The sequence below is a fragment of the Serinus canaria genome, chromosome 1 (genome assembly GCF_022539315.1).
Source record: "Serinus canaria isolate serCan28SL12 chromosome 1, serCan2020, whole genome shotgun sequence".
In the NCBI taxonomy this organism is placed as follows: domain Eukaryota; kingdom Metazoa; phylum Chordata; class Aves; order Passeriformes; family Fringillidae; genus Serinus; species Serinus canaria.
Window position 1 is genome coordinate 88,568,932 of NC_066313.1, and position 288,358 is coordinate 88,857,289.

The 288,358-nt window shown below is 39.9% G+C and overlaps 10 protein-coding genes across 33 annotated transcripts in view; 5 read left to right on the forward strand and 5 right to left on the reverse strand.

Annotated features, from left to right (window-relative positions):
• The first annotated feature begins 6,274 nt into the window (after positions 1-6,274).
• Positions 6,275-12,469, forward strand: ATP4B (ATPase H+/K+ transporting subunit beta). 2 transcript variants are annotated; one of them, XM_050977016.1, is made up of 7 exons: positions 6,275-6,386; positions 7,792-7,920; positions 9,091-9,204; positions 10,013-10,212; positions 11,491-11,547; positions 12,073-12,168; positions 12,311-12,469. In XM_050977016.1, the coding sequence occupies exons 1-7, from the start codon at positions 6,275-6,277 to the stop codon at positions 12,467-12,469; spliced, it is 867 nt and encodes a 288-aa protein (XP_050832973.1). The 2 variants fall into 2 exon arrangements, with proteins under 2 accessions (XP_050832973.1, XP_030090923.1); XM_030235063.1 differs by having other exon boundaries at positions 12,079-12,168.
• Positions 12,470-22,529: 10,060 nt separating this feature from the next.
• Positions 22,530-59,774, reverse strand: TFDP1 (transcription factor Dp-1). 7 transcript variants are annotated; one of them, XM_018908953.3, is made up of 12 exons: positions 59,647-59,774; positions 58,092-58,173; positions 45,392-45,458; positions 34,906-35,012; positions 32,088-32,209; positions 30,512-30,677; positions 30,173-30,319; positions 28,098-28,166; positions 26,664-26,815; positions 25,935-26,101; positions 25,288-25,369; positions 22,530-23,082 (listed from the first exon to the last, which is right to left on the reverse strand). In XM_018908953.3, exons 2-12 carry the CDS (start codon positions 58,101-58,103, stop codon positions 22,935-22,937), a joined length of 1,239 nt encoding a protein of 412 aa, XP_018764498.1. In that variant the 5' UTR covers positions 58,104-58,173; positions 59,647-59,774; the 3' UTR covers positions 22,530-22,934. The 7 variants fall into 7 exon arrangements, with proteins under 7 accessions (XP_018764498.1, XP_009083701.1, XP_030090708.1 ...); XM_009085453.4 differs by having other exon boundaries at positions 58,092-58,203; positions 59,647-59,769; XM_030234848.2 differs by lacking the exon at positions 59,647-59,774 and adding an exon at positions 58,978-59,125 and having other exon boundaries at positions 30,173-30,316.
• A 4,783-nt stretch (positions 59,775-64,557) lies between these two features.
• TMCO3 (transmembrane and coiled-coil domains 3) lies at positions 64,558-98,656 on the reverse strand. 2 transcript variants are annotated; one of them, XM_009085457.4, is made up of 13 exons: positions 98,508-98,656; positions 95,353-95,895; positions 90,282-90,461; positions 88,477-88,668; positions 87,560-87,688; positions 84,519-84,611; positions 83,170-83,356; positions 82,105-82,222; positions 81,317-81,512; positions 75,074-75,224; positions 68,756-68,835; positions 68,099-68,248; positions 64,558-66,413 (listed from the first exon to the last, which is right to left on the reverse strand). In XM_009085457.4, exons 2-13 carry the CDS (start codon positions 95,797-95,799, stop codon positions 66,300-66,302), a joined length of 2,037 nt encoding a protein of 678 aa, XP_009083705.1. In that variant the 5' UTR covers positions 95,800-95,895; positions 98,508-98,656; the 3' UTR covers positions 64,558-66,299. The 2 variants fall into 2 exon arrangements, 1 of the variants encoding a protein (XP_009083705.1); XR_003945533.2 differs by lacking the exons at positions 64,558-66,413; positions 75,074-75,224 and having other exon boundaries at positions 68,101-68,248.
• A 103-nt stretch (positions 98,657-98,759) lies between these two features.
• On the forward strand, positions 98,760-123,645 carry DCUN1D2 (defective in cullin neddylation 1 domain containing 2). Of its 9 annotated transcripts, none has more exons than XM_050981773.1 (8): positions 98,760-99,000; positions 99,429-99,452; positions 101,404-101,620; positions 104,666-104,834; positions 107,329-107,459; positions 118,415-118,497; positions 119,741-119,837; positions 120,492-123,645. In XM_050981773.1, the coding sequence occupies exons 1-8, from the start codon at positions 98,998-99,000 to the stop codon at positions 120,569-120,571; spliced, it is 804 nt and encodes a 267-aa protein (XP_050837730.1). In that variant the 5' UTR covers positions 98,760-98,997; the 3' UTR covers positions 120,572-123,645. The 9 variants fall into 9 exon arrangements, with proteins under 9 accessions (XP_050837730.1, XP_050837750.1, XP_030090262.1 ...); XM_050981793.1 differs by lacking the exon at positions 99,429-99,452 and adding an exon at positions 100,902-101,008 and having other exon boundaries at positions 98,763-99,000; XM_050981792.1 differs by lacking the exon at positions 99,429-99,452 and adding an exon at positions 100,902-101,008 and having other exon boundaries at positions 98,766-99,000; positions 101,113-101,620.
• A 3,857-nt stretch (positions 123,646-127,502) lies between these two features.
• On the forward strand, positions 127,503-158,544 carry ADPRHL1 (ADP-ribosylhydrolase like 1). Of its 3 annotated transcripts, XM_050979893.1 has the most exons (8): positions 127,503-127,956; positions 131,683-131,847; positions 136,909-137,034; positions 139,575-139,715; positions 142,789-142,916; positions 146,336-146,468; positions 147,542-147,695; positions 153,501-158,544. In XM_050979893.1, exons 1-8 carry the CDS (start codon positions 127,743-127,745, stop codon positions 158,143-158,145), a joined length of 5,706 nt encoding a protein of 1,901 aa, XP_050835850.1. In that variant the 5' UTR covers positions 127,503-127,742; the 3' UTR covers positions 158,146-158,544. The 3 variants fall into 3 exon arrangements, with proteins under 3 accessions (XP_050835850.1, XP_050835862.1, XP_050835854.1); XM_050979905.1 differs by lacking the exon at positions 153,501-158,544 and having other exon boundaries at positions 127,509-127,956; positions 147,542-148,459; XM_050979897.1 differs by lacking the exons at positions 127,503-127,956; positions 131,683-131,847 and adding an exon at positions 136,095-136,224.
• A 20,894-nt stretch (positions 158,545-179,438) lies between these two features.
• GRTP1 (growth hormone regulated TBC protein 1) lies at positions 179,439-214,082 on the forward strand. 3 transcript variants are annotated; one of them, XM_009085460.4, is made up of 8 exons: positions 179,439-179,598; positions 181,109-181,260; positions 187,199-187,357; positions 194,809-194,933; positions 196,649-196,745; positions 210,990-211,162; positions 211,279-211,464; positions 213,587-214,082. In XM_009085460.4, exons 1-8 carry the CDS (start codon positions 179,561-179,563, stop codon positions 213,674-213,676), a joined length of 1,020 nt encoding a protein of 339 aa, XP_009083708.1. In that variant the 5' UTR covers positions 179,439-179,560; the 3' UTR covers positions 213,677-214,082. The 3 variants fall into 3 exon arrangements, with proteins under 3 accessions (XP_009083708.1, XP_050830740.1, XP_050830748.1); XM_050974791.1 differs by lacking the exon at positions 179,439-179,598 and adding an exon at positions 180,262-180,419; XM_050974783.1 differs by lacking the exon at positions 211,279-211,464.
• Positions 214,083-215,019: 937 nt separating this feature from the next.
• On the reverse strand, positions 215,020-233,605 carry LAMP1 (lysosomal associated membrane protein 1). Its single transcript, XM_050974752.1, has 9 exons — positions 233,440-233,605; positions 224,549-224,664; positions 222,998-223,211; positions 222,731-222,892; positions 219,497-219,714; positions 217,973-218,095; positions 217,012-217,081; positions 216,642-216,812; positions 215,020-216,027 (listed from the first exon to the last, which is right to left on the reverse strand). The coding sequence occupies exons 1-9, from the start codon at positions 233,474-233,476 to the stop codon at positions 215,888-215,890; spliced, it is 1,251 nt and encodes a 416-aa protein (XP_050830709.1). The 5' UTR covers positions 233,477-233,605; the 3' UTR covers positions 215,020-215,887.
• Positions 233,606-238,076: 4,471 nt separating this feature from the next.
• Positions 238,077-272,498, reverse strand: CUL4A (cullin 4A). 2 transcript variants are annotated; one of them, XM_050974724.1, is made up of 20 exons: positions 272,231-272,498; positions 271,579-271,694; positions 268,184-268,288; positions 266,035-266,103; positions 264,191-264,264; positions 262,593-262,755; positions 260,782-260,871; positions 260,257-260,339; positions 257,176-257,243; positions 253,946-254,064; positions 251,340-251,532; positions 249,821-249,925; positions 248,013-248,123; positions 247,553-247,638; positions 246,467-246,574; positions 245,171-245,284; positions 244,125-244,230; positions 240,953-241,125; positions 239,946-240,098; positions 238,077-239,673 (listed from the first exon to the last, which is right to left on the reverse strand). In XM_050974724.1, exons 1-20 carry the CDS (start codon positions 272,394-272,396, stop codon positions 239,578-239,580), a joined length of 2,298 nt encoding a protein of 765 aa, XP_050830681.1. In that variant the 5' UTR covers positions 272,397-272,498; the 3' UTR covers positions 238,077-239,577. The 2 variants fall into 2 exon arrangements, with proteins under 2 accessions (XP_050830681.1, XP_030090510.1); XM_030234650.2 differs by lacking the exons at positions 266,035-266,103; positions 268,184-268,288; positions 271,579-271,694; positions 272,231-272,498 and adding an exon at positions 264,777-264,923.
• Positions 272,499-273,338: 840 nt separating this feature from the next.
• PCID2 (PCI domain containing 2) lies at positions 273,339-285,750 on the forward strand. 2 transcript variants are annotated; one of them, XM_009085463.4, is made up of 14 exons: positions 273,339-273,506; positions 274,986-275,075; positions 275,648-275,721; positions 276,408-276,473; positions 277,022-277,063; positions 277,544-277,598; positions 279,190-279,293; positions 279,942-280,017; positions 280,137-280,278; positions 281,276-281,376; positions 283,455-283,528; positions 283,691-283,816; positions 284,026-284,149; positions 285,138-285,750. In XM_009085463.4, the coding sequence occupies exons 1-14, from the start codon at positions 273,471-273,473 to the stop codon at positions 285,228-285,230; spliced, it is 1,203 nt and encodes a 400-aa protein (XP_009083711.1). In that variant the 5' UTR covers positions 273,339-273,470; the 3' UTR covers positions 285,231-285,750. The 2 variants fall into 2 exon arrangements, with proteins under 2 accessions (XP_009083711.1, XP_050830731.1); XM_050974774.1 differs by lacking the exon at positions 273,339-273,506 and adding an exon at positions 273,534-273,725.
• The window catches only part of PROZ (protein Z, vitamin K dependent plasma glycoprotein), a 13,257-nt gene continuing 8,731 nt past the window's right edge, over positions 283,833-288,358 (reverse strand). The window contains exons 6-9 of one of the 2 annotated variants that reach the window (XM_030234592.2): positions 287,848-287,933; positions 287,638-287,761; positions 286,634-287,111; positions 283,833-283,962 (exon numbers count right to left, since the gene is read on the reverse strand). In XM_030234592.2, coding sequence (XP_030090452.1) covers positions 283,941-283,962; positions 286,634-287,111; positions 287,638-287,761; positions 287,848-287,933 — 710 coding nt within the window. In that variant the 3' untranslated portion in view covers positions 283,833-283,940. Of the gene's footprint in view, positions 283,963-285,862; positions 287,112-287,637; positions 287,762-287,847; positions 287,934-288,358 lie in introns of those variants that run through there. The other variant, XM_009085464.3, reaches the window with a different exon arrangement.

Sequence of the window (288,358 nt, forward strand, 5' to 3'; positions counted from 1 at the left end):
TTGAAGCCATTGGGGCAGATTGAAGGCTGAATCAGTTGTTTTCTCTCTTCAGCTGAGGGTTTCAGGTACAAGTTTGGCTTTCTGGCAATGCTGTAGGTGTCAGATCAGAAGCAGGTACACTCTTTTGTGAGGTGATTGGTGATCTTTGCCATGCACCCTGCCAAATCCACCAATCTTAATACTTATTTCTAGGAGGTAATAAGTCTAGCTACACATTCACAGCAACTTATAAATGCAATGAATACACCTTTGAGCCAGTATTATAGCTTAGGAACAAAACAAGTTCTTTATAACAACTGGAATATATTTTGAGACCCAGGCCTGGCCTTCACATGTATCTCCACAATTTCTGCTTATAGCAGTAGTAAATTCTAAATAGTGGTGTTTCATAGGGGTGCCTTGGGTTCATAAGCATCATCATCCATTATGGAAGCTGATCCCAGGCATTCAGATCAATATAAAGATGCACTGATACTGAAATTCTAATGCATAATCATATTCTGAAATGTTCCAATCCCAGCAGGATGACAGCTAAACATAAAAGTGCTGCAAATGCTCCTAACCTGTTTTAGTGAAACACTCAGTTTTATAGTAATTTTTCTATAATTTCTATAGAATTGTTCTAATTTCTGGCCTTCCTTTGAAATGTTAATTCAGACAACATTTGAATTAATAGTATCTCCATTAAAACTGTTCACCTTGTCTCTCTGAAGACCCATTTTTTAAAGTCCTGTAGCTAAGTAGCCTAAACTAGAACTATTTCATCTTTAACCGTGTACCTTTTTAATGCCAGCTTGCTGTAGATAAGATTTTCCCAGAAGAAAGGGTAGCTTAGGCTGGTGGTTCAATGCCTGTACAAACAGGTACAACACAGAGATAAACTGATACTAAAATCTGCTTGTTCTCAGCCCTTGTCCTCAAATTTCTCTCACTTCCTTTTCCTTGAGGATCTTAGCACTTATACTATCAGGAAAAGTCTCCATCATCTTTTCCCACTTACCAGCATTTACTGAAACCACAGAAATATTTCTGTGCCTGGATGTAGACTGAATGGATTATTTTTGCTGTTTCCTGAATGATTTAGACACCATTTTAAAATGGCCCTCAGCATTAAAAACACCCCTGTTCTGGAGAAGTGCAAAGTGAGATTGGCCAAGGTCTCTGGAGCTGGGCAGCGATGTGCAGCTCACCATGGATGGCCCTGGGGCTGATCCCCTGCACTCCATCCTCATGGGCACCCCCAAGGGATGCTGGGGTGGCAGCACCCACTGCTGCTTGTAGGGTGCAGGACACCACCACAGAGCCCCAGTGTCACCCCTGCTGTAGTCAGAGGCAGTGAGAGTTGAGTCTCTGGGGGGAAAAAGGAATTTGGGGTCCTTTATAGCATAGCACCATTCCATATGCTTTTTGATAGCTCAGAATGCTTTGTCCAGCCAAGTATCTTTTTACACAGGGACAGGAGCCACATCAATAAAAAGAGCATTGGTTTGTTGTAAAAAAGCCAGAAGGACAACTGAGCACCTCCAGAGGGACAAGGACTGTAAAAGGATGTGTGCATGCTAAAGTGAGCTCATTAACAGCTGAACAGCCACTGTGATGGTACTGGAAGATAATTCTACACTTTCTAGCCCTTGCTTCCTGATATCAGCCTGGAAAAAACAAAAGAATATATATATGTATTTAAAAAAAATCTGTTAAATATTTATGTACTTGATAACTTGTTATCTGTAGTGGAAATAAAGCCTGTGAGGATTTATCTCTTTACAAATATGGTATTAATCAGACTGACATCAATGGAGGAATCAGCCATGCATATTTGAGGAAAATTTTCAGTGAAGAGGGACATCTGTAAAAGGAGATTTTCCCAGTGGCATTTTAACACCCACAGCTTGAGACAATGCTTTCCACTGGTATTGATTTCCCACAGGTTGGAGCTGACATTTCCCTGCACAGTCTGATGCAGAGTTAGGGTGCACACCAACCCAGCCAAACCTGCTGTGTGCAGGCAAACCCTGATGGCTCCAGGCTTCCTCACCCAAGCTGGGCTCCCTGTGGAGCTGGGCAGGGCAGGACCTGGCAGTGCCTGCTGGGGACCAGGCTCTCAATATGTGACCAAAAGCCAGTTATCTTCTCACCAGGATCTGGCAAGGCTCCACCATGGTCAGGGAGTGTCCACTTTGGCTGACACCAGGTTACATCCTCTAAATAAAACTTAATAGGTCTGTGTCAAAAAAAATCCATACATAATTTTGAGTGGCTCATGCTGAGACATGATGCTACCAAGCTGGCAAAGCAGTATTTTTCTCTTTAGGCTAGATCCCAAAGTAAACTTAAGCCAGCGGGCACATTGCCATGGATTTTAGAGGATTTGAGGTTGGTGAGGACACATCTTGAGCACCATTCAATTTTGGACACCTTCTTACCCTCAAGCCACAGACAAGCTGAGAGGAGTTCAAAAGAAAATGTCAGTAACAGAGTTTAAGGTAACTGGCTTAGGAAGTAAGACTGAAGAGTTATTAAATGATTAGTAGCTTGGCTAAGCAGTATCTCAACAGTCTTTGAAGTAGGGAGGCATAAAGGAAGGAGCAAAAGAGGGGAGGGGAGCCATATCTCACCAGGTGACAGTGCCACAACAGCCATGGTGAGGTCAGGCTGGGAGAAGTCCAGGTTTGAAGGCTGAGCCAGTTGATGGATGTCTCTGGATGTCCCTGCTGCCCACAACACCCCTGGACCCTAAGGAGCAGTGGATGGGAGAATGCACAGCACTATTGCAAATACCCCTCCTTGCTATTACTGCTTTCTCTGAGGCTGAAAACAGTGGGAGCATCAGTTCAGATCAGCTCCAAGATGTTTTCCCAGTTTTGCTTCCCTGAATTGCTCAGGCTGCAGATCAATGTCTTTATTTCAGACACAAACTAGCTGTGTTCCCTAGCTTGAAAAAATGCCAGTGTGTTTTCTTCTGTCAAACTGCAAAATACAGGAGGGAGGCAAATGAGAGGGATTAGTAGTGAGACACAGTGCAGCAAAGGAAAAAACATACACACAAAAAAAACCACACCTCAAACTCTGAAACTAGACAGAAAACCGAATGCAAAGAATGTTCCTTCACTGTGCCACACTGTCTGAGGGACTGGGATTCTCTTACATGCTAAATTTTTTTTTTTTTCAGAAAACTTTCAGGGGAAATTTTTGCCCTCTCCATGAGAAAGGCAGAGAAAGCCTGACTGGTCCAGTCACCCTCTGACTTTTTAATACAGAAGACAGACCTGGGCCAAAGGTAAAGGCATAAACCTCATTTCTGCCATGGAAGGAAGATGAACTTCCAATGCCAGCCTAGTGTACAACCCCCAGGTACATGAGGGAGGGAGCCCATGGATCCTGCCCCACAGCTTGCTGTACCAGGATGGATTCTCCTCCCAGCTGAGGCAGTCTGTGCTGCACTGGGGAGTCACCAAGGCATCAGGGGATGAACAGCTCCTTCAGGAGACAGGCTGAACTCATGGTGCTTGGAGAGGCAGTGCCATGGCACCACTCTGCAGGCTGAGCCCATCCCAGTGCTGGCAGGGAGGCTCCAGGCAGTGACCTGTCTCTCCTGGTGCTCCCCACCACCAGCACCTCCTGCACAGCCTCCTCAAGAGGGAGGAACCTGTAAGTGCCTTATCACAAGTAAACAAAGTCAATGTTTTGTTAACATTGACACCGAGTTCCCAGTCAGCGCTGGGTGAACTTAGAGCAGTTCAAGCTGGGGTGGCATTTAAGGAGCCTGGGCTAAAGCCAGCCCTGGGGTGCCAGGGAGTGCTGGCACACAGGTCTGCTCAGGACAACATCTCCAAGGGATAACATCTCAGCCTGGGTCTAACCTTTTAGGCACAGTGCTGCAAAAGTGGCCTTGAAGCTTATTACTCATGTTGCTAATTGTGTGAACAACAGAAAGAGGAAGGGGCTTCTCCTCCCTGCTTGTACAGATCATCCAGCTACCTCTGGTCACAGCAGTGTGACCCTTGCAAACACATTCTCCAGTGGTTTCCTTTGAACCCCTTGGTCTCCCTGAGCCCAGGCTTTGTCTTGCTGGTGCCTTGGTCAGCAAGAGAGAAAAAGTGCAATGGATCCTGCCTAGCCCTGCCCACCACCATGCCTGGGCTGTGCAGGAGGGGGGGCCAGGCCAAGTCTCACCTGCAGCCTTGTGCCACCCCAGGCTCCTGAGCGACCTTCCCTCTCTCCTGTGTGACCTTCCCTCTCTGCTGTCCTTCCCTTTGGTGGCCAGCCCAAGGTCAGTGGTGCAGGCATTAAAAACCAGCCAAGGAATGCAAACATTGAGCAGTTCAGGGTACATTAAACACAACAAAAGGCTCTGGGTCAAGGGACTGGCACTGCAAGGGGACCAGGGCTGGCTGCCATGGCCACAAGGCCAAGCCAGGGCATTGTGGCAGGGATGGACACTGATGGACAGCCCTGCAGGGCCAGGTGAGGAAAGGGGGCACTGGATGAATCCTAATGGGCTATAAAGCAAGAATGAGCCCTCCTGTGGGGCCATGAAGAGTTGCCCACTGGTCAGTAACAAGTGTCCTGACAAATTACTGCAGTGTCCTGGAGACCTTCAACAGGGCCCATGGAATAGCAGCTGCTCCATCCTACCGTGATGAACCACTTCAGGCAGGCAGAGTTCATCTTCACTCATGCACAAAGTTTCCAGGAGAATCCCAGATTTGTCACAGCTGCACATGGATGCTGCCCATGGCTCAGCCATGCCAAGCATCTGGCAAATCACCAAGTTCCAAGTCAGCTTGTTTGTAAGGTGGTGGAAAATCCCCAGGTTCCCAATGGGAAACTTCTACACTCAGAACTCTTGCACTTACAAAGGCTCTGCTCTTGATGGCCCTTTTCTCTTCGTGGTCTTTGTTGCTGCAAAGCAGAGGAGGGACAGGGGACAAGTCCGTGAAGGAGACATGGCTTGGGAGCAGGCTGTCAACACACACAGCATGCAGCACACAGCCCAGAGTCCCCTCTGAGCCCCTCATGCTGCCACTTGGATCTCACTAAAGACATAATGAATATTTTTTCATGCATTCCCTGGGCTGTCCAGGACTTGGAAGAGGGGAGGACAGCCCATCGGGGGTTTTGTGATGTGAAACAGGGGAAACCTATTTCATGCTCAGGGACAAGGGGTAATGGCCTTAAGCTGAAGGAGAGCAGGTGCAGATCAGATGATGGGAAGAAATTATTTGCTGTGAAGGTGATGAGACAATGAAACTGATTGCCCAGAGAAGCTGTGGGTGCCCCATCCCTGGAAGCGTTCAAGGCCAGGTTGGATGGATGTCTGAGCAAACTGGCCTAGTGGAAAGTGTCCCTGTCGTTGGCAGGGGGGTTGGAAGTAGGTAATCTTTATGGTCCCTTCCCACCCAAACCATTCTGTGGTTCTGTGACACTGGCTTGACTGAGTTGGGCAGTGTCCCAGTGTCAGTACTGGTCCCTCAGGGATGCCACTCCATACTGGCTGCAGCTGGATGTCCATGTGCTGAGTGCTGCACTGTGGTTCCAGCTGTTGTCCAGTTGCCATCTATCCCCTAGCCCTTCCCAAGCCAAAGCACAGCTCCCCACCTGGCTGCTGTGTCACCAGCTCTGCTGATGTCAAACTGGGTGATGTGGAACTGGAAAGCCTCCGTGTTTGCCGACCACTCCACTTGTCTCACAGACTGGTGGATGTGGTGCACCCTTAGTAAATCCCAACCACCTCCTTGCAAAGAGCTTCTTTGCAAAGATCTCCCAAAAGGAATTTGCATACTTAACAAGTAATTCCCTATTTTCTAACCATCCCCCCTGCAATATCCTATGTCCCAACAAATGGCTACACTTTGTATAGGAGAACTGTATCTAGTACTTGCAAGTTACTCAGGAAAAAAGGAAAAAAACAAACCAAGAGAGAAACAAGTTCTCCATTGCTTTATCTGTTCTGATAACAGCTATCACACGGGGTCTATCGCAAACCCTACGGGCACTTGGCAAAATGCGTAACTCTGCTGACCTGCTAAGGCACTCAAGAGAAAGGAGAAGGGCATTTGATAGGAACAAACTTTCCCTTGCCAGCGCTATCAACACCCTTTATAAAGGCTGATAGTGGTGAGCAGGGGCTTTCATTGGTACTGGAAGCAATCTCGGTCACCTTCAGTGGAAAAGAAGGTATAAAACCTAAAGTCTTTCTTGGTCGACTGTCTGGGCACTGCTTGAATTTCTTAGTTTCCACAAAGTACCCATTTTTGGGAACTTTTCAGAGAAAATGGCAACTTTAAATGAGAAGAAGACCTGCAGCGAACGTATGGCAGATTTCCGTCGTTTTGTCTGGAATCCAGAAACAAAGCTCTTCATGGGAAGGACCTTAATTAACTGGGGTAGGTTTTCACGTGCAAGATTCTTCTCTTCCTTCTGGTATGCCTAAAAACTGTGGTGGGAGGATGTCATCCTAATGGGTGGGACACAATGTAAATGTGTTAAAGCCAGCAGTTCTCATATGTGCTTCTAAGCCCCTTTGTGGGCAGCTCTGTGAGCTGGATCAAGTAGATCAAAACATTGATCCATGCAGTTCCTGAAAATATATGACTTCAAAGTGGTTTTGAACCAAATACTTCAAAAGGAGAAAAATTAACACATTAATAGGAAACTTATTAGTAGGTAGGGGGGATGGTTACAGGGTGGTTTTGACATTGTTAATGAAAAGGGGGCTCAAGTACATGGAGAAATTTGCTTAATTGTTGAGTTTGTCCAATTCTTTGGAAACAAGTTCTGTTTTGCTGAAATTCCTTTCTGAATTATTGTCTGCTCAGTAGGTCTTGTTTCTTATCACTGCATGCTAGCATGTATTTCATACCAGCAGGTATTTCATACCAGCATGTATTTTATCCTAGGAAATGTTTCAGCTGAGCCTCCCTTCCCACAGCCAAACTTGTGCCTACAATGCTGATCTGTATTATGATCTACACTCTGGGAAGGGTGGCCAGGACCATTGTAAGGAAGATCCACACTCTTCCCACAGACTGTAGGAGTAGCTGCAAGTTTCCAGATGATTTTTTCCTGCCTGTGCATGTAGTTTATTGGCTATTCCTAAAACCAGATGATGCAACTGGAATGTGAGCCTTTCCAGCTGGTAGAGAGGGTGCTACAAGGCACCTATGATTAAAAGTAGCAGTTTCTAATAGCACCCCTCCAAAACAACCACTGGCTGCTTGTACAGCACCAGCCATGTGTAAGACATTTTATGCACGTACAGACAGAAACACAACATTAAGCTTATATTATCTCACAGCAGAATAAAGTAGCAAGAAGGCACATTTTGCTGCTGGTGATTTCAGCTGTATAAGTCAGTGAAATGATATGGGTCTAAAACCAACATGCCTGAAATATTGTCATCTGTCATCCAAATGACACAAGGAGCAACTTGGGTTTGTCAAAGAAACACCTCATCATCTGTGTTGCTTAGTCCACATGTAACAAGCAGATAAATGGTCTTGATATGTGAAATTACTTCAAGATGCCACATAACCTTTAAGCTTTAAATAATCCGAGCTCAGCACCAACTCCTTCAAAAATCCTTGTAGAACTATACAATTTTTTTCTAGAAGAATATTTTTTGAGTGTAGAGAAAATACTCCAAAGCACCTATCCCTTTACAGGGAGAACTTCCCTGGAGACAAGGGTGGAAAGGAGACAGCAGCTGCTGCCAGGATCATCCTGGCTGCAGAGAGAGCACTGCATGGCCTTACTCAAAATTTGAAATTCTGCTCTTATTCTCTTCCACAGTGTGGATCAGCCTCTACTACCTGGCTTTCTACGTGGTGATGTCGGGGCTGTTTGCACTCTCCATTTACTGCTTAATGAGGACCATTAATCCCTACGAGCCGGATTACCAAGACCAGCTGAAATCCCCAGGTACTGCCAGGGTCCCGTGGCAGCTGTGCAGGGCTGGGCTGGGCTCAGAGGCACTGGCAGAGCCCAGGGCTGAGGGGAGACCAACGTGGAATACATCAGGTCAATTCTGCCCAGACAATCCCTGCAAAGTTTAACCTCTGCCTGAAAACAGTTTCAGGCTTTAAAAGAAAATCTGGCACATTTATTTCCATATTGATACATGGATATACTTCTATATCCATATACTTATGAATATATAATATGAAAAATGAATATATATACATATATTCATTTATTTCATCTTGCTATTGGGATGATCAGTGCCTGCCTGTAGCAGGTCACCTTCTTTCCCCTAGGGCAGGGGTCAGTCCCTGGGGAAGTCCTAGGTTCTACTCCAAACCCCCAAGCATCACAGAGGGCTTTGGGATGCCCAGCAATATGTAGAGGTGATGGGGTGGGCAGCCTGGGGTGGGTATTTCCACACTTGCCACCACCATGGAAAGTCCCTGGGAGAGCAGGAATATTTTGCCAGTAGGATGTGCCGTGCCAGTAGTCAAGAAAGTAAAAATAAAATGAAGATGTGGGATTAGGAATTCAGATTTGTGGGACATGAAAAGAGATATGGGAGATGATCAGAGACTATCAGTGCACACTGCTAAAACTTCACACCCCAATGGCTTGTTTCCACAATGGGAGGGAAAAAAACCAGCCCTAAGAATTATTCTGTCAGATGCTTTTGTGTTTTAAAGTTTCCACTCCCGTATTTAGCAAGTTTGGTGTTTGCTGGGAAAATAATTCCTGTGACATATAATGTGTGGCTTTTTCAAAAGCTGTTTCTCATGCTGCTGTATGACCTGTTTCTTTAGCCTAAGGTGACTGTTATTGCTAACAAGTCCTGGGGAAATCCAGTGCAATTGCTGGAATGATTTTACAAGCTGTTCTTGTAACAGCATGGATATATGTGAAAAGAAAATAATTCAGCAGCAGCAGCACAGGCTTTAGGGTTTTGCTTGAACAACTCATGGCTGAGGTGGTTTCTGAACATGGTTAAAACATCCCCAAAAAGGCTGGAGGATCTTATACACTTAAAATGAGTCTTGATGCAGCATAATTGCTACTGTCAATTAAAATGAACAAATCTGTGCCTGGCACCTCTCCTCTGCTTTGTCTTCCCCTTTCCTCCTCGTGAAGGTGTCACCTTACGGCCGGATGTTTATGGGGACAGAGGACTAAAAATCTATTACAACGTGTCGGACAACAAAACCTGGGAAGGTTTAGTGACAACTCTTCACAATTTTCTGGCAGGTAAAAATGAAGTTTCTTGCATAACACTGAAGAAAGGTGCTGCCTTATCTCCAGTACTGGGTCAGAGGACCTTAAGTCAGTACTTCCATTTTACATTTGTCCTTCTCAAATCACAGATTTTGAGTGGAAAGTGCATCTTCTGAAAGGGATGAGCAAATCACCCCATGAATCTATAAATCAGATGTATGTACACATCTATAAAAATCCAGGCTCTGCTTTAGGGCTTTTACTTTGTTTAATCCTAAACAGCCTTAATAAAATAGACCAATAGAAAGTCTGAAAGAAGAGGGAGAACAAAAGGTCTTCAAAATTAGTCTCATCTAAATTAATCTAATTAATTTGTCTATGACTATAAACGTCAAAGTGCCATAATATATCTCATAAAGCATGGTGTCTTCAGGGAATACACTCAAAGTAGGTTATGTGCTCCATTTGCCTGTTCATGCCTTAGCATGTCTATATTCCTATTGAGCCTTAATATTGTAATTCTTCATGTTTCTCAGACACATTTTGAGAAAAATTATATTTGAAATTACTTTATATGGCGCTATCAACACAAGCTGCCAGACTTAACTCAATTTGATTTCTTTTATTTTGCTTTGCTTGGATATTCAAAAACAAAAAAAGAACACAACCAAACTGAACCATACTCCTAAACAGTTTAAACTTTCCTTGTTCCACCTACTCCCAGCTTCACTTGAAGTACAATCTCCCATGATAGAATCTCCAGCCTGATGCTGTGATGTATAATTTGCATATGAAAAGCTTCAGAGGGGATTTTTTTTTCATTCTTCCTTCACACATCCAGCATATACACCAGCTGCTCAGCATCTGAACATCAACTGCACCAATAATACCTACTTCATCCAGGACACCTTTGATGGCCCAAATAAAACAAAACTATCCTGCAAATTCACCGCAGACATGCTTCAAAACTGCTCCGGCATCACAGATCCAACTTTTGGATATCCAGAAGGAAAGCCCTGCTTTATTTTAAAAATGAACAGGGTAAGTACAAGGTCAAGGTGCTGAGCAGAAAAAAATTAAGAGTAGCTTGAGCCCCAGCTGGGGAGCTGCTGTGTCTCTGCTGCCATGGGTTCTAAACTCTGCTTTCTACTGGGAGCCAAAAATCACACGCTGTTCCCTGCCAGACCACTGGAGTTACCAGGGAAATCCTCAGACTTTTTCACCATTCCTACAAAAGTAAAATAGGACTGTGGTCTCTGAACTGAGCTTAGATTAGGTAAAGTTTAGTTTAGTTGGTGCCTCTGCAGGGCTCTCATCCCACAAACTAGCACCAGAAGAGTTTCCTCCTGCAATACCTCAGCCCTGCGCCTTCCGCTGAGGCACCAGGATGTGACAGTAACTGATGTGGTTTCAGAGAGGTGATATCTTATTTCTCCAGGCGGCAAAGAAAATCTTCAGAAGAACCTATAAAACCAAAATTCAGACCTGATGGATATTTTTCTCAGGGAAAACCACCAACACGTTTTTTGGAGAGGAATAAAGGGAATTTTCAATGCTTTAATTTTTTTCAGGATGTAGACAAAGGCATAAGCACTTTATATTTCTTTTTGTATAGAATTCTGAGCCTTCTGATTCAGTTTTGGTAGAAACTGAAGAGTTCAAGTGCCCCTCCAGTTTCTGATAGACCACTGTATTTTTTGTTTGGCTTGCACCTTAGGTATTTCCAAAAATCTGTGCAAGCCCTAACCAGAGGGGAGCTGTGCCCCTGACTCTGGCTGGTGAAACAAGTCCTTCCAGAAGTGCCTTCTTTAGCAAGACTGGGAAAAGATGGGGATAGCAACCAGGGAGCTTCACCTCCTTTCACTTTTGCCTCCACAGGATGCAACCCCACTAGTTTTGTAGCATGAACCCAGCCCAAGGGTTTTTCTGCCAGAGCGAAGGTTTTCTAAGACAGATGAGACCCAAAGCGTGGATATTCAGCTTGTCCTTAACTGCCACACAATTTCTGCTTTAAGAGACCCCTGGCTGCAAGGGCAGCTGCTGTGGGTGGGTAAGGGCTGGACTCAGAGGAGCTGCAGTGCTACTTGCTCTGGCCAGGCCAGATTGTATCAGCAGGGCTCATCCCAGGTAATGCCGAGTCCTGCTGCCTAAATATTCAGCCACAACAGCTTCTCACCTACATAAATGAGATTATTTGTTGGAGAGAGTCTTACACAGGAACATATTAAACATCAATTGCAGCTCAGCTCTCAAATAATTGATTGCCCAGTTTTATCTCAAAACAATTCCCAAAATGACCAAATGTGTTTTCTTTTTCAGATTATCAAGTTTTTCCCCGGGAATGGCACTGCACCAAGGGTGAACTGCTCCTATGTGGTAAGGCTATGAGGGCTGGGTCCCACACATTTCAAGCACTGCAGCTTTGAGAGCAAGCAAGTGCAGTGGTGACCAGAAAAAAACCCTTGCAGCTCTGAAAATCCCATCCCAAATACTTGGAATATTCTCAGTTCTGCGCCAGTTCTTGCACCAGCTGGCATGCTAAGGAAAAAACCTCCATGTTAGCTTTATTTTAAATCACCTGAAAACTTGCATTTTCGGGCTGCAGAGAACATTTGCTGCTTGCTCTCAGCTCCCCTAGTGACGGTCACAGCTCAGCGCAGCTCCCTCAGGCTCCCAGCAGCTCCAGCTCACTGAATTCCCACCTGCTATCAGGGGACATTTGCCTGCTTTTCTTGGCAATAGTAACAGCGGGAGATTCCCACTTTTATTAGAAAAATAAGACTGGTGCTAAGAGCCTGCTGAACTTGAGCTTTAAGGCACACTTAGCAGCCCTGACACACTTGCCTGGGGCTGGCCGATGATTTCCTGAGCACAGAGCGTCCTCCTCTCTCGTTCACACAGGGTGAGGAGGAGTCTCGCCCGCTGGACGTGGACTACTACCCTGTGAATGGCACCTTCAACCTGCACTACTTCCCCTACTACGGGAAAAAGGCCCAGGTGGGTGCTTCTGCACTTTCCTTTATGTCAGGGGAAATCTGGAGCATCTTTGCAATCCTATGAGAACTGGAGAGGCTATTTTCAAACTGGTAGTGTAAAATTGAAGTATTTTCTTTTAAATTTTTTTTATTTCTCCTCCTAGCCCAGCTACAGCAATCCCTTGGTAGCTGTGAAATTTCTCAACATTACGAGGAATGTAGAATTTAAAATAGTGTGCAAAATCATTGGAGCTGGAATTACCTACAATGTTCATGATCCGTATGAAGGCAAAGTGGAATTTAAACTGAAAATAGAAGACTGAGCAGCAACAGAGACACTGCTGGAAAATGTATGAACAGTAAACTTAACTATTATCACATTCATCGATATTTATTTTCTCACTATGGTTCCCATATAAATTACAGTGCAAGGAGACATTTTATACTGCAAGATGGCCAGCAGAGCTAAAAATCAAGATCCTCCTCTCAGTGTATAAAGACAAAGATTATCTCAATGTATATAGTCTAATATTTCATGGCTCCAGGATGCTGCTGCCTTCATGCAAATAATTGTACAAAATAAGTTTCCCCCACAGGGTGCAGCTGTGCCTTCAAAGAACATAAGTATAGATTCAACCAACCATTTTCAATCACTTTTCAAACCATAATAAATAATTGATGTACGATACTAAATCTTGGTTATTGAGAAATTAGATAACTTGAAAAGGAAATCAATACTTGGAAATACTAGGAAGTAATTAAATTTTCAATCTCTCCTGTATAGGATGTATAAAACAGTATTAAATTCATCTGTATCCCAATGCATTGGCTTTTTTCACTAGTCAGCTGAGCCGGATTTTTTTGGTTGACAAATCAAAGACTGCAAAAGAAGTGAACTTGAAATCTGTCCTCCAGCTCACAGATTTCACTGTACCACTGACCTCTCTGTATATAACCTAATAAAAATGACTGGTAAAACTGTAACACCCAGTTCCACCCAGGAAACTGTTCATTTAACTAGAGGCTGTCATTTGTGGGTTGTTTGTTTGGTGTTTTGTTGTTTAGTGTTTATTGTTTTTGTGATGGTTTTATTTGTTTTATCTAGTAGAATAGCCCCGTATTGTAATGATAAATTTTGGGTTACTTGGAGTAATCTGGAAGATGCTGAAATAACACTAAATCTTTAACTGAATCTAAACTTTGAGAAGCCTGACTGTATCACACCTAATACAGAGAGACAGCATTGTTGTGTCTCTATAGTAGGTTTATGTTACCTGAGGTCCAGGATGCTCCAGCCAGAAAATAAATACTGTACACACACAAAAAAAAGAAAAACAAAAAAAACCCCAACCAAAACCTTCAAGAGCAGAAATCATTTTACACTTTCACTGCCTGAACATTTCAGAAAGCAAGAAGATGTAACAGATCATCTCCTGTACCACAGCACCATTCAGCCAGCCAGCTTGTAGACAGAATCCAGTTGGAGGGGAATATTTCATCTCCAAAGCCACAAATTATATTTGAGCCTTTCTTAGAAAAATTCTGTATTTCATAAACAGTAAGAAAATGCTTTCTCATATAAAAACTGTTTTTTCCCCTGGCCTTTCCTGTTTCAATTTTTACAGTGCAGCTTTGCCTTTCTTCGGAGAGACAATGAAAATCAATTTTGTATCCTTTCTGGAACACAGGTCTCCCCCTGTGCATCTTTCCAAAATGACATGGAAAACAATAAAATACTTTTGATAACAAAATAGTAAGTCATGTTGTCTACAAACAGAACATTTAAATATTTCCAAGAAAACCAAGAACTCTTCCCTTGATGCTCTAACAAGGGCAGACTCTCTGCTTGGCTGTTTTTAGTACCTACAGCTTGCACTGAGCTGGTGAATGAAGTGGCACAAGCTCACAGTCCAGTCAGCCCTACAGGCACAGCACAGGAATATGCTGAACAAATTCCCTATGGATTGTGTGCCTGCAAAGCTACAGCTTCAGAACAACAGTCTAGACCAGCTTCACAGGAAGTCCTGTGATGGGATAAATAGAGAAAGGAAAGTGTCCCTGTGTTGACCAAATGATGATGCATTCTGACATCAAAAAAGGATCCACCAAATCTAGTTCTCTAAGTATAAAGATTGCCATCCTGAAGTTAAACACTTCTTGAACTTCCAGCCATCTGAGATTATTCCCTTTCTTTATTGAAACTGGAAATGAAACAACAAAGAGCAAGGCTTGTGGCTAGTGTAGCTGAAGTAGGAAAGTGTAGTTAATATTAGCCTGCCCAAACCCCAAATGCAAGCACACTTAAATAGCAGAATGCCCATCATGCAAATACTTTGTAATACTAATTACTGCAGGCACAGCCCAATACTAGGTACAAGCATGTCATCTAGTGAGCACAGCTGCACTTTGGAGGCACACAAATGACAGAAGGTACGAGATACAGACCAAAATAAGCACATGGGAAGGAAAACAGGCAGGGCATCCTGCCCAAGGCACAAGAAGCATGACTGGCAAAAGCTAAACAAGTTAAAAAGCAGCTGAATCAAGGGAAGGAGGCCAAGAAGCAGGAAACACCAGCAATGAGAGGGATGAAATTAAGAGAGGAAATTAATTTCCTCTCTCTAAGAGCCCTCGAGCCTCATCACCTTCATCCAGAGACAGAGAGAACCTCGGCCACCAGTGCCAGCTGTAGAGCAGCAGCTCCAAGTTACAGTGCAGTCACAGTTAATTCAGTGTTAGAGACTGAGAAGTGTTACAGACTAACGGTTGTATATACACAGCAATAATTATTGCTACGCAGGAGCTAACATTAGCACAAAGTGTGTTCAGGAATTAATTTAAAAGCTTTGTTTTCAAATTTGAAACTGGCCACTTTTATCAGTCTTTTGAGCACTTTCACTGCAAGAGTCCAATTCCCTGAGAGAGAGTTACACATGCATTCAAAAAACATATATAAATAGATACATATGGAAATCTAGGTATATGCAGATATACACACACAGATCATACATAAATTCAGCTGCAATAGTAGCAGTATTTGATTAGACCAAATATAAACAGGGAAAAAACCTAATCAGGCTACATGGGAAACTGAAGCAGCAAATTTAAGAATGAATTGCAAGCAAATGCAAATTCCTGAGTTTAGTTAGATGCAGATCAGCTAGGATGGGGATGGGTGGTTAGTCCATGCCTCTGGAGCAGTGGAGGGGCCAGGAAGGCAGAGACCACAAAGTGGCTCTCAGTGCTGTTTTTTTCCTACCAGCAGTGCAACAGCAGGGTTAGCCAGGAGAAAAGTCATGAGGAAGGCAAAATAGGCCATGAAACCAATACATTAACACCATGAATTTTTATATCCAGTAAGTTTTAGTTTCCAGACTTATCTGGTAAAGGTGTTAAATAAAACTCTCAAAAATCAGGGTGAACAGAAACACAGCAGTTGCTTTGAGATGCTCTTTCCACACCTCCTTCTTATAAATATTCATGGCAGTAGTAAATTTTTGAAGTGTAAAATCCTAATGTCTGTTATTAAAATAATGAGTGGAGAAAAACATTGAATACAAGCACCTTGATTCTTAAAGGACTTTGTGCTATGGCTATGAAACTACAGCAAGTTCAAAGCTTCCTCTACCTTTCAGAACTAGATATTAATAACTGAGTCTTTGCTTAATGGTCTCATATGATGTCATTGCTATTGCACTTGGGAATTCCTCCCACCATTTCACAGAGCTGTTTTTAATCTCTTACCTGTAATAAAAGTCAAGCAGAAATTGATTCTGCAACAAATAAAGCTGTCTAACCATGTGCTACTTTCAGTAATTGGATGTAAAGTAACAGCTACATCAATAATGCTTGCAGGAAATATTTTCTGCTGTGCACCTAACTCCCCTCACAAGCTGCATTTCTTTCAGGCACAAAAGCTCAAGCTCCAACAAGATTATTTTGTTTAAAGTAAAATACATATGTGCAAGAAGGAAAAGGTGCCCTTTTCTTCAATTTGATTAGAAAGACTTTTCTCAAGGGGGAGGAAGACTTTTCTCTGTTCTTCCAATGTATTTTTACCAGAGCGATAACAATGGATGCACCAAACTTCTCATTATTTTAAGAGTATAAATTGGGCTGAAAAATTCCTTTTTTAGGATCCTGCTACACCTCTGAGAAAGAACTGAATTTTGGAGAAACACCTGGTATAACACCATTTGTTAATGGATAGTGTGGGAATGTGATCATTACAATAAAAATATGTTCCAGCAGTTTATTACTATCATCAACTAGGCAGCTCATTTTAATTACTCTGATTAAAAATCCCAGGTTTTAAGTATTTTGTCACTTTTCCCCAGATATTTATGAGCCTGTTGAAATGGTATCTTTTGTGTGACCTGACACAAATCCACTAATTTCTGCATTTTCCCCCTTTTTATTAAACAAGCCAAAATAAAGACTTCCTTTAATCTCATAGTAATAAATCTTTACCTTAGGAATCAAATAACTGGAGGAAGGGCTTTTTTCCTGAGCATTTCCTGATTTTTCCAACATCCTTTTGAAATGATGATGCTAACAAGTATGCAGCTGCTCAGTGCTGGTCTCACTGAATGCATCTGGATGTAACACCATTTTCCAATCCATTATTAGTTTTACCTACACATCCAAATTAGATTAGCTTGTTCATTACCAAAGAGTGTAGGACACATATGGAGTTATAACCTACCTTGACGCCCTGGATCATTTTTAGGATCATACATTTCCAGCATAGTCTTTCCTCCTGTAAGTGTACCTTGAATTCTTTCTTCACAAAATGTGGAGTTTAACCACAACACTTTTGGACATGACCTGCTTGCCAAACAATTCACATCTCTCCACTTCATTGTTGATTTCTTTTATAACTAAAAATACTTAAGAGTCTTTTTAAATTTTCTTCTGGGTTATTGAAGAAATTGTTAACCGGGAGTAAATTTTACTTGCTGCAGCTGTTCAGTCAGTTATAATGCACAAAAATGATTCAGCAGTAAATAGTTCATAACCCCTTAACATACAATCTGGAGATATTGTAAAATGTATTTAAAATCAGAATGCAATGAAATTAAAAAGGTTTAAATATGCTGAAACATAGCCATTGTTTCCTTAATCAGCTAAATATTCACAGTCTCCTCCCATATTCATTTGATATGACCTATTCTGTACTTTGTAATTAACAATCTTCCATGCTTCTAATTTTCTTCTAGCTGTTTCTTTCAACAGTTTTTCTAATACAAGATTCAGGGCTGATCTCAAGCTGTCTGGACCACACACATTTGGACAGGACTTGCTCACATCTTTGACACTTTTTACTTTTTCACATTTCAAAAATTGGCACTCTAGCATTATTTTAGTTTTTAAGAACTATTCCAAGGTTCATTAAAAATCAGCATCAGAAGTTGCCCAACTTTAATTACTGGAGCCGCCTGTTTTAAGAGTATGTGCTTAATGTTCTGCTTTATTTTTAAGAAATTCTCTCAAGTTTACATGAATAACAAACAGGAATCTGCCTGAAGTCTGCAACCTTGCTGTCTTTTTCACATGCTACAACGCAGATGCACTGAGCAGGTAGGGCTGATGAAACTGCACTATTTATAGCAATGTACCATGATGTGTACACAGCAACCTGATAAAAGGAAATCAAAATTTTCAGCCTAAGTTTGGCTTTCAACATGCTGAAAACGTCCAAAAATTTCACAAAAAGTCATGTCAGAACAAAGAAAAGCATTTGTAATGGTATTACACTGGTGACTTTCAGTTAACACCAGCCTCTCTTTATTCTCTTCCACATCAGAACATTCTGCCTTGACCACAGCTGAGCTGTGCATCAATAATCACCATGATTTTCTCCAGTTGCTGTTTCACAAAGTGCTGACATTCTCTGAATGTGAGGACAGCAGGTCCCAACTGAGTGAGGCAGATGGTGTCAGGTGAGAATCATCACCACACCAGACAGGAATTTCCAGTGTAACCAAATGCTTGAAGTCAGAAACACCCTTGCATTGCTGCTTGTTGCCCTTCCTCATTCTTCTCTCAGCTTCAGTCTTAGAAACCTCATCTTGAAGCAGTCTTCACTTCTACCTGCACATTTAACCACCTTTTCCATCAGTTTGGTACCTTTTGACAGCTTCTGAAGATGAGCTGAGCTTCCATTCATTTTCTGACAAGTCTGGCAAGATGACCCATTTGCTAGTCTGTTCCCAACACTGACATTTTCTAACAAGTTTTTTCTTTTCTTTCCCTCTCTGTCATGGGATCCACTAGGTAATTTAAGCTGGAAGGCATCTCAGGTTGTCCCCTGTCCAATCTCTGTTCAAAGCATGCTCAGCCATGAGGTCAGATTCTACATTGCTTAGGGCTTTTCTCCTGTCTGGTCTTGAAAACCCTAAGGATGGAGTCAGCACAACCTCTCTGGGCAGCCTGCTCCACAGCTTGACCATCCCAAGTTGTTCCTGATATTCAGCTGGAAACTGTCCCATTTCAGCTCGTGTGTGTTGCCTGTCCATGCTGTCCTCACACACTCCTGTGCACTGGCTCCACCTTTGCAAAAACCTTCCTGCAGCACTGCAAGGCTGCCATTTAGGTCTCCCGAGGCTGCCTCTTCTCCAGGCTGAACAAGCTGCTCTCCCTCACCCTCTCCTCATACAGAAGCTGCCCCAGCCCACCGAACATTTTGGTAACCCACCAGAATCCATGGAAGCTCAAGGGCAAACCAAAGGTCAGGAGAAACCCTGGAAAAACCTTAAATCCTAAATTTAGATAAGTAACGACAGGAAAAGGCTGTTCTCAATGTGCTGGCTCATCTTTGCTTTTCTTGGTAAATGAATGACAATTAAGGCTTCAACAATAAAGTGTGTGTGACAGTAACCTCATGGGTCTGGAAGCAGACAGGGCTGAGAAGTGGTGACAAGCTGTTAACTCAATGTAGTCAAAGACAAATGGCCTACTACGCTTCTCATAAGCAGACAAGAGAAAGGAAATCCCTACAGTAAACAATTATCTATCTGGGAAAAACTGGATATGCTGTCCTTTGTACTGGTGATCATTCCAGTAGTGTTACATGACGTTGGTTGGTTTTGGTTTTTTGGGTTTTTTTTTTAACTTTTGCCCTTTCTACATTAAAGCAGCATCCAATTTTCAGATTTCTCATTCATATGAAGATTTTGCAACCTATGTATTCACTGATTAAGCAAGGAGGAGATTTGTGACAGTACATCCTTTCATTAAATATTCATCCTTTACTTCAAATAAATAAATGGACCTCTGTCAAGGGTCAGTACTCTATCAGCTACATTTACGGGTTTTTTTCTCTGCAACAGCTGCCACCTTTCATGGAAGGAAGGTTCAAGTAAAAAAACAAAACCCATCAGTTTTTGAAGTCATAACTGCTTCTCTTTGTTTAAGACAAATTCCTATGGGAAAAGCAAAGCAGATTATTTGTGAAACAGTTCAAGAAATCCTTAACTTGTTACACATGCCAAAACAGACAGTCTGTCGCAGCTCAGGAACACTTCAGAAAGCGCAAAAGATGCACACTCCTCCCAGGATTTATCTGCAGGACCATTTCAGAGGCATAAAAACACACTATGCAACTCTTCCTCTTTTCCTCTTCACATCACAAAAAAGTGCTGGCTAAGTAAAGGAATTAAAAGCACATTCCTTTCCTGCCACGTTTTACCCCAAACTGAGCCCTTATAACAATTCTCATTCCCTTTACCATCAGTTAATCTTTCTTAAACCAAACTCTAGTTTTTATCTCCTTACAGTATTTTCCCCCAGAGATTTCCTCAACAATTTCCTGTTATGTTCTGTTCCTGCTCTTAATCTTAATTTCCCATCTGTACATGTACACTTTTTTCAGAGATTAGAACCATAACAGTTTAAAGTTATCTTTCACTTTGCAGTTCCTTTCATGCTATGCCTGACATTATTAAATACTTACACTCTCTACCTCTCTTTTTCTAAAATAAGGTTCTACTACTACTCCTTTTTGTAGTCATTGACTAGACTTCTTTTGTTTTCTCATTCTTTCCAACTTACACCTTCTTCTCTTATTATGTTCCTCTGCAAAGACCCTGCTATAATCTGTTCTTTCTTTACTCTTCCCTGCACGTACTTCTTCACATTTCCTTTGCTCATCTCAACCTGGCCCCTCACCATTGGTCTCTTTTGTCTTTCTTTTTTTCTCCTCTTTCACCTGAACACTGTAACCAAGTGACTGCTCCAAATCAAGCAACTATTTTAAAAGTCTATAGACTTTTTCTCATTATTGATTGCTGCCTTTACTAGAAAGCTCTCCCAAAACAAAGGTTCTACAGAATTGTAGAACTGTTTAGAAGAAAATCTATAAGATCATCAAGTTCAACCAGAAATATAATGAAAAATAATTTTCCCAAATGCAGTCCAACTTTTAAATTATCAAATTCCATTTCAGATTCATCACCAAGCAAAAGAACTAAAAGAGAAAAGTAACACCTTAAAAACGTATGTTTTGTCACATTTTCACTCCCAGCATGACCTTATCTTATCTGAGGACTATTCCACCAATAAGAACTAAAAGAAAACTGTCAGAATTCTTTCAGCCTTCTTTCCCTAACATCCCCCTACTCACCCTTTGCAGGTAAATCTTGCATCATACACTAGAGAATGCAAGGGAAAACTGGAATATTTGAAATTCCTCTGCAAACTGAACTGCCTTTCAACATCGAAGACAATTTGAATCAACTGTATCACCCACAACAAGAACCCTGTGTTTAGCATTAGCACTGCTGAAAATTGCCTGTTCACTGAGAAGCAAAACATCCAATTAGCCTCCTCTCTCCCAGATTTTTCCCCAGTCCCACAAAGTAATTTGTTTCATTCACTCATGTTACTAGGCCTGATACAATTTGAAAATCTCCAGTGTGTATCAGCTGTTCTGTTAATAACACATATCCCCACACAGATGTGTCTATGCATAATCCCTTCACGACAAAAAAAAAACCCCATGTAACGCACTCCACATTTACCACAGGCTCTAAGTGCATCCAGGAGCCCCTACCACAGTCAGCACAGTAATTAATACTTTTCAGGGACTCTCTGGACTTTGTGGAAGTATCAAATCCTGACTGTGACAGCAGCCTGCAGTGACTGAGCCAGCTCAGTACGCTCTTGCAGGTGAGAGCAGAAGATGTGATCTGACAAAACGGTTTAAAAAGGAAGTAAATGAAAAGTAGATTAAAACCTTTTTGGGAGAACATAGGAATATATGACAGAAAGTTAGGACTGTGGAATATGGGATGAAAAGTTAGGACGTTAGGCATGGGATTTTAAACAGAAGCTAAATGAGAGTACTAAGATCAACCTGTCATGCTGAGGAGCAACATGGATGAAATAAGGAGGTGTGAAAGAAGAGAATATACCAGGTAAGTTATTGCCTTTTGCATCATAAGTTATCATGAGCTCTAAGGACAAATTACTAAATCAAAGCAAAAACTCTGGGCCCTCTGTAGCACAGATGCAGCATCCCAAGACAGCTAATTCTAGGTCTTGTGACGAGAAGTGAAATGTTCTAAAGTAATCCTAGAATTAGAAAAACCACAGAGCTTGTTAAAAATGCCCATGCGCGTTTTATTAATAAAAACTAACAGTGCCAAGGTTAAACAAGTCAAACAATTATAGTCTCTTTATATTTCATAAAATATTACAGAAAAGTTTATTTGTGTTTCAATAAAAAGACTACTGTCTTAGAATAGGCAGCTGACAGTATTTGTGCAGTTAATTGTTTGTGAATAAATTTAAAAAGACTACCACCTGCCCTGAAATTCCTTTTATAAAAATGAACTATTAAAAATGATTGACAAATTTTGAGTTAAAAAACTTAAAACATTCTCTATATTTAATTTCAACTTTATAATAGATTACAGGAAGATGCTTATGAAACAAATACAAACATTTGTTTCAGTACATGTCTTTATATGATAGACTTATAAGTATGTAAACAACTATATAATAAAAAGTTTCCAAAGACTGCCTGTAAGAAATCAGGCAAATTTTACCATAAGCAATAAATCATTCCAAACCTTCAAGACATTTTATATAGCTGCACCAACTGGCAGTAAACATTTGCCAAAAACTTTGTAATTCTTATGTCCCAACATACAGTGAAAAGTATATAAACTTGATGGAATCATAATGTTAGATATAATTTAAGGGAAAATAAGTTCACAACAACATTCCTGGAATTTAACATGTAAAAAAGTAGGACGTATCTTTCTTGTTTGGTTCTTTGGACACTGCATGATTAACAAAAAAACACTACTACATTAGCTCACTATCCCTCAAAAAGTGGCATAATCAAAATACACTCCAAATAAATTGCCATTCAGTGTATTCATTTTCCACAGAAGGATAGTATTTTATTTCTCAATGATGTGTCTACATTTTCTTTAGCAAACTTTGAAAGAACATTTGGGGCAAAATTCTTTTTCCTTCAAGTAAAAAAGAAATCCCAAACAAAAAACAACCAACAAACCAAAAACCCCTAAAACAAGAGTAAATAAAGGCTCTGCATTAACACACTGGTATCAAAAACACACATCCACACCACATTTAAAAATATCCTACATAAAACAATCCTTGTTTGCTTATCAGAGGTGCAATTTCTAAACTCAGAACTGCTTACCAATATTCTCCTTGGGGGATGGGGCAAAGTAATTTGAGACACTTCTCCCTAGAACAATTTATTCCTGAAGCCTGCTGAATTTTAACAAAAAAATAGTCTACAAGCAAAGGGCATCAGTCGTCATCATCATTTTCATTAAAATCATCGTCATCATCATCGTCATCCCCAACATAAGAAACTGGTGTTTCAACTCTGGAGCCACTATACTGAGATCCATTGGAACTTGTAGCCAACATTCCATCTCCACCATTGGAAAAGTCACTGGGAAGAAAAAAAAAAAAAAAAATCCAGTTGCCACTGCTTCATGATTTCTCCCATATCTAGTCCATTCCTTTAATGAATCTGCCACTGTATGACCAAGCCCTCTCCAAAAAGATGAAACAGTCTCAAGTAATTTTGAAGTGGTTCTTATTAGGTTTCTTCCTCTAGTTTTTAATATAAAGATTAAACTTTCTCACAGGCACTTAATCAATATGTTTTTCAGGTTTCTTCTAAAGTACATTTAGTGTTAAGGCTACAAAGCTAAGCTCTTTAGTATTTCTGTGTATCACCGAATGCTTGCAAGTGAATCATGTCTTTCAGAGTCTAATCTAGATTCAAAGACCTGGAAAACTGAGGAATTAATAGCTTTTCCTTAACTCCTTGATACTTCATAGCATACTGTCATTTACTCTATTTTTAATTCGAAACTGTTTTCTTCTCATTGTGCAGTATTTTGTTTTAATGGAGCCAGAAAATTCCTGCCTCCATTATTAATTGCTCCTCTGCCAATCTATTTAATTGCTGTCTTTCTAAATAGTTTAGCAAACCATTAAACTTAGCCATAAATTCACAACAAAATGGAGTTTTTTTAAATTTGCAGAAAATATCTCCCTTGTAAGTATCAAAGGTACAAAAGTATCTCCCTTGAAAGACATTCATCATTTAAAAATTGCTTTCAAAAATATGTTTGCTAGTCATTTTTTTAAATACTGATTTTTTGCTGCTAATTTTTTTCATTAGCTGATCCAGCTAATGCACACATACAATCATGCATGCTTGCTGCTGTGTGGAGCCAATTCAATGGTCTATCATCACAGAGAATGAAACTGCCAGGGTACACCCTATAAGCTCACAGGAAAAACATATCCAGTAAGACACTTTCACACATTTCTGCTGCTCTGCACACTTATTCAGCAGCAAGATACTAAGATATCTGTCTAGCTGTAGTCAGATGACCTACAACAGGTCTGCCATAATAATCTGCAAAAGCAGTTTCAAAAGCAAAGAAAACAAAACAAGACAAAGAGATTATTCTTGTGCTTTTGCCAGCTTTGAAAGTACAAACCCAAAATCCTCTCTTTTTGATAAAAACAACTGGATTTCATAACCTGAGTATCCTAGTAAGTAAGGTAAAGAAACTGGGATGAAGGTATTGGTAGCAGCACTTTCAGACTTCTGCACACTTTCTTTAGAGACCTTGTTAAATAATGTACAGCCTTTATTCGCCTTGGCAGCATAACTTGTCTTGCCATGAATGTTTATTGCTATTGCCATGAATATTCATATATATCCTATAATTAAATATAATTTGTCACTGCCCTTTTCCAAACTCCTAAGAAATGGAAATGCTAGAAGTTCTTGTACTCTCACCAAGATAATGAACCCCAGTCAGCCTCTGGTTCTCTATTGGTCTCTGGCTAACAGTGGCCTATTCAAATTTCAAAGACTTAAAAACACATGGTGCTCTTTTTCACTACCCTATGCTCATTATCACAGAAGGAAACTTACTGAAAACAGAGATTTTAGGTACTGTTCAGCATCTCTAAAGATATTTTGGCAGAATTCTCACTCAAGCTTCAGTTCCCTTGCACAAAACATGCAGAACTTAATTCAAGCATTTGTTAGGAATGTCAAGCGTTTCAATGATCATAGAATCAATTAGGTTAGAAAAGACCTCAGAGATCACAGAATCCAACTGCTGAATATTTGACTAATTTTACAACCTTGTGGAGCTCACAGAAGGACATGTTTTTGATTAATACAGTAATAAGAAACTAGTGAGTAACAAAGTTGAATACTAGTTATGATTTATCAGGCTACCAACTTCTGTGATTGCTGTTTAAAACCCAAAGGTCAAAATCTTTTTTAAAGTTAGGACACTAAATGATCAAGGAGTAATCTTTCCAATACTTATAATAAGGAAGTATCTCTTTTCCTGTCACAAACTCTAAACTAGAAAAACCCAAACAAACAAACGAACAACACATTCAAGAATAACACCACTCAAACACCTTTCCACTATACAGGAAAGGATTTCCTTAGTGACACTGCTAAAAACCACCACAGAAGTGATGTCTGAGAATAAACTTAGAACACATATCCACAGCACATTTAATCAAAACAGAACTTGTTTCGTGAAGCATTTAATATCCAATTTCTTTGATGACCACAGATTTTGAAAACCAACTGAAAACTTCATCTCACCTGGCTGAAAATCTTGTGCCGTTTGACGCAGAACCTGATGAAGATGTGACATATACACTGCTGATTGATCCCTGAGCCATTTCTGTAAAACAAACAACAGTCTTTTCAGGAATCCTTCCAAACACACCCATCTAATTCAGTGGAAATGCTTCATCCTTTAAAGTCCAGAAAAGGAGTCTTGCAGCCCAAACAACAAAACATATTTACATACTGTATCCAAAACAGCATAATTGAAAAAAAGTCTAGTGCAAGAAACAATAAAATTTCAAAATACATTTTAAAAATCCATTTGTTTTGAGGTGAGCAAGACAGATGATTTCAGTATTCATCATATGCTTGCACTTTACTACCTTTTGCCTTTGCAAGTAAATCAAGCATAAATACTGTTCTCTTAAAATAATTACACACTGCAAAGATCTACTTGTGTGGCTTGATGCAAAATGTTTTGCAAAGAGCAACACTCCACTCTTTATGAATCACTATGTTATCTGCTTCCTAAGATACACTAAAAAGCAGACAAATTTCAGAACTTGACAGAAATCTTTACCACAAATCAGTGGAAATTATCTGATCTAAGGTATTTTCAGGTGTTTTCTTAGATCCTATATTAAGGAGGAAAAAAATCAACTCTTTTTGGAGTAACTAACCTGTCACATATGGTTCCAGAGCTTTAGGAACCAAACTCCTTGCAATTTTTAGGTCCTCTGCTGAACAGCTTCCAGATTCTAGCCCACAAGCCATTCCCATTCGTTTTAGTACTTCTATATCATCATGAATTTCAAAAGTATTGTCAAAATTAAATAGATATTCAAACCTGGAGAGGAAAAAATGTCTCAATTAACTTCAACAACTTTAACTACCGTTCCATTTTCAGATATTGCAGCATTTCAAAAGCTTTACACACAGTGTTAAGGGTGCTAGTGACACATCACATTAAGCAATCGAATTTTTCAAGATTTATGTATTTGCTCATGACTGCTTACATTCAGTTTTTATTTAGCTGATGAAAAATACAGCTTTTCAAAGCAAAAGTGGAGAACAGCAGTCCTGAAAGCAAAATCCATTTTCAATTCCGCTGGCTGCATTCCATGGTGTTAAAGACAAAGGAAAACACTGCTTGGTTAAGTATAAACCATAAAATTTCAAGAGAGATGCCTAGTATCTCTAGATAGCAAGTCTTAAACAAGTTATTAAATGTGAATCAATTAGTGTACTTATTAAAAGAGTATATAAAACAGCTGTCTGAAGTGCATGTTCTCAATATACAAAAGGCACAACTAAAGGAAGTTTGTATTTAATCTTTAACAAATCTACATGAACATTTACACAAACTCAGAGCTCTACCAAAGGCCAAATGGCAAACTTTGTTAGCTTACTTGTCATTTGAAATACTGCAGTCGATCACTGTCTTCTTGCTGGTGTTCACAATGATGAAAGGCAAATGGATGACAGAATTGGAAGGGGGAGGTCGGTTTGCCTGCTGCTCTGCGTGACGGTTTCGCTGGACCAGGTTCTTAAAGGCAATTTGCTAGAAAAAGCAACAGTGATATCAAAGCATGAATGAAACTTTTAGGATCAGGTTAACAAAACTCCTAAGGATTCCAGCAATGGCTGCAGCAAGTAAATGCAGAAAAAGCGTTTAGCATATTTCTGCATGTTAAGATGCAAGAAGAGTCACAGATCACAGTATGAAAAAAGGCAATGCAGTAAAACTCTTACTGAGGAAAAAAAAAAGCATATTCTACTAACTACACCAGCACAGCTCCTTGGACAGATCCCTGGCAGAATGGAGAGAGAAGAATGATTGGAAAAATAAATTTTCCCATAGCATCCTATCTCCTCTCCATTTACACCTCCCTACTAGCTGCTGCACTCCAAAATATGTTAATACTGAAATTAATTATATGCAAAAAAAGTTAATGTTTGGGATTTTAGTATCTGGCATTAGGTTTCTGAATTACCCATTTAAGATTAGTGACTTTTAACATCTTACCAAAATTGCTTTTTACAATGGAATGTTCCTATTTTAAAAACTACCAATTTGAATAATTAAAAACCATAGAAACTCAAGTTATAAATCATACAGTAAGCCACTGAACAAAGAAAAATATTTTTCTGGTCACAAAATCAAATTAAATAAACAATAATTAAGACCAAAATCCAAGGCCAACACAGAGACTGATAACAATCAGGCAGCTGTCCCACATCTGTCTGTACTTTCATTCTGCAGATTCTCATTCCTACTGTGCAGGCAACACAGCTACCCAGGAATACATTTCTGTGGACCAGCAGCACAGTGACTTGGGAAATAGACTACAGCTTCTCCAAATGCAGTAAGGGAAATCTGGGAAGGAGTTCAGCCACTGTTTCACAGTGGTCCAGCCACTTCCACACCAGTGGCAGCAAGGCATAATGAAGAGCACTATGACAGACAACTTCTACAATCACATTATTTTATCTATGGATGCTAACACAGAACAAAAATTCCAGATGCCTGTATCTAGTTCAGTTCCTGAACTGAATTGGAAAATTCAGAGAGTATGGTATGAAATACTTCTCCTATCAACACAAACCCTGCTTGAAACTCCAAATAAATTCATTATAACTGATGGAAGGTTGATGGCATCCCAATAGCAATGGCCAGCAGCATGGTCCCAGCTAAACTACAATGTTAAATAAAGCTGCATACACCTTATCCTGAAATTCACCTCTAGTCTTCCTAGAAGTTCCCATCCCTCAGACTGGGATAAAACAAGAGGAATACAGATATAAGTTACCTTGCCCTATAGACAAGAGTACCTTGACTGTACCTGTAGAATGAGTTCTTGTAGCTGAGACTGTTTTTGCTTTATTCTTTCAATTCTTCTCTGTTTCTCCACCTTAGAGAGATAAAAAGAACTGGTCAGTTTGTTGGTTTTAAGTAGCATTTTATGCCAACATTTTCTCCCTTTAAAATCATTTCAATACCAGAGCAGTGGAGGTAGGAAATATAGCAATCAATCATTAAGGTTCTACACATAATCTAGAGACTTAAGTATCAAGACACATCAGCACTACCTATGGAAAGTAACAAAAAGCAGAATTAGAACCCTGAGGAATAAAATACAACAACCTGTGAAGAAGATAAAAACATCTTTGCAAACAGAAGTTATGCCTCAAAAGGTTACTGGAATTCTCTCAAAGAGGCAAAGATAGACAAGAATAATCTATTTGACATAGAGCTTATTGATACTGGAGGTATTGGAGAAGATCATCAAAGATGGTTAAAGACATGAAGTTGCTATGGAGCCCAAGGTAAAGACCTCACAGTACTTAATATGTACTAAATAATAACAAAAGAGGTAAGAGACTAAAAGCTAGGAAATACACAGCTTTCTTAGTGGAAGAAGCTCCCCAGCAGACTCCCATGGGGATTAAACTGACAGACTGTTCCTCTAACAACAGACCATCAGATTAAGGTGACAAGGTGACAGAATCTGCTGGCAATGCTGGGTTACCTGGCATAGTGTAGAGAGAGTTTGTCATAAAGCAAACTCAAAGTGTCCTACATAATTTTGTGATTACATCACTTAAATTATTTCTGGTAAATATAGTGTGGTATGTGTGAGAAAACAATCTAATCCATGCATACTTTAGAAATTAAATGGCATGCAGTAAAGATTTAAAATTGCAGTATCTGCAAAATCCATCAGCTCACTATACCGTGACAGCCAAAAATTCGAATTATTAGGAAAGAAACAGAGTACCAAACAGGAATTATCACTACATTACTCTATGAAGCAGAATGTTTACATCTTGAATTCTGGTGTTCTGATGGTTCTATTTCAAGACAAGCATACGAAAGAGCAATCAGGATTACCAGTGATACGAAACATACTTTACACAAGAGAATAATGAATAAGGACTTCACTGAAAGGAGAATGAAATAATGGGGGAGAAAATGAGAGATCCCTATAAAACAATGAACAGGAGAGAGAAAGTGAATAAGGAATGAATAGGTCATCATCGCTTCCAATTAAAAAAAATATTCAGCAGATATCAACACATCCAGATGTTCAAAACCAAACAAAAGGTACTTCATAAGAAGCTTCTCATGCACCTGAAACTCACTGCCACAAAATTAATTTTAAAAATAAAATGAAAAATCAATTATCGGTATTAAACAAAAATTAGAATTATCCCTTTGTAGATAAGGTTCCCAAACACTTCTGTTCCACTTCCTCCCGAACTTTGGCACCTTCTTGCTGATTTTTTTGTGTCCTGCTGAAGGAGTTTAGACTTATTAAGAATAAATACAATGTCTCATTCCATTCCAATGAAGTGAATTTACTTCAGTAAACCTCAGTAACTTTATTATTCTGCAAATCTCAGGACAGTAAAAAATCCAATCAGAACTTATGAATCTCTTTCAGTATAAAGCATTTCACTTCCTCCCCATGACATGCAATAAGAAAGTCTGACATACTCACTTAAGAGAATTGTCACAAAAAGCTAAGACCTGCAGCAATGGAGATGCCTATAAGTACTGACATACATGCAACATCTATCATCACAGATCTACTGTCTGTTTGGCATCTGGACAAAACTAATCTTCCCAGCTCCTGAGTACCACTGTTGCAATGTTGGAAACACACATTAACTTTTTACTACCTTCCACTCAGAACCACTTCACATGTACTTTCAAAAGCTGTATTTTTGACATAGAAGAATTAAACAAAGACACATTTGAACATCTGGAAGCTGAAGAGTTCAGTATATAAAAAATAAAATAAAAAGAGTCCAAAGAGGACAATGTTGCTACCTCAGAAGATTATAGGCACACATTGTGTCAGAACACATTAAAGCTGTAAACACAAAGCCATCATGAAGTTCCAAAAGCATATACCTCCAAATTCTGACATTCCTGAGCCGAGTTCGTAGGTAGACCAATCCATTTGATTTCCTTTTTCTCTTTAGAGATAATGTTCATGGCCATAAGGACATTTAAGGCATCATAGACACGTCGTCTAATATTCTTCTGGTCATAAGCCTGCTGTAGACATAGTGCATTAATCAAAAATATACCTGTGTCAAAAATATTTGAAAATAAACATATTACAGCAAATGGGTAAACTCAGTTAATATCTGAACTGTTTCATTTAGCAGTAGGAAAAACAGAAAAATCTCAAGAGAAATTTCTCTTCCCCCATTCAGTTCACATGTAATTGACTTCCCATATACTTACTGATTCATTTGGTGAAATGTGATTATCAGTGGTAGTGAATTCTGCAACCAACTCGTCTGCCACCTCATTGTATGAGGTGGTTCCTTTTCTCTGTACCTTCTCACAAACCTTCATAGAGAAATGACGTAAACCCTTGCCATTCTTCTCGCCTTTTTTGTTCCGCTTCCTAAATATACGTATAATATATATTTTAAGAAGATTTTAAACTTTGGAATATTTGATGTCTCTTTTTCAAATACAGGCACACTGCTGTCAAAAACCCAAGCCTTCCCTTTTCTTCCGCTTCTTATCCCTTACCAACCGTACTCTCCTACATTTTTTCCCCTACATTTTACAGTATTTATAAACAATTCTAGTATCTTCATGCTGAAACACAAAATAAATTTATTCTTTTGCCAACTTTTCTAGCTTCAGTAGAATCACAAAATCATAGAATAGTTTGGGTCGGAAGCAATCTTTAAAGGTCATCTAGTCCAACCCCCCTGCACTGAGCCAGGGTATCTTCAACTCAGTGAGGTTGCCCAAAGCTCTACCCAACCTGGCCTGAATTCTTTCCAGTAGCAGATAATAAATTAACAACAGGGATATTACTTGAAGAAGTCAATAAAGAAAACTGTCCAAACTTCAAGACAAGAAGAGATAAGGGGATAAATACTAAAACATGAAAACTGAATCAGAGGAGAGAATTTTTTTGTCCTTTTTTAAAATTTTTATTTTTAAGTAGCACATAGATTGAGCATTTTCTACGCAATGTGATACTGATACTGACTGAGCAGACAAAGTCTGGTATTGGTTAAACTCACTAAACATTACACTATTACTGTAACACAGATTTGAAGTTATACAGTATATGAAACTGCTATTGGAACTTCAAAGTTACAAGATACAAGCAGTATAACAAAGTTTTCTGCTTTGCGAAGTTTTTAAATAAAAATTTCCTTGTAACCAGAGGAAAAATACAAGTACCAACAAAATTAGTTTCAGCAAGGGGAAGTCTTAATTCTTACATCTCATTTCACTGTATAATTCCAAAGTAGAAATTGACTTATGTGTAACAGGCCACCAGTAATAAATTTAGTCTTAAAGCAACTATATTTAACAAGATGCCCTTAAAAACAAGATTGCATAAAAAAAACACACCAAAAGAATGCATCCCTTGTATTTAATACCTTTTCTCAAAAAGGACTACATTCTTATTTCAAATTACACTCTGGGATATCCTTCAATCAGAAATACACTGTATTTTTCTGAAAATACACCAGCAGCATAAGAGAAATCATAGAATCAAGTCAGACAAATTCCTGTGTCCTTTTAGGAGCTAAATTCTCTAAATGTTAGTAATGTCAGAATATCTACCAGAGCTTACAGAAAATATTCTGCATTCTTTTACAAGAAATGAAGAGGCACTCATGGTGTGACTACTCCTTATTTTAGTACAACAGACTTCAGTGGTGAAGTGCTCCTGATGAAAAGGACAAGACTTTGGCACACTGCTAGCCTGAGGAGTACATACACTATCACAACACTTAAAAGTTCCAGCACTTTATTAATCCTTTCTAGCTTTCATTTTGCTCACCCAGCAGACCAAGGTGAAGAATCTCCAGTCTGGTTCTGTGATGCAAAATGTGTGTTAGGTGTGTGTGGACTTCCTACCAGGATGGTATTTTGTGCTGAAGGTCTCTGAGGTGTACCGATAACCTACAGTGAAGATAAAATCATTTGGAAAATGGTAAGAATCCCAAGACATTTGTAAGTGACACTATTAAAATCATCCAAACACTAGTAACTTTACACACTTCTCTTAGATGCATCTAATTTATACACACTAGTATAAAAAACTTCAGACTACAGTTAATATAGTTAGAGCACACCCTAAGTTATGAGCATTTGTATTTTAACCTCCTTTAATCAGGTTTCCATGCTTGCTGGATCTCTTAACACTGTTCAACACTAACTTAGATGAGATCAAAACACACACACACACAAAACACACACATTCCCTCCCTTCAAGGAAAATAGAGTGGAAAAAATGAGAGGAAAAAAAAAAACCCCTACCCTACCAAATTATGTGTAAGGATGCTGCAGTAAATTACAGTTAAAATATGAATGTAAAAAAAATCTGAAAATCAGTAAAACCAGAGAGAAAATGCAGAGCTTTTGCAAGAACCCTCTCTCCTGGTGTCAGCCTCTATCACCAGAGTCAAAACTACTACATTAGAGGTGAGAAAGAATAAGGGTGAACCTTCCTCCTCACTGCAGTGAGTGACATCAAATTAGGCAAACCCATTCCACTGCAAACATGTTGAAAGCACACACTTGGCTAAGCACAGTCTCCCAGCCTCCATGTGAACTCTCCTGAAGATGTGGTAATTTGACCATAAGTAGTAATATTTACATTAGCATATAGAACTGTGCCCTCCTACCTCTGAAACTAGACAAACAAAACACCTACTTTTGCAGGTGATGATTTTATCTCTGAATTGTTTAAAATGTAACTTTCTAGAAAATATGGATTTAGGGGGAAAATGATATCCTGTAGATTACTCTTTTGTAGAAAGATATGCTACTTTTTTGGGGTACATTTACCTCCCAGTGGAAACAACTGGTTGCATCCCTGACATCAGGTAAATGAAAAAAAACATCAAACAAACCTAAACCCATAACCACCCACAAGCTTGACATACATTCCTGCAGCTACATTCTGTCTGAGCAGCAAAACTTAATTTTTCTTCCTCTGGCCAGCTTCAGCAGTTTGGTCTCAACCAGAGTAAAAAGCAAAAACTGAAAATGAAACATTTCATGTGTGAAAGTTACATAGACCGTGCCAAAGACTAGTGACTGCAGGATGTCCGTGATTGCAGCTGTCTGGAAAGACAAACAGCTGTATTTTTTCCCCAAATATTCTCTTTGTATTATGCCACCTCTCTGAGCAGTTAAGGTATAAATTTGTTACATCCACTTCTTACAGCTAGAATATCTTAGGTACTCCTTTCCAGGAGCATTGTACCATACTTGAAATGTTTCTGTCTCTTATGAAAAGCCAAATAATCTCCTCTGCTGCTTTTTATAAACAAAACTCAGGATTGTAGGAAATGGCACGAGAGTGGGGAACGCTGGCACAGGACAGATGTGGACCTGCTCAATTTATCCCCATGAAAAAAGAGTACTATCAGTTCTGATACCAACATGTCAGGCTCACCAAATGTCCCCAAAGAGTGTGAAAACCATCCATGTGCTATTCAAGTAAAAACATTATATGGGGACCTGAAGAAAGCTGTGTGCTGGTTTCTGCCCCATAGGATGCACTGGCAGAAGACTGCAAGAGATGATTTAACACCTGGCTTGCAGAGTCCTACTCTCCAATTTCCTACCTTACTAATTCCACAAGCAGCCCCACCACTCTACCTCTAGAATTTGTATCACTCTGCAATAAGATGAAAGCCAAACCAGAACAGGGGCAGGGTTGAGGAGGAGAAGATTTACAGCTGGACAAAAAACAAACTGGCAGCAGCAAACCCTGAACCTCTACTGCACTCAGGAGAGTCCCAAAATACTCAGCTCTACAAAGGAAGAAATGAAGTGTGCACAAATTCACAGGTTCATTTCTAGAGTGGGACCGAGAAGTCTGATTAACACCTACTCTACATTCAAAATCCACTCCACTGCTTTCATATGAAGAAGAACCCCAAATATAAGACACGTTAGTTCAGATGTTTACATGTTACAGTTGCTTTCCAGAAGATTGAGAACAATTCTACTCAGATCACCGAATTCTAATTTTGATTACTGAAAGAATTACTATAACCTATGTATTATCTATTGCATTATAAGATTCCTTAGATCATCTCATTTCATATATCTCACACAAAGCTCAAAATAAGTATTTCAGCAAAAGAATATTTAAATTAACACTAAAATATAGCTATGCTTTCAATTTTATTCTACCTAGCTCAAATCTCCGTAAAAATGTGTTTATGGAGACTTTATTTACATTTCCCTATGCCAGATTTCAGAGAAGTATCTGAAAGAGACACTGATTTTAAATGGCAAGACTAACAAAATATAAAGCCACCTGAACAGTGAGGTAACTTCATGTTGATTTGAGAGTCACCTTTGAACTTCTCTACAGGATACATAAATTTTTTTTAACTTAAGTCTACTACAATTAGAAACAAACTTAGACTATCTGCTCACAACCAGTGATACAGACTACCAGGCTACTTCAGATTTGTTGTATGTGAAACAATAGGACAAGCAATAAAAACAAATAAATAACCAAACAACAAAATACACAAACAAACCCCCCAAAACAAACAAAAAACCCCCAACAACCCAAAAAACCCCACATCCCACAAACAAAGAAACAATCCAAAAACACCTCACAGTCTCCTTACCACTTGTTGTGCAATGTTGACATTAGACTGTCCAAATGTTTTTGGCAGGAGCTGTTTTCCAATCGTATTTACTGTAGAAGGATGAACAGCCAATAGAGAAACAACCCCTAAAACAAATACAAGCAGAGAGCTGCAGGTCAGCACATTGTATTGTTTTAGCAAATAGTCTCATCCATACTACCAATGCATATTAATGGAAACTAACCCTGAAACACATTGTCTCAATATAAATGTAGCATTTACATATTTGAAGCATAAAAAGAAATTAAAATTCACAGAATGTTCAAACTTTCTTCTATGAAACCTTACAGGTCACTGCTTTAATATGAGTATGTTTTAATTCCTTGTATTCCAATTTTTCTCTTAAAGCAGAGTAATAGAGGCAACCAACATTTAACAAAAAGCATAATCCTCTCTTCTTCTACCCTTACACTTTGTGGCTACTGAAATAATTTCCAGTACCACCTGACAAACATGCCCAGTGCTATAGCATATGGCATAGCCTTCTGAGATATGCTGATTTATGCATATTTACAGCATATATTCCAGCAAATTTGGCTGGAACAGGCCTTTCCAAGAGAATATTTCTCAACTTTCCTCTAAGTGTCCCCTCCCAGCTGAAAGCAGGGAATTAAGAATCCATTATTTCAGAAAAATAGATGCAATATCCATTATTTCCACCCCAAGAATCCATTATTCCAGAAAAACACATGCAACTCAGCAGACCAGCCCTGGGGGAAAGGTTGTTCTCTCTCTCCCTGTTCATAACCTATACACAATCAACACTGGTAGGTAGAGCAAGTCTTAAGCCATGTAAAAGATAAATCAACTGAAAAAAAAAAAAAAACAACCCAGGTACCTGCTAGCAGTTTTATGTTCCAAGATAAAACTGAGAGGAAAGAACCCCAAACCCACCTCTTTAAAACAAAAAAACTCCATAACCAACAAAACAGAGCAAAGAGAAGCAACAAAGACTGACTATACAGTAAGAAAATGATGAACAAGCAGTCTTAAAATACTAGAGACTATTTTGTGCCAAATCAATTGTCAAGTGGTTGTCAGGTTTAGCAGCTGTTTCTCTCAGATGACTTTCAAAGAGGCCAGTGGGGTCAGAAGGACTTAGTACAATTCTCATTCCTCTCTCTTCTTCCCACTGTCTAACACAGAAGCAATAAATACAAGGGTTGTATCAGGAGGGCCATAACTGGTCCTTGATGCCTACCATCCCTCTTTACACATTCAGGAAGTCTACAGGAAGTTGAGGACAATTCAAATCTTCTTTAAGCCCTTGCTTTCCAGAAGGCTTATATTTCTCAGCTGCTATTACTACACCATGTCAAAGTGACAGCTTCACGTAAGAATTTACTCTCAGTGATCAATCTATTCCCAAAGAGGATGCAGCAGCATGTCCTTCTTCCACTACTAACCAGCTTCCCAGTGCTCTTTCAGAAGGTCAGCAGCTACCACTTTGTAATGTAAGTCTGTTACACCTTCCTCTCCCTCCAGGTACACTCATCACTATCATGACCGGAATTGTGTTTGCTCTTCCTCTCTGTGGAATTCAATAAATCAATATAAACTATCCTGGCTAGTAGTGCCTGAGTAGCTTCTTCTCAGCTTCCTGGAGGTTTTTTTTAAACTTCTCCTCACTGCTTTAAAAAATTCAGTGCAATCTGAAGACTGTATTTCCAATATAAAAGACTGCTTTCCAAGGTTAAGAAACCTCATCTATTTGATCATCTTAGAATCACAGAACATTCTGAGTTGGAAGGGACTCACAAAGATCATCAATTCCAACTCTTGAGTGAATGGCCTGTACAGGAATCAAACCCCCAACCCTGGCATTATGAGCACCATGCTTTAACCAACCCTCCCTTACCTCTCATGGTCATTGCTGCCCATGCTTTCTAGTTCTCCTGCCCTTTCTTTTGCAGATGACAGGCAAAAGGAACCAAGGAACGCAGTATGTTATTTATAGCTCATTTACTATTTTATTCCCTGCTCCTTTCCAAGTAATTCTCAAAATTCACCCCCAAACACTGATACCACTGATATTATTTTCATTAATATAACCTATGATAACTTCAAGACCTTTCTTCAGTGCTAATAGTTCACTTGAGATACTCATTATACCAAGTTTTCACCAATTATTAACTAATGGGAGGACCATCCCATTCTATCATACCTTAGCTTAACAGGCTGATTAAGGACCTTGATAATAAATTTTTTAAAATTATTTTTAATAAATCCAAGGACATAATTCTGATTAGATAACCCTTATCCACATGGTTGTTGACTCTTTCAAAGCGTGACTTTGAAAAGAAGTAACTGCAGACCCTGACTTTTCCCCTCCCTCTAGAAAAGGCCTGTTGAAGGCCACTATCACATCTGTCCACACATGTATTGCTTCTCTGTTAGGTGCTCAACCAGGCTGCCACAGAAGTCTGACTTACTCACCTGAGCCCTTCACAAATGAGGGTACGCTGCTCTCTTTCCTTCTGGCACTATATCAGTTATACACATACTGAGTTACAGGGACAGAAGTACCATTGCTAGCTCCTTCCAGAATTCAAAGATAGACAGCTTTCTACAATGAGTGCTACCCGTTCATATTATCAGTTTTTTCTACAACAACTTCCAAATATTACTTCAGCAGGACAACTTCATAAAGAGCCTCTAACCTTCAGATTCACTCAAGAGACTTAATTATTCTGGCATGTTTAAAAATAAAATAATTCTTTATGTTATCATGTTGTTCATTTAAAAAATTTTACACAGTCAATGAAGACAAAACTCAATGTAAGTTAACACAAGAGCAGAGGCTGGGGGTCACTGGTTAGGAAGCAGGTGCTCAGGAAAGCATCAGGGGCCTGGGCAGACAATAAGCTGTGTGTGACCCAGAGGTGCTCCCCTATGCTAATAAAGACTTAAACACATCCTGGGCTGCATTTGGAAGCATACAACAATAAGTGATTATTCCTTTTCTTTCAGCACTCCTTACACTGTCCCTGGGTGACTCTGCTCAGTTTTGGGGCCCAAGCTGCAAGAGAGGCACTGGCAAACAGGAGAGACTGCAGCAGGAAAACATCAGTGTGCCTTGGGTACTGGACTATGTCCTGCACAAGGAGAAGCCCAGGGAGCTTCTTCTTCTGGAAGACGGTAAAGTGGAGCAAGGGGTATTATATGCAGAAATCACTGCCTTCAGCTGTTGAAGGGAAGTTTAGAGATGACAGAGGACACAACAAAAGGAAAAGAGGGAATAGTCACAAGCTGTCGTATGGCAAATTCCAGCCAGGGAAATTGCCAAAGGCAATGCACAGCAACAGGCTGCATAGGAGATTCCTTGGTAACACACAGCAAAATTCAATAACTGAGGGCTCTGTGCATCAAAGCTAATCCTGCTTTGAAGGTAAGTTTTATTGGATGGCTGCCAGCCTCCTGTTATTTATTAATAATTTTATTTTCTGAACAGAAATAGCTACCTTGCAGCTAAAACATCCATGGAAAGGAAAGAGCACACACCATGTTTCTTTAAATTTTTAAATTACACTAACATTTCCTGTTGTGCTGTGCCAGAGTTAATTCATGCAACTGAGCCAACCTAGCTCTAAACAGAAACTACAAGATTCATCTTTCTGTACAGCACAAACTGACTGGCAAGGAAATATAAATGTAAGTGAAAGAATAGTAACACAAGCATCACTGTTCAAAGCAAAGTCAAAGTCAACTTGTAAAAGCTATCAAGAGTACAACTGCTCAATTATACAGAAAACAAAACTTTTAAGAGGATATTTTCAATGTCTCTGTGCAAGTGCATTCTATTCTCTCATTTGCCTCACATGCAAACATTTTACTCATATTCATCTGCATTTTCAAAGGCTCATAATATGTGGGAGGTTTTTGTTTGTTAAATACAAGCAGATGTAATTTTGTCAACTTAGATTTGCAAGTGACTGACAGCTCAGTTTCTCAAACAAATCTTACTACTAATTTCTTAATTACTGTTACTCAGCACTCACTGCAATCCCTATAATCCTGTATTTTGTAGACAATATACAGTGTACATGTAAAAATTAAAACCACAAGTTTGCGAACAGTTTTACTGGCATCAACTCTTCTTCCTTTTCAAAACAAATTATTAATACTGCTAGTACTGACACATCTTTTTTTCCTCCTTCCAGACTTTGAGAACCACAGGAAAATGCCATTTAGAGCAGAAAAAAAGCCATTTATACAGAAAGGATATAACTACTACTACTACTACTACTTACATTCTCACCATCACAAATGTTCGGAAAAATACTTTTAGTAACTTATAAGCAATCATTAAACCTAAAGGGAAGTAGAACTTCATCAGTATGATGTTCCAGAATACCTCCAAACACAAGACAATGATGCAGGTGGAATCAAAGAGTAAAGGCATAAAAAATTTGCAGATAAAAAGAAGCAGCACTAACAAAACCTGTTATTTATCTGTCAACAAACAAGTAAGTGCTCTCTTTGGTTACTGGTTAACTGGACCTTTGCTTGCATATAAAAACAAACCAAAGAGTTTTACCAAAAGAAGGCATCCCTTGCAGAATTTTGACAGTTTAAAGGATAGGTGATGCAGTTCATTAAGAACATTTTTAAAATCTTAAGATGACACAGAAAAAAGACACAGTATCAAAGAAACGAGAGCCCTCTGCAGACAGCAAGGTAGATCTCCTGAAAAGCTGACTGCTCCACTTCTTGAAATGGTAGTGACTTTGAATTTGGTGTTCAGGATAGAAAGGATGGGCTGAAGTACTTCTTGCCTCAGGAGCAGAAATGTCATTCATTCTAGATACTCTACCATTTTCTGAAGTAATTTGCCTTTATGTTTTCTTTACTTGAGAAAAAGAGAGCAGTCAACAGAAAAGCAACTCAGTTCCCTCGCAATGCAGTCTCTAACAAACTAAGTTCTGTCATACAATAGAGGTGACAATTATATCCTGGGAGCTGATTCCTCACATCACTCCTGTGACACTGCAGTAAGTTAATGTCTCTGCCAGGAACATCATAGATATTTCATGTTATTTTATTGGTTAGTTATATGGTAATTTTCAGAAAACACAGAATTCTTTTTAAGGGTCTCTGCGTGACAACACACGACTGTCTCCAGTTGTGTGCCAAGTCAAGTAAAAGCACCTCTACTTACTGAACAAACCACACCATCATGTTATGACAACAAACACAATTATACAGCAATTCTGAGCTTTTGTACAGGCATCCATGTCTCCCAGTGTGTAGTACTCACTCACAACTCAGACTTCTATATGATTCTTACCATCTTTATATAGTGACTAGTAATAATTCAGCTATTACAAACCAGTTTTTCCAAGTCTGTGTTGCAATAAACTGGGGTCTACTTTTAGACTTTGCAAAATTCCATTTCTATTTCCAGAAATAGTTTTATTTCCTTAGCTTGACTTTAGACAGTATTAACTGAATTTACCTCAGCTGCAGTAATACAGATTTTATAACCAATTTCAAGCATCTGTTTGCTGAAGCATAATTCACAGGGTTCTAAGACTAATCTCTTGTTCTATTCCAGAGGAACAATTCCAGTCACTGTTAAAAATCAAGAAGTATGAATTTTCAAGTAAAAGTAACAATAGCATTACTCTGCAAGTTTCTTGTCATATAAATAAAAAGAACAAAACAATCTTATAGTTAGGCAGTGTTGAAATACGAGTCTAAACACACCTTAAAATGTTACATGTTTGACTTTGACTTTTTCAAATCTGAAATGTAAATATAATTAGCCTATAAAATGTGAAACCTTTTTTTGAAGTAAGCAGTGAAAGGAGCTAGAGACATACCTTACAAGCATTTTCTGGTTACATACCAATAATGCCACCTACTGGCATAAAAGAAGATCCAACTTTTCTTTCTGAGTGACTTTTAAACTAAGAGTTTTAATTTCAATACAATATTAAACCCACTGGTTACCTTTTCCCTCGCACTCATCTGAAGCAAATAATTTCTTTCATCCAAATTTCTCCACAAGTGAGGGGCATGATCAGACTTGAATAGTGTTCTATTTAATACCTAAATATCAACACTCATCTAAATATGGCAAGGACCAGAATGTAAAAATTTTCCTCAAAATGTAACCTCCAGAAATGGCTAAATTTCTCAGTTTCTAAAATTCATTGCCAAATAACCAATAGAAAACACAAACTCATAAGGAAGTTTTACTAGTTTAGTCCCTATTAAAAATTCTTTCTATCCTTCCAAACCATATGTATTTGCTAACTCTCAAAATTAATTAGCCAGCTGGAAACCACCTTCCTGGTTACCAAGAAAAACAAACCTTTCTCAGTAATACTGTTTTTTCAGGGCTATATGGAGCGTTACACTCCAGTAAGAGAAATATGCAGGGGTATCAGAAAACACGGGCAAATTTACAGGCAACTTCTAGAGTTTGCACAAGCACTGGAGGAAACACAAGCTGCCATCTCATTTCTACCACAAATACTTTGATACCTCTTACTTCACACTAGAGACGGTTTTGAAGCAATAAATTTTTAGAGCATTTTCTAGAAAGGTATTTTATGCGCATGACTAATTTATTCAAAATTGCATGCATTACTCATTATAAACAAACGCTTGTGGGGTTGTTGTTTTGGATTTTGGGGCTTGTTGTGTTTTTGTTTTGGGTTTTTTACATACTGTTTCCTCCTCTTAAAACAAATAAAGTCTGTCTCTGCTTTAAAACACAAATCCTAATCTGAAGTTCACGGCTGAGACCAGTCTTTCTGAGATCAGTCTCTCCATGAGATACTGGAAGCACGTCCCCATTTGCTAAAGCAAAAAGGTTGTCTACACTGGTAGCCTGTTTCTGTCAGCAGACATTACTGAACAGTCAGGGAATGAGTGTATGGATAAGACTTGCATGCAGAGATTATTCTGTAACATACCCTCTCTAGCTGATTCCAAATCTTTAGGACTTTTTGAGCAAGAGGTCGTTCAGCATAACTGTTCAGCAAGATGGTGATGTCCCCTCTTTATTATTCATTTAAGAAACAACAGCAACATAACCCTACCACCAAAACTCAAGTCTGAAAAGAACTTATCCAGTTACCATATTTCTGCCAGTACAGATTAAAAATAATTTACAGAAGCTCATTCACAGCCCAGTTTGAAAGCATTGCAACAAATCTGTTCAATTTGTGAGAATTTTTGCATCATAACTGGTTTTGGCCAGAAGAGCCAATCTTTGCTTACCTCTCATACTTGAGTCATATACCTACCACTTAGTCACAAACCTTACAGACTGCTGACAACCATGTTATAGAACTGTTTCAGCAACAATATTCTGCTCTTTCTCTTTAATCCTGTTTTTGCAAGCATGTCCTTATGACCCAGCAGACAAGTAATTTGTTGTCCTCTACCATCCCCGAAAACCTTTATTCCTCTGACAGCTGAACTCCTCCTCCTTTCACATCTGGCTAGCAACAAGTAGAAACTGAAGGAAGTAACAGATTTCTTGTTGGATTTTCTTCTCAATTTGCTGAGTTTCAAAGTTGGACTTTTCCAAAACTATGATGGAATGCACCCTCTGGTATTACTAATCCAATGACTTTGAGTGCTGTAGGAGAAATAAGAAGAATGAACTCCAAAAAGTAGCCAGACTCCTGCATTCTCCCTCAAGAGCCTGCCCCATTACTGTTGTCAAGGGCAGCAGATTGGGATAAACAAACCACTCATCTGACACAGTAGGGAGATTTGATCCCACAACCAATATCAATCATGCAATGTACTCTCAATCTCTTCTTGTGATTGACTGCAACTTCCAGTCAAAAGAAAAAGAAAAATACAAAATTTCTTTCCTTAGAAGAAATACAAATTCAAAGGGGAAGATGAAGAAAAAAACAAAACAAAAAACCCCCAAACAAACAAACAAACAAAACAAAAAAAAAACTTTTAATGATGACCACTAGATAAGAACATAGAAGATTTTTTCCTTAACCACCTTCAACTCCCCCAAAAAAGTATGCCAGATACACTTCTGCTAGCCTATGGAAAGCTTACTCCATGATTGCTCTAGACTGAATCCTCTCCATCATAAAATTAAGAGAAATTTTGCACAGATTTTAAGAAATAACAGAGGACAGCACTTTGTTGCTATAATGGCATGCAATGCAGACAGCTACTTTTAGAGAGAGCGTAGTAGTTTTCTTTGTAGTTTAAATACTGCACAAGACCCCCTAAAAATTATAAAAAGCGACAAAGGAAAAAGGTACTACTTTAGTGAATAAATTCTGATACATATCTGAGTATTTTAGTGACAAATATTTGCAAATTTAAGCTTTGATTAAGACTACAGAGCCTGCACATGAAACACAGAGAAGCAAGAGACAAAATCCACGAACTGATGAAGCTAAGAGAAATAGTTGTTTCTTCTCAATATTAAGAATTAGTTACTGTCTATTAACTTCACAGAACCCCAATAAAAGCAATGAGCTGCAGAAACGGGCTGAGGATAGTTCCGTTTGCTGTGTTATACATTGAGAGCAGAGAGCTCAACTCTCAAACTGGACAAAGTGCAGAGATATAATAAACTATTTAATAATGTGAATTTATTTACAAAATTCTATAAACAATAAAATGCCCTCCAATTTGAGGAGTTCTGCTTAAAGAGCTATGTAATAATGGAAGTGCTGTCTAGACTGCACTGTTTTGACTAAATCTCCACGGACTGCAACAGGGTCTAGACGCCTATGTGGGTGTGAAATGTACCCTCCTAAAGTATCTGCCTTGCAAAAAAAAAAATCACTTTTACTGCCCACAGGGTTAGGACATACAGTACAGCTGTTAAGGATCAGGTACCTACTTGCACACTTGTCTAGCTCAGGGGGGTGTGACTGTGTTTACAGAAATACACCTCTGCCAGTTAATGCATGTCTTAACTCAACCCTTAGTGCCCCTCCACCAAATGCAGAACAAGACAAATTCGTGGGATACCCCCCCTTCTGTAAAGCAATGTATATTTTAGACAAGGAAATGTCCAAGACAGAGTCTAGGGAGATGCTTATAAAACACTTGCTGTACTTAGTGGTGGTGACAGAAGCTAAATGGTTTCCTGAAATGGTATACAAAATACTAGAGCAGTAATACTAAAGGAGTTCACCTGAAATGGACTACAGGTTAATCTGGGAGTACTGGAGTATTCCAACAATACTTAAAGCCAGTAGATTAGTCAACAGTAAGGTTTACAGACAGTAAGCAGATGACTGTGCTAATATAAATTTCACCTTACTTCATACAGCCTATCAAAGGACACCATCTGTCACACACAAGAATAAAGAATACTGTCATTATCTGGAAGCAACAACAAAGGAAAATGACCATTTCACCAAAATATATTGTGAGGTGCCTATGAACCAAACATGATGTTGCACAGAAAAATTACTGGTCTCTCCATACAAAAATGACTGACACTTCACTTGAGAGTCACACATACTGTTTTAGTCACTTGCATTCAAGAAAGTTGATAAAAGCAATCAAACAGGCTCAAAGGATACAATAAGGAAAGCACGGGGGACAAAGAGCACATCTGATGAGCAATCTAGGAAACAGTGGCTAGTTGGCTGTCAAACTACTAGACTGTCAAGATACTCAGTCGTTATTTGCAGAGATTAAGTAAACACACTGAAGAAAATTATTAACCTGATAAATAATTGTCACCAGCAGAATGCATAAACTGGCAAGAATATACTTTACTGGAATTAGAGAAGAGTTCTACAGCCTGGCTATGGAACCAGCCCTCCTGTAAGAATACATGAAATGTAGTCTTCAAATGTAGCATAATCAGTTTACAGAAAAGGTTACATGACAGAGCTGTCCAGAACTTCAGGTGGCTGGAACTCAGTGTGGCTTCTGGTTCTTCCCCCAACTATGCTAACTGGGAAAGTGCACCTCCTACCTCCCCAAATGCTTAGGTACTCTCAGTTCTTTAGCTCACATATCAAATTCAAGTTCAAATTTATATCTTGCGTTTTATTAAGCTGCTTAATGACATTACATTATCATACATGCACAGGCATTATCTGCAAGACCAAAACAGTTCTGTTCACAATATATTTTGAGATAAGCTTGCAGGAGAATGGATGCACTATCATAAAAACTGTCATAACCCATTTCAAACTTCTACCCACCTGCATTTTTTTCCCCATTTGTTAAAACACAGTGCCCCAGAGATGCTTCAGAACATCCTGGTCTTTATACTTCAACACAAGCTACACTAAGGAGATCACATGCAGGACAAACCACCACTGAACTGCACCTGTAGTTTTAGAACAATTTTAAACGACAGCAAGTCTACAGTTTGCTTACTGATCACATAACTTAAGAAAAACTTTACAAAAACTATGCTAAGAAAGCAGTTTGAGAAGCCAGTAAAATGCGCAACAACTAAAAATCAAGAAATTGAGAGTCTTACTAAGAATTGTGTTCTTACCTTTTCCAGGACTTAGGTTTTGGTCTATAAACACCTTAAGCTCTCCATTGGCTTCAATTAGTCCAGCCTGTTAAAGAAAGCAACTTTTATTAATTTTACAAACACAAACAGCCTTTTATTGGTGAAGATGAGAGTTATCTTACCACTCTCATTTTGTCACAAACTTGCCATTTCGAACTGTTTGGGGTATAGTACTTGTAAAATTTTAGGATCTTGATTTTATAAATGCCATATTCTTTAAGAGCAAGCAAAAAATAAGTTTACACTAACTTTGCTATTTGTGTCCGAAGCTCTTACAGTATGTATGCACTGTTTTAACAGACAACTGCAACTACACCTTTCTCTCTGTAGATACTACTCACCTAACACACAAGGTAAAAACAACAAAAACAGCACAGGCAGTGGAGAATGCCTGGGCCATTTTAATCAGGAAAAATATCATTAATAAGAAATATTGAGCCTTTCAATTATTATTTTTTTAAAGATCAGAATACAAACCTCTAAAATGGAAAAAGCTATAGGGTGACAAAGTTTACAAAGTCATCACTATCCCTTGGGAAGCCTCACAGTAGCGATTACTTTCAAAATACTATTAACTGAACGGAGGACAGGATGCAGGAATTTCTTTGTACCTGCAGACAGAACAGTTCTGAAAAAAAAATTTAATGAACACAGGACACACTGTTTCCATTTAGAAACGGCAGCAAGAAAGTCAATACCTGTACTTAACCACAGTGTAGCATTTGGAGTTCCAGAGGCTGAAAAGTCTGGAGCTGCATTTTGCGCACTGCGGGTACACGCAGGCTTAGTGACATCCCTGAGCAAGGATCAAGGGCTTTGCTGTCAGCCAAAGCAGCAAAACCTTACCCATTACAAACAAGTCTACCTGAAGAGCCCACTTGAGATCTGCCAGAAGTTTGGGAAAACAAGGAAGCCACTAGGTGATGCTGTGGAGCCACTATTATCTAGGTATATCAGACCAAGGATTTCTTACCAAAGACAGGGAACTTTAAGAAGCAGGAAACTTTCTCTCCTCGGTGAATGGGGAGAGAAGATGATGGAACATAGTAGACAAGCTGGAATAAAGGCATAAAGAGCAGTGCTGCTGCCTGTAACGGCATGGCAGCAATGAGGACCTGGATACATAGAGAAACGGTGAGTGGGCAGAGAGTAGAAGTGATGGATAGAATGAAAAGTCTGTGGCAGTTCTGTCCTCCATTCCCCCCTCCTAAAAAGTAACACAATAGCATAGTTTTAGAGAGGCTGCAACAACTTTTCAGTTGTTTCAGAACACTGCCTGTCCTCCTTGCCCACAGCAGGGATTTCTAAGACCCACTCGAACAAAGGACAGTTTTACCACCCTGTTCCCAGGCACCAGAACTCTTTATAAGCCTCACTCTTTATCACACTTAACCACATAATTCAAAAAGGCAACAGACTACATCAGACACCTCCAAAGTAAAAGGTATACTCATCAATATGAGACCAGCATTGTGTACAAAGATGTTATTAGGGCTACAGTACAGCAGCATGACATTCCAGAAGACTGGAACTCCATGGGAAAACATGAAGGAAAATTTTTGGCTAAGTGTTACCTTTACTACCATTCTATCTAAATTTCAAAACAGAAGTGCTAAACCACACAGGAAGTGCAGTCTCATTGTCATAATTTCTTTCAATACAGTACTTAAATTTGTACTCCACAGCAGAAAGAAGCTTGTACTCAGGACACCTGCAAATTCTTTTCTCCATGAAAATAAATAACAATTATAAATGGGACTGGAAAAGCATGTAATATATTGTGGTTTTGATCAGAAAGCCACCAAGAAAATTGCTATTTTAATCTGTAATATCATTCTTTTAAACATATGAATTTAATAATTTTGAATTATTAAATCCATTCATTGGTTTAATATGCAACAGCAAACCTGCACCAAGTGCATGTCAGTTACAGTGATATTCCAAAACCAAATATTTAAGCTGCGATATTCAACAAGTTCAAGTATTAATGCAAATCACTATTTCAGTAATTGAAAAACCAGGCAATTCAGTAATCAACTACTTATTGGTTCCTTTCATTTTCTATTTTTTTCAAATTAGGATGTCTCCAGTAGAAACTTTTTGATTAATTTTAAGTAAATGAACCAACATCATAGTATCAAATAATCTCATAAGCTTCAAGTCTTTTTCTGCATAATTAAAATAGGCAGCGAAACAATACTACCCAAAACAATATGCAACTCCAAAAACCATAATTTAATCTAGCTTTATGAAGGTTCAGGTTAATGATACATGCCCTATACCATGCTTTTGGGAGACTGAAAGTACAAAAGTCACTGAAAAACTGGAGAACATTTAGGAAAAAGCACCACACTTAATCAATGAAAGAAAACAATCTGGGAAAATTCAGAGAAAAGCAATCACTGGATTATAAGCAGGATCTCCTCAGGGACCACAATTCTAATGAGCAATATAGAAGTTACAGCTTCACCACCCTTCTACCAGTGTCTTAGTAAAGGTTCACCTCTGGCACTTAAAATGGCACACATTCAACTCATTTGTAAGCATATACCCAGAAAGATCCCACAAAGCAATTTGGAAAGAAAACCATGAATCCCACAGCAAAACAGAACCCCCAGCTGCTATTATTCATAGTAAAAAACTCATTTCTAGTGAAAATTCTGTTATTCCACCCCCAATATGCTCTTCACACTTCTGAATACACTTTTAATTCTAAGGTGAGCAAAACTTATCCCTGGTTGAAGGGACAAGCTTTGATCAAAGAAAACTGATAAGCAAAACTTCCATCTCATACACAGTTCTGGGGTCTCTGTTCTGAAATGGAAACACTACACAAAACATCTCTCAGTATGCATTTTGAGGACATTCTCCCTGTTTTTCAAGCCAGGTTATTTTGGAAGAAGCACCAGGACTATTCCTCTGGGACCTATGTAGTATAGCCCCCAAAAGAAAGAAAATAGAGGAAAATGTGACTATGGCTCCCATTCCATATGTTATAGCTGCACACTCAAAATGAACCAAAAAACAAAGTAAAAGCCAAAACACCACCAAAACCAACACCCTCCCTTCCCCCCCAAAAACACCCACCCAGGAAAAAGTATAGGATTCTCCCCAAAGGAAAGGTAACTTTCTCTCAGGAAGGGTTTAGACATCAAGGAAATTCTACTTACTGATGAGAAAATACACTTAGTTTTTAGGCCTTATCAAGCTACTTGTAACAAGGTATTTGGATTATTACTATTTTCCTATGTATTCTTTTTGTATTCCACAGTTTTTTCTTATCTTTTCATGATTCTCAATCTCAAGATGCATTACATCCTTTGATGGTGATCCTGGGGCTGCTTGAAATAATAATGCTCTTTATATCTGATTTTGAAAGCTTATTAAGTGTGCTCAACTTCACAATTCAGCAAAGTTTTCCTCTTTGAAGATACATGTTGGCTATGTCTACTTCTCTACAGCTACAAAAAGAAAGCCCCAAAACCCTAAACTGGCAGCAGACACAGATACAGCCTTCATCTCTCACACACTACAACAAAGCCAACAATGATTTTAAAAATAGCTTTTGACATCCAACACAGCATCTAAGCTGTAATAAGTTAGTATCTTCCCAGAGAGCACCAGAAAGGAGGGTAAAGCCCACTGGACAAATCAGCAGATCTGGTAATTTAAACTGTAGAAGCTGTGGTGGAGTGGAGATCCCAACCATCACTAAGGTTTGGTCTCAGCTCATTGTTCAGAGCACCTAAAGAAATTAACTGAAGGGCTAAACATATAAAAAAATCAACTAAAGTTAGCTTTAGCCTGCTATGAGATCATCAGCAGTCCTAAGGACTGGGAAGTCTATTTCTGTTTTGTTTACAAGTGAAAACTGAAAAGTACTACAAGTGCCCTCACAGCCTGAAAATCAGTAAACTGGGAAGTATCTTTTTGTTGGGATTGAAGCTAAACTGAAACAAAATTTTCTGAAGATGCAGAGAATTTCAGTTGTTAAAAAATCCCTAAAGATTGTGAGAGAATAATTTAGTATCTTACTAACAAGCTACTATTTGCAGTCTCTGAAGTTATGCACTAGAAAATCAACATCCTTACAACAAAAATATAAGTTCTTCCACAGCTTTCCAGCCTTGCAATTCAATTTGTTAATAAAAACTGGCATCAAATTATTCACTGAACCTTTTAAAGTAAACAAGAAAATATGCAAGGTGAATTTGGACTGAAGGACAAAGAACCTATAAAAGCAAGAAGTTTATCTGACAAAACCAAGACTGAACGTGTACATGTGCTATGTGTATCAGATTTAACCTGAGAGGCACATTGCCCCACACTACTTCAAATAAGTAAGAGAAGGGTGCTCTTCTGCCACAGAAATAACCCTTCTACTTTCCTTCTAAGTAATGAGCCCATTTTAAGAACACTACCTGAAAAAGGGCTGAAAGAAGAGCAAAAAGAGTAGAGATATATGGAAACAGAGGTACCTGCTACAAGGTTGATCCTCAGAACAGAAATTTTCAGTTGTTAACAGCAGATCAAGCCCATAGAGCACAGAGGCACAGGACTGGGTTTCACAAGGAGATAGAGAATGGTTAAAGAACAGGATTCAGAATGGGACAGTCTGAAATTGAGACAATTTTGGGACTGTCTGGAAAAGACACAGAAAATGAGCTAGAAAATCACATGGAAGATGGCAGAATTAGGAGCTGAGGTAGAGAAACTGTGAGTCACTGAAAAAGTACAGGCAATACAACTGATGAGAACCTAAGAGAGCTTTAATGGAACAATGAGATCAAATCTTGTGAGAAGAAGGGAAGAACACAGGAAGTGGGAAAACAAACACAACCTAAACTACAACTGAAAGGGGAAATAAGCTGGAACTTGGACAGAGAAGTTCAAAATAAATTAGGAAAGAAGTAGCGACAACAGAATCAGAAAATGGAGGAATTGTGAAAGAAAGCATTTCCACCCAGAGCTTGTCAGGGCATTTGGTGCTGTTGGGCTGATGGCTGGAGTTCTTGATCTTGGAGGTCTTTTCCAACCATAACAGTTCCACAGTTCCATGACCAGGACGATATCTCTGCTGCCTACAGGCATTTGCAAAGCCAACTAGCCAACAACCACCCATCTTGTGCAAAACTGCAACTAACTCCATCATCCATGATGATCCCCAGTCACTTTAAAGGCAACACATCCAAAGGCTCCATGCCATGCCATTTTACTATGGGCCACTTTATTGACAATGCAGGGTTCCTTTTTTTGTTTGCCTTATTTCAATATCAGGAAACAACAGAAAATAAGCAAAGTTACAAGGGAGAACTGGAATAAAGCTTATAATCAGAAATAAATAACCTTATTTTAAGACTGCTTAAACAACCTTTATTCTTCTTTCATCCCTATCCATATGCAAACGTCATTTATAAGACTATGATAATGAACTACTTTCCCCATTGGTTTATCATCCCATGCAGGGACCAGAGCAAACATGCTCTGGGAATGAATTATTAAGCAACTGCAAAAGATTATTATGAGACATCCATTTCATTTTTTTGCAAAAATTAAAGGGCAATCAAGATATTGAGTAGAGAAATATTGTAGAAAAGGGCAAAAAGTTCTTAAATTTAAAACATTTGGATTTCATTTTGAAAATGAAGCCAGTGAGAGCTATTCTTTACTGTATAAATTGCATAAAAACTTTTGAAGTTGGGCTACAGGAGTCTGACTGTTCAAAATTCTCAGATGTGTTGTTTTACTGTGTTTTAGTAGCCTTTTTCTGGAACAGAGATAATCATATCACAGCCTCAGATCATGGCAGTATCTTCAAGATTAATGTGTCTGCCAACCACTCAGCAATGGGCTACACCATAGAAATGAGCTTTCCAAAGACTATTTTGGCATTTTTAGCACCTTAACTAACAAGGCATAGCCAAAGCACTAAAACAAAAGTCTGGATACCACAGAATTGTGAAGGCAAAAAGCTAAATACAGGTGAGAAGTTCAGCCAAGCATTGTCGATACAGGCTCTGCTGATACTGTGGGAAAGCTGGACACTGAGCAATACACAAAATGACACCCAAGATCTCCTTTAATGCAGAATATGTCAAGACCATTAGCTTCTTGGCTTTTCTTTCTGACAAAAGCAACACATCGAGAATGCAGCAAAAATTAAATTAAGAACTCACTTTGAAGACAAGTCAAATGGTGGTCCTGTCTAAGCAGCCAAAAGATCAAAAACACCTCAAGAGTGAAAAGTCACTCCATGGTGCTGCTTCTTACAGTTATTCAATTGCTCAAGTGATACAACCTTTGCAAAATTTAAAGCTGATGTCTCCAGCACTAACCATGAAGCTGTAAGAACAAAGCAGAATTGAATGTGAATCTCCTAGTGGTATGATATCAAAGCACTGTTTTTCCACTTTTACCACATAAATTAACCAGAAAATAAAATCATCATTAGTATCCTCCTGGACTAAATAACCAGACGTAGAGGTACTAGCAGCAGCCACTTCCACAACATCCTGCAACCATTCTAGGTTTGACCATAAGAGACTGTTGTTTTCACAGCCAAACCAAGACTTTAGAGCAGCTTCTTCATCAGCACCTGAACCACAGCCAAAATCAACACATAACATTACACAGGACCCTTCCAGAACCATTTGCCTCACCAACCTCCTTATCAGTGTATTACAAGGCTAGAGTCGCCCACAGTGCAACATTTAACCAAGTCTGTGTAACCAACAATGCAATACTGGAACCCTTAGCAAACATAATGTAACACAAGACAAGTAGCCAGAAGCATTTTTGGGTAACATGGACCACTGTCCATCCTTAAAGTCAAGTTGTCTGCTACCTGAGAACTGTTTCCATACAGACAACATTTAGCAAAGATTGATCCTTTATTCCTCTTCCCACTCCTGATTAGCCATAATAAATCTCCTTTAATAGATAATCACACAATCAAATGCAAAACAATTAAAAACAATTGATCCCCAGCTAACTTAACTTCTAAAATCTGCATTTTTGTTGAGCCTGTTGCCATCATAGTGTAGTTATTCAGTAAAATACTGCAACATACCTATATAAAGCCACTACATTAACTGGCACATACAATTAATAAAGTTTAACACTTACAGGCTACAAGAAAATGCTTCATTTAGACAAATAAATTGGCAAGGTGACAGGCAACTTCTGAGCTGCTATTTCCTGATTTTATAATACAAACCAACATAGGAAAAAAGCAGCTCTGACTGCATGCCTGGAATGTATAAAAGAGAGCTTAAAGATCACTTTCCTTTTGCCTTCTTTGAAAAGGCAAATTTAAAAAATTAGCAACGTTCAAAATCCCAAACAGAGATGCCTTTTTGGATGACCTAATTTCGTAATATTATTTGATCACTAGTTTGCAAACTTCTGGACATGTTAGAACTCACTAAAGGCAAACAGAAGTAGATCAAGCTACTGAACTAAAATGGTATCAAAGAAGGTGCATGACCACTTGAGATTCCTCAAAGACTTAACTTCTCTAGTCTGCCCCAATGAAATTTCCAGTACATAACCCAAAAATAAACACAAAAGGATTTTATGGTATATTAAGAAAAGTCTGAAAAATGTTTTGAAGACTTCTCAATACTTTCTAGGGATTCAAAGTGCATCATGTAAAAAAGGTCCAAAATAAAGTGGTCTTCCTACTTCCATTGGGTTCTTATTTTCAATCCATCCCAAACTTAACTTTTTTTGACTTGCTCAAGATTGATGTAGAAACATCACATGGAAGTTATTAAAAAGCACAGCTTCTGTGGCAAAAAATTATTACAAAAGCACAGATTTTGACTTTCCACAAAAACAGCAGCCCTATTAACCTATCCAGTAAAACTGTGTGAAGAAACCAGCTCACTGAGAGTTTTTAAAGATATTCTTTGAGGAAAATATTTAATAATACTGTGAAATAAATCCACTAGATTAAACTACGTACCAGAATGCATTCTGAGTACTCAACTAAAATAAACCACCAGCATTAATTCCCACATCTGTATATCTCTTAAACAGATGTTAGATCAGGTGATGAACTTTTTTGCACTTTTTATGGTGTCTCCTCTTATTTCCACATGTTCGTGGAGCTTCCTTTGTAAAACTGGATATATGTGCCATATCTACTACTCAGTAAGATTCATGAAAATACCATAAAAAACTAAAGAGACAAAGTAATTTTATGCAAACTAGGGATCAAGAAAAAGATCCCTCATAAAATAATTCAAGCAGAAGATGACAGTAGAACATAATTTTTAAGAATAAATTAAAAAAATCTAATTTTAGAACAAGCAGTTTAAAGCCAACTCCACTGTCAGTTACCTATGAAACAGTAACTCAAGAACAATTCTCAAGAAAGGTATTTTAGTCCGTGAGAAGTTCTGAAGACCAACAGTGGTATGTCGGTTTCAAAAGTTGTTCTAAGTTTTTTCCCAACTTCAAGTTCTCTGGGCACAATTCACTTTTTACATGGCTTGAAGCAGTCCATCCACTAATGGTGAACAACAGAAACAATCACCAACAGCAGGATTAGATAAGAATATCTCATTTATATGACTCATCTATTCTGATAAGTGTAATTTTGGAGATCAGAAGGAACCGTACTCATTCCATTTGTCTAGTCCCTTTCTCTTCAATATTCACTCTAACACCATGCATTAGACTATCCTCAACAACAGATCCAGCTCCTGCAAGTGGTTGCATTAAGAGTACAGAAATTCAGCAGAAAATAAACTCCACTGTTCTTGCTTTTTTTCTCCTATGTAACACTGGGTCTTGGAGAAAAGTTCCACAAGCTCCTCTTTCCTTATGGATCCTTGAGAGGCCTCAACAGTTTAGCAGTGACAGAAGCAACTGAGGGGAGAAACATGGTCACAAGTTGGATCTTCAGCCATGCTACAGAACCTGGTACTTTAATGGTGGAAGGTACGTTAATCATTGCTACTAAAAAAGGTATTTATCATCTTAATTTACAGGTTAATCTTAGCATACAACTGAATATAAAAGTGGCCAGCAAGCAGTGTGGAAGCTGGAAAAAAAATTAATGTATCAAATTTGTTTTCTTGCTACAGTAATTCCTTTTACTTCATTCAATGCAGCATCCTGACTAGTTTTAGGCATGCCAAGGGTGGACAGGTGACCACTGCACACAAGGAATTGCTTTCCCCCCCACACTATTACCCCCATGAATCCAGTAAGGAGAACAAGTACAGCCAAGGTCCTCAGTCTACATTTGGCTCCTTCAGCTCCTGCCTGGAAGGTGACACATTTGTAAGTAGTGGAAGAGTTCACAGGAGATGAGGCAAACTCTGAGCAACACTGATTAACCAGGAAGAGGAGTTCTGGCTAAGATGAAGTTTCTGGAGACTGCCCATATGCAATGACCAAGAAATTTCTCACACAGTGCAAATGTAGGTGTAAAACTGTACCAAAAACTACTGACCTCAACCTGTCATCCAGACTCTGAAAAGTAATGCAATGATCCCACTCCCAAGATATCCAGCCCTTGAGATACGGCAATTGCTGTTCTCCTGTCCACACCTGTTTTTTCATTGTTTTTTTTAAATTGCACAAACAGTAAAGTCTTTCTAGGAACTAAAAAGTCCTGAATTGAACTGAATTTTAACAGAATCTGCCTGATTCTGTTAGAATTGCTTCTCAGCTTCACCAGTGCTCATAAACTCAAAAACGGCTGCGCTTATTGTTATTACAAGATCACACTGGAAAATGAGAGCTTCTTTTTTTCGCCCTTTATCTTCAGGGCACTTCAGACCCCCTACCCAACACATAAACTGATATACCCATGGATACTTTAACCTTCACAAGCTAGTATTTCTTTTTACATTACCATTTTTCAAGTTATCCAGCTATAACATTGTGATTATGCACTTAAACTCCACCTGCAGGTTCTTAATTAAGGTGCTATGTATGAATGAACCCTTCTCCCCCCACCTCATAGCTTCCTGACTACTGCTGAGGAAATCAAAGTATTTTGCATAAAACCCCAAAATATAAATGAAAAAAAAATTAAAATCAATGTTTTGCTGCTTATTTTCTCTTGATTGTATACTCTGAAAAGCATTAGAGAGATATATTTTAAACCAATACCGCACAGAATTTAGACCTGGACAACATAGTTCATAAACATTATTTTGCTAGCTTACCTGACCACTACTTTTGCAATTCTTTAATACTTTATAAAAACATTTCACTGGGTTTGCTAGCACTTTCCATCACATTCCCCAGTTTGTTCAATTATCAAGTAAAGTCTCGGTCTGCAAACTCTCACAAGTATTCAACTTTCCTCACAGGTCTTTTCAAATTATAGTTTTTAAAAAGAGGTATCAGACAGAAACAATAAAAGGAAAATGCTCTCCTGCAGCAGGCAGGAAGAAGCATAAAGTAGGAGTGTGCTGTGTGGTGGAACACTGTCTCCACACCTTCCCCTTGTGCAGGGCTCCCTGCTCCACTGTCACCACAGCACACTGGCCCATAGCACAGGACACCAGTGGGATGCACACCTCAGCTGCACTCCCAGGCTGGAGCACTCTGAACGTGCCTGGCCATGGAAATGCCACCTTAGGAAGCCCAGACTTAAGATTGTAGCAGCACAGCCCTTCCCACAGTTTAGCCATCTCAGCTCTGTTGAGAAAAAGGGAAGGAAGGGGCAGGAGCAATCATCAACTATGCCATCTTCTTCACCACTACATCTCACAGACAGTTAGAGCACTTGATGGGTGACATGGCAGAACCACAAGCCATTAATCACAGCAATATTTTCACATCAGAACATCTAAATTTACAGCAACACAAGTTTTCAGAGCCTCAGTGCCCAGAAATCTAGTGATACTGTCTGTATCATACTTAATTCCATTATTCTGCTTGAAAAAGAACTTGGACTTTGAACAAAAATATGGAAATAAATCTCTTTCCTTCTGAAAATTAAAGTAAGTGTTATACCAAGTAACATCTCTATGTCATAGCATTAAACCACAATGCATGGGGCCCATATTCAGACCTAGAAATTTAAAACTTCCCAACACTCATTACACATTTTAGGTGTCATGTAATGGTGGGTACAGTCTGCAAAAAGGTAAGCAGTTCATATTTCTTCCCTGAGGCAGGTTTGAAGTATATGTAGATGTTTTTAAGAACAGGTTAGACAATATTCAGTTAAGATTTCATATCCTTTCTAGCTACCCTGCTCCAGTGTTCAAGTACACTTAAAATTTTACCTAAAACCTGACCTAGATTTTTGTTTTTCCAAATTCAGTTTATTATCTCTTTAATAAAGATACCGAAAGCAATTTCTTTTCAGATCCATAGCACCTTCTCCCCTTTCTTAAGTTTACTATGAGGTAGGTTATTCCTTCCTTTCTTCCTTAATTACTCTTTCCTAGAATAAACTAGATCTTTCAAAAATAAGGTTTCTTCTTAAAAGTCTCATTCTCACTTAGAACTAGCAGGACATTGATCTGTATTTCCAGGTGCTAGGAACTCTTCACTTAGTTGATCTCTCTCCCAAAAGCTAATATTAAACAAATGTACGTTGGTATCTCATTTACTTTGAACTGGTTCAATTTCATCTCCTAGTGTAACTCTCCACTTTCGTTTTCTTCCCGCTTATTTGGCCTATCATTCCCTGAACTCTGCTATCTGTAATGTACTTGGCCATCCTTATCTCTTCCAGGCAAGCTTTGAGTGACTACGTATGTCTGGTTGCTTCTCCACACATTAAGATGTTTTTCAGCTGAACTACTAAAATTCCCTACAATATTATTTTTTAAGCCAATCACTCTTTCATGGAAATCCCCGCTATTTGAAGGCTGCAATATTTCACATTAGGCTGCAACCTGCTGTAACAACTAACCAGTGAGTTGTATCACTTTTCTTTAGCTTGCATACCGTTGTTTTTAGGGGTTTTGGGTTTTTTTGAAGGGGGAGATATGGTCTAATTTGAATACAGACTACTATATTGTCTTTTTTCAATAAGACAATGTGAAAGCCCAATTATATTAGGTATGAACATTGACTGACATCTTAAAGGCAGAATAAACTGAAATTTTTTTAATGAGTACTGGAAGGGGTGAAGAGCAAACGTGCTCCATGAGGCAGGTCACAGAATCGAAGCTGCAAACCTTAACAATAGCAGTAATTGAAATCTATGGTGAAAGTTCCCAAAGCCAGTTTTTACAGACACTAACGATCATCTTTTGGTAGACAGAGATAAACAATGAATGCATATGGAGAATGAACCATCTTCCCTCCAACGTCTGATGCCTTCTTGAACTCAAGAAAGGCAACGTTAGTTGACAATGGTAGTCAACGACAGCCCTGCCATCTGAACAACACGTGCTGGGTTTTTTTCAATGCATCCAAACCCAAGCTCTTTTAGTGTTCAATATGAATGCACATAATGACAACGGCCCAAGTGCTGTTATTAGCATAGGGAATTCTCAAGATTAATCACTCTGGAAAAATGGTAGCAGATCTGAAGCTGGTTTATGCTGTCTACAGGAAAACAGCCTAGGCTTGATGCACAGTGTAGATAAAGTTCCACGTATTCATTAATGCCAGCTATTATAAAGCATGACCCCATTTGCTTTTGTTAATAAAAACATTCTATGTTCCACATTGTATGAGCTACAAATATACTTACATCTTTTGCCATGTTACCAAAGACTAAAAACCAGTCGTCTTAAAATCTTGATGGCTGCAGGACACAGGGACAATGCTATTTTCTGGAAAGCAGAAAGCAAAGACAGCACCAGCTATAAAAAAATGAAATGAGAGAAAGCTTTTACAATTGAAATTACTGAATACTACCAAGTATAATACAGGTTTCTTTTTGAAAAAAATCCACGTTTTTAAAAAGGGAAAAGTTTCCCATCATCACCTTTTCGTCCCTTGAGCCCCACGCTCACGTGTGGGGGGCACTCCTTTCCCGACGGCGGGGGAGAGCCGTGCCCTGGCAGGGAGAGCCCTTCCCCCAGCCCGTGCCCGATCCCACGCGAGGCCGGTCCCTGTCCAGCTGCGCCCCTTCCAACACCGAGCGCTGGGCGCGGGCAGCGATCACGGCCTCCTCCTCCTCCCCACCCCCATTTCCAGCAGCAGGCACAAGTAGGCCCCAGGGGCAGCTCCCCCCGGGGCCTTCCAGCCCCGCTTTTCTCCTCCTCCTCGCAGGCGGACGGGCCGCGGCCGCACCGGGCGGCACAGACCGGCGGCCGCCCCTGCGCCTCGGGCACCCCGCGCCCGCCCGCGCCCCCCGACCGGGGCCTCACCGCCCGGGCAGAGCCCTGAGCCCCGCGCCGCCTCCCCCCGGCAGCGAGGGGCCGCGCTAATCGCCTCGGCGGCGGCGGGGGCGCGGGCAAGGGGGGACGCGCCCGGCGGCACCGCCGGCGGCCGCGGGGGGAAGGGGCGGCGGGCGGAGTGTGGGTCCGCGCCGTCCCCATCCCCATCGTGCCCGACCCGCCGCCGGCGGCGCCCCCCGCCGCCGTCCCACGCAAGCCCCGGTGCTCCCATCCTCGGGCGCGGGCTGCCCGCACCTGAGCGGCCGAAGGCAGAGAGAGCCGGCTCCATCCCCCGCCGCCGCCCCGAGACAGGGACCCGGAGCGCGGAGCGGGAGCACCCCCCGCCCGCCGCCGCCGCGCTGCTGCCGCCGCTTCTGCCGCTGCCGCTGCGGAGGCGCCCGACTGCACATGTGCGGCGGCTGCGCGGGCCTGGCGGGAGGGGGCAGGGGCGGGGGGAGGCGGCGGGACACCGACATCGGCAGCCCGGGAACAGGGGAGGGAAGCAAGGAGGGTGGAGAGGGCACCGGCAGGGACCGCCTTTCCCCCCTGCGCTCCGGGGGAGGGGGTACGGGGAGAAGAGGCAGCGGGGCAATAGGGTCTCCCCCGGCGGGCTGTCACTTCCCAGCGCGCCTCTGCCCCCGCCGGCCACCAGTCCGCCGGACTCTCGGCCGGCCGCCCCCGCAAGCCGCCCCCCGCACGCCGCAGCCCCGCACACCTGCCCAGCGCCGCTGCCGCCGAGGGGCTGCCGGCGGGAATGGGGGCGATGCGGATAAACGAGAGGGGACGAGCGAGCGCAGCGATCCCCCCCCCCACCCTGCCACGGACCCTGCGCGCGCGACCCCTCCACTCTTCCCCCGTCTCTTCTTTTTTTTTTTTTTTTCTTTTTTAAAAATAAAATTAAAAAAAAAAAAAATTGAAACTTACACTTTTGTGCGTCCCCCTGACGCTGCGCGCTGACGTCACGGGCGCGGCGCGCCTCGCACGGGCACACGCGGAGCGGCCAAGCCAACCCGCCCGCCCGCCGCTCCAAGGCGCGGAGGGAGCCGGGCATGGAGCATGCGCGGGATTTTCGCGCCTTCTTCCGACTCCCGCCCGCCCCGCGGTGCCGAGCGGTGCCCGCGGGCGCGGCCGCGCTGCCGCGCGGAGCGGGACCCGGCGGGGCAGGGCCGTGCGGTTTCGTTGCCACAACATCCTGCTGCCAGCGCTTCCTCATCGCGTTCTGTCCGGCCGTTACTCGAGCAAAGTTTCGCTTGCAGCTATCGTTGCTAAAATTAGGGATTTTGTGGTAATCCAAGCGAAAGTTTTCCTTCGGGCGGTTGCAGCTCTTAACCTCGCGCCCAAAACTAAAGCACCTCGGGGCGCTGCAGCCTCTGCGTGCAATGACGACCGCAGGAACAGAGCATGTTAGCGAGGGTTATGTGATGTAATTACATCGTTTGTCCTGTAATCGTTTGTCCTGTAAATTTTGGGAAAAAAAAACAACCCCAAAACCTGCAGCGTTTCTGGGCGGCTACAAAGGCAGAGCCGTTATAGTGGAAATTGCAGGACAGCAAGGAAAGCTCCGAGTCGTGTTGCTCATAGGGGTGGATGCAAGGCTGTTCGATGGGGAGGAAGCTATACACAGTTCGGCACGCAAAACCAAGCCTGCACGGTACAAGGTTGCTCATAGCGCAACGAAGAGGGGAGCAGGAAGTAAAAGGCTCGTTCTTTCGCTAAATTCATGCTGCTTCCTGGGAACGAAGACTAGCCGGGAATAAAACACACGACCACAGAGCCGCTACATTGCAGCAGCAGACTTACCCAGCAGAGGGAATGCTGGAGAAGATGCATTTCACGAGTCCACGAGATTCGCATTCATTTTTACACCTCTGTTGTTGGGGTTTTTTTTTTTTAAGATGTTGAATTGTTGTGCTTTACAATAGTAATGAAACACTACGTTCATTTATTTTCCTGATAAATAGCAATCTTGGGAGTTTTTTATGAACAATTCCTCCCACCCTCTCGCCACCTCCCCCTCCCCACACACACACCCCCTCTTTCTGCTCTGGGATTATAACCCCATTTCTTCATTCCTCTTGACGGCAATGGCTATCGAAGAAAGAAGGTGATAATGAAATTCTGTTTGTAACATTACAACTTTTCAGAAAGTAGCCAAAATTTTCACACACAAAACCCATAAACCAACTGCAGAAAAAAATTATTTCCTGAAAGATATCTCCAGTTGATAGTGCTGCTCTCCACTCTCCAGGTCATATATACTGTGCCTGAGGGTTCAAACCGTCTGTGTATCTCATGTCCCTACCCACCCACCTCCGGCTCTTTTGTTTTACATTAATTCCTGTAGGAAAAACACTTGCCAGTCAACAGAACAAGCACAAACAAGGAGTGTCCTAGTTTGCTAGAATTTATTTTGATGCATACTAACTGCCCAAACACGCCCAACTCTTGGGTAGTGGTGTTTTTTTCCTTCAGCCGAGGGTTCACAACTAATTTGAAGTGTTTGTACCGGTGAAAAAACTTTTCAACACTTCTCTAATCTCTGAGCACACCTTTTGAAAGAATTTTGGAGCTTTAGGAGTTCGTTTGTGATAGTAGTAGTGGCAGGCTATTCCACTTTACAGTTTTCTGGGGAGTGCCTCTCCCTTTTAAGGGGGCACAAAAAGCAGAACAGATCATAACTTTAAACAACATCAGTGGGGCAGGAGCCCATGACAGACGTGAGGAAATTGTCTCAAGAGGTCATCGAGTCTAGAGGCAGAAAGCTTCAACAGATGCCAGAGGAAATGCCCGGGAACAGGGAGCCATGGGATCTGAACACTCATCTGTGCAAACGCATGACTTAATTAAAGACCTAATGTCACCTGACCACCTTGTCAGCATCTGGCCTCATCGGGAGGTACCCTCTCCCAACTCTCAAATTTCCACTCTCTTTAAGGAAATAAAAAATACAGCTTGGTACCGTAACTGAAAATTTTACTACTCTCTGATCTAGGTTTTTCCCACAAGGCAGGATCACTTATCCCTAAGTCACTCTTGTCATGTTGTCCAGTTTGTTGTCTCCAGCCAGCAGAAGGTTTTCCTTGTCCCACTGTCTTCAAAGTGTCAGTAAGTCCAACCTGGCAGTGGTAAACACTCAGCAGAGGCGGTGGGAGAACCCAAGCAGCAAATCTCCTGGGCTACTGAGTGAAGTTGGTAGATGCATGCCTTTCCCTTCTGCCTTTAGGGGTTGAGTGGGCTACACACCTCCGAGCTCCAAAGACATCTCATTGTTCTTCCTTCTCCCTGCAGTAGTTGTGTCAGCTCCTTCCTTTTCAGGTCATCAACACAGGATGTCTGATACTTTGCTGCTCCTTACAAGCTATAGCATTTCTCACAAAATAGCAATGCTGTTAGTGTGGCTTGCCTCTTGTCATTCAGGGATCCCATTTCCTCCACCTTTGGCATTGCCCACATGCTGGAACACTGCCAGGACTGGTTACTGAGCAGAACTATGGATTCCTTCCCTAGACAAACCCCAGGAGTGCTTTTGTGGTTAGATTGTTCCTGGGTTTGTTCCAACAGGCAAGACCACACTGGATTTCTCACCCTCTCCATCAAGCATCATCGTACAGCAATATTCTGTCACACAAGGCACCCCCACATCTTTTTGCCTGCAAAGCTGAGGATGTCCAATCATAAAACAAGTGAAGTACAAGGCTTTGTGAGAATGCTTTTCCTCATATTTGAGAATGATAGGAAGTATAAATTCTTACAGTCTTTAAAAGGCTATGTAGTGCCATGGACTTAGTCCACCATCACCACATTCTTGAGCCGTCCTAGACCTACATCAATCACAATTTTAGGAAACCACCTCACAGCTCCCACAAATACCTTCCTACTGACAAACTGAAGCCACCTGCTCTGTATGGGATAAGCCACAAGTAGGGTGGTTGTGGGTCCATACATACCAATTTGACTCCAGGGCCAGGGAAATGGCTCACAAAGCACAGCCCACACTACCAGCTTTTAAACTACTTTGGTTCCTTTATCTTCACAGAATTATCAAGGATAGCAATTAAGGGGTAACACACAAGAAATCAAATAAGCACAGCTAAATCCACCTACAAAATAAATAAAACAACCCCTCCCCTCAAAAAGACCCCTGAATCTCAACCCCAAAATAGGTTAGCTGACTGAGTTGCAAGTCAAGCATAGAGCAAACCTCCTTTTTCACTCCCTTAAGTTCAGCTTGACCATAGGAATATCTTCTCATCACTTAATGAGGCTTCTGCTCTGTATCAGCTTTTCTGTATTAAAATGATACTGCTCAATGAATGAGTTAATGAATGAGATAGAACCACTGTCCAACGAGCTGGAACAAGAATTTCCAGAAAAAGACCTTTGTTTTTCAAGAAATCTTCAACAAATCAGTAGATTTTCCTTGCAGGGCTTCTGGAACTCTGCTTTAATTTTATCTGCTTGACACAGAAAGAGAATATTCCACAGTACAAGCATAAGGTTTCTGAAAAGCTGCAATTATATCTAAGTGGGCTGGTTATGCAATATTCTCCCCATTTTTCATACAGGAATGAGTGATCATTCAGGAATAAGGTCTGTTGTTTCTGTCCTAAGATCATATCATGAAGACTACCCCATTTGGACATGGAATTATGAATGGAGCCATTATTTGCATTTCAAGAAATATTTAGAGTATCTCAATATACCTCCAGATTTCTGTGAGGCAACCTCAAATGTCTGATTGCAAACAAACTTACCATATGTCTGTTAAGATTACTACTTTGCACTTATATCTAATATTGAACCAGGCAATCCAAATCTGTGTCAACAAAGAGGCCCAGAACACTGGTACTCACACAAGCCTATTTCAATTCCCCCAGTTCTCCTAAAGCCTAGCCAAGTTATCCTGGTTTTTGCCAGGACAGAGCTTTTTTCACAGTAGGCATGAGGAAGTGGAACCTGGAATGGTGTGGGCATGTGCACCTTGTTATTCTATACTAGTGGGGAACTGTTGTTGTCCTCTTTGTACAATTTTGTTATTAATATTGTTGTTGTTACTGTTTGTTTTATTTCATTGCTGTTTCCAGTAAATGGTGCTTATCTCAACCCACAATCTTTGCCTTTTGTGCTTCCATCTGGGGGGAGAGGGGAAACAACTGACAGTGTGGTGGTGGTGGTGGTGGTGGTGAGAGCACTAAATTGGGGAATACCATTCCTAAACCATGACAAAGCTTAGTTGGGAGAGGATTGAGAGAGATGAGGGAACCAGTAAGGTATCTAGATGCATGCTTTCCTTTTTTGAACGTGGTACCAAATGAGCTTTTCACCCAAATCTTTTAGAAGATATTCAGGAAAATATTTTCTTTCTTTTAAGAGACACAAGCCATTAGTATTTCGTAGTCTCCTTCCTGACTTTTAAAGGGTTTCTAGAAAACTACAATTACCCACAGCAATTTATTTAGATAAGACTTTGACTCATCACAAGTGCAATATGTCATATAATTGCTTCAAGAGCTGAGTGACATAATGGAAACCATACAGAGGTCTCTACCATGACCTGTCGTACATTTTCCCCCTGAAACAGGTGGCAAACTACATGTGAAATAACAATCTTTCAAAGCCAAAATGAAGCATTTAGGAGAGATGCTTGTATTTCACGCAGAAACAATGAGCCAGGTGAGTGGACAAAGTGGATAGGACAGTTGAGAAACAAATTATTTCAGTGAGGTACCTGGAAAAGGGTAAAAGGTCTGAACTAGAAGACTGTTAAATGGAACCATGAAACCTGAACTGTTCCTCTATTTTGAATAAAAATATTGAAATATTGCAAAAAATCAGTTTTGAGTTTCTTTTCTGTTATAGATTAATTTTATTTAAAAATATTTTATTTATAGAGCAGCTTTTTGTTCTGCATTTGTCTGTTTTGTGACAACTTTTGAAACCATTTAAGGGGAGGGGGACTTGCCATATATTCCATCAATCTTTATGAAGCATTAGTGCCTAGAGGAAAAGCCCCGAATCTAGTGAGCAAGAACTCAAATATGATGATGTCTACCCTGTCCCAGCAGTACATAAACACTCCAGAGTAATTCAAGTTTCATCTGGACAAGCTCAGCAGATGTCAGAGAAAACAGAAGAAACTGAGGCTGCTACAGGGGAAAGAGGTTCAGAGCACAAAGATCCATCCAAAGCTTTGTGTTGCTACTTGGAGGACAATTTTCATTTTAATTGACAATTTAAACCTCTTAACATGCATTTTTCTAACTATTTTGTGGGTATCAGTGTTATTTCAGATAACACTGCAATACTGACCTGAAGTGTTTATGTATCTTAAATAGTATTGGTTTTAGCAGATGAACCTCAAGATGATTCTTAAATGCTTTGTCACAGAGTGGACTATAGCCTATGAGTAAGCTTTCTCTATGACACCTAAATAATGGGCTTTTACAAGACCTATCTCACTACATACAACATTTTAAAGAAAAACCACATTTAAGATCACATTCAAAACACCGTTTTCTAAAATATCATGGTACTTTTAAAAGACTAACAATTTATTCAATGTAAATGTAACTTAAAAGGTCATGGGGTTGCAAATACACATCCAGTCTGCCATTTCCAGTTTTCTGCAAGTTAATTTACTTTAAATAATTTCAAATCTAGAATAGTCAACTAAGATCCGATCTCCAAGGTTACAGAAGTACTATTTTTCACATCTAATTGAAATTACACTTCCCAGTTTTACTACATTTAGTTTTTATTTAAAAGAAAACACCCCTGTAAACCATTACTGTAGCAGCAGTTAGCAACAAGAATGGGTAACAACTGTCAGTCTGCAAACATAAATTATGCCCTTTCTTACTGTCAATTTTTAGTCAAATATGTAAATAAATACAAGAGCTAACACAAAATATAACAATATAAGAAAATACATTGTATGCTGCAATTTGGCATAAAATATCATGCAGTATTGGCTGCATGAACTGGAATATGTAATTAACTGCTTGGAACTGATTGGTAAACAGTTAAACCTTTTCTTTGTGCAGAGGATCACTCTTTTATTCACCATTAGAAATTTGGTTTGAGTTAATTTTATGCTGCTATATTAAAATCATAAATGTGAAAATGACTTAAGTCATTTAGTGAAAGAAGATACCATAGGCACCATAATATATATATCTTTTTTTCCTTTTTGAACAAAATCTGGTGATGAACCAGCATTAACAGGATGAAAATTAAAAGGCACATTCAGGCAAAAAAAAAAACAAACCATAGTTTGCATGACACTATATTTAAAAAAAATAATTTATGCTCTGAATAACAGATTGGATCAGAAACAAATGTTCTAGTAGATTCCAATCAGTCAAAGTAAATTTTGTAAAAGGTGCGCAATTCATATGACACAATTATTTTTTAGTATTGAATTTTGTTTTAAGGTCACTATAAGGCTTATAACCAAGTGCTTATTAAGAGGACTGACTACTCAACAGGTCTTGCTTTCTGAGTGCATAGAAATACAATGAGCAATGAAGATGTTTTCCTTGCAAGAGGACATATCCTTCAATTTGTGCAAATCTTGATCAAGTACTTGAGCGTCTTTCAGGTCTCGGAACACATTTCATAATTGCAGCTCTCCACAGGGCAGGGGCAAGTAAAAGGCTTAGAGTAGTCACACTCAGAATAAGAAGATAGACCTGCAAAAGGCAAATAAAAGCCATTACTTCTCTTGGTTACATGGCAGTACAAAGAAGTATCTAGAAGTTTGAGGAGATTAGGCTCTTCTAGACCATGTTTTCAAGAGACTTCACCTGTCTTCCTAAGCAACTCTGCACATTGCTACAAAAGCAAACCATACATGCTCAAGTAATCTAATTACCTGTTTACCTGGTGTGAAGATACAATTGCAAAAACATAATTATGAGCTTATAGAAAAAAAATTGGTTTTATGTGATCAATTTTGTAAATTCAGTATTTGTTAAAAAGTCAAAGGCCAATTATCACTTCATTTAAAAACCAAAACAAAATTCCCCAAACAAACAAACCAAACCAAAAAGACCCCCAGTCAATCAAACAAATAAAAAACCCCACCACCACCACTCTAAACTATTCTGGTTTAACAATATAATGGCAAAGTTCACTGCTAGTTCACTTATCAACAGAAAAAAGCAAACATAAATCCCTTTAAGTCATACTTTGCATCTTCTGGAAAAAAAAAAAAAAAGAAAGATCCTAACACATAGTTTTGATAAGTCTTGGAAAACAGTGGCAGGAAGTAGTTTTGAGGTCTCAAGTAAAGAATGAGTTTAGGAAATATCAGAGGTATACAAACCTATATATTAGGTAATTATGTGAGAGCAGAAAAAAATGAAAGTCTAAAAGCCTCCCAAGCTCAGTGGGTGGCCCCCTAAACTGGTTCTGTGATCACATAGAGATATCTTGAAACTCTATGCAAACATGCAATATTTGTAACTCTTAATTATATGAAGGAGTGAACATGAAAGTGAATCATCTTTACCTACAAGTGAACAGCACTGTGTAAGTTTTTCACATGTGCTTTATTTGGAATTGGTCCCAACACTATGGAGTTCACTTGCTCAATGAAAATGAAAACCTCGGAGCACAAGGAAAGCATTTTTTGTGAGCAGAAGCACAGAGGATAAAGCAGCTACTAGAAAGCAGTAGTAGAAAGTGAGGTCAGTTCCTGTATCTCTATAGCCATCATTTACCTAATTTAATGAATCAGACTTAAAAAAAAAAAAAAGTAACATTCCATTCTCACAGGTTAAGTATAAAACTAAGTTTAAGGCTTCTTTCCCGGGGGACTTTTTTCATGACTACCAAAAACATTGGTTGTTTTTTCTGTGGAGGATTTAAAATGAACAAGATTTACAGGTTAAAGTGATTACAAGTGTATTTGCTTGTTTAAATGTTAAGGCAATTTTCACAATATCTGCTCTCCAGTTCTTATTTACTGGTATTTCCTTCTTCAAATGCTGTAGTGTCTCTGTACTGTACACTCCTATACCTCTTTCAATAGCTGTATCAAGATTTTAAAGCAAAGACTTCTCAGTCTTTATGACTTGGGTGCTATCTGCAACCCACTGTTCACATAATTAAGTCGTAAGTGAAAGATGTTAAAGCATTTATAACTAACTTATTTAAAATACTAAAGTACAATATGAAACAAGTGAGAACCAGCACTAAGAACCCTGTCAGGGACATACAAGTATCCATTTCTATGGGTTGATTCTACTTTTTTTTACAATTGAGTGGTGCCACAAAATTGGAGTGTATTGGTATTTCAAATACTGGGATTTTGTCTTACAGTGTAAGTTATTCAGGTGCAGAAAATGAAGTTAATAACCACAGCACAGCTTACCTCCCGAGATATGATCCCTGCTCTGCGTGCTCTACTTCCCAGAACAAAAGAGAATTCACTGACTTGTGCCAGTCCTGCTGAGACAATCCACTTGATATATTGGCTGGTCTTTGGAAGAATCAAAGAAAGGACAAGCACTGCCAAGACAAACTTTAAAAACAGGTTTTTTGAGTTATTTGGGGTTTGTTTTGTTTGTTAGCTTAAATAAAGAAGTGCAATAAATAAAACAGTATAATCTCTGTAAGATACATAGCATCAAATAGAATAATTTTGAACATAACATAAAATAATGGCCTTCCAAGCGTGTCTTCTGTATTAATATCAAGAGACAAATTTACATTGCACAGTAAAAAGTAGCATCTTCTTTACTATAACAAAACACTTGATAGCTGTCACAAATCCCAAGGTGGAGAAATAGCTGCTTTGCCATGTGCAATTTACTTTTAACATTAAATAATTTTGTTTTAAAATACCTGGAGAATATTGTTTCAAACTGTATTCTAATCAGTAAGTTTCTTCCAAATATATATTTACAGTAATATTCTCTGTTATATCAAATGTTCAGTTCTTGCATAAATTGTCTTTAGGGCATGCAACACAAAGATTTCTTAGATTAATGAAGATTAAAATATTTTTTAAAAGCATAAAAGAAAATACCTTCATTATGACGACAGACAATGTAAGGAATAGCAGGACTGTGAGTTCATATATTACAAAAGTGGGAAAAACATGAAGTCCTAGAAGGAAAGAAAACATTGCACAGTTTGAGGCCAATATCTTACTATGGTAATTTTCTGGGTTAATAATATATTTAATTGGAAGACTGTATTCTCAAAACAAATCAAACAAAAAACCTTAACTCACCTACCCACTTGATCACTAAAGCCCTAACTATATACTTGATCAGAAGAGCATTTCCCACAATATCCAGCCCTTTTTTTACTTTGGGGAGGTTTAGCACAGGCAATATTTCCAACTGAATTAAGCATATGACTGATGCACAAGCACTTTAATTTCTAAACCAGTCAGCAATACAAAATCTGAACTGAAAAACAAATCTAATGAAAGCTATAAAAATCATGCAAGAAAATAATTCTGTTGTTATGCACAGTCATTCTAACATTTTACTGGTCATTTAAGTTTTTTTTATGGTATGGTCATAGACTATCACAGTGGGAGGAACATGATACTCAGTATGCGCACAGACTATAGCTACAACAGAAATCCAAAGTGTTTTCATTCTATGACCTTCACTTCCAAATTCTGAAAGTCACCTAAACTTGAAAAGTCACTTGGACTGGAATCAGGTAAGGCCATAAACCCTTGAGCACAGTCTAACACTTAAGGAATTATAGAAAAACCCATTGCTGTGATGTTGATGGGGTTTCTTTTGTTGGAGTGGATTGACTTTGGGTTTTTTGCAATATTTGGTCATTTTAACTTGGTAATTATATAAAGAAAGGTAACAAGAACCACAAAGAACTTAGAAACATGAAACTAAATCCTGCAAGTATTAAACATAAGAAAAAGAACTATTTGTTGGAGAAGTCCTAGAGTCACCGAGGAATAATCTTACAACTAAGTCCATTGTTATCTCCTGAAGCATGCAGAACTTCTCCAGGCAAACACAACTGCGTATCTTTGGAAGCTCGTTCCTTTTTCATAAAAGCTTCTGAAAAGTGAAATCAAAATAATGGCAATGTTCCTGACAAATTCTTAATAGCTGGCATTTCTCCAACCCAGTTATTTCTGATGAAGGCCAAAATTTGGCTTTCTAAAGTGTAAGGCAAGTAAATCAATGCTCTAGATAACTTCTTATTTTAATGTAGGACAAGGTTCCACTAATTTTCCATCTCTGTCAGATGAGCTGTAGACAGAGGACCAAGAGTTGTCATCTCCTCCAGAATTACAGTAACTTCACAGGGTTTTGTCTGTATGCACATTCAATTGCCAATGGAAACCTTCTTCAATTACATCAGAGATCTTTACACAAGTGCCACCCAGTTGGCACGCACACACCCTGTTTTATTTCTTAATTTCCTTCCAACTACTGAAATGCAAATGCAAAAGATTATCAAAGCAAGAGGAGAGACAGCAGAATAAGAGATGAAAACCACACCAAAAAAAGAAATCCACATATATGCACAGATGCATGTGGAAGTAGCTTCACTGTAATATCACGTGCACAGTGCTCCTTCACCTTTAGGCAGACCTCAGAAAACACATGAAAAGCAATTAGAGAAATACAGCCCATAGCAGTGGCATGTTTGATAAGAGGGACAATTCTGCCAGATCTAGAACTGAAGGTTTCCAAGAAAGGCTATAAATAAAGCCTAGTGCTCCCATCACTAATATGTGTTCAGTTCTGGAGCACACAGGCAGTCTGAAGTCCATTTGAACAGCTGCCCAGTGTGGAGATTATTGCCATATTCCAAAGAGCTGAAGCACAAACTACAGCAGATTTCTATACCAGTTCTTTGGAGAACAGTGTCTGCAAGGAGAAAACAAGCCTAAACCTGTCACATATGCTATTCTGAGCAGACAAATCAACATGCCAGAAACCAGACATTTTTAAGGAAATAAATCCCATCATAAGGTATTTTTATGGTCAGTACAGACCTTTGCCCCATTCCTAGATGAAAACCCAGGATAAGGCCAGAAGCGCTATCAGACTCCTAAACAAGCACCTGGCGCCTTTCTGACAACACAAACACCATCAGAAAGATTTATTTCATAGACAGAAGGTGCATAAATACAGCCAATTATTGCAATGGTTTGGATGAGACTGTGACTAAGCTCAGCAGTAATTCTGAAACCATTCTCTAACATGGAAGAAACACTTCAAATAACTCAAAAACTTCAGCAGTGTCATCAGCACATGTCAGATTGGCTAGCAGTCAACAGCTAGGATAACACTTAGGTACACTTTTATAGAATTGGCCACAAGCTACCTGACCTTCAGCTTCAAGCAGTGTTGGCAAAGAGCTGAAACAGAGGCCTTGGGGTACATCACTGTCAAGCCAAAAAGCACAGTTCACTCACAGAAGCTGGTATGTATTCTGTGGACAATTACAGGCAAGACTTTGCACAATCTTTTAAAAAATATTTTTTCTTAATAAGTAAACTCCCTTGTTCCTCAATTAGGCAGATTCTACCAATCTGATGGATAGCCTCTAAACAGCATGTGAAGATGCAGACGTCATGACCACATCCTGGTTAGATCCAACACCAAAGAAAGCAATCTTGGAGATCCTTGATGGCAAACAAGAGTACAAAAATCAGAACTCTGAGGGTCAAACTGGAGCCAGTAGAATGAATTCTGACATATCCTCAAGACAGGACATCACTCAGAAAAATCACGTTAGCTATGCATTGAGATGCTGTGTCTACTAAGAGTCTGAAGATCATAGCCTGCAAATGCAATAAATACTACAGCCCTGGCTAAATCATTAAGCAGCAGAGGGGAAAACCAATCTTCTTAATAGTTCTCCAAAGGGGAAATTCTTTTTGACTCTATTGTCAGTTCTGAGAGCATGAAACCTCCAAGTTTCATTGTGCTCCATGCTTTGTTTTGAAAAACAAAGCAGTAGAGCTGGATGAATTAGGAGAAGGCAATGCATGCCACCTAACAAATTCCAGGTGGGATCTTCCTTTGATTATCTCAGATTCAATGGAAGAGTAAAGAGGCTCATTGGACAATCCTTGTGTGCATGTTTGTTCTGGACAGTGGTGGTACAGGCAGTGTCAGCATCACCCATCTTCTGAAGAAAAAGGCTGAGCTGTTAAAGGGTTTTCAGCACTTTGCATTCAAGGTCCAACACGGACCACAGGAGTTACCCGGAAGGGAAATGTGGAACCTGACAGGTGGCTACATCTCTACAGCACATTGAGAACACACAACTTGTCAGTCAGTGGAAGTATTCTGTTACCTCAGCAGTAGCAGAGAGGGTCTTTATGCACAGTTTCAAACTCTATACTCCACATGCAGAAACTGAGCTTTTTTTAAAACAGTCAAACAGTCTAAGAAAGACGCCTTCCATCTTTCCAAAATGTAATCAAAACAAAATCAAATGAGGTATGGGTAAAGATCTGTGCACTAGGTACAAAAACTGAAATAAGAAGGAAAGTGGCCAAAATGTGTCTCTAAGGGATTGGTCACGATGTTCTCTCAAAACTACCAGTAAGGACAGAGACTAATAGAAACTCTCTAAACTCAGGAGGTGGCATAAGGAGTGCCAGGAACCTTGAAGAGCACCCAGAGGCCTAAGTGAATGTACAGATAGAGAGCAACTCAAAGTGCAGCTGTTAATGCCTAACTGCAAAGGTGCATTATTCCCACAAATGCACCCAAGCGCAAATTTGAAAGCAGTACCATTGCACAGGTCAAGCTAAGGGCAGGCCCACTGGATATTACATGAACAAGTAATATTCAGCTCAGCTTTAAGGCACCAGAAGGATTTCTGTAGTAAGAACAGAAAAGCAGGCATTTAAGACAAGCAAAACAGGAATGAACTTTTCCAAATGACATACTTACAGCCACTTTTCACTTAAACTAATTTTTTCCATTTGTGCCTTTATTCTAAAGGGACCAGAAATTATAATACTGCAGTGGTGTTCCTCAGGAGCTCAAGTGTTTCTGCTCTCTATAAGGTGCTTGCTGTATATAGTAACAAACAAACTTCTCTTTAGGCAGAGGGGAAGAATTTTTCTTTGTAGCTTTTACATAATCTCACAGAGTAAATCTCTATATACATATAATTTGCATGTGTACATATGTAAGTAATGAGCAAGCAAGAAGTCTTTAAAAAGAAATCTAGTAAGAAGAAAAATTAAAGGAGTACTTTTTCTCCTACTCAGGTTTGCTTTAAAACATCACATCACTCCTTTTAAAACCTACCTCCCTGCCACAGAATTTCCTGTTAAACACAAAATTTAAAAGTAACTGAAAGTAAAGGGGGGAGTGGCAGCTGATTTTTATTTGGGGAGGAAGGGGATTTTGTTTGAGGGTGGCAAGTTTTTAGAGTTTGGGTCTTCTTTTTTTGTCAGTTTTGGAGGGCTTTTTGTTGTTGCTTGGTTGTTTTTTTTAAACAAGCAAGCATTATGACATTTTGTCAGATGCCTGTAACATAGTTCTGATTTTTTTAGCTAATTTTCTTCTGAGGCAGCAATAATACCCATTTTCTGTAAAATCACACCAATTTGTTAAGCAATTTTCTTTCCTGCCCTTTTTGCAATTATAATGGCAAAATTTGTTAAAAAGATTTTTTTAAAAATTCTGTAGCAGAATGACTAAAATAATTTCCTTAAAGTACAGTATTATACACTCAATATAGGCTGTATGGAGTGCTGCTAGCAGACCAACTGAGGTCTTGCTATTTTTTTTTACTCTAGTAAAGTCTTATCTCTAGTCTTAATTTATGCAGCCACAAGAGTGTAGGACAGTATTTTTGTTCAGTCCCTTGTAAAATTAACTTTGGGCTTAAAATCACTTGTCATGCTTTGTATTCCTGATAACACTATCCATTCCATCACTATCTTTACTGAAACACATAAACAACTTACATCTGTAAGCATTTAGCAATTACTCATGCAAACTTGTCAGTTATATGGGCCCACATTTCATCAGAGCTCATCACTTTCCTTCCATTATTAAAAAACAAGTTATTCAAATAAACATATTTATTGCTAATTTGACTTATCACAAGAAACTATTATCATGGGCTGGATTTAAAAAAATTGAAAATAAAATTAAGACTGGCAAGCATAGCTATTTTATTTTTGTTGTGACAGCCACCAGTTTTAGTTTCTGTTATGAAGCAATGAGTATCAAACAGGTACATAAGGAAAAAACATTAAAACTATGCTGATGATGGGACTTCACTGTTCTCTGAATAAATATGTGGAGATAAAAAGAACAATTAAAAACTTAAAATAACAGCAGAAGAAAAACTAAGGGTAGTGTTGAAAAATCCAAGTCCAAACCCTAGGACTTTCTGGGTAAAACATGGGTTGAAGGAGGTTGGATTGGTGCACCAGGCCACATCCAAACCCCCTCTTAGACACTGCAATGTCCCCAGCATAGGGACATACATCTCCTGCACAATCACAGGGAGAGGCAAGGGCTTTCCCAGGGTTTGTCTCCTCGCCCACTGTAGCCAAGCACCTCAGTACTGTGTTCCAGTTTCCTTCAGACAGAGCACATTGGGGCATGCACAGACAGCTAGAGAATGCAGCAGTTCAAAAGGAGGTTACTGATTTACTGTAAGTATTCTAACTCCTTTTGGATATCAAGCATAATGAGTTACTCCCTCATCTTATACCTCAATGCTGCATTTTAGCCGGCATTCAAGTAGTGTCTGAGATACATCTTTCAATTTTTTTCCCTGCATTGAGAACATGCATATCACACCCTCCCAACTAAATTTCTAGAGAAACAAGCTATACAAAATTATGATATTATGACATTCTGCTTCTATAGAAAACCAAGTCAAAAAATCTGAAATCTACTCTATCAATTGACTCAAACAGTACTACAATTTTCGTATAAATTACATATACAGCTGCTGGAAAGACAAAAGAACATTCAAAAAACCCCAACGAATCAACAACCAAACCAAGGCCTTTTTAGCTTAATATATTTAGTTACATGTTTTAAATAGGGTGATTTCAGAATTAACATTGAAAAACTGACACTAGACCAAGACTTGGAAGTACAATATTGAAATGGCTTCTGAAACTGAATGTTACATTTAAAAGTAGCAGCAAAGGCAAACCAATGTTGTGGTCAATTAACAGTATTGTAACAAAATAAAATCTATCTCCTCCCCTCACATTACAGACACCATTTTTTTCTCCTCACCCACACTGTAAGCAATGTTTTTATACATTATATATATTGTATATACTTTATGTAGTATAGATTTAATATTACATATAAATATGAAATATTTTAAAGTAAGGTTTCTTGGAAGTTACCTATAGATGCAAAGAAAATGATGGCAAGAAAGTCACGTATTGGTTCAATACAGCACATAATCTCCTCAGTAACCATGTGACCCTGAGAAGAGATCAGAGCTCCAGCTAAGAAGCATCCCAGCTCCATTGAAACATCCAACAGCTCTGTGATCTGTTAAGGAATAACAGAGAATCTACTGCTGAGTGACTTTATATACCATTTCACAGCGAAACTATAAAACTTTACATTATACCAAATGCAGGAAATTACGATGTCTTTATGCAAGTTTAACAACAAACAGAATTCAGTGTATGTATTTCAATGTTCTGCGGTATTGTATTTATACTGAAGACTCACAATTCTAGTTTCTCCCTTTATGTTACCTCCTTTCCCACTAAAACAAAAATAAATTTCTTCATCTACATTGCAATGCTTTGTGTGACCCTTATGGACAGCATCTGATTTCACAAGTCAGAGAGAGACTATGACAGCTTTGGAGTCAGGATTACATAATACATTGAGGCTGTGAAATAAAGCAGTAAGAACAAGGTATTTTCCAGCTGTCAAACAAGAGGAAAAAAATGAAAATCTAAGTTTATGGGAGAAGAGTCTCAATCTCGCAGAAGTCCCTGGCATAAATTACATTTTATTATTGTAAATTTGATTCAAATGTGCCTGTGTGCTTTACTGAATAAGGATTCATTTCAGTGTGAAAAGTAAACTGCTGAAATGAAGCACAAAGACTACTTGAAAGAATTCAGACTGCTTCATTCTTTTTTATTATTTTAATGCAATACTAGAAGAAGAGATAAAACATGTAAAGAGACTAAACAAAACACAAAGCAACTGCTTAAGGCAATGCCTGGAGCACAAAAAAAGCAAACTGCACCTCTAATGTATGGTGTGGTATAAAGTATATTTTAAAATAATTACTTCAAAATCACGCAGCTGCAGATGGTCATCTTGCTGAGAAAGGACAATGTTATTAATATTAATAGAACATTTAAAACCAATGACTTATTTTTATTCTAATTTAGATTAAGCAAGAATACACTATAGTACATTTATGGATACCATTCATCGTATCTTGAATGGTGTCCACTCTTCCAATGGAGGAGTGCAAAATACACAATAGATAAGTCTCCACACTATGCATAAGATGGCACCTAAAAATAACCCCAGGACCCTTGTGTATTGAAGTAATAATGTCTGAATGCTCATCACAGAAGTGCATTTGTGATAACACTCTGTAATTTATTTCAAGATATTTGAGGTGATAAATTGGTTCTGTCAAGAAATATAATTAGTTGCTGATCATGCAAAGCAAACAAGGTAATGTAATTCTCATTTTAAAACAAAAGGAATTTCAGGGCTTTTTGGAACAATTTGAAATTGTAAGAGGGAAGAAGGCAATATATACATGAAGGACTTTACAGTCACCAAGAGATGAACAAAATTAAGGAAACAGTTATGAATAGGAAACATTTAAGTTCATCTCAATCATACATTAGTTGTTTTAAAAGTCACATCCTCTTTTGCATGATTAAGATCCAATACAGCCTGTTCAAATAAAGTTGGAATTATTTTTACTGCCCATACTTAAGTGCTATCAACTGCAACAGAGCTCTACATCAAAACTTTTATAGCTAGTATTTTAAACGTTCCCTTGGACAGGATCAGGTTCTTGCAGCATATCTTGTACCAGAATTGCACAATACTGCACTGTTTTAAGAATCACTTTTCAGGCAAGGAGCAATTTGAGTGTGAAAGGAACATGTTAATTCAGAAAGCATCAGACATAACTGGAGCAAACTGCATGTTTAACTGGGAATTTGTTCCCACAGCATAAAAACTGAATTACATTCCTTCAGTTTATGGCAAGTCAAGTATAAGCTCAAGGGCCTGGTAAAAAAATAGGCAAGTTTTACTGTTTCTTGTCTAGTCTCTGGGTACTACCCAACTTCAGCTCTATAAAATCCACAGGTCACTCTACATACAGAAAAGTGTAAAGTGTATCAGAGAGTAAGCAAAGAAGCAAAAATTACATAATCAAGTTCTTAAAACTCTCTCCTCTCCTCCGATTTGTTCTTCAGATTTACAGAATCAACTAGGTTGGAAAACACCTTTGAGATCATCAAGTCCAACCTTTTCTATGTAGCTTTGTACAGAAATTCCTTTTACAATTCCCATCTTGGTTGCCAGTTGTCCCATAGTATTACCTACAAGTGGACACATTTCCTCAGCTAAACTGTACCATCAGGGTTTATTATATATAATGTATGGGCACATGTGCACACACATACTGGAGAGGACTTGTTTTACTGGCAGGAAGGCATTCACAGTAGAGTTTTTTACATAGGCAAAACCTGGAGAGTATTGAGCATTTAGTATTTATTCCCTGTCTGTTTGCATCATTTCTAATGTTCAGCCTTTACTAAACAGGGCTTTAGCCATTACTAACCCCTGGGCTTTGCACTGTGCTCTTCTCAACTCTTATGTTACAGGAAGCTTTTTCAGACAAAATTACATTAAAAACTTGGTCACATGTTTTTCTCAGCACAACTAACTTTTCAGTTGTATTCAAGGGTCCTAATTTACTCCAATTCAGAAAGGATTGGTTTGCTTTCACTAGAATAATGGATTTTTATGTTCAAATTTTCCACCACAACAATAAATAAAGAAATAAACATTACTGCTATAACATTTTCTGGGTGAATCTCAACCATCTGTTCAGCAGTTGTTTTGCTTATACTCTCCAATGATGTCTATCTTATAGCTACTCTTTAATCATCACAGAAGCTTAATGAATATGGTAAGCCAGTAAAATTAAATAAAATTTTGGTGGAAATAAAGAATTTCAAGCTTTAGTAACTTAGATCTGCTCAAGAGTAAAGAGGAGAATTTTAAGATTGCATTTCAAGAAAGTGAAACTGTAATAGAAATTGAACCAATTTCAAGTGAACCTTGTAAAAACTATCTCAACTGTGTTTATGAAATAATTAACTACAATATTTGAGATTACAGTTCTTCCTTAATCTTCTTTTAATTGATAGAAAGAATTTCATTAGTAGTTTATAAGCCATTGAGAAGTGCTTCAGGCAAGCAAAGAACAATATTCCAAAAACTAGTAATGATATCTATAAGACTGCAGAAAAACCTCATACATTTTCATATGTAAAGTATTGCAATGACATCACTCTACTTTCTTTTTGGTAAATAAAGCAAACCGTCAATTTGCCTCCACTTGCTGCCAGCGTCCCAGGTCAACCATCAGACAGTGAAACCAGAAGTCACTTTTCCCCCACATGTATGCACAGTCCTATAAATATGTAAATCTAACTGTTGTCTTGTCAGGTCAGGTTCTATATTTTTCCATTTCCCTTATAACATTCCACAATTTCAGTTTTAAAAAACAATAAAACTGACTACTATTGTTCCACAGGTTTCCAATACAGCACTTCGTTATCAGGACAGTGTTTAAAACAACTTTCCTTGTAATGTTTCTGTACATATAGAACATGAAAAAGCAACACTACACCACTGAATGCTTAGACTGACATATTCTTCAGCTCATCCTGGTAAATACCTTGACTTACAACTACCAGTTTGGCCAGTGATCCTGAATGGTCATGTTTAAAACTGTAAGTTAGATTGTTCCTTATGCTGCAATTCAGGAGAACAGTTCACCAATTCAAACAAGCAAACAAACACACAATCAATCAATCAAACCTCTATCTGCATAACTCAATGCTTGAAAAGGAGTTGCTGAGAAGTACAACAATGATCTATTGCACCTTTGTTACTGAAGACAAGGTACATGATTAAAAGATGCACAACTTTGTCTCAGTGTCATCTACACTATTACAGGATTGGCACTTGACACAATCCCCACCTCCCAGCCCTGATCTGCCTAACTAGTTGAAGGATAAAAGGGAGGGGAAGTTCAATTATTTCTGAGAATACTGGGAACAGAATGGGTATATTAAGCTCCAAGTCTTATTAAAATATCTGCAGTTGTAACAAGTTGCAGTGTTATCTAAGTGACTCAATCTCAGAAATGCTCAAAAGTCACAACCATACTCAAAGCTCCTCAACTGACAAGATAATCCGTATATGAAAATTGCTTACTCACACTGCAGCATAGGAACCTCTTCTGTCTCACCTCCCCTCTTTCCTCCCATACACAATTTGCCCTTATCAGCAGGGAAATGGCAATTTTTGTTTAATAATCATCTGAGATTTTTCAAACACATGAATCAAGCAAAATAAATCAACTTTATATATAAGGAGCATTACATGTGCTGGTGTTACACATTAATCCAAACACTGAATAAGCTTAGCTGGACCCCAGAAACCCAGCCAACACTGAAGCATGTAATAAGTAACTATATGCATGGGTCAGGAACACCTTATCATTCCTAGTCTCTTTTGTGTGTATTGGAAAGAATGTGTCCTGCAAAGTAACACAGAATGCTAAACAGAGAGTTAAATTTTTTTATTTAAAAATGTAATCAAATTTTCTAAATGGAGCCATAGAGTTGTCTTTGGTTAAGGATAGGCACTCTCTTATTGCTCCTCTACATAATCAAAAGCTTTTTTAGAATTATACCAGTACAGAAAATTCTGCATTTGCAGATTAATTACACAAACTTCTTCAATATTTAGGCTTGGCTTTCCAAGGAGAATGATCTTTGCAGAATCCATGAGAGTTTAATTGTTTTCCTACCTGGCACCCAAAAACTTTAATTTAACCTTTCCAAAGATATGCAACACTTTTAGCTTAGATTGCAATCACTCACCCTATGTTTGTACTCCTGACAAAGCACAGCATCTATACCAATTAAGTTTGTTTTTTCAGAAGATTTGTTTGTTCACCTATTCAACTCAACAAGCAAACATTTTTTTCACTTCTTAATTTTTTTTTAAGTTTATGTGTTCAAACTATAACTTGTACCATTATTATAATGAATTTATAAATGTCAGTAAATATTAAGCATCTCAACTGGTTCACTGAAGTTACCTGCAGTATCCTTTGTAGCATTCCCTTTGATAAATTATTCATCAACTTTAAAAGGAAAGAGTTTTGAAAATGCTGAAGAAGCCTTCTGGGTTTGCAGTATAAATACAACAAACTCAAACGTATTCCCCCCCACCACGTTTGTGTATGCACATGTATTGTGTAAAGTCACACAGACAAACTCCTTGTGTTTTTGAATGCAATTTGGATATAATAAGCCAAATTTTATGAAGGCCACTGTTTTAATTAAAGTAAAATTGCTTCTAGATACCATAATATTTTACACAACTTCAGCGGTTTCTTTGCTGTTTTTTATTAAGGTTGTTCTACAAATGTAATGTTTTCTTGTTAAAAAGTAGAAAGGTGAAACTAGTTTTGTTTCTTCTCTTATTAGAGGACACATTTGAAATAAGAATAGCTGTTTAGATCAATGGAATTTTTAACTTACACAGTAGAAGTCACTAACTAAAGCAATGGTTTCACTAACTTCTTTTTAACCTTCTTCCGGAAGAAGGTCAGGTTTTCCTGTTGGACTGTAGTAACTAAGCTAACACCTCTAGAAAACGGGCACGGGAACTTTTTGGCTTAATTATTCTCAGGGGATGTAACAATCTGCACATTCAGGATAATGGAGTGTCAAACCAACATTATCAAGACACTGTCACATTCTGCTTTCCAGCAGTATAGTTTTTCAGAAGGCTGAAACATAAGATAGAAACAAAAAAGGAGAATTCGGGAGAAAATTAACTACACCCAAGAGGGTTAATCAAACTCTATAAACTTTAAGGCATTTCTCTACTTTCTTAACTTCATCCCAAAATGTGTCTCTCACACAGAAAGAAAATTATTTTATAGTAACAAGCACGTTGAGAATTAGCTATTGAGAAGAAATTTGTGAGGAAATGTCACAAATGTCATTATCAGTACCTCAAAACCCATCCTGAAAGATTATCAAATGCATGAAGTAGCCTACAATTTAAACTCAGATCATGATTCCTAAACTGGCTGAATTAAAAGCTAACAGCAGAATTTCAGCTGATTCACATCCAAATTGTATCTCTTCTTATTCAGCTGTGCTATAATGCAGGAATCATCTGCACATTTGGGGGTTGTTTTAAAACAATTTAAAACCAGACAATTACAGAGGCACATGTATATGCAATAACTCTAAGTGTGATGGCTTTTGTGATACTGGTGAAGTAAACTACCACATGTATAAAAATGTTTTATCAATGTAAAAGATTACCGTTAACATAAGGAAGGTGAATGCAGTTATTCCTAGAATGAGGATTTCTTTATTCCCTTTGCTTTCTGTGTGCAACTTGCGGTAATACGGTCCTATGAGATAAGTCTTTATAACAAGACATAGAAGGAAAACAGCAGCCAGAGAAAACAGAATTTGGCCAATCAGGATCAGTATTCTCAGAATTTCCTTGAAAATGCTGGAAGAGAAAAACAAACAAAGTTTCTTTCAAGTGTTCTCATACTTCCCAACCAGTTCCCAGTAAATGAAAATACCTAATTACATAAATGCTCAAATCAGGAAGCTATTTAGATACATTAGTAAACAAATTTAAGACTAAATCTGGAGAGTGCCCAGAAACTTCTTTTACAGTCTAGAATTTACTTCCATGTTGACTCAGAAAGATTTTCATTGACTAATCTCCAAGGTAAGCCATTAGGCACAATAATACTATCGCTTAGTCCTTAACAAAAACATGCCCTGCAGGAATAAAGTAAGTGAAGAAATTAACTTATTTTTTTACAGTAACAAACTTTTTACTCAAAATTTTAATTACTACACAGGATTAAAGCAGCTATAGAAAAGAGATTATTTTCATACAACTACTTTCATATGATTACTACAGGTTTCTACTTCACAACAAGCAGGAATAGTAAAGGAAATCTCACTGAACAGAGTGCTTATATTCCATGGAACTGACATTAACTGCAGTGCTTTCACATTCATATTGGCAATCTACATACTAATTGCAAGGGGTAGAGGTAAGATCCATACAATGATTTTTTTTTTACCTGGAATATGTGCTCACTCCTGCTTGAATAAGTGTAGGCATGACAGCTATAAACAAACCAAGCTGCACATCCTGCATCACCAACATGCCAAGCAGTACGCTGCTGTAGTCAATATCCCCTGTACACCAGCAAAGTGGTCATGGAAACAGTCATCAGAAACTATGAATGCTTGCAAACACTCAAATCTAGAAAAGGCTTAATCAAATGGAAGCCCAATATAGCTCTTAATGGGCTAAAGGTCATTCAAAGCAGTTTACAGCCTGTTTTTCCCAATTAGTAGGTAAATTAAATGTATCTATAAAGACATATTAAAATACAAACAAAATATTAATATGAAATTTCTGTTACACAATAAAAACATAGGCTCTGCTTAGCAGTTAAGCACTAGTTACACATTGAATGAAATTCCTCTACTGAGAGTATACAGGCTTTATTCTGAAGACACGCATTCGAGCCAGCATGTGTAAAATATATACCTTGAATTCTGGCATTAGAATGAAAATTCTAGAGAGTGAGGAGTACTTCAACACAATTTGTATGAGGGAGATTTAAGTGGAAGAAAGCACAATGCCAAAACTTTCAAAAGGAAACATTTAGAAGTATTTGAGAAGCTAGAAATATGGCCCTTGAAAGTCCTTATTTGAAGAGCTGTTAGCTGTGAAACACCATCAGAACTGGTTTCTGTTTCCTGAAGAAGGATGTGAATTTTTTTAAATTAACGTTTCTGCCCTGATGACAGGTAGCAGTGGGCTAATCTGGTAAACTCTTAGAAAGTTCAAGGATTCCAGCCACTCAGTAAAGTCAGTTCTCAATGGAGAGTACTACAATGGTTGTACTATGCTGTCTTTGCCCAAAGAGGACTGGCTACATACAAATCAAGTACACTTCCTAGCAAGAATACACAAAAAACTGGCCAGTGTTAAATAAGGATGGTTGTTTGTAAACCAGGCTTAAGAGTGGGTTTTGTTTTCATTTTTTAACTAGCTTATCATGTAATATTACAAAGTCAACTTCTTTCAAATTTTATTAGATACTACAGTAGTCCATATTTAAAGTCATATTTACCTTCTTTATCTCCTCGAACACTACCTGCAAGAAATCTGGACACCAGTGGTGTGCTTGACAAAGACAAACAAGTGGAAATGAAGACGCTCTGTGTTGGTCTAATTTGGAGCAAGTGCCCCCATAGTAAACCAAAGGCAATCATCAGAACTGTCATGTAGCATGGTCCTTGCAAAGATATTTTCCATACCTTGGGAAGAAAACAAGTTCTTATGACACTTTTCTCACTGCTAAGTTACAGTGTTTTTTATTGCAAATAAGCAGTTTAAGATGTGTGATTTGGGGCTGTAGTACTGGGGCACAGAGTAATGGACTGTCACACTAATCACCTAAAACACCCAACTTACTACACTGAGTAGATATTCTCCCCCAGAAGACTCCCTGCCAGAAACCAGATGAATTTCTCAAAGCTCACAGACAAATTACAGGCCAAATGGTCCAGTATGGGTTGACATACATAAAAATTATCAAATGAAAGATCAGTTATGTGATGTGATTCTAAGACAAGGAAAAAATCAGTGTGGCAAAATCAGTCATCAATACCAGTAACCCACCCCAAACTAGTGCAGAAGCAAATCTGAAGCAGCAATTTACCTACTACACTTTAGGAACCCTTGAATTACTGATTGTTATCTTGGACTTTAGATGGACTAGAACAGAAGATTAGGCTAAATGGTCACTAATTGTAACATATCTCAATTAAAGCTTTTCTAGTATCATAAACTCACAGCCATCAGTTTAGGAATAGATCACAGTGTAATTCTTTGCATAAATACAGTCTTCACATATTTGTAGCCATACTTTCCACTATTAAAACTCTAGCTGGCTTATAACTTTTTCTTTTTAAATTAAGACCAAGAGAAGCTTGTCGTTTTTGCTGAATTCTGATGGCCATGTAATTTAATTCTCTGGATTGTGTTAACATACTTGCTTAATCAGTTTATTAGGCAGTAGACTATGTATTATCAATTCAGTATGGAGTACTTAAAGTTTTGGATTTTTTTAAACCAGGAATGGCAAACATCACTGACACTCCATAACAACAACTGCACATTACTGCATGCTAAAATAAAGCAGAAATGGACTGTCAAACTGTGGGAGATTTTTCTAGTAATCAAACTGTTTTACTAATATAGAGAGTAAATGCAAGTTTTTTTGAGACACTTGAATAAATAATGCATTCTGTTCTTTCCAAAGTGCAGAAGCAAATGTCACATTTGTCTTTTCAAAAATGTACAAAGCTACACCACTGTATTGTAGGGAGTGTGTAAAAATCTAAAACATAACTGAAATCTGTAGTTTCAGTAATTAGCAATTAAATCCCTTAACACAGAGCTATTATAAAAAGATACCTTTCTTAATCTTTCAGGAGAAAATTCCAGACCAACTAGAAAGAGAGTGAAGAATACACCAAACTCTCCTAACGTCTCCACCTGTACAATAGACTTGGGAAAAAAAAAAGAAAAAAAAATCAGTGCACAGCAGTCGACTTATAATGCAAAATTATAAATACACTACAAAACAAATTGATTCTTATTACATTTCCACAGGTAGCTCACTTGCTGTTCATATGACATCAGAAGTTCCCAGAGCACCTTTGCAATTATTTTTCATATCACCTGGCTGAAACCAGGCAGTAATTTGGTGGGTGAGTGCTGGTCACCCAATGTGCACACGTGCGTTGATCTTGGTAAGTGTTGAGGAATACATCTGATCCAGGTAGCTTGGCTGGCAAGCTGCAGATTGAGATGGAGACTGAACTCTCAGTGGGAGCCTGCAACAAGGGTCAGTGAACTACCAACCTTTGGGATAACCAAGGGGACGAAGATGAAGAAGGCAGAGAGACTTGAGAATAGTCAGACTGGGAAGTTTCCTCAACAGTAAGCTTGCTGATTAAAAAAAAAATAGGCTATGTTTTATGCATGTACTATTAAATCTCCAAGGCTTGCATTCCACAAGCCACTTCTTGCTAGTTATTTTATTGGTCTGTTGGTATAATCTTTCTGCTAGACTGTGGCTCTCCATCCTACAGGCTCCACACATCCATCTCAGACCAGCAGCACTATTACCAGCCTTTGTGCTACAGAGAGAAGGATCCAATAGCAAGAAAAATGGTGGTCTTCCTCATCACAACAGAAAAATGGGGATATTTTTTCTGGCAACTGGTGTACCCTCAGGGTTCTCAGTCCAGTTCTGTTCAATAGATACATACATGATCAATGACCAGAATGAAGGAGGCGAACACACCACTCACAAGTTTGCTGCTGATAACAGACTGGGAGGTGCTGTTGACTCTTCTTGAGGAACAAGATGCCTTGCACAGGGATGTAGATACACTGGAGCATTAGGCAATGATTAATGGGAGGAAATTATTTAACAATTCAAAATGCTGGATTTTGATCCCCCTGGGATGGGGTAATGCCAGGCACAAGTATGGATTAGGAGAGGAGTGGCTGAAGAGCAGCCCTGCAGAGAGGGATCTGGGGGTGCTGGTGGACAGTAGGCTCAGTGTGAGTCAGCAGAGAGCAAACCCCATCCTGGGGTGCATCAAACAGAGCATCACCAGTCACTCAAAATTATCCTGCTGAATTCCATGTTGGTGTGGCCTCACCTGGAGCACTCTGTGCAGTTCTGGGCCCCATCATGGAAGGAGGATGTGAAGGCCCTTGAACACATCCAGAAGAGGACAATGCTGGTGGAAGGCTGGAAGGAATGTCCTGTGAGGAACAGCTAAGGACTCTGGGTTTGCCCAGCTTGGAGAAAAGCAGGATGAGGGGCAACCTCACCATTCTCTATAGCTTCCTGAGGAGAAGAAGTGGACAGGGAGGTGCTGAGCTCTTATTGTTACTGGTATGCACTGACAGGATGAGTGGAAGTGGTTCAAAGCTGCCCAAGGAGAGGTTCAGACTGGACATTAGGAGGCATTTCTTTTCTGAGAGGGTGGTAAAACCCTGGAACACACTTCCTAAAGAGCTGATTGATGCCCCAACCTTGTTAGTGTTTAAGAGGCATTTAGACAATGCCCTTAACAATATGCTTTAACTTTTGGTGAGCCCTGAAGTGTTCAGGCAGTTGACTGGAATAGTCGATTCTATTCTAAAATCCTAGTATTTCTTTTCTATGTATTGACAGGCCAGAGTAGAAGAAAACAAGATTTATCACCAATTACAGAAGTGGTGGTGGAAACCATCTTTTCTGCCAGGTTAGAATCTGCCTGCCTTCTCAGCTCTTCAGACATTTGACTTTTAAGGAAATGGAGAAGAGACCAAACACAAAAGACCCAGTCAACAAGAGTATTATCCAGGTGAATTGTTTAATCACAGCTTCACAAGAAAAAGGCAAGTCACATTAACTGTCCTTAAGAAACTTCTTTCATTTCTGCTCTGACCACATCGTCTTCTTCAATGTAAGTGTCCTGAAAATTTGTTGTTGGGTCTCTTTCTCATGCCAAGCTTATAATCTTGTTTCTCAGTCTAAGTGATCAAACTTTCCAGATATTCTCAACCCAGAAATTGCAAACAAAACAGAGGCTGAGAATATTTAATCTCTTCCAATACAAGATGAACAAAATGCCACAATTTCTACTAATCCCTGCTTCTGAGCTCAACAATCATTTCCAATAGAAGCCCACGTAGGGCAGAGCAGATGTTTCATAGACAGTAAGTTCCAAGTGGTTTCATGGATATCAGTGCAACAGACACATGCAACTTAAGCAGACATTACTGTGCAGCCCTAGCATGTGTTCTGTTTTGCCTGCTGGCTAAACAATTTGTTAATGCACACCAGAGCACTTAATCAAAACATGTCCAGCCAACCACAGCCCCCGGTTCCACAGGAGCCACTAATCAGGGTACACGTGATGGAGCTAAAAAGGTTCAAAAGACCTGAGGAATGTGGGCAGGGTACTGGGAAAGGAATAGGGGGACTAGGATGGATGAAAGCACTACAGAGGTGCAAAATAACTCTACAAAGCCAAGCTATGTTCCTTGGGGAACTATTTGTTTTAAATACTTCCTTCACTGTCAACACTGACTTTTTGCAAGTTTCTGTATATTTTATGTCATTTAAATTATTTGGCTCCCAATTGTGATGCTTTATGATTAAAATCAAAAAGAAAGAAAGAAAAAAAAAAAAACACCTGACATAAAACTTCCACAACACACAACCTTCAGTTTTCACTTTCAACAACTGTCATAATTTTGTAGGAGAAAAAGAGATTGAAAACAAAATTATTCAAAGACATAAAATTTGAAGCTCTCCTCTTGTAAAGGTTCAGGTTTGGGGATATCTTTTTTTTTTAATACATTTGAGGCTGGCAATATCATATCCTTTTAAAACTACTTTTAAAGATTTCAATGAATTAAATCAGTCAAGAACTAACTTGCACACTTACCTTGATACTATTTAGTCCTGAGGGTCCTAAGAGTACTCCACAGATGATATATCCAAACATGGTTGGCAATCCTATTGTTGTGCACAGCCAGCCACACGGCAAAGACAACATTCCTATTGTCACAATATCCTAAATATGTAAGATTTACAAAGGTATTAATATAAAGGACACACAAATTTGGGATGAAAAAGAAGACTATTATCTTTCAGAAGATAAACAGCACTGTAAAATTAAATATAGACTACTTTGCATGAAAAGAAAACAAAACTGTAAATTAACCTCAGTGCTGTTGCAGGTGTAAGCACAGAAGTTTTTCAGATGAAGCAAATGAGGTACTGACCTTAAGTAACTGGGGGACTTTAAATCAATTTATAAATATTTTAAATATATTATAGAAAGTAGGCATTATCCTGGGTGGAATGACACCTTGCATAAAAACATGGTGAAACAGAACTGTTTTGGGTTTTATAATTAAAACAAAAATCGCAATCCAGTTACTCTTTATAAAGCACAAATACAATCAAACCTCTCCCATGTCTATGTAATTTTCAGTATTCTTTTTTTCATCACAAGGCACAACCAGATAAATTCTCTCTACTGACAACATGCAAGTGGCTTATTAAGCACAGCAGTAGCTTTAACACTTTCTAGTCTGGGAGAAGGGATAGTGCCCCAAAGGTGCAACAAGAAAAGCCAAACAAAAACAGAGAGTGGCATCATGATCAGTCTTGTGAAGACAAACCAAAGAGTAGGGAAGACATGGCTGAATCACCACAGATGGGGGATTCATGAATGCTGGGGTAACTTCAGACAGACAAATGCTGAAACTATACTCACTCCAACCAAGTAGTACTGACATGCAAACTCGTGGGACTAAATCCAAAAGTGAATGACAAGAATGTCTCTAAAATTATTACCTTTATGAAATGATGATCAGCACGAGGAATGGTTGAGTCTCTGGGTTTAGTAAGGATATACTGATTATTCTGAGAATCAATAAGCATACTAAGTCCTAAGTCATCTTCTACTTCTCTTTTTGAAGCATTTCTTTTGGAGTTGGCTTCATCTTCTTCCACTCTTAAAACAGCTTCAAAGTTTACACCTCTTACCTTTTTAAAAAAGAAAACAAATAATCAAACAAAAAAAGGGGAGTCCATTAAGCATATCATAATGACAGAAGGACTATTAGCTGTGCTTGAAGTTTCTAGAGAACTTGTTGACACCAACTAAAAATACTACAGGTTTCTTCTCTAAAAATCTTTCCATCTCTTTATCAAAACTTGATGTCTTAAAAAGTAATATTTTCTTACCTTGAACAAAACCAATTGGAGATTACAAAATGATATTCACAAAAATCTGAACTAAAGACTATATTCCAAGTTAAGAAAAGGTCACTATCCTGTAAATTTGAAGGGGATATTGTAAGAACTGTTTCTACCGTGTTATTTTCAAGATTTTATTTCTCAGAACAGCAATTCTTGAAAACAAGTTGTAGTGCAGATTTTTTTTTTTTACCTGCTACACTTCACTATTTGGCTATATTTTAATAGAAGCTTGTGTCTTTATCAGAATATAGATTACTGTATTAAAGCTTCTCTAGTCTAAAATTATACTGTTTTAGTTTCAAAAATTGATCCTTGCAATGATGGAGAAGCACACAGACCTCAAGGCTGCACTTCATGATTCTTTCAGGGATGGAGCCAGAAGCAGAAGAGCAGGGAGACGCCGGGAGGAGGCGGCGCTGGCGCCCTGCCAGCTTCAGGTGCCGCAGGAGAGCGCCCGCTCCGGCCCCGACGGGGCCGTTCTACCCGGGCCGGACAGGAGAGGGCGCTCCCGCCGGCCCGGCCCCGCCGCCGCCAGGTGCACATCTGCTGCACGCCAAAGAAAAAAGCTGCTTCCACTTCCTCTCGGTTCGAGTTCAACTACAAAAAACCCAAACAAAACCACACACGGCTTGGCTCTCTGCTACGGAGAAACTGGTTTTGCCTCCTCAGCAGACCTCAAGAGCTATGCTTACCTCGGGAGTCAACTTGGAAATCAACAAAAACCTCCCAAGAGCAGAAGCCAAATAAACTGTAACCCGTATTTATGCAAACAGGGCCAATTTAGGGAGTCTTCCTGAGGATGGAAAAATGGGACACTAGAATAAACTGACGTATTCCTGGCTCTAGAGACATATAACCTTACCCGACGGATATTGTCCCATCATGCAACATAAAAACAAGGATCAGGGCAGGTAGGCCGAAGTACAAAATGCAGAGGAAGTCAGACATGGAAGAATGTAACATCACAAACACATTTCAGGTCTTTTCTTTGAAAAATATATCTTTTCCCAGACTTTGAAAACCAACTGCAAGGATTCTTGCTCTCCTGTAACTTTCTCAAGAAAATTAAAAAGTGAAGACAATGCTGAATGTGGTAACTCCATATCCTGCCAAGTCCAACCATCACAGTCCCCACCACCACAGAGATTCCATATCTCTCACGAGCTGTATCACTCAGATGTACTACACTTGGGCCCATCAGTGGCAGCTGCAGGGAGGACTTTCAAATCAAAACTACAGAAATCACTAGCAATAAGGAGCAAATACTCTTGTTTGCTCACTCTTTAACAATCACTAAAATCCTAACCACTATATAGCACAAGAGAAATACACAGGGCAAACATCAGCTATAAGTAAACACACTCCAGTGAAATGACTGAGTCTAAAGCATCACTTACAGATTTGTTGTCATCAAAGGCATGCTCTTCTATTTCCTCTTCCAATCTATCAGCTGCCTTCCTGACATCTTCCAGAATTTCATCAAGCATCGACAGGCTTTTGTTTTGGTGCTGCATGTTCTTAAGGGCTTCAACCTGGTGTTTCTCTGCTGCTAGGAGTTCAACATATTCCATTTCTTCCTGTTGAATTTTACAATACACAGATAAAGTGTTGGCAGGCCTTTGAGTAGAAAAAACATTTAAGACAAATGTGTGCTTCCTTTGACACAAAACATTTTATCAGTGGAATTGCAAAAGCAATATAAACATCATGAAGATATTTAAAGATTGCTTTTAAGAAAATTCATTGGGTAAGCGGGCAAGAAAACAAAACAACCAAACAAAATATCCACCAATAGCCTTTTCTATTACATTAAACAGCAAACCTGCTTCAAGGTTATGATCCAGAAAATACAAAAAAGGATTTACTTTGAGAAACTCTAGGAAACATTTCAGAGCCAAACAAAGTTTAAAACTTTGTGCTTTTGAAGGGAAGCATAATACCTTGAAAGCATTGCTATACTATCTACAACAAACAAACAAATTAGATGTAAAGCACAATGAATCTTAATTTTATAAACCCTTTTATAAACATAAGAAGAGGTCTGTTTACAGTTTTTAAAAATTACGGTAACTGTGGAAACGGGAAGAAAAAAAGAGCTGGGGTAGAGATGAGCAGCCAATTACTATAGCCAAGCTTCCTGTACATGTTTCCCAAAAAGCACTTTTCCTATCAGAATTAAAACATGTGACTTTTCACCCTATTTCAGTTTGGGCCTCTTATCAACTTGCACTGACAACTTCTGAAATTACTAGGTTTCTGAAGTAAAAATATAAAATATCTTGATATGGTTTCATATAGTGTGAAAATATTTCAGTACTTTCCCTGATAAAGTCATGATGTTTCAGGTTCAAAAAGATAACTAAAAAGCTTAATTTACTAACAACTGGGCCTAACACCTTTTACATAGTTACCATGATGGTAACCAAACAGAATACTTTGTGTATTGACAGAGAACAACTTGAGGGTTTTGGGGAAAAAAGTTTTTTTCCTTTACATGTCTCTATTCTTTTAAAGATTGTTGAAAGAACAGCTATAAGGAAACACACACAAGGGCAGCACTCCTTCCTTTCAGTTAGATTCAGGATGCTGAGAATACCTGGATGCGAGAGACCCTTCTTCTGCTCTTTTAAAGAGCCAATATTATTAAAAAGAAAAAAAAAAAACAGGGAAAAAATGCAAGCAATCTATAGGTCTGACTCAATTCTCAGGAAACACAAGTTGCTGTCTCCACATGCCTTGCCCCTGCCACAACCAGTCAGAAGTCAGAGAACATAGCTCTCCCATAGGTTGTGTGTTTTATCTGCCTACCCTCTACAGATATCTTCAATAACCTGAGCTTATTAAATGGTCCTAAACACCTATGCTAAAATAACTGGAGTGTCTCCTCCACCATACATTTGCAGATGGATTTTTCCCCTTGGAACCTGCAAGAACATGCACAAAATTCAGTCAATTCCTTGATGCCAAAAGAAGAATATGTTCAGTACAACCAGCAACTGTAGCCAAACCCTTTTAAAATCCTGACAGTCGGATGAAGGCCTCTGATTGTGAGGAAACCACAGTACTGGTGTCTGCTGGTGTTTAGAACTATCATAGTTACACCCTCATGGTGAAAGCTACCCAGAGCCCAAAATAACTGGAGCTGGGAAGAATGTAACTATTAATGCGTTTGGCCCAATGTCAACAATTAGTTCTTATGCAACACATAAGTAGGAGACACAGTCATTCTCATACAGCCTCAAGGAAAAACATTTCCTATCTGTTGCTCTCTGCTAGCAGACATAGCTCAAAAGATGTAAGAAACAGCCCCCATATGAGCTGCAGATTCTCTGCTAATTCAGCAACAACTTAGAACACAAGGTGAAATTGGTAACACTTAGATTCTTTCCCCATAAAAATGGTAGAGGTTTTGGGTGCAAGGAGCCCATCTCCGTCCTTTCCATCGGCCAAGACAAACAGGCTGAACAGAGCTAAAGGCAAACTACATAAAAAATGTCTCATTTCAAAGAAGTTATTCCCTAATAGCAAGGTAGAAAAACTTTGAAAAAATAAGAGTTTAGCTGCAAGCTCCTTCAATTAATGAAGATTAAGGTTTCTGTAGTCTACTAAAGTGGCATCTATTTCCACCAAGAGACAAATGTGACAGCAGTAGGTTGGGACAATCACAGGCAATTGTGACTATGTTCGCAGGGGTCTTAGGATGAGGGAAGAGATGAAAAAGTTGACTACATGTTTCAGAAGGCTTGATTTATTATTTTATGATATATATTATGTTAAAACTATACTAAAAGAATAGAAGAAAAGATTTCATCAGAAGGCTAAGCTAACAATAGAAGAGGAATGAATAACAAAGGCTTGTCTCTGACCGACACAGTCTGGACAGCTGGACTGTGATTGGCCATTAATTAGAAACAACCAGATGAGACCAATCACAGATCCACCTGTTGCATTCCACGACAGCAGATAATCATTGTTTACACTTTGTTCCTGAGGCCTCTCAGCTTCTCAGGAGGAAAAATCCTAAGGAAAGGATTTTTTTATAAAACATGCTGGTGACAGGCAATGGTGTCCATAAAAAGCATGAGTTAAATCAACCAACCTGCTACATGCTAAGTGGAAGTGCATCACAGTACAAACACTGTTCTGCAACACAGGCTGGGATTGGAGATACTTGATCACGAGGATAACAAGCAACCTCTTAAGCAAAGAAATACAGATAAGAATTGTGTACTTAATAGGAACACCTGAAAACATATGAGCAAAATGAAGATTAAGACTTTGGGGCAATGCAGAGTTGCTGTTGTTCTCTACTATGTATTCAGAGACAAAAGCACATGCAGAAGAGGCTGCATCTTTGCAATACTTGCAAGTAATTTTTTGCCACCCATGTCTGATTAGAAGGCATCCAAGAAATTAGTAGCTAATTAAAAAGCAGGTAAGATTTTGTTGCTTTTTCCTGAACTTCCAAACAGGATCCTGGAACAAAAGAAGGCAGAAACCATCTTCAGTGCTTCTTTCTTACTTCCCCCTGCCTCACAGTGTGAATGATCCCACTACATCTTCTCACAGCAGCAGAACCAGCAAGAAATGCATCAGACATACAAACATATCCCAGCTCTGACGACTTCCAAGCATTTCTACTCAACAGAATAAAATAAAGGGAAGAGTCCAGCACCCCCTACAGTCATTTGTATTTTCCATTCACTCACTGTTTAAAAAATAGATGTTCCATGAGTATTCCAACAAAATAATCATTACAGTAAAATGAAACTGGGACAAAGTTGGGCCTAATGTGTGTCTTATGAACTAAGAAAAAGTCCAAAACAAATGTATCCCATGCAATTTTCATCTTTTTGGCATGCATTTTTCCATATCTTCTGCTTCCCTTTATACAACAATTCTAAGGTTAGGACCACAAATACTCTGTTTAAATAATCACATGCATGGCATAAGAAGGAAAGTGCAAAAGATTGCTCACCCAAGTAAATATTTTGAAAATAGCAAAAAAGCCTGCATGATCTACTTCAGCAAAAGTAAACTTTTGACAGGAACACACCTCTAAAACACATCATTGTACACAAAGGCCTCCTTCTAGAAGAAGCACCATTCTCAAGTTCAAGGATAAATTACTTCATTATTTTACAGTAACATTACTAAGAATTAGGTAAATGGGAAAGAAGGTTCAGGAATGTCTCACTGTTGCTATTTTACAAGCTCTGAGAAAGAAAAAAGGTGGAAAACCAAGAATAACTTATGACAATTTCTATGACATGTCTATGCAGCAGAGGCTGCCACTACCATAAAGTATCACTATACAAGTCATATTAAAAAGTTCATTGGAATACATCTAGATCCAAATTATTCCCTATTCAAATTTGTTGTAATTCCATCTTCATTTCCACTGCACAGAATCACTTCAGTCTGCAAGTTTACATTCTAATTTCTACTTCCACCAGCCTATTTTGGCACGATTCACTGGACAACTTTACTGCACATAATTTCTTTTCAACCTCACCTGTCAAGGTCTGCACATTTCTTAGCACAAATGCCCTTCAGAGACTCTCACAACTCAAATGCTAAATGCCAATCACATTTTTATTCCTTCTCTTGCTCCCTTGTGCAAGGGCAGCCTCCTCTTTTGGAAGACAGAAAACAAAGAAAATTCTTAATATACTCCTCCAGTGGTTGAGGAGTAGAGAAACGAAAAGAGCAATTGAAATACCAAATACATTAAATTGCATTTTCTCTCAATGGGAGACTTTCAGTACACAGTCTGAGCACTACCAAGTCCAGAAGACAGTGGCATATTGTGCTCAACCTAACAGGACACAGGAACTCAAACTTTCCATGAAGTATCTGTGTTCAACTGTTACTCATCTGTAGTTTTTCTTGGCAAAGTTATTTCAGCTGACTTTCTTGGATGCACTGCATTTCAAACCTGCACTTCTTAGGCTAGGAGTGCAATACTGAGTTTAAAAATCTAGTCACCTACTGTTTTGCACATCCATTTCACTCGTATCTTTACAAACATGGAAATGAAAGGCAGCAAGTCATTCTGTTTTAACTGTGGACTTTGAGCAATTCTCATTCAAAATGCTAAAAAACCTTAGTATTTCACCATTTGATGGTATTATTTCCACTCAGCTAGTGCCACTGGCTTGTCTAGTGCAACTGTGCTATGTGCACTGATTCACTCTTTTATTCCTCTCCCTTTAACATTATATTTGCCATAGGTCTTATGACTATGCTTAGCTTTGAGATAATTATTGACTGCTAATAAGTTTTAAGCTCTACACCAGAAATTACTTGTAAATTTACCAATGAAATAAAATACTTCATTAAACAGTAAACACTGCAAGTTTTATGCAGATATCTTTTTTTATTAAAACAGACTGAAACTGTGCCATAAAAAAGTTAAAATCACAAGCTGAATATGAACACTCTAGTAACAAACATGGGGAAACCAACCTTAATTGCAGCTTCTCTCAAGGCCTCCAGTCTCTGCCTACTGCTTTCTTTCATATTTACAACATCCTTGTAGTCACCCTGTAGAGCTCTCTGGAGGCCATGGATTGCCTGAAAGACTGAGTTTTCACTTTCATTTAGCTCCTTTTGGAAAATTTCAAAGGTGTGGACCTGAAAAAGTTTCTCTTCAGCAGACAGTCCAGCATCCTTCTCAACTGCTCTTATGGCATTTTTTAGTTTGTTGAGAACAACGTTCTTTTGGCGAAGAAGACCAGACAGTTTTCTGCAGCTCTCCAACACCCACTGCTTCCTCTGAGTGATACCAGCCCCTTTCCCACGGTGCAGCTTTATTGCATGCTTCACTACATCTTCACGTTCTGCAGGGTTTGCTAACGGGCCACAAGGCAGCGAAACCAACGTCCACAGGGAAATAAATCCAGTCGCCTTCATCCTTCACTTTTTATTCCTCTTGGGAGAAACTGATAATCCACAGCTGCTCAAAGCTTTCTGCTACATGGTTTCTGCATCTCCAGTATGCACAGCAGGCTGCAAGATAGTACCAATCAGTTGTCAAACATGGAAGTGTTGGGCCGTTAGATCACACAAACATAGAAAATAAATCCAAGACTGCCCCTTGCACCACAAGCTTTAACTGAACACATATAGTCTTCTTCACTCAACGTTTATGAAAACCAAGTCCAAGGTTACTGACAGATTTTTGTTTTCCCCTGGACTATTACCTAGATAACATCTTGTTTTAAAAGCAGTGACTGGAAAGCTTAGTCACTTCACATGGTACTCATCTGCACTTCTTACATGAAAGAAAAGCCTTTAAAAATATCAGGCCATGATGTCATAGGCTGCATTTCAACCCAGCACTAGAACTCATTATTCTTAGCTGTCAGTAAATCTCCTGTCTCTTCTAAAACCTATCCTAAATCATTGTATCATAATCATTTGTTATTTATAAAGTCTCAGAAGCATTAACAAATTCAATTACGCACATTCAACAAAAAATAAAAATAAAAAACCTAACTGAATCAGATTACATTATAAATCATAATTGTGGAAGAAAAAACAGCAAAATTTCCTGAACTTCTGAGTACTACTAGTTTGGATCAAAGAACCTCCTTCACCTGAAAGGCTGCAGGGCCCTGAGGTACTTTACTTCTAAACCTATTAGGGATCTTCAAAATTTTAAAATAAATTACAAAAACACTAACTCCATTCATTCATAAGTTCATTTCCCAGCAACTACTTGAAAATCTATACTTAAACTGCTGTATTTAATTTTGACACCAAGCAGGACAGAATTTAAAAACTCATTTCCTTCCCTCAGAAAGAGGGAAGGAACTAGAAGGAACTAGAAGGAACTACTGACATTATCGCACAAAATAACAGTTATAGTTTCTTTTAAAAAAATCCAAACAAACATAAGAACCCTCAAGAAAACCCTCACACCACAAAGTTACACATGCCAATATATAAAATTCTATATTTGGCATTCTAAACACTCACATCACACACAACATGTGTTAACAGATCACTAACACAGCAAGTATCTCCCTAAAAATTTAGTCTTGATCATTAGGCCAGCAGCCTTAATCAGGAACCAACACATGGACACAGGCATATGGAAGCAGTCTGACTAAGAGAGAATCTTCTTTTCCTACAAGGCAGTAGCAGTCACAGTCCCAGATATCCAAGCCAGCCATCATCAATACATGGAATGAGCTCTGAGCAACCTGGTTCAGAAGATGTCCCTGCCCCCAGCAGAGGGCTTGGAGCCATTGGTCTTTACAGTCCCTTCCAAGCCAGGCCATTCTGTGATTCCATGGGAAGGGAACATGGCAAGCACAGTCATGCACTACCTTCGTTTGTTCAAAGCCCTCCCATCTCTGTTTCAGAGAGAAACAAGAAAATCTGTTTGTGGGTTGGTTTATTTCTTTTTTCAATGCATGAAATGAAAGCCAAAATATTTAGTTACTATTAGTTGACTGTGAGCTAGGGCTTAATAACACAAAGAGCTAAAACATTTAAAATTAAGAGCTGAAAATGCAATCAAAGTAGCAAGAGCATATCACATCACTATAATGTCAATAAAATAATAAAATACAAACACTTCAGAACTTCAATAAAGCTGTGGGGCTTACTAATTTTAAGGAATCAGGAAAGTAACAATCCTCACAGTCTGGCAAAGTTATAGGGTGAAATTTAAGGAAATATTTCTTCATATATACAAACTAATGCTCTTTCTGTTTAGTAGGGACAGATTTTGCTAAATATATATTACAAACTATTTCTGCAAGAAAGGAGAAAACACCCAGTGTATATCCAAGGTGAGTAAAAGACTCTATTGCATGTTTTATGTGGTACATCAAACCACATAACTAAATTTTGAGCAGAGATTTACACCAGCAAAGTTCACTCCCTGTTGCGCTGTGCAAACTTAGCACTGCGGTTTACACACGGGGACAGTTTTGATTGTGCTTTTTACTTGGCTGGCAAAAAATGTTTAGAGGAGCGACATCTGGGGCAGTGCTCAAAAGCTCGTAAGGGAATAAAGATCGCACGCTCGAAAATAAATTATGTGATGCTGAGCACAAAAAAAAAAAAAAAAAAAAAAAAAAAAAGAAAAAAACCAAAAACAAACCCCAAACCAAGCCAAAAAACTAACACTCCTCTCCATTCAGCACCAGTATCAAATCAGAGGGAGAGTCTTATTTAAACAGCGTTTGCTTCCTGCTGGATTGCAGCTCATCTTCCTCCTTTTTCCTTCCTGAACACGACACTGTAGCACCAGATTTCATCGAGCTGGTAATACCGGACCCTGCCTCCAGACCGCTCTTGCGGGAACGTCTGTGGGTTCGCCTCCACTCGCCCCCTTTCCCAGTGCCAGCTCCTGCCCGGGAGCCGCAGGCCGGCCGGGGCCGTGCCCGCCAGGCACCTCTGCCCCGGTGCGCTCGCACCTGAGCGCGACGGCAGCTCCAGGGCCGCTCCCTGCGGCAGGCCGGGCAGACGCCGGGGTATAAGGGGAGAACAGAGGGAAATAAGCGGAGAGCGGGTGCGACCGCCCCGGCTCCCTCTCCCTCATGGCGGCGGAGGGACAGGGGAAGAGAGGCGGCCGCCCCGCCCGGTGCTTCGGCAGCAACGCTCACCTGAGGGACGGAGGGAGGCCCGCAGCGGCGGGGCGGGAAGGGCGGGATCGCAGGGCGGCGAGCAAGGGTGTCAGTGGGCGGCGAGCAAGGGTGTCAGTAGGCGGCGGCTGCTGGCGGAGGGCAACGAGGAGCCCCGTCCTTGCGGCCGCCCCTCGCCCCGCGCCGGTGCTCGAGCGCCGGGGCGGCGCCTCGGAGCGCAGCTGGGCGGGACCTGCGCTCCGAGCGCCGCCTCGCGGCGGGAAACGTCACCGCGGCTTCTCGCCGCACGCCGGGAGTTGTAGTCGGAGCCGCGGCCCCGCAGCCGCCCCAGCACCGCGGCCGCCGCCGCTCCCCCCGGCAGCGCTGCGGGCTCCGCACCGCGACCCCGCGCTCCGCCTCTGCGGCCCGTGCCCGGAGCGCTCCCCGGCGGGAGGCGGCGCGGGCGGGCTGGTGCGCGCCTGCGCGGGAGGAGGCGCCGGGCGGTGAAGTTGGTGGGAGCGCCGGTGATAAAATGGTAGGTTGTGCGAGCCCAGGGGGGAGGGGAGGCGGCGAAACCGTGGAGGGGGAGCTTCGAACAAGCCCTAGGCACCCCCTGGGCTGGCGAGCCGAGCGCCCCCGCACCTCCCGCCGCGCCGAGTCCCGTTGCCCTGCCCGGGGAAGCGCCAGGCGGGGGGGGGACGAGCGGCGCGGGGAGACGGAGACGCGCACCCCCCGTGCGGAGTCGCTCTCCCGCCGCCTCCTCTGCCGGGCCAGGAGCGGGGAAGGTCACCGGGGGCGGCGGGGGAAGGGAGGGGGCCGGGCCCCGCCGCGGGTATTTCGAGCGCAGGCAGCCGGCGCAGCGCGTACCTTTCCCTTTTTTGGGATTGGGGCTGGCGGGGCAGGTCACCAGAGCTGCGAGTCCCTCGCTCCCACCGGCCCCTTCCCCGCCGCGGGACGCGGCAGGTGCACCCGGAGGCAGTGGGAAAGGTGCGGTACAAATCCCCTTGCTGGGTTGCGGTGGCGGCGTCGGCCGGGGCTGTTTTTTGAAGGAAGGGCTCTCCTGGTGCCTCTGCAGCAGCTTCAGCGCTTCCCTGGGGTGTGCGGTACGGTGTTACTAGCGCTGGGAGAGGGCTCCAGAAACGTGGCTGGGCTGTGCCTGGATGCGAGTGCGCATCATTGTTCGGGTGCCATCAGCGAGGGGTCGTGCTGGGGACGGGAGCTCCGGAGCCGCCTCGGCCCCGGGAAGGTGCGCGGGTGCCGCTCCCGCTGCAGGGCACCGGCCGCGGATGAGCGGTACGAACCGTGCTACGTGGCAGGGTAGGGGGCTGGAGAGCCGTGTGTGTATGTTTCTTATCGCCTCAAATAATTCAGTGTTTCATTTCGCTGGAAAATATCCGTAAATGCCTGGCGTTAGCAGGGCTTGAGGGATGACATGGGGATTGCTTTGGCGTTGTTGGCAGAGCCCTCTGTTTTGAAGTGATTATCGCTAAGTTTGTTGCCCAGACGAAGTTTATGTAACTGAGGAAGACCTAGGTGCCGAGACTCCCATAGCTAGACCTTCGTGAAAATTTGGAGGCAGGCTGGAGCTTGTAGCCAAAGGATTATTAGTTATTCACTTACCAAAGTATGTAGTAGTAATATTTTGCACGTTTTTCTTCCCACTGTACACATTTCTTGTGTAAAAAGAAACCTGGCACGTTTCTTCTTATATTAGATTGAAAAATCCTGTAGGAAAGACCAAAATCCTTATCTTGTTTACATGATGTGTTTCTTGTCTCAGGACCATCTATAGTCGAGATGTCCATATGGGGACAAGAGATAAAAAGTAAGCTGAAAGATGGTCCTATGTTTACTCCTCACTGGTCAGAATTCAGTTCTCTTTTAAGAGACATGTAAATTTTCCATTATTCCTGACTATTCAAGCTGTAGTGGGGAATTTATACAGATTTCTCAGCTTAACTGTTGGCCCAGAACATGTGTTAAGTATGGTTTAACCAAATTGGAAAGTACAGAATATAATAAAAACCAGAGTTTGACTTAAGCTATCTCCTTCTGCTTCCAATTTCGTGTAAAGAATAATGTTGAAATATCTTACTAGCAAATCTTCTCCCTATAAAATGCCCATTCCTACCTCTTGGGTGTTCCAGAAGTTTAGGGATATTGTCTCCATGTGGTTGCTTAATTGAGAGAAACATCATATTAATTCCTGTAGACCACTGCAACAGGCTTTTTTGTTGTTTAATTAAACTTTGAAAAATATGTTTATACTACTAACACAATTAAGTTTTAGATCACATTTACAGCAATCTTATAGTTTCATTGTAACATTCAGCAGTCTCCAATATGTCCATTTCATCTATTTTATTTTTGCCTTATGTCTTCTGTTGGCCGTGTTTTGTAACATAATTATATGATAAATGCTTCTGCCTTTTTCAGCTGATGACTGATTAAACTTTGCATTGTTAATTGTTGCTAAGAAAATATTAGGAAAACCCTTGGGTATTTTTTCTCCATGTATGGACTTATACAGAATTTGAGAATCTGTAAGTTGCACCTTTTAATTTCTCTTTTTTATAACCACTAGGCATATCTTTCAGAAGATAACCATATTGTAATATGACGAAACTTGTGTTTACTGCTGTTACAGAACAGAAAAAACGTCAGCATATGTGAGCAATAAAGCAGAAATACAAGTTTCTACTGACAGAATATGTGCTGCTAAAAATGTATATATAGATGCTGTCATTTCAATTTTCAGAAGAAAATGCTGTCTATTTAACTGCAGAAGAACAAGGCTTTGTCTTCCTGTAATTCTGAAGTGAAAGTTGTCATCAACAAGAAAACTAAAACCTTTAAAAGATAGGCATTAGTAGTAGAATGCTGAAACAAACTTCTGGATTAGCTTCATTGGCTTTCCTGCTTCTTTTGCATCCCAAAGCATAAACTTAAATCGTCCCAGAAGGACAAGGTCCGCCAGTTTATGGCATTTACCCAGGCTGGTGAAAGGACTGCTATATACTGCTTAACACAGAATGAATGGAAACTAGACGTGGCAACAGACAACTACTTCCAAAATCCAGACTTGTACTACAAAGAATCCATGAAAAATTCAGTAGACAAGAAAAAATTAGAACAACTATATAATCGATACAAAGGTAAGGTTTCGTTTTCTGGGGAGTCTTTGGTTGGTCAGCTTGGGGTTTTGTTGTTGTTGTGGATTTTGTTTTGGTTTTTTCTAAATTGTGTTGTGTGAGAACTTTTTTTGCTTTGTCCTCTACCATTTTTGAGGACTTTTAAGTAAAGCTTGCTTGCTTTTGCTTCTCACTGTATGTTTATAGTAATAGGATAAGAATGAAAAAAGGTTTTAAATGCTCTTAATGATCTGTACGCAACTTCTGTGGAGATTTCTGTAGACTTTAAAAGTAGGAAATTAAACTTTCAGTGAGGAAAAAGTGCCAGCTGTCAATATTGTAGCAAAGTTTATTATGCAATTTACATGATTTTTTTGCCAGTAGCTGCTCTTAAATGTGTATGATGGTCTTTCCATGGTAAAATAATACATATTGTTCTTATGCTAATATTTGGGGGAATTAATTTTGTTCAGAGACAGTAATATTTCTATACCTTAAAAGGAAAAATGTTTCAGATAATATTACAGCTAGGAGTGTGATGAAACAGTCAAATAAAAAAAACTCAAAAACTAGATTCTACAGCCTTGATTAATTCCTTCATGCTGGCATATTACAGCAGAAGTGTTGTGCCTTTTCAGTGAGGTTTGGAGGGGAAACCACAGGAAAGTGGATTAAAGGCAGAATTGTTTCTTTTCCAAGTTTCATTTTATGTCCTTGTTAAAAAGAACAACAACAAAAAATAGGCATTTAAATATATTAGTATGTGATCCAGGTGACAGTGCTTGCTGAGCTGTGGCACCTGACATGAGTGCATTGTTCGTGTTGGAGCAGTGCAGGCTGGAATCATTGCTAGCTCTTGTTGAAATCCATACATCTCATATTTGAAAACATGAGCTCTTAACCACTACGCAACTGTGATTGTATGTACTTTTCTAATTGAAATATATGACATGTTTTGTGTATACTTCATCTTTTTTATGTTACTGTTTCCACCATTTTTGTTCTTCTTTGCATAATCTGTTCTATTTTAAGTGTAGGCATTCTTTAATACTTCATTATTGTGTGGTAATGAATTATGTAGGGACCAAGAGGCTAAAATGGTATAGCATTTCTTTGTGAAAACAAAAACTCAGAGACAAAACTCAGAGAACCATGTTTTGGTTTATATATGCCTATGTGGATGTTTTTATATATATAGCATATGCATGCATCTGAATCTTTTGTTTGCTCCTTGAATGTCACGTCTTGTAGATTGCTGGGTCAAAAATATGTATTCAAATTCATAAATGCTGTTAATACTATGGAAGAAGATTGTCACAAATGTTATTTGTTATTTATAAAGTACTAGCAGTGGCAGATTGCGCCATCTGACTTTGGTGAAAGCAAGTCCAGCCAGGTTATGTCAACGTTTTAGTCAGCAGCACATCTTTGCAGTTCTGGCACTTAAAAACTGAGGGTATAAATGCTAAAAACTTTCACAAGATTTGACAGAAGGCTATAAAAGTTTTAGTTAAGCACCTTACCTTGATTGATATCAGGCTTAAACCTGACTCACTGGCCCCTGAACAGTAAGTTGGGATTCCTTTGTTCTACAAAGCCGATAGAATAGTGCACTGTACTTGAAATCTGAAATGTGTTTTTCTGTTGTTTTTTCTTTGTTTTCCTACTTGTTTATTGACCAACTCTGTCAAAACAACCATTGCATTTTTGTTACTAGTTGCCTGGATGATGTGAAATATGATAAGGATGAAAAGTCCTTGTTGAAATCCACCAGAATTTTTCCACTGATTTCAAGGCAGTGCACATCTTGCCTTCAGTTCTTCAATTACTCCCCAAATACACAAGAAATATATTTTACATGTCTTAGAAGTAGTTGAATAGATATATTTACTTGTTATTTGGGATCAAAGGCCCCTGAATTATACCATGGGTGTAATTCTTGTTTTAGTAGATGTGAGTTTGTTTGCCAAATTAACTTCCTTTCTGGAATTTACAATTTCTTTCACTGTAGTATTGGGTGGAAAAGTAAAAGAGATCTTAGCTTAAGAATTAAAATAAAATTCAAAAGGGTTTATCTAGGCTTGATTTTTTTTAAAGCAACTTCTTGGATCAAAATGGTTGGAATGGCTTGGTTGAAAACGGTAGCAGTTTAAGAAGTTAGTATTAAATCTACTCAAGAGATGCTTCTTTTCCATGGCCCAACTTATGGTATTGAAATGTCTTCCTCTCAAAGGTGGGAAAGACAGTTTTGTGGTTTGTAAAGTCTCAAGCCTTGCAAACTAGAGGTTTGGGGTTATTTTCTCTTGTTTTCAATTGTTTTTTCTTCTCCAGTTATCTAAGTTTATGTGCAGGGGGTTGTTTGTTTGGGGGCTTTTTCAAGAGAGAATTTTATTACAGAATTTTAAGGCATGTACCAACATTCAGAAAGGTACTACTGGGAAAAAATTATGTTTCACTTGTACTAAATTGTATTAATTAGCTTAAGACTCTGTTATGCTAAGGCATTGCTTGAACAGTGTTTTGGTGATTTCCCTGACTTTTAATTAAACCCCCAAAATGTTTGAATGTGCTCTTTAGGTAGATATAGTGGATACCCATATGTCACTATCAGGAAAAAAAAAAAATCAAGGGCCTAATGTGGTAGGTGTGTTTTTGTTGGACTTGATTTTGGGTTGATTTGGGGTTTTTTTTAAGCTTATTGCACACTGACCAATATAAATGCGTTGTACATTTTGATGTGTTTATCACCCTTACTGTTTGTAAATGTAGGGAGCATCTCCTGAGTTAACTCAAGTCTTTTATAGATTTGTGGAGGGAAAACAAAATTATTTAGTTGATGTCAGCAGGTAAGTTCAGGAAAAGTTACAAACCAATTTCTCTGTAAGTTTACAGAATACTTAATCTGTTTACTGATTCTCTTTTAAAAATATCTTGACTTCAAGTGAGAATATTTGTGACAGTTATGAAAAAATGAACACCTGTATTATGCAGCACATCACTGTCAGATTATTATTTGTTAATATGTTTTACAAATAATTATAATTCTCCTATTTGTATTTTGAACTGCAGACCCACAAGATGAAAATAAAATTGGCATTGATGGGATTCAGCAGTTCTGTGATGATTTAAGCCTGGACCCAGCCAGTATCAGTGTTCTGGTTGTGGCATGGAAATTCAGGGCAGCCACACAATGTGAATTCAGTAAAAAGGAATTTATTGATGGCATGACAGAGTTGGGGTAAGTATCCATTTTTGCATCGTTTATAATGTAGGGCCCGAACTGTGTTTCTGTTCAAAACATTTTCACTTAAATTGTGTGAAGCTCTAAGAAGCTGTTGGGGCTAGTGCCAAGCTTAACAGGTGCAAAATGCCTGTAGTGTCTTGTCTTCCTTGAATTGGTGCTTTACTGCAAAGCCTTAATGACCACAGCAGGGGGAAAGCAAAACAATTTCTACCTGTACAGCAAGGGAGTCAGATGATTCGTGTATCTTTTTATGTAGTTCATAGTAAGCATATGCATATTTGTGTTAAGGACTTGAGTTGGACCTCCTGCTGTTAAAAACTGAAAGTCCCTGGAGGTGTATGAAAGGTAAAAAATGTCAGTGTTGAAGCAAAAAATAAATAGGAAAACAGAAAAGAGTCTTCAGTTCTTTCCCTTTACCTTGTCACCAACAAATGGACCCATGTTTCTTTTTGTCTATTTTACCACCTATACTTTCCTCTCTTTCATATTAGATACTTCATTTGTACAAAATATCTATGAGGAATTGAAATGAAAATGAGGATACTGGTAGTAGAAACCATTGGTCCAACTGTAATGTAACTGATAAAAAACTTCCTTTCTGGGTTATGGAGCTGTTCTGGATAATCAGCTTTGAACATTGTCTCTGCTTACCAATAAAGTCAAGCATATATCACCATAAAATAATCTGTGGTATATAACTTTTCCTTGCAAGAGGAGCAGCATTTCTAATATTTAGAGATGTCAAATTACTCTTTTTAAAAGATTGCACTAGATGGGTGGATAAGTACAGTTTTTTATTTGTTCCTCTTTTTGTAGCTAAACAATTTCATTTGATCTTAGAATGGCACCTTAATCAATACATTTCAGCTTTTAGGAAATGTGGTGGTTGTTTCTTGAGCAGAGATTGTAGGAGTCTGATGTTAATGACCTCATCAGTTATTGATTTCTTTTTAAGCTTTCCGTTTTAGGAAATTGTGATGAAATAACTTCTGATTCTGTCTGAAGTTCACTGCTTTATTTTGTCCCGCTGGGTAGCTTTGGGTAGAAATTACAAGAATAATTATGATTTTCTAACCATGGGCAGAAATTAAGTGCTCATCCTATTATATTAAAGGCTGCCAGCATTTTTTTTTTTTTTTCATAGAAGTGATTAAAAAGCTTTTGCTAAACCACCTGTTCTTTGAGCAACAGCTGTTCTTAGGAGCATAATATGGCTGTGCCTGCTTGCCACAGCACTCATTGAGAATTAGGAATGATTTTGTTACATACTTGGAGGCACAGTGTCTGTGGTTTTTAGCAATGAAGACAAGTGAGCAGTCAAATGGAAAGACATTCCCTGAGGCTCAGATCACATAGCATCTGTAGGATGCATATGAGTAGGTATATTTATTGTCTAGATCAAGTCCCTAGAAGAAGCTCCCAAACTGAGCTTCTCAGTTGAAGGCTGTTGGCAGAATTCTTTCTTTTCTCTGCCAGGTACTGCTGGAGACCAGAAAGCTACTTATTTTTATCTGTACCATGCAAGACATTTAAAAATGCATTTGTGTTTTATGGATGTTGTTATAGTTACCCATCCTTTAATATAAGTATTCTTGAATCTTTAGAATAAATACAAACATTTAACCATGGGGAACTTACAGATACACAGTGTTAGTTGTGGTACTGCTGCTTTTGAAACCCTTTTGCTTCACTTTGAGTTTCTAGGTACAATTCAAGATATTGGTTATGTCCTTGTAAACCTTCAGTATACATTTGATGCATTGTTGTGGCAGAAACATTTTCCTTTTTAAAAGTGTGACTTCTCAGCTCAGGTGTTTTCACTGAAAATGCTTTGGTGGTGTTATTCAGGGGTATGTTTCTGTTAGAATTTCAGTAACTTGATTCTGTCTCAGCTTACCTGTGCCAGGCTGTTCAATAGTTTGCCAGCCTTCAGGCTATCATTCAAGGCTTATTTTGTTCCTCAGTTTTATTCTCAATTGTTCTATGATGGGGAGAGAATGACTGCAAATAATACTTCCTTTAGTTGGAAAGTACTCAAATGTTGAGATGAACTGTAAAAAATGTAGTGTGAAGCTCTTTATCCAGGAGAGTAGGGAATAAGCATTGTCTATTGAGATTAAAGCAAAACCTCACACTTGTGTTACAGCATCTGTCTCAGGGGAAGGAATAACAGAGTTCAGTGAGGGTTGGGTGTTCTATAAGAACAAAATATCATCTGTTCAGAAATCCATCAAGAGATAGAAAAGTAGTTAAACCACTGAATCCTGTTTGCAGTGTGTAGCTAATGGATGCCTGTATACAATGTTCCACTTAAAATTCTTTAGTAAAGGCACATGAGCATTTATATTTTTCAGAATGCTATCCACAAAGATAATAACTTTTGTCTTAACCACTGTTTTGTTTTTCTCTTAAACTAAACCATAAAAAGGTGGGGGAAAGTAGGAAGAAATTTTAAATATATGCAAATAATGTAATCTCTTTTGAACAGGTGTGACACCACAGAAAAGCTAAAAGCTCTATTGCCAAGGCTGGAACAAGAGCTAAAGGATCCAGCAAAGTTCAAAGATTTTTATCAGTTTACTTTTAACTTTGCTAAAAATCCTGGACAAAAAGGTCTAGGTAAGTAGAAAAAAAAAAGAGAAAATGTCTGCAGTCAGTGAAGTCTTCCAAATGTTTCCAGTACTACAATATTCTCATTGACAGTTGTGTAGTAAACTCTTTATTGATTTCTTTCACTGACTTCTCTTTCCCATCTTCTTTCATTTAATCTCTTATTCACATCCCCTTGGTACAGGTAATTTAATGGGGTTCTCTGCTAGTATTGACATTCTCTGACCACTTGTCAAATGAAGTTCCTGCAGTTCTTTGAGACCTGTAAATTTTTTTTTTTTTTTTTAATACTGAGCTAGTGAGCTCTGTGTGTTAAGAACTACTGGAACAAGATGTCCATATCAGCTCAGGAAGAGGGAGAAAATTGGGCAAAATTTACTGTTCTCCTTAAAATCTTTGGTTTTAGCTCAGCTTTTATGTAAAGTTTAGAGAAAGGGTATTATGGACTTGGTTTAAAACTAGTGAGTACAAATAGGCATAGTTTATATTGCATTAAACTATTATTCTTCATAAAGTTTGAGCTTTATCCCAATCAATGCCTTGTATTGCTGAAGTAAAACTGATACGTTATTTAAATTCAGGTTTTTTTCTTCAAATTAAAAATATCTAGTTTGTGAACAGATGAAAAAAGCAGTAAGATGAAGTCCACTCTTTTCAAATTTATGTTCACTTTCAGAAGATCCTGTGTAGGAAGGAAGTAATGATTTGTATATAGAATAGCACTGTACCATTATCCCTGTTCTTTGTGCTGTGTGTGAGAGGAAGTGGTTTGTTGGTTTTTTTAGGGCTTTGGGTTTTTTGCTTTTTTTAGTATAGCCACTTTAAATCTGTGTCTAAGTTACTTGGAAAGCTGATAAATGTTTTTCTCAAGAACTGTTAGGAGAGCAGAATATCAATTTAGACTTCAACCAGGTGTGTCTGTTCCACATTCTTGACTTTGAATAATCTCTCTTGTCTTTCCTGGTGTCTCCTTTTTTCTTTTTCTTTTTTTTAACTATGGACCACTTTTAGCCAGTTTATGTTTTTCTTCATTATTTTTCACCAGTTCTATTTTTCATTCCATCTGTCACTCTCTCATGGCTCACGTGCCACTTTTGCTGACATGAAAATGAAGTCTTGTTAGCGGCTCTGTGAGGTTGGTTAGGATTCTATCCCTTAGCTAGTCTTCATTAACAAAGCTTAGTACTTCCAAATTGCAGGAAACTTAAGTCAATGACAGCTGAAATTGGAATTTATGGGATACCTAAAGAAATATTACAGATAGCTTCCTGTTTTAATTGGGTCATTCCACCATGACACTCATGAACTTATATTTCAAAAGCTTTTCACCTAAGCCTCTGTGAGTAGTGGATGAGGGGAAGCAGCACAATCCAGATTTGGAACTGAATGTACTGTTTATTTGACATGAGGAGGAAACTGACTTGTTTTCCAGTACTTCTTTTTATTCAGTATTGGGGGTCCTTTCATTTGTAAGTCTGTCTTCTCTGTTGTGTAAGAAAGATGTTTTATTGCCAGAAAGTTCCAAAGTTCCATCCTGCACTATAAGTTGATCTTTTAGCAGGAGAAAGTAAAAAGTGCAGAAACTGAAGTAAAACTTAAGCTGTGGAATGAGTTGGTGGATACTTTTGCTGATTTCAGTTATTTTAGTAATTTCAATAATATGTAGAGTCTCTTAATTTCCACTAAGTTCTTACATGGCAGTATATTGTTGGCATCTTTCATTAGACTTTTTCTGGCTTTGCTAAGATCATTCTAGATAGTAAAGAAATATAAGCAGATGCCACTTTTCTTACTACAGTGGAGACACACCACATTTCTTGGATCACCGTAGGTTGAGTAGAGAGAAACCATTGAGTAAACATATGGACTGATGTGACATTTTTGAGTGATTGAGGCCAGTGGTAGCTTACCCAAATAAAAATTAGCACTGTATAGGTTTGGAGTTGGATCTTTATGGGAATTATCCATCATAGCGGAGCAAAGAGGTGAAGGAAGAAAGTAAATTTACAGGTAGGTGTTTGTAATAGCCCCAGAAGGAAGCAGTATGTTGTAACCAAGGAAGAAAATCCCACCAGTTATTTTACTGGGGTGCTTGTATGAGCTGAGAATTGTAGTTGCTTCAGCTACATTTAATACAGGTTTAGGTTGGTTTGTTTTTTTTTTTTAATTTCACATGTATACTCTTCTCTGTGTACTTTTACATATTCTCTCCTGGAATGAGAAACTGTCCATCTCTGCTCCCTGTCTCCAGGGTTGTTTGGTATTTGTGTCCAATGACTGTGTGCCCTGTTGTCAAGGAGGTGTGGGAACTTACATCAGCCTTGTACAAAGTCTGTTTCTGTCCTACTCAGTTTGGAGCCTTTACTTTGATGAAGTCCAGATAGTTAAACAGAATCAATAATTAGATTTGTTACCATCTGAGCTGGTTGAAATCTGTGCCCAGCTCTGTCTAGGTCATCTTACAGTGATGACCTCTCCTTCTTCCCCACATGCATGTTAGATGGCATTCAGTCCATGCAGGATGCTGCTTAGCTCCTGCCCAAGCTGCTTGTCTTAAAGTCTTTCTGGTGAATTGTAACTTGGAGGAGACTAGAAGGTCTGTAAGTTTGTCAAGTAAAGGATAAACAGAATGGTTTGCATTAATGGAGTAGAAATAATCTAGGAATTCTTTTCTAAATTTCAGTTGCAGACTATTTTAATGTGATTTTTCTAGGGCCTGAAGTATTCAGTGCTTTTTCCTATTAGGCTGGTAATTGGTTAGAGGACTGATCTGTAGGCTAAAAGAATATTATTTAATTCTTGGATATACACATAAACTATAAATGTGCCTATTTGAAAACTAACCAAGTTTGACATAGTGCCAGTGACAAATGAGAAATTCATATTCTTAGCAGATTGTTAATGGAAACCTTTTATAAAAGAAAATGTGATTAACCTCCTTCTGTTGGGTCCTTCAGGCTAAGTGCTAGGGCATCTTTTTTTTTTTTTTTTTAAGAAATAACTCTTGAGACTAGAGCTTACGAGAAAATTGTGATAGGCAGACTGACTTACGCTATTACTTTAAATGTTTTTTTCTTGTTATCTTAGTATATTGAAACCATAAGAAATGAGTGAGCATTAAGCACAAATGTTTTGGTTATGAGTCATGTTCACTGCTCCATCATTTCAGATTACTTTTCTTTAAATCTGTATCTGCCCTTTTAAGAATTGATATGCAGTAGTTATTACTTTATTTATTGTCCCCTCTCCTCTGAAAAACACCAGGAAATAGTGATTTATGGGTTCCTTTTTAATATGCCAGGTGGTCTTTAAATTTAAAAGGTAGAGAAATATTTACATAGTGTATTCCCTTATGTTAGACAGGGTCAGCATCTACCAAAACCAATTCTTGCACACACTTTTCTAAACAAATAATGCTCTAAGGTATGCTACAATATATACTAAATTGCCTCTTCAGTTTCAATAGGTATTAATAAGATTTGAGGTTTGATTTGTAGTGGTCTTCTGGCTGAACAAGTTTGAGAGCCATTGCCTTCACAAAATAGAATCCTGAATTTTTGATGGTAGGTTTCATACATCTTTGTCCATGTCTGCTTAAATCTATTGTTAGATTTTTTTTTCTTTTTCTAGCATATAAGTTAAATTTCTGTTTCTGAATTTTCCAGTTTAATACTTTAACCAGCCAAAGTAAATATGCAGAATACATTTTGTTAGAGTGAGTAACAACTTCTTACATAGTTGGTATTATGTATGTGTCTTTATTTAGTTTCTGGACTGAGTAAAACCAACTACCCTGATAAATTTCATTGCCTAGCTCTCTGATACTGGAATTTTATCTTCCAAACTCTCATCTCCTTTGCAATCAAATTGACCTAATTTTCTCTTGTCATGTACTATCCGAACAAGCCAGATAACCATCCATGTGTCTGAAGTATTTTACTTCTTGTTTTGCATCCCTTTGAGTTTGCTGAAGTTTGACACTGTCTGCAGTTTGCAGTCTGTTTTACTATTGGGTTTCTGCAGCACTGCAATGTACCCAGTTGAGTCTGATCTTTCTGATCTGATATTTCTGCAGTCGATCACTCCCACTAGCACTATGACTTGGCACTTCTCTTTAACAAAATCTTTCTTACTTTCTTCCACAGGTTTTTCCAATTTGTCCAAATAATTTTGAATCCTAATCCTGTCTTCTGTCATGTTAGACTTTTTTCAGGTTTTGTCTAAGTTTCAAATTTAACAGAAGTTTTCTTTGTTATTATCCGAGTTACTGAAGTATTGGGCAGTGTTAGATTCAGGACTGACCTGCTTGGGTGAGTTATTTTCTCCCAGTTTGGCAGGGAATGCCTGAGGTTCTTCCAGAACTTCTTTGACCACTGTGAAGTTTCAAACATGGTCAGAGTTTGAGATTGCTTCAGCATACTGAGGTGAATTTCACTGTACCTGGCTTCACTCTGGGCAGCACTGCTTGAAGATGGAATTTCTAAAAGTTATTTTTCTGAAATCACTGTCAGTTTTCATTGGATCTTTTTTGCTTGGAGCATAGCTTGGGAAAAAAATCTCCTGAGTGTCCCATACTTTCTGGAGTTATTATCAGCAGGACACAGTATCTTTTACCACACCAGCTGCCATTTGTAAGATGGGGAGTGGGAAGGCACAGAAGCCCTTCTTAGAAGTTTTTTTGGCGATAGAAGAATTTAGATGATACCTGACACAGCTGTCTTCATAATTCAGAGGGGATTTTGCTCCAGGAAAGTGGTCTTGGAGAGTAGGAGTGTGCATGTAGTTCTCTGTTTTATCTATTTTTGCACTAGCCTGTCTTCCCTTGCTTTTTAATTTCTTCTTCTCCACTTCCCCTCAAAACCAATGCAAGAAATTCTGCCATTATATAATTAGATGGGAAGAAATCCTCTCCAATAAACTAAGTTACATCTGTTCTGTCATGCCCTAAAATAGACACAGAATTCAGTACACCGATACTCATTCCTAGAAATAGGACTGCCTTTTATAGGAGTCTCTTTTCCACAGTTCATGTGGTGACAGTAGGGAATTTTTATTTCTCCTTGTATCTGCAGGACTTCTGTCGCTGTGGTCTCATCCAACTCCAATGTTTGCATTTACTTTTGTTAGCTCAGTATTGCCAGGTGGAATGCTCCAGCCTGGGCATGTGCTGTTTGAAGAAGTGACAGTAGTAGCAGTGCCCCAGGGTGATATCTTGTGTAAGGAGTGAGATGCAGGAGGCAAAAGCTCAGTGTCTAGGATCTGCCATGATGATCTTGAAGCAGAAAATGATGTTCTGATGAATGTTACTAAGCACCCAATGAGTGTCTTTCAAATACATCTGGATAGATTTGATCATTATCCAAGAAGACAATGGATGCTTATGACTGTTAAAACTGTGACTCTGAAAGTGGCGGACAGAATTAAGGAAAAAAACCAGCCAACTTTCAGCACAGCAGTGCCATCTCAATGGCTGTGTGTTGGGCCTGGAGTACATAATATTTAGACATATTAAACTTGATTTGCATTTTGTCTTTATATTCTGAAGGTGCAGTTTATCAAGTTATCAGGTTTGCCAGGAGACTTTAAAAATAATTGTTATGGATAAGTATGATTCTGTCTTTAATCTGCTTTCTCATGTTCTTACTACTGTATAAAATGCAATAAGTCTTAAATTTTTGCATAGTGTAGATTCGGAGAGGTTTATCTTGCATTCTACTCCCAAGGTTCAGCTTTTCTATTGCAGTCTTAGTGAAATTTTGTATCCTAGCTCGTTGGTGAGTGTATTAAAGAATAGGATTATAGGTCTTTTGTCATGTCTACAGAGCAGTTCAGATTTCTAAGGGCACTTTCTGAACAAGGCCTTAGCTTTTTAGCTTTTTTTTTTTTTTTTTTTTTTTTTTTTTGGTTGTTTGCTTTTTGAACCTGATACTTGCTTTGATTCTCTTCCTGGGTCTCCCTTTGAGCCCCAAAAAGACATGCTCAGGAGTTTGTTACAGTTTGTTTTAGCCCCAGGGAGGAGCTTAATGCATTCTTTCATGGTCTTCACCTTCCAACATGGAAACAAAAAGCTGATTGGGTCCTTCATCACTTCTTTGTGATCCCTTCATCTGCCTGCTGGCTCAAAAGGTTGTGCTTCCTTCTCTCTGCCAGTTTCCTGGGATCAAGCAAGAGATGAAAGATGAGGAGGGCATTCAGACTTGAATCAGATATTACCTCAAGACCAGAAGAATGACTATCTTTGCATCCGGTATGTGGACTTCAAGGAGGTTTCCTCTCCTATAAGCAGATGAGTATAATGTACTCTTTTTAATTGAAGCAACATCAGCTTGGCTTTTATCATAGCAGTATCTCAAGATTCTTTGAAGAGATTTTTGGACATTAGGGAAGGATATTTTTTCTTTCTGTTCTGTTTTCTTTTTTTTTCCTGCTCTCCCCCCAAGCTAGTTATCGAGATGTCCTCTCCTTTCAATGAAGAATTGGATTCATAGGCAGTTTGTAGGAGTGAGTGCATGGAAGAAGTTGAGTGAAGTCTATACATGAATTTTATATTTATTTTGTAAGAGGTCTGTAAATGCTGTATCTTAGGTGTTCCAGTGACCTTGCTTTGTGTGTATGGTTCTTGCTTTTTTTTTTTTTGGTTCACATTTTCCATGTTGAAAATGCCAGCAGGTTACGGGAAACTTAGTATAGAAGAGGTGTTTTGATCAGTAAAGGTGTGGCATAACTGCCAGTTCTACTAATGCCTCATTGATTCTTTTACTCATATTTGGGAAATGAATATCCAGTCAACTTTAGGTCTTCTGTTGTCATTTATCTACATGGTACATGGAGAGATTTGCAGAGAGGCAAAAGGATTTTTGAACAGGCTACACTCAGGTTCATTAGGCTGCACTCAAACTGGTGTTCTGACAGTCATATCCTAAGTCTAACTTGCATTCCAAAGCAGTTCATCTGTTTTTGTGCTTACGGTGATAAACAGATAAACATGAAAGGTTCTACATGGAATCAGGCTGCTTCAGTGTGGCAGATGCTGAGACAGAGCCAACGAGCAGACAGACCCTGCTGGGCTCCTGCAGTGCTCCTCTGAAATCCCTGTGCTGTGCTTTACCATTCCTCCTGCCCACCACAGGCACTTAAGCCTGACACTGTCCCCTAACACAGGGCACTGGGAAGCTCCTTGCTGATGTCTTTGCAGGGATGAGTGGATCTAGCTCAGCTAGATCCTGAGTTTAGCCATGATCTGTATTTATATCACCCCCCCTTAACTTGTTCTTTCCCCTTCTGCCTATCTTCTGGGGGGGAGCTTCTGGTTGCAACTACAGCCTATTTTGTTCTAAGCTTTTGGCAATTCAATGAAGTGTTTTTAGGTTTAATCCTCATTCCTGTTATTTTGCTGATTAGGAAAGAAGAAACTAATTCTTGTGTCTGTGTTCTTAGCAATTTGGAGGCCAAAGAAGACTCTTAAAAATCATTCAGAAAGGAAGAAACAAGGAATTTATTAAATCACTGAATCTTGCAAGTTTTCACTTGATGCTTATTGGTCAGGCAGGTATAATAGTCCTGTTGTTGAGACAGATTGACACCAGCTTCCGTTGTTCTTACCTGTGCTTCAGTTCCAGCACAGTGTTGAAAAGCTATACTAGTAATTCAGGTGAAATAGTGATAATATTCTCTCCATTTCAAACATGAGTGCACAAACAGGTCTTGGTGGTAGGGCAGACTGAGAGCTAGAAAGCTGTTTGGCAGAGGATGCCAAATGAGTGTTGCAGTCCCAGAGGGTGGTTTTTGGCACAGCAGGTGTAAATCAGCTGCATTTCATGTTCCTCAGAAATCCTGCTCTCCAGCCAATTCCTTGCTGTCTGTTGATTTCTCTTTTTGTTTTCACACTTCCTTAATTTCTAGTGTGCAATGACCTCCTTGCCCTGGTCCAAAATCATTGCACGAGGAACTTAATTTGATTCTTATTTTTTTCATACAGCAATCTAATATTTTTTTTCTTTCTTAACAAGATTTGGTCAAATCTTAAAAGTAGACACAGGCTGTATTTTTTCTTCTGCATTAATTGTGCTGTTTGTTATCACTGTTCTGTTCAATCAGGATAGAAGAGGCTAAGTTTTTTTTAAAAGCCAGTTTAGAATGAGGTTTTCATGTGGGAGGATAGATCATGCTGCATGCAAAATACTGTTTCTGCTTGTCATGCAGACCCTTAAACTATCAGCTTTTCTCATACAGCTCTCACTAGATATCGATACTAAAAGTATTTCTGGGTTGAAAGCTCAACCTATATAATGTACAGTATATTATGTATTTCTATGATGTTCTTCAACCTTTTAGCAATTTCATGTTTTGGATATGAAAATGGATGTTAGCAATGAAGTCTGTTTTAAACTGATTCTTGTCTAGGTGTTTTCAGAGATCCATGCATTTGTTTATTAAGGTTACATTATTGGTCTGTAATGTGGGTAGAATATATTTTGGTATAAAAAACCCAGCATACTTTATAGTAGTAGTTTGATTCTTATTGTAATGATGCCTTTGTATCTATACAGCATTGAAAGAGGTATTCCTAATTCTGCCTGAGGAATTTTTGCCTTACAAAAGCATCTTCCTGTGGGGATGCAGAGCCCTAATGGCATAAGGGCTTTTCTCTTTTTTCAGTATCTATCAGTGCAGCACTAATTGTAGCAGATCCACAGCAGTACTGTGGATCTGCTACAATTATACTGTCAGCATGCTAATGTAGACTTTGAACTCTCTAACTAGGTCTTCCCTTTAAAGCAGAAAAATCCACTTTTTCTGTTCTCCAACACCAGATTTTTCCACCTCGGTAGGGAATTGTCTTCAGACAGAAGTGTAGGCATATCCCCTGAGATTGTGGCAGACCTGAAGGCTTGGTTTGCTCATGTACTTTTAGGCTGCATAAACTGGCACTTTCACTGCCAAAAGTGATAGTCCCATCTATCTCTACCCTTGTGTTCAGATAAAACTTGAGTTAGTTGATGAACCAGATGAGAAAGAAGGACTTTTTTTTTTCCCTCTTTAGCAAATTTTACTGAAATGAGAACTTTCCTCCTTGTGCCTGCTGGGAAGAGCACCACCAGTGTGGACCAGTTTGATCCACTACAGAGCAGCATCATCAGTGGGATATGCATTTTTCATACATTATAGCAAATAATTTCTGTATTTTTGTGCAGGAGAATTCATTGGCATGCACATGTATATAGTGTCCCTCGAGTCTCAGCTCAAGACAGAATTTCACATGCATTGTGTTAAACACAATTTTGCAGTAATCACCTTAACATAATACTGACTTTGACAAAAACCAAGGAAGTGGTCTCTCTTCTTTCCCTTTTACCTCTTCTTTTGTGGTACCTTTAATCATCTTTGTTTCCCTATCTGTACTTTTTTCCTTTTTCCAAGGAATATTTCCATCAGAAGTACAAACTTTTCAACTATTAAGGTGTTATTTCTCCAAAGTGGATTTTGCTTAAAGTTGTCGCGTGAAAGATTTGCAAGGTCTGCTTGGAGAGCTTGAGTCTTCATAAAGAAGCCTGAGTGAGTGGGATCAAAGCCAGTTACTTCACAGTGAAATTTAGAAACTATTAGATTTCTCCTTTTTCATTCTTTTTTACTTTAATTTGGGACAACAAATAATAATTAATCTGGATATCTAAGCAGCAAGAAATGCTATTAACTACCCTCTTCCTCATATTTTTTGTCAAAAATGAATGTGGTGGCATAGACAGGAAGAGCTGAAGGAAGTTTATTAGAGCATAATTCAAGTTCTGTACTCAATAGCACTGATCATAGTAGGACAAACACTGGCAACACTGTCCCTGTGTAGATAGGTAGAGGCATATTGCATTTCTCTGCATCTTAACTGCTGCACTTCATCCAGGGCCCAGCCCTGTCTGAAACAGGGACTCTAGGGACAAGGCTGTGTTAAAATCTGGAACATCTCTCTCAGATGTGAAGCTTGATTTCAGGTGACATTGTCCTTTGGTTTGTAGTGTGATATGTATAATTTCAAAAACCATTCTTCTTGTAGGTGCAGGTTGAGCTTCTGTTTTATGTGCTATCACAGTATTTTCTCTTAAGCTTCATCTTCTGTTTACACTTTGTTTATACTGAAAGCACAAGCTGAAATATTTCTGTGGTTTCAGAAAGACTGTGCCTTATTTTATGGTTGCCCAGTAGTTTTCATGTACTTAGTGCAAGCACCAAAGCCATTAGGTATTGTGAGCTGCTGAGGATGAAAACAGGCCTTCAAGGAAACATCCTTTCTACCCTAAAGCTGCATCTAATGTTGCTTCTGCCTTTCTGCTGGAATATGTGCTGCATCTTCCTTGAACCCTGCTCTCAGATCACTGGTCACGATGCAAAATAAGGCTGATTTCTTGGACTTGTATTTTCAGTACTGGGAGTAGCTGTTTGTCCATTGAATGATGCCAGCATTATTGCTGTAAGGGAGAATGCCACAGATAAATGGCTTTTTTAATCCCCTCATGCCCTAAATTCCCTTCAAAGTCAAGTGTGTCCAAAATGTGATAAATTAAGAGGTGTTGAGATCTGTGGATTTAAATGTTTTTTTAATCAATATTTGCTATGTTTGTGCATGTGTGTATACATCTTTCTCTTTTAATTTGCAGAGAGATTTATCATTAAGTGTTCTGTTTCTGTAGATTGAAAGTAGCTTTAATCTGGCATTGGTGGAGGGTGACAAAAAATATTTTAGTTTTATTGACTTTGATGTTCAGTACAAAATCTATTCTGTTACTGTTTGTCTTCTACCTTGTGGGTCAGGGAGAGTAGAAAACAATTCCTTATAGGTTTTTTTAGAGATTTTGAAGGAGTGTTATTTAGTTGTTTTATAATATACTAGATGTAGTATTAATAGTTTAACCAGAAGGGGTTTATTGCTTATAATGTACTGCAATATTTATGCGTTGCTTTATCTCTTGCAGATCTCGAAATGGCGATTGCATACTGGAATTTAGTCTTGTCAGGAAGGTTTAAATTTTTAGATCTCTGGAATAAATTTTTGTTGGTAAGTATCTACTTTATTCCTTCCTGCGTATCTTATTCCACAGTAGTCTGGCTTTTGTTGGCTGTGTGCTTCCAATAACAGAAAGATGGGATATCTCTATACTTCCTTCCGACTTTTTCCTTTTTGAAAACTGATATAAAATACTCTCAAATCAAGCCAAATTAAATCTTCTCTTTATGGCTTTCTAATTTAGAATAATGCAAAAAGATGCAGCAAAGTGAGGGAGTGTTCTGCTTGCTTATTCCTGTATCCTCCTACTTAGGAAAGTTTCTGCATGAAAGGAAGCCATGATTGTAGATGGAACTGGTGCTGCTGATTCTCAAGACAGCTGTGATTATTGTCAACCATGTACTTTACCATGCTCTGCCTTTGGTTGTACTAATACATAAACTCAGTCTTTTTAAATCAGTCATACCAGAATTTAACATTAAGAGACTTTGCATTTTCCACAAAATTTTTTGCCTGAGTAATTAGGTTGATTAATTTTTTTAGCTAATAGTAGTGAACTGATCTTGACAGTTTCCTTATTACTAATGCAGTTCTGTGGGCAGTGAAGTAAAGATGCATAAGTTAAACCTTGGAAATTCAAAAATATTCTTGTAAAAGACCCGATTCATGTTTCTCATCCATCTTTCTATATTTGCATGTCTATATAATTATAAAAAATGAAGTTACATAGTATATAATTTATCTTGATTTTCTTCATTTTATCTTTTTATCTGTAGTTAAGAAGAAATAAAAAAATCTTTGTGCATTTTTGTCCCCCAGTGCTTAGTAGGGAAGGTGTACACTTTCTAAAATATTTTTCTGTATTTTTTTCTAAGTTTTTTGGTATATTTATTTGAATTATTGAAAAATGTACTAATCTCATCAAGAGGGCTTTTGAAACCATTTCATGTTTTAACTGCCTCAGTACACTGTAAGACATCCAAATTCAGATCTATAGATGCAACTGAAGAAAAATCTGCAAAGTCCATCCTGGTATTAAAGTCTGTTACTTCAGAAAAAATATTTAATCTGAATGTTTAGTTGAGAAGAAATACTTAAAATATTTCAACCTAAGAAAGAAGCAAGCAGGAAGTCTTTCAGATGGATTTATTTTTGTTATTGGTTGTTTTTTTTGTAAGATAAAGAAGGTGAAGAAATGTTTGAAATAGGTGTATTTCTGTACGTGTCAATATAAAATACTGATATGGAATTTGAAAGTAGTTTGGACTGAACATACTGTTATTCCTCTGTACAGGAACATCATAAGAGATCAATTCCAAAAGATACTTGGAATCTTTTGTTAGATTTTGGAAATATGATTGCAGATGATATGTCCAACTATGATGAAGAAGGTAAGCAGTACCTGAATATCTTCGAAAATTGGTACAGCAGAATTAAAATACTGCTATAAATGAACAAGAGAACATGTTGTTACCTCGTGTCCTCATTTGTTTACCCTTATAGTTTCAGCTGCCAATACAGTGTCATACTTACTGCCAAAATAGTAATAGTGATAAGAAGGTTGACTGCTTTGCTGTAATTTGAAAACAGGGGTAAAGATACAGTCACACCATGACAGAGCACATTATTTGAATGTGTTGTGCTACAGACCTCTGAGTGAAACAACGTTTTGTACAAAATTTTTGTTACCCTATATGCAGTTTACTCTGTTTTGGAATGTGTGCAGAAATAAGTCCTAAGATATGAATGGCTATAATAAGAATGCCATGGTTTTGCTATCAGCTAATGTTTCTAGCTGTAGTGTGGAGTCCTGTGTTTTAAGTACATTTTGGTTGTCTTAAGAACTATTTCTGAAAGAAGATATTCCAATGTGGAATTCATTAGTTAGGTGGTTTTTTTTCAAGTATTTTATCATGTTGTGCCTGTTAAAGCTAGACAAGGCCAGAAATGTCAAGATGAGCTTCTAATCCTTTGTGTTTGTAGACTACACCAGTTTACTGCTGGTAATGGTTGGCTAATTTCTCAATTGCTTGATTTCTCTGTAGGAGCATGGCCTGTTCTAATAGATGATTTTGTGGAATATGCACGACCAGTAGTCACAGGAGGAAAACATAAAACTTCCTAACCCCAGATTGGTTGATCTGGACTAAATGAACTGCAGTGGGTAATGAAGATTTGTTAGCTGATAACTGCACTTTGGTGCTGGTTTCAGTGGTCATGATGACATTCTGCAGACAAAACTGCAATTCCTCCTTTCTGCCTGAAGAAAATGGTGACGGATGTGTGGACACTTCAAGAACAAAGTCAGAAGATCCAAGCTGTTTGTAGGCTATTGGCTTCAATTATTGTACTGGTTGTATCATATAGGATGTAGATTTTGCATGATTTTATACTTTGGAGAAGTTTAACTAGAGGCCATTTTATTAAAGTTTTGACAGCACAGCATGCCATTCAGTTCATAATCCAAAGTGAACACCAGCAGTTACATAAATAAAAATGTATTATATTGTACTTATATTAAAAGCAGTATTTGTGGTATATAAATTAAATCCATAAATAAAACTTATGTAGTATGTTGTATTTTTATAAAAGTTAGTTCTGTAGATCTGTCTTAATACAGAATTGTAAAAAACCCCAAACAAATGAACATATGCTTTTTCTGTTTTTAACTTATTGCCAAAATGTTAAATTTGTATTTTCACATCCTAGATGTATACAGTGATTACATCCAGCCTTTTGCTCTCTCCCAGTGAATTTGACTTCCTCATTTTTCTTCCTGAAGTGCTTGGACATGGAACAATAGCATTGCTGAGGACAGGCTGCTGCTCTATGCTGTGTTGCAACTCCAGCTTTTTTTAGTTAGCATTTAAAGCAGACGTTAAACAACCAAAGATGCTTTTATAATTCATGTTTAGTTATCATAATTTAGTCTTCAATTATGTGTTTTATTTATTTTTCATAATGAACTGGTGGAACATGGATTTTATTTGTAGCTTGAAACTTATCATAAATTCTAGCTAAATGCAACATAGTTGTAAATTCATTTCCTGGCAATTCTCACAGAAAATAGGTGTGAGTAAGCCCAAAGACTTAACTACTTGGCTTCCATGGTGGAGAAAGAGTTAGGGGTACGGAGACTTTATATTAATGATTACAAGTATTCATGCCTGTGAATGTGTTGTGCATTCAGTTATATTTAAGGGGATTAAAAAGCAGATTAATGCAGTTTCAGTGATCTCAAGGCTGGTGAAATTGGACCAGTTTTTACCAAATCTAAATTTGTTCAGTCACTTGTTTCTCCCCTTTTGCCTGCCACTGATTATGAAGTGCACAGTGGTGTCAGTCTTCTGTTTCTCATCAGTGTCTTCTGATGTCTAAGCACAAAAGTTTTACCAGAAACTATTCAGCGTGTCTTCTCACAGGGCTCTTGCAAATGCTACCTCATCAAAATGAGTTTGTCATAGCCACTGTAAAAGTCTGTTAAAATGAAGAGTTGCTAGAGAGTATGTACAGTTATGATCAATATATTTTCTGTATTTAAGGCTGAATAGATGCAAGAATTTTAGAGAAAATAGTGCATTAAGTTATATAATTTATATCTGTTTGGATCGTTGAAGTGTTGCATGACAGCAGACTCTTTTATTTTATAGCTGCCAGGGTATAAAAGCTTACAATATTCTCTTAAACTCTAATATTTAGAGTTTCAGACAAGCATTATGTCAACACAACGTGCAAGGACAAGTGTACATGCTGCATACAGAGACTGCCTTCGTTCTTCCACTTGCTAGAATTTCAGTTGTGCATGGCATTTAAAAACCAAGAGGAGGGAAAATTGGAACAAATTAGTGATTTTTCACTTAGTACGAGCCTTGCAGGCGAGTTACAAATGCCCTGTGAGTGATTTGTTATGAATATTTGTCTCTTTTTGTGAGTGTCAGCCCTGGCCAAACAGCCACCAGGTGTCAGCGTCTGAGCCCGCTGCTGCCTGGCACTCCTGTGCAGTTACCCACTAAGGATCTGCCAAATTGCTGCTTTCTGACTGCATCCTTTTAGAAGGGCATTTGTGTAACTCCAAGTATTCTACAGAAGTCAGCAGAGAGCTAGAAGCAGTTATACACTTTTTACTGCTTTTGATTTATCTACACCTCCTCCCCAAAAGAAGCCATTTTTATATCTGTTCCACAGGCTTTGTAGAATGTCTAACATCTTACAACATCTAGTGCATTTATCTAGCCAGAAGCAATGGAATGCTTGTTACTCACACAACTGCCATTTAAAATATATAGATAAAATATAACTGACCAGAAGTAGCTTAATCTGTTGGTATGTGATGTAAGTGAAGTTTCATAGCACTAGAGCTTGGGAAACATTTGCTCGTGATGAGAGCTCCATCAAATCATTCTGATGAACCTTCTACCTTTTAGAATAAATAGAGCATAAAAAATGCATGTGGGTTGAAGGTTTTTTTCCTTGTTAATCAGAGCAAGAAGGAAGGGATGCTAAGCCCAGGATTCAGTGTGTGTATATATACACACACACACTCTTAAATCTCATTCCTGGGGGAATCCTTCATGGGTGACAGTGGAAGACTGGGCAAAATACTCCAGTGATAGTAGTTGATCCTTGTGAGCCAGGCTTTGAGGTTTGCAATGCTTTTTCTTTTCTTCTTCCTGGTCCTCTACCCATTTTAAACCACATGTGATTTTTACATTCCTGTATGAAGTAACACCTTCACACTTGAACAGTCATAAAAAATGCAAATAAAGTGCTTTCACCTTACAAGTTTCTTACACATTTTGATCATTTGCTGTTGTCCGCAGTTTCACTTTACAGGGTACTCTACTTCCATTTTAAGTAAGCTGATACAGTGGTAACACCTAGGCTGCTCAATTTATAATCCTAAATGGTACAGATGTCTTCAAGTTGTTCAGTGCATACAGTATTACTTCACAGATATGCTGTATGTATTTTTAAACTTGGTGCCAAGTTGTTTGGTTTGAAACAGAGCCATAGGATTTGTACTTGCCAATTCTAAATTTAAATGTAATTTATCATGTGTGTCATGCCAAGGAGAGCAAACCTGCAGGCATCTGCTCATTCAATGCACCTGGGAGATTTGCTGCTGAGTAAGCTGTACATGTGTGTATATTTTTTGGCACTGGAAAAAGGAATAAATGGACTGTTAAAGGATTGAAGTCAGTCATGTGAGATGTCTGTATGGTTCTTGTCAGTTTTCTGCTTTGGAAGTCTTGGTCTAGTGGGAGTTTCTTGTTGTTTTCTGGTTCATTTATTAGGTTCTTGTGTTACTACCCCACCAGCCAGAAGGAGTAAGGATGTAACTCATTAATTTTTAAATGGCCTTAATAAATATTTGGTTTGGTCATCTGTGTCACCTCACTGTTAAGCTTTTAAGAGGCTTGACATGTTTAGCTGCTGTACTGTATTCACTGCATGTATCTGCTGGTCACCAGACTCTCCACAATTGGTGTCATTTGTTTGTGCTGGCAGTGGGAGCTGTAATTGCAGGAAAGAATTGCTCAGTCCTAGCTCTGAGCTCTGTTGGAGAGGCAGCATACTCAGAAATCTGTGCAAAGACCTTCAGAGTTATGCATTCACCTATTGTTAATTCTCTTCTGAAAGTTCAAGTCAAAATAAATAAGTTGTCCTCCATCTTCACCCAGCTGCCATCCTTCTCCAGTGCTTTCACCAACCATGGGCTGCTTTGGTGTTGCACAAGTTTTGTCTTTTCCTGTGACAGTGAAGCTGCAGATGTTGATAGTTGAACCATGGCAAGCCTGTTTTCTTTAGTGTCAGCACCAGTAACTTCCCTCAGCTGATGCCAGCCAGCATCTCACTCACCAAAAGGCACAGCCCTTCTGAAAAAAGTGTCATGTTTTACAACCACAAACCTATTCAGCAAAACATGTTTCCTGAACTTTGTATTTTCTGCTGTGTGCTGGGTAGAACTAGGTGACAGACCTCTAAAATTAACTTTTTTGTTCTAAACTGTTGACAGAGGGATCTGCAACTGCAGCTGCCACTACAGAACATACTCCATTTCAGACAAGTGGGTGCAATGTTCACCTCTTCATGAGAAGTGCTGGGGAAATTCAGGGGCATTTACATTTTGATTGAGTATTGGGATACTTCCTCTTGTTGGTGCACATATTTGACCAATTCCCATGGGGGGGTTTTTGTGTCTCCTTTTCCCAGCAGTTAACTACTCTATTGTTTGGCAAACCATATAGGTTTCATGTCATGGTCTCAGCCTTCTGTCAAGACAGTAAAGAAGAACTCCATCCTGTGCTGTTAAAGGATCTTTTTCCTTCAAGGCAGTGGTGTAAAGCTGTATGGAAATAATTCATCTTAATTGTTTAAGAATTGAGTAAAACCAGTTTTTTTTTTCCCGGATCTCAATGAATTTGTTTTAAAGAAATGATCCTGATGCTCAAGTAAAATCCTTCACTTCAAGAGCTGTAAAAAGGCAGCTCTGACAGAAGTCTGGCACCCACCTGGCATCAACCTTACTTTACCAGGATATGGCTCTGCATCCTTTGGATGGGTGAACTTGGAAACAAGAGCATTTCTCTGCCAAGTGTCTTTTAATGGCAAAGGATCACTGACTCAGTCATGGTGGAATCATTTGGGGTGCAGTCCTCTTTTAACCTAAACATGGTTTGTGTGGAGCCAGCGTCAGTCCAGCTCCGTTTGCCAGTTCCTTGGTTCAGAGCAGAGTTCGGTGCCTGCAGCGTGCACGGGCTCTGCCGGGGCCTGGAGCCCATCCATGCACTTCCCTCTGCTGGAGGAGGCACAGGAGCCACATTTGCCAAAGGCTGCTTTCATGTTCTCACCTCGGCTTCCAAATGCAGTTGAGCTGAAACAACAGTGTATTGCCACCAACACAGACAAGCCTTTTCTCTGTCCTGCCTTCCCATTCCCTTTCTTATGGATTCTCCCCATCTGAAAGCTGTCATATGTATACTAATGAAAAGACACAAAAGATGCATTTTAATATAGTTTTGCTAGCTCTGCTCAGGTCTTCTTTTTTTTTTTTTCCTCTATTGTGAATAGTTACTCAACCTCATGGAAGTACTGTATTTTATCTCTGTTTAAGACATGTAGGTATATTTTACTAGCAATTGTCTCCTTTATGGGGAGTAGGGGTAGTTTAGTGTATCTAGCCTACCTCTGCTCAGAAAGCTCCCAGTAGCTGGAGGTACCACATGAAAAGGAGATCATGTGTAATTAAAAAACAAAATAAAAATGTCTTCGCTGCATGTTCTATTTTACAGAGTTGAAAAACAGAACTTCTCTGAAATTTTCTCCGGGTTTTTATAATAGCCTTATGCCTAATTTGGGCTGTGTTCTGAGCAGCTGAGTGTGTTGTGTTGCTACAGAATGAAGTCTATGGGAGGCAAAAGGACAGTGCAACTGCCAGCCACATTCAGAAGAAAAAGATAAATGGAAAACTAAGAATAGCTTTGCCCATTTTCAGGGAGGAACCTTCCATCTGATGAGGCCCTTGCTAGCTCACCACAGTGCCTCAGCAGGTGATTCCTCCTGTCCTTGCTTTGCAAGTTCAAATGCCCACATGCCTCCAAACCGTGATGCTATGCAGGAATAGAGAACAGGTGTGTGCCACAGAGGGGTGGATGGACCTGTAACAGAGATGTCAACGTCAGTGCTTCTGCCTGGTATGTTCTGTAAGCGGCCCTGGCCTTGGTTTTCCATTTTTAGTGTTTGTTTTCAGACACGTGGAACGTGAGGCAACCTGCAGAGCAGGGGTGACTCTAAGATTACCTCTGTGTTGCGTAAATGCCCTGGCCGTGGGACGTGAGGCTTGTTCCCCCTGCCCCACACGGGCGGGCATCCACCACTGTGGCAAGCCAGCCCTAGAGCAGGCTGGCCATGCCCCACTGAGACTTGTCCCTGCATATCCTCTGGTCCCTAAAGCATAGTTGTCCTCTTTTTCTCCTTTTTTTTTTTTTTTTTTTTGGCTTTTTCAACATGGCTCCGTTGCTTTCTAGCAATGAAAACACACTCTCAGGGTCCTTTTCAGCACTTCTGTTAACCAATCCCCATCTTTAGAACCAAGAATGAACTAAAAGAAGCTACTTTCACCATTTGGGCGAATTTTCTTATTATTTCTTCTAATGTAGAGCAGGCATGGCAATGCTTCTGTGTGTCCTGAAAATCCATTAAGTACAGAGATATTTCTACACAGGTCAGTAACTCAGACTGTGATTAACTTATTGCTTATTAACTTGTTGGTTTGGGTGCTAGGATGATGCATCCCTTACACTGCTGGTCTTTTCCATCTGAATAGCAATCAGTACTGCCCCCTGAAAAAGATCAAAGAAAACAAAAAACTTTGCCCTGTTATCAGTTATCAAAATTACAGTCAAGTCAATCAATGCTTTCTGTTTACCTATGTTTATATTTACATTTCTGTTTCTGTCTGTAAAGAAGTATCAATTTGTGAGTCTTAAGGATTTTATTAGACACAGGATGCCATTTCAATACATCTTTCAAAATAGCTTCCTTCCAGAGTCGCAGTGTGGACTGACCTCAGCTTTAGGAAAAAGTCACTCTTTGCCAGGGAGTAAGAGGCATGGAACTGAAGTTGGTGTTTTGTTCAGTGTTTATCCAGGGGTGCAGTGAATTAGCAGAACATTCTTGTACTAGGTGGGACAGAACAAGAAAGCTGTTAACAAAATATCTCCATAGGATGTAATTAGAAATAGGAGAGGTTATCTGCATTTCATTGATTTCTTACTGCTTAATCCCTCCTTCTAGAGTGTGCAGAGCCTGGAAAACTGCTTTTATAATAGCTTTTACTTCTGACTGGTCTCTGAGAGGGAGGCTGACAGCATATCAGAAACGGGCAGAAGAAAAAATATTAATTTACATGTTGTTGGATAAATAAGCACCCCTGTGGAGGCATCTGTTTTTCTGGGTGTAGAGTTACTTTGGCTGGGTAGGGCTAAGGATCTCCTGGCTTGCTTTAAGCTGGGTTGCAGAAACGAGGCTTTTGCAGGTCTGCTCTTATAGTTTCATTGAACAAAGCCCCTGCAAAATCCCTGGGTTATGAAATATTTCCTCTCTGTCGGGTCCCAGACAAGAGATGGCATCTGCAGAGCCAGAAAAGGAAGTCCTTGCCTTATAGAGAGGGCTCTTGGTGTGACACAATGGCTGATATAAAGTGTCAGGGGAGCTGAGTTGAAGGCAAAGGAACAAAGGAAGATCAAGATTCGGTGGCTGTCTCGGGCAAAAGGAAAGTGGAAAGTGTCTTGGGCATGGATAAATTTAAGGCTGCACTTGTTCTGGCTGGGGTAGGGGATGCTCTCGGTTATCGCAATTTCTCCCGCGAAAACAATGCCTTAGGAGCAAAAATCCAGCAGGAGCTGAAGGAAATCGGAGGGCTTGAGAACCTGGTGCTCTCTCCTGACAAGTGGCCAGTAAGTGACAACACGCTCATGCACATGGCTACAGCTGAGGCTGTCATCACAGGTAGGTACGGCGGGAACAGCGACCACGGTCTGCAGAGGAGCTGTGGAGCTGCTGCATTTCTTAGAATAAGCCTGATTGCTGGGGAGATCGTGAGAAAGCGTGTCAGAAATGCTGCTTATGGGAATGAGAATGTGCATTAGCTTGGCTGCTCCTGTGACCATCTCACAAACTGGGGGTCTTGATTTCTGGAGTGTGGACAGGCTCTTCCTATATTTCCCCTAGAGATATACAGTTGGTTAAAGACTAAAATATCACATGTACAGCATAACAAAATAATTGCCAAGTAGATTATCTGTATGCTGGAGTACATCAGGGAATATTACAGCCACTAGAGAGTCTTCCGTAACAGATAAGAATTCTTCTGAGTGCATTTTCCAAATGTTTGTGTCCAGGCTGGAGTAGAGTTACCTTAGTACCTCTTTCAGGCTAAAAGCACTAGTGCTGTATCCTCTTTGCTGCCCCTCAAACAAAGGGTTGCCTCTGCAAAAACCTATTTGTTTTATAAGGAGAGCTCTGTGTCTTTAGTCCAAAAAGTATCCTAACACACTGTATTTATAATGAAATCTGTGAGAATAGTGGAAGTTATTAAGATGTCTTCTAAAATCACAATGGTCTGAGAGAGAACATTTGTTTTTTCTTAAGGTGGGGTTAATCTTTTTAAGATGAGAAGTGTTTGTATCAACACCTTACCCATGAAACTAGAGCTTTCTGAGACTGGCAAGATCATAGAAAGTACACCAGAAGACAGTGACCTCTCAACAGTATTTTGCCTCTTCAGAATGATTCAATTTTTCTTAAATCTCTGTAAAAGCATTCCTGATTTTTCTCAAAACTCATAATACTGGATAACTACCAGTAGCAGAAGCTCCCAGTGTAGCAGAGTATCTTTGACAGAGTATCAGTGAGGTTTCCTTTGTGCTAGTGTTTCACTCCTTTATCTGCCTGCTTCCAATCTGCTCTAAATTTAGTAGGTAGAGATCAGTTGAAGAGTGTGTAGGACACTTCATACTTGGCTATTAGCTAACCAATGGTTTAAGGGGTAGCTAATACACTAAAGATAAGGGTAAGATGTCAGCCTATCAAGAAAAAAGATGACTAGCATATTTCTGAATATAGGCTATGATTAAATACATATCATATGTTCCTTCCTAACTTCTGGGTAATCAAGTCAGTTAGAACAACAGTAAAACAATAGTTCTTAAGTATAGCAGCCTGTAAATTGCTCGAAAGAAAAAAAATTTAAACTACTTTTTCCATTGACTGTGTTTATCCTACACTCTCATTTCTTTCACCTGGTCAGACAAACATTTTAAAAAGGTGCTTTCATGGGCTGGAGAGGAAACAGCAAGATGGAGTAGGGAATTTTAGAAAAAATCTTCATTTCAGAGTAACACTGGTGAGTGGAATAGAACAAGTCCTTCTCCTGCTTCCCACAAGGGAAACAAGAACTGCTCCAGCCCACAGCAGTTTGACATGGAGAATGCAAAAAAGCCCCATGGCTTGCTCATGGCCCAGCCTAGGTGCCAAATCAGCCTCATCAACAGAGTGAAGCTGAAGAAGGTGAATGTTTGTGAGGCTGAAAGCATCTGCCACCAGCCCTGGGGACCTGCCCCTACTACTGTGGAAACAGATTCAAAAAGAAGGAAAAAAAAAAAAAAGCTGGGGAACTAAGCAATACAAAAATCTCTGTTGTTCCCTGCCCTGCTCCCTGCACATCCTGTTTGCCTGGCTGGCTGCCTGCTGGCCACAGCATTCCCCAGACACTCACCTGCAGTTGCAGGATATTCGTAGGCTGGGACATACTTGCCCACAGCTCAAAGCCATGAAGTCCTGCTGTCATAGTCAGGGCACTGCCCTCGGGGAGCTCCCAGCCTGAGGCTGAGGCAGCAGCCAAGGGGCAGGCTTGTGTTGAAGACAGAGGTAGTTTGGCCAGCGCTTTGGCAGCTGCACGGAGAACAGCCCAGGAGGGGCATGGCCACAAGCAGCCTGGGCTGTGGGCACTGCTGCAGACTGAGCTGCTGCTCCCCAAATCCACCTTGAGCCCTGACTGAAAGGCTGATCTGACAATGAAGGACAGACAAAACATCTGCTTCCAGGAGGAGTCTGTCCTATAAGTGAGGAACAAGGACAGCATCATCAAATGCAGGGAAAGTATCTCAGTAACAACAAAAGTGTTGTTGTCTTCCTCTCTTGCTTACACAGGGGCTCAAAAAAAAAAATAAAAATAGTTGATTTCTAAAGAAAGAACCTGTCCAATTGATGGCTGAGACAACAATCTGGCTCCAGGCATGGGAACCACAGTGGGCCTGAACAGCCTGGCGGTGCTGGACCACAGGGATTCTGTGCTCTGGGGACAAGGTTTCTGCAGGAGCTCCCAGCCAGTAAACCCTCCTCCTGGCTCCCATCTGGATAAACTGTGATACCTGACTCCTAAATCTGTAAAGAGCTGGCAGCTTGAAAGTGTCTTGTTTCTTCAAGGATCTTATGTGGGATGGCCAGTATAAATGGTAGTGTATTATTTTATGTGAAAGCAGAGGAATCTTTGTTCTACCCTTCATCTTCTTTTTTGTCTGCCTCCAGAAGTGGTACTTCAAAACGTCTCTTCCTTCTAGGACTCCAAATTTTCTCCTAAGTTAAATTGTGGGTTTCCAGAATTCACCCTCTTTAACAAAATGAAGATATTTTTAGAAGAACTTGCCCTGCTGTGTCATTCAACCTGTGCAACTAACCAAGCATTAAGCGGGGTTTCTCTAAGTATGTAGAAAATATATGAGTGGATAAATCCCTTTGGCCTCTGTTCCTACTGATTACACAGCTGTAATAGATGCCAGGGGAAGGTTTTCCTTGACACGAGTCAAGGGCAGGATTCTTCAAGAGCAACAACAAACAACATCAGTTGAGAGAAGCAGCAATACTGAAGGAACAGTCTATGTTGAACAGAGGGAAGGTTCCTCCTTAGGCAAGACTGTAGGACTTTGAAAAAATAATCTATAAACAGATGTTGTCAGTGAATTTATTACAGATAGAAAATTATGTGCTGGAAACTGCCTTCAGGCAGTAGGGATTTACTACTCTTACTGATTTTTATAGTATTTTTTTTCAACTTCACTGTTCATGATATTATAAGATATTTGGAGCCCTGCATGAAAGACTTACAAATTTTAGACAAAATACATATAACATACAGATTAAAAAAAGGAAGTCACAATTTGCTTTTGTATCTAGTCATGCATATCTCTTAAAGTGATTCTGTAATGTAGTAATTTCAAAATAAAAAAAAAGTCTTTCATTTTTAAATTGGATTCATGTCTCTAAAGGCAGGGGCTGAGCCAGGCACAATTGGCTTTACCCAGACCCCATGGCAGCCACGCTGTCACCTGACAGTTGATCACCTCTGTAATGACTTCACACCACAGAGCTTAAATAAAGCCCTCAGCAGCTACTGTTGATTAACAGAGTGCTTCATCATCATGCCAGTGAAGGAATTAAACATGGGAAGAAAAGGAGAGAAAGATGAGAACTGAGAGTCAAGACCATTCTCCCTCCCGCCTGCTGTCATGTTGTGTAAAAATGTGACGGTGGCATCAGAAACGTATCTTGGAATCTTGGACTCGGTATCTTGGAAGTGGAAACAGGAATATTTCTCAAATACACAGTGAGCTTGCTTGCATGTTTTTTTGTTCTTCTGCCTTCACACAACAACCTTCTCTCCCCTCCTCTGGGCAGATTACTGGTGTTTGGAAGACCTGTACCGGGAGCTGGTGAAGCGCTACGTGGATGCTGTGGAGAAGCTCTCGGGCAGGCGGCCGGACCCCGCCACCATCGAAGGCTGCAGGGAGTTAAAGCCAGACAACCACCTCCTGGCCTGGCACACACCCTTCAATGAAAAGGGTACGGTACCACTTTCCTTGTAGAGGGCCTGGCTGGAATAATGCATGCTATCTGTGTTTGTGGCTATATGGAAATTGTTTCCTTTCCCCCCTGACATCAAAGGCCACTATCCCTGAAACATTTCCATGCTCGCCTGAGGATGACAAGAGATCTGCCAAGAATTCCTTCTGTAGGGCACTGTGTCCTCTTGTAAGCAAACCCCTCCCTCTTCACCATCTATTTAAAGAGACTTTGTCCTTGGCTCTGTGCCTCAGGGTCCAGATTTTTGTCCTTGAGTTTAATGGTTATTTTAAGAAATATTTTCTGCCATTTTTCCTTTAAGCATTTGTAGACTTGGATCTTTTCAGTGAAACCAGATCTGAAACCAAATGCCAAGCCTGTAAATTGCTCTAAGCACCAACACGTTCACTGGAGGGAAAGCAGAGACTTTTCTCCATTTGGATGCCCTGCTAACAACTATGACTGTTTTATTGATAGTCCCTAATATTCCTACCCTGGTTTACCTATGACTGTTCCTCTCTTTCTTACCCTTTATGATAATTTACTTCTACAATTAATAAAGTTTCTACTTAAAGTTAAATAACATTCATGCAGCCATGTGCACACCCATACACACACAGTGCAATTCATCCTGAAAGCCTGTAGAGACACCCCATTATCAGAGGATGGGGACCCAGACGGCCAAAAACGGTGTCAGCTCACACCCATGGTGGCTGTGTCAGTGTGACACTCAGCCACTGCAGAACACACTGCCTCAACAGAACTGCCTATTGATGCAACACCATGGCAAAGACCTGGTGGCACAATGCCATGGCTATTTCTGGGTGTCTGCAACCAGCTTTCTCTGACAAAAAAAGGATCTCTCACTTGTCTCCCACTCCTCACAACAGCTGCTGGGAGTGAAAAGGGTGTATTCTTCCCACCCTGCTCTCAGCCATCCAGATCTGAAAAAGTGCCCCTTTGGCAGCTGTGTTTTGTGACTGACAGTGGATAAAATTTGGGGAAAATAATTGTGGGAGCTGCTGTTGGCCCCAAGTAGCTCTTAACATTGTTTGACAAGCAGTTAAGTATGGCTGTTGCCTGGTCCACTGCAGTGTTGGAGCTACCACTCTTCTTTCAGCCTTCCTCCTTCCCAGCTTTCCATGGACTATCTGCTTTGGGGATACTCTGGGCTAGAAGAATCTAAAATTAATTCCTTCCCTGAGATCTGACAGCTAAAAGCCACCTTCTCCATCTGGTCTGACAAATAATTATTCGGAACATCTCAGGAAGCCTTTTTTTCACCTGAGAGCAGAAGAATCTGAAGTGGAGATGTTCTGTCTTTTATGGGACCCAACAGCGCTAGGGACATAATTAACTTTTAATAGAATTTGCACAAAATTCTTGAGGCAAAAACATGCCACAGGCATTGAATGCCTGGGACTGAATGCCTAGCAGTCAGACTATATTTTGGATGGGCTGGAACCAAAAGGCTGATTTGCTGTGGGCATTCTCTCTTATCTTGCTTCCAGCAATAATTCATGTGTCAGCATTCATGGACTTATCTTGGGTAATTTTGCATTGCTTATGGAAATGCTCTCTAGACTGCTCAAATTCTTGTGGGTTTAGTCAGCACACTGAACCCCTAAGTCAAATTGCCCTATGTGTCTCTGCCACCTCATGTCATGCTCGTTGCCACACTCATTGCAGAGATACCTGGGTTATGTTAGAAGCTGATGAGATTCCTGTGACCACCAGAAAACCTGCCCAAGATTGTCTAACACCTTCCATTTTAAGAGCTTGTTTACAATTTACAACATGATAAGCACGAGGCTAAAATTCTCTCCATTAAGTGTTTGCCACTGTTTGTAAGTACTTGTTTAAAGTTTTGATGCAGGTGAGTCTGCTGTTTTTGAGCCACGGTAAAAATGTTTTGACCCAGTGCCAAAATTTCAAATTGTTCAGAAGAAAATCATTGATATTCTAAACTGGAACCAAAATTTAAATAAGGTAGTATCCCCTGAGCCAGATATTTGCTTTTGGAGTGACTGCAAAAGGCCAATCAAATGGTGGGTCAAATAGCTGGGCTCTACCTGTATCGTGTATTTCAGGCCGAGACTGCTTGCATCCAAGCAGGTCTTTATTTGCAGCTGTGGAAGCAACTTCTGGGCCTCCTGGAAGCATATGACAATTTTTTGCAGGTGTTATTGGCAGAGGTGCATGAGGGAAAGGTGTGAGGAAAAATGAGGAAAGTGAGGGGAATGTTGAAGAGAAGGTTAAGCTGCAGATGCACAGGCGATAAAGGTGCTAGGCTTTAAGTTTGCATGCAGAATGATCTGTAGTCACAAAAGGCACATCCTCTTGAGGGCTTAGCATCCATTACCCAATTCTTTGTTATTCTACAGGTGTAGAGTGAAGAAAATCACACTGAGGTATGACATACTAAAAAAGAATAATGTAGCACACGAATTAAAAGGAAAATTGATAGGTACAGCAAAAATTCACTGTTTCCTGCAGGACAGCAACAAGGCATTTCTAATGAAACTTGGAGGTCATGAGCTCCAAGCAAGACAAAAGAAAAGGACTTCACACAACATCTACATAAGCTGCATTACTATTTTCCACTGCCAATTTGCAGATGCTACAGTTCATGTGAGTTTGAAAATGAGCTGGGCAAATTCACTCAGGGGAAATCCTTCAAGGGTTTTTAAGCAGAAAGATGAATAGCCAGCTGCCTCCTGGATCAGGGAGACAAACTGTCAGCAGCTTTGTTAGTACAAAGGGATAATGTCACTTTACTTCTCTTTTACACTTTCTTGAGTATCCTCTTCATTGTCAGACAGGATGAGTTGGCTTGACCTTTGATCTGGTCGCAGAGGACAGTCCTTATGTTGTCACTCCTGTTGCTTGGACTAGTCTTACTCTCCCTTGTGTCCTTAGTTCAAATGGCAGATGTGAGACATGGGAGTTTGCTCCCTGAAGCCCTGTCTGGGTTTAGTGCTACTCCATGTGATGGAATCTTTTGTTACCGAGTTTACTTATCTAATTCTGCAGAAGGTTTTAATGGAACTTCCCAGACTGTAAGAAAGCAATGAACTGAGAAATACAAGCTCCTCCAGAGCAGCAGTCAGATTACTGTAGTACATCTTCCACTTGAGATGTACTGAGAGATATTATTTAATTAGCAGCTTTGTGTAGTGCAAGAGCCTCCCCTCTTGGATAACCACCATGGACTGTGTCCTTTGGAAAAAACAGGTCTGCACAGTGAAGACTTTCATCTGCTACTCTATGGCAGCAATTTAAATACTCTATTTAATGAAGAGTTTGGTCTTGCAAGCAGGAGATATTTCTCCCAGTTGAGTGGTGCCCTGGAAGACTGGATTTCCTTCCTGATTCTTCCTTGTGGTTTCTGTGTGATCTGTGGGCTAGGCAGACAGTTTTATCTGTTCCTGGATAGCTGCTCTAGGGAAGAAGAAGAACTCTTTTCCTAAGAGGGAAATTCAGATATTGCACCTAGAAATGCCAGCAGGTGGTTTATGTTAGTTTGGCTCAGGTTTCAGTTTGGTTTGAAGTAGATCTCACTGCCACTCCCACTACTCCACTTGGATCACACTCATAATCTTAGGACGTTGGAGTTGGAGCCACTTGCTCAAGCTGGCATGAGAGTTGATGGTAAGAGGTGTTCCAAAAGAGCCCCTGGTGCTTTGCTGTCACAGCAGACAAAGCCCAGTGGAGCAGCTGAGGACCCTTCTCCAGATAAGGGACTGAAAGCTGTGACCTGGCTCCTTGGCATCTGCTGCTTCAATTCACTCTGGCCCCCGAGTTGCTCCTACTATGCCATCATACATACAAATGGACATCCTGCCTTCCTCCATGCGGCCTGCCTGGGAAAGACAAGGAGATTGGGCTCCTAATGCAGGTTTACATAAGCTAAAATTAGGTGGCATAAATATGCCCCTTATCTTCCAGGAACCTAGAAGAGAAATGCTGATTGCTCTCAGCTATTCCCAAGGTCACTGGGAAGTGTGACTGAGCAAAGACAGCACTGAAAAATGCCAAGTACTTTGAAAAATAGAAACCTAACCTTCTCAGGGTGGTTGTCTGCAATGAGTTAATGCTTTTTTGGGCATTGGCTCACCAGCTGCAAAGAGGAGATAATCACCTCACTGGTGCCTGGTAGAAGATAAGCTCATTAAAACTTCTCAGGGATCCTAAAATTACTGTGATAAGTACTGCAGAGAAACTCATTAGTAAGTTTAACTCCATTCAATGAAGTGTATAAAAGTTGAACACCTGGGATCACACATTCAGTGCTAAGGATTAAAAGAAATTCTGAATTAGCTTCAATAAACAAATTCTGTGCTACACAAGGGGTGGAGATTCCCAAGACTAAGCTTGGTAAGTGTAGGCTGTAGCACAACAAGCACTAATTTCAGGTTACATGGGAAATTTCAGTTCTGACATTGGCTAACTTTGTAGGATTTGGCTCAGTAGCCTTTAGTTTCTTTTGCACACATTATTTTCATATGTAGCAGAAACTGGTGAGGCTCTCTAGGATGAAATATGCATTAAAATTGAAAGGCAAACTGTGAAGCTCTTATAAAGTTTTTTAATTGTGTGTTTACAACTATAACGTAAGGGTGTGTGGAAATGAATCTGTTTCTCAAAGTTCTGTTTCTGGTGTGGATACCCAGAGCAAGCAAAACAGCAGAGTCAGCCAAAAATGAGTGAAGATGGGATGAGAGTTTGGATCAAACAAGTCCTGTGAACAAGAGATCACATGGCTTTCTGAGCCCACTGTGGTCTTCACAACACTTGATTATACTGGAATATACCTGTAAAACCAGGTATATTCCAGTATATACCAGTATATACCTGGAATTTTTTGGTAAATTCTTCACAAAAAACTTTCAAAACTTGTACCTCATTTTGCATGGTAATTTCCCATTCCCTGAGGAGTACCCTTCCCACACATGAGCTGAATTAATGAAGTGTGCTTGTCTCACATTTTATCAATTTTATAATTTTATTTGTGTGAGATCAGTCTCCTTTTAAAGGCATGGTGTAATCCTTTTGCTTAAGGTTCTGGATTTGGAGCCTCCACAAAAGCCATGTGTTTAGGGATGCGATACTGGAAGCCAGAGAGGCTGGAGTCACTCATTGAAGTGAGCATTGAGTGTGGACGAATGACTCACAACCATCCCACAGGTAATGCTTGCACTCTGACATCCCCTAAGGCAGCTTTGCTCTTCTGCAGGTACTAACACGGCCCCTGTGAACTCCCCTGGTTAACCCACTTCTGCTTTGCAGGCTTCAAGGCCTGAGTGTGAACTTTGCTTGGTGACATATACATGTATGTATATTATTTATGTAGGCTTATATATTTGCTTGTATACTATACTCAGCATCCTCAAGCACAGTTGTTTTCTCTCCTAAAATCCCAATATGTAAATATAACCTGCCTTGTCCAAAGCATATTCATGTTAGTTGCCCTGATCAACTTTTAAGATTCATGTCTCTCTAGATGACTCACTGTTATCACTCAAATTTATGGTTCAGGGGATAACAACATTTTTCTCTTGGCAGGTTTCGTCATATCCAATCACTGTAGGTAAAGGTAGGGAAAAAATCTAACTCCACATATTTTAGGATACAATCTGAAACATTTTCTAAACAAAACCTAAATAAGCAGATTTAATGTTGTTTTCAATATTCAGATCTGTCATTTTGATAATTTTATGCTATGTAAACATGTATTCATTCTGTCTGTTTTAAACAGCAATAAATAAAACCATAATGAATGATGACATGTTCAACACAGTGCTATAAAGCAGTCAGAAAAGTCATTAGGATGCCATAAAATTAGGGAAAAGCATTCAAAACAAAGCAGAAAATTAGGCTGGCATGTAAAGTCCATGGCACATTAGCAGCCATAAGACCGCTTGTATTCTGTGTCCATTATGTCAGAAAGGGCTTTATGAGACCAAGAAAATGGCAGCAAGGAGGATCCAAGTTGCCTGACACCTTTCACACAATGAGAAACTACATCCAGAAAGAGTTTTCAGCTGGGAAAAGAAACAAGTAGTACTGCAGGAAGGCAGGAAGGAGAGGGGTGGAAGGGCCATATGCACCTCACTGCCATCCTGAAATGTGTCAGGGAAATGCCAGTTATGATCCTCATAACTCAGCTTCAGAAAAACCAACCAGTGTGTCAGCTGGGACTGAAACATGAAGACAAAGGAAATAGTTGCCCATGTTATGCACAGTGAAGCCTCAGACCTTGCTTGTTCAGGCAGCTGCAAAGTCCACAGGTATTCCTGGGTTGAAAGGGGACCAGACAAAGAGGCTGTCTTGTCAAAATCAAACAAGCTGTGTAATTAGAATGGCCCCTAAAACTAGCTTGGTTGCTTTGGGGAATGGAGAAGCCAAATCACTTCACTCTGTAGCTCCCTCTGTCCTACACAGGCAAACACCTTGGCTGGGTGTGCCTTCTTCCCCAGTGAGGAGCAGCAGTGAGCAGGGGCAGCAGGGCGACAGCAGCAGGGGGTGGGCAGCCTGGGGAGTGGGCAGGAGGAGACTGCCAGCACCTGGAAACTTTCAGGGCACACCCCACCCTCTGCCACCCTCTGAGTGAGCTGTCCCACTGCCCCCTGCTTGCCCTTTGATTCACACTCTAAACCCTCTGCTGCCACCTTCACAGTATGTGCGGCCCTCAAGGATCTTTGTGGCATCTGGACTAGATGCTGTCTATCAGAGTGAGATCCTTTGGGCTGGGTCTACCCGGGCTGTTATTCTTTATGAGAACACCTCTGGAACTCCAGCTGGATGTGCCTCGGGCCTGACTCAGTATTGCAGGTCTTGTGGCAGAGGGAATTAGTAATCACCTCATCTGGGCTTGTCACCTCCTAAGATAATTTGTTTTACCTTTAGCAAAACACACAAAATTCATGACTACCTTTATGCATGAGTGAACGCTTTTGGACCCATGCACTGAGAGAAGCATCTGCATCAATACTTTGCTCAGCTAGGATTTATTTAGGTGACTGACTGGTTTTCTTAAGCTTCTTTTGCACACTGCACCAGGTTGGTTTTTTGCCCTTGCCAGAATGCCAAGAGGACAAGCAAATACAAGAAATGAGCCAACTGTTTCTGGTGTCATGGAAGTGTTGAGTGCCCATCAACAGTTACAATATTTGTAATATTTAAAATGTTGAAATATTTGTAACCAAAGAAGACCAGCATGTCTTTTTTGGAAAATTTCTTCTTTCTTCTAAGGAAACATGGGTTTGCTCCCTTAGAGTCAAATGAGCCAAAAATAGGGTTAGATCTAGCAACAACCACTCTTGGGTTGGATGATGCTGTAAACAAGCTGATATAGCCTGTAATGGAATCACTTTGTACAAGTCAATTATTTCATGTGACTTCAATTAGAAGATTTTCAGTATCCCATTGGTAGATGATGTTTATTTTTGACCCCTACCTCAATTTCTATCACATTACACCACTGAGAACAGAAGCTCCCTTCCATGTAAGATAAGTCGCAAACCAACAGGCAGCACTCATTAGCCAATAATCTCAACATGCCACAAGTCAGGCTGCAAACAGGAAGAGATGGGCTGTGTACATTTGTTAATCTACCTGACAGCCACAAGGCATTCCCCTGGTGATTTTATGAGGAAAAACAAGGACAAAAAGGATGGTACCAGCACAGATGCACACTGGTAATCCTCATTATTTGTGAATTTCAGGTTTCCTAGGGTCCCTTTGCACAGCTCTCTTTGTGGCATACGCAATACAAGGGAAACCCCTTGCTCAGTGGGGCAGAGAGATGATGAAGGTTGTGCCCATGGCTGAAGAATACTGTAAGAAGACCATTCGTCACATGGCAGGTACTGAGTCTGGATCAAATGTTTATTTTCTTAAAGCTATCTTTAGCTGGAAAGGCACTGAAGAAATGTCACTCCCTAATCTTTACATCTTGCTGCTTTCCCCTCTCTCCTCCCTCCAGAGGTTGTCCTCCCGCTTTCTCTGCTCAGAGAAGTAAGCTCTTCACAGGTAGTGCCACCTTCCTCTTCCACCAGTTAGTTGCCTGGTGTATTGGTGGCAAAAATACAAAGTAGATAGCAATGACCGTGCCCTACTGCACAGTTTTATTTTTAGGGAATCTTCAGAGATTTCTGGTCAGGGGGGAGGAAGGAAATTATATTTAGCAGGTCATTAGACAAACTGACTGTTGAGATTAATTATTCAGCTGCCTTCCATCAATTAGCACAGTTCAACATCTTCCTTAAAGAAAACCACTGACACTCCTCATCCTGCCAGGAAAATTTCACCTGCAGATGCCTCCTGACCAAGAGTTAGCTTTTGACAGCAATTCAGATTTGTCTTGTTGTTTTTCTGAAAAAATATTTAAGATACAACCTGTTGTATCCTTGTTTTAAACAACTAAGTGTCACTCAACTCCTGAACTTGATACTACCACTTTATTATTGCTATGCATGCGGTTTTTGGGGCAAAGGTACTTTAGCCCCCCTTGCCAGGAAGCGATGCTTGTAATGGTGAGACCTGCCGTGGCCAGATGATTATCATTACATGGGAACATCAAGGTAAGAGATTAAGGGACAGCTGTTGAGAAAGACTGAATTCTATAGAAATCTTTACTCAAGAGCACTCAGAAATTAAAATTTACCCCTGAAGAAAAGCTGCTGCTTTGAAATCTGAAAGGAGCCCCAGGAAGGCTTTCTGAAAGACCCTGAGTTTTCATCTGTGCCTCATTGCACACCAGGATTTTTTTAGCAGAGACCCAAGAGGAGCAGGTGCAGGATTAATGTGATCAAGCTTCTCTCTGAGTGGCTTTGCAGCAGGTCCCTGTCACTCCACTGGAGCAGGACCCCTTGTGTGGAGGTATGTGTGCTGGGCTCCTGAGGCATGCCCTCCAGCCAGTGCCCGTATTGTTGAGCTTCATCCTATTTTGGTAATGGGAAAAGTGTCCTGCATTAAAGTTAAGCTCCTTGGCTGCTGAGATGTTCTGCAAAGAAATCCTGCCAAACAGAGTCCTCCAGTTTTAGAAAATCCTATTTTAGCTATATTATCCCCCATGGATAACAAACAGAGAGTTTGTTATCCATGTCACAGAGAGTTCGACTCTACACCCCTCTCTGATATCCAGTTGCAACTACTGGCCAGATGGTTCCATGGACCTGAATGTGACCATCACCTCAGCTGGGCTCAAGGGATGGTGCAGAGCCTTGCGAGGGTTAGTGCCATGGGATTCTGACCATGCTACAGATCCACACAACAAAAATCTCCTTCACCTGCTTGATCCCTCTATTTCTGAAACTGTGAACAAGCCCCTTGCTTGTTAAGGTGCTACATAGAAAACACTCAGTTCTGAGTCATTTATGTTTATTTTCATGAGGGAATTAGGGGAAAAACCCCCACAAACAAACAAACAAAGAAAAAGCCAACAAAAAAGAAAGAGACAGGTCAGGTTACTCACATTTCGAAAAACTGTCCTAACCAGCTGCTGTAGTGGGTGTTGATAGTTTACATTTGTTTTGCTTACATTTGTTTTCCTCTAGGTGCTATATATGCATCTAGATGCTCTCCTTGGCCTGATGGCTGTAAATGCCCTTTCACTCTGTTTCTGTAAACACCTCCCCTTTTTAGGGTTCTGGTGAATGGAATGAGGCCAAGCTGGGTCACAGACTCAGAAAAAGGGAAGCTGGACATTTCCAGGTGTCTTGAGCACATGATCAAAAGCTCATCACTATCTGGGGCTGGAGAACTGGCAGCTGACAACTCTGTGAAAGTATCAGGTCCTACAAAGCAGCTTGGATTTGTACAAAAAAGCCCTTTAAAGATCTTAATTGCCAAAGAGAGTCACCACTGTGGCGTTTTAGGAAAAGAAGCAAAATCAGATTGCATCCTTCAGGTGAATGGTTTGGTTGTGCTTTGCGTGTGCTTCTCAGCCCTTGCAGCACACACCACTGAGCAGCCAAGCAGGAGAGAGACAGGGAAAAAGCAGGAATGTTAAATTTTATTTTACACAGTCTCATCCCAAACTACTAGTTTACCTTGGCATACTTAGCCATCCAGGCCACCTCACTGTTCTCTAACTCCTGACCCCTCTCAGCTTGCCAGGCAGGGTTTCCCTCCAGTCTCAGTTCTGCAGGCAGGTGCATGTGTATGTGCTTAACAGTCCAGTGTGGCTGACTTAGGTGCCTTTTCAAGCCTTTATAAAAAGGGTGAACCAGAGCATTGGCTTGAAAAGAAACTAAATTTAATAAGTTTATTTACATGGGGAACATTACGCATGATGAGAGATCACTTCCCAAAGTGACAGAAAAAAAGGAGACAGACGTTGTTAGTAAAAAAGGCTTACTTCTATGGGCACAGGTAGCAGATGTGTGTGTTATTTATCCCTTTGCTACATTCGATATGGATTATAATATATGCAAATGAAAATTTTGGACTTTCCTATCTGTTTTTTCCTGAATGATCACAAAATAAATGCTATAAAAATAGAACAGAAATACTGAAGAATTTATGCAATTAAAAGTTGATAGCTGAGGTAGGTGGCCAATTGTATTTAGGATGTGGAAGCATTTTTAGATATTTTTTAATCATAGTAAAGGAATAAAAACTGGCAAATAATTGATTATTTTCTTTTTGTGGACTCTTACCTTTTCCTTGGAGTGCTCTTCCATAAATTCTTGTAAAATTTCATCTTGATATATATTAAATGACATTAAAATAGCACAAAATTCTGAAAGTATTTTCTTTATTGCATCCTCTGTTTTCAATTAGAAATCCTGCTCCATACATACTTAGTATATATGCAGTATATTACTGTAAAATACCTGGGGTTTCATGTCAGTCATTATTCTGAAAATATGTTAAAGCAAAATTGAAAATGTTCTTGAAATTAAATACTACATCATTAATTTCTTTTGCCTTCAGAATATCAGGAGCACTGGTTTTACTTTGAAGCGAAGTGGCAGTTTTATTTGGAGGAGAGAGAAATCAATGAGGAAAATCAGAATCAACCTGTCTTTCCAGCTAACTATGATGCAGAGGAGAGAGAAAAGGTAACTGCAATTTCCAAAAGTTCTTGGGATGGCTCTGAACCAGCAGAGGTATTTTCAAAGAGACCACTATTTTTCAACTGATGACAGTGCCACTGTAGTCAGGATTTTTTTTTTTCTTTAATTTTAAGAAAGAAAAAAACAACTCTCAACCTTGACCCAGTTTTATGTTAGCTTAAAAAAAAAACAAACAGTTACCACCAGTCCTGGGTTTGCTGCCCTGGGAGAAAACAGGTGCAGAGAGGCAGGCTTAATGGTCTGTTACCCTGAGCAGGTACAAAATATGGGCCAATACTGTCTGAGGGTGGAAAAGGCAAATGTCCTGCCTAGGGCTCTCATTAAAGCCTAATGGAGCTGTGGCCAGAGTCTGACAAAAATACCCCCAGGTATCAGAGTCTGGATTTAGTCATGTTTTGTGGAGGGTGTCCCTGATCATGGCAGGGAATTAGAACTCAGTGGTCTTTAAAGGTCTCTTCCAATCCAAACCAGTCTATGATTTTTTGGTCCTTTGAGCAGAAGACAGGCATCCCAAGTGATTGATTTGCTGCCAACCTGGGCTGTGCCAAGCTAGTTTTAAATGTCTTGAGATGGTGTTTCACCACATTCCATGAGATACTATTTTATAATGTACATGATCTTTTCTTTGCTGGTCATATCTTCTTAGCTCGAGAGAAATAATGTGTCTTCTTCCCTGCTGTTTACAGCTATCTGATATGGGCTGGCACCCCCCAAAGCTCTCCACTTAGCAGTTAAGCAATAAGTATGTGGTTCTTGGCACCTTTTGCCATAAATCAATCCCTTTTTTCCAGGTTATGTAAGTATAGTTCTATGCTTACAAGTCACTTCGTGTATTTTTAGGTGATTATCTGTGCAGTGAAAGGTGCCTATGGAAGTCCAATTGACTGTGGATAAAAAGAAATTGCTCGCTCTAAATATAAGGAATATTCCTTTCCAGGTTTATTTTACTAATTCAGTGCCATGAATTTGCTACTAGTTTTATATTCCTTCCAGTACTACTGAAGTCTCTGCAAAGCTTTAGGAGAGATTAAACCAAACAGTAATTTCCGATTATTATTTCAAGAGGGAACTGTATGAATTTCTAATGCAGAAGCAAAATTTACCTTCATTACCCTACTGTTGGCCTACTGAGCTATGTATTTTGATGAACAAGAAAGGAAAAATGGGCTTGACCCTCCAACTCCCCCATCAGGCAGAGATCATAGCCTGGCAGAAGTCAAGACACTATTAGGGTGCTAATAGGTATGGAAAGGAGAGATGAGGAGAAGGTAACTGTTCTGCCTGGCTTTTCCCCAGGAATGCCCTCCCTTTGCCTTCCCTCCAGACTATCTGTCCCCTTGTGTTTGGGAATACAGCCAGTTGCCTTTCCACATGCAGTTAATAGAGCACCAGTATCTGGCACAGCCCTTGCCCACGGGTCACCGCATGCAGGTTCCTGCTTGGCCAGGTGCACCTTTCTGCCAGCTGTAGGTGAAAGTGAAGCCCTCAAATGTGGCTTGGATTGAACCAAGCATGTTTCAAAGGCAATTTCCCTCCCAAAAAGAAGTCATACTCTGAAATGCTTAGCAGCAAAAGCCACATTCTCTATAAATGGCATCTATAATTTTTCAGCGATGTACCTTTGGAAGATGTTAGATACACAGAGAATGGGCAGACATTGCTCAGCATATGGGATCAACCTTGGTTCTGCAAACAAAATACTTGCCTGACTTACCTTCCTGTGATGGACACAATATGCTACAAAATGAGGGAGGAACAAAAGCAAAGTCATCCAGGACAATTAGACTATAAGGACCTTGCTTCCTTAGGATGGAGTTGCTTAAACCAGCAGTGAGAACCCAGAAAAGGGGGGAAAAAAAACACTGGAAAAGGAGCGCTAGCCAGCAGAGGGTCAGCTCCTGAAGGGTGGGGAAGTCAGAGGCAGCTGTAATTACTGGTGGCAGGGGTTGACAGCAAGGAGAGGAGATGTGAATTACCTCCTGGGCTTGGCAGCAGCTCAGTGCCTTCAGCAGGAGAGTGCATGCTAACACCCCATCCAAGTCCTAGGTCCTTGCTGGCCCACCCAAGGCAAGCTGGGCTGGTGCCACAGCACAGCACAAGGGCACTGGAGCTGAAAGGAGAAGGAAGCAGTTTGGGAAATGCTGCCTTGGGGCAGTTAAGTCCTGCCAGGTTCAGTTCCAGGACAGCTATCTGCAATGTAAAGCTGTTTCAGCAAGGCGAGATGACATCGGACGTGTGCAGAGCATCAGGGATGAGGAGGAATAACTGGGGTGACACTTGAGCAGCCTGGCTGCACACCCAGAATAGCCCCTTCGTGCTGAGCCCTCCTGCCTTTGAAAATCTGTCTGTGCTGCTCCACCAGCATCCAAACTGCAGCAATAGGGCTGGAAATTTGCGTGAGGCAGAGAATGGCATTAAGGCATAAATAATCTCTCTAAATTGTAAAAAAACAAAAGAAACAAAGCATAGAGTGAAGCTGCAGTCCAACTCTGCCATGTCTGATGTATGTGTAGATAAATCTCAACCAAGTATGAAATAGCTCAGGTGAAAGTGAATAGAGAGAAATGCCAACCCTTCATACATAATGCAGAAGCCAAGAGCCAGGCAACCAGCAACATCCAACTTGACATGATGTAAGTTAAACATCAGGAAATAAAGCTGCCCACTTCTTAATAGGATGATAATTTTTAACTATTAATTTATTCATGTTGAGATAATTTGGGGATTTGGAGCTGGAGGTACCTGCTCTAGAGAGAATCAAATTTTCCTTTGCAAATCTCCAAACTAGGTTTGGAGCTCTTTCTCCTGCCTTCTTCTCCTGGGAAAGGACTGTTTCTTACATTCGCAGATTATTTTCCCTTTTGTTCAACAACTGCTTTTAGAAGAGGAGAGAAAAGGCTTGGTGAGAAAAAGGCAGAGAAATGGGCTTGAATTACATAGTCTAAAGAAATTACTGGATCAGAACATTTGCTAATTGAAAACATCTGCAAACGTGTGACAAGAGGACTTGAGAATATTCCTTGAGGCAGTAAGAGGTCTGACGAAGTATGTCCTTACCAACCGTAATTTTTTATAAGGAAAAATTAAGGAATTTCTAGGATGTGAACTTGAAATCTGTCTTGATCTACTTTTTGGCATTTCTGGCTTGCTTAAACCAGCCTCTTGGCCTGGTGCATTAAGCTGGAGTGCAGGCTTATACCGGCACCTCAGGCACCACCAGGACTGCTGGAGCTGCTGCTGAGGCTCGTCCCAGGCCGCAGCAGAGGAGCCACAGCACAGCCCCTGCCGCCCTTTCCCAGCCCGAGGAGCCATTCCCGCTCAGCAGGGGAGACCCCAGCCCGGCGTGGCCGAGCCCCAGGCCTGCAGCTCCAGTGCCCCGCCCTGACAGAACTGTGTCTCCACAGACTTACCGGCGCTGGAGCTCCGAAGGCCGGGGGGGACGACGCGGCCACGACGCCCCCATGATCGCGTACGATGCCCTCATGGGCTGTGGGGGGGACTGGACGGAGCTCTGCAACCGCTCCATGTTCCACGGAGGTGAGGGTCCCTGTGCCTCCCCCCCTGCTCCCTCACCAGGGCCGGGATAGAGCCCCCCTGGCTGTCAGCCCCCCAATCTGCCATGTTGTCTGTAACATTGTCACCTCTGCTTTTAGCCTCTTAACCCTATTGTTCTGGCAGCAGCTGCCACACAAGCCATTTACAGCACTTTTCAAATGCTGTTCCATGCTTTCTCATGGCTCCACCAGAGGTACATGAGGTCTAAGTCCAGTACAGCTTTCTAAAGGGCTGACAGATCCTGACAGAACACAAGCACGTTTGGCAAAGCAACCTTTTTGCTGCATGTAATGAAACCAAGTTAGGGAGAAAAATACTACAGCGCCCAAACAAGTACTAGCCAAATAAAATCCAGCACTTGGAGGCACGCAGTTAAGGACTTCCACAGCTTTGTGAGAGGGAACTTTCTCATTAGCAGAAGCATCGTGCCGGGCTTTTGGGAGGGCCAGCATAGCTAGGGGTAGGACCAGCCCTGAATCACCCACTCCCTCCCTGTGTGGGGTGGGCCCTTTGCAGAGGTTCTGGGCCTCTCACCTGCCCCAACACCGTGGTGAGAGCTCACAGTTCCCACTGCAGACTCTGGCAGGCACAAACCCACAGGCACTGCATGCACAGAGACCCAGTGCTCCTCTGCAGAGCTGGTTGTTTTAGAGCCAGCACTGTGCTGTGCAGCAGGATGTGACACTCTCCAGTCCCGAACCTTTGTTGTATAGTAGACAGCCCTGGAACTATTATTCCCTCCGTTGTTCTTAGCAATGGCTAGCTGCCTGCAAGAGCTGCTGTGCTGGGGTAGATTTTCCCAAAACCAAGGGAGCTCCCAGCCCAGGAGTGCGCACCACAGTGGCCCCTCCATGTGCTTGCCTTGGCACCACTCTCTTGCTTTAGATTGCCTTTAGGACTGACCCAACACGCCCCCACTTCGCTCCATATGCTGGAATACATGTTGGAACGCTCCCTCCATCAGTGTGGCATGCTCCCTCCTCCAGGCAGGGCAGTTTTTGGCTGTGTGTGGAGGTGACACTAAGAGAGCACTGCAACTGTGTTTTAACCTGCAGGGGAGAGCGCGGCCACGGGCTCCATCGCGGGCTGCCTGTTTGGCCTGGTCTACGGCCTGAGCAAGGTACCCAAGGGCTTGTACCAGGACCTGGAACAAAGGGAGAGGCTCGAGTTCCTGGGCGAGAACCTTTACCGACTATCCATGGAGGAAAAGTAAAGCAGTTTCTGCCATTTTCTCTTTCTCTAAAGATTATATCAAACCCTGTAGATATCTGACTGACATTCATGGTGAAGGAAGTAGCCCAGAGTTAGTCTGAAGAGCTCTGTGTACATTGCGTGCAAGTGAAGATAGCTGAGTTATTTGACTGATTAGAATCATTAGACTGATTAGATATATGTGATATTTGTGGGTTTTTTACAGATGTAGGGATTTCTAAATATAAGGAGTGCTGCTTAAACCTCAAATGGCAAAAAAGAAATAAAACATCTTTCGACTGATTTCAGTCTAACTTGCTATAATACCACTTCTTAAACAGCTGTTTCCAGTAATTACACATTTGAAATTAATTTTCAGAACTAATGCTTTCTTGCAAAACTAATGGTAGTATCCACTCATGGGGGCATTCTCTGTATATTTGACAATCCTTTCACCACCGTGTCCCTCCTTGTTCTCAAATCTAATGTGTCTGTGACACTTGTAAACCTAATGTCTCATGGATTAGCTTTTAATGACTCACTGATCCCTGTATCAGCACTGTGGTGTAAGGTATTGTTACATTAGAAGCTTCCAGAAAAGGAAAAGCCAACACTAAAAATACCTCCAAGGAACAAGCAAAGCGTCAGTGTGTCTAAAATTTCTTATCAATGTGTCTAAAATTTCCGAATTATGTTTTTATTCTTATTCAGTCTTCAGAAGAAAACTTTCTCTAAAATATAACTGGCTGAAATATTTGTAAATAAATTAATCTTGCAATATTTTCTAAGTATCAGTCTTTATTTTTAGATTGTACAGATTATATGTTGCTGTATCAGTATCAGAATTTTTGGCTGAGGTCTTCAACCAGTTGTAATAGGTCAACAGTTAGTCTGTGATACATTTCACAAGTCTGAGCACCATGAAAACCCCAAGAAGAAAAGTTACAACTGCTTTACCTTTTTAATTTTTCCCCCCTTCATTTCATTATCTTTTGTTCTTTTTTCCTTTCCTTGCCTAGCTTCATCTCACATTTCCTCTCCAAGTTATTTTTAAACATTTTTTTCTTCTTTTTTCTTTTTTCTTTTTAATTTTTTTTTTCTTGTCCTTTTTTTCATCCTTCTTTCTTTTCCTTTCCCTTTCCCTTTTTTCACCTTTCTTTTCATTTTTCCTTTTTCTTTTATTTTCTCATTTTTCAAGAAAACCAGGAAACTACGATTGGGTTAGAAGTTGCATATCATAAACAAAGCAAACAGTAGGCTTGATGAAGGATATCCTAATGCCCCCAAAGAGCAGCACAGGCACAAATATGGAATCCTCAATGAAATAACACAGAAGTGAGCTCAAAATTTGTTCCCACATTTAACCTCTTGTTTTACTTTAGAAGTTCAGAAAGTGAGGTCAACATAATACTTTCTCATTTCCACCATGCGTGATTGCCTACGTGGTGTTGGTTTCTCCTGTCTTTCTCCAGCTGCTGAACTGTGTTTTAAAAAGATAGCTAAAAATACATGAGTACTTTCCTACGCCTTTTTCCATGTAAGCCCTTGCTGGAATCATCCCTGGGATGTTGTGTGGCAGACCCAGGAGCAGGTGATGCCTGTCAGTAGGAATAGCAGCCTGCATGACAATGTCCATATGGGAAGGTTTCCGTACTGCGCCTTACCTCTCGCTCTGTTGTTGTAGCATGTTTTCTCTTGGCAGCTTCGCAAGGTGCTTCCTTGTTTGCTTTGGAGATGTGTTAAACCAAAGGCAGCAATTGTGTCAGTAGCTTTTGGTGCCAGAGAATACCAAGACTTTCTGAAAATATTGCTGCTAGTTTAGGATGCCTCTAGCATTCCTGTAATAAATTCAGCAGTAGAGAAGAGAGAAGAACATATTCTGCATAAGGTAGGACTTTTTCTAGTACTTTGGCTTTTCTTCTTCCTTTAGAAAAAAAAATAATCACTGACAAATATTAAGGGGATTTATAATTTTTTCCACTTTACCTTCTATCCAACCTGAGCAGGACCAAGTTGTGTTTCAGAGATCAGTAGGAAAATCTCATTGAAAAATAAGGACTGATCCTCTAAAGCACCATTTCTGCAGCTGTTGGGGTGAGCAGTGCCTTGGCCATCATTTCACTGAACACACTCAAAAGGCCTGTGCATCATTTTGAGTGGGCAGAGCTGCTCCTGGTTGTTTTCCTTATCTAGGGGCAGGTCTTTTGACCAAACACCACACAGAGACAGGTAGGGATGCCCAGGGATGAGGGAGGCCATGAGATGCAGTGCTTTGCACACTCCAGCTCATGGCCATTTCCCCAGAGCCTACCAACAGTAAGGCAGACCAATCTCATTGATCTCTGACAGCTTTTGCAGGACAGTGTTTATCAATTTGTTTCTTGTTATTTGATGAGGCCTCCATAGTGCTGTTTCCTGCTGCCCATGCCACTGTCCCTGCAACAGCCAGTCCTTTGGGCTGCCAGAGTGTCTGAAACAGTGATCAGATATTTAACATGAAATTCAGGATCAGGAGACAGGGCCTTCTCTTTTCCAAGCCAGAGACACTAAACCAGAAAATCCTACAACTGTATGCTTTTAGCAAATGCCATGGGATTCCACCACGCCCTGCTACTCAGCAGCATCTGTACCCCTAACTGAATAGAAAGGCTGGAGGGCACTGGTGCAGGAGGCAGTAGGCAGGTCTGGGAGAGAGTGCCAGCTCCTGTCCCTTGGCCTTGGCACCTCAGCTCTCCTCTCTGCCTGTGACACAGGAGTATCCACTACAGAGTTTTCTCTGGGACAGGCCCGCCAGCGGGATAGGGTTGCACTGCTGCCCATTAGCATATTAGGCTGTTACCACTCTGATGCTGCCTGTGATAAGTGTCCCCAAAGAACCTATAAATAAGTAACTAAGCAGCCTGTCTTATGCATCTTAATTATTTGTAGGCCAAGAGGACAGGAAACCTTTGAAGGTGGCCTTGCCTCCTCTACAGGTCCAAGCAGTCTGTTCTCCAGACACTGAAAACCATGCAGCAGCATAAACCAGCTTCCATAACCAGCAGCACATTGAGGCACATCACAGTCATTACTGTGGAATGAGTGGAAACCAGCGTCTCCAGGGGAAGAGAGGAGTGAGGAAGATAAAGCACATGTTAGGGGTGAGGGAGATAAAACACATCCTGCATTTTGCAGGATCAGGGAGGAGCCCAGATATCTGCCTTGTCCTGTGGCATAGCTCACAGTGCTGGGAAGTGAATTCTGCTGGCATGGGGTTCCCTCGAGCATGGGGACTACCTGTCTGGATACTCCCAATGGGATTAGAATTGACTGTAGTTGATATAGAGATGACTATATTTAATTGATAGTTAACATAGTTTAGGAGCAGCAGGATGCAACTTGGGAAAAGACTGTAAGGAAAAATTAGGGATGATGACTTAGCCTTTTGAGAATGGTGGTCATGCTCCCAAACATGAGAAGTCTCTTACTGAGGCCTCCTTCTTTGAGGGGAAACCATGGTGTTTCCCAAACACTAGGTTAAAGCAGCACCTCATCACCACCTCCATTTTTTCTGGTGGTCTCAGAATTCAGTGTCATTGTACCACTGCCCTGGCACAGAATGCATTTCAGATTTATGTGGTCACGATGGTCATTTGCAGGTGACGTCTTCTTGGAAGAAGTGCAGATGCCCTAAATAGGTGCCATAGCTGTTTGTTCATTTTCTGCTGCTGGCTGGTGAATATGGACCACTCAACCCATGCAACATGTCTTGGTACTTAAGGCAATGCAGTATTCCCACAAATGCTACATTTCAGATGGCATCCTATAATAACACTCTAACATGGAAAAGGAAATCCCTGAATAGAGCTGAATATTTTAACAAAGTTGTTTGAATTTAATAGCTCATATGTGATTAATTACAGTGAATATTCCTAGCAGAGAGGGTCTGATCTCCTTTCCTTCACAATCAATAGTAGTTTGGCTATCCTGAAAACAAGACTAGTCTGTTTTTTGCTGTGGCCATTTATAGCAATCAAAGCAGTCGAGAACGGAGGGGCAAGCAGGGCATCTGGTTCCCCTGCTGTTCTGAGAGATGAGATGACCCTGAAGCACATTGGTTGATGGCCCCACGTGTTTTTCTGAATATACCAGACATTGGTTAGGGAGGAGAGGGATGGTAAGCTTGCAGTTAAAATATCAGCAGACTTGCAACAGAGGGAGTGAACTTGGATATTTTTAGCCATTTATACTCTGAATTTTGGTTCCTTCTTAATTCTGAAAATTCCCACAGTTGGGACAAATGGGCTTCTTGGTGTAACACAGAAGCTTTGCCTCTTTGGCTGTGGTCAATTTGGTAAGGGAAAGGGTGGATGATACCACCTGTGCTATGCTGAAATGTGCTTATTCCCTATCAAAACCGACGAGGTATTGTTTGCCACATTAGACATGGGCCAATTGTCAGGCTTTTTTCTTTTATTGGCCTTTAAAAATACCTACAAAGTCATTATAAATAGACCTTCTTCCATTCAAGATGGCAAATGCAGCTGAGGGATGTAATTTTCAATATGTGCACTTGAAATGCAGCCAAATGGAATCCAAATATCACAACCCAACTGGACAAGGACCAGCCCTTCACTTTGCAAACAGCCTCCATAATATTGCAGTGGGGGGCCGGGTCCAGTTTCCTTCAGAGGCCATGGTGTGCCAGTTGCTGGGGCACAGCTGGGCCTTCCCCAACTTTCCAAGCTTGACACTCCCTAAAGGATGATCCTCTTTGCAGCCTTTCTTCATTTTCTACATGTGGACTTAATTTAAAGAAATTTTTATTCCACTTCTGGTCATAAAAATTAATCCCCTGTGGGTATGCAGGCTGCATTCTGTGCACAAAGCTATTTCACTTCATGGTGAAGTAACCTTCCCGATTTTCATGGTGTCAGAAAGCTGACACCTCTTGATTTTTCCCTCCTAGACCTATCTATTGTTATTGACTTCAAGCTCCAGCTTTTGTGCTGAGTTCAGTATTTTATTTAGTAACTGATCCACACCAATTAAAGTATTGCCTAAATCCCCAGCTGTCCAAGGGCCTGATTCTTCAAACAAGCAAAGGTCCAACATACCTTCCTTCTTCCTCCAGATTAAAAGAGGTTGTAGTGAAGGGACATTTCCAGGGTTGTTGTTGTGGTGATAGCCTTAACAAAGAAGATTTAAGAGCATAGTCCTGATGTGGGATTTGAATGCTATCAAAAAGCAAATAACAGCAACCCTGTTGTGGTTTTTTTAAATTTTGGGGAGGTATGTACTGACTTCTCAGATATACCAGTAGTAGAAATCATCAGTGGTGCATTTGGGCCCCTCAGCCTTGATATTTTATTTAAATGGTTATAAACCAGAGACAGAACCATGGTTTCATGCTAACTGCAATCTCATCGTATTTGTCTTTACCTACACTTTACCTAGCAGGAAAGGAACATACCTTCAGCGTTACCCTCACTTTAGGACATGGTAATTCTAAATGAAGGACTAGTGGCACAGAGGAGATGCAGTGAGCCCGACTAGCATTGCTTGCTTTCCTAAGTGCTTCTACTGCCCACAAAACACAGAAGAAAGAGCTGACAGTGCTGTGTGGGACGATGTGAAGTCCTGACATTCCTGCTACACCATGCCTCATGAAGCTTGTTGAGCACTTTGCATGCTTTTTAACAGGCCACTAACATCTGTTGAGAAGTTCTACTTTTAAGTGGGTTTTTTTCCATTTCATGCGTAGCAGCATGCCATTAAAGCAAAGTAAGAAGGTAGCGACAATGCTGACAACTTGAAAAGATATTTATGTTTTCTCTTGCACAGCACCAAAAGCGCACAGTTCTGTGGAGATAATAAGATGCTTATAGACCCTCTGGTGCTGAAGAAGAAGCTCAACAGGATGGCAACAGAGCAAGGAGCCTTTGCTGTTCTCAGCAGCCTGCTGCAATATATCACCGAGCTTGCAGCCGGCGATCCGCAGATCAGCAACAAGAGGACAAAATGGGCAGAAGGTAAAGAAAACCAGGTGAGCTCTAACCAACCATGTCAAGATCCAGTCAGGGTTCAGTATCCAACCAGATTTCAGCTCTTGCGGTCCAGGTTTCTAAACAACAATCGCGAGCCGTACACCAAGAAGAGAAGAGAAGTTGGCAAACTGGTCATTAAAGAGAAGATGTGGCTGAGCAGGGCTGGTAACAAGCTGGACAGAAGTAGAGACAGGAAGGGAGATGGAAAAGCAGTGGATGAGGATGCAGACACAGCACCCAGCGAGAGGGCAAGGTGTGTGACTGGGAAAAACACAGTGAAGAACATCCTGAAGAAATTTTTAGCTGCTGAAGAAAAAGAAGCCAAGGAGAATTCTCCCAGCTGGAAAAAGAAGGGAGCAAACAGCAGTTTGCCAAAAATAGTCAACAAGAATTCAGTCTTGTCCAAACTGAAGGAGAAGTTTGAACAAAGCACTCTCTGCTCAGCTGCAGAGGTGAAAGCATCACTCTTGCGCAAAGGTGAGAGAAAGACTAAAAACTTCCCCAGCAGAAAAGCTATTCATAAGCCTGAGGTCAGAGTGCTGCGCATGGCAGCAATGACAGCCACAGGTATAAAGAGTCCAGAGTCCCAAAATTTAGTGTGCTCCATGGTTCCAGTGCCCAGATTCAGCATGGCTACCAAAATTAACCATCCTTGGAGCTGGTCGAAAAATAATGCCACAATGCAGCCTTTCGGTCATGGCACACTGCTGAAGGAAAAGGAGGGATCCAACAGAGACCACAGAGAGAACAAAACCCTGGGAAATGCAGCACAGGTCAGGGAGGACAAAGAAGAGTTACTGGTGGCACCAGAGGCCATGTCAGATGCAAAGAACTGTGCTGAGGATAAAATAGATTCCACAAAACAGGGACCCAACTTTCATCCTATTCTGAATAACTCTTCAACTACTCATAAAAACAAAGCTCTTGAAGACTGCATCCTCCCCTTACCTGAATGTGGTCTAGATTGTGACAGGACTGACATACCAGCTGGGCCTGACACATCAGTACTATTGGGAATTACCAACACTCTGCAACGTGTGAAGGAAGACAGCCCACCTTCTGACTCACCTGACTCTAGTGCAGCTGAAGGATCCCATGAACAAAGTCCTCAGGACACTAAACCAGGAGAGATTTCTGAAATATCTCTATATGTATATTGTTCAGATGAAGATGACACAGAGCTCACAGAGCCAGAAAAAGATGCTTTCTTTACAGGCCAAAAATGTGTTCCAGAGCAGAAGGCACTGGAAAACATACTGCCATTTTATTCTCCAAAATTTTCAGCATCTTGTGAAGTTGAGCCTTCAATGAATGATCGACAGGTAATGGTCCTAATGCCAGCTTCTGGCACAAAGCCACCAGCACTGGAAGCACTGGATTTAAGAGGCAAATGTTCTAAGGAAGCCAAAAAAGAAGGAACATTTCACAGTGAAGACAAAATGTCTTCTACTTCCAGCAAAAATGACAGTGATATCCCAAATATAGAGGAGGAGGAATATAAGACACCTAACAGCCAAATGCAAAATGAATTAAAAACCATGCAGCCTCAGCCTCCTCAAATGAGTTTTAGCTCACAAAATAACGTTATTGTTTCCAGTGGGGACGTGCAAGTTCCAGACACAAATCAGAACAAACCTACACTCTCCTCAAATGAGAGCCTGGAGCCAACGCCTGGTGCTGCAGCAGAAGAGGACACCTCTTCTTTGGAAAAGACACAAAGCCCTTTGCCAGGTGACCTTGTGAAGCACAGTTCCTTTATTTCAGAAGAAGATTTTGGGAAGGACAAATTATCTTCATCAAATGAAGGGATGAATCATGCAAACAATCAAGCCCTGCAAAGGAGTTCCTTAACTGACCTGGAGACCTGCTACAAGCCATCTGAATCTGTCATTGAGCATGAAGAGGACACTGCAGATGAGATGCCCTGGCCTGACTCTGAGGCATGGCAGTTACCCTTGTCAACCCCTTTACCAATATTGATGAGTGGGATTGCAGGACAAGGTATCCATCACACTCTTAGAAATCCTCCTGCACTTCCACCTCTTGATCTGGTGGGACAGGGAGCCGGTGCTGTGGAACATGAGCATGACAGCCATGGCTGTGAGAAGCATCCACACCCCCCTTCAGATGAAATGACAAATGGTGGGAATGACACAATGCAGGAGAAGAAAACCGTGTGTGGTTTTAAGAACCAAGCATTCTTCCCAGATGATGCAACAGAAGATGAAAACTCTACAGACAAAGAGACAAATACATGTCAGAGACATGAGAACTGTCTTTCACATTCAACCACAAAGCCAGGAAAACATGAAAATAAAACCACAGTAGCAGGAAATCCCCTATTACCCTTGGAGAAGAGCCAAACACCAATATTAGATGATACCAAAAAGCAAGGATGTGGTATGCTAGAAGAGAACCCGATTCCTTCATCAACAGAATTGGTCTCAGACCAAAAGAAGGATGCAAAAAGTAAAAATAAAATATCTGAACATGCAAGGGATAAGCTCTTCTCCTCAGATGATGACATGAAGCATGACATTGAGAGCATGGAGACAGAGGAGAAAGAAGAGAGAAATGTCTTGCATGAATTTGAGCAGGAAAAAGTATTCACACCAAATGATACTATGGACCATGATAATAACTCTCCAAAAGAGAATGATGCTCATAGTCTTCAAACATCCCGGTTACTTTCATTAGAGCATGATACCGAGATTCAAGGAGTGAAAAATACTGGAGAGAGTTTGGAGAATCTAGCATCTCCAGAAGGTTTTATGAAACACAAACAGGATGTGACAGGAGATGAAAACATCTATTACAATAATAGGAAAAAAAACCTAGACCCATCAGATGAGCCAATGAAACATACAAATGACAGTGAAGGGCTACAAAATGTCAAGTCAGACTTCAGCAATTATTCAATGCCCCCAAGACATTCAACAAGTCAGGACAATAAGATGGCTGATGAGGACAATACCTCTCTAGAGACACAGAAACAGATGTCACCAGGTGACCTTGTAAAGCCTGAAACTAAGCCAGACAAAAAAGAGACTAAACATATCTCTGAGAAGTTCCAGTCACCTTCTTCAGACAAAGTGCCAAATTGTCAAGACAGAAGCTTTGCAGGAGAGAGGAAGCAAAAGACACCAGCAGCAGAAGACACTGGATCACCTGAAACAGAGGCAGTAAAAGAGGATATTGAGCAGCAATTTTCTGGGAAACACCAGCTACCTCCACCAAGAAAATCAGAAATGCACGAGGAAAATAATCCAGGAAACAAACAGCAAATGAGATTTGAAGATTTTCTGACACCTGATACAAATATTGCAAAAGAGAAAGATGAACTTCCAAGTTCCAGGAAGTGTCCATCAGTACCACCAAAAACATTGGTTAATCCTCAAGAAAAAATTACTGCAGAACAAAAGCAAAAAACATCAGAATCTTCAGATTTTAGGAAGCCTGGTACTAGTTCTGTAAAAGAAAAGGATGAAGATCCAAATTCTGAGAAGCTGCCTTCTTCAAATGAAGTGCTGAAGCCTCAAGAAAAAAGTGCTTCAGGAGAGAGGAAGCAAAAGACACCAGCAGGAGAGGACAGCAGGTCACCTGAAGAAAAGGCTGTAAAAAAGAAAGAGAAAGAAAAATACCAAGCTTCTGGGAACCATCCGTTACCTCCTTCAAGTAAACTATTGAAACCTGAGAAAAATATTCCAGGAGGAGGAAAACCAGAGACTGAATCCGAAAGTTTTACAAAGCCTGATGCAAATGCTGTAAAAGATAAAAGCAAAGATCCAGCTTCTGGGATGTGGCAGTCCCCACACTCAAATTTGCCTGTGAAGTCTCAAGAAAATAATGCCACAGTCAAAAAGGAGTGTTTGCCACCACCACATGATGAAAAACCAGTGTATAAAACTGGTAGTCCAGAAAAGAAGAGTGAACCTGAGAGAAGAGAGAAATATCAGCTAGGCTCTTCAGCTCAGTCAGAGAGGCACAGCAATGTTGGCTCAGGAGAGGAGGGCCCTGTGGGTGATTTCAGAAGCTATCAAGCTCCATCGCTAAGCAATGGCATAAACTGTAAAAGCAGTGCTGTCCCAAAAGAGACCAGTTTGTCTGATACAGAGAAATCCCCCAAATCATTCTCATCATCACATGTTGCATCAAAAGATGAGGTAAATCCTGCTGGAAACAGGGGAAAGCAGCCTGGATTTAAGAAATACAAAGCACTCTCGTCAAAGACTTTGGTGAGGCATGAGAAAGATGCTGCTGAAAGGGAGGGGAGTGGGCAGGCAGCTGGCAAAACAAGTGAGAAAAAGGCAGAACTGGAGGACTGCTCTAAAGCAACGCCATTCTCAAAATACACAGTGGAAAGCTACAGTGAAGGATCCTTAGATTCAGCTTTCAAACCGTTGATCATTAGAGTAACTGACACATTTAAACATCACAGCTAAAAACTACAGCTACAGCTTAGGCAAGAACTTACAACAGATCATGCTACCGATTCACTTGATCTTTCTTTTCTCCTTTTTTCTCCAGGGCATTATATTATCATTTTTTAATCACAAGGACATTGATGTGCATCTATCAGAGCTAGGGTTTTTTTCTTTCTTAAACATTAGCCTGAAGACATGAATTAAATTAATCACTGCAAGTGAATTAGCTAATCACTGAATTAATCATCAGTTTATAAATTAAATATGAGAAGGGCTTTGAGATCAGCGTGAATTCAGCCCTGCTTCAAGTTCTCCTTGCTAACTAATGGGCTTTGTTTGTAACAAAGACAACTGTTCAGACTGAACTCTATTTGTATTTACTTGTTCTAATGAAACTCTGCTAGTACTTCTTCCAGGAATAGTGGTAGGCAGTGTAGCTTTAATTATGTCAAAAAGCACTTGTTCTAAGCTCTGCCTTTTCACAGATTAGCAGGAACTGTTGATCTATTGCTGCACTGAGTGACACTGTTAGCAGATGTAGTGAGGGAGGGAGGGGAATGCTTCATTTATCTGCAGAAAAATCCTCAAAGGACATTGATGCTACAAGGGGATTTACTGCAAATGCAAATGGTCAGCCTCATTAATATTAATATTGGAAAAATTGTGATTTAACCTCCTCTGAAGCTATTTGCACTTTGGCCATACATACTGTATGCATTATTGTTGTAAAGGTACACCATTTCAAGGGTTTCTTAATTACTGCAAATGAATATGCAACAAGTGTAGGAGCTCAAAAAAGCTCAACGCTGAAAGGCCATGAAGACAAGGTAAGCCAGAGGGGCTCAACACTTTGACATAGCAATTCAGCTTTTCCTGGGACATCTGTCCCACTCTAAATGCTGGGGCACGCAGACATGAGGCAGGTGCCTCAGCTCACACTTAAAGTCTAAGGAAGTTTTTATTTTACAATGCAATGTGAAACAGAGCAGTAAAAAGCAGCCAGTGTCACTGAATCGTAAAAACGGGGTAAATTTTTGTGTTTACAATAATAGCATCTTCTGCAAAAGGTTTGTGTGTGATGAATGGTGTTTTGGGAGAAGTGAGGGCAGGGTTGCTGCCTGGTGTGTCTCAGTAAAGCTGTGACAGACAGAACGTCTCATAGCTCCAGCTCTCCCATACAGGAGTTTAGCTTAGCATTATAACTGAACATTGTAACTGCATTCATATTAAAACTTACTGTGGAGGAACCCTAAAGGCATATCCTAAGGACTGAACTTCAGCAGGACAGAGGGTTCATACAAACAGGGCCCTGCAGTGAATTCCCTTCCTTTTATGATGCTCTCCATGACCACACTCTGCAGCTGAGGGCTGGCTGTTCCTGAAGCACAGGTTGGCAGAATGTCCCCACCCACTGCCATCGAGAGACTGAAGGCAAGAACAGGCTGGCAGCAAGCTGACATCAAACCCATTTGCCAGCACAATATACTTGAGTCACATACATGACAACTGGGCTGGCCCAGTTGGGGACATTGCTGGGAGGAAGTGGGAACGTGAACATTGTGTCTCCTGACCACTAAAGGGGCTTAACTTTGACTTCTTTTTCCTTCCCAACCTGCCAAGAATTAGGCTTTCTGGCATGTTGAGGGTCACAAAATAAAAATTTTATTTATGCATCACACCAGTCCTCAAAAACTAAAATAGATTTTATTGGAAATACAACACTGCCCTTACACACAAGGAAGTACTTTGCCCACCAAACTTTTATAAGCTGGCAACCATAAAGGTCACTTTGTACTAAACCAAAAGCATAATTTACCTTTTATTGTCCATGATTTCATTTCACATTTGAGAAAAGTCCTTAAAGCATAGAGCATTTGCACCAGACTTGAAGAGTAAATTCTCTATTAGCTGGCTTCTTCTGCCTGTACAGGAAAATCACAGAATCATAGAATTGTTGTGGTTGGGAAAGATTTCTAAGACTGTTGTGTCCACCCATTACCCAGCACTGCCAAGTCCACCACTAAACTATGTCCCTAAGCATCACATCCACATATTTTTTGAACACTTCCAGGGTTCTATGGCTCCACCATTTCCCTGGGCAGCCTGTGCCAATGCCTGACACTCATTTTGGTGAAGAAAGTTTTCCTAATATCCAATCTAAACCTTCCCCAGCACAACTTGAGACCACTAAAGTTTTGAGTGGTCTCAAGTCTTGGACTATTGGAGTTCAAGACTTTCTGGACTTGTCTATTTCTTTTTACCTCGGAGAAGAGACCAACACAAACCTCACTACAACCTCCTTTCAAGTAGTTGTAGAGAGTGATGAGGTCCCTGCTCAGTTTCCTTTTCTCCAGGCTAAACACCCACAGCAGGTCCTCATCAGACTTGTGCTCCAGACCCTTCACCAGCTCCATTGCTCTTCTCTGGACATGCTCCAGGCCCACAATGTCCTTCTTGCATCAAGAAGCCCAAAATGGAGCACAGGATTTGAGGTGTGGTCTCACCAGTGCTGAGTACAGAGGGACAATCCCTGCCCTCATCCTGCTGGCCACACTATTGCTGATACAGGCCCAGATGCCATTGGCCTTCTTGGCCACTTGGGCTCTGCTGGCTCATGTTCTCCCCTAGGTCCTTTTCTTCCAGGCAGATTTCCAGCCTTTCTGTCCTCTTGTCCAGGTCATTGATAAAGGTATTAAACAGGACTAGACCCAGTACTGAGCCCTGGGAAACATCACAGGTGACCAGACAACAGAGGCATGCAACTCCATTCACCATCACCCTCTGGGCCTGGCCATCCATCTGGTTTTTTACCCAGGAAACAGTTCACCCTTCCTAGCCATGAGCAGCCAGTTCCTCCAGGTCAATGCTGTGGAAAACAGCGTCAAAGGCTTTTCTAGGGTCTAGTTAGACAACATGCTCAGCCTGTCCCTTACCCACTAGACATGTCACCTTCTCATAGAGGGAGTTTTAATTAATCTAATTAGAATTTATTATTCTAATCTAAATTATTCTTTTGCTAAGCTTTTAAAAGAAACTGGGGGGGATGTTGCCCCTTATTCACACCTGGAAATATTACTACTCTGTAACAAATTGAAGGAGTTCTCCTTGGGCACCAGGAAGGCTGTAGGTCTTTCAGTTTACCCCTGCCTTGTTTGCTTTTCTCAACAGAGATGCAACACTAGCAAAGATGCAGCATCCTGTGTTCAGAGTAAGCCAGGCAGAGTCATCTTGTGGGGGTCAACTTTTAGGCTGTTGCCTGCCTCATCTCTGCTGGTAAAATAAAACATCCATCCAAGTCAAATGACCCTCCCCAAAGTACACTTAAAACCTGAGATATATTTGCATGAAATGTATCCTTATGGATAAAGCCTCACTTAAGGAAATCACTTCATTCTGGAAGTTAGCACACTTAATCCTTCTGGAAAGAAGAGAACAAGGCCATAAAAATTCCAGTCATGATGGAGCAGTAGGAGACTGGTGTGCCTTGCAGTTAACAAGTCACTCCAGATCACGTGGGCAGGAAAGTTAGCACTGGTAATAAGCAAAGAAATGCCAGAAATTATTATTTCAGAAATATAGAGAGTTTGAGGAGTGATATATTAAACTATGCAAATGGTGCCAGGTGTGCAAATGGCCAGGCTTGAACTCTGATGAGACCCTTTCTGACTCAACAGAAAACAGTTTCATTCTCAGTGTCCAGTAGTCCTTCACAAATCTTTCACCCCCAGGAGCAGAGGCCTTCTGCCCCTGCTTTCCTTTAGGCACATCTCCCACTCCATCACAGTAGAGGCAGTGAACAGAGCCCTCCCAGCTGCTGTTTCAATTTGTCTGACCTAATAACAGATACTTTCGAGGCATCTGCCAGCACATCTTTTTGCTTTTGGGGTTCTGGACAATGGGTGTAATTCTGTGCAGTTCTGTTCCTTTTCCATACTACAACCCTCTCTTTTACTAATATACAGTTCTCAAGGCAAGCATCTCTCAAAGTCACTAGAGGAATTAGATCCTTAGGCTATACCAAATGTAGCAGGATTTTTTTTTTTAGTGATGATTCCATAAAGCCCTGGCTTAGCTATGGACACAGATACACAGTCACAAGCAAGCCAGGAACAGGGAATATAAAAAAAACCCAAAGCCCAGGTAGACACGGTTTTTCAAGGTTTCCCCTCTATGATGAAATATTTTGAAATTCATATTCTTATGGAATTACACTCTCATGGAAAGAGATTTTTTAAGGACACTAGGCAAAATAATGACAATATTATTGCCTCAAGAATAGTCCATTGCTTTGGAGTCTCCAAAGTGAAGCTTTCCAGAAGGTTTTGAAACCCTGAATAAAAGAGGCATTTAAAGGGAGTCCAGACTCTGAGCTGGAGCTGGCGTACCTGAAGGGTCCCATCTGCAGAAGCAGGTTTGAGGGGGGCTCAGTAGTTAGTGGTGAGGCAACAGAGAAGCCAGGCAGGCTCCCTGTACCAGCCATCAGTAAAGTCCTTCAGACTTTTTATGGCCTCGCGAATTAGGCCATGGTCAAATCTTCCCTAGCCCTTCTTCCAGGCAGGTCACCTGCCAGATGGGCTTAGTAATACAGAAATCCCAAAAGGATTGGTTTGGGGCGGTTTAGATAGTCAAGCTTGGACCTGGCACATAGTTATAATAGTACAGTCCCCTTCACAGTGCTGGACAAACGCCCACCAGCCCCAGCAGCCCCACTCATCCTCCCACATTTCTGACTGAAGGACAAACCTCTGCCTTTGGGGCCCTCTCCAGGTCCCCAAACTCAGAACAAGTCCAACTGCCCTCTGGATGTGCCTCTCTCTCCCTCCACCTCCTGCAGCAACGCAGTCCTTGATTAAGGCACTTGGGGCTGACTGGGACAAACCCCGGCCTCAGAATCCTGGGTTTGCAAAGAGCCCATCGCTTTCTCCAAAAGTTTCATGAAGTGAAAGTGATGCCTATATTTCTGGGACTTCAGGTGCTAGGAGAGCTCAGAGGGACGTAGGAGAGCTCCCTCTCCTACCAATTCAGAAAAGGGCTGCTCAGACATGCTGGGTGAGCATTGTCTCTATATAACAAAGAGCTCCTCATTGATTTTTTTTATTTTTATTTTTCAAATTTAAAAAGGGCACATAAAGAATAGCTTTTCCCAACAAAAGAAGCCCAAACCCTGTGAAGGTTTATCCCATGGAAGAACAGAGGCCAGTGCTGTATCATAAGGCACAACTGGTCCACTGCAGTGTCAGGAAATGTGTCACTGCTTTTACCCAGACATCGAAACCAGGAAGAAATAGTTGTCCTGGAAGTGCTGTCTGATTCTAAATTGTTCAAATGAAGTGAAAAAAAAATGAATGAGTGCACACTTTTGGCTATGAACTGTATAACTTAGTAATTGATCAGCATCTTCTTCAGTTGGATAACATTTAACACATTACACATGACAAAAAAAAGATAGAGACCAAGACCTCATTTGACTCAGGTTTCCCGCTTTGTACTATTTTTGTATGCCAATGGAACTGATAAAAGAAGAAAACACTAAAGATAACAGAAGAAACCTCACATCCCTGCACTATTCAGCATTTGTCCCAGGCACAAGATGCTGAAGATGAAATCTGGGCTGCTGACAGTAGAAATGCCCCACCTAATGGTTGAATTTGTAAAGCAGGATGCAGGCAAGCAGTGGTGAAAGCAGATGAAAAATAGTACCAGGAATAGTAGGAAAATTTAGGGAAACATTTTTTCTCTTATTCCTGTGCCACTTCCCAAAGAAGTTTGTCTGGGTAATCAGAGAAACCTGACAAGTAATAGCTGGGATCCTTACCGATTTTGGGGCCAAGGGATTTCTCTGGAACACTAAAGTAAATCTCTCTTACCTGAAAAATGAGCACAGGGATGTGTATTATCAGCAAAACAGTTTCAACTATTGCACTCACAATGTGGTTTCCAAAATGTATTAGGTCCTGTGAGCTTTATTTCTCCTTTTCATTTCCATAAACACCTTTCTGTGGAATTGAAACATTTTTCACTCCTTGATGAGAATTTAGGAAAAATAGGGGGGGAAAGCGTGCTAGGTGTCTACTTTCCTGCCAACTAAAAGACTTTTTGTTTACTGAATAACCAAAGAATCAGCAGGTCAGTATTTTATCTCTTGTGACCTGAAGGACCTTAAACAGTTTAGGGAATTGCTACACACCTCCTGTTGCTGCTCTTGGTAGTAACCTCAATGTGTCCTCAGCTGTAGGTGCAAGAACAACTGTGTGAGATGGTGGGATTTTCATTTGGCAAGCAAGCACTACAGCAGGCTCCCAATGGTGCTTGTCATTCAACAGCAGAAATGTACTGCCAGAGGGAAAAATCACTGGGAAATAAAGCCATAAAAATCTATAATGCACTGAATTGGTTATCATCAAAAAGCCACCAAGTAGCTTTGGGCTCTCTTTTAAAAAATTGATAGTGACCCCAAATATCCAAAAAGGGGCATCTTATCACAGATCTGATTTTTGGGGAAAGTGTTCAGCATTTGCACTCTGAAAATCAAGATTCTTTCGTAAGATGCCTCATGTTAGACAACCAAAGCCCCTTCTAAATAAAGTGCCCCAGATTCCAGAAATACAGGAGAGTTTCAGGGGCACCTATTTCCCCTGCACCTACAAAAGAAAAGCATGTGAGCAAAAGAATAGGTGGGCAGGGATGGCCAGCTCCCTGCAGCCCTGTAGGTGAATGCAGCCAGTGCCTGCCTTTACCACAAAGAACTTCAACTACTTTCTGCAGGTTGCACAACACCATTTGCTGCCGTTTCTGGTTGAGCAACAGTCTAAATAGTAGGTGAGTCCTTTCCATCGCTGTACTTCCCAAGACTTCTGCAAGGAATCAAAGAAAGAAGCCTTTTGGACGCTTTAGAGCCAGCCCATCCTTCTCAATAAACTACTGTGAAGCCAAATTACACCATCAGAGTGAAATCCTTGTGCTCCCTGGGATTCTTACCAATACATTGGACTATCAAAAGGCAGCTCTGGATTGCTAATCCAGTTACTGAGATCTTTGATTCTTCTCAGGAATGGGAACAGTGCAGGCAGCAGTGTTCCAAACACCCAAATAAGGTCCCACCAAATGTATGTCAACTCTAACTGTCTCCAAGCTCCAGGACACTTTTTGCAGAAGACCAGAAATCCCCAAAAGGCTTCTTGTTTATTAACTCATTAAAATTACACACATAATTTGACAAGAAAATCTGTACCATTGTCATGCCATACAGATTTCTTAATAAAACTGTTTTCCTCCTCAGAGGGTTCCTTATTTGTACCACTGAATCTTATATTTGTGTGTTGGGAAGATTAAAATAGTAAAAGCATATAAAATAACAACCTGGTATTCATTCTGTCATTATCAGGGAAGAAGCACAAGAAATGAAGACAAACAGCACCAGTAAATGTCTCATCAGTATACAAACTGTTTTCCTTATGCCCAGGAGAGCTGACACATGCCAAGTTTCATGTGACAGCTGGGAATAGGTAGAAAATATGGAACATTAATTATGCAAATGGCATGGCTTTGAAAAGAGCCCAGCAAACTACATTTTCTGCAGCTTGTTCCCTGCTGGCTCCTCAGACACAGGGAAAAGGAAAACTGTGTGTCAGGGAGGTGACTCTGGCTACTGAAGTAGGAGCAGTAATGGGCTAAGGACAGGGTTGGTTGGACCAACTTTCTCCTATGCTGCCCACAGAGGGGCTGGCTGGCCCGGGCTGCACCACCTGACATGACTGCCTGTCTTGCTTTTGCCTGGTGAGTGCAGCTTTTAAATGCACACCTGAAACCAACCCGGTGCTGTGGCAGGGCTGGATCAGGTTTGGCTGCCTGTGGTTCATGGCTGGCAGAAGAAGTCAGTAATCTGGTCACCAAATCAGGTTAGTCTTCTTTAATTTTTTTTTTAAAAACAAGTGGACACCGCTCTCCAATCTATACTACCAGTGCCCAACTCTAGGCAGGCAGAAATACAAAATCAGGTCTTTATGCTTTCTTCTTTAGGAACCCAGGTTTAAATGAAAAATCATCTCAGCTTAGAGATAGTTTTTATTTAAAATGAGGGAAAACTTCAGTTTCCTCTTGAGTTTTTTTGAGGGCTGAATGGAAACATTATCATGAAAATGAAACATTTTAAGTTTTGACTTTCTATGGTTAATTGGATGTAACTGACATTCAAGAGCAGTGCAAAATAACTCCTGAAATAAGGTAAATATCCTCCTTAAGATTTATTTCAAACAGAAAAATGCATTCCAATAATATTCTTCCAGCCTGACAAAGAAAGCTCAAACTTCCTGAAACACTACATTTTAGTATCTTTAAAAAATAAAACATGTTCTCATGGCAAAAAACATGCTTATGAAACAGTGTGTTCTAATCAAAATGGTGTTTCATGGGATGAAACAGTGCTGATTTGTAGTAGCTGGGGGAGGGTATTAAGGCCTGGGCTGGGAAGCTGTGCTCTCTCCTTGCAGCTGAGACCAGACCTGAGCTAATAAGAGCAGAAGAAGCCTGCTGCAGAAGTCTCATTTTTTTTTACATTTTTAAGCAATTTACTGGGATAGGATTAAGCTCCAGAGAGAGACGCTCTAAACTTCTTTGGGATAACACCCAGAGAGTGATTTCCTTTTGTTAAATGGGGCACAAAAGAGGAGGAAACCGTAAGACCGCCGTAAGCAAGGTGTCCCTGAGCTTATGGAGCTGTTTCTTCCTCGCCCCTGGCGAATCGTCTCACTGGCCTGCAGATGGCGAGTTTGCCATGTGGAGATGTGTCTTTTTGCTGCCAAGGAAAAGACCTTCATCCTTAAGGGAGTCGGGAAAATACATTCTGCCTGAAGATGATAGCTCAGAGTTAACTCTTCATCCCGCCCAACAGTGCTTTGTGTGCATGAGCAGCTGTTCCAGGCACAAGGATATTGCCCTAAGATGGTAATATCAATACTTCAGCTGATCGGTAAACATCACTCTTTGTAATGGAAATAGGGATCTTTACTCCCCACTTCAGCAGCAGCCACAGTCCACAGCACAAAATCATTAAAACTGCTCTTCCAGGAGCTGAAGCAACAGTACGTGATGATTATGTGATCATTTTCTGGTCCCCCCTACATTCTTCAGTAATCCACAGACTTGAATTAATACCCATATTGACTGACTCCAAAGGTCCCACAGCAAGGTCCAGGATTAAGACTCAAGCTATGACTTGCAGTGTTGCTGATCTCTGTGCCACAACGAGTTAAATTCTCAAGAGTTCAAAAATTTTCAGTCTGGGCCCCACTGAATCACGACATCTTTCTAGGAAAATATGTTTTTCATATCTGTTTTTTCAAAATCCATGTTTGTGTTTAAAACTCATCTGGATTCCTTCATCAATTCACAGAAGAAAAATTATGAATGCCTCACAAAAGTAAAAATAAGGTGTTGCAAAGAGTAGTTTTAATAGACAAAAGAATATTTGTTTTTCCCTCACTGCTCACATGGAAACTCTGCCAAGTTCATCCTGTGACACAAGCATTTCCTACTGCTGGCTTCCCTCTTTTCCTTTCCATTTTCCTGCTTTTCCCCTTATATTTCTGTCATGTTCAAGGGCTACAAAATGAGACTGAAACATGAATCATGTGTTTCCAAGAAACATAGAGAACTCTTTCTCTGGGTCAGATTTTCCAGTTAGTGTTCAATAAAGACTCCTGAGCCCTCCCAAGAGCCTCATGAGAAAGAATTTCTTTCCAACATGCAGCTGCTCATTAATTCCTGGGAAAACCCTGAAAACAAACTGAGTTTTCAATAACATAGTAATCTTTCCATTCTGAAGTTTCACTGCTATTTTGTTAAAGAAATCACTCACAGACATTAAAAAAAACTCCAGCATTTTGAATGTGCTATTTTGATCAGTGACACAGATGCACACATGTACTGCATTCGGCTAGCAGATCTCAAATTTGGTGACAATTGGGTGCTCAAATAGCTAAATACTGGGAGAAGCAGAGAAAGCATTTCCACCCCTCCTTGTGCTCTAGGGCAGTACCCACTCATCCTTGGATACCTCGGGATTTTACCCTCTGCCACCACCCCAGCTGCAGGAGGAACCTGGTGAGGAAGGCTGAGTCCTCTGCACCTTGGAACCCTGGGCAGCACAAGGGTGCCTAGTGTCCTTAAAAAATCTCCTTCCATGAGAGTCTAATTCCATAAGAATATGAATTTCAAAATATTTCATCATAGAGGGGAAACCTTGAAAAACCACAGCACAAGGGACAGGCAGCTGGTGCTACTGCTGCAAAGCAGGTACAGCATCCCCTGTGACATTTCCAGCATGGCACAAGGCTATCTGGAACTCAGCTATCAGACCACAAATGCACAGCAAACAAGCCAGGCCTGTTATATTTGCACCAGGGCTGAGCTCTGCCATCATCTTCATCTCTAAAGCCACAAGACCACAAAGGCTGTGTTCTGTAACGCAGCCCCGACCCAAAACCTCGTACAAACACCAGACTCCTCTTGCTCTGCCACTGTCTCCCACTTGCCCATGGGAATGGTGGGTTGTGCAAGAAACTCAAGGCATCACCTGGACACATACATGAATGTATTTGCCCATGGCTTTCCCTCTCCTCATTCAATTCCTAGTGCTGCAGGGCTGCTGCCATGACAGGAGCTGTCTTGGGACTGCTGCAGGGCTGCCTCAATGAGCAGCTGTGGAGCACAGAAGAGTGTGGAGCCTTCCTACCATACCCGGGAAGGAGAAATGCATAGCAAAGGCTCTGGTAACAAAGATGAAACCTCGATTTATGCCCAGAAGCCCCAGTTGCTGGCAAAGAGCAGCATTTGGTACCTCCTCCCTCCGGCAATCCAGAGACCCTATTGCATTCCTAGATTTTAATAGCTTGTCTTTAACCCCACAACAGTTTGTGAGTTATATGGGCAAAGCTAAGGGGAGCAGAGGCAACACCTCCATACCATATTTTGCCAGTCTGGAGGCAGTCCCTTTGCACACACAGCACTTTCTGTCTGATAAAATGCAGGAATTTTGGCTGAAATGGAGGTTTGACTAAACCTCCTTTCCTTGCTGCAAGACCTTTTATGTCATTACTTCTGCCTTTCCTGATGCATATAGGGCTTCCAGGCTCAGCTGGCAGTGAAGTTGAGACAGGGACCTAGGAGTACCAGACCATGGAGGTCTTAAAGCCCTATTACCACTTGGCACAGAGTGTACTTTTATAGGATGGAAGTCCTTCAACTGCTTTTCCCGATTACTGTGGACAAAAATAATCTCAGGGTTTGGTGTCATTTAGATGATGTGGTTGTGCAGGACTGAAAGGAAGACTGTAACACTGGCACACTCTCTCTAAGAACAGCGCCGGCTCCTTCACCTCACACAAGCCATTTTTGGAGCCCCTCCCTCTCCCTCCCCACCCCATTTCTGCCACTTCAGGGCAAAAGGTGAATTTGGCAGTGCTGGGTTAATGGTTGGACTCAATGATCTTAAAGGTTGTTGCCAACAGAAATGATGACTGCTGTCATGTGTGGAAGGAAGGATTTTCATTGCATGCCCTGGTCAGAATAAAGTAATGCCTGATTCTCTAATACTTAAAAGATGATGTTGGAGAATTTCTTTTATTTCCTTGGTTTTGGTGACACTAAAATTCTGTGATTCTATGTTGTGTTTGCAGTGGGCTCAGTACCTGCACTGAGCATGAACCAATGGCCAAGCGGCTTTGCCTAATTGGAGCCCTTGCATTTAGTAGTCCATAGCTGACAAGTCTGGATGGTATTTTGCTGAGATCAACAATCAAATCCTCCACAATTTACTTCAAGGCCCTTTTGACTTTCACTGATAGTGTCTACACAGTGATTTCTTTAGGTGCTATTCTGCTGCAGGCATAGCTCAAAGTGCTCTCTCTGACTCCCCGCTGCTTGCCACTCAACTTGCGTTCCCCAGCCACCACAGGCACTCGGGAACTTTTTTAATGAGGCTGCTTTATCACTTATGAACATTATCATTCAGCACTCTGGGTAGATGTCTCAGTGAAGAGTTTGCTAGTAGTAAATGGTGATAAGAAGGGTGCCCTTGGCAAAGGCAGACAGAATTTTGCCCTGCAGTAGCTCCCTTATTCTGGGCCAGCTCAGGATGCCCCTCTTATAAATGGGGGTCTATATGGCAAATGTGCTCACGTGTCTCCTGCCAGTGATTACAGTCTTCTCTGCTTCTCTCACATTTAATAATGGGGGAGACAGGTTTCTCTGTAGGGATTATTTGCTTCCCAAAATCTTAGAAGGATCACAGAATAGCAATAAAATGAAGGCAACAGGAAATCATGGCTTCCATCCATAACATAAAAAGTCTGAATTTTGTAGAAAAGTCATTCACTCCATTAAATAGTAAAAACTAAAGGCTGTAAAATTACTCCGAAGACTAACATCTATAAGGAAAAGAGAGGCAAAATAAAATCATAATTCAGTTTGATGGAAGCAAAAAGAATTAAGTATTTTTTGTCACCGTTTGCCAAACTCACGATTTAGTTAAATCCTGAGAGTTGCACGTGATGTCACTGGCTTTAGGAATATGGTTGTCTCATCTGGCAGTTATTAGTGATGTTGGTATGTACAACAGGTCTTCTAAAAATAGTCATGTTCAGATTAGAGCTGCAAAAACCCTAATGCAGTGATTCTCTGTGGTGTCCTGCCTCATCTCTCCTCACATTTGTCAAAGACTGATTCTGTCTCTTCTAAACATTTTTACCCATCTTTAATAGTACAGACCATCAACACAATTACTGTATTGCAGTATGGGTGCATGTTCAGGGAGGAGATCCAAGATGCCTTTGTTTTTCAGTTTAATTAAAGGTTAAATGATAAAATGGAAGTGACAAGATAAGCTTCTTGCACGTCCTTATTGTCAATATTTCAGCATTCACAGCTTTGCTGCTTGCAATCGTCTCCTGCAAATTTCTCAAATATTATTTGATGTTACTCCGCTGGTTTTCAAAATTGTTAGCAAGAACTGTTAAATGAAGGCTGGACCCAGACAACTGAAGGTAGCTCTGTGGGTCAGGGGAGTGCAAGTTGCTAATAAGGGCACAGGAGGATGTATTTACAAAAGGTACTGAGGGATGTTGTAGCAGACCACTGAAAAGCTAAAGCCAGACATTGATTCTTATGTAAGTGTTACCTAATTGTTATTTCTTCCCAGAAATCAGCCCACCAGAGCTGTCTTGTGTTTCATTACAAATGACTCTTTGTGAGGACCCTTGACAGCAACTGTGAGGTTTTTAAGTCCTGTTTATTATGACTACATAAACTTAACTGCAAGGACCAGCATTAGCTTTCTCTCCTAGGAATATGAAAGGTATTGTCAGGGACACAGTATCATTGCTGAAGGAAATACAACACCTTGCTAATCCTGCATTTGTTTGGTGCTAGAACCTACACTGAACTCTGGCCACCCCTTGTAGTAACCAGACAGCAGTACTCTAAAATACAGCCAGTGCAATCAAAAGAAGTACAGTGTTTTTCCACACAGAGTAAGTCCCAGTCATGCTCATGAATACTGTATGCACTTCAAAAACTGAGTCCTTTCTAGAAGAGGACTTCCAAGAGTCCTTTCTCTTTTTTTTTCCTTTTATTTTCTTTTTTCTTTTTTTTTTTCCTTTTCTTTTTTTCTTTTCTGAAGCACTGGGTGAATGTGAGGAAGTTCTCAGCACGGCATCCATCTTCCTAGTATCTGACCATTTGATTCTCAGCTTGCATAGAGATGCTAGACTTGCAACTTTGCTGTGACCAATAATTGATCCTGTAATGGGCAGGGGGGAAATTCTGCATTGTTCTGCATAATTTTCAAGGCACCACCAGATTTTTTTCTACCAGATAGAAGGCTGAACTTGCTTTTGTTCTACTTGCAGCTCCTTCATGCTTGCTTTCCCTGAGTACTCAGATGTGAAGTATAACTGTGACTACACTTTCACATTTATGATCTACTTGCTTTAATGTATAGCCCCCGCCTCTACTTTTTGTAACACAAGCAAAGAAATGCCATGTGAGAGACAGAGCAGCCACATGTAATAAATTTCACAAGAGACAGTCGGTTCCTTCAAGCAGAGACTGGATCTTTCTGGCTAGGAGGAGCACTGGATCTTCCTAGCACTGCTTCTTCTGGATTAGCAACTCTGAGTTGCACCTTGGAAGGCTCTAAGGCTTGGGTGGGTTTTTAGAGCTGGACACTGGAGCTGGAGTTTTTTTCTTGAGTGAAGGCCTGAGTGACAGATTTTCACAGTGGAGGAGAATCATCTCTTCTTGAGTGATTCATACACTCTCTCTGATCCTCTATTCCTCAGCTGCTTGAACCCCAGGGGCTAGGACAGGATGAAACAAAGAACTGAAAATTAGTAAGAGGCGTGAAGCATACTCAGCCCATTCCCTTGACTTCTGTGGGATTGAATCTGAGCTTTCTTTGCTGAAAAGTGCTTCATTTATACAAACTAATCTGTTGCCCATATATAAGAAACATTAAATTCTCAAAGTCTGTAATTCTCAACAAATTTTATACAGGGCATTTATGCTGCCGTCAAAATACAAAAAGCTTTGTCTGAGAGAAGACAGCGAAGTTAAGAGAATTGCAGCTGAAATTACTTATACAGTTATTCTTTAGAATTCCAGATGGTTTCATCTCATGTAGATATCATGTGCTAAACTGTAACTGAGTGTGGCAGAGAATCAGGGCCCCTACAAGGCATGTCCACAACTCCAATGGTCTAATGTTAATTCTAAGTATTACTTGTGTATTTTGGTGAGTTGATTTGCATCTGGATGTAGATTATGACTGCAGTCAGTTTTTCATCAACAATTTTCCATCAGCATCTAATAAGACAAAAATGATTGCTCTTTTGCAACCATATGAAAAAAATTGCTTTGCATTGATCAGGAAAGATAATAATTATCATAAAGCTTACTTGACTGTGTTCAGAAAATTAGCAGTTGCTCATGAAGAATTGTCAGTGAAAAGATGTCATGTAAAAGAAAATTATAAAAATTAGACATTTGGAGTTTCTGAGAAGAAAATTTTTGAAAAATACATTTTTGAGAAATATGGAAAAACAGAAATAGTACCTATTGCAGAAGCAATATAAATGTGCAGCACTTTCACACTCAGTGATTGTTATGGCTCCCTGAATAATTACACCAAATTAAGTTCTATAATTTTCTTTAATTCATACACAGCTAAAATAAAATCTCTCAGTTGAAAAACACAAACTGGTGTTTTGTTGACAAAAGAGCTACACTTTGAATGGAAAAAAAGGATCAAACAGTAGACTAAGAACATATTATTTTTGTATCTAATTGTGCAGCAAACCATGGATGTTGCTGCTGGTTTTCAGTGTTATGTTTCCCTCTTCAATATGATTACTCTAAGATGGAAAAGAGCAGTGTCAGAAATACCTGAAATATGAAAAAGAAAAACTAAATTATTTCAATTTTGTTTCCCTCTTCAATATGATTACTCTAAGACCGGAAAGAACAGTGTCAGAAATACCTGAAATATGAAAAAGAAAAATTAAATTATTTCAATTTTGATAATGCACCAGCTTGTCGTAGTGCAAGGAACACTTATCTGCAAATTAACACAAAATGAGAATGACATTTTTCCTCCAGTATTAGTCATGTGATGTAATTTGTAACCTGACAAAGTAAGCCAGAAGAAAGTAATAATTTGATCCTAGATGTTGCAATCACAGTTTCTTCCCTTCCAAAGGAATTTAAAAACATGATACTTCAGCTGATATCCTGATCCCATGTAAGTACTGAGGCATGTCTGTACTGATGGTTGTTGCTATAACCTTGCAGTTCCAAGAAGCTTCACTGACTCTGGCTGTCAAACCCAGTTTTAGGTTTTCACAAAACTTCTTTTTCTTTCAGGCTGTTTGAAAATGTGTAGGGGATAAACATGCAGAAAGCTGTGGTGAAGAACAACCTCCTTGGGAGCACAATACCTTTTGCAGAGTTCAGCACTTCAAAGCTTGGAATTCACAGAAAGGGAATTTGCTGATCTAACTTAAACTAAGTACCCCTGTATGTATGCATTATAAAATAGTACTTAATTACAGAAACTTCACAGCTGTTGTCCTACAAAACTCATCCTTTTTCCAGGTGTGAAATTGATGACTGTTCCTGAGTGGGTAGATATACCTTCTTCTCTTTACACCAAATCATGTTGTTACTTTAAGGGTTTTTTTTTTTTTATTTAATGGATTATTTCTAGAGAAACCCCTTTTTGCATAGAGACAACTAAGTGAAATAGCTGATGTTTTTCACAGCCAAGACTATGTATTTATATGTGAATACTGTATTTAAGGACCTGTAATGATAACTTTTCCTGTTTCTTACCAACTGGGATACTACTTGAGACAACTGAAATGAGAGACCTTGCAGAGGAAACCTAATGCAGAAACCATCAAAGGCCAGGAGGTTTGCCTTAGCTTTTCTCAATTAGGAACAAATGTGAAGTAATAGTAGACAGAGAACATCAAAATTAAACTCCATCCCTAATCAGTAGATATTTGAACTACCAGATTTGCTAGGCAGCGTACCTTCACAATTGGGGATAAGAAAGGAAAGGGATTGGGACAAGTAGGAAGTTAATAATCTCCAGTCTTGCCTACCATCTCTCCCTATGAAATTTCAAAGTCCAGTTATAAGCCTTGTACTCATGCAGCCAGGAAGGTAAACATCATCAGTGTGATTGAGAGGGCTTTCAGCACATCCCTCATGATCATTCAAGTAGATAAGGAAAAACAAGATAAACAGAACAAAGCCATCTAGAAAATACTTCACTTTGTCAGCTGAATAACAAAAATGTTTTACAGAGTTGCAGCTTGACCTAAGGTGGATTCATTAATTTCTCCCCTGCTCTACTCAGTTCCACACTTCTGGGTTAGTGATCTGTGATAGCTACTGACCTTTTTCCTAAGGACACCCTTGTCCCTGCCTTAGGAACGCTTCCTGCTAATAATGTTTAAGTGTCTTTCCCATATCCCTTCTGACATATAATTTTGCTGTGTTTTTCACACTGAAGGCAGTACCATATAATTTCTCTTCCCCTGCTGTTTCCAGCATTGTCACTTACAGCCTTGAGCCTTCTTTTCTGACGCAGCTGGAGGATGGCAGCTGGGTGCAGAAACCCTTCTGCAGAGGTTTCCATGGGTAATGTTGATTCTCCAGGCAGCTGCAGTGCTATGCAGCAAGCTTTAGAGCTCCTTTTTATAGATGCAGTTATCAGTATGCTTTGACTCCCAGGGCCACAGTCATACCGAGAATAATCAAAATACTGGCGGTTCCCAGACTACACGTGGATGTAACTTGTCCTTACAGCTAGTAACCTTCATAGTCATGAAGCTGTGAAGCCTTTAGGGAATAGTGGAAATTAACTTTAAAAATACATTTCTGTCCTTGCTATGCAGTCTGTTCTAAAGTTCAGTGAATGCTGATGGAACAATTCAATGTGAACAGGTTTAATCAGGCCTGCAGACTACAATTATGTAAGCATGATGCAATTTGCTGGGACAAAAACATGGAACAAGTTCAGCATTCCATTACATTTCATTATGGATTGAGAGCCTTAATCCTTATGTAGGTGAGGATTGACTAAACTTGGTAGGTCGCTGGTTGTAACAGGAACTAAAGGTGTCTGGATGTGATGGTTATATATATGGTATATAAATACACACACACACATATATTTACTTCTTACTGGATACTCTGTACTGCCAAATCTACTTAACCTTAACTGGTTTTCCCCAAATATGGAGTAGCAGATTTATGTTAGGTCATGGGAAAGCAGCTCCAGCCAAAAAATAGAGCTCCAAGGAAGCAGGGTACACTTGTGTGGCGTGGTGAACTAAGTACAGACAGAAAGATGAGTGGCTGTATGGAAAATCACATCAGCTAGGGAAGCCACGTATGCTGTGGGATTTTCATCCCTTACTTAGGATACTACAGCACCCAGTCTGTAGTGAGAATTATCTTTTTATCTCTTCTTCAATGTCGATGCATTCATAGTTTTTAAAAGGGGCTATTAAACCATCTTGTAAGCAGTTAAGTTTTTTTTAAAAGTTTAAATTCCTGTCGTGATCTAAAAAAGCAGAGCTGCTGCCTTTGCTGGAAATGGTGTTTCTCACTGGTATTTCTTAAGAACAGATTCACCTGTGCTGCTTTAAAAATATTAGGTGCACTATATCCATGTACACCTATATTCACACACACCTTATTATTTCTTGGTCCTGTAGTGCTTTTCTTTCCCCTAACAATTTCTCTTCTTTGGCCTCCCTGAAGCCAGCAAAAAAGAACCACAGGGGAAAAAACTCCAGACACATATCTAATATTCAAAATAATAAATAAATTTCTTCCATTCTTGAATAGATAAAAAATCCTTATGGTTCCCACAGGCAGTCAAAGAAATACTTCCAGCACAAATATTACTAAGGAATTTCTGCTGGTGCTTCTTCTCCATTTCTGGCCTTAAGAGTAACAAATGGCTGTGGGGTGGTATATGAGGAGCTGAACCACATTTCAGCACTGCTGATACATCAAACATAGGTGACGTAGCATGCACGTCACATAATGTTAGGAAGCATAAAGCCACTCCAGAATAATTCCTGATAAGGCTGAGAATCATCCTGGTATCTAGCAACTGCTCTGCAAACACAAGAAGGGAAGCCTTGCTCACTAAAATACAGGGTATGAGACAAGCAAAGCTCTGAATGCCTCAGCCTGTGAAACACTCATCTGCTGTCTTCATCTGCCTTTGCAGGGAGCACGTCTAAATGCCTAGCCTTAAAGGGAAGTCACTATTTTAAGGGAGTCACTATTTTACTCTGGAAGCAGAACCATGAGAATTTCTACCAAACACATTCACCATAACATAAAAACTTAAGGCATAAGGTTCAGATGCAAAAAGGGGGCGGGGAGAAGTTATATAAAGTATATTTCCTTTTGCAACAGATGGCAGATAGGAAGGCTGTGAGCTTCACTGGTCTGAATGTGAACTAAGCCTACCCTTTTGCACTCTGATGCTGTCACCAGCTCCTTCAGAAGTAAAGGATCAAAAGTAAATAGTATCTTTTTCTGCTGATCACACCACCAAAGCAGTTTTCAGATTCGAGGGTTTATGCATTAGTTTCTTTGAATGCCTTTAAAAGCAACATGATATCATCTGCCCAGAAGAGAGAAGCATTGATACCCTGCGAAGGACAACCAAGGTATTCTTTCTTGCCAGGGGGCTGGCTTGTATTATCAAACAAAACACGGGGATCCAATTATTGTGCTGAAATTTCGGAATTATTTCTATTAATCGATTAATAACCTAAGCACTGTTAATGGGAGTTTTTGTGTGTAACAGGCATAAATGTGAGTCAGCCACACAGTGGTGTTTGTGTTAGAGCAACAGAAACTGTTCATAGCATTTGAGGCTTGAGTAAAAGTACTCTGTGTTATAGACAAGGCTACCCTTGATGCACAGCAGATGTACCTTAATTAATCACAGCAACAATCTGCTGTTTGCGGGAAACTTTTGATGCATCCATTTTAAAGGGCATACGCACCAAAGAGCCTGATGTTGACTGATGAAGTATAACTCTGCTACCTAAAAAGCCTGTGCCTTCAGGATTTAGAAGAGGATATTCTGCTTAACTGAAGCTTCCTTTTCTTCCGTGGGACAACGTTCCCTCCTATTCACACCTCTGCCAAAGATTTTCTGTGAGAGCGTGGCCATCTCGCAGGGCAGAGCTGTTTGCTGAGCGTGCTCTGCCTACGCTCCGCCAAGGCAACGCTGGCGGCGAGTCAAGCGCGGCTTGGCACGGCCCCGGCCGGCTCTCGGGGCTGGGCTGCAATCCCGCTCCGGTTCTGCCAGTCCCCGGCGAGCCCGTGCTGCCGCACAGTAATTGGAGCAGGAGCACCCTCCCGCAGCTGCAGCCCTATGCCCGCTGGAGCACAGAACTCCCTCCCGCACAAAAAAGGTAATAATTACGTTTTGCTGAACAATCACAAATTTTCACAGAGCTGCAGTGTCAGTTAAACCAAGCACAAACCTCTTTATTTTCTTTTCCTTGCCATTGGAGCCGAACTCCTTTTACATTTCTGCATGGGTGATCGCCTGTGATGCCGCAGAGGGAAGGTAGCTTTCCTGAAGAGTGTGCTGGAGCAACTGTTGATCTCCCTTGTGAAATCCCATCTGTTGTCTGCAGCAACTCTTACTTGCTGGCTGAACGAGATAATGTTTCCCCAGCAGTAGTAATTTTCCAAGCACTTTGCTGGGTGCAAAGTCAGAACTTTATTCAAAAAAGGACAAGCAGGGATGTAATTTCGCTCTCTCCCTTCTGTTTTGCAGTGTGTTATGAATGACAGGACTAGCAGTCCTGGCAGTCAGGTAGGGCTAGTCCTTGTGGACTTCAGGCTTTGTTCAAGACCTCTAAAGATGAGGAACAGTGTCCTAATTTTAGAGGATTCTGGAAACGGAGAAGCCGTTTTTTAAAATATAATTTTCTGTGTAATTACACCACATTTTTTACAATCTGCCATTTGTTATTTAAATAATATCTAAATGAATGCTAGTTTATGGTGGAAACTAATCAACAGAAGCTGAAGTTGGGAATATTCAGTGTATTAGAAAAAGTTTCTTTACCCAGAGGATGGCTGGGCACTGGAACAGGCTGCCCAGGGAAGTGCTTTCAGCACCAAGCCTGACAGAGCCCAAGACGCATTCAGATAATGCTCTCAGGCTCATGGTGTGGCTCTAGGGGTGTCCTCTGCAGGGCCACGAGTTGGGCTTTGATGATCCTTGTGGGTCCATTTCAACTCAGAATATTCAGTGATTATGACTGTAATGAATTATTTGGGAAAATTAAAAAGAAGATTGTGATGATTTGGGGGAAAAAAAATCCCAAACGAACCAAGTGAACTTAAATAATAAGTCAACCACCTCTTCTTCCTGGTTATTGGGAAATTCCTTGGGTTTGAAGAGCTGTACCTGAAACCACTCTCCCCTCCTACTAGTGAGATATTTCCCTTGTGCTAATTTTAATATTTTTTTCCAAGATGTGAGCGAAATGTAAAACGCACAAATATAAGCCGGGACCAACATCAGACCCACGTTTCCCGGCCGGGCTGGCCGGGCAAGGAAGGGGCTCAGCCCGGCCCCGCAGGCGCGGAGCTGCCCTGCCCTGCCCTCTCCTCCTCTGCCTTGCCTTCCCCTGCCCTGCCCTGCCCTCCCCTGCCCGCTGCCGGCCCGGGCACGGGCACGGGGCGGGCCCGGCGGCCGCCCCCGCCCCTCGCAGGGCGGCGGAGAGTTGAACTGGGGAGCCGGAGCTCTGCGCGGGGCCGCGGCCGCGGCGCTGCTCGGCCTGGGGAGCGCCCGCCCGCCCGGGCGCCAGCGGAGCGGCCGATGGCGAGGCGAGAGGACGGGCGGGACTGGGCGTACAGGTAGGGCTGCCGGCAGGGCTGAGCTCGGACCGCGCCGGCCGCGCACGGAGGGCGATCTGCGCCTCCCCGAGCGCTCGGAGCCGGCCCTGCCGGGGGCTGCGGCCGCGGAAGCCCCCACGGACCGGCCCAGGCGCGGCTGGTGGCTGAGGGCACCCAGCGACCGCCGCCACCTTCCCTGCCCGAGGGCAGCCGGGAGAGGTGGCTTCCCTAAAACCCTGCGTCCTCCCTCTTTGTTTTCCCTTTCTACCTTAGGAATGGAGCGGAGCATGAAATTAATCTGTACTTGCTGCCTGTGCAATCGCAGTCGTAAATAAGAGATGTGTGTTGATGGACGTGTGAGGGGGTTTTTTGTGTGTCTGTCTGTGCGTGTCTGTGTGTGTGTGTGTTTGGTTTCATGTTCCGTGTCTTCAGAGAAACCTGTGTCGGGGGTCTCGGTGCTTTTTACTCCTGTGAGTTTCGTGTCAGATTTGAGGAGTACATTAATACTAAGGTGCTCTTCTAAGCAGCCAATAATGTAATAACGATTGGGGTTCTGAATATTTAATTGTTCCTCATCTGATTCATGCTTTACTACCTGGCTCCCGTGAGCCAGTTTTCCCAAGGCTGTGCCAGTGCTGCTCCATGGCCAAATTCCTTCGCCATGAATGAAACAGGCAGTGTTTTGGGAAGTTAAATCCTGAAGTCTGTCTTGAAACCTTGTCTGACTGGACAGATCCCTCTGCCTGTTTAACTTCTGCGAAGCTCATTAGTGTCCTGTACTCAGGTGATAATTTGCAGGTATGGAGCACCCTGGGAAGTTGCCATAAATATAATTTAGCAAGGTGAGTTGATATATTAGAATGGAATTAGCTATGCAGTTCTGATACTCTGTCATTATTGTGCTGCCTGAGATAATGTGCTGTAACTTTGAACAATTGTAGAAGATAATAAAATAAGCATTTTGGTACCCATACAAAGAAGGTAGCTCAACGCAAGGATTTCTTTCTCCACCTTGTATATTTTCATGAGGATAATTTCAGAAACTACCCCTTTAAAAAATAGCCTTTGTAAGTTGTTTCATGTGTACTTTCTATTGTAATTTTTCTGCAAAGAACTGTCTGAAAAGAGAATTCAGGCCATATTGGAGCTGTTGTGCTATACTTCATACTTTTCAACTGTTCGCCTATGTTGTGGAGAAAAATACCTCCCAGACTTTTGTGTGACCATAATTTTGTGTCAGTTTTGCACACAATGGGTCCTTTGCTCCAAAAACTCCTTACTTAAAAAACAGTGAAATCTGTGAAACTGACTGAAAAGTGCATGTTTAAGTTAATTTATTTAAACAGCTTTGATATGCTAAATGGAGTGTAACAGTTTGTGTAAAGTAGGCTTTTGCTGGGAGGAGGGAGTCTTGAGCTGCTTTTAGAAATAGCAGCTGGAAGTTATTTAAAGCATACTTGCCTTTTTGCCTTTTTTTTTTCAGCTGTAGGTATGTAGAAACATTATTATAGGAATTCTTTTTATTTTGTAGGGTTGATCCATATGGGTTTGAAAGGCCAGAAGACTTTGATTATGCATCCTATGAAGCATTCTTTTCCAGATACCTAGTGGTACTCACTAGAAGAGCAATAAAATGGTCCAAGCTCCTAAAGGGGAATAACAGTATACAGAAGAGTTTAAAAGGTGAGCTTCATGTCTCTCTGTAAGTTAAAGTACCTTATGTTAGGTACAATGAGTTTGTATTTTTAAGTGTTGAATACTATTTCTGTCTTCAAATTAAAACCAGTAGTATAAACAGTAATAATTCATAAGCAAGTACACTGTTGTTAGAGGGATTTCATTTAAACCTTCCAAAAGAGTAATCCCTCTTCAGCACAGGAATATATTGTTACATCTGTAACCCAGCTATTGTGGCCACTGGCACTCCAAGATGCCATTCTGCAGCTGTTGGCTGTATTGTACTCTGTGCTCTCTTTAAAAAGACATGAGATTATGTAGAAGATGCTGTCTTGAACCCCAGGGATCAGGAAGTTGGGGCTCTCAGTTGCTGCCTCTTTAACAGTTCTTTAGGCTGCTGAGATTTTCTAGCTCTCCTTATCCTCCTTTTGTAAAATGCCATGTACCATGAAGCTGAAAAGCTGTCTACTAAGAACTGATGATAAATGCCTTAAGAAGTGAAGAAAGCAAGATTAATGCAGGGGCTAATGCAACGCTGGATAAAATGCTGATGGCAGCGTTAATGTCTGCTTCAAAGAGCATGAAAACCTGTCCTAATGTTTTATCTTGCAAGAGATACAGGTAGAAATAAATGCAGAGAGTCAGGAGGTGTTAGGGAATCCTGTGAAACTAAAGGATGGAGTTTCTTCCCACTCTCTCTCTGGGTTATATTTTTCATATAAGCATCTAAATTTTCCTGTTTGCTGTAAATGGTGCTTATTCAGGTTGCTTTCTCTTTGGGTGTCTTTTGGAGTTCAGAGTTCTCTGAAGAATGTTAAGGGAAAACTGAGTAAAATTTAGAGCTGTACTCCAGGTGCAGCCTTTGGCTGGTGATTCTGATGGTTTTGGAGTTGTTTTTTTTTTCCTTGGCACCAGAAATGGGATGATAACTAGCGAGACATTTTAAATATAACAGTGTATTTTGTGTACAGATGTCTGTTTTATGGGTGAGAAATTCCAGAAAATGTAGGTTTGAGCTATGACTGCTAGATCATATGCAGCTAACCAGAAAGTATCTACTTCTACTATATTATTTTTTCTTAGAAATGTAAATATGTTTTTGTTTGGGGTGTCAAATTTGAATGTTGTGAGAATGTCGTGCCATTTTAAATTAGTGAGGATTTTGAAATTTTGCAGAACTTAGTCTTCTAGTTGGGGAAGAATCGTCTCAGTTTTCATGCATTCTCTTAATGTGTGAGTGGTAACAGTGCAGCTTTTAGCAATTTCTGTGAGTTAATTTCATTTCTCTTTGTGTTCCCAGTTCTAGCATTTTAGAAACAGAATGTTATTGTGATACTAACAGTGGGAATGCCTTTGGTCTTCTTTTGGAGCCAAAACTTCGACCAAATCTCTTAACTTGTCCACCAGGCCTCAGAACCAATGGTCAGGTTTCCCCATTGGGCACATAACAGCAGCAGCCTTTAATGTGGCTTTGATTGTCTCCAGGTTGCTCATTGTGGAAAGTGGGATTCTGTATATCCACTTGGGGGACACAGACAATGGCTCTGGACTGTTAAAAGTCCTGTGGGCTGGTGCATCACCTTTGATGCTACTGACTTGTGCTAAAGATATCTGGGTTTCTAGGCTATGGATTCTCACATATACATCTAATTGCAGGGAGAGGGACAGGAAAAAGTAATACTGAGGAAATGTAGTCTGAGTGTAGATTCAGAGTTGATACAAAAAGCTTTCTGCATTAGCCTCATCTGATACCTCAGAGGAGGAGAGTGAAAGGCTGACCTGTGCAATTACTGATTTTTAAATACTTTCCTTCTCATTTCAGTACTTTGATAGAATTCTGTGACACGCACATGGAATTGTGTAAGCAGGTGTGTGCTTTATCCTGCAAGATGATTATGCAGTGATTTCCTTGCAGGCAAATAGCAGAAGCTCTGCTGGTTATTCATTGAATTTCCCTCCTCCAAGACCTGACTTCATTGCTGCAAAGCTTTGCTCAGAACTGCTGGCTCTGCCATAAGCTAGAACTAAGAAGAATATTTGATTTGCCACTTCCGTCCCCAAACACAGTAGCTGTGAACCAAACCAAGTGTCCTGCTGTGAGGAGGTATTAGGCAGTGTATGTGTGGTATCTCAGTAGGTCCACACCCATTTGTCTACACACGGAGAAGCTCATAATTTCTGCCAGGGTGAACAGGAGGAAGTGATGACTTGTCTTAATTTTCCATTTTGGAAATGTGGCATGTTCACATGCTGCTGGGTTTGCCTCATATCCAGGGTGGTTTGTATATGTATAATTCTGTTCCACTATAAAGAAAAAGAATTAGACCATGTTTTAACTGTGGTAATTAAGCAGTGCATTCTGTTGTTCTGTGTTGCAGCCTGCTGGGAGGGGTGGGTCATGGGAATTTGCCTGACAGTTCCTTTCACTCATTATCCAGTCTCTTCCTTTTTGTTATTTTTCTGGTATTTCGCTTTCCCCCCCACCTTTATCTTCACCTGGTTTCCTTGTTTGCACATGAGAGTTTATAATCATTGTTTGTCACTTGCCTTCTTTCTGTCTCTCCCTCTGCTGCTACTGAGATCCTCCAAATTTTTTTCCTTGTTTCATTCAACTCTGTGGGGCCAAAGAGCTTTCTGAGCTCTGCTTTCTGCTCTGTTTTGTTTACAGGTAGGAAACAAACTGTCTGACATAATTGCTCAAACTATCCTAATTCTGACCAAAATCATGCTACACAAAGGAATTTGGCTGTTGGGTGTACTAGTCAAAAGTGACCAGCAGCAGAAGATACTTTCTGATCTTTGATAAAATGCAGTGAAAGGGAAAAGTAAATGTATTAAACAGTGGCTATAACACGAGCACTTCTGTTCCAGCCCAGGGCTTGGCGGAAGGAAAGTCAGTTTGACTGGAACTTTATTACAACACTTAGGTGCTTTGGTTTTTTCTGTTATGTATTCATGAAATAAAGCTTTCAGTTCCTTGTATGCTGTTTCCAGCTCTTCCACAGAATTTTTCTTATAGGGCCTAACTGTATTTCCTCAACATTCAACAATAATTGTTAGTACCTGAAAAAGTAGATGTGCAGATGCTTCTCAAAAAATATTTTTAAGGTGAGATAATTTTTGGTTTTAAATGTTTAGGTTTTTGGTTTTTTTTTTTTTGCTACATAAGCTTGAGTCTATGCTGTAGAGTGAAACAGTGTTAATAGGGGAAAAAGGTAACACAACATTTGCCTTGAAGCAGAAGTCTCCAAAATTCTCATATTCTACCATCAAACAAGGAAAGGCAAGTTGAAATTACTTATTTTTACATCTTGTTACTGTAAGTAGGGTACTATATTGGAGAAATGTTATTTTCTGCATATTTTTCTCTTGAAAGTTACTTTGGGTACTTATCACTTTTAGACTGCTACCCTATCAGGTAGCTGTTTTTTCTTGTAAAAAGGAAACTACATTCATAAAGTGTGACTCTAAACTCGTGAAACTGGCATTAAGTGTCAGAGGCAATTGAATTATGAAGAGGGGGGGAGGGTTTCCTAAAAATTGATGTTTCATATTTTGTTAATGGACAGAGGCCAAAATTTGACCTAAAGATATTTCATAGCTGTGTATGGTCTAGAATTTAGACCACCTACTATGATTGTCCTTGTGGGAGTGATTCTGTGTGCAGGGCTTGGGGTTATTCAACAGTGCTACTTTTGAGAACAAGCGTTTGGTTTACAACTGGTATTGGATGTATGGGTGGAGACCCATGCACAATCTGGCTTCATCTGGGAAAGTTCTCAGATGTTACAGTGGGAGAATATTCTGCAGTGTGAACTGTTCTTGTGGGCTTCTTAGTTCCCAAGGATAATGTGGAAGAGAGCTTATATATATTTGTATAAACACAACTCTATTTATAGAATATGATATATCTGTGTCTGTCTACATATATAAGTGATATATATTAAACTGCAGCTGTGATCCTTTTCAAAACTATTTTGCTGCTTCTGAATGCCAGTTTGCAGATCCTAGCAAGTATTATAATGGTGTGAGAGAAAAAAGTACAATGTACAGGGCGTGTGCAATTCCTCAGGGAGTGAGGGAGCTGGGTCAGTAGTCACTTGGGGTGGTACAAGCCCCTGGCTGTCTACTGCCATGAGAATGATGACATGAGGAATGAGTGTGTGCTGTGCTGCAGGCTGCTTTCCCCTTCTGCCACTGTCAAGGGCTTGTCCATGCTTCTCTTGAATTTAATGTGTGTTGTTGGATATCAATGTTGGCTCTGCTTCCAGAATTTACAGTTGTTCCAGAAAAAAATGCCATTGGGATTATGTGCTAGAATGCTATAATGCAGTATTTAAGCCAGTAAGTTTGTTTCTAGGCTCATCTGAATGTCCCCTGTTAACCTAAATTGAACTGGTTCTTGATAGTCATTCCTGTATTTGCTATGTTGATTTATAGGATTTTTTCAGCATTACAGTTCAAAATCTTGTAAAAGAGATGAAGTGGGGATTATTAAACCACCATGGAAACAAGGGAATTATTTCCAGTCTACAAGAAGGTTGTAGTTAAGGTAACTTTACAGCTAGAACTGTGGAGTCTGTAACCCGTAATATAAATCCTCATTGAAAAGCTAAACAAAAACTGTACCCTGCAGACCAGGCATTTATTGCCAGTATATTTCTTTGAGAGAAAACACCAGATTTTAGGTGGGTGAAATGCTCATTATATGTGCATCTTTATGTTGGGTGACACGGGGGAAGCAGCTTTGGATCCTAAAGGATAGGTAGCTGTAATTAGATGGAATGTATTTAGAAGGTGTTTGGCTGAGTTGTACAACCTTGCTTCACTCTGTTGTTTTTAAGGCCTTTAATTGAGGCAGCATTTATTACAGAACTGTGTGATTCAATAAAACCTGGCTAGGTAGTGATATTGTGTGTGGTAATGTGTGGGTGGAATAAAAATCCCTACTCGGATTTGAGTCCCGTAAAATTTAGAGAGGAGAAGTTGATGCTTTTATTGATACAACATGATTCATTTAGTACAAAATGTCTGTTTCATTTGTTATTTTCTTCTCTGCGAAAAAAGGAGAATCTCTAATGTTCAGCTGTCTCTTTGGGTCAGAAAAGGTAAAGCTGATTTAGGACTATGTACCCATAAGGAGCATTGACTCCTTATTAATGTTTTTCATACCATTCTCAGGAGGAAGCTGCTTTCGTTGTCATTAGCCTGATGCTTCTTCCTGTAATTTTGCATCATAGTTATTTACACTGAATCATCTGCTTTAAATAAAAGCCCTGAAGCACACCCTTATGATGAAAATGATGCAGGAGATAAGAGCTACTTTAGATTTGAAAAGACTTCCACAGTTATTCTAAGAAAAAGTCATCTGCTGCTCACTCACATCACTCCAGTTCTTCCAGGGCTCATTTAGATGGGAGGCACATTTCATAATCTTCAGTTTCTGCTGTATTTAGTGGTCAGGTGCTGAGCTGAAGCCCTAGGGTTATGGTAACATGGCCGTTGATGTTAGAGCTAAATGGGCAGAGCCATCATGTCAGAGGCCACTGGTGGTGTAGGAAAAGTCAAGTCAGTGCTTGTCTAAATGAAAAAGGACAAAGATCAAGGGGGAAGCTTTGCTGTTTGTATCTCCATCCAGAAAAGCAGAAGAAGAGGAAAGGATTCAAAATTTGCACAAGGGAAGAGAGGAAAGTCTGAGTCTGAAGATCTGAGGGGAGAGTGTGAGTGACAGGAACTTAGACGTAAATCTAAAATATACTATGCAGCTGAGAAGTAAATGTTTATCCTGAAATGGTAGTATAGGAGAGAAAATATAATAATACTCAGTTAAGTTTTCCTATGACTTCTTAACTTCAGGCTGCTCATTTAAAAAAGAATAATACAGTTGGATATTTTTTATTAATTTTAAAATGGAAAAAACAAAACCAAACTTCTTGTCTTGCAGTGAAGAGATACATCAGGAAAGGCATCCCCAATGAACATCGTGCATTGGTCTGGATGATTGTGAGTGGGGCCCAAACCAACATGGAACAAAACCCTGGGTATTACCACAGACTGCTTGAAGGAGAGAAGAATGCCAAGCTGCTTGAAGCAATCAAAACAGGTTATTCTCTTGATAATGCTGTTTATCTGTATTTGTCCATCCTATGGCCTTAAGTGTTAGAGATCAAGTTATGTCATGGAAAACTTAATGTTTCTGTAGTGGTTTAAGTGCTGAATTAGATTAGCCATAAGCTCTTTAACAGCACAGATCTTTCCAGGTTCATCACGTGGTTAAAAGCATTAAGGAATGCTTTTAAGGAAGATTAGAAATTATTTGAGAAGGAATAAACTAGAAAACGTTGCAGTGTCATCTGAGTGATTGACAAGTTGTAACTTTGAGCCATGACACCTGCCTTTGAGTCTGTTTCTCCTTAATTCTGTCCCATAGGACACTGGAGCAGGGATGGTTGAAGAGGCCCATATGAGGCAGGTGAAGTAAGCTAAGATTTCAGGTTGAGAAAGAAGATAGACAAGAAAAAGCTGCTGATAGATTTATATGAATTATAAATGGTGCAAAGATGGTGAATAAGGAGCAATTGTTATTTGTTCCTTGTAACATAAGAACCAAGGACACTGAATGAAATTTACTGTGCTGCCAGTTTAGAAGAGTTGTGGCACTTGTTACTGTGCTGCAGAGGTTAGAAATATGAACTGGTTTAAAAAGGAATTTGATAAAATGAGAGATGGGGGAATCCACCTGATGCATGAAATATTAAACACTAAATGTCAATCCCTGGGAGAAATGTAGGAGCAGAGCAGGGGTGAAATGCCCCTCCCTCTACTAATCCGTTTTCATGCGTGCTTTCTGTGAACATGGATCAGTGGCCTGTACTGATGGCAGGTTATAAGGGCACCCAGACCTTAGGCTGGCCCATTGGGAGGAAAAAGGCAGTAGGGGAGGACAAGCAAATAGGAGTTTGGTGTAGCTGATACTTGTCCTGAAACCTGCTACAGCAGAGCCTTTGTGGCCAAGCTGATATTGGCTGAATTGTCCGATTAAAAAGTCAAGAGGCTGGGCTCTGCTCCGGCACAATGCTGAGGTCATTTGGTTAGGAAGGCAGGTTGTCTTTTTCTCTTGCAGAAACCCAGGTACCTAAAGTTTGGGTGTTACGGATTTTTATTCAAGTTGGATAAGCATCCAAAAACTTTTGGTTTATGCAGAGTTTCTTCTCTGCCTTTCCCCGCAACAGCAGTACTTTGGGCTTTTGGGACTACACGCCTTAGTAAGGTATTTTGGAGCATAAACTTCATGTTCCTATGAATATGGACACTAGCCAGAAATCTGCAGGTTTATATCCTGTTTAAACTAGAAACAGCAGAGCTCTTACTATGAATAAAGAGGGAGCTAGTAAGATGACTTTCTAAAGGCCACCTTGGTAAGGGTCTGGAGAAACATCAAACTATTCAATTGGGGTAAAAGTGCTGCAAGAGAGAGTTGAAAGCAACTTTTTTCCAGTCCTAGACAAAGACAGGAAGGGTCAGTAGGTGGCTTTCCCCACAGGTTAAAATGAAATAAGAATATATTTGTGTGGGAGGAAAAATACTGGGAGAGGATAAAGATCTGTTTGTGAACTATGGAGGAAGTAAAGTTCAGATGAGCTACTGGAGTGATTGGAAAACCGTGGGAGAGAAAATAATGTGGAGCAAGTGAAAGAAAAGATAAAGAAAAATGGCGTGGAAGATTTTATTGGAGAGGAAAAAATATAATAAAGACCTCAGATACTCCTCCTTCAGAAAGGAAGAACCAATGTGGACATAGGAGGGATGAAAGGAACAAAGTACTTAAGATGAATGAAAGCTTTGTGGTTAGTGTGTTTAATGAACTTATGCTCCTGTTGACTGTGCACATTTTATAGTGGGCTTTGGCTGAGGACTCTTTCAGTGTGAGTTGTTGCCTGACTTTGATTTTTTTCCTTCAAATGTTGTTCTCCCGTTACTGTAGTTGTTCTTAATAATAAAGCAAGGTAAGCTGTGAAATTGTACTGCTGTTTGTTTTCATATTTGCAGTTTCCAGAATTTTCAGGCAATGGTGCAGTATTTATTCCCATAACTGTGAAGTTACAGCCCAGCACAGTGCTGGGGTTTATAAACAAGAGAACAGCAATCACACTTTTTTCTTTTTCCCCGGGGGAGGGGCAGGAGGACCAGGCCAACCAAAAACTTTATTTCAAATTCAATTTAAAATGTGTAAGAGCCAACATGTCCTCTTTCTTTCACATGCCCAGAAGCTGCAAACAATTTTCCTGTATGTTTGAAACTAGTTTTCATATGGGAAAGTCTTTGATGTGGTATAATCAGGTTAAAAAGGGGAGGTAGACTGTGTAAAGAAATGGTCTAATCTTTAAAGAAAAATCTGATTAGTAATAGCAACAGAAGTCTTTCAGCTAATTAAATCTGTAATCTGTTCTTTCACCATTTTTGCCCTTTAACTTCCTGATTCTGATCTGATGAGCTTTATTGCTACTTTATTTTATATGGAATTTGCTCTTTGAACATTTTTGGTTTTTTAAGAAAAATGTAGGAGGGAACAGGCTTCTTACTCTAACCATTAAAAAAGAGCTAAAAGAATGCAGGTGTCTAAATTTTCATGTCTTAGTTTATGTTCACATTTAGAAGGGCATGCATTCCAGCAACATTGTTTTTCATGCCCTATTACAGGAAAGTATAGTAGGACAAATGATGTTGTAAGATAAGAAGCGGCTGTCCTAGTGCAGAGGCTATGTGCTGTGTGCAGAAAGACTGGATTGTAAGTTGTAGCTTCCTTGGGGTAAGCTTCCTCTAGGCTGGGCCGTTTTGAATTTTAGCCCTTGTATCTTGTCTTTTCTCTCCACTGAAAAACACACTACTGGACAGAAGTGTGTCTGTGTCTGCAAGTGCTCAGGCATGTACATGCAGCTGATCTGTGTTTCCACTCTTGCATTTCACAAGGAGGAATTGTAGGTGCTGTGAAGGCTATGATTTTATACTTATCAGTCAGTCCCAGAGCCTGAGCTGTGCTGTGTGACAGCTGGCATAAGGATCTGACTATGGATTGGATGATAGTTGCAGGATCATCACTGAGTTTATGACAGGGTCAGAAAAGTAATTCAAACAGTGGTCATTGTCATTTTACTGGAGACAGGGAATATTTTTCTGTCAAAGCACTAAGAAGCTTCTCTGAAGCATCTCTGAAATTGTGAGTGGAAGTTGGGAATTTTCAGGTGAGTTTAAAGCATTTTACCATGCAAGAGGAAGAGCATTGTCAGCTCTTGTGGCTCTCTGTAAGAGGACCCCTGACAGGTCATATCCAAACAGCTGCCTCATGTGGTCTTTGGTCCACTAGAACAGCTGAAGGGAGCACTGGAGGAGTAAAGTGTGTAGTGACACTTCCTCAGAATGTTTCTCCTAGCCTCCAGTTATCTGAAGTTTCAAGAGCTGCCAAGACACACTGCATGTTTGTACCTAATAATGCTGGATGGGAAAAATTAAAAAAATCTGCTCAGGATTTTGCAGATTTTATGTTCATTTTGCAGTGCTGTTAAGCATCTCCTTCTAAACGAAGTAGCCTTTATCAACCTGGGGTTATGCTACATATGGTAGCATTTTATATCTGTGGTCTTCCTTGTTGCTATTTTTTTTGTAATTTCACTAATTCTGGTATAATCTTTTGGAGGTGAAGGTGACTGGAATTTATGCATGTGCTTCTCAGGTTTATACAGTGGCAATATTATTCTTTTGTAGGAAATCCTAACCCTGTTGGCTTTCTTCATTGCTAAAAGCTCTTGAGCTGTTACTTGGTAGTGGGGGTTGGAGGGTCAGTTTTCTTGACTTTAGTTAATGAAAAACTTGGCCTTAACTTAAAACAAACAAACCCCCCAAGCCTCCAAAACAATTTATAGTTCCAGGTGTTGCAGGAAAAAGCTTGAGGATGACTGCTAAACACCCAGTTATAACAAATCTAAAATACCCTTTAAGTTTACTGTTTTTACAAGTTGCAATTAATGGCCAAACCTCATTATTCTGGATTTGCACTGGAGTTTTGAGTGCTTGTAGTTGACAGTTGAAGTGAATTTTTGCTCTGCTCTCTACTATGTAAAAAAAGAAAAAATCACCTGCCTGTAAGCTCCTCGGACAGATGCACATAACAGATGTAGCAGTGGCAAAGAAATGACCATAAGTGGAGTAGGATATATTAGTTATAAAAATACTTGTGTAATTTACTGACCACCTGTGTCTTGGAGTGGGAAGTACCAGGATATGAAACTAAAAGTGCCATGGTTTAGGAAATGTATTCTTCAATTTAGCATTCCTACTAAAACCACGTGCCAGTTCCTCTCCCCACCTCCAGCTGGAGGGACAAAAGGCAAAGATCATGGGTTGGGATAAGAACAATTTACTGGAAACAACAACGAGATACGAAAATGAACAGTAACAGCAACAATATTAATAACCAAAGGTATATAAAACAATTCACACAGAAAGAGAACAAATGATAATAGACAATACCAGGTGGCTCCCTCTGCAATTTTCTCAACTGGATGGAACCCCTTCTCCCTGGAAGACAGTCCCTTTCCCAGGCCCCTGGCATTGGTGTGTTTGTATAGACCAACCTCCAGGCCCTATAGCTATACCCCCTCCCAACTACTGCAAAAATTAACTCTGTCCTGGCTGGGATTAGGACAAAAAGGAAGGAAGAGATAGCCAGGTAAAGAAGGTTGTCTTGTAGATGCATGACTTTTGAAGTATCCTAAGTAGGAAAAGCACAAGACTGGTTCCAAAAGCATTGGTTTTCTGGACTGTGCTTTCAAATCTCTTTGCTCCAGAAATAGCATCAATGGCTGTGGTTCTTGGTACCAAAATAGACATCTGTTTTATAAACTGAGGCTAATGTATTCTGCCTGTTTGTATTACTGAATAAGGTTGAAATACTGCAGACTCATGAGAGGGAAGAGAGAAGCTAGTGGTCTTCTCATGGTTGCTGCACAGAGATAAATCAGCAGGAAAGCTGGTGGTTGTTTTCTTTTATAGCAGCATAAAACTGCCAGCTCAGAGGGCTGAAAGACGGGGAAAAAAATTGCTATTGGGATTTAATCTGAATTTACTACAAAAGAGTAGCTAGTCTTTTCATTGTGACCCCCTTCCTGGTTCTGTGTTCCCATACCTAGTTTTCTTTTAAGCAGCAGATCTGCACATAATGAAAAGATAGTCACAATTTTGGGATTTATTGAGCAGTGTAAGATTCTAATGTTCATTTTGTTGTTTGAAAAGAACCCTGATTTATTTTTTTCCCCCAAAAAACTGGACTAATTTGAGGCTGTGTTCCTTTGCACAGTCGTGTCTATTAATAGTGAAATAGATTAATGGACAGTAGGTCAGAGGGTAGGCTGTGCAGAGCACAAGAAGGAGGTGCTTGTATGTCTCCCCTGGAAAAGATGGATTAAAGTGGATGTAAGTGGTGAAGCCAAATGAACAGCGCTTGCCTGCTCCTTCCACATGCCTCAAGTCATCTCTGACCCTCATCTTGTAGCATGGTAAAACACTGGCTTGTGTGTGCCCATGGAGGGTTGAGTTCCCTCATCTTGAGTCAGAGTAGCCTCAGAACTGGAGGAGGAGGGAGAGCATGCAAATGGAGCAGAAAGGGCAGGATGGAGAGGGAATGGGATCCTCTGCTCTTGTGCTCAAAGGAATAATCTTGCACAAGGAGTCCTGTAAGACCATGCTCCATATCTGCTATTAAGGGTAAAGCTTTTTGCCGCTTGTATCTTGTTTTTTCTCTCCATCCCCTCTCCCTAAACTAAAATATTGGTACTATATATAAAGGAAAGTTTTAAATCCTTCCTAAAACTAGGGGAGGCTTCCCTCAGTCCTTGTGGGGAAAAAACATGCTCTGCAATCAGAAAACGAGTTGCAGCTTATTCTCTCAATTGCAGTCTGTGAAATTACAGATTAGTTCAGTTTGAGTAGTCCCTGCTTTGTATCTGATGGACTTTTCTTACTCTCCCCTCTCCCTTTCTCTGCATACCTGAGGAGAAGAGCCATGGCTAAAATTCAGCATTCATCTTTTCTATAACATTCTGCTTATACTTTATTAAAGAATAAATTCTGAGTATTTAAATACTATGCTGCATAATCTCCCTACCAAGAAGAAATGAAAGAAATTTATTTCTCCTGCAACTGTCAGTTGTTCAGGTCCTCTCAAAAATTGTCTTTTTCTTTGTGCTTTTCTTTTCATACACATGAGAGGTGAAGTGAAATATTTTCCTGCAAATGATTTGTTCCTTTTAAAAGGAAGAAATAGCAATTAGTGTGATAACTTCTTCATGCATGTGACTTCCACTACACTATTCATGATTTTGGGGAGCTTTCTTCCTTTGGTTGCTTATAGCTGAACTTTGTGTCAAAGCTGTAACAGACTTCTTCCTTCATGCCGGAAAAGGCTGATAAAAAGTGATAATTCTTAGGACTTGAAGATCTGTACAGAAGTGCTGTTACTGACTTTTGTTTTTAACTTTAACCCAATTTGTTGTTGTTAAAAATAACCCAAACAACTACTCATATTTTATTAATAACTCTTGGGTTTTGAAAATCTGCAAAGTTACTTTTAGAAGTTTAAGTTGGAGAGAAAAATTCTATTTAAAGCTCAGATGCACAGCTCTGTGCCAGTAACCTCAGGTTTTCTCTTTATGGAGTGAAGCAGACCAAAAATTAAGTCTGCCTGTTTATTTCCAACAATTAGGAGCTGTTTTGGGGGGACTAGCTCAAACTTGCATGTCTAATTTTTAGACCTTTGTAAGGAGAGATGAATGCTACTATTAATGTTTGGTCTGAAAGAAAGTAATGGTTGGAAATGTCAGTAATTGCATACTCCTTACTTGGTTAAGCATTGAGTTTGAAGTATGTGGGAATGTGCTCTGCTGCTTGGCTATCAGAAACCACTCCCCTTCTTGATGATCTTGCACCAGTGATGACACAACTCTTCTCATGATCACATCATGGAGAAAGTTAAATTTTAAGAAGTGATTTTTAAGTGGAAGTCAGCAGCTGTGGGAACAGGTCTGGGTTTTTTTTGGCTGCTACTGTTTGTTAGAAGTTCACTGAGTAAGTCAACTGAAAGTTCATCTGGTTTGCTATGAGAATGTGCTTTCCTAGAGGCAAACTCATTTCATGCCATTTGACTTGATACATTTGGCATGTCTTGTGTCTGTCAGTCTAAATACCTGGTTTGCTTTCATTTAAGCCTTTGCAATCAGACATGGAAGGAGTCCAATCTGCAGGAGAATTTCTTTTAGGTCTGCTTGAAATTGGTTTCTGTACACTAATAGGATTATTCTTTCTAGGAATAGATTATCCTTGAATGTAAGTGCCCTTTTAGCCAAAAGGGAGGTAAAGCTGTTTCTTAACATTAATCCACCAAAACAACTGTTCAATGAAGCCATAGTGAAGCTCCAGTTGTACTTCAGAAGACCTATAAAAGTTTTTTTGGAAACTGACAAGAAACAGCTCTTAATTTTGGTCTTTTTCCCTTTTGTTTAGACATGAACAGAACATTTCCAGATAATGTAAAATTCCGCAAAACCGCTGATCCGTGTTTGCAACACGTGCTCTACAATGTATTGGTAGCATATGGGCATCACAATAAAGCAGTAGGATATTGTCAGGTGGGTAATCACTGTTTTGTAAACAATGCTGCATTTCACCAGTGCTAACTGCTCTTGTCCTTTGAATGTGTGATTTTAGAAGCATACCCACAAACTATTTCTGTTTATGAACTGGCCCTGGGAGGTTTAGGGGCTGGGGGGAATGGGGGGGCTGGGTATGAATAGCTTCAGACAAATTCAAATATCCTTCTGAATTTCTCCGTGGCTTGTTCTTGTAGCCAGCTTGATCACTTTGGTTCCATTTGTTAGCTGCAACATAAGTTGTTGCTTTGGAGAGCAAGAGGAAGCGAGCTTGCCATTCCCTCGTCCTGCCAGCTTTCCCCAAACAGGCCTTGGTATGTACAAGGCACCATGAGATCTCAGTTTCCTGTGTTTTCACTGTCACATTTTCCAAAGTACAGAAAGACCAGCATTAATGTGGCATCATGTACTTGGTAGCATTATTTAGTGCCATCTCCCAATATAGATAACACAAGTAGGATAAAAATGTCTTTGAAATTCAACCTGATATTGCTTTGATGGCAGCTCAAGAAAGCTTCTGTATTCACTGTCAAGTACTGTAAAGTTTCTTGTGGGACACAAAGAACATAAGTTGATTCATGATAGTCTGACAGTCAAGAAAAAAAGTGTCTGTCTTTAAGGATCTTAAAGAAGCAGGCACTGTCATCAGCAAATTATGTTTTCAGTTCACTTAAGTTCTCTCCTGTCTCCTCTGGTTCCTGAGCAAGAATGTGTGTGCTAACATATAGCTCATTTTAGCTGAGAAAGTTATGTAGTAAATACAACTACTCCAAAGTTGAAAGAATATGAACAGTATTTTTTTAAATCTTGAGAGGGACTTAAATGTACATTGAAGTCTCTGAAAAAATTTGTTTTTCTTGTGTACCCCAACTAGTTTTAGTACAGAAATTTACTTATTCTTCAAAAGATGAATGATTTCTATTATTTTCAGTAATGCATATTTATCAAAATATAATTTAAATATAATTAAAAACAGAAGGGGTAGAATTATGAATACTCAATTTTGCAAATGTCAGGTTTCTATATAGAGGTGGTTAAACACAACATAAGACACAACTTCTAAACATAGTAGCTTCTACATGTCCAATTGTTAATAAAATATTTTGGTACCTGTACTGTTTAGTGGGCTAATGAAAGAAGAACACTTCTTGTGTGGATTCTTAGCACATCTGGTCTCCTCACAGGATCAGTGCTATTAGGTGTCTGTGGAGTACTGGGGGTATTATGGAAGAAAACAGTCTGTACACAGCCTTTTGGATGCGTTAAGCAGCAAAAGCTTCTAAAAGCTCCTGGAACTGCAACATTTTACTTAATGTGTTTGGGTCAAACATTCTCCTCCTGCATCCTCACTATCTACCTGCAGATTTGTTGTTTGTAGTGTTCATCTAATACAGCTGTGTTTGGATTCTGATCAAAGCAACTTTCAGTTGCATTGGGCTTTGGAATTAAAAAAAAAAAAAAAAGGCAAAATTGAAAGTATAGACTGCTAAGCCTTTTCTTTTAATTTTCCTCTCCTTGATCTTTGTTAATAATTCCTGTGTGCAGGTTTAGCAGGTTATTCAACCAGTGGCCTTCATTTCTACAATTGATTTAATATGCAGACCTGGTAGAACTGTATTTAGCCCTTAAATCAAAAGAAGTAAGGTAGAAACTTTTAAGATAAGTGTATGCATCTTAAAACCTTTCTATTTCAGGGCATGAACTTCATTGCTGGATACCTGATTCTTATTACAAAGAATGAAGAGGAGTCTTTTTGGTTGCTAGATGCTCTTATTGGAAGAATATTGCCTGGTATGTTAAAAACATAGTTTTATTCATATATTGGAGCCTGGCTTTTATCTTTGCATTCTTCTCCAGCTGTAGACAATATCTGCATCTGGTCTGTTCAGTAGCTCTCTGTGTTCCCTTGCCTGGATCTCTGGGTTTGCAGGAGGTGTTTACACAATCAGTTTTGCCCCATGTATAAGCTGAACCTCACTGCACAGGTGAGGTAGTTTAAAACCAGAAGCAGACCAAGCACAACTATATTTTTTACTCCTGTGAAATGCATTTGGGGATGTTTTTTCTTGGGATTTAATTATAGAGGGAGAATGGTTTTATTGTGAATTGCTATTAGCATTGCACAGTCTGACTACAGATACACCTTTAATGTAGGTGGAAGGTCTCATTGGAAGACCAGTAGAAAATGGAGGACTGATTCCTTATTGGCCTAGTTTTGGTTTTGCACAGATTTTTATCTCAAATGGCTGGAGGTGGAATTCAGTATGACACTGTCAACTAGGTAATGGTCAAGGTTAGTTGAAACTTTCACTTTTCCTTTTGTCTGTACATGTTTAAGATTAAACAAAAAAAAATTGGTTCCCTATTGAATAGAAAGACCTTGATAAATGAAGAAGAATAGCTGAAAGATTCTTTTCATGCTTTTGAATGACTGTAAGAAAGTATTTTACTTTGAATATACCATGTAGGAACTTGGATTTTCCTTGTGTGGAAACAGTGGTTGGACTTTGTTTCCATACTGAAAGAGTAGAGGCAGGCAGGGAATGCTATGAGTTGTTCAGTCAGTCTGCAAATATTTAACATTATGCAGCCTTGAAGTTTACTTTCAAGCTGTAAAAATAGTCTAAAGAAGTCAAGCGACTGTTGCTTTTGTTCAGCCTTGAGAGCTCTAAGCTGTGCAAACAGGTAGGAGGCAGGGCTGCTGTCTGCCCTGGGACCTGCCACTGCCTTGCATGGGTATTTGTCTGTTTTGGCATCACTGTGTCAGGGATAAGGCACTCGGTAAAAGGCAGGTTTATTGTGAAGTGATGTGTGGAAACTCTTGCTGTTAATCCTTTCAGTAGTCTTGCATACTTTTTTTTTTTGAGGCAAAGGAGATAGGTTCCCTACCAAAAACAGCAAACAAAATTCTGACTCTAATTCACTTTATCAGAAAACCTTCATTTTTATATATCCTTCTACACTTTACTGATACTTGTGGCAAAGGTTGTTCTTATTTTTTTCCCTCCTAGCTGTTGACTTTATCTTAGGCAGGTAGCATTGGTGATGAGAAGAAACTCATAACATGAAATGCAATTACTGTGTATAAAGTAGGTGTATATTTACTCAAGTTATAGGTATATTTTTAATTTTCTGTAACAAGATTGTTGTCACTGACTTTAGCCTGGGTCCACCTAGGCAATATGAACCTTCTATATAGTATGAATATTTGTATTGAATAATACAAGGCTTTATTGACAGAAAACTTGTTGCTGATGCTCTTCCCCACCCCCTGATTTTAAAAAATATTTTTATCCCTTCTATTCCCACCACTCTCCAATATAGTTTGATTTGTATATTTATAAAAGTCAAAGCATGACTGATAAAATAATTGGCATAATTTCAATGAAATAGGGTGTGTGTGTATGTGAGAGAGAGAATCAGACCATATTCATAAAGCAACTCACTCAGGTAAATAATTACTGCCTGTTAACAGTGCAAGGTATTGCACATTTCAGTTTTAAGCCCTATAATTATTTGTTAGGGAAGCAGAGAAGCACCTCTCAAGATCTTGTAGATCTTGAATGTTTTCCAGGTTTTCAGAGGGAAGATTAGGAATCAGTTTTGTTGGATCCTATCAGTTGGATTAGCCAACATTTTTCCATTAGTTTGGTTGCTGATTTGGATTTCTTGATTTGTTTGCATTATAATATACATATTTGCCCCCATCGTTGCACCAAATATGCCTCCAGGTCATGTCCTCATTTTTGAGTGTGTCCTGTCACTTCCAGTTAAATCAGTGGTGCTTTAGGACAATTTGGAAATCCATTCTCTGCCCTCTGCCGTGTCCCTGTGGGTGCTTCCTCCCCTGCCCACACACATTTAATTACATTAAACAGCCACTCCAGAGCCGTGATGCTGACAGTGGTTTTCTTGGTCAGCAGATGAACTAAGCCAGCCTCAGATCAATGGCATTGATTGGTAAATGTACAGTGTGACAGATGGGAACATTCTGGGCAAGTGACAGAAAATGGGACTCCATCAGTAAAGGTTTTCTGGCTGAGTTGTTCTGTCACATCCAAATGGAGATAACACAGCTGGGAGATAGAGCCAGTAAATCAGGCTTTGGTTGATTGGTAAGAGGAGTTGTATGCGTGCCTCTCATTTGGCTGAACTTTCATTTATCCAGCAGTGCTGGATACAGCTGGGTGAGGCCAGAAAGTTCCTGCTTTTGCTGAGGGCAAGCCCGTGAATTTCTGCCTGTTGTCTGTCAGCAGCTCTGCCAGGGATTTGGAGGGATTATCATTGAAACACTGCAAGGGGGAAGAGAATTATTTGTTTAACTGAAGCTTTGGTGTTACCAAGTATTTTTTATTCTGAGGCTCATATCAGACAGATGGCTGGAGCAGACAGCATTGCCCACAAGAAGCAGTATAGATTCAATTCAAGCTCAGAGTGGATGTGCCAGCCATTTGTACACAGCATAGCTCTGATGTTTCTGTTCTGTTCATCACTCTGATCCTTGTTGACAAGTTTTGGGGATTTTTTCTGCTGTTAAGGAAAGAGTGAGGAGATGGCTTTAGAAAGCACTGGGTAGGTAGGACCTTTTAACTGTGGTACCTCAGTATGTAAGTAAAGGAGTATAGTTGTCATATTTTACATATTTGTGGTTAAATGGTGTTCTTATGAGAAGAAAAACTCAACAACTTGGTCTCATTTTAGCATGACAGTTATGCTTTTGTGTAGAATAATCCCCCCTTCCACCTTCAGTGGTTCTCTGGAAGCTATTGTGTATATCAATGTATACTCTAACAAGTCTACTGAACTGTTATACTGGAGTTACTCTTACTGAAAACTAGTTGTAGAGTACCTCTCCTGTGGTTCAGAGAGGTCTCATGAGTTCTGCACTACCCCATTCATGGCCAACCCAATATCCTTTTATTCTAGTGTCAATTCCAGCTTTTGGGGGTGAGACAAGTCCCCCTCTCTTTTGTGCTTACTTTTTATGTATTTGGAGGATGCAGTCAATTAATTTTGGAGGTTTTTTTGTATGGCTATGATCCTTCAGTCAAACTCTTGCCTGAAACTTTTCTCTGTTCCTGTTTTAGCCTAAGAATTACGTGCTTGTTACAGTTAGAATTGATTTCAGTTTTTTATGTTTGTAAACCTGATCACAATGGTGAAGAACCACTTTTCTGGTGGAGAATCAGCTAGTGCCTTGTGCAGTGGCTCTTTTCACAGTGGAAAGTGTTTTCCTTGAGAGAGAAAAGCTGTAGGATTTCCCTTGCTTTTTTTCCTAGTGGCACTCTGGTTTTGATTTGTGATCTCCATCATAATGCATATGCTGTTCCTTCTCTCTCATTGTCAACAGATGTTTTTTCCACAGCATTTAGGAAATCATAACACCTTTTTGCTGAAGTTTATTTGCACATTCCTATTATTTAAAATGTCATCACATCTCTTACTGCAGTCTTTCCACCGTTACTTTGTTGTGCTTTTTGTATTCACATAGGTCAGTATCTCTTGGTTTAGTGTTGTCAATAAATACCAGCTTTTTCTTTTTCTCTAATGTTCTTAATAAAAATCTTAAATGAGGTGTAGCATTCTTCAAGGATCAGTCTCATTACTTTTTAGCAGCCCCTACTAATTTTTTTTTACCGATGTGTACTGCCTGGTTGTTTATAAAAAATAGAAAGAGTAGAGTTTTGAATGATTAAATGGTCACCAAAGTAGTAGACTGCACTGAAGTAACTGGCACTGACTGCAAGTGCACAAGGTGCAAAGCAAGGTGCCACTGGTGTGTAGTGTAGTGCCTGCTGGTTAAGGCAGGTGGCTGCATGCTGAGATATCAGATACTTCCCATGTCTGTTCAGCTCTCTGGCTCGCAATTGTGTCAGCCAGAGACTTGTAGGTTGCACAAGAGACTAGGTCTAGGTAGGGTAAGAGATAAGAATATTTGAGCTGAATGGCATCATAGCTACATGTCAAACTCTTGAATATCCTTCTCTTTTGAGTGATTCATGTTATAACAATCTTTTGAGTCCCATCATACTCCAGGTTTGAAGGGAAGGACCACTTGGGGAATGCAGAAGGCTGTACTAAGCTGTAAAGTATTTCTGTTTTGACTGTTTCCTTTTAATTGAAGTCGAGCCTGTATTTATTTTGTTCTTGTGGCTGAATTTATTTAAATACCCTAATTGGGTATTGCCAGGGAACCTCTGAATGCAGAACTGGCTTGCCAGCTGGATCTTTTCAGATCTGCATCTCCAAAGGGAGTGGACCTCTTCACAGGAAGTGTTTTTATTTAGCTGCGCAGGTAGAAAACACTGCTCAACCTAAACTGAGCTGAATTTGCAGCCTAAGATGGGGACTGTTGTGGTGAAAAGCATTTCCTTTCAGAGAGAAGATTGAGCACCTCAAGCACGTGCTTTTGGTGTGGAAAGCTCCTTTCAAGGCTATGTGTGACATGCATGACACCATGTTTGCAAAGTTGTTGACAACTGAGCTTTTTTTTTTTTTTTTTTTATAGTACCATCAACCCAGAAAATTTTAGCAGATTGATCAGTTCTGGGCTGCTTCTTTATCTTCTTCCTCTGGCAGCTCTCAGGTACAGGTCTGTGAGTTGGCAGGATTCTCACTCATCCATGGAGTTCCCCTGTGATTGCATTTGAAGCATAGTGGTGTGCCCCTCTGGCCTCCAACATCACATCTGGTACTCAGAGACAGGAGCATTTTGCTGGTCAGTTGAACAGTTAAGAGTTTTGAAATATGGGACTCCATCATGTTTTACTGTTAACCCCGAGCCACAATGAAAGCATTAATGTTTGAGCATTAGAGGCCAGTTGAATATACCTAGGAATTAAGCGTGCAATGTCCTGTTAAGATGAAGGTGGAATAAAGGAGTCATGTGCCTGTATTTAGAAACCATGATAAGCCTGAAATCCTCATTACTTACAAATCTGAACTGCTAGGGGATTTGTGAGACTTGAGCAAGCAGGAAATAAGCAACTGATGGTTTCTTTTTTCTCTAGAATTACACAGGTAAATAACATTTGAAATAATTTATTTACTTTCTGTATTATATCTCCCTCCCACCCAGTCTCAAACCTCCTCAATAAAAGAACAATCTCATTATTTAGGTGTGTTTTAGGTGGCTGGGTAGAACTCTTACACTTTTGTGTGAAACAGAGGTTTGCTGTACATGACAAGAATATCCATGCTGTCAGCCTTACTTTTGTGAGGAAACATGCAGCAAAAGCACCCCTAGTGTTTAAAAATGCTGAAGAATATTGTGTTCCTTGACATGTGTCTTTACAGTACTGTATTTACACTGGAAGCATGACCTGTTCCACCAAGGCAAAGTCAAGAATGCCTCCTTCATTCTGACAAGCAAGCCTTCATTGATGTAATTTGATTATGTTGAACTTAAAGTATCTTCAGGAGGCCATCCATGGCACTACTCTATGTGGACTGCAGCCTTTGGCTGTCTGTGCAGACAGTGCTATTTGCTTCTTTATCTACCCCGTAAATCAAACTTTCATCCCTTTCAAAAGCAATCAGCAAAATAACTTGTCAGATGAAATCTTAATTCAGCTAGGATTGATCAAAGGTAGAATTCCATGGCTGCATGCAAAGGAGGAAGTTGGGTAGAGTGGCATAAACACAGAAGTGTGGGTTTGGGAGAAGAGGTCCTGGGTTTTTTGTGATGTGGAAGAACCTATTAGTGGCCAAGCCTTAGTATGCAGCACAAGGCTTACTTAGTTTGTGCTTTATATTTTGTTCGAGTAGCCATGTTGGAGGGCTGTTCCATTTTCTTTTTAATTTTTTTTTAAATTTTATTTTTGTCTAATGGCTTGAGTTGTGAAAGCGCTCCTGTGCACGTGATATTGAAATGATACTTTTGACAGAGCCATCTCCATGCTAAAGGGACTGTGCTGTTCTACCTGCAGAGTTAACACAGCAAAGCCACAGCAGCTTCTTTTGGGTTTTGTTACTTTCTGATGTCAGCCAGGGTTCTGTATGTTCAGTTACAATTTTAATAAATGAACCTTCCTGAATATATCACTTTGACAGTTAAGAAGAATAACATATCAGCTGAGACATGTATGATGGGTTATATGTGCTCAAAGCAGATCCCAGTATACAGTTTTGTATTTTAACTTGCAAATCCCCATAAAATGTATTAATATGCTTGAAGTTATCTGTGTATTAAAAACCAAAACTCATAAAACTGGAAATGTAACTGGAAATCTAACTTTCCATACAAAAAGCCAAGTGAGGAAATAGTAATTCTTCCCATTGTGGCCCTTCAGTACTTAAAAGAGAACTTTAAGAAAAGGTGGAGAGCAACTTCTTACAGGAGCAGATAGTGATAGGACAAGGGGGAATGGTTTTAAATTAAAATATGGAATGCTTAGATTAGATGTCAGAAGGAAGTTTTTTACTCAGAGGATAGTAAGGCAGTGATAGTAAGGCTGCCCAGAGAAGTTGTGGGTGCCTGTCCCTGGAAGTGTTTAAGGCCAGGTCAGGATATCTGAGAGGTCCCAGACTTGGTTTGAAAGAGTGACCCTGCCACCACTGCTAGTAATGTATTCAAACTGTAAATCAGTCTTATTAAAAACACTTGCTATATTTTTAATTGGAATTTGAGTTGTCCTAATTTGCAGGTATTGCTTTTTTTGAAGACTTTCTTTATTATATTGAAAAGCCCCCAGTGCCTGGTATGTTTTCTCTGAATTTGTTGATTTTACTTTTCACTTTCTTGCATAAATGCTATAAATAAAGAGGCTCCTTACAGAACTCAGTTTTTTAAATATGACCTTTTCTTTCATGTCTTTTCCACTTCTTCAACTTTCTGCCTGAATTGTAAATATCAGAGCTGGGTGGTGTTTTTTAAGCTCAGTTTTGCTAATGTCATAATCAGAGATGATATATTCTCTCTTCAGTAGTGAATATATCCAAGGATTGCTTTGGCTTTTTTGAGCTAAGATATGCTTACTCTGGATTTATTGTATTTGCAACTTAAGATACTGCAAATTTGAGTTTTTTCAAAAGTTCAGCTCTATTAAGTGTTCAGTTTTTTTAAAGTATGCCATAGTAGAAAGAAGCACTGACAGCAGGCTTTGATACTGTTTCAAAATATAACACACATGCAGCATAGATGGCAACATAAAGAATGTGTTGGTGTAAGGAGATGTGCTTTGGGAGTTAAGGAAATTAAATGAAGAAAATCATGTACAGTAGTAACTTTTGTCTACCTTAATGTACAAGATGTGAGTGTTTTGTTTGAGAGAGCTGCTTAGAAAATGCAACCTTGGTTGCACTAGAACCATACATGTTGGTCCAGCTCTCTGTTCTAAGGTGCTTCTGTCCCAGGTCATGTGCTCAGTGGCCCCCATGGTGTGACTGTAGCATTCTTGTGAAGAGCTGATAAAAATGTAAGACTGGGGTGCTTCTTAAGCATGAGAGGATATCACTGCTGTGTTTTGTGCTGAGATGTTAAGAATAACTTGTCAGTGTGGTCAACTGATAAAATACCTATTCTTCCTAATCCCGCAGAGGAGTTAAAAACACAGATCCTGGAATCCTTATTCAGCTGAAGTTATCGGTCATTAAGACTCATTATACAGTTGTAAGCTTTTTTTTAAAAAGTTTGTTTCCTCAACATGCATGATAAGCAGTTGTAGTTTTCAGTGCTTGTTCTTGAATTTCCTCTGTTTGGGGACATTGGTGATAAAAGTATGTCAAAGGGTGTTGTGAGTTAAAAGCCTTGGCTCCTGGGTCAGCCCCATAAGCTGCAGACTTCTCCAAAGCATGCAGCACTTTAGGCAGGTACAGTTCATGGGGTGCAGTGACTGGAGTCAGGCCAGGCTATTTGGGAACAGCTGAGTGGGGGATATTTTGTGTGTACTGTGTCCGTCAGCTCAGTGATACTTGAAAAAACTGCTGTCGACAGACAAACGCAGCCATTCCAATGGTAGCAGAAATGAAGAGGGGAGAGAGGGAAGAGAGGAGAGCTGGCCAACAGCATTTTGCTCAGTTATATCTAAGCTATATGGGAGTGGTTTGGTATCTATAACTTTAAGCTGGACCAGTTTTAAATTATGCAAATGTCTCTGCTGAGCAACACATAATAGAACTGGTGCATAAATGAATAGTTAAAATAGTCAGTTTCATTGTCTGTAACTAGAATGTCTGAAAGTTGTATTTGTGTTTTCCAAACACATGCTGCTAACTTCAGTTTGTTTCTCTGAGGGTTTTACAAAGTCTTTGTTTCTTTGTATTTCGTCTGTCTTCTGTAATGTCTGGAAGGATGACATCTTTGCCTGCCTTTCCATTGTCTTTCTAATTAACATGCATCCTTCTTCAGTTTCCAAATGGCAGGTAGCTACATCTGCTCAGAGTCCCACTGTGCTCTGTGAAATGCAAATGGGAAACCAAAGGCTCTTTCAGCTCCCTGGGATCTATTCTCCAAGTTTGGGACTAGAAGCAAAAGATGAATACAGGCAGATGGCATTATGTAGAAACAAACACTGCCTTTTTGTGCTGCTGGAAAGGTGTTAATAGTAAGTCATTTCTCAAGATATATTACTCTAAATTCTGTGTAATCTCAATATCAACCAATAAGGGTCTATAAAATTCCCATTTTTTAAGATAGTTCAGCCATCCAAAATAAATTTTATTTCCTTATATTTTCTTAAAGCAAATGTCCAGTTGTGAATGATACAGCTAATGCTGGTTGTTGTGTGAGTTCAGTACCCCAGGACAGAAAATCAGTCAGTTTAGCTTGAAGGAAGAGATAAAATATAGGTTGAGTCTGTTGCTTGGTTTGTTAGATTTTTTTTTTATGTTCCCTGGAAAATTAGGAACTTGTGCTTTAAAAATGGCATAGTTAAGAGGTTTTAGCTTGCCATTTAACCACATATCTGCAGGATATCACTCTGGCCAGGACAGCTGCAAGGGTCACTCTGGCCTGATACTACAAAAAGAATTGGCAGTACTCTTGGGTTTCCTTCTTTTCCTGTTGTGGCTTTCGGATTTCTTCCCAAATGCAGGTTGTTCAGCTTTTAATGTAAGGCTCCTGATGCAGATATTAAGAAGACACAAAAGCTGGCATGTTTTAAGTGTTTGTATTTTTCCCCTACAAATGCACGTGATGGAATCTGTTTTGGGTTTGACTTGAAATATAGGAAATGTAGAATGAAGTGGTTTTCATGAAATTCTGTTCATGGAAACCTCTGAATTTTTGTTCCAGCCCTTAGACTTCCTCTATTTCCCTCCTGGATTCCAGTGAGGTGTGGTAGCAAATGGTATCTCCAGCAAGGAGACATTCTTGGATGGTGCTTGGTGGTATAAAAATGAACCATTTCTGCTACTGTGGGAGAAGAGAGAGCATTATCATCATCTCACACACACACGCACACACACAAACCCACCCCAGTTCTCATGGACATTTATAGATGTATTCTTGTGAATAAAATACTTCGCATTGTGTAGACTGTGTGAAAAATTAAATCAGCTATTTTTTAACTTTCTAGTTGGTTTGGATCTCCAAGACAAATCATTCTCTTCCAGGCTGAGCTATGTAGGCTCTTGAAATAATAGAAATGCTGGAAGATAAGCAGCAGAGCTGAGGTCTTGTTTTGGATATTTTTGTAACACTTACAGATTTAGTTCCATAGGAATATGTATATTTAACCTGACATATACACAACAGACTGGAAGGATTTTTTTTTTAAAACTTGTGTAGCTCTTGACTCCTAGAGATAATTTAAGACTATAAGAGTATTGCTTCTTAAACTTTTATTTTTGGAACCTCTTAATCTATTTGTAACAGAGAACAAGGTCATAGAGTCCCTACAAGCTTTATCCTTATTTCCTGCAAATCTTATTATTGTTCTGGAGCACAAGCAGCCAGTTATGTCTTAGTCCTGGACACTGTGGTAAGATCCAGAGGTGCTAACTATTGTGACAGGGAGACAATGAAATGTAGTGCTAGGAGTGTCTGCCAGGACAGGTTTCCAGCTCAGTGACTGCTTGCCACAGGCAGTGCAGTGTTAGCAACAAAAAGCCCTTTGAACAAGGGAAAAGGTCCTTTCATGTGGTCACCAGTGTTGTACAGTAGCAATAAAGTAGCTGCCAGCTGGTGAAGCTCGCTTTTCCTGTTTGCTGCTTGACTCCAAGAAGCAGCAGCTGATGATCCCAACAGAGCCACAGGGCTACACTGCTGTTCAGGTCAGGACTTTGATGAGGAAGGAGCACTTAGCAGAATGAATTCCATGTGGGATCCTGCCCACATTGCCCTCTGTTACACTCTCAGGCACTCTTAAACGTAGCAAGGCATCCAAAATCCATAGGCAGGTACTCAGAACAGATTGGGCAAAGCACATGGGTAAGCAACAAAGAGAAAGCTGAGAGGAAAGTACAGAAAGCCTTGGATCAGTTTACAGAAGCACTTGAAAATGCCAAATTGCATATTGAGAGACTTGATTTTCATCTAGGTATTTTTCTGGAATTTACTAATAAATTAATAATACCATAATAATTTATAATGCAATATTTCATTTCTTGCCTTCCAGAAAATGTGATGAAAAGTAATGTAGTTTATGATCACCTCAAAAATTATCACTTCTGTTTGACCATTTGAAGGAAACCTGGCTATGTATTTTTTTTCATGGGAATGATATTTTGTCAGAGGACATTCCTATGAACCACCTAGATCAACAGATATCAACAATATAATTAGCCTATTTTTTTAATTAGTAAGTGGCAGATTGAGAGCAGTAACTGACTCATGTTTGTTCTGCGTCATCAACTGCTCAGTATTTTGCCAGATTATTGAGAAGGGAAAAATAATTAAGATGCTAATTTAATGTAGATCATGCAAATCTAAAAATTTCAAACAATTTGTAAGATATAAGATATGTAAGGAATATAAAGCTAATGTGTTTCCATGGTAGATGAGTAAAAATAATTGCCTGCACTATATTTTCTGAAAAACAGCTTTGTGGTGTGGGGGAGAGCTAGGCTTGTGTAGACTTGGTTATAAACAAGGTTATTTTGACTTCTGGGCAGAGCAGCCAATTATAAAATATTAGGAAAGTAGGGCACACAGTGAAGCATTTGCAGCAAGGGAGCGCTGCAGGATTTTTGCTGAGGGGACATTTCCAGAAGGCTTAATGTCTGGGAATCCCTAGTAAATAAGAAGGGAGTAGAAGAGCCATGTAGGTTAAATGTTACCAAGCACTTAGGCACTGAACCAAGTTACAAAATCATTTTCCCTAGTGAAACCAGACAAGGACTGTGAAAGGTGTTCTTTGTAAGTGATCTGTGAGTAAGTTCTGCACAAATATGAGGTCCTCCAGGAATGTTTCTGAAGGATTTGGAAATGTGGCTTTCCTAATTTGAGGAGCTAATCTTATATATATACATTTATTTATAAAAGCATATATACAGGAAAAATAAATAGAAAATTATAATTATGTATTAACTATGTGTAATAATTATAATGAATACCTACATGAACTATAATTAACATACAACAATTACATGTAAATTTCTTGAGTGCAGATACTTTTAACCTAACTTTTGTTGTGAACTGGCAGCTAATGTCCTGAAAACCCCTGCTACTCAGTTATTGGCATTTGCATAAGTTGTTAATCACTCCTCCCACTGGATCTGCAGCAGTGCTGGGCTAACATTGCAGTGCTGTGTCCCAGGGCACATGAGAGCTGCTCCTGCTCCACGAGGAACAGCAGGGAGCTGCCCCAGATAGATGAATAGTTCCTTTTTTCTTCCTCTCCAGCAGTACAATCTAACAGACTTGAATGAAAGTTTAATTTACACCAAAGCTTCCTGGCTGCTTCAGTAATCTGTGAAGTATCCACACAGTCTGTCTGTTAACTTTTTGCTTCCCAGCTCTCAAAGAGCTGGGTACGTGTCTAGTTGTGTTCCTGAGATCGTGACATTTACTTTGTTGTACAGATTAAAAATAGCAGCTGCTGTTGGTTTCAGCATATCAGATGATTGCAGCAGACCGAGTGGGCTGCTGTCCTTCCTCCTGAGGACATTTGCCAGTGGTAACTTGAAGATTTCAGTACTCGTGTGTTTCAGGAGCACAGATAAAGAGGAAAAAAATGGTTTGTGGATATATGATAGGAGGGATAGGCAAGGGAAAGGGCTTGTTCTGCTACTTGAGATGTGATTAGATTTCACTTGCATTAAAGCAGCAAGTGAAAAAATAAAATTAAAAATTAAAAAAATATTACATTAAAAATATGTACTCAGCCAATAAATGTTACTGCATTCCAGTTCAAACATGAGCACAGCACTAATACAACTCATGCAGAAAGAGAGGGTTTTGTGTTGGCTCTGAGGTCATGGTGTGTTTTCAGTACCCTTTTTCAAGGGATTACTTGTGTTTAAGCTGTTGGAGCTTTCCCTACAAGGAAAGGCAGATGGTTAAAGAATATATATGAGTGGCAGTGACTGTTAGGTCTGTAGAGGAGTTTTACATCTCAGTCTTGAGGGGGAACTCAGACAGAAAGCTAGGCTCCTAAAGATTGAATGTGATGGTCTGTAGTACCGTTAAAAACTCCTGTAGATATTCTAGAGTTTGGACAGAACAAATGTAGAGCAAATAACTCATGGGCTGGGAAGTCTGTTCAGGTAAACCAGTGGCACAGGAAAGAGTGGAATATTAAACTGCTCTTGTGAAATTACAGAAATGTAAGTGGTTGTAGATGTACTGCATAGTTTGGGCGCATTTTTAAACTTACCTGTGGCACTGGGAGGTTTTGTTAGAATTATTTCAGGCAAACAGACTTTGCTCTGATTCCTTCACCTTTATATGAACATTGGCCTACACTGTGTGTCTGGGGACAATGGCAGAAACCTGAATTGCAGCTTTCCAGAATCAGTGAAGGAAAGAAAGGCATAGAAAGGCGCTCATGTTACCACTGGTTTCTTTCCATAATCAAAGGTTAACAACATAGGTCTTGTCAGCAAAGTGCTCGTGAACTACCAAAAGTTGCTTCCCAGGACTGGAGCGGCCAAATCCAGCTTAAATGTTTCTCTCAACATACAAACCCAAAATACAAATTTCTTAAACATCTATGTAATTCTTGTGTCATATCTGGGGCATTTGAATACTTATGAGTTTGAAACATCTTTTTCTTCCCTTAAATATACCCAAAGCTACTCGTTTATGGAGCTGAGATGCTTGTTATTCAGCCTGCACCTTGGTAATGAAAATGCTTACCCTGACAAACAGGCTGTGGACTGACAGCCAGAGAGTGCCCTGTTGTTCTTAATTGTGAATTTACCAGTTACTGCAGTGAGCACAAGTGCAGGAATGTAGGTCTTATTTCAGTCCCCTGTCTTGCAGGTAAATTAAGTGGGAAGAGATGTTGCCTGAGGGATCTGTAATTCACTTCCTTTCAGAATTATTTGATGAAAAGTGGGATTTTCTTGGCTCAGAGAAAGGAGAGAAAACTCCTACCTTAATGGCTAGGTCACACCTAGGAAGATGGGGAGTATCCAGCATCCCTGCACAGCTGATGCTCTGGGGAATTTGCATTTCTAATTCGACTGGACCTGGTCTAAAGGCTACAGGTTATTGTGGTGGTTTCGGTTTTCTGTTGCCTCTCTGGGTGTTGTGTGGAGTGGGAGTTGTGCAGCACCCCCCCCCCCCCCCACAGGAAGGAGGTGGTGGTTATATTGAACTGTTTAAACTTTTGTAATTTAAGCCAGCAGTCAAAAAACCACCTAAACAATCCTTCCTTGAGAAGGAAGAATGCATTGCCAAAAAACATCAGAGAGAAAGAAGATACTTCAGAAGGCATGAATGAAGTGTTTGTGTAGAGGGATCAGCTTGGCTAAAAGAGCAGCACTCTATGACCACAGTGCAGAGATCTTTGTGCTGTGGTTTAATTTACTTCACCTTGGAATTCCTAGGCTCAGTGTGCCTTTATATGTTCAGCTGCAGAGGACATTCTCTTCAATATCATGAAAAGAACATGTGCACAGATTCCTGAGTTTTGATTTCTTCTCTCCAAGATTATTACAGTCCTGCAATGTTGGGCCTGAAAACTGATCAGGAAGTCCTTGGAGAACTTGTGAAAATGAAAGTTCCAGCCGTGGCAGAGCTGATGGAAAGACATGGAGTCATGTGGACCCTAGTGGTGTCACGCTGGTTTATATGCCTGTTCATTGACATTCTTCCAGTGGAGGTAACTGGTAACATAAAGTTCTCTTACTACACACCCTGATTACTTCATTGGTACTGCTTTAGTAATAATTGCTTACTGGAAACCAAGGTTAATCTGAATTCTCTCCTTTACTGCAGACTGTGCTCCGAATATGGGATTGTTTATTCTATGAAGGGTCAAAGATCATCTTCCGTGTGGCCTTAACATTGATTAAGCAAAACCAAGCTTTTATTTTGGAAGCCACGAATTTCCCTGACATTTGTGATAAATTTAAGCAGATCACCAAAGGAACATTTGTAACAGAGTGTCACAGCTTCATGCAGGTAAATTCTCAGCAGCTTTTAGTCATCCCTAATTAAAACCAAGACTGACTTAGAAATGTTTTTCACTGAGCAAAAGATGGATACAGTTAGGAGAAACATAACTGTTAGGATTGTTTTTTAAATAAGTAACTCAAATCTTTCTAATACATATATTAAATAGTCTATATTTAATAATTATTTTCAATTAAATAGTATATTTAATAGTTATTATCTAATTCTATATATAGAAATCTAGCCACATTAACTGTCATAAAGGGAAGAAAATTCTTTTTGCCCTTTTTACCAGTTAAGGCAGAAGTCTGATGAGAAGATAATTTTAGTTCATTTTTCCAGTGAACTGTGGATATTGATCCTGTGCAGTTCATTTTCAGATGAACTGTAAATACATATTGTAGAATAAGCACAAAGTGAATTTTAAGTTTGCACTGATAATTGGCTGTAGTGCCTGAACACAGAGCATTCTGTTTAGAACAAGATGGTACCAGTGGGTTCTTATTTCCAGACAAAAACCTATGAAGTTGAATGTCCAAGTACTATGACAGTCTGCGAGCTAAGGATTATTCTTTTAAATTACTAATACAATGGGTGCCACATCAGTATAAAAGATTGGATTCAGGGCTTATCTCAGAAGATGGAAACATAAAAGGTGGTAGCTGCAAAACAAGTAACAGGAGCACATCTGTCATAAGTCACTTGGTCAATTCCACTACCATTGTTTGCTCAGTGTGAACAAAACCATGTCCTGGAGGGTCACATTTACCTCTCAAAGTGTTTCATGCTCATGGCACATCTCTGTGCCTAGGTCAGTTACAGTAGGATGCCATTTATACTAACTTTCATTATTGTTCATATAGAAGAAAAATCAGCTTAACTTACTAACACTTTTAAGTCTTTTAATTAAAGGAGCAAGAGAAAAATCACAGGAACAGCTTTAATTTAGAAGAGGGATGTTTGAGGGGTTTTACCATTCCACATTTTAGAATAAGGATTTTATTAAATGTTAACTGCCCTAAGAGCACCTGTTCAGAGGCTGATGCTAACACTTGTCCTTAAAGGACTTCCCTCCCCCCTCTTTAATTGTATTAAATTTTACACCAGCTACTTTTAGAAAATCAACCACCTTTTTCTTGCAGTTACCCTGAGTAAAAGAATTTTAACTGTTATTTACTATAGTAATGGGGCTTTGAAGACAGACAAACAATTTAGATTAGGTTCTTCTGTAACTTTGAAACTTTTGTGCTTGGATGTTTGTTGGGCTGGGTTTTTAACAGCAGTACATGTATTAGTAGCAGTAGAGGTGATGGCAGGTGTCTTTATGCCTCCTCCCCCAGAAGAGAACCTTAGTTTTCAGTTTAAAGGCTTCTTTGCCAGAAAGCTGTTCTGAACTGGTTCAATTCTCATGTCTCATCCCTAGTGCTGTCATTTAACAGCTCCAGAGACCTGAGGTGCCCACACACCTTAACTGTAGCTTAAAGTGCATAAACCTGCTGCTTTGCTTCACAGTTTTGTTCACTCAGAAGTTCTGGGTGAAGTAGTGGAAACAAATATATTGTTCTTAAACAACGAGTGAAAACAAAAGGAAAAAATGAACTGAAGACGTGTGCTGGCATTCGGCACACACCAAGTCCTTACATCGGATCCGTTACTCCTCTGTGAAGCCTGGTAGAGAAGAAGAGCAAACGTAGCCTTGTGAGGGATTAAAAATGATTTTTTGCAGTAGGAAGACACTGGTTTGTGTTCCAGAGCCTGAACCACCTTTGCTAGCACCAAACAAGAAGTGCACTGGTGCTTTATCACATCACCCAGGACAGTTTGATATGTTCTAAATATGCCACTTGCTACCACCTGCCATCTAAATCTCAACTGGACACACATTCAAACCAAATTTTTTATTGCTGCTTTTGTGTGACTTACTGCACTTGTCATGAGCTGCAGGTTTACTGTGTGTTAACAGCCCAGTAGATGAAGATGTTACTCTGTTATAGGCAGGCCGAAGAACAGTGAGCAGTTTCACAGTGTGGACATTGAAGCAGGGATTTCACACCTCCAAGAATTATTGAGAATTCAAGTATGCTGTCCAAAGCCAACATTTTAACTAAGAATTTTCTTCTTTTGCCCTCAGAAAATATTCACTGATCCTGGAAGCTTATCCATGGCAACAATCAACAAACTCCGAGAGACTTGCAGGGAGAAGGTGCTTTCTCAGGGATAACATGCCAGATGTAACCAGGTGGTGAGATACTACAGCAATTGACACATTCCTCTATTTGCACTGATTAAAGCACACTTTAAGCTTTCCATGAATTAATTGACACTTGACCAATTTTTCCTGCCTTTCAAGTAAGTGTGTTAACATTTTGTACTGTATGTCAGATTTGATAACTGGAACTGGTGGTTCTGTTACTGTTTGTTGGTGGTGTGTTGTTTTTATTTTTTAAGGATTAAGGTATCTTCAAACTAGAATGTGATCAATGTCAGGACCCTCCTTTTAAATAAATAGTCCCAGGGAATTTTGTAATATTAAAAGCAAACAGATGTATAAAATTATGTATTACTGTGTTAACTGTGACACCATTACCATTTGTACAAAATAAATTAATTTAATTTGTCAGAACCTGTTTCATGGTGTAGAGAGTAAATTATGTGATCTGAGTCCTGACTGCCAGTCACTGGATGGAATACAAGCATCTTTTTCCTCACTGCTCTCACTTAAGGAACTCAAATACAGCAAAGTGCAGGGCAAGAGAGCAATCAGTGATTGTCACTAGCAGTTATCTGTGCAGTGTGAGATAGAGCAGCTGTAGTGCAGTTCTCCCACACAGAGCAGCTGTAGTGCAATTCTCCCACACCCGTGGCCCTAAAAATTTGAGGAGAAGCACTTGTAAAGTCATCCACAAACAGACTTCTTTGACAGGGGAAGACATGGCATAGCTCCTAAGTCTGCATTGGCACCAGGCCACTTGTAGCCCTGCTGGGGTGAGGAGTCTGCAATTGCTTTCCTGTCCGTACAGAGCCCTCTCGTGGCCATATTCTCTCCTTCAAGCTGGGGAAAGGAGAGAGACAACGGGAGCACTTCGTGAAGTTTTATGTTCCATGTGCAACAACTACTTTGGAAAGCCTCACCTTTTAACAGCACTACAGACACTTCATTCCTCGTGAAACATGGTTTGCCCCTATCCTGCCCACTGAGATTTTTTCATTCCTCAGCAGAAAAAAAAAAAAAAATCATTTTTTTCAGAGGAAGTAGAGGATTGCTCTTCTTGACAACTAAAGGGTGCTACTTAACAGTGACTCTGAGCTACCCTATCATTTATGGTATCAGGCCTAAACTTTTTCCTCAAGTACTGAATTATAAGGCCAGTAGCAGTAACATACTCCTAGTATGGCAGCAGGTGTTGGGAAACACTATTCACTCCTAGGAAAATTCACAAAGAAAAACCTTAAGCACTTGTTTAACTCCGCACTAAAGATTGTCTCAAGCTTCCCAAGTATTGCCAAACCATGACTTCAGCCCTCAACAAATGATTTTTAAGAGTGATCAGCAATAGTCAGAAATACAGAAAAAAAAGTGTCTTTATTAGCATTGTTACAGGCAATGCATACATAAGAACTGATCCTTAAAGTGTACAACCCCCCAGCCAAGTTTAAAGCAATAGAATCAAGAGATTGAGATCTATATTGTACACATGTGCAGTAACAGGATCTCTCTGAACCTTCCAACAGAACAGACTGAAATAACTTTACAAAAAAAAGTAAATAAAAATAACACCCATTTTAAAAAAGTACCAGCTCCTAACAAGCTGGCATATCATCAAAAATATCAAACAGGGGAGTTGTCCAATCATAAAGAGTTCCTGTAAGGTTTGAGTATTGCGTCGTTCACACCCTGCATGTGCCAGGCATCAAGTTTAAAGCTTAGTAAAAAATACACACCTAAGAGACAAGGTGAAGTTCAGATTTTACATTTCAATTTTGTCAGTTGTTATTAAACTTTTTCAAATGCATCATCAGTATACTTAACATCATCGCTCAATGGCAGCGGTGCAAATAATGAACCTTTTCCCTTTGTTAAGAGTTCTGAAATTGAGTCAGAGTTAGCAACATCCCTCTATGGAATCTGTAGCTGACATAATCTTACACCAATTCCAAAAAAGCACCCTTAAAAACTTTTAGCTTGTTTCTAAGTGGGTAAATATTAAAACTAGTTAGCAAAATTAAACACCAGAATTTTCAGAAGTTATTTTTGTGCATAGTTAAATGCTGCAAGATGATTTCACATTTAATAAAGCAGACTTTAAAGAAGCAATTTGCAAGAAAAGATGTTACCTTACAATATCAACCAGTTCAGGGGAAATGTAGGGGGATTTCTTCCCCCAGCCTCTTGCAATTGCTTTTCATCTATGCTGGATTTTAGTGCAAGTAATTAAATTGTTTGATATCCAGCATGGCTCCTCTTTCTGCCAATCAGGTAGGCAATCAAGACAATTAGAACAAGACCAGCAAGGGCTGCACCAACTATTATAGGAATCAGCATGTTATTTTCATCCAGTTGACATTCTTCCACTGAAGAGAGAGAAAAAGATCCACGTTAGGTACTAGTGCACCAACAGATGGCTACATCCAGAACTTCAGCATTCTGCTCTCAGCATGTCAATAAAACTGGCTCAGCTAGCTTGTCAACAGTGAAAAGGAAGCCAGGTCCACTAACTATGATCATTCAGGATGAAGTCTTTCTAGCACCAGCTGTATACACAATATGGAGATTATACAGATTGTTTCCTTTTCAAGAGCTGTTAGTTATACACAAATTTAGTCATCATAAATATCTACATGACCCCTCCCCCAGTCATTTGCTTTCATCACAGTTACAAGGGACAGGTTTTCCCCCTTTCACACAACTGTCTGCACACAGTTTGGAAGGAAAGGTAGCACCCTTCCTTAATTTGTCTCTGGACCATCAGGAACAAGTCCAAGTTGTTTTACAGCTTTTTACATATTTCTCCCACTAGCCTCAACATGGACATCTTAATCAGCCCCCACATCATCTGTGGTGGGGCATGCAGAGGCTAAGCATAGCACCCACAAGCTCACATTTGACTACAGAATGTTGTATTTATATCAAAGTATACTTCACAAATCTTGGATTTGACAGGGGCTGTCAAATGCAAACCTCTTACCTGGCCCAAATTTGTCTCCATCAATCTTGAAAATCTGGACCTGAACATTAAATACATTGACAAGGGCTTGGTCCGAGACCTGCAGATTCTCCTCAGAACTGCACTTGTAGGAGTTCCCTACTGAAGCTCTCAGCTCACTCATACTGTTGTTTGATGCTTCAAATTTTGGATCTGTGTAAGAGAAACTCTGATTAATCTCTTATTAAGAGAAACTTATTAATTATAAAAATCTGAAGAGAAGGAGCTATAAGCTCATAGAGCCACAATTTGATACACTCATCCCCAACATTTCTCATACATTATTTAATGCAGGCTACCCTGAATATTTAAGGATGTAGTCACAGAGAGTAGATTTTTTAGAAGTCCTTACTTTTTGCTTCAGAAGGCAGGGTTGTGCTGACACTCACACCTTGCAGGAAGAATTTTTCAGCACTCGCATTCTTTTAAAAAAACCAAAAACCACCAAATCAGTAGTTGTCATTTAGGATGATGTTGTACAACATAAGCTGTTCATGTTCAGGTTCCAATTGCATGCATTTTGAGAAAGGTTTTTAAAATGTTCACAAATGGGATTAGCATCCAGAGAAGGTGTTTAGTTGGACTTTAGGAAAGAAAAGCTACAGAAAGTATGCACCTTAAGGAAGATTATTTTGTGAGAGGGCAAAGAGCCAGAGAAAGGAGGCCTTGACACCCCCAAACTGGTGACTTGGCTTCCACACTGCAGGCATAGTCCCACCCATTGCTTAAGCAGCCTACTTGCAGTGAACTTGGTACCCCACAGAGCTCTAGAGTAATTTAATAGCAACAGCTCAACGTGATCAGCATAAAAAGGAGCATGAAGCTCTGACAAACAGTGGATTCAGTCCTCAAAGGTACGCAGCTTCAATACAGCACCTGGGGCAGGGCTGTGGGAAACAGGATTCCCAACCATCATAGGAGACCAGCACACTTGGCCTTTGGGCTGTACACAGAATATTAATGAGAACTTAAATCCAGCTCCAGGCTTAAAATTAGATTAGATACCCACTTGTCACAGCTGCTCCCAGTTTCAGCAAGCAGCCTTAAAGAATAAGCAACATAATCTTCAAGGAAGTTCCCACTCCAAACAAAATACTTTTCTGTGTACACATATGTATGTGTGCATATATACACAAACACATTCTTTTCACACAATGGTAACCAAGAATAAACCCCACTAAATCCTAGTATTAAAACCAAAGGAACTAGTTACTCTCTTTGTAGCTGTCTTTTTTCCTCTTGCCCTTGCCCCAGTTAGTTTTCCCACATGGAAAGTTCTGCAGACCCTACACACTTGGTGCAGAGATTCTTACCAAGGCAAACTGGAAGATAACCCTCGTTTTCTCAAAAGTAAGGTTCAACAAGGCAGATGTATTGTCACATCTCCCAGAAGCAGTTGTATTATGTGGTATGAAATTCAACAAATCCAAACCCATCTGTGAGAGAAGAGGAGCAATTATGACACTTGAAGAGACTGAGCACATCACCTTATACTCAGCTGAGGTGTGGCTAGCTTGTGTCTCGTGCCTGCAGTGTTGTGTTTGCCCTGTGTCCCAGACACCAGGGCAGACCCATGCAGGCTGCACCCGAGTTACCAGACACACAACTAAGGGCACATCTAACAAAGCTTTCTGCAGCCCTGGCTGGCTGCAGGAAGGAACCCAACTGCTTTCTCCACACAAACTGCTTTGGTCCTTGTGGCATAAGAAAAAAACATCAAGAACCACCAAACCACACAGAGGGCAAGATGCTATAAAATACTGCTTTGACGTAAGGTAGAAGCAATTAAGGGGACCACCTGTCAGCAAATCATCTTGCATGTCATTTCAGTTCAAAATGTTTTAGTTTGTCCATGGTTTGTGATTTTATACTGTCTTGTACCTGCAGAAGGCTGTGGGTTAAATGCCACTTGCCAAACAATTAAATAGAAACCCTTTCAGTAGCTCTTAGCTGATCCCCATGTGACCAGAAAACCTACTTGCCACCTCCTCACTGGTCATTACACTAGAAATCAGCTGTTCCACCAGAAGCAGAACACCAGAATCAGAGAATTTCACACAATTAAGGTGGCTAAAACACAGTTACCATCACAACAAGCCACTGTACAGCCATACACCAGCTATAGGTGATCATGATTTTACCTTTCAGTCATCAACATCATAAATAAATGCAGTAGCTCTTTTTGCAAACCACTGTTTCCTTTTGGAGGGATTCAACAGTCCCTTTGGGACTCTGGGTTTGCCCATTGGCTGGCAAGCCAGGCTCTGCACCAGTAGGGCTGGATCTTACATAAACCTTGTTTGTTTGTTTGTTTTTAGTATTAAAATCATCTGTTAAGTAGCTTTTAAGCATCAAAGTCAAACCCAAATTCTTCAGTGCTGGCTGGAGGGTAAGTCAGCAAGCCTGTCCAGTTTTACAGTACTAATTTTCCCTTCTACTAGTTATTCACTCTTTCTATACCTCAGGCCAAATTTCTGTATTTTATTTAACAGTTTAAAAATCTTGTTTTGTTTGCAACTTTGATAATAGGATTCCCCTAGTCATATCTTGGTAATTTTTACTACTTCTCTTAAATGACCATATATACACTTCCTGGATTCAACAGACAAGTTTAATGCTGCTTCTAGTGAATGAAATAATCTTTAAGAACCACTTTCAGTACAAGTGTTTGGAATGTCACTAGTCCAGACCAGGTTAAGCAATTCAAATAGAGGATAATGATGGATGAACGCAAACACCTGGGCTTATAAAAGAAAAAGGTGAGCTTATAATAATTTACCAACTCTTCCCCAAAGAAGAAATCTGGAGATTTTGAAGAAACAAAAATCAAAATGTACCTTTTCATCTTTTTTTGGATAGGTGATATTAAGCTGTAAGCCCATGTAGGCAAGTACACAGGTTCCATTTGGACCAGTCACATTGTATTTACCAACTGCAGGATTTGGGGGTGATGACGTTGGTGCTGGGCCAGCTGTTGGAACCTGGCTAGTAGTCTGTTTAGGAGTTGTAGGCACCATAGTAGTAGTAGAGACCATATCTTCAGCACATTCTGTCTCTGCAGAGAAAGGAAAACAGTCATTACCAAACAAGATGAAGCTGTAGGATGATCTACTTTTTTAATCCTCGAGGGAAAGGACGACACAATTTCAAGTAGCTTTTTTCCTAATAAAAGATAATAAAAGCTCAGAAACACAATGGTAAAGCATTACCTCAAGACTTGTTGCAAAGTCTGAGCCCTTTTAAAGCATGGCATGAGAAAATTACACTTTTGCTGGTAATTTACTGAAGTGCATGGGGACCACATCCACTTTCATTCCCATCCATCATTCCACTTTGCCATCAGGTCAGGGTAAATCTGACAGACCCAGCATTCCTGCTGTCTGTCTGCCAGGCTGGGATCCCTATCACACACTCTGGACACTCGTGTGGGAAAAGCAGAGGAACAGTTCTCCTGCTCACTGTTCAAAGTGGTCTCCCAGGAGATGTATTCTCCTTCCTCTCACTCTCATTGTTCTGGCAATAACCAGAGTAGCCTTAATATATTGCTCTGGCTCTTCTGTCCTTAACAGGGGGATTCTAAGACACTGTTTCTGATGCCAAGTTTTCTGCTGTATCCTCTCACATCCATCCTCCCTTCTGTCCTGCACAAGGATCCACCCTCCGCGGGGTTAACAAGGCTGTGAAGGTGTGCAAGTTCACCTTCTCTTTTCATCCAGTCCAGCAGCAACTTCCAAGGGAACAGTGACTCTGATTTATTTGTCAGACTACTTGGAAACATGTGGCAGCAAGATCTTAACTTGATCTGGGAGCCAAGAAGGTTCCTGCATTGAACATCTAAGCCAAAACCCAAGGTCATAACAAAGACATTACTAAAGTAGAGACTTCCATGTTCCAAGCCAAGGTCATCTCCACATGCCAGGGATAACAACTTGCAACTTTTTAAGGACAACAGCAACTGCAGCAACAATCAACTCTCACTCAAAGGGCCTACTTCTAAAATTTAATGCATACATATTTCACAGATACAAGACAACTAATAAATAGCCTTAAACAGTTTAAGCAGCTTAATTTTTGATTATGGCTCAGAAAGAACAACTCTAATCACACCATCTGAAGTCAGACACACTCTAACATAGCGTGCTTTCCTATTTCTACTCCATGCCTGGAAAGTTCAAGGGCAGAATGAAGGTGGATGAAAGAGGAGTGATCCTGTAGTATGTAGACTGATCCTGGTCTGATCCCAAAATGCAATCATTTCATAACAAACCAAAAAAGCATCTTTCTGGGCACTTCAATGGAGAACTACTCTCTATCTGCAAGACCTCAACACATAGAGGCTCTTCTTTAAGTTGGCACAGAGGGAAACAACCAAATCACAGAGTGGAAGTTTTAGCCTAGTTGGAGTTTTGATACATTATTGTTACTGAACCCATTTAGAGCAGCTTCTATTAGCTCTTCAGGACAGACCAAAAGATGAGACAAATCCTTATGTCTTTTCTTGACAGTTACAGGAAAGCAGCTGGGAACACTACCAACAGAGAGAAAAAGGAAGTTTCCCTTTCAGAGCTGCAGATAACCACTACCATCCCCTCAGTCACTAACTTCTAGTACACTTGACAGAAGTCACAGTTTCTAGTTATCCAGATGCACTGAATATTGACCCTTCTTCCCTTCAGTGAGCCTTGTACCAATCACCAGCAGAAATATCCTTTCATTAAAGATTTGCAGAGAAAAGAAAAACATTAAGGAAGAATTCCAGATCTAAAGTTTATCAATAACTAGCTTCCTAAGGGACAGGGGAAGGCACAAGCCTACAAGAATGGAACCAGAGGATTATATAAAAGAAGATCTTAATGTCTTAAAAAGAAAAGTATTACACAGTAGGGAAATTTTATTGAAGTTTTGTAGAAGCAAAAATCAGCCTTTCCCAGTATCATGTCTTATGTTTGAGCCTGCTGATAAATGATCACTTATCATACTTAACTGCTAAAACAATCAGATCAAAGTTCCATAATTAAAAAAAAAATAGTTCTGAAGACTGCAGTAATAGAAATCAGGGTTTGGTGTGGGTTTTTTAAGCATAAATGTAGGTACACATCTTTACTGCAAACTAGTTCACTGAATGGAAAAGTCTGATCAAGGGAATGATACATACAAATCTGAGCCAGCCATGTGAAGCAGCCATAAAAAAAGTCAATGCCACTATTATCATGCATCAGGCAAGATATTTTTCACAGAAATGGGACAAGGTAGAGATACTCCAGTAGAAGGCACCTATTCATTGTAACCATTCCATGCTAGCACTGGCTACCCTAGTTTTTAATATTTGTTTCAACTTAGCAGGTGCATAAATGGGATTAACAGCTGAAAGAAAGTTCTAGATCCCAGGGAAAATGAAGACTCTAAAAGTAAGGCAAAGACTTATCACTCCTTAAGATAGTATGGGTGTAGTATGGGTGATCAGTTTATACAGCTCTTTTGTGTTTGAAGACTGCTGCTGCAAAAGCAAGGGACATGATTGGCCTTCAATAATTTGAAGTAAAATTCCACACTACTTTTCAATACAAACAATCAGGATAAAAACCTGACTTTGTGATTGTCCCTGAAGGAGAAAAACCTGACTTTTATTGCTGAAATAAAACCTCCTGTAGGAAGATGTACATTCCTGCTCTCCACTGTCAGCCATTATTTCACTGATTTTTCCCAAAGCACAAAGTAACTAGTTCAAATTACTTTGGTAGAGGCCATAATGCTTGGAAGTTATCAGGTACTTCTTAAACTAGGATTTTGGCCATGTGCCCCTTCAGCCTACTGCAGCATGTGTTTAATACCCATACTCATGAAGAGCCCCATACAATACCCATGGGAACCCAGTGCACTATCCCCTAGCCACAGATTCTGACATCCTACAGAGAAAACTTGAGGCAAGTCCATTCATTTCAAAAGATGCTGTTGTCAGAGTTTTAGATCCAGTACTCACCTTAAATATGATTAGTGAGGACTTAAAAAGAAATAACCTATTATTTGAAATATTAGCTCATCAAGTACATTTTCTGTTACAACATACTTACTGTTCACACTGAAAGTGCCATTTGTGAGATAGGCTTCCAAAGTGACATTGCTAAAAGTCACATTTGCATTCTTCATATTGATGTGCTTGGAGTTGATGCATCTGTATTTTGTGCCCACATGTGCCTGCATGATACTTTTATGTGATACAGACTTCATGCCTCCTGTAAAAAAAATACATTGCATTAGTATGTACCAGTATTCAAAGAAATGACTCAGTATTGTATCTGGAAGAGTTTTACAGTAACAACAGTAAGTTTTTATTTTACCTGTAGTTGAATTTGGGAATAAAGTTGCATCTGACAGATTGTAGTGGAAAACTAGCTCTTCAACTTGGTACTTGTCTGCAGATTCTGAGAAATTCAGGCTTAATGAATGTCCTGCTCCAAAATCCAATACCAGAACTGGATGAGACACATTATCTTTACCACATGAGCTCTGTGAGTCTACTGAAGCATTTTGTGGAAGAAAAAAGTGTACAAACTGTGGGGTAGAACATAAAACACATGTAAGCACACAAAAGCTCACAGGTTTTTAAATGTCCTGTGAAACTGTTACAAACATACAGGAGATATTAATATATGTCTATTTATATACTAGTATATAGCAAGCAGCATGTTACTGACATTCAAGTTTGAGAATCCTGCTCTCTGAAATTGAAGGACTAAACAGTACATACGCACAGCATCTCTTAGACTTTTCTTACTTCTAAACCAGCAATATGAATTTGTAGATATTTGTACTACAAGATTGTACTACAAGATTGTAGACTTTTGTACTACAAGAATCAAATCGGGCAAATCAAACTCTGGACAAGTGAAAAATGGGAGAATTTAAGCTTTGCTTCTTGTAGTATAACTGAGCAAGAACAAAAGGGATTGGTACATCCTACATAGCTTCCTGTAACACTGTGAGTTTATTACACATTGTGAAGAAATGTGATATCTGAAGACCAATACAACATTTACTGCCAAGTTCTGAGCTTACTGCTTACAATAAGAAACAGACAAAAGTATGTAATGAAAGAAGTCAGTTCTGAATGCAAACACATATACCAGTATCAGCAGGATTTCAGACCATCAGCACCACTGAAAACATGGATTATACAAGGCTCAGTTCCAATTACACATAGCAAGTGCACCACTGGTAAAGTTGTAGGATTTTTTTAACCTTGTATTACACTGATGGCTAGGGAAAAAAAAATCAACAAAACAAAACTGCAATAAGACTAATCCCCAATTCCTACTCAGTAGTGAAGATAACAAATAAGTTTTGGGGATTTTTGTAAGTTAAATTCTTAATTTTCCATTAACAAGCTTTTGCTGTTAATATGGAACAATTTCTAAGTGTTGCACTGGTCAGTAGATAGCAAATCTCTAGATTTCAGTGTAAGTAAGAAGGTCACAGATTTCTGGAGTTTAAAAAGTTTAAAAGCTATGTTTCAGTTCAGATTTAGTCCACATGAGTGTGACCAAGGTACCAAAAGAGAACTTGTAGTGTTTTTGCCTTTACAGTTCCAGTGGAAGCCATTTTAGTTATCAACAGGACAGGTGTGGAATTTCAGTCACAAAAGTAATTGCACGTGTTTTGTTTGTGATTGTTTCAGGCAGCCTCAACCTTGCTGTTTAATTAGAAGCATCCACAATAAAGAAAAGCTGATGCAACATGACTGGGAGAGTAAAAATCTTTGTGGAAGCAGTTCTTCATGCACAGATACTCAGACAAAGTTTAAATACTGCACACGTGCAAAGATATTTTATATTTTATAAATACTAAAAATACTAATAAATGACAAGCAGTCAGATGCTCACTGCCCTTACCTCTTTTTGCACATTGGTTTTGTATTCCACTGAGAAGGCTACAGTCAAATCAGCAATTATGCAGACCTTACCACTTGAATCTTTCACTTCAAATGAAGAGGAAGCCTGTAAAAAGCCTGATTAAAGAAAAAAAGTGGTTAACTTGGTGTCACATAAATTTGCACTTTTAATCCCAAAGAGACAAATATGTACAACAGTGTATTTTGGGAGTAAAACTTAAGCGTGAGTTGAGTTTGGAAACTTGGGCATTAACAGTCTCTAGCTTAGCTTCAACATCACTAACAAACAGAAGACAAATTAAACACCTCATTTATAAAACTGCAAAGCCACCCAAACCAAAACTGTTGACATTGTGGTTCCTAAGAGATAAGAAAGGTATGCAATAAACACCAGTCATAGTGTTCAAGGCAGCTTCAGTGTTCTCTGCACACAGCAACCATTTTACCATCTTCAGCCAGACCAGGCTTAGCTTATTTGATCCGGCATGCCTCCAATACTGCCTTCCCCCCACGGCACACCATGCAGCCTTCACTCCTGCTGTACCAGGACACTCAGCTGTACATGCACTGAATGCAGCATTTAGAAAGCCTGAATTGACTGCAGATGTTTTGAAGGCACTGCCAAAAATAGCATGATAGAGCATGCTACCATTGCCAGGAGAACTTCTCTTTACCATCCTCATGCTCTCCACACTTTAGAGGATGAGGCCAAGACATTGACACACACTGAGGTTATGTTTTCCTGACTGGTTTAAGCTAAACTCAGACTGAGCTGCTGAGAAAAGCAGAGAAAGCCTTTCTGCCCCTTGTTCCATTCCAGCCTCTACACTCAAGAGCACACTGAGTACAACTGCCCAAAGTACTGACTTAACAGGGCAAGAACACGCAGCAAGGGGAGCACACAGTCATCTTGATGGCAGCATGGACTGGCACCAGTGCCTACTGCCAACAAAGCTTCACTCAGGGGATGCACTGTGGCAGGCTGGAAACAGCTGGAAAGCTGGTTATCTCCTACTTTCTTTGTGGCAAGGGATACTTGACAGTGCTCCTGCACTTGGCCAGTTCTTTATTTTAGAATCTTTGATTTTTCAGATTCTCAATTTGTCACCACCACCCCCACAAGTGAACCTCACTGCAAAAAGCCTGCACCACTTTCATGCTAACGCTTTATCAGTTTGCATTTTCAACAACTTCAGTCTTGCAGAAAACCTGATAAAAAAACAGCTGCAAGACATAAGCCATTATCGCAAGCAAATAAGCTTTAAGGAGTCAAACATGCTAATCCATTCAACTGCTGATAACAGCAAAGAGATCCAGATGAGGGATTATCTGTTAGCTAGCTTCCCTCCCTGACAAGTTCTCAAAAAACAAATCTTAGAACTTTTCACTGCAAAACTATGGTGTGTACGAAGACAATTATTAGGAAAAATTGGACTTTTGTCAGCTGGACTTCAGCAGAAGGCACATCAACTGCAGGAACACATCGGAAACTATTTCTCTGGCACCCAGCAAGCATTTTCCCGTGTCACCTTCCCCTTAGCAACACCACATCCTCTCCCAGCACCAAGGGGGGCAAAGCTGAAACTGGAATTCATTCAACTTTATCTAGTTTTTGGAGAGTCTAGACTTGAAATCAGAGATAGACAGAAGAAAGAAAATGCTGAAGAACAGATAGTGTAGAAAACTTATTTCAAATGAAACCTGTCCTACCTTTGCCTTTATGTCCAGCATAAAATGTTCATTAAGGACCACATATTCACAAATAAATGTTATTTATTGCAATTCAGAGAAGTATCAGAAACATTTTTATCCACACAGAAGTTTCAATTTGCATTTACATCTGGAACTTATTTACATTTCATAAAAGCACTGCTTTTCTCCAAAGCAAGCTGCTTACACCTTCCTGAAGATTTCTACCACAGCATAGAAAAGAGCAGAGGCAAGGAATAAGAATCCATTGCTCCTTGAACTAACACTATGACTGAAAAATTCTAGAATGAAAACCTTCAGCATGCACGCAGACTCCCTTGTTTGATAGCTATTAAAATCTTGGCAATTTTAGAGCTAAAAATAATAAAGTAACTGAGTAAAAGAATGAAAGAAAAAAAAATTTAAAAGAAATGCAGGGGAAAGAAAAGACTGAAAAACAATTAAGAAAAATGTTGCTGGCCGAAATGAAAACATGACAGATCTCTCCATTACAAATGATTCAGAGAAAAACAGACAATGCAGAAAGCATCAAATGGAAGACAAATTCTGGTAATGAAGAGCTGATAAATCACCTTCAGCAAGTTTAAGTAATAAAGAATAAGGGGCATGAATAAACATTAAATAGTAACACCTGCATAACTACTAGATTTTTTTAAGGTTAAAGTAATATCATTTTATGAATCCTGTTTTCATTAGTGTGGAACAAATGCTATAAAAACCCCAGTTCTTCTTAAGAACTATTCAGCAGCTGCTGGATTTGCAGTTTCAGTGATGAGACAGACGCCTCCAGCACGAGACACTGAGTGTCCTTGATGGAGTGATGAGAGCTCTTTCACTGCAAGTAAGGCAACACTCACAGAGATGGCGATCAGACAGAACCGAGCTGCAGCATCATCTGCTCCCAACGTCCTGAAGGAATGCAGATGAAACCAAGTGAAATATATGGGACACAGGAGCAAAGAAAAATTGGATAAAAAAAACACTGAAAAACAAATCAAGACACTGAGGGAAGGAAGGTCCCGCCTACTGTCTGCTCCAGCCAGTTTAAGGCACAGGAACAGCTCGCAGGAAAGCAGCTGTTGAGTTTTGTAAAGGCAATTTCAGTGTCGAGCAGTGATTAATGCATGAATCATCACCAGCCTACAAACACTACAAGCCTACAGTCAAAATGTCAAGACTACAGAAAAGCAAACTGATGTTGAATCAATCCATCTTAGAAATATTTCTAATAAAGTTACATAATGTATTGCTTAATTCTATCAGGGAATATCTACAGGTTGAGAATATTGTTTGTACATCTCATAACAATATCATTCTTTGCAGTTAAACACAAAAACTGATACAACTTCCAGAGTTCTAACTTTAGGCTTTAAAGGCTCTTACTAAACTGAAGAGCCCTCTATGACAACTATCTGTGACACAGCAAGGGCAGTACTTCAGATTTAAATGAAGCAGTCCAAGACCTTTCAATAGCAAAAAGTAAGTTTTGTTAGGTTCATTATTCATTTGGCTTGGAAACACTACATTATGGATATCTAGTAAAGGAATTACCAAAAATATACTAACATCAAATAAATTTCACTTGGTTCAGATGCTTCCTTTGTATTCCAGTAAGAACCAAAAAAAGACTGCTTATAATATTTATTCTATCTGCATATTTTCAATTGAAAAATCATAAAACAATCTCTCCCTTTATACCTTATTTCTGAAATTACAGTCTTATGCAAGAAAACATTTAAGGTAACTGTTAAAGCAACAACTAGAGATCTCGCTTGAATTAAATCCAGCATCCTTCCTTATCTAACATACCTACCTCAAAAAAACCTGAAGTATATTAACAGTCTGAGATAAAATAACTAAGTCAAACAAAACAAATACTTCCTTGATTGTCTAATGATTTATCTTAAAGAAATCCACCTCATAAAGTTGTTTGTTTTAAGCTGAAAACTACAAAGCTAACAAAACAATCTAGCACATGCTTTCAGGTTTCAGCTTTTTTATAACTGAAATCCTGTTAGTCAAACACAGCTACTCCTGATTTACTCTCCCATATAATGGAAACCTACTAAGGGAGGGAGATGAATGGTTGTTGTGTGCTAGAAAATCAGGCATATTTAATGATAATTGCGTACACCATCTGCTTGCAAAGAGGACCGGTTACTACAGTTAATTATTTACTTTGCCTCCAATTTTTATTAGAAACATTAAACACTGAAAACAAGGAAAAACAAAAGCTACTCTGTATAATCTGGGGTTTATTACTATAGTCATGTTTCCTGCATAAGTAAAAACTTCTTTAGCATTGTTCTCCCTCTTGGAATAAAGGGCAGCAAGCCATCCAAATCCACCTGGGCACACATCCTGTATCATTGGTACTTTAAGCCATGCAGATATCCAGTGGATGGGACTGCCTGCAGTGTTCAGGAGGAAAACCATGCTGCAGCACAGCACAGCTGCCAGCTCCTGGGATGAGCTGTGATGGGGTTCAGAGTATCCCAAAGCCTGGTCAAACCCACAGACTCTCCTCAGCTCCAGCCCACCCTGGAAATACTGTGCAGCAGCACTCCAGGGTAAGGAATGCCAGCCCTACATAATCATTCCGTACCTGAACTGCAACACTGATGTGTTGTTTTGCACCTTTGCCCAGGTGTTCTGATGACAAACACAGCAAACACTCCTATCTGTGGGGCATTAATCCAAGGAGATAAGAAATGCTGGTTATTATCTAGAGAAGGTTTATTTTCTATTGTACATGTTAACCAAACTGCCCAGTAATTTACTCATTCTGATGGTTCAGAATGATCCTGTCATCTCTCACTGTTCATTTTGTGAATAATGGTAATTTCAGTCACCACTTTTAACTCCTAAATCTATGCCAGAGAATAGAATGGAAAAAATCCCTGAGCAGTTACACTACCCTACAATGCTCTGACTTCCAATGTATGCACCACTCCCAGAGGGACACTAGGTTCAAGTCCTTTATCAAAAGACAAGTCAAGATACTTCCTTAGGATTCAGCGCCTATGCCACCTCAGGATAATACAAAAAGAAAAAGACAGGAACAACTAAAAGCAGGAAAATCCTGTGACAGGCTTTGATGTACAAAACCCTTTGCAAGAGGTGAGATGGTCTCCATAAAATGATGAGTTTTACTTACCTTTCACCAACAGACACATGAGACCGAATGCTGGCTACCTGGAAAGCCGGCAGGAAAAGACAAGGCTGGACTCACTTGAATACCCACACAGTGGTGGGAAAAGGGAGAAGAGAGCTTAATTCAAGGATGCATAAAAGTACTTTCGGGGATAAGAGAACCAGCTGCACTTGTGCAGGTGCAGCACCTGATTATATCAAGCTCCTGATCCAGCCCAGAATATGCATCCTTGCCAACCAAGAGTCAAACGCATGAAATCTCAGATTATGGTTTGATATTGTTGATTTCAATTAAAGCAGTAAACATTTTGTTGTTCAATTTCAGTTTGCAGATGAACAACTCCTGTCTTTATAAACCAAATTATACAAGTACAAAAGCATTAGAAAGGAAAGGCTAACTAACAGCCATACACTTGCCATTTGACCAGAGAATTGCACAACTGCATCAAGTTTAGTCACATGAAACTTCTTTATAGCTTCCTATCTAAAGGAAGGAAGTCTTGGGATAGCTCTACAGCAAGTGATTGCATGAGTGCATTGGGAGAGCTGAATTCCCCTGGCTGGATCCTTTTCAGCATTCAGACAAGTCCATTTTGCACTGGCTCTGGTTAGTGCTGCTGTATCACACCACAGAACTAACACACATTCTTCAAGGCAGCTGCCAGCCCCAAACAATGTTTTGAAGAAAGGAGCACTGTGTGACAATTTAAAGAGAAAGCTTCCCAGAGGAGAGGATACTGGAAATAAACTAACTGCTTGAGTAAAACCACTCTCCAAGTTCTAGACATTAGATCTTAGCCCAGTCAAGGAAAATAAGAATACAAGTGTTCCCATATCATACAGAGTGAATTCTTGTTAAGAAAACAGATGCCATCAGAAGTTTAATAAAAGAAACCCAAATGTATTAACTGTGAACTACTGTGCTCAAGGCTGAACTGGAGAGGGAACAAGTACCCACTGTGCAGAGCTGAAGCACATTTAAACTCTGTACTCTTAATGCTAGGGTGCACCTAAGACTCTCACATTTGGGAATTACCAGTAGAAAAAGTAGTACTGATAGTCAGTGGTGCTGTCAAGGGAGAGAAGGTTAAGAAACTGTTATACTAAGACTGAAAGGAACACCAGTACATCTTGAAGTCGGATGCCCAAAAACTGTGGAATCCTGGTTTACCAAAACATAAGGTACATTTAAAAGTATGCAATATAGAATAAAGATAATGCAAGGGATTGTTCAAGTGGCTGTTGTAATTCTCACCACTTACATGCCCAAAAGTGTCTTCTGCCAAGCTTAAGAGAACACGTATCAAGAAATCCATTTCAGCATCAAGCTTTCTCAAGGAATTTCCAAATAATCATGGCTGACTTGAGAGCAAAGACAAACTGTGGAAGCTGAAACAAGCAAAAGCAAGGCGTGCCTTTTGCTAGAAATAAACTTTTATCTTTGAGACCTACAAAAGCTTATCAAAGATAACAGCAGCTAATGTTGCAACAGAGTATCAATCTTTGAGTCAGGTTCCTCTGTACTTAGAGGCAATTCTTCACTTTGTCATCTGCCAAGTAACCTATCACATGATGACTGGCACACTAATTCAGAGCCTTAGAGACTATGTCCATACACTTCAAGCAGCTATCAAGCAAACACTATGTCAAGGGCAGCACGTGGTAAAACAATATTTCCAAAGTTGCTCAACACTAAAGCAGTTAGATTTTGTGAAAATCAAGTTATACTGATCTCAGTTGCAAACACCCAATAATGCCAAACCTGAAAAAAACAATTCTGCACCAGATTGCTCACTAGCTGGAATTCATTATCAAGTTTCTCAAATATCTCTACATGGGTAGTAAGGTTTGAAATTCCTTTTTGGACTAGAGTTGCACAATAGGAACATGTGGATTATACGTCAGTGACTCTGAAATGTCATCACACTATTTTGAAAAACTAAGTTTTCCCTTCTGCAATTCTCAAACACTTAATTACTTATTCACTACATATGTCTGATTTTAACCTTAAATTTTCAGGAAAGTGTTCTCTGATGCGTCTGTGCTTCAGTAATGAAAAATGTACGGGTGCTCTAGAGCTCAGAGAGCACGAGCAGCTCTATTGGGTTTGGCACACAACCCAACTGACTCATCGTGCTCAACAACAGACAAGCACCATCTTACTCAGTATTTCAAACAGCAGCAGCTAAGTTTAGGGGAGGTACTTCCATTTCCCATAGCCCCCTTTCCATGCATGTACCATATGCTACCTAAATATTTTCTTAATTCCAGAAGTATATTTGATGGTAGCGAGGAAATTAATTACAAAATGCCCAATGCTGACACATGAAACGTTCAGCTTAGTGCTTGCTGCTCAAGCTAAACAGAAAAGTGAAACTAAGTGAGGTATGGTGAGGTATTCAGGTGGAAAAAAAATAAATCTGCTGTCCTGAAGTCAAGGCATCACCAAACAAGTTTTCACATCTGCCCCACCCATACTAATCTTTCATGACCTTATCCTAACCAGTGTTTACTCAGATGATTAAAAGGCTGCAAATGAGCTAAAATATTTGAAGACTTCAGCTCATATATTACCTTTATCTCTTATTCTTCTCCCCTCACTTACAATCCAAACCCCCCCCACTCTAGCAAGAAAGGGGTCTCTATCTACACCACAAGATCTTCCCCCAACATTGTAGTATAAAGCTATGCAGAAACACCCAGCTGCTAAGCTACTAGACACTGGTACAAAGTCCTATCAGTAAAAAAAAATTATAAAAAAATAAAAAATAAATAAATCTGTGGTGAAATAAATTATTCTGTTGCCTCAGTTGCAGAAACCTAACATTTCACATGCCAGAAAGCAACAAAGATAGTGCACCAAATGATGTTTGTAACTGCCAATTAAGCAGAGGAAGACTACTGCAATGGCCGAAAATATTAACTGTGGTAGCACATAAAAATCACAAAAGCTGATTTGAAAGCAAACTATAAAGCAATTCTTCATTTAAGCCATAACAAAATGGCATAAACTATTCAAATAATCCCCACTATGACACCAGTTCAACACTTCAGCTGGCAGCCCAAAAAAGCAAGAGCACTGTAAATCACTGTGCTTGCTACAGTGGCTCACGAGGGCTGGATATTCGAACTGCTCAGTGCCCTTTGCGAGGGGCACCTTTTGGGCTCCGTGAAACTGAAGTCCGGTCAATAGTGATAACGACATTTACTACCAAAGAGACATTACAGAAGTCACAAAGACTGTCCCAGCCCAAAAATGATGGCAGATAAGCATTCTCAACTGCTACTCTATTTGGGAAATATTTTGGCCAGCTGCTGAACAAGTTTCCTTTGCTGCCAAAGCCACATCTCAGAAACCTGCTAGCGTTGTGTGATGTGGCTTTCAAGAAACCAAAAGCAAGGTAGTTATCAGTAAACAAGCAAGACACACTTCCTCGTAAAACAGCCTGGCTGAAAAACAAACCTTCTCATCAAGGCACTAAAATCTCTCTGTTCCAGACACGTTTCATATTTTACTCAAGATAGGGTAGGAAGAAAGCCATTAAGCAACGGAGCACTCTATATCCTACAGAAAAGCGCTGCTTCCTAGCAATGACATCAGTAGCTCCCGCGTCTCCATGCCTCGTGCTCCAGGCGCGTTTCCAGGTTCTCCCCGGAGCGCAGTCCCTACATCCAACGCAGGTGCCCAGAGCGGCGTTCCCGGGCTCTGAGGCGGTTCAGCGCGCCGAGCGCGGCAGCCGCCGCCTCCCGTCCGTCATCGGCCTCGTACCCCGGGCGGCCCTCGGAGGCCCCCAGGCGCCACAGGGGCCCGGCGCGGGGAGGGGGAGGGATGGCTCCCCAAGAACCCTGAGCCCCCGCGGGTCAGTCAGCACCCGGGAAGGCCGACAGCAGGCGGGAGCGGACGGGCGGGCAGGTCTCCGGTTACAGGTGCCGCGTCCAGCGCCGCCGGCCCCGGGGCCACCTCAGGCCGCTGCGACCCGCCCCCGCCACCGCGGCGATCGCACAGGCCGCCCGCGTCTCCCCCCTTACCGAGCAGGGCGGCCGCCGCCAGCAGCCCCCGGGCCATGTCGGGGTGCAGGGACGGGGCGCAGCGGGAGCGGGCACGGAGCGAGGGCGGGCACGGGGCGGCGGCAGCTCCGCGCTCGGGGCGCTCTGGCGACGGCCCCGGCCGGTCATGTGACCGCTGACGTCACAGAGGCGGGCCGCCCGTCACGTGAGCCGGGCACCGCAGCGGCGGTGAGGGGTGGGAGGATCTCGCGAGAGCGGGGCCGCTCTGAGGGGAGCGGGTCCTGGTTCTGGTGCCGCCGGGCGCTGTGCTGCACCAGAATGGCCTTCTGCCACTGAGTCTTAGGCAGTCTAAGGTCAGTGTAGTCGTCTAGCACAGAATTGCTTCAGTCCCAGCTGTATAAAAACATTGGAAGTTGATGGTCTGTAGCCTCTGAAGTATACATAGGTATACATACGAGTCGCGTGTGTTCCAAGACAAAACAGGGACTGCTAATGACGTGTGTTTGCATGGGTAAAAATTGCAATTTCACATAGTTTCAGATGTCTGATGGTTGTTAAGGAATCTTTTTTTGTTTGTTTGTTTTTTGTTTTTTTTTTTTTTTTTGAGATAACCAGAAAAGAAGGTGAAGTTAGCTTGTAAACATTCTCAGATGTAATGGAGATGGACAGCCCAGGTCATTTGATCACTTTGTAATCCAATGCTCTCTTTTATCCACACTGCTAGGAGTATGCTTACTTCATCTGAAACCTCAGAAGCTGTATTTTGCCCCTGCAATCCTGTTTCTAGTACGATTGGAATGTGTGCCAGTAGCGGTGTGCCTCTTGCTTTCTCACAGTGACTGCTGTGGACTCCCTCTCCTCACTACAGGCTGCTCCAGATTCATCATCTCTGAGGCAGAATGATTTCTGCTCCCAAGCTGCCTTCATACTTTTTTGCACTGAACCCATTTGAAATGCAATTTAGTTACTCCCAGCTTCTAAAGTCAAGTTCAGCTGCTGTGAACTTGACCTTTCCTTGCTGTTTGTCTCAGTTCATTCACAGTTCCTGTTTCTCCAAAACATCCTGGACAAGTGTAGCTGCTCTTTAGGATGGCATGGGGATCTAACTTTCGTTTTCAATGCTATTGCTATAAATATGTATTTCTTTTTTAATACTGTGCATTTTTAGACACAGTAATGTATTATTTTAGTTAAGAATATTTTTTCCCTGCAACACTTCTAGCAATCTTTATTCTTTCCATGAATTGCCAAAAGCAGAAGTTAGTTTGAAAAAGGACATAATGAGCAGCTCTGGTCAAGTGTTTGAATGACTCATCTGCAGAGGGGTTGAGGGTAATGGAGGTGGGATACGGGTTGTTCTCATTTTGGATCACTGTTTTTGGAACCTGCACTGGGAGTGGAGGAAGGTCTGTGGAACACAAAGTCTGCCACAAGATAAATGGGAAGAGAGGCCCAAGGTCAGGTTTAAACTTGATGTGCAGTATTCTGCCTCCCTGCTGGAAAATCAGTAGGCATCTGTAAGGAGGTGAAAAAAAGCTGCATAAAGCAACAATACTGTGGTAAAATTTGGTAAATAAAGAACATAAGGTTATCAGCAGAGAATGATGTTGACCTTCCATGATGTGGATCATTAGCTCACTGGGCCTTTATTAATGGTGCAGAGACAGCACCATATCAATTTCCACCTCCTTTCAGTACAAGTACTACCAGGTGTTTGTTAGACAAATGCATCAAGTCTTGCACAACCGTGCTGGCCATCAGCCCTGCTGCTTGGTAATTTGTTGGCTGACATCAATCAAACATGATAGCAGGGGAAGACATAAACAAACAAAGTTAAAGCTTCTGTAAAAGCTGCTATATACACAGCCTGGAGGTCCATGTTCGGGCTGTCACTAGGGGAAAGGAAACATAGTCCATACCCAGCCACTACACATTTCATCTGACAAAGCTGCTGGCCATCCAGCATGCTCACAGGCCCAGGTAGGAACCATGCTGCACTCCCTGGCCTTTCTTCAGAGCTGTGGTTGCAGATTGGGCTGCTCATGGGAAACACCCAGGAGAGTTAGGAGTCATTACTACAGTAAAAACTATCCTGTGAGGTCAAGGCAGAGTACAAACAAGGGAGACAGAGTACAGGCTAGGAGATCTTACAAGGAAAGAACTTCCACAAAACATGACTCTATTTTCAAATAGCCTTTTGCTGAGTATTACCTGACTTCACACGGTTACTTCCTTTCTGAAGAGACTTGCTAGGAATGGCTAAGCAAGTTCATGGTACAGAGTCCACTCTCCTGAACATCTCTGCCAAAGGTAATAAACCTACAAACAGAATGGGACCATTTAGGTTGGAAAAGACCTCAAACGTCACTGAGTTCAACTGGCAACCCTGCACTGCCTAGCCTACCACTGAACTATGTCCCTAAGCACCACATCTACAGGCCTTTTAAATGCTTGCAGGGATGGTGGCTTTTCACTTCCCTGGAGCACCTGATCCAGTGACTGATAACCCTTTCAGTAAAGAAAGTTTTCCTAATATCCAGTGTAAACCTCCCCTGGCACAGCTTGAGATCTTTTCCTCTCATCCTGTCACTTGTTACCTGGGAAAAGAGCGGAATCCCCCCCCACTTGGCTACAGCCTCCTTTAAGGCAGTTGAAGAGAACAATAAGGCTCCCTTCCTGGAGCCTTCTTTTTCCAGCCTTAACAACTCCAGCTCCCTGAGCTGCTCCTCATAGGAGTTGTGTTCCAGACCCTTCCCCAGGCTCCACTGCCCTTCTCTGGACATGCTCCTGCCCCTTGGTGTCTTTCTTGTAGTGAGTGGCCCAGAACTGAACACAGAATTTGAGGTGTGGCCTCATTGGTGCTGAGTACAGGGGGACAATCCCTGCCCTGATCCTGCTGGCCACACTATTGCTGATACAGGCCAGGGAGCCATTGGCCTTCTCAGGCACCTGGGCACTGCTGGCTCATGTTCAGCCACTGCCAACCAGCACACCCAGGTCCTTTTCCACTGGGCAGCTTCCCAGGCACTCAGCCCCCCTGCCTGGAGCAGTGCATAGGTAGATCAGCATAACAAATTGAGACACTGAAGTTACCTGAAAGGTGTGTAATTTTTTTTTTTTTTTCAAAGATGTATAGCACAAAGAAAGGATGAAAAAAGCTGCAGCAGATCAAGAGAGTTAAACACTAAACCCAGGTTCAGATAAAGGAATCCAGGGAAAGCTAAAATACAGAACTAAGAATAAAAGACCCAAGGAGAGGGCAGAAAGGAGGCTTTTGGCTGGAGAGCTAAGGAGAGCTGGAACTGCCAGGCTTGGGAAGCGCCTTTAAGTCAGCTCCCAATCTACATTCTCATAGTCACTTTCCCTCAGGAAATGTTGGGCCAGATAACAGTGTGTCACATTTAGGAAAATTGCTTTTTAAATGCTTATAATATATGTTTGGATAAGTTAGAGCCCTCAGCTGTAGCCAGGCTCCTGCTGTTATTTTTGAGATTCCATAGAAGCTGCTATAGAATTTGTTCTAAGGACACTGAATTGCCAAGATCCAGATTTCCCTGACATACCTGAACATTGACACTCTTATAGAGGACATCTGTTACTTAGCTACTGCCCAACTTCTTTAACACTGGGTGATCTTCCAGGAAAAAATCTTCAACAACCTCAGCCCTCTGGGTACAGGCACACTCAGGCAATGTGACTGCAAAGAACCGACTGATTGAGGCAGACTGCTCAGCCAAAGTCCATCACCAGCTACTGAAAAGCAATCGAATGCAGCTGTTTCACTATGGAGAAGTGATTCCCATGCTGACTCATAAAATAACTGCTTACCTGTTTGGTTTAGCACACAAAATGTCCCAGTAAGAAAAATTTGAGGAAATCAAATTAAAAATGAGGACCTGAGAAAAAGAGTCTCAATTACCTGGCCTGGCAGTCTCTCTCAAAGGTTTTGAACCTCTGAAGCCACTTGCAGACCAGTCTGGCAAAGTCTTCAGGGATTATGTCATTCTCTGTGGGTTCAGGGGGGTAAGGGGATGGGTAGAGATGAGCAGCTGGATGAGAGACAAAACCCCCACTCCCACAAGCAGAAAGGCAGAACCAAGGAATCCCCTCTGAGTACTGCTGCTTGAGGTTATTTGCAGGGGATGATACAGTTGGGTACCAAGGGCATACAGCACAGAAAGCAGCCTTCATTACTTCCACTGCTGCAGAACAATTCATTTTTAATTGCTAGGCCAAAATAACGTGGCCAAAGAGCCTTAGTCTGTGGCAATTAAGAAAAACTGTACATCTCAGCAGTTTTAATTAACATTGCTTCTTGAGGCAAAACCATTTCAGTCATCTTCAGGATAACACCACTCCTTTAAGCTATTGTTTAAAACTACTGAACCAGAACATCTGAGTTCAGAAGGGGCAAGCAGGACATTCTCACTGCTTCCTAACAGTTACTGCACACTACTGCCAGCTTTCAGTGTGGTTAAAGCCTCACTGGCCATTACCTTTCTGTGTGGCACATATTCCTTTTTGGTTTAGAAGTCCAGTTAGATGGACCTTTTGGTTTCCATATACATAAAAAGTGCACGACAAAGTGAATGGTATAACACTAGAAAACCAACCTCAAAAATAAACTGAAGTGCCACATTCTCACAAAGGCTAAGAAATTAATAATTAATATGCATCAAAGATTTTATTTGCATTAACTGAAGATTCAAATAATAAAATAAGTCTACATTAAATTATAATATTAAATATGCTTTAAATACAATAAACTAAATGTGTTTAGTTTCCAAACACAAAGGGAACAAAAAGAACTCAGAATGCAATACAATTAATAACACCAGAGGACAGAATAAGGACTTTTAATATGTAGTTCCACAAATTGTCACCTCATAGCCCTGTTTACTTTAAGAAGTGGCCTTTTAATTGATGCCCAAACCCCACATTACATAAACTTAGTAAGGTATCTCTCAAGAAAATATTGCTCAGGTAAATTCTCCTTTATGTAGTAATCAAAACTCCTTTGGTAGCTCTTTTTCAGAATGAAACATACCAGTAGACAAATCAGGAAAATAAACAGTCTTGCAAGTAATACCAGAAAAGTGTCTTCCTTATAGTTGCAGTTATCTAACAGATCTACAGTGTCTTTCACTCTTTAATTCAAATCAACTTACATATGTACAATATGTAACAAAGTACTCACAAAGTCCTTAGTCTTTCAAGACAAAAAGCTATGCTTTCCCAATACTGAGACCATAAAAGTTTTTTTAAAAAAAGGTTTTGTTTTCCTAAAGTGGAGCACGCTGTACAGTAGGTTCCCTGGATGTTATTTTCAAGGCAGAACTAAATGTTACGGCAATTACAGAAACAGTGAAATAAACCTGCTGCCCTAAAATGAGGTAGGGCCTCATTGACTCAGATCTAAGCTTTGCCAGCAGAAGTAGTAATAATAGAACAATCCATATTTTAGCTAAATAATCCAACAGCTCAGTACACACATGAGTGCAGTTGTCCTCTTGGCACTTCAAGAATCTCACTTCAAAACCTGATTTATCCAAACCAGACTGAAGTTTGTAATAACTTGAAAGAAAATCAACTGAAAACAAGCTTAAGGGTTTTCATGGTGCAAAACTTCAGTGTATTTCAACAACACTGCTTGTACATACATGTTCATCACTAAAGGGTTTTTAAAAAGTTACCCAAGTTGTAACTGTAGCTAAAGAATGCAGCATTTAGGGACTTTGTGGATGCAGTTAGGAACACCTAAATGAAGAAACCAGACTTGCATCCATGACAGAAGTATTTCTCACACAGGTGATTTTACCTTTCCATCGAACTTCAATGACATTGTTAAACAAAACTGTAAAACTAAATTTTGAAGAACTCAAGAGAGCAAAAGTTTAATTAAAGGGAAAAAAAAAAAACCAAAACAGGGCATTTAAAATTAGTAAGAAGTCTTGACAAAGGTGATCAATTAACATGTCATTTTGCTTCTTTTCCACAGCAGTGCATGCAGCTGCTTGAATAATATACATCAACCTGAAATCTGCTAAAAGGAAGTCTGGAACAGCACACGTATTTGGTGTCCTAAAGATATATGTGGATGATTTTGGTTTTTGTTTTTTAGGGTTTTTTGTTTTTTTAAATAAAACTATTTCTTCTTCTTTATGCAACGTAGTGGTACTGATTGGGGTTGTCTTTGTCTCTCTCCATATAGTCTCTGTCAATGAGAGATTCAATTCTCTTTTTCAAGTCTCCAGGCTACAAGAAAAGATTAGATTAGCATAACAGTTAGCAATACAAAGGCAAACATATTAAAAAAAAATACTGCTAAAAGCTACACAGAAATGCACTTTAGCATATAACTGATGTAGTATGATACTCTGACTTATTTCTGTTCATGCAATACCTTAATCTTTGGGTTTAATTCTATATTTCAGATTTCTTGCTCTTATAGACAAGCTGAATAGAAACATATATTATATATATTTAGATAAATCTAGGATCGTTTCACAAACAAAAACATGAGTTACCTTTACAGGAAATTTCAGCTGATTATACAATTCAGAAACAAGAAGATTATGACCAAGAGTCTTCCTCATCTTCATTATTCGTACAATAGCAGCATCAATCTGATATTGCCTGTCCTGAAATACTCTTTCAGTTGTGCTGACCTGTTCCTCAACCTAAAGAACAATACAACACCACAAATCATATCACCCTCTGTTGCTACTTTTTATTAATTCTATCTCTATAATTAACCTTCACAATAAAATGAAGCTCATGCATTCTTATTTATCTTTGAGACAGATGCATGCATTACTTCATTCTAAGAGCTACGTGATTTCTGAAGTGTACTGCTAAAGCAAGTAAAAGAAAATCAGGGTAATGTAAAGGAAAAATGTGTCTTATCTTACATTATTTGATAAATAAAAGTAAATCTTAGAAACTCCCTTAAGAATTTTGAGAGAACACAACACTTTCACAGCCCAAATACAGCAGCGTTTTGTGTTAAACTCCAGTTTGACTTTCAGGGAATTTAACATGCAAAGGCAAAAAAGAAACAAGTCACTGTTAATTAGAGTATGTCACCTTGTGTCAAGAATGGGAATTCAGAGACAACAAAAAAGGTTTGTTTTCACTGCAGAATCAGGGACAACCCTGACTTTTATAGCTTTCCTACCTGCTAAATAAAGAAGTGACATGGTGACATTTGATAATTGAATTCAATATAGTACCAACACTTCAGCAATACCTCAGAAACTTCTAAGATGGACTGAAACATCTACAAGATCCTTTTAGTTTAATATATAGCCATTTAAATTTGCAAGCACAGGAAGCAACCAAAGTTGTTTTCAATTTCAGTGATTTTAAAGTCTTTATTGCCTCTCAGAGTCACCTTGTCTATTCTAAAAATTAATTATAATTTGAATTTAAATATTTATTTCTTTATATGCAAAAAATACAAGAGATTATGTCTTTCCATATGGGCTATGTAGATAAACAATACATAAACTGAATGAACGCAAAAAGTACGTACTGTTTCTTTCATTTGAATCTGGTTGATCTTTATTCTAAACAATTTATGCTTGAAATCACCGTTAAAGATGAATTTATCTCCATCTTCTACATCCTTGCCCTTTGGATTTTTAATCAATACTCTTGCTTTTCCACAAGCTAAGGATTGCAAGGTTCTTCTTAATTCACTGTCCTCTGTGAAGGAATTCAAATATGGGAGAAAGCAAAACAAAACATTAACATCATGAGTTTTATGGGATTAATCTAGAAATAAATTTAAAAGCCAGCGGTTTTATGCTAATACTTTCTTCCAAGTTCCAATTAAGAAGTAGCTCACAGCCTTCAAACTCAGTCTCATCTTCCACATGTTAAATGCTGAGAGCATGCACAGGATTATATACATCAAAAGACAGATTTAGGCTCATCTCAGTGAGTTTTCCTTCCAAAATAGTTTCAGAAAAGATTTCACATTAACACAAACTTAGTTTTATCGCTTTAGTTATGTGTAGTAGCAACAGGACTTTGGAAAATAAAAACTCAGTGTATGATAAGAAACTCAAAGCCACCTATTTCAAGATTTGATCAGTGTTTTTATCACACAGCAAAAAATACATAATAGAATAAAAATACAGAAGTGTAAATTGACAGGACAAAGTTTTGTGGGAGGGTAGAGCTGACAGCTATTATAGTCAAAGTTCCCCCAAAATGGGAAAGTAATAGACACAAGTGTGTGCAGAAAATTTTATCTAGTAATATTTAAGGCTAAAAGCATTTAGACAAGATAAAATGAAGTCTTAAACATTCTAATTATGTTGCAAAGTCTTGTATCAAAATTTTGCATTGAAACAGCCTCTGCAGTCTCTAGAATACTTTATTCACAGTATAAAATTATCACTGAATCTGCTGGATCTCCTAAACAGAGTTTCAGCCTAAAAACTGAAAGACAGGTTTTGCAATCTAGTGCTGAAGTACAGCTGAGTAAAAGATTAACACTATTGCTATTTTTAAAATACTTGAGCTTTTACAAAGAGCAACCTTTTCCTTCTTTTAAACTTCCAACTGTTATATGATTTCTTAAAAAAACCCTTTAAACAATGTGGGCTAAACTGGCATTTATGACATTTGGCATATTTTGTGTGTTTCAGCCTCAGTAAATGCAGATTGTTGAGCTGTGGTTTTGCCCGAACACAAGGCTGCTGTTACAACACTCTGGAGCTTTGCAAGTGAAGTCACAGGTTACAGTATGCCAAAGGGAAGGAATTTACAATTACCTATCAATCTCTGAAACAGAATTAAAAACTACAGCTCCTACAGGCTCTCTTGACAGGCAAGTAAAAACACGGAATATATTTGGATTTAACACATCTTGAAGAAGCACAATCAGAGAGAAGGTGACCATTCTTTCTCTGAGCAGCAGTTGATGCATTTTCTCACTGTCCGAATGTACCAGGGACAATCTCATTAAAGAGGCTGATGATGGTTCCAACCATGGTCAGGTAATCTTTACAGGAAAAATGGAGAGGAACTTGTAAATTTACAAGACCATGTATTGACATGACAAGGGGGAACAGCTTCAAACTGAAACAGAATAGATTAGGTATTAGAAAGAAATTCTTTATCATCAGAATGGCAAGGCACTAGACAACCAGGTTGTCTGGATGCTCCTTCCCTGAAGTGTTCAAGACCAGGCTGGATAGAGCTCTGAGTAACCTGGCTTAATGGAAGGTATCCCTGCTCAGAGCAGGGGGTTAGAACTAGACTATCTTTAAGATTCCTTCCAATCCAAGCCATTCTGTGATTCTCTGCTATTCATCCTGACCTCACAGGAACCCTGTGGACCATGAGCTGTCCTTACCACCTAAATTTCTATACTACTCCAAAGGGGAGAGAAATACAGACATGGTGCTCAGTGCAATGACACAGAGGTAGCTCTCAGCTATCAATTCCAGCCACCTGCCTTAAAAACAGTCTATTGAATTCCTTATTTTGTGCTATAATGGAATGGATTTCCATGCAGCAGATTTTATCTGTTGCTGTCAGGCAGCCAGAATACCAGCTCCAAGGAACAGCAGTCCAAGATGAGAAAGCAGGACCTGGATCAGGCTTGCATGAACATGTGTTTGTTCTGTAAACATTATACTCCAACCTAATGAGGCTCTCCAGACTATCCTGATGATTATTATCACTGGCATGGATTTTCTTCAGCTCCCTTACCATTAAGGGAGAAGATAACTAAGTAACTTGAAGCACTGACACTGAGACAATGGAGCACCCAAGGCTGTACTTCCTTCGGCAATGCATCATTCTGAAAGATTCTTGGTATCCCCATTTTACAGTCTTTCAGTAAATATATTACAACATTTTAGTTCTTGTAAGGGCTCAAATACTCTTTCAGATACTGCTGTATTAGTGATCTTAAGTTTCAACATGTGAAGGACTACTGGATATAAGCTGCTGATTGATGCAAAAATTGCAGAGAGTAATGATGAGTGTTTTGGCTATAACTATTTCAAGAGAGTGTAAGAATCTGGAGAAAGAAAACCCACTCAGGAACATGAAAACATAAGACAGATACCATAAGGCAGATGGTTAAAGAGAAAACTGTACTCTTCCTCAGCTTTCTTTGTCCTTCAGGTTCAAGTGCAGAGGCAGAGAGCTACAGAATAAACACTCAGCACACACTGCTGCTCTGAACAAATCAGACTTGCTGTGAAGGGGCACCCCAGCGACAGGAATGGGCAACAGGCAGGTGAGCTCTCAGGACAGTTCAACTGAAAATACTCTCTTAAATCACCCCCAACTGAGAGCATTCTACAGCAGATTATTTTCAAAATATAGTATGTTAAACTGAACAGGAGCAAAAATAATCTGTACACACAACAGTTTTTATCACCACTTACATTTTAAGAATTGCAGTGATAGATTTTGTAAATATAATACCTTAGTAGTACCACATGCCACACAGCTCTTACTAATAATTTTGTGAAGGGTCAATTTTACACACCAAGAAAATACATTAAGAAACACACACAGTGTGTTCTCCTCATCTCTTCTGGTGTGTGTATGCTTTTGGCACAAAGTCTGTCCTAATGATCGGGCAAAATTTCTATAAAATTAGATATGATTCACATACCAAATCATAATTGGCAATCACTTGATAAATAAATTTAAAAATCAGAAAGTATTCTTCCTACCTACACCAGTAGCCATTTTAATTTCTTCAAAACTGAATTCATCTCCTTCATTAAACATAAGTAATACTAATGTCTGAAAGAGCGATACTTGAAACTCCTTCTTCCCCTAAAAGAGAAACAACAAATAATAGTAATATTCAGAGAATTTTCTATTGTACCCCCTACATTTGACAGTTACAGAAAGCATACATTAATTTTTCTATTTCCAGAAAAATGGATATGCATTTTAGAATGTCTGACACACAGAACAATCTCCCTAAATGTAGTACTGAGGAAACAGGATGTTTATAAAATCTCTTTTTTTTTGCTCCTCTAACAGTAACAATACAATACATAGCAGAATCTCGTTAGGGTGGCCTGGTGTTTAGTGAAGTGAATCCTTCACTTCATTTTAATTACAATATATGATATTTTGGTGCTGCCACCATCAAGAGTGAATTTGTCCATAATTAACTCAAGTTAATGTTCACAATGAGTTAGTAAAAGAATTCAAGCAATTCAAGAATTTTTGTCTTTGCTGTGGCTTAGTGAAGCTGCACTATTACAAGGCAAGATACTGCATGAGACAAAACAAAACCACATGAACAAACAGTGCAGCTATTTAATAGTTAAACATTCAACAAGCACTTAAATTTTAACCACAGCCATCACATGACTAACACCCTTCAGTCTCTTTATGTCAAGCATACCAAAAGCATCACCAGGATTTCTACAATCAAAACAATTCCAAATTACAGACAGAAAAATGCTGTGCTCTTTTTCTTGTTTTAATTTCTTGCTTTATTACAATTTAATTTATTTGAATGAGCAAAAATTCCTATCAAATTATTATTACCAAAAGGTATCATATTGTCTTGTTAGTTTTCAGTTTAATAATAAAAAGCCTACTTTCTGTACAAAATAACAGTACTGAATTGTGATTGTTCCTCCACAAAAATGCTACTACCTTTATAAAAAATGCAACACATTATTAGATTCCAAATAATTGACTTAAAATTTAACTTAAATTTTGCCTAACAGGCAAAGCATTATGCAAGCAAACTTACTTCCTTAAATTCTGCCTTTAGGACAGCATGTCCTAAAGTGGTCTGCCACTGAAGTTTTCGACCACTGTGTTTTCCCAGGTAAAAGGTTTTAAATACCTCTTGAAGCTTTATCATCTGTTAAGAAAAGAGAAGAAACACTAGCATTATATCTTGCAGTGATACCAAATGATTTCACACATGTAATTTATTCTCCTCAACCATGTTTTATAATAGGTTATTTTGAGGAAAAACTTAATCCAAAGAGCAAAATTTTGCTCTCAAGTACACTGATACTACTATGCATATAAGAAAGCCACAATTCAAAAATAACTACATTTTCCTGGGGTTTTTAATTTGATTGTTTTGAATAGCAGTAAAATAAACTCTCTGTAAAGGGTTTTAAACCTCAAAAGAGACACTGGTTTTGTCCCTGACTTTGAATCTGAACTAGAAGTCATAGGACAAAAAGCATCCATCTCACACCTTTACACTGGCTAGTACCATCTGCTCTTAAGTTCTTCCGTAGTTTGTGGATGGAATGGAACTCCAGTCCAATGCCACTACTTTTACACCCTCTTACTTCCAACTAAGGGGGTTCTACTCCTCCATTTTCATGATGTGTTGCTCAGGTTGGACCCTTCAGAAGTAGTTTGCCACGGAGGAAAAGAGACCTCAGGAACAAGTGTACAAAAGCTTCCTTATCTTCCAAACTGAGTGGGAACCCCATTACCACCTATGGCTTCTGCAGTGCTTCCTACACCTCCGATCAAACAGGTTATTGTAGGAAACAGGGACTCCAAATACACATTTCAACCTAAATTGCTATTGAAAGGAGCTTTGCAACAATCTCTCAACTTCGAAACAATCATTTTTCAAGCAAATACTATTTAAATGTAGGGGCTGGTTTTGTGTGATACATTGCAGGGAACAGACAAAGGATCTTTAAAAAAAGGAACTTGAAAAAACAGAAGTATTGACTAGTTCAAAGTGCCTGACCAATGTAGTTAAAGATTGACTAAATTAAGGTGAGCTGACCCACTGCAAACTTTTAAGTAGCTGACTGTAATGCTAAGTAAGGCAATGATATTATTATTATTATACAGGTAAAAAAAACCGCCCACACTGAGTGAAATAATAATCTGAAAAAAAGTGGACTTTATCCACTACATTCTACTTTTTGCAATTCTGGAATCCTTAAAATTACATAAACCCCTTAGATATCTAGCAGAAAAACCTTTACATGAAGGTCATTAATGCACTCTGTGATAATGATTTCATTTGGTAAAGTGTACTTAGAAGAAGAATTTAAACACAAACCTCTGAGTTTAGGTGGACTTCCATAGGTGTATAAGTTGGCCAATATCCCATAGTTAATATATTTACTGTCAGGTCTATATTTCCTGGGTCACTTTGGTTCTGCATATACTAAAACACAAGAGACAAAAATTATTCAAGCATACTATCTGCATACTAAATTAGAAAATGTTTATACTTTACTTAGAAATTTAGGATTAGTATAACAAAAATTCTTACAGGCCACAACCTTGGTTAGACACGCTCTACCAGGATTTTGAGTAACTATCTAATGACCTCTTCCTTAACTTCAAAACACAGCAAGCAGCTGGCAGTACAAAGAAAAGATCAACATGCCTTGAAATATTCTAGACCTCTGTCTATACAGGGTGCTAAGGTCAAAGAAGTTTTGATCACATGCAGATAAAGCCAAAGAAAGGAAGACATGGCAAGGACTGTAAAGTCAAAAGGATCCCCTTGGACTTCTACATCTGTTGGACAAAACTTTTTTATATAATTGGAGTAGAGCATCAGTCAAGCCAGACTGAAAAATCGGGGACAGAAGAGTCACTACAGTATTTTATTACAGGTGATGTCCTGGGTCAGGTCTGCATTCTGACTTCAGTAAGGCCCCAAAACAAGTACCCATAGAGAAATGCAACAACAGGGTGAGCATGAGCACAGTATTTCCTGCAAGCATTCATTGGTCACCAACAAGCTGGAAACTCCAAGGGTGAGATATTCATCGTTTCTGTGCACTTAGCAACCTTCAGAGAGTTTCTCTGGTGTGGGCCATTCACAAAAAATTCATCAGAGCAGCACCAGTTTACCAGAATGAAGAGATACAGACTTCCAAGGATGTCAATCAACTAAATTGCTATGTGGTATTTAGACTAATTTACTTTAAAATGAATACAATACAATAAAATCCTAAAATAATTGTAAACAATAAACAAATTCTGTTGTAGAAAGAGAACAGTAAGTAGACACTATTACTAGGATCTGCTCAAAAGTTGTTCTGTTTAATTTTAGCTTAATCAAAGGGATAGCACCATTAAATGCCTCCTCATGACTGTGAAAGACTTAGCATACAAACAAAAGTTAATGTACCTGCTTGAACTGTACCATGACATCTTTGGACAGTTCCATGTCCTTGAACATGCCCTCCAGTTTGCTGGTAAAAGCAGCACCACATTCTGTCACACACACAAAAAGAAAGCAAAGATCCCATAATTACAAAGAAGCACAGAACTAGTGATAAACACTTAATCTGAGACAGCTGAGCCACATTCACCAGGTTACAGAGCACTCACAAATAGGTACCTTTTCAGGATTTTGCTCCTCTGTAGGTACATTAAATACTCCAGTCTCATACCTAAGAAGTCAGCTGAGCATAATGAAAGGTCTGATATATATATACACACACACTTCCATCCTCCCTTAATATTTAAGAGCTGAACAGCTATTACTTAAAATTTGGCTTGTCACTTCTTAAAAGCATGAGAAAATAGGGATTTCAAATTTACATGCCAAAAAGTAATACAAATTGAACACATCTGAAGACACCTACCATGTTTAAGCTTTGACAACATGGACTTCTCAGCATCTACTGAAGCACTTTTTCCAACCAGCAGTCTTTTGGCTAAGTCTTTCTTATAAAATGCCTCAAACACATCTTTCCCTGTAAAGAAATTGAAACAAAAAAATAAAATTAAATGATACATTCTATCTGCATCACTGCCCTTCAGGTTTGTGACACAAGCCTTTTTCATGAAAAGCTGATTAGCAGAATATTCATTATGTAGCAGTGAAAAAAAACATGTAGAGATTTGTTCTTTTTATTTTTAAGATATTTTGCAAAATGTTTGCTTATTTCTTTTTATTCTGCCCCAAGAACTTGAGCTACCTTGTATTTCCCACTGGATCAGCTACAAAAGAAATGAAATTACTCTGGGGTCCAGTACAACATTTTCCCTCCACTGCTCTGATTTCTTAAGGTAAAAAAAAAGGGAGGGGGAGGTTTTCTGTATATTAAAGAATATATTATAAAAGCCTAAGGGAAAGAAAATTTAACAGAAGTCTTCTCACATGGTTTGCCAATAGCCTTTTGAAATGAAAGAGTCATATAGATACCCACAAACTTTCACACCTTAAACCCAAACTTCTCCCATATGACAGTGCAAGGTGTTTCCCTTTTAAGAGGAACAAACTTACTGTAACCCAAGGCACTACTCGGGCTGCCTACAGTAGCCCCTCATAATTCTTGTGAACACCTTCCACTTTGGGCTTCTTGTGGTAGTCTTCTTCCTTCCCCATCCTGTCCTGATGGAGTTTCATGAACCAGCTGCATCAAGATATTTTCAAAAAGGCCAATGCACAGAAACTACCTATGAATTATCATCTGCTCTTGAAAAAGCTCTTATGTACTAGACAGCTCAAAATACAATCTATGCTTTTAGCTCAGTACTACAAAACCTATGAAGAGAAAAAGAGTTGGTGAAAGTTTCAGATTAAGAAAAATTATTCTCCTAGGTTGACAAGCTGCCAATACAACTGTTTTCGTTCACCATCTCCATCTGACAAAAATGCTAAAATTATGATTCAATTATGCAAATTATACTACTTTATAACTTGACTGCTTTCCCATCATACTGTACTTGTTTGGGATTTCTATGAGGAGAGAACCCCACAGATCTCAGACAAACTAATACAGAATTAGATAATTCTTGCTTTTCCACCCCAGCCTAGGACACACATTCCACTTTCCTCAGAGCAGTGACAATTCATCTGTATTGGATTAGACCACTGGTTTTTCTGATATCCAATCTAGGGGGAAAAAAAAATTCCTAACACATTCAAGGTTTTTGCTAAGATGGGGGGATTTACTAATTCAGCAGGGAAATGCAATTCAAAGGCAGTGAAACTCAGCAGTAACACTTTTTCCTGTCATTTTGAGCCCTCCTCTGTGTTCCTTCTCAGCTATGATGAGAAAAGAGAAGTCAAGAAAAGTTGCTGGGTTTTCATGCTTTGTACCTACAACATACATGAGTGGACAGGAAAGTCTGCACTGTCATTAGAGGAGAAGTTGTGGTTACAGCCATGGTTAATTTATGTTAAAAAACTTCCAGGGGCACCTCTAACTCTCAGGTTTCTGCTCACAAGACTCTGAAAGGTCTCTAACTTGCCAATCTCCACAGAACTATTTGTCCTCCCCCGTATATTTATTGTGCTCCTTCAAGAGGAAGGCAACCTGAATTAAAGACTGAGTTGAGCAGAAATTCATGCTGAAAAAGATCTCTTGCATTCAGAGGAAAGCAGCCCTGCTAGTAGCAAAGGGAATAGTTTTAATTGCATCTCCAGTGAACTGCTATTACTTACCATGAATGAATCTAAATATGATCATTATTTTGTCAAGGATTCTTTCCAGCTCTTCATCTGTTGCTTCTTTATTACCAGCTCTTAACTTGGAATCCACATATTTTGCTACAAATAAATAACATTAGGTAACAGCTTAAAAATAGATTTAAAATAATCAACTTAAAACATCTCCTGCTTGAAATATTACTATGTGTTAAGTACTACTATATGTTAAAACATAGGATAAACACTACATTTTCTATTTTCTCTTTTCCCATCCCTGTGTTCAGTGTAATGACAGAACCCTACTGTATTACTGGAATATTACTGGAGCCCTACTAGATATAATGGAAAACTACTACAAAAAGAATAGTCCAAGGCAAAAAAATGCATACAGTATAATAATTAAAATTAATACATTAGAAATTCCCACATTTTGTGTCATACAAGCACGTTACTTGTTGAAAGACAATGTTTTGGGAGTGTACAATGTACATGAATGTATTTTATGAGAAACAGAAAAAAACAACATGAAGAAGACTATATTTTTATAGATCTTTACCATTTCCCTCATACTCCTTGGCAGGAGCATATTAAAATTTTAACAGAAGCAATGCTTTCCAGTTAGTAGTTTCAGAACGCCAGAAATAAGGTTAAGCCTTGAATTTAGCTAGGTATTTATTAAGCCATGTTAGTATCCTTATAAAACCTTCTGTGTAAAAGAAAACCTTTGTGGGAGCTGGGACACCATGATCCACAAATGACAACAGCCCATATAATGGCTTTAACCTGTATCACTATGTTGTGCAATTTGTCCTACATAAAACTGATTTTAGAAGGAAGACACAAAATCAGCCAAATAAAGGCAAAACAAGTACAGAGGAAAAACAAACAACCAAGGAGCAGGATCCTCTCCTGGTGTAAAATGCTGCAGCTCCAGTTTTTCAGCAGGCAAAACTGTCAGGATAGGTTTTGCCCGATCAGGGATAAACTAAATAATATTTTTAAAGTATTTGTTATTATCTTTCCCCTTAATAAGAAGAAGTTCTCCTATCAAGGTAGTGGGTTTTACCCCTCTATTAAAACTCCTTGTATCTGAAGGCTTTAAAATTGTTATCCCAACTTCAGCCTTCAAGGCAGAGGGATGGGCTGTACTTACTCCTTTCTGAGAGATCCAGAACATCCACAGAACTTCTCTACTACCACAGTTAAAGCCAGTTCCCCTTTACTTGCCACAGCTGCTCTTCCCCCTGAGCAGTTGCTCCTGTGGCAGCCCCAGTGCTGCAGTGAGCAGTTGTTAGCACCAGGCCCCGTGCAAGCAGCAGAGTGCAGGAGGGACAGGAGGTGACACATGCTCCAGCAGCCCCCCTGGCAGGACACCCAAGCTCTTGGGGCTGCCCTGGTCAACGTTGGCCTCGTGTCCCCAAACCAATCTCCTAAAGCAGAATGCAACTGCACCACTATTGCACTAGCACACTCAGCAGCTTTATCATGCTTTCTATAGATTCTGGAAAAAATTTACAGAAAAATATTTGTGTACCTATCAATTCTGCAGGCTTATTTGGTCTCTTGTTGATAAATGTTTCAAAGGACTCCTTCATCAAGTTTATAAATTTTTCATTTTTCTGAAAGCACACTTCTATGATATGGTCCACTTTATCCTTAAAATCTAGTAGCTCTTGCACCATATCCTTGTCTTTTTCAGGATTAACCACTATTGTTGTCCCAAAGTTCTGTAAAACAAACACTTTTGATAGTAAAATACTTTAGAGTGCTACCTATCTCCCCCAACAGACACATTTACCCTTACAAAAAGTATCATTAGAAAAATTAATTTATTTACAGAACTACCTATGACTTCAAGTTTTTAAAAAATGAGATGCATTGAAATTCAAAATAAAAACTAGACACACATTGATGGATTTCAAACATTAGTGCTTGATTTAAAGATTATTTACATTTAAGACAAAAGTAAAAAAAATACAGTAGACATGACTAAGATGTGCAAGTTCACAGCGAGATACAGAACTATGATTCATGTAAAATAAATTAAATGGAAACTGCCTCAGAAATGTTAAGTATAAAGGAAAAACCTACACTATTTTTATTAAACCCACTAGAGAGCTTAACTGATTAAATAGGTAGCAAAACTTTAACTGCTGCTCAGCCCTCAAATATTTCTTTTTCATCAAGGGCTCTAAACCAAAATGATCCTAGCTGACTTGCAGGGAAACAAAACTTTCCCATGCACAAGAAACAGCCACAGACCTGACTTTCTCTTCCTGCTCCTACATTTATTATCTCAGAGACAGAATACCATTTGTCTAATGGATATCTAAAATATCCTGTAAAGGAGGATTTTCACCTACTGGACAATTAACATTTGCTTAGTAACACTGATCATTGCCTGGACTGAATATTCAGTTTTCCAAGGTGTGAAAGAAGACACAGCACAAGCAAAAGCAAACCAGTAATCAATGGACATAAATTCGCCAACTGAAGTCTGTGAGCCAACAACAGTAGAAGAGATGGGGGAAGTCCCTCTCCAGCCTCAGAATTTCCATTGCATTATCTAATTACTGTCATCTTTCATGGAGCTCTTGCTCAAGTACCATTTCAGAGTAAAGCTGAACACAAGGCTCCCAAGGGTCTTAGAACCAACAAGTATCACAGAATCACAGAGCAGTGTGGGCTGGAAGAGTCCTCTGATGGTCACCTAGTGCATCAGATCTTCCACTTGTCACAATTTCCCCTTCATTAACACAGCATTTGGGCATCTCACAGACTCTACCAGGTACATTCATAAATTGCAAGGCTTTCCCCCCATTCTGAAACAGCAAATAGATGCAAAAAGCCAAATTGGCACCCCTGAATTCACAAAGGGATGACTATAATGGAACACAGACCCTTACCACAGTAAATTGGCTCACAAGATAACCATTAGAAGTTCTTGAAGCCTCTCGTCACTGTTACAGAAAAGGTTTTCGAGTAGGTACACAACCATTTTAAAGCTGTAAGAGGTCTGACTCTCGGAAACACAGGGTATGATAATCCCATTTAACAGCTGTTGTGAGAGGAGAGACTCCTTTCCTTAATTTCTACCCATCTTGAACTCCTACTTCTTTCCTTGGACCAGCAAGGACCTTGGACTTTTCTGTGAGTCTCCTTAGCTCACTAAACCAGGGATTAAGCTGACCTTGCCCAGGTATAGTGATAAAACAGGTAACAGGAGAGCCTATGTAGTGGCAGGCAGCACTAAGATTAAGTGATGAGCATGGTCTGGGAGAAAGAAGAAGAAAGATGATCCTCCTCAGCCACAGCACCACCATTCAATTGGGCAACACCCTAAGGAATAAACTCCTCCTCAGTTCTGGGGGCAGAGGGTAGCCATGTTCCACTCCCATGAGCTGCAGCACTGATGGATCATGCTGAACTCCAGACACAGGTATGCAGAAAATGCACCTCTGGAATTAACTGATATTGTGCACTTAGTCCTGAAGGTTGATAAACACATGGGCAATTCAGGGGAGAGCCCTGACATCAGGAATTATCAACTCCAGGGAGAAAAATCTTCTGTGACGCTTTCCTGCCTTCATCTTGCAAGAACACTAGAGTCAAAGCTCTCTGGGGCAGCATACTATATGGATATTATGCCTAACAAACCCAAAACATCTAAATAGGACTGACTGATTGTTTTCAATAGGAGCATTCTCTTCCCAACAGCTTTAAAACACATCAGCATTGTTGTAGGCTGGTTCCAAGCAGCACTGCCTAAGCTGCAGAAGAATAACAGGTTTTGCAGGTACGTAAACACTTGAGTGTATTTGCAGCAAAACAACACATAGTACAGTCCAGAATAGTCTAAATACATGTGCACGTGGTCCTATTTAAAGCAATGCAACCAAAAACATCCCGTATAATGTTCAAACCTACAAGGAAAAGCAATTTCCAAGTAGAAATTTAAAACCAAAGTAGGTGTTGCTGTTTCTTATCACGTAATTGTTACTGTGGCAGAAGCATTAACATCCCTCCCCATATTTACTTAAAACAGAAGTTTGGTGGTACACCTATATATTATTCTTGGCTTTGACAGAAGAAATTTGTAACAGCATAAATTTTTACATTAGTAATAGATCTTTGAAATACCTTGATGTATTCACTCCAATGCTGCAAAAGGATCTGCTGCCCACCTTTTACCCGGCTGAACAGCTGGTATGTCTGGGTCAAATCTGATATTCTATTTTCATCGAGCAGGCTATCAAGTCCTAAAAAAAAATTAAATGAGAAAAAAAGGAAATTTGAATACAGCTACATAAATACAGTTAGAAACATATTAGAGAATATATCTACTAGTATTTCAACTGAAATACTTTCCCAACAAGGTGATGATCGCGAGCCTTTTGCAGAATGGTTGTGAAGAAAGCTTGACTTCAAGGGTATAGTTTAATCAAGAACCAATAAAGAAAACAGGAAGCTAAGTAAACTGCCCTAAAATTAAAGTAATGATAAATACTTCACAAGATTTTTCCTATGGAGCACGGTGAGCCATGTTTTTAGATTAAGAATGTGCTGGGAACAATCTACACTCCTACTCTAATGGAATAACCCAAGATTACAAATTCCTTTCAAGCAACTTTTGCTTTGTTGATTCACCCTACATGAGACTAAGCTTTGGGTTAACAAATGGAGACGTGAAGCCCAAAGAATGTAACAAGCAAGTAACTTCATACGCATTTTACCATTTGCAAGTATGACAAATGTAGTTCCAGTGTAATCAGAAGTACTTTGGTGTCAGTTACAGAGGCTTTAGTAATACCAGAGAATAGCATCAAAGATGTCATACATTTTTTTAAAAAACAAAAAGCTTGATTTTACACAGGTTGACAATTCACACCATCAGTGTAGCTGACACTGTACAACTGTCCTACTTCACCAAATTATTTCATTAATACTAATTTTTAAATTATATTAAGAATTGATTTGCAAATCACTACCAAATTATTCCATATTCTACTATATTCTTCAGCTCAAAAATACTTTCAGTGTATATTGTAACTTAGATGCTCAGAAAGGCAAGCAACGTTCAAGAATGATGCCAGGTAAACTTCTGTCTGCTGTTTTGAGATTTCCTAACTTCTGAGATATCAGAAGAAAAGACATACTTTAAATGTAAGACAACAGACTACACAGTCCTGAATACAGGGTATTAGTGTTCTCTTTTCATTGAACACGGAATTAAATCCTGGAAATCAAAGAATCATAGAAAGGCTTGGATTGGAAGATCATCTTGTTCCAATTCCCAGCTGTTGGCAGGGACACCTTCCACCAGACCAGGTTGCTCACAATTCCTTCCAACCTGGCCTTGAATGCTTCCAGGGATAGGGCATCCACAGCTTCTCCAGGCAACTTATTCCAGTGACTCACCACCCTCATAGTAACATCTCATCTTAGATCTCTCATCTTTTAGTTAGAACCATTCCCCCTTGACCTATCACTATCTGCCCTCTCTTTTTTATAAGCCCTCTCTAAGTACTGGAAGGTCACTGTGAGGTCTCCCAGGAGCCTTCTCTTTTCCATGCTGAATAACCCCAGATCTCTTAATTAAGAAAAGCCCATCCCATTACCTCCTATTCAGTTAAAGACACCAGAACATTCATCTGCTTTATTACAACCTAGATCACAAAGTACAGCCTTCCCTCTTTCTCTAACATGAGCTGTGTGACTGAAAAAAATATTTAGTCACACATCTGATGAACAAAAAGGACATGCAGCAAAGTCCTCCGATGAAAGGTTTCATAGAGCTTCCAGAAAGCACTGACATAGCCTTGGGAAAATCTATTTACTCTCAAAACACCCCCCCCACCACTAGATCTGACCCCAAATATCTAGTCAACAGCAGCTATACTAGCATAAGAAAAAAAAGGTTTCTTATGAAAACCCTGCATTTTTAAGGTTTTTTCTCCTGCATCAAACTAATTCACACTCCTTGACTTAAAGAAAGCCTACAAAAGACAGCATCTTTTTCTACTTGAACAGAATACTAAGATGTCACAAGCAAATTAAAATGTGTCCTAGATCAAACAAATACAGAAAACTAAGCAAGTGATGATAGAAGCTTTTTAAACTATTTTTTCCAGTAGAGATATAGAATGCAAACCTGTAGAAGCTTTTAAACTATTTTTTCCAGTAGAGATATAGAATGCAAACCTGATCCAACAATACTGGAGTCCTGAAGCACAGTAACCAGAGATCTGGAAAAATCTAAGTCTCTCCATATTTACATGGATGGCTCATACATATTGTAAACCAAGAAAAAGTTCAGTTTAAAGCAAGATCACATACTTCCTGATGAAGCCACTTGATGAACAAGCATATCATTGGAAAAGTGACTTAATCATAGTTGAATTAAAGAGCAAGCAAAATTAACACATATCAGCAAAATATAATTATTTTTACCTTCTGTTTGTAAGTTTATGAATAGCTAAGATGAAGTGACCAAGCCTATTTCTATAAATGTATTGAAAATAGTGAAACAAGCTATTCCTAGGGTAGTTGAGATAAAAATGAGCATAAGTCATCTTTAAAAGGGACAAAGAAAGACATAGAAAGGGTATGTATAACATAAAAGTGTTAAACATGGATGTGAGGGAGCTTGAAGATACCACACTACCAGGGACATCTGTTTTGCAACTTAAAACACAGATGTAAGGACAATTTGCTACAAGATCTAAAACCTAAAATATGGCTACTGCAAGAGAAGGAGAAGATCATTTAAAGTATTCAAAGATCAGGGAATACTGAACAAACCCAGAAATTCAGTGAAAAAGGAGAGATTAAGAGGAACACAGAAATGGCAGTTTGAACACACTAATAAGGACCTCCTCTTATCTGAAATTGCCAGACAAAAGGTAAGGGACAGACAAAGCTCATTCCTTCAAACGCTGCCAGTTCCAGTAACTCATGATTCTTAAACTACACAATCACCAGAGTAAGTGAAACTATTGCACTTAAGCCGTGTGATTATCACATAAAAGAAGCTACAATAGCAACTGCAGCTCTCATTTAGAAGTTTATATAATTCTAGGAAAGAAGCAGTTCCAAAGGTTTAATTCCTAAGCCCGCTGCTGCAAGTTAAAGAAGATTTAGAGGCTTAGCAGCCTTTACAAATATGGAATTGGATTTTAGACATTTCTTTCCAAATATACCATTTACTTGTTACAGTGAGGGTAACAATCACAGGATTGGCTTTCTGTGTCTGTGGAAGTTTTTCCCATGACTAATATACCTCCTAAAGTAAAAGCTATGGAACTTATAGCTGTTGCAGAGTATGAGACTATATTGCTAATCAAAGATTACAATTATTTAAAAGAAAATACCTTTTTGCAAAATAGCTGATAAATGTTCTCCTAGGAGCTGCTTCTCCACACAAGCAATCAGTGGTTTCCTGAATTATACAAGAAAAAATATTAGATGCATTACAGTATAAAGGAGTTGCCTTCTATCAGAATGTATTTGTGCATAACTTACATTAAAATGCAAAAACCCCCAACAATTTTATACTTAGACGGTATAAATTAAGACAAAAACCATCACGTGATACAATACAACAATAAACTGGGTATGTAATTTAAAAATAAAAATAAATTGATAAAATGAAATTCCTTACACAGCAGAAGTGAGAAGCTTACATTGCAAAAGTCAATACAAAAGCATAAGTGGAAAAAAGTCATTGAGTTCTGGAAACAAACAAGCAAACAACCCAAAAATCTCCAAGGGTTTGCACTTCAAACCAATACAACACACGCTAGTTATGTCAAAAATTCAGTTAATTGTAAAATTTTCAGCTAATAGTATTATGCATGCACACAAGCATAAATTGAGCAAGAGGTACAAGACACAAAATTGCAAAAACTTTTAAATTTCTCCTTGAATATCCCCTACTTTTTACCTTTACTCATGCATTTTAGACAGGACTGAAAAATAATGGGAAGTTTTCCCATACATCTTTCATCACCTAAAATATAAAATAAATGACTGAAGTGCAAAGGCACTTCATTAATTAATTCCAATGTTTAAACTTCTACCCTGCTTACAATGGAACAACATAACACCAACCATTTCTTTATCATTAAAGTATTATAGAACTGGTTCTCAGAACCTTAATTGGGATTTCCTGGAAGAGAGGTGCTCCACTTGGACTGATGGCAGCCTTTCCTGTAGGAAAATACACTTTTGCTCAAAGTGCACCTTTGGTAACACACTCTCTTTCCTGAAAGAGCACATCAGTGACATGCCTGACCTTCCACACAACACACCAGTTTAGGTCCTTCATTTGGAAAGGGTCAGAGAAGGAAGCAGGGATGATCAAAACATGCAGCAGCAGCTACAAGAGACACAACTGCAATGTCTAGACAATTCTTTCTGGGAAGGAGATGACTTAGGGATACCATCAACAGGCAGGAAAGGGGTGAAGGGAACTGATTGACCACTTTTCAGTGCATGAACCAGGGTCATCAGCAATGGTACTGGGTACCAGACCTAGAAGGAGGCACTAATTTATCACCTGTGGAATGCTTTGCCAAAGCCTGGCACAGACAGAAAAGCTGATGTGAATCCCTATCAGAGACTGCAAGTATTTCTGAGATACCAAGACACAAATCCCAGCAGGTTCAGAAAATACACTGAGCTGGAAACAGGCAGACACCAGGAGAGTATCAGGGCATCACATACATTTCCTCCATTTGTTCCCTTCAGTGGTCATAAGCAAACATGAAATCCTGTTTAAACAGACCCTTGTTTTTCACACACATGGCCATTTTTACGGTACTTTCTATATCCCACGCACTTTCCAACTACTGCTATCTGCAGCTGCTGGCTGTTTCCAACAGGAGTCAGGGTTGCATGAAATACCATTCCTTGCCGTGGAAGACCTATTCTGAGCAGAAAAGGGACAATTTGTCTGCTTGAGGCCAAGAGGCAAAGCCCTACATCCTTGCAAGCAAACAAAATGAGTATTTGTCTTGGCTAAGGAATGAGCCGGAAGGTACCTTCTGAATGACCTCAAAGCAATGTACTTGGTCACCTACTGACTGACACTTAATCTGGTCATCTGTCCAGAGCAGCATGCACTGCCGGGCTGAAAGGATCCCTCTGTGGGCTGCAACAACACACTTGTGTTGTCCCAGGTGTTGTCTGAAGTATTTGGTGTGGTGTTTCACATGATGCTTTTGTCCTAGAAGCATCCTTTCCATCTCAAGATTAAGCCAGTTGCAAATAAACAGCATCCTTTCTGCTGTTTTTATGCACACACAGAGTATGACCTTAGGAACACTCAAGTGCTCTAATTTTAACAACTGCTGTTTCTTAATGCAGGGGAAGAAAATTAATGTGAACCTTTCTAAAAGTAGGTTTCTAAGCCTTGAACTAAGGCCAAGATTCAATGCAAGTACTTGAGTCTATTTGGACTGAAAATGTAATGGTATCAATCTATTTTTTAACCTAAACAGTAAATAAATACATGTATTTGCTATAACTTCATAAACAGAAAGTTCCACATATTTCAATATGAGTGATTTCACCAGAAAAAGCTAGTCACCCTGCAATCAGCATTTACAGGAAGATCCAAGTTCATATATGTGCCATGACACACAACACATATCTGTATATCTATACATCTATATAAAATGTCTGAGGAAAATAATAAAAGAATTTTTATTCAGTTATCCTTCTGGACACCAAATGACATGCCAATAAATCCTCTTGAAGACTAAAACCCAATAAATTTAATGTCATGTTCTCAACTAAAGAAAAAAAAGCAAACACTTACTACAGGACAATTTCTATATGGATTTATGTAGTGACAGTTCCTGGAGGAATGTGTTAATCCAACAAAACATAAACTATTACTTAAAACCCACGTGAAAAAAGGACAAGCTACCTCACACAGTACATTGGCAACAGCTCATGCACTGTTAAGCTCACACCTTGGATTGTTTACAAATGATACTCATGTCCTCTGCCCTTCTGGGTTTTTTCAGATTTTGTTTGGGTTTTTGTTTGTGGTTTTTTTTTTGGTTGCATTTTTTTCTAATGAGTCTTTCCTTCCCTCAAGAGATTTGTGGTTAAAGATGTTATCAGTAAAAAAAGAGCTAAAATCAGCTGCTGTTTTGATAATGCAAATTTGAGCTCTTATACAATTTTTAAATCTACACTATACAGAATTAATATTTCTGAACAAATGTCTTCTTTCTTACAGAAAATATACTTTCATTTTAAGGAAGTAACTTTTGATAAAAGCAAAGTCTTGAAAAAAAAAGGCTATTTCACAAGCACTCCCAACAAGATAATATCTGTAAGATAATGAAGACATTATCTCAGTGTCTTTACAATCATAGATAATCATACTGATTTATGAAGAATGCTTGAATTACAGCAAAAATTATAAAATTTGTACTCACTGTGTGCTGTGATCTAAATATGTTATAACTCTGTCTCCTTCTTCTTCCAAACGTTTATTAACATGGTGAAGATATTCTGGGACCTAACAAGACAAGACAAAACCAGTTCAACTATAAAGTTATGAAAGGCAGCTAATCTTGTTCCACGACAGTTAAACTACATTTTTAAAAGAGTACATCAATTGGAAAGGACTATTCCACCAGAATGTTATGTACTACATAATCTGTATTTTAAATAATCAATATTACTTCATACTAAAGGCCCTATAGTTGATAATGTGACTTTAGCTACAAAAATGTCACTGTGTTACTACACAATTGTATCCATCAAATTCCAATAAAACCTGGGGTCTGCTCTCCCTGTTGATACAATACCATGGTCCATGTCAATATATTGTGTTTTGAATACCTGTGTGCCAGTAAATGTCACTGGACATTAATACACCATGGCACTACCAAAGTTCTTATGTAATCCCACAGTTGATAAAACTAACATAAAAGCCATCATCTACCACATGCACCTACCTCTCTTTCCTGCATTAATCTTTGGCCTTCTGCAGCATATAAACAATTTGTCTCTTCCAGAAACCTCTGTTCAAATGATTCCTTGTAAACCTGGCTCAAGAAATCAATATAGTTACTCATATTAAGCTCACAGTAACAGTATCATATTTTGTTTGTCAGGTGTAAGAGGACAAGTAAAATTTTAAGGATGCACTCTGCTGTGAGAAATGTCAATGTAAGATTATATTAACAAATTTTCTATTTGCCCACTAGTTTCAGAAAGACTGAGATCAGAACTGACCTCCCAGAGCAGCAACAATTTGTTTCAGTCATCAGTACCTGAACAGTCTAAATTAACAGGCTTCTCTTTAAGGTGCACAGCCCAACACCAGTACCCAACATCACAGCACAGTCATGACATCCAATTCACTTGAGATCTAAACACCCACTCATTTCTGTAGCAAAAAAACCCTTCCAACTAGCAGAAAGCAGGTAACTGTCATCAGTAAAATATTAATATGCTCAGTAACACATCTCCAGATCTGCTAAGTTTCTCTCAGTGGCCCAGGAAAAATTATTATAAGGTGAACTTCTCCTACAGGGAACAAATAAGGTGTACAAAAAGGGTACCAATAACCATCATAGACATTAAAAAAACCTCTGCATAATGACTAACAGTTTACTATAGAAAGGAAGTAAGTCAGAAAGAACAACTACATAAAGAAAAAGTTTTAACAATCTGAGGAACTAGGGATTAATATGTAAACAGAGGGAGAGTGAACAGAAAAAGGGAAAATTCCTTGAGTGTGGTGGAAGAATAGAAGAAAATATTTTTTCCAAAACATATAACAGAGCTGTAAAGCTCATTACATTCTGACCATTTTTTGTCTCTTAAGGACTCCTGGCTGAAGGTTCCCTGCCCAATGCAGGGGGGTGGGAGCTAGATGATCTTTAAGATCCCTTCCAACCCAAACTATTCTATCACTTTCAAAAACTTAATCTTTTTTTTCCAATAGTTTCTCTCTCAAACAGATTAATTTTTCTGGGATGAGAGAGGAAGCTACAGATTAAAGCCAAGAGAATTAACATGAAAGGCAGAAAACCAGGTAAGCTGCCTAACCAGAAAGGGCTTTTTTATGTAGTCTGCCTCTTCAAACCTTCAGCCAGTTTTGTAATGCTGTATTGCCACTTTGAAATGGAGCTACCTCAGCAGGTTTCAGAAGTTTCATTGCAGATCCCACATCCCAAGGCTGCAACGCTAACTCAAGGACAACCTATGTAAAGGCCAGAAGCACAGCATTTGTCAGTCTCCTTGGTTACTTACTATCTTTGCTCATGGAAAGTTCCAGTAAATTGCAGCTTGACATGATCTATCTGAAAACCTTGGCCTTAATATGGCATCCCATTCTATCCTCAGCATTTCTAAGACACTGCCAGCAGAGTGATGGTTTTGTGATACAGACCCAAGATCTGGACTCCAAAAACTGACACCTTTTTACAGTGACAGAGAGGGATCTTTCTGTTCCTACATTTAACTGGCACTAGGATGAGACGTTAAGTGATTAATGACATGAGTGATTAAGACAGACAAAATACTGCAAATCTATTAAGACCTGAGGCCATTACCTCTGCTAAGGAAAACAGGCAAAGAGGTCTCATTTAAAAACAGTACAAGACTGCACATGGGGTAAAGAAGAGGTAATCATACCAATGTAATAGATTTTACACACATTTACTAGGTGAACAGGATAGTTTTTGTACAAAACAGGACTCAGGCAATCCACACTGTGCTTCTAAACAGAGCTGTTACTAGTGAATTTGGCTGCACTCACCTGCAGATCTGAGAGCATGCTCAACAAACTCCGCAGCAAACTCCTGTCCACAGCTTCACCACTTCGTTCTCGCTCGATCAGCAGGAGAATTCCATCAATAGTCTTGGTTTGAACTTGCTTGTCACTAATGATATGGTTTCTAAATAACTCTAGCCCCATATCCCTATGTGGATATTGAAAATTAGTCACACTGTTGAGTCTTTTGAAAAATCATACATATGTTTAAAATATACACAGTGTATATATATTATACAGAAAAAGTATATATTAATGGTGTGTGTTCTCTTTTTGACACCATCCTCTAACAGAACTGTACAAGAATTATCCTAAAAATACCAGATCACATGCTACCACATGCATACACTTCAGTGGAGAACTGTTAGCAGCCTGTCCAACTTTCACATAACAGACTGTAAGTTTCTCTGCTTATTAAAAAAAACCCCAAACCTGATCATATACCTTAATATAAAATTCCCTGGATCAGACATTCTATGTGTGATTGGTAAGTTTTGTTCAAAGCATGAATTCTTTGTATCTTTAGGATCTTACCCCCTCTATCAGATTCTTGTTTCATTCTAAGATGATGAGGAATGGTGCCTCTAAGCCATGGAGCAGCTAATTGTTAAATATTGAAACAATATTGAGCAATCCTAGATAGAACTTGTTACCTCCAACTTCTTCACATGCATCAGGATTTTAATAAAAGGAATTTTAACAGTGGGAAAAAAAGAAGACAAAGTATGAACAGACCTCATCATCCATGTTTAGTATAAAGAAGCCTAATACAAAGAGTTGGCAGAAAACTGCTGAAGCTGGGAACAAAAGATGTCCACTGGACAAGCAAGAGGCTGGAGGAAGATGCCAGGCTCTTCAGACAGCCTGAGGAACTCACAAGAGCACAGCAGCCAGCCAGGCAGGGAAAAGACATGCTCTTACTTCAGTACTTTATCTACCTTTTTTTTTTTTTTTTTTTGTGGGGAGGGCACTTCAGATAAAGTAGTAACATTACCAGAAATGTTTGGCAAAGCCTGGGTTTGTTTGCTTGGGCAATGATGTAAAATGCCCCTCAGGGGGGAAGCTTTAAAGCAGAATGCCCAAAGATGTGACCATGGTGAGCTGAAAGTAAAAAAGCATCATCAAGTGACCAGAGCTGGAAAGATAATCTGCACCTTGTCACTGTATCTGACTAACTTAAGAAAACAGAGCAAGAAGCTGAGTGTTGAATTTTATCAAAACCAGGAGCACCTACAGTAATGCTGGCCCAGTGCTAAGGTGGGAAACAGCAGTCAAGGGGAGGATCCCACAGAGTCAACCTCACCCAGGCTCTGACAACAACAGCTACACATAAGCCTTGACTTTGAAGCCCATGTTCACAGACCTTCCTCTTTTGCACCCTCCTTGACAGTGAATATTCCTGGGGAAGGAGGACATTAACATACATATGCTGACACACACATGCATCTTCATAAAGTGACACCAAATTTTAGAGATCTACTATATAGATCAAATATAATGTGAAAAATTTATTTTAAATCTTTGCAAATGTAATAGTACATCAACACTCTAAAGATTATAGGAATACTTACATGGATACCTACCATATAGAAGGAAGCACTGAATTCTGAAGCACATATGTACGATCCAAAAATAAGAAAATGCTTCTGATCATGATCTGAAATGTATAAAGAAAATATTTTTCTCTTCATCTCCATGTGGTATTTTAAATTATAAAACAACTTCTGAAAAACTACATCACAGACACACACCTCATTTACCAATGTGGGTATTTTAAACTTTTATGGTGACTTGTACAGCCATGGGTATGCAATCTATTGAAGTTAATACTATTACTTGGTGGTATTCCCAAGTACATCCAAGACAGTTTTCAAATTCATAACCATTAACTAAATAGTTTTATTAGCTTGTTAGGAGTTTTATACCACTAATATACAAAGCTATTCAAACAGTACCTCCAATACAGTCAGTAAACACCCTGAAATAGCATGCTGCCATGCTTCTTGCTTTAAAATAAAAAAAAAAAAACAAAACAAACAAAAGTTTAAACTAAGACAGTAATGAGCTGTACAACAGATCTTTTCATAGTAAAAGTTAGCTGCCAAATTCATAAGAAAAATAGAGATACATTAAATCCAACAGTCAAAAGAAGGTATAAAAATATATTACCTTTTTTTTAAAATAAAGAAGTGGGAGGAGGAGGTGGCTTTGTAGCTTACTAGACTTTTACATTCAAAATCCATTTTTAACTTTGCTCATAAGAAGGCTGCCCAACTCCCAGTTTAGCAGTCGTGTAACTCCGGATGTCAGTAACTCCCCCCAGGCCAGATAGAGATTTCTATTCCCAGCTGTCCACCTACTCCTTTCCTAAAAGATTTCATTGCCTCTGAAGCAATTCTCAGGCTGATATAGTTACTGGCCAAGCATATTAAAGCAAAACAGCAGTACAGCTGATTTTTTTTTTTTCTTAAATAGCACAAGTGCTGACCCAGCACATAGGCAAGAAAGCCACTTGCTACAGGTTGTTCCTTTAAGGAATAAAAAAAAAAAAAAAAAAAAAAAGAAAGTTTAGAAGTAATTAAAGCAAACAGTGTTAACAGCAAAAGCCCTTTCATGAAAACACAGGTTCACACTAACTACATTTTCAAGGCAGTATCTTCAACTCTGTTTTCATCAGACTGCTGAATTCAAATAGTTTCCCTAACACCTTCCATTTTTAATTCAGATAAAAATCATATACCTCTGCCCAAGCCTCACAGGAAAGAAAAGAACAGTAGATTCAAGCAATGAAAAGAGAAATTCAACCATGTGGGGCATGATCAGCCAAAGCTACGTAAGTGATAATGCAATATAAACGCATTGTAAAATGTTAGTTTGGAATTAAAATGGTGCCTTCTTAAAGGCACAGTTTTCATAGAGTGTGTTTCAGAGAGGACTTTTTTCTGCAACATAAATCATTGTGGAGGTAGAAGACAAAAAAGGCAGATAGAAAGCAAGTTTCAGTTCTTTATCCTTTCTGTTTCTCAGCTCTATAGTCAGGATAAAATCTCTGCTTCGAAAAAAAAATTCTCAAGTTAACCTAGTTCTTGGAGCTATTTAAAAGCAAAGACTCCCCAAATTACTTAAAATTACGAATAGCAAACAACTTCAGCATTTCTTGGTTAGTTTTTCTTTCCACCCAAAGAAATAAAGGTGTCACTAAATTTGAGTGATGTTCAATCCTTAAATGAACCTATCAAAGTCAGAGTTAACAGAACCTACATGTCAACAACAGCAGTTCTCTCAGCCAGCAAAGGGGAAAGTGAAAAGCAATGCTAAAACTTGGAGGAGGAAATGCAGTGCAGTCCCAAGCTAAAACTATGACAAACTTATTTTAGTCAGATTTCACACCTCAAGGATATAAACTCTGAACAAACATTCAACTTACCATTTGTCGGCAATGATCTTGCCAGCATTTATTTATCTTCTTTAAAAATAAAAGACTATCCAGAGAATCTGTACAGCACCCATTAAGGAAAACTAGTTTACCAGTATCTTTAGAGGCCAGATTCTGGAGATGATCTTTGCCAGCCATTAGGCAAAGCTGCTCCATGGATATTCCAATGCTACTGTGCCTGCCAGGGATAAACCATTAATTGCAGAGCTGCCCAGCACAGAGGCTGGCAGCTCTCCAAAAGGCCTCCCTGTGTTTTCAAGGAATAACACTCCCAGCTCTTCAGTAATACCATCTAGTGGCTGCACTGTGCAACCTTAATATAGATTTAAACAAGAAATCCCACCAGCATCAAACACACGTTTGTCACCAACTGAGGTGAGAGGGATGGAGAGGTTATTTTGTTTATTTAATGAGTTCACACTGAGCACAACAGGAGTGACCCTAATCTCTTAAAAGCAGTTACAGTTCTAAATAATCCTCAACAAATCCAAATACCACTCTTTTCATATACATCTCCAGGTCACCCTAAGTAATCTACAGAGGTTTCTTCATTACACAACAGATCCAACTGTTATTTACAAATAATACATTTCTCATGTATCTCACAAGTAAATCTAAATCAGGCTTTACCTTCCTCTCCCACACATTATCATTTTCAACTCATTCTGGCCAAATCTGATTAATCTGATCTCATGTCCCTTGGGATACAAAGTGGCACACCTGTGAAATATTAAATTTTCAACTCTCCAATCCACCATCCCCTTGTCAAGAGGGCAAGGTGAAAGCAAAGTTTGAAAACACTAGTTTTAAAATGTTTTCTTCATAACATCATCTGAAGTCTGAAAAAGCAGGAATGCAAAAGATGGTTGTACACTGCTTTAAAGAAGACTAAAATTTGGTTCTCAAAGACCAGGTATGTTAAAGACTACTGTATTAATGTGCTATGTAGAAGCCAGATGTCATAAATGGGACTCAAAAAAACCCCAAACCAAACCATCAACAAAAACCAAAACCACACAGCCTGAAATCATGTGTGTGCTACATACAATTAAAAACCCCAAATTATTCTGAGTGTAGGCACCTACCTGGGGACTGCAGTGAACCAAGAAACTGAGAGTCACAATTCAAAGCACAATTAAAAGCTTTCACCTGGAAAGGAGGCTCGTTCTGGGCCACGGCCCCTTGGTTTTTTTTTTTTTTTTTCCTACTTTATCCTATCATTTTCTGCTAAAAAAATCCTAGAGAGCTTGAAAACAATGCCAGCAGCCACAGTGCTGTAATATCTGTTCAATATGGCACTCTCCATCCATCATCTGCTGGCTAAGGCATTTTCCTGGAATTTGGGGACAGCAAGGTGGACACAGACTATTCATCTGCTGCTCCAGCAGTGCAAGCCCAATGTGGCTATTACACATAAGACACCTATGATATAAAGCACCTTCTCAGCATGTAAAGCTTGACTGGATTCAGGAAACAAGGCTGGCTACAGCCAGGTGTCCACACAAGATCTATAGGCACTTCTGTGACCCATTCAGCCAGAAGAAAAGTCCAGCAATATAACTTCAGTAAACCATGGGGAAATTTATGATAAAACTTCATCCTTCTATGCATCTCAAGGCAGTCAAATGATCTCTTGAACTTAGAGCTCTCTTCCAAGAACCCCCCCAAGGTACACAGAAGATACATGAAAGCTTGTTGAATGCCTCTGTGATACATCACTGTTGACCAGTAGTTATTTTCAGTCAAACAGGTACACTGTGTATGAAAATTTTTTTACTGTTGTTGATAATCACTGTGGGGTTTTTTTTAAGCTACTGCTGCCATAAGCATCACTACTCACCTCCCGCAGAAATTCATACCTGCTGAGATATCTCATAGTGGTATTGATATTTTCTAGATTTATTGTAAAATTTGCATCCCTATTCAAATGATAAATAAATTCTTACTAGGATGCTACACATCAATACACAATTTATTCACTTAGATGACTAAAGCTGCCTATGACTGATTTAAAAACATGTAAGCAAAGAATCTCTTTAACACATTGACAATTTCTAGTGCATTTTTTGCAAAGTCTTGTTTTAAAAAATAATGATTTAAACTAACCATTCTAACCACTTCTGTGCACGACAAAAGGATATTCTCTAAACTGAAGGATTTGTGCTTTCACATGTTCTTCACAGACTTGTCGCAGCTGTTTGTACAGTGTAGCAGAGACTTTGTAGGAACAGAGATTTTCAACAGCCTAAAAACCAAAAAAGGATTATGAATGAGACAAAAAAAGAACTTAAATTTTTGTGTCTATGTAATTAAGGCAGACAAAAGAAAAAAAAATTCAGTGTTACATGTTCAAGCTGTGCACAAAACCAAAACATCAAAACAAAGTTATGCAGAAAAATTAAGACTTCAGGAGTCCCTCCTGATTTTGGTCCCCTCTTATTCTGCAAGATTTTGTGTCACAAACAAGATCCATCATCACAATATGGGTCATATTTCAGATGTGCTGTTAAACACTACCAGAATTCTGCCTCCTTCTGTACTACTCAGCAGTAGAACTCCTCTAGAAGGTCCATTTTGTGCATTCTTCAGTATGCACACAAGTGCTTTTTTTGGAGCAGGAACACAACCATACCAAGTATTTTAATTTTTTTATAATGTTTAACTTTAAGTTGGACATTTCAGCCAGTCTGTCTAAATGGTAAATGAGTATAGCTCCTTTCCTGTCTTTTTATCCACTTATTTCTTCCCAAGTATTTCCACTGATTTACACACTCATGCTAAGGTACGTAAACTGAGAGGAAAAAAATAATTAAGAAAAGCCCCAAACAATAACAAAAGCCCCAAAATCAACCCCATGTTAACCATTACATAAAGACTTGAACTTATTTATTGGAAACTCATAGGATTTAGTTGAGTATTTATCCTTAGTTGACTAAGGATGCCAATTCTGCCCAAAACCAAATGTTCAGGTAGTCGCTGTATTAATATCAGCTGCTGTTATATTATGAGGCAATACTGCACAGAACACTGCCAGGATTTAAAGCACTAGGTCACCTGGGCAACTAAAACCGACCCAAGAATATTTTCCTCTGCTCCAGAGGATTCTAACCTACCTAATCTATTTTTATTTAAATGTGCATAAAAATGGCCTCCACAATTTTGATACACCATTAAAATATGCAAACAAACAAAACTATAATACAGTGCCTATAATGTTTTTCATCTGGTCTTAAGGTAAGTAAAATGATAACTTGCAACAAACAGTATTCAGACAATCACTTTGCAGATAATGTTATAGCCACTCCTATCCACCCATCCAATTATAAGTCTGGTCAGGACTCTCATACTTTTTTCCTTCATTGCTCTACTGTCTTTCCTTTGCTACTACCCTGTCCTGTTCTATGTCCTCCAGAAGGGCAGTGCTGCCCCAATTCAGGTTATTTAGCACCTTGCTGCAAAGGTAATTTTCTTTTTCTATTATTTTTATCACTCACTCCTCATTCAGCAATTCTTTGTTCTGCCCCACTTTCTCTATCCCATCAAGTAAAAGCTACTTCTATCAAAATCTGTGCAATCTACCACCAATCCCAGACATCATTTCTATTTTAGTCACAAAAAACTGGCTGCCACCCTCCCACTGCTCACTGACTACATTTCTGCCAAGCACCCTCATGCCTGATTCCATGCTGCCTCTACTGCCTGGAAAGGAGTATCCTTCAGGCTTCCCACTCAGCCTCATCATTGTTCTTCGGTTTCTTCTCAGCCACCGTGCCAAATTAAATAAATAAATCAGAAGGTTCAACTGTAGGCTGATACACCAGCCCACTGAGTGCACTGAACTCTAGCAGGCCTCTCAGTTCCTGCCATAATGTCAGATAAAAACTCAAAAAAAACCCAAAAACCCACCACAAAGGCCTGATAGTAAAAACTGCTGCACCCAGAGACATTTTCCCCTGTGGATGACTCGATGCTCACCAACAGGCAGTTAAAATAATCTGTAAATACAGATCAGGTTTCCAATGGATGCTGAACCTCATCTTTTATTCCTCTGGCAGGACAGTAAATACCTGTCCCTGCACAGGCACACCGAGCACCACCACTTGCTGTGCAGAAATCTTCCTGATTTGCTGCCTTAAGGATTGTTCAACCAGCCTTGCACAGTTTTTACAAATAAGCAGGCAAAGAGAAAAAGCAAGAAGTACAGTTCTCCCTTCACAGTTTATCTGAACTATCTCTCCTCTTCTGCCAAAACTCAAGCTGTACCCTAGTGATTTCATAGCCATATTACTATAATCTCATTTCTGAGCCTCTGAAAACAAGTTAGGTAACACTCAAAGCATCTGTGGGCTGGTTTTTGTTTTTTGATTTTTTTTTTTGTTAGACATGAAAAAGCAGGGTTTTTCAAATGCTGAATTTAAAACAATAAAATGCACTATGTCATTCAAACTGTGCAAATCTGCAAGTATTAACAGATAAATATAATACATTCAAGCTTTCAATTTAAAGGGAATAATTACTTTAAGTCAATATACATTTACATAATCAGCCATTTTAGACCCATATATTACATACCCTAATTAAAGAGGTAAGCATAGTCAGTTCTGAAATCCATCCTGATCTTCTTGAACAGGGACCCAGTACAGACTATTGGCCTTCTCTCTCACAGTCTCACCCTCTGCACTTCAACTAAACATTTAGAACATTTTAGATGTGCATAATGTTTTCAGTCCTGGTCTGGCAAGGACATCAATCTGCAGATCAAACACTTGCACCCACAGAAAATTCATAACTAACTTACATTATGTAGCACAAAATAGCACATCAGTAATCTTTTATAGCATGATCACTCAAAAAAGCTACCACTTCAGCTAAATACCTCAAGGCACATCCATCTGAAATAACATAGAACTAAACCACATATAATTGGAGAAAGTAGAGAAATGGCTCAGGAGTCCATCTGTCTTTTACCCTCCCTAGCCCCTGCTCCAGTAGTCCAAGTGCTCCAGAAATGCTTTTCCACCACTTGAGCAGGAAAACTAAGATTGTGATTGTTATGAAAACGTAACAGTAATCTGAAATGTGGGTAAAGGGACAGTTTGTTGCCTGCTCAATCAAGATTACTTTTTAATTCCCCAGAAGATACAGAAGTGCAATATTATATCGTAATAATATCAAATATTTCAATATTACTATTTACAAGAGACCAGAGCATGTACAAAAATAATCATAAAATATATCACTTCATAACCCTGTTAGAGTAACATCCTGTTTTCAGCACGTTGAGTGGGCAGAGTATTGAAGATACTAAGACTTAGATCTCAGCCCTGCCCAGGAATAGCTTTGTGCGCCTTCCAACAGAAACTGCTTTTTCATGGGCCCAGATCCTGGTAGCTCTCCGAGGAACTGATAAACAAAAACTGACTAGAAACAGAGTACGTACTAAATCAGCTTTTAAGAAATCAAAATACATTCTGCTGAATGCGTGCCAAAGCAGTTTACTTGCAAAAAACGAAACCAAAACCTTACGTAGCTTACCTGGTAGAGCTCTTCAAGGTTGTATTTAATAGAAATGCTACTCTGTATTGCTCCCACCGCCTCATGAAGTTTCTGCCAGGTGTCCTGAGTATAATTATCTGGTAATTTGGGTCTTTCTGTGAAGTAAGACACAGGCAGTTTGAAAACGGCCACCCAATGGGAGCCTGCAGCAATGTCTCCCTCCCTGCTGCTCCACCAAGTTCTGCCAAGCCACTGTGCTCTTGGCCATGTAACTCTGGCACACACAGAGGGGTCACTAATTCCACCCGAGCCTTTGCACGACGCGCTTCACCCCCGGCTGCTGTGTTTGACGCCCGTGTTACTTTTAGCGAGGCAACCACCCTGGCCTGGCTTTAATCAGCGCTGACACTAAGGTGGCTTTCTGCCCGCTCCCTAAGGCCGCTGCCCCCGCGCACGGAGCCCCACGCGTGTCCCCGGGAGCCCTTACACGGGCACGGTGCCGGCGGCGTTATCAGCCCGGCGGCGTTATCAGCCCCGCGGCAGCCGCCCCTCGCCGATACGGAGGCGGGGCGGGTGACAGCGGCGGGGCCCGGCCGCGGGCAAGGGGCGGGGAGCGGCCGGGGCCGCAGTAAACAAAGATCGGGCCGAGCGCACCTGCCAGGACAGAGGGCCCGGCCTGCCCCGTACCCACCTCTGAAGTTCTTGATCACGAGTTTCTTGGAGGAGGCGGTCGCGCCTCCGCCTCCTCCTCCCCCTCCCGTAGAGCGGGTGGCGGTCAGCGACGCGGGCTTGGTGAGCCCGTTCGTGTGTCCCACCAAGGCCGACAAGTGCGACTTCTTCTGCGGTTCGTCCGCCATCTCCGCCCCGGGCGCCGTGTCCGGCCGGGGCAACGCGCTGGGCTGGGCCGGGGCCGGCTGGTCCCCGCCTCCGCTCCCCTCCTCCTCCTCCGCCACCGCCACCACCCAGCCGCCCTCCCCCACTGCCTGCGGACGACTGCCAAGTGCCGCCGAGGGGAGGCACCGATAGCCGCCCGCTCGTCTCCGCCCGCCCCGGCGGCCGGCTCGGGTTCGAGCCCGTTCCCGAGTCCGGGCGGCCCGCGGCTCTCGGGCAGCGCCAGCCCCGCTCACAAGATGGCTCCCGGGCCGGGGAAGCCTGCCACCGGCAGCAGCAGCCTCTCGGTGTGCCTCGCTTGCCCCGGCTCTGTTTGCTGGTACCCGCCGAACCACCAAGAGTGGCCGGAACGAAAGCCAAGGAGCAGCCGCTCCTTCCCGCCCGCAAAAGCCACCAGCCCGAGAGGCCGCCTGCGCCCTGCTCACCGGCACCTGCCAAACCCAACCGAGCCCAGTGGGCACGAACATGGAGCATGACATGTCCCTGGCGGCAGTGCCTTTAGGAGTCAACCTGTTCGGGAGTTTAATGCTCAAGTCAACTTTTTCCACCCAAGTTCACCGCGACCCCCCTCCGGCGGTCTCCGTGGGTAACGGAGCTAGCGAGGAGAGAGGGGATGAGAGCCTCCATAGCTCTCCCGGGGAAGTAGCCGGAGTGTCCCGCCACTGGGGTCCTGCCACACAGAGGGCACAGCCCGCCTGCTGAGCAAGCCGAGAGTACAAGGGGCAGCACGGGTGACAGCCCCAACACGCACACCGCGCCGCCGCCCCTAGACGCGCGGCGCCCTCGGCGCACGAGGTTTACCGCTGACGCGCGCCCTCTAGCCCCGCCCACCGCTTACTCCCATTGGCTGCCCGAGTGAAGCCACGCCTCGGGCCCGCGGTGGGCGGGGCAGCGGCCCCTGGGGCTGTCACGTGACGCTCGGGCCCGTTCCCGCCGCCCTCGGCCGCGCCGGGATCCGGAAGCGCGCGGGCAGTTCCGGGATTCCGGGGCTCGCGCGGCGGCACCGGGGTGCGGCTCCCGCCTCAGCTCCTCTGCCTTCAATGGCGCACATCACCATTAATCAGTATTTGCAGCAAGTAAGCAAGGTTTTTTTCATTTTTTTTTAAATTAGTCTATGGGCCCTGTTTGAGTATGCGGGTGTGTTTTCCTTTGCTGTAAATGTGGTGCCTCGGTTAAGAAATAAATCAACGGAGGATGAGTGGGGAAATATATTTCTTCAGTGTGCGTGAGGCACGCACCGTCCCAGTGCCGAGGATGTACAACTGGAATGCCTGAGAGGTGTGGAGGTTTCTGAGGTAATTTCTGTGTAAGAACCGGCACGGAGAGCTGTGTGTGTGTCCAGGAGCAAGGGCAGCCCAGGATTCGAGGGATACGGGGCTCGGAGATGCGCAGAAATGCGGACACAGCTTCTGCCGTGGAGGATGGAGGGGCAGGAGCGCGGCCGCAGGGGTTCCAGCTGGATGGGGCCGTCAGTGACGAGCTTTGGCGGCTCCGCTCTGCACGGTTCTTGCTGGACCTTCGCATTCTCGTCGCTGTTACCGTCTTACTTCATCGGGCATTAGTTAAGGCACAAAAAGAAAGTAATTCGGTTTTAGTCTCCAAAAATGGAGCATCTGAGATCTCCCAGGACAGCAGTCTGCTCTGAAAAGTCCACGTTTTGTTCGGTTGACACTCCATTGAACATCCAAGATAGTTTTTCATCTTGCAAACGTAAAATTACATCTTCTTTTGCCTGAAATAAAAGCTAAACACAAATTTCTGAAGGAGTTTAAAAAGTTGATTTTTCCTTTTTTGTTGCTATTTTAGTCTATGGGTTTTTTTCCCATTTGTTATGAGCTTTCCATACATCAAAAAGATTTTTTTTTTCGTATTGGGACACAAACATATGACAAAGCACAAGCAATGTGAAGGAAACTCTTAAGAAGCAATACTTAAAACTGTCTCCATAACTGAATAAATTTCCACCTTGGTAATAATAACCTGTCCAAGCAGACAATTTTTACAAGGAGTAATCTTTAGCAGAAAGTAGGATTAAACCATTCTTCCACAGAATATAACATTTAGAGTCTTAGTAGGTTTCAAAAGCATTGGATGCAGATAGAATATCAGTCTAATATCAGACATTGCCTTTGGAATGATATTTACATGTTAAATCTCTGTGTCTTCATTTTAAAGCATTTCTCAAATATTGCATCCTTGCATTTGTGTTTGATGCCTGTAAATCCAACTGGAATTGTAAAAAACTTAACCAAATCTAGCTCCCAACTGCTGTTTTACAATGCTAAACCCATGGACATATGTATGCTTGCATCCTACAAATAAGGAAAAAAACACAATGGTGTTCTCTCTACCTGCTCCCTGAGACCTTTTTGGACAGCAGGTATATTGGAAATACAAAATTATTTATTCAGTTTTAAGCCTTTGAAAACTTGCATTTGATTGGATATTAATATGCATAAACAGTGGTAACTAGGGGGTGGCTTCTGTAGTTGTATAAATATGTTGTGTGCCTGTTGCTGGATTTTATTCTGTAATGTGACTGTTTGCTTTGGTAGGTACAAGAAGCCATTGAGACCAGAGATGGTACATTTTGTGCAGAATTAGTGTCATTTAAACATCCACATGTTGCAAACCCAAGACTACAGGTGAGGATGTGTTCTTTGACCTTTTGTTTTACTTTGAGTTTTCCCAGCTCTAGGTGTGGGTTCCTTTCCATTGGAGAGAAACCTCAGAAATCTGTTTCACAGGCTGAGGTAGGATCCCCATGTAGGTTTGCTTCCCTTTTCTTTTTACAAGGATACTATATATAATTTTTATTTTCTGGTTGGTTCTTGTTGTTCTGTTTTGAATTGTTTTCTGGATAGATACAGTTTTGAATGTCCTTTTGGACCAGGTCTGCATCAGTTATTAGCATAGCACCATGGAAAGCACCATAGACAAAAAAGCTGTGGGTGGTAAGGGCTTGGTGTTTGTGTGTTTTGGATGCTTTTATTTAAGGCTGGCTCTGTTCAGGTTCTGGAGACAGAATGCACACTAGTAATTCATTACACTGGATATGATTGTTAATGTAATTTAAAGTTCTGGTAGATGCATACTAGAGGTCCCTTCCAACCCCAGCAAATCTGTGAGAACTGCCATGACAAAATATGCATGGGATGTTCTGTTTCTGGTGCATTGGATGTTCCTGTAATGTTTTATTGATTTATTCTACACTTAGCTTCCATCTCCAGAGGAGAAGTGTCAACAAGTTTTGGAATCACCGTATGATGAAATGTTTGCAGCCCACTTGAGGTAAAGATGGGCCTGGAATGTAAAGTCAGTTGTGAGGTGTTCAGCAGGGATGGGGAAGGATATCCTTAAGTTTACTCTCCTGTTTTAAAGGGCTTACACCTGAAAACTTGGTGTTTATTACTCTTATAAATAATGCTAGAATTGCCGGAAATAAAGACTTTCTTTCTCCTCTCCACATAAAGTTTGCTCTGTGTACCTGACTATCATCTGTGTGTGGCCATTGGCACAGCTTTGGTGTCAGTGCTTGCTGTTTCCCCTCTGCATACTAGCTGCACAAGAATTTAGAGTGAAATAAGTGAGGGAAATAAATATTTTTAAAAGGGAATTTTAATCATAAAAGTACTCTTAAGAGAGCTTAGTATCTAATTCTGTAAGGCTTTTACTAAATAATTTTCTGCATCTAGTCTCTCTCAACAGTCTTGCATTTTTAAAATTTAATCCTGGTGACAGTTTCAATAAACATTAGTTTATATAAAACAAATGCTATTCATCTCTAGCATCTGTTTTCTACAATTATCAAGCTTAGTGCTCTATTAAAATACTTGTAGCAGTTTTTTAGGAATGCTTCTAGTCATATTCCTTTGTGCCATAAATAAATTGAAAAACTTCTTGCCTGGTAGGACACAAAAATAAGAATTTCATTTATGTATATTTTCTGTTGCACTAATGCACCTTTTCTTTGACAGGTGTACTTACGCTGTTGCAAACCATGACTTTGTAGAAGCATACAAATGCCAAACAGTTATTGTCCAATATCCTTTTCCATAAATCTTGCATATTGTTTTCAGATTAATTTCTTGTAGAATAAGTTCTCTTTATGGTTTTTAAAAATCTAATGAAATGTGGTCTGCTTCCCAATACACTTCAGTTGTTTAGGTTTCTAAGCAAGGAAATCCAGATACATTCTTCTTCCAGCAAGGAAATCCAGATACATTCTTCTTCCAGCTTTCTATAGGGCTAAGAAGGAATGTTTTACTTGGCTCTAAAACAGAATATTAATTTCTCCCAGAATATAGGAGAGTCTCAAATCATTATAACATTTTTGTACGTGGCTGGAGGGCAAGATAATGATAAAGAAGCTTCTATCTTATCTCTGGCCAGTGTTTCTTACTGGTGCTGCCAGTCAAAGTTGAATGCATGGCTGTGCTCATGTTCTTCCATGCTGCAACTCACCTCCTCAACTTCTTGATGATGTTTTGATTTCTAGTCTTTCTTGAAGTCATATATGGTACCACTGAACAGCTGTTTCTCAAATGTGTGCTTCATTTCATGGCATTTTAAATTTTCCTAAATACAATACATCTTTCCTGCGAGCATTTCAGGCACATAAAGAAGAAAATTGGTGAGTACATGGTAGAAAGCTACTAGAAAATAGCCTCATCTTTTCCTAGTATAATACCATTGGAGTCAAACTAAAATTATACCTATAGTTTTATTTATCCCCAGAGATGCTAAAATCAAGCCTTAATTGGCTTTGTTGCCTGGTTGAGTTTTCATGTCCAAAGTGTGGAATCTAAACATCTGAGCTTAATTACATGGAATGGTCCATATCTAAATACATGAAGGATTTGTTCAAAGAGAAGTGGAATTTTATTACAGCCACAATAAAAAAGACTAAAAATAATTTTTGTAGTGTAGGATTTCTGAAATGCTGAGATCTTGAAGAACTGTCCTTTTAAGAAGTGCATTCTTCACTTAAAGATTAATATATACTTTTCTAATTGTATGACCAGCTAACAACAGCAACAAAAAAACCCTCTTGTTTCTCGTGTCTTATTGCTTGATTTGCACCTACTTAGTATACTATGTTTTTCTTTTCCAGGGCCTTACCTATTATGTATTCTGTAGCCCTTGATCTTCGAATTTTTGCTAATAATGTAAGTAGATCTGATTAACTGCCTCATTACTTTTATCTGTTTGGTATTTCCACAATAGAAATATTTTTACACAGTCTAATTTTGCTCAGTTCTCTTTAACTCATTGTTTAGGATTTTGTTGGCATGCTAAATTTATCCAATCCTATTGAAAAGTGAGGTTGCACAATCTGTCCACCTCCTATTGGAAGATGGAACTAGAGGAGTTCTGAGGACCTGAATGCAACTCCCAGCAGTTGCTTAGAACTTATGAAGGGATAAATATTTTCTTTGTTGAGTAGCATGTGGTGTAAGTCACTATTTCCATGTTATCCCTGAGATTTGGTGGCAACTGGAGGTGTCACAGACAACCAAGCTGATCTAACCATTCACCAGATCTGAAGAGGGAACTTTCTGCTCCCCTTTTCCAGATGTGTGCACCACTTCTGATGCTCTTTGGAGCCCTTGGTGAGCCCGTACAACTGCTGACATGCTAATAATCCCCAAATTTACATTATTTTACTCAGGCTGGTGAATTGAAGTAGCTCTTGTAGGGATCTGTTGAGAACTTGTAGGCCAAGTTAAGTGGCAGAGTTGTGGTTTTGTTCCTAGTCACTTCATCTGAAGAGTTGAAGCTAGAGTTCAAGTGAGGTTAGGGTTTGACAGTATCCAGTATTTTCAGTGTTCATCCCCTCATCACTCTCTTGTGCCCACTTACCCACAAAACCACATGTGGAATGCTTGCACAGGGAGTATTTTTGTGTGTGTGACTGCTCTGCAACAAGTCTCAATTCTCAGTTTAAATGAGGGAAATCCATGTCTCTTAGATGCATGAGAAAGGGTAGTGTTGAATCAGTCATGCTGGAAGTGTTTGAACTCCATCTTCTAACCTTAGTGTATTCAGAGGATCTGGTTTCAGAGAAGACTTCTGCAGCAGGATGCATTTCCATTTCTTTTATTTATGTTTCAGCTAGTGAGAATGCAAACACTATAATAAAGCTTTTTAGAATGCACATAATAAATATCTACCTGCTGGATTTTTTTCTGTTGAAGTTCCGCATCAGTCAATGTGTGGATCTTTCCCATATATTGACAACTGAATTATTCTTTTTTCCTCTTGCTGCTGTAACATATGTTTTATCTTTCTTCTGGAAGTCTCAGGTCCCAGAAGTGTGTGTCAGTACTGGAAACTGTTGAATATGGTTTAAAAATAACATCTAGTCTTTGTGGCTGTGGAGAGAAACTAAATTATAAATACTAAGACTCAAAGTCCATAATTTTTTCCCGGCTCTTGGCCTTTGTACACTTGAGTTGAAGTGTTAATGCTCCAATTCAGGTGTTAAACCTGAATTTGGGTTTCTGAGAGCTGCATTAAATTGAGTGATACTAAAGGTAATAATCAGTGCTGTCTTCCTTCTCTACATTGGGCCTGGTGCATGTCCAGAGCCTCTCTGAGTATTTTCTTTTGTTCTGGGAGCTTGACTGCCTTCTAGATTTGGGAGACAGCAGCCATGACAGATCTCTTGCTATAATACTTCATAAAATGCTGAATTTAAAAACTAAACTTTGCAACCCAGTGAACCATAATGTCGAATTGCATATTGTTTCTTGCTAGGCAGATCAACAGCTTGTGAAGAAGGGGAAAAGCAAAGTGGGTGACATGTTGGAAAAAGCAGCAGAGCTTCTGATGGGCTGCTTTCGAGTCTGTGCCAGTGACACGTAAGTGAAGGACCCTCTGCTCCACTAGTCAATTATTAAGAACTTAATGAACTTTGCTTTAGATTTTCCTACATACTTAGACCATATCTAGGTCTTAGAATTAACACTTCTGAGATTTGTCTCTTTTCATTTATTGTCTTAATCTCTTGACTATTAACTGCAGAGGGAGAGCCCTCACTTTAGGTTTAGCATTCCTAGCAGGTATTGTTGGGAGGGACTGATTATGTATGTCCCTGTTTCTTAGGAATGGTGATTAATGCTTCTGTGCCCTGTTAGTTGTGAAGTTTGCTCCATTAGAATTAATTAGATGGAAAAGAGGTGGCTCTGGTTTCCAGTGTTAGCAATTTTAACACTTCTGAAGTAGAAAAAATGCTTTTTTTGGGGGTCTTTCTTTGATTTCAGGTAATATAAGCCACTGCTGTGCTTGTGTATGTTATCTGCAGACTGGAGTGAGGACCCTATGCAGATGAATAATATTCTGTATGACATCTTTTCATTATGATGAGAAAATATATAGAAGAGCAACACCTATGTTTACCCTAAAATGCTATGGAGTGAATATCTATGGAATGAATTTGCTGTGAGGACAAAGTCATTATTTTCTTACAATGTTCATACTAGCAAGTTTTTTCTTTTTCCTTATGGCAGTCGAGCAGGCATCGAAGACTCAAAAAAGTGGGGCATGTTGTTTCTTGTGAATCAGCTGTTCAAAATTTATTTTAAGGTAGGTACAAGTCTGGTAAGCTGTGTTTTGTATTTCATATTCTAAGTTAAATCCATCCTGTTTTTATATGATACCATCTATCTACATGCTGATTAAAAATGCTATTTTTTTTTCAACAGATCAACAAGCTCCATCTCTGTAAGCCCTTAATTAGAGCAATTGACAGCTCAAATCTGAAGGATGAGTACAGTATGGCACAGAGAGTTACATACAAATACTATGTTGGACGCAAGGCCATGTTTGACAGCGACTTTAAGCAAGGTACTGTGTGCCAGAAAGGCACATTTAAAGTCTTGCTGCTTGGCATGAAATCTTGCTGAAGTGTGTGTGTGTGGCTCAGAATTGCACTGATCAAAGGAAAAGTCATGCTGAAAGGTCCAAGGCCCACAGGCTGACTCAAAGATGAGGTTGCATGACACTTCTAATTGTAGTGTATGCCCAGCTTTAAAATATTTGTGTCAGTGAAGTTCCCTACAGTCTTATGCATTATGTGTGTGCATTACAAAATGAGCGAGCATCCAAAAGAATAGGTTTGTAAAGTTTGGCAAAGGAGCCTTCAACTCTCCAAGTTGTTGTATGCCACATAGGAAATATTCAGCAAACTGTAGTTTCTCGATCCATTGATTTTGGAAGATGTACAAAGTGCATTTCCTAGATTTCTAATAGATTTCACTAACAGAAATGCTTCTAGAGCTAAGGGGTACAGCTTCATCACTAACTGCAGCCCTCAACCAACATCTGTTCTGGAGCTGGCTCTGTTACTCCAAACTGTGTTCTGCCTTTCAGGCTTATAATTTTCTCTCGAAGCTGCTGAGAGAGTTTCATGCTATTACGCTGTGTGGTCTCACTGGCATATTTCTGCAGCTCAGGAGATGTGGGCATTGCATTCAGCTTTCATCTCTTGAAGAACCTAATCTCAGTTTAGGGGATAGAGTGTATTACCAGCACTTCTTAGATTCTCTGCTTCTGTAATAGGAGCACAATAATATTACTGAAATTAGCTTAAAAATCCAATATTACTTGTAACTGTAATGTCTGACATGAAGATCTTGACAAGTTTTCTTTGACTTTCTGAAGGAGAACTTACCTTTCTAGTAATATTTTTTGTGAATCTCCAACTTCATGTATTTTAAATGACATGATTCTTTTTTATACGATTTCAAATGTTATGTCTTCAAGAGAGATGGACATTGAGCACAGAATTTGGGTTACAGCTTTAATCCATTTTTGTGTTGATTCGTGTTACTTGTGCTTGCAGCTGAGGAGTATCTGTCATTTGCCTTTGAGCACTGTCATCGATCAAGCCAGAAGAACAAAAGAATGATTTTGATCTACCTGCTGCCAGTAAAAATGTTGTTGGTGAGTAGATACTACTTTCCTGAATAAGGGGAAGGGGGTACACATGCAGACTGTAAAACTGATGCTCAGTATTTTCTTGGTTTTCCCATAGTGGAATCCAGAAGCTATTTTACCCCTGTAAGAGCCAGCATATGCACACCTTGTTATGTGAGGGCAAAAAGCGTTGAGTTGTCTTTTACAGCAACATGGGAAAGGAGATAGCAGGGGAGATAACACAGCCAAACAAAAAAACTACCACCAAACAAAACCAATCTGGCCCTCCTTTCCCCCTACCTTTCTCCCACCCCTCCTAAGTGTGCAACCTGATCTTACTGCTTTATTGAAGGTATATTTGAATTTTTTGGAGAAGCACTCCACAGTGTGACTTCTGTCTTGTAGCAGAACGCCTCTGCTGATCAGTTGCACACAAAAGCCATGGAAGGTGTGAATTCACTAGAACAAATTTGTCTGCCTATTTCAACTGGTGGAAGAAAGGAGGGTTTGCAAACAGATGGCTGAGGATCGTTGAGAGGGGTTTGCCACAACTGCAGCCTGTCTTTGGCTTTTTTATTTGTACCTCATACATTTTCCCATTCAAGGCCATGTCAGAAGGGTCATGAGGCAGAGCATTTTGGTTCTGAAAAGTCAGTGAAGTCTTGTTATTATTTGATCATTTCATATTTCTGTTAAAATAATTAAGCACATATTTCTTGTTCCTGTCCTTTCCCATGTGCTGTGCTAACATTTGTGTATCCCTGAATTAGTGGATTATGCTGAGTGTTAATTCATTGTGACTGAGGTGACAGGAACGAGATATTAGAGTTTCCTGTTCTGGCCCTGTTCCCAAAGTTACCCATGTAGATTGTTATCACCTGCCTTTATTGAGTTGCCATTTTCCGCCTTTCACCTGACCTGTTTATGACTTCCCTGCTTTTTTCTTTCAGTGCTCCCTTTCCAATCCCTTGGTGTGTCAAGTGGGTAAAGGGGGGAGTATAGTGGGTATGATAATCGGCTTCTGTTTTCCTTGTTTTATTTGTTGACTTTCTTAGTGGTTGTTTTCAGATCAATCAGTGGTAGGGTTGATAAAGGAAAACTGATTAACAATCTTCCTAAAAGTTTTGTCCCAGTCCTGACTGGGTGCTTTAAACTGGTTGGTCTGTTAGTGCCTAGAATTAATGTGGCTTTTCTAAAGCAGTTTTAGTGTACAAGAGGCATTAAAGAAACTAGATAAAGGTCATTGTATTTACAGTTGCTATTTTAAATCAGAGCCCAAACATTAACTTCAAACTACTAAAATAGCTTGAGTGTTGGGTTTTTTGTCCCTAACAGCTCTCAGTAAACCTGCAGCTCAGTTCTGCTCTCAGCTAATCCTTCATCCGGGAAAGGAGTTAGCAACAGCGTAGCATGATGTAACTAAATTTAAAGTCTGACCAAGTCAATGTGCATTCTGATCTTTGCTGTGCAGGGGATAAAAGATAAAGTTTCTTTTTGAGTCTATAGATGGTTCAGTCTTACCTGATCTAACAATAAAAATTAATTTTGTTTCTTTAAATTTAACCTTTCTCTCCCTTTTTTTTTTTTGGGGGGGGGGCATGGTGATGGTGTTTGTTTTTTGAGAGGACATTTTTATTTCTGCATGGAGGCATAGAGAAGAAAAAAGTCTGTTACAGGCTGTGATAACACTTGACAAGGCTGAAGCACTGCTCATATTCCTTTGGAAGTGCTTGGGATTCCTGCAGTTCTTCTGTTTGTAGATTAAATGATACAACTGTGACATAAAATTTGAATCTGCCAAGGCCTCGTGTCACAGGATCTTGATTCTACAAGTTTGATAGTTGCTCCCTAACATTAAGTATTAATTGTCCCTAAATCATGATAAATCAGTAGTTATTGTGAGTTGTGCTACGAGGTGTTTGAGAGGGACGAGGGGGTTGTCTTGCAAATACTTTTATTCACTTGTATTCTGTAGGGAAAAAAAGTGGTTAAAAATTCTTTTTTTCTCTTAACAAATTTTTTTTAGCTAGATTTTTTTTTACTAGATTCTATTTAAAATGTATTTAACTTTACCCTGGAAAACTTGGACACCATTTATTTTTCAGGGCCATATGCCAACAGTTCAGCTCTTAAAAAAGTATGACCTTATGCAGTTTGCTGAAGTAACAAAGTCTGTGAGGTATGATGCTTGCTTTTCTGCTTTGTGTTCAAAAAGTATTAAGTAAAAAGTGTTTCTTTGGGGTGATTGAGGAAGGCAGGGGAGGCATATTCCTACCAAGTCACACTTTCTTTTCTCACTGGTGTCAGACCTTCTCACTTTTTCATTTCTTTATCCTTGCAGTGAAGGAAATCTTCTCCTTCTGAATGATGCTCTAACAAAGCATGAGACCTTCTTTATTCGATGTGGAATCTTTCTTATCCTTGAGAAGCTGAAAATCATCACATACAGAAATCTCTTCAAGAAAGTGTAAGCATAACAAAAATTACATTTTTGCAAAAGCAGATTTAATAGGATTTCACCTGGGACTGGGGTAGAATTGTATATGCTCCTTAGTTCTCTCTGAGGGAGCTGACTTCCTTTTAAGGTGAATTCATTGTAGAAAGACCATTTTTCTAAGAAACAGAATTTTAAAGTGATTATTTCTCAATAACATATTTTTCCTATTTTTCTTTCAGATATTTACTGCTCAAAACTCATCAGCTATCTCTAGATGCTTTTCTGATTGCTCTGAAATTCATGCAAGTAGATGATGTTGATATTGATGAAGTCCAGTGTATTTTAGCTAACCTCATATATTTGGTAAGTGCTCACCACTTATTGTCTAGTGCTTCCACACTTCTGACAGTGAAAAATATTAGACAAAGAATAACAGTTTATGACAAAAAACTCATCAGTAATCCCAGGTTTTCTTGTGGGTTTTTTTGAGACTTCTGCTCAAAGTGAAATGTTTTCATTTGCCCTGAGGACTTCCTCTAGTTCCTGCCTATTTTTGCAGGAATCAGTTAAAATTGTAGTTGAATTTCACATTGCAAATTCAATACTGACATTTCTGTGTATGCAGAAACATTAATTTAAAAATAGAAGCCTTTCAGGTGGCACCAGAAAGATTTGTTCTGCATTTGAAGTAGGAGACTCTTGGTCTTCTCAAATTGGAAAAAAACAGAGCCAGACTTCTTTGGTTCTGTTCCACATTTTGTCTTTTACTCTAAGTGAATCTCAACTGCTTATGAATGGATAAAAGCTTGAAATCTAAATACATGTATTACATCATAGGTTGTGAAGCATCACTGTAGTGTCAGCAAGAAAATTAACCACTACTCTGTTTCTGAAACATTATTTGATGTGATCTAGGTTACTGGGAGATTTTTTTCACTGTTACAACACTATGTGTGAAAGAAAAGTTACTATGTCATTTAGTTTATTAGGTATGGAATACTAATTGATTAAAATCCTCATTTTAAAGTGAGCAAGAATGAATTTAGAAACACTTCTGTCGAGATCTGTCTCTTGGAGGCAGTGTAAGCAGACCCATGGGGGGCCCTGGCAAGAGGCTCTCAGTCTGACAGCACCCTCAGTGCATAAACAGGGTGGTGGCTCCTGCTTTGTGCTGGCTCTCCAAGGTGACCCAGTTACCTAAACTGGACCCTCATGGATATTGAAGTACAGTAGTGCAGTGGTGAGTGAGCATAAACAGCTCTGCTATGGGTAGCTTGTAGGTGTTTGCTTGGGTTGTAGGGATTGTGTTACCAGCTCTAGGTCCTAACATGCTTTTTTCTTCTTCTGCCAGGGTCACATTAAAGGCTACATATCCCATCAGCATCAGAAGCTTGTGGTCAGCAAGCAGAACCCATTTCCTCCACTGTCAACAGTGTGTTGCTGAGTACTGCATCTTAGCCATGCAAATACTCCTCAGATACTCAGCTTGCCCAGTGGAACTGCTCCCAGTGACCCCAAGAACACTGTCAATGGCCTGGTTCACGTCCAGGACTGTAATACCAGGAACGGTTTGTGGCTCCTTTCCCAGAATGGCCAAGGCTGCCAGGGTTACAAAGTGCATTGACATGAAATGTTGACTTTGAAATGGTAGTTTCCACAGGCTTTATAGATCATTCAAAGTATCTCATGAAGAAATAAAGCAAAGCATTCCAAATTCCTTCCCAACTACTTAAAAGCTTTTATAAAGTACTTCATGTTACTATTTCTGTGTTTATCCTTCAGAGAGAAGTATCAGCCTTTGTTACTCGTGTTAATCCATTCTGCAGAGTGGAAGTAATGTTTTCCTACATGGTTTCCAATTTTTTTAAGTCTCAATAATTTTGCTGGTATTAAATACTCTCTTCAAACTGTCTCTGAAAAATACAGAAGTGTTTGACACCAAAAGCTTTACTGTGTCAGTAATACTTATGGGTTTTGAGTATATGTGGTTGGTGCCTACAGATGGCTTTGGGATTTTTTTTAATTCTGGTCATATTTTGTTTAATTTTTGTTATGATGAACAAAATCTCATTTAGCTAAAGTATCCATACTCTGTTTTATTTTGCTTTTGGGGAAAACACTTCCACTGAATCCAGTATTTTAAGTGTTAATATCCAGGGGTTGGTTTGTTTGTTTGGGGGTGGTACAATATAACTTTGTCCAGACTGATGAGATTTTAGTTTGGGGGTTTTAAATTATTTTTAAAACAAATAAAACACTTATTTTTTGTTGTCTTTGACAGCTGGGTTTTATTTTACCCTCTAACTGATATGGGCATCATTCATAAGGGTAAACATAAATTCCATGTATGAGGGGAAGCACTTTTTAGTGTGATGAAAATGTCAAGTGCTACCTCAACAAAGACATTTAAAAGCTTGAAAATCCCCATGTCTTTTAAGTTTTACTTGTATAAATCCTGAAATAAGAATATAAATTTGCTTAATCAAACCTCAGGGTACTAGCAACATTTGAAATCACAGAAAAATATTCAACATGTTTTGAAGTTTAGGATGAACAGTTCTAGGAAATTTAAAATTAAATCAGTTTTTAGTTCAATAACTAGGTTGCTGTATCATGACTCACAGTACTGTGTGTCAGCAGAAGGAAAGACAAATAGGCTTTTCTGTACAAACTAGAGTTAAGTACATGTCATTGTTGCAGCTTCCATTGCTGCAAATAGTAGTAGAGTCAAATGGGGGTACTGGCTGCATCCATGTGTTTCCTTGCAATGATTAGGAGGGGCTTGGTGCTTGAGAGTTGGTTGTGTTTGTGCCTTACTTTATTTTTTGTTTAACCCATACCATATACCTTGCAGTGTTGGTGAAAAGCATTGTTTCCCAGTCAGTGTCTTCCAGCGGCCAGGATCCCAGGATACCAGTCAGAAACCACGTGCCCTTGTACTCAGTAACCAAAAAGCTTCCTCCAACCAGATGTTTGTCTACAGCCTCCTGTAGGTGCCCACAGAACTGCCTGTTTGTGAGGCTGATGTTGAGTATTTGCTTGCAGTCCTCAGCAGGCAGGTATGAAACCTGCAGCTCTTCGCCTTGAAGTTCATCACCCGCCATTCTCCAGCCGCTGACTGTAGCAGCCAGTTTTGGAATTAAAACGTGTTCTGCAAAGTCTCTCTCAGGGGTGCACACAGGAAGGTGGGAGCTGTCACACTCAACATGCTCTTGAAGTTGTAGTAATGCAATGTTGTTCTCACCAGTGTCTTCCTCATACCGGATGTGAATGTGCTTCTCCCTAATTTGCATTATCTTCCCACTTCCACTTGTTCCATTAGGCCCTGTGGAGCAATGACATTTGACTGCTCTTAGGAATAGTTTATCAGAGACCTGAAAGCTGCATGCAGGCTCCTGGTCATGCTGAGAAACACGTGCAGCAGAGGAGCTAAAGGCACGCTTCCTCTGCAGTAAAGGGAAACAAGCAATGATACACTGGCAGCTTTTTAATGCTGGTAGGAGCACAAATATTTTCAGCAGTAAGGATGAATATCCAGCACTGATGTGGATTTTGGCATGAAACAAGTCACCACTCAATCCACCATGTTTAGCTGATGTCTGTGTGCTGAGTTCTGAGCTGTGTCTGAGCTGTGCTCAAGAGGCACTTACCTCTGCTTGCCTTGTAAAGGGGAATGTGGGGTAGTTGTAGTTCTAGCTCAGATACTCGACTGAGATGCTTAAATGAAATAAAATCATGTTTGTTTCCTTTAACAATATTTTTATGCAGCAAGAAGTTTAGTAAGCTTTTTTAAAATTTAGCTTGTCAATACTGAAATGTACTGCAGCAATAAAAAATGTTGGATCACCTACCACCACCAACCCTGATTTGAAAATGGCTGTGGAGAAGGGCACACTCTGCTGTGGTCAACACGAAGTTACTTTTTAGCAACACTCCTCCACAGAATCCTTTCCCTTCTGGGTTTAGCAGCAGTACCTAAGAAAATGCAAAAAAAAACCTCCAATAGATAACACTATCCATGTGAGGATAAAATGATGGGTTTGATGAATTGCTAGGAATACCTGCCAAGGAAATCGCTCATCACTTTTCTTCCTGGTTTCACATATTAAGTTATCACTGTCTTGAAGTCTGCCACATGCACATGCATCTAACAAATGATTAAAAGAAAAACATCAAAACTTCATGCTGTATATTTCAAGATAGCTAATACCTGCATTTGCCTACTGTTCCACCTAGACTTTGGGGTTCTGCTTTTGTGCAAAGGAAAAGGAGAATGACAATATCTCAGCTGGTGAAAATTGGAAGAATTTGTTTGGTAATTGTAGTCATAATAGTTCAGCAATGGGCTGAACGTGTTCACTGTGTTAGGCTTGCAGGGACCAGGTTTTACTGTGCTTCATTTCACTAATGAAATGGGGCTTCCTCTCCAGCCAACTGTTAGCACATCTTGTTTTTTCATCTTTGTATCCTGTATTCAAAATTGTGTCAAATACCTGAGAGCTGGGGCCCAGTCTGGACAAGGTAAATCCTGGGTTTTCCTTGTTACAGCTGCCACTCTAGGGACATGCATGC

Coding starts and splice junctions, on each gene's coding strand:
- ATP4B (XM_050977016.1), top strand. CDS start 6,275: ATGGCAACTTTAAATGAGAAGAAGACCTGCAGCGAACGTATGGCAGAT. Junction 9,205..10,012: donor TCTTCACAATTTTCTGGCAG/GTAAAAATGAAG, acceptor TCACACATCCAG/CATATACACCAGCTGCTCAG. Junction 11,548..12,072: donor GGGTGAACTGCTCCTATGTG/GTAAGGCTATGA, acceptor TCGTTCACACAG/GGTGAGGAGGAGTCTCGCCC.
- TFDP1 (XM_018908953.3), bottom strand. Junction 32,210..34,905: donor TCAACATTGCACAACAAGTG/GTAAGGAGACTG, acceptor TCTTCACTGTAG/GTTATCGGTACACCTCAGAG. Junction 26,816..28,097: donor TACAAGAACTCATTCTACAG/GTACAGTCAAGG, acceptor TGCTTTTTCTAG/CAAATTGCCTTTAAGAACCT.
- TMCO3 (XM_009085457.4), bottom strand. CDS start 95,799: ATGAAGGCGACTGGATTTATTTCCCTGTGGACGTTGGTTTCGCTGCCT. Junction 75,225..81,316: donor TCACCTTCCTTATGTTAACG/GTAATCTTTTAC, acceptor ATTCCTTAACAG/ATCACAGAGCTGTTGGATGT. Junction 68,249..68,755: donor TGTCTGTCGTCATAATGAAG/GTATTTTCTTTT, acceptor CTGTTTTTAAAG/TTTGTCTTGGCAGTGCTTGT.
- DCUN1D2 (XM_050981773.1), top strand. Junction 99,453..101,403: donor ACCCGGAGGCAGTGGGAAAG/GTGCGGTACAAA, acceptor TGCATCCCAAAG/CATAAACTTAAATCGTCCCA. Junction 119,838..120,491: donor GTCCAACTATGATGAAGAAG/GTAAGCAGTACC, acceptor ATTTCTCTGTAG/GAGCATGGCCTGTTCTAATA.
- ADPRHL1 (XM_050979893.1), top strand. CDS start 127,743: ATGGATAAATTTAAGGCTGCACTTGTTCTGGCTGGGGTAGGGGATGCT. Junction 137,035..139,574: donor GACTCACAACCATCCCACAG/GTAATGCTTGCA, acceptor TGTGAATTTCAG/GTTTCCTAGGGTCCCTTTGC. Junction 146,469..147,541: donor CCGCTCCATGTTCCACGGAG/GTGAGGGTCCCT, acceptor TTTAACCTGCAG/GGGAGAGCGCGGCCACGGGC.
- GRTP1 (XM_009085460.4), top strand. CDS start 179,561: ATGGCGAGGCGAGAGGACGGGCGGGACTGGGCGTACAG. Junction 187,358..194,808: donor GCTTGAAGCAATCAAAACAG/GTTATTCTCTTG, acceptor CCTTTTGTTTAG/ACATGAACAGAACATTTCCA. Junction 194,934..196,648: donor AAGCAGTAGGATATTGTCAG/GTGGGTAATCAC, acceptor TTTCTATTTCAG/GGCATGAACTTCATTGCTGG.
- LAMP1 (XM_050974752.1), bottom strand. CDS start 233,476: ATGGCCCGGGGGCTGCTGGCGGCGGCCGCCCTGCTCG. Junction 223,212..224,548: donor AAACCAATGTGCAAAAAGAG/GTAAGGGCAGTG, acceptor TCTACCCCACAG/TTTGTACACTTTTTTCTTCC. Junction 222,893..222,997: donor ATTCCCAAATTCAACTACAG/GTAAAATAAAAA, acceptor TTTTTTTTACAG/GAGGCATGAAGTCTGTATCA.
- CUL4A (XM_050974724.1), bottom strand. CDS start 272,396: ATGGCGGACGAACCGCAGAAGAAGTCGCACTTGTCGGCCTTGGTGGGA. Junction 244,231..245,170: donor TAAAGGCAGAATTTAAGGAA/GTAAGTTTGCTT, acceptor TTTCTCTTTTAG/GGGAAGAAGGAGTTTCAAGT. Junction 240,099..240,952: donor AGATTCAAATGAAAGAAACA/GTACGTACTTTT, acceptor ATTGTTCTTTAG/GTTGAGGAACAGGTCAGCAC.
- PCID2 (XM_009085463.4), top strand. CDS start 273,471: ATGGCGCACATCACCATTAATCAGTATTTGCAGCAA. Junction 277,599..279,189: donor TTCGAATTTTTGCTAATAAT/GTAAGTAGATCT, acceptor GTTTCTTGCTAG/GCAGATCAACAGCTTGTGAA. Junction 281,377..283,454: donor TGCCAGTAAAAATGTTGTTG/GTGAGTAGATAC, acceptor TTTATTTTTCAG/GGCCATATGCCAACAGTTCA.